At 38.3% G+C, this 216,398-nt stretch overlaps 14 protein-coding genes and 1 non-coding gene across 22 annotated transcripts in view; 4 read left to right on the top strand and 11 right to left on the bottom strand.

The window, feature by feature from the left end:
- The first annotated feature begins 291 nt into the window (after positions 1–291).
- Positions 292–16,447, top strand: c1ql4b (complement component 1, q subcomponent-like 4b). 3 transcript variants are annotated; one of them, XM_066664744.1, is made up of 5 exons: positions 292–533; positions 1,156–1,210; positions 1,305–1,613; positions 1,722–2,663; positions 14,234–16,447. In XM_066664744.1, the coding sequence occupies exons 4-5, from the start codon at positions 2,124–2,126 to the stop codon at positions 14,411–14,413; spliced, it is 720 nt and encodes a 239-aa protein (XP_066520841.1). In that variant the 5' UTR covers positions 292–533; positions 1,156–1,210; positions 1,305–1,613; positions 1,722–2,123; the 3' UTR covers positions 14,414–16,447. The 3 variants fall into 3 exon arrangements, with proteins under 3 accessions (XP_066520841.1, XP_066520843.1, XP_066520842.1); XM_066664746.1 differs by lacking the exon at positions 14,234–16,447 and adding exons at positions 3,199–3,272; positions 3,794–4,646 and having other exon boundaries at positions 1,156–1,613; XM_066664745.1 differs by having other exon boundaries at positions 1,156–2,663.
- Positions 16,448–19,997: 3,550 nt separating this feature from the next.
- smarcc2 (SWI/SNF related, matrix associated, actin dependent regulator of chromatin, subfamily c, member 2) lies at positions 19,998–33,096 on the top strand. The gene is made up of 26 exons (XM_066664516.1): positions 19,998–20,130; positions 22,066–22,185; positions 22,281–22,366; positions 22,463–22,544; positions 22,847–22,939; positions 23,082–23,151; positions 23,310–23,379; positions 23,467–23,542; positions 23,872–24,116; positions 24,226–24,350; positions 25,158–25,208; positions 25,331–25,368; positions 25,619–25,749; positions 25,848–25,919; positions 26,072–26,185; positions 26,358–26,511; positions 26,733–26,849; positions 27,150–27,212; positions 27,305–27,563; positions 28,461–28,622; positions 28,846–28,913; positions 29,044–29,164; positions 29,253–29,416; positions 29,861–29,995; positions 30,116–30,425; positions 30,652–33,096. Exons 1-26 carry the CDS (start codon positions 20,020–20,022, stop codon positions 30,714–30,716), a joined length of 3,102 nt encoding a protein of 1,033 aa, XP_066520613.1. The 5' UTR covers positions 19,998–20,019; the 3' UTR covers positions 30,717–33,096.
- Positions 33,097–34,615: 1,519 nt separating this feature from the next.
- Positions 34,616–42,028, bottom strand: myl6 (myosin, light chain 6, alkali, smooth muscle and non-muscle). Of its 2 annotated transcripts, XM_066663148.1 has the most exons (7): positions 41,898–42,028; positions 41,497–41,524; positions 38,732–38,875; positions 38,040–38,213; positions 36,159–36,236; positions 36,001–36,036; positions 34,616–35,093 (listed from the first exon to the last, which is right to left on the bottom strand). In XM_066663148.1, exons 1-6 carry the CDS (start codon positions 41,898–41,900, stop codon positions 36,008–36,010), a joined length of 456 nt encoding a protein of 151 aa, XP_066519245.1. In that variant the 5' UTR covers positions 41,901–42,028; the 3' UTR covers positions 34,616–35,093; positions 36,001–36,007. The 2 variants fall into 2 exon arrangements, with proteins under 2 accessions (XP_066519245.1, XP_066519244.1); XM_066663147.1 differs by lacking the exon at positions 36,001–36,036 and having other exon boundaries at positions 34,618–35,093.
- Positions 42,029–42,754: 726 nt separating this feature from the next.
- On the bottom strand, positions 42,755–46,956 carry tsfm (Ts translation elongation factor, mitochondrial). The gene is made up of 6 exons (XM_066666109.1): positions 46,824–46,956; positions 46,088–46,234; positions 45,843–45,971; positions 45,025–45,141; positions 44,861–44,942; positions 42,755–43,353 (listed from the first exon to the last, which is right to left on the bottom strand). The coding sequence occupies exons 1-6, from the start codon at positions 46,869–46,871 to the stop codon at positions 42,959–42,961; spliced, it is 918 nt and encodes a 305-aa protein (XP_066522206.1). The 5' UTR covers positions 46,872–46,956; the 3' UTR covers positions 42,755–42,958.
- A 1,767-nt stretch (positions 46,957–48,723) lies between these two features.
- endou (endonuclease, polyU-specific) lies at positions 48,724–57,127 on the top strand. Its single transcript, XM_066665895.1, has 7 exons — positions 48,724–48,866; positions 51,555–51,723; positions 51,930–52,135; positions 54,050–54,163; positions 54,268–54,374; positions 56,077–56,219; positions 56,845–57,127. The coding sequence occupies exons 1-7, from the start codon at positions 48,812–48,814 to the stop codon at positions 56,957–56,959; spliced, it is 909 nt and encodes a 302-aa protein (XP_066521992.1). The 5' UTR covers positions 48,724–48,811; the 3' UTR covers positions 56,960–57,127.
- A 51-nt stretch (positions 57,128–57,178) lies between these two features.
- sumf1 (sulfatase modifying factor 1) lies at positions 57,179–61,912 on the bottom strand. Of its 2 annotated transcripts, XM_066665893.1 has the most exons (9): positions 61,647–61,912; positions 60,609–60,782; positions 60,459–60,533; positions 59,799–59,881; positions 59,064–59,186; positions 58,525–58,639; positions 58,340–58,453; positions 57,760–57,819; positions 57,179–57,674 (listed from the first exon to the last, which is right to left on the bottom strand). In XM_066665893.1, the coding sequence occupies exons 1-9, from the start codon at positions 61,872–61,874 to the stop codon at positions 57,573–57,575; spliced, it is 1,074 nt and encodes a 357-aa protein (XP_066521990.1). In that variant the 5' UTR covers positions 61,875–61,912; the 3' UTR covers positions 57,179–57,572. The 2 variants fall into 2 exon arrangements, with proteins under 2 accessions (XP_066521990.1, XP_066521991.1); XM_066665894.1 differs by lacking the exon at positions 59,064–59,186.
- A 532-nt stretch (positions 61,913–62,444) lies between these two features.
- On the top strand, positions 62,445–106,772 carry itpr1a (inositol 1,4,5-trisphosphate receptor, type 1a). 4 transcript variants are annotated; one of them, XM_066663830.1, is made up of 61 exons: positions 62,445–62,580; positions 65,801–65,909; positions 67,971–68,041; positions 72,219–72,334; positions 74,417–74,503; positions 74,590–74,748; positions 75,309–75,407; positions 75,528–75,611; positions 75,760–75,906; positions 76,010–76,105; positions 76,599–76,643; positions 76,786–76,940; positions 77,091–77,190; positions 77,565–77,725; positions 77,889–78,030; positions 78,122–78,280; positions 78,901–79,073; positions 79,287–79,406; positions 81,565–81,759; positions 82,104–82,355; positions 82,707–82,848; positions 82,974–83,121; positions 83,765–83,955; positions 84,499–84,625; positions 85,724–85,778; positions 85,862–86,027; positions 86,626–86,796; positions 86,940–87,017; positions 87,102–87,239; positions 87,377–87,502; positions 87,896–88,096; positions 89,186–89,301; positions 90,663–90,798; positions 90,934–91,059; positions 91,467–91,595; positions 91,747–91,867; positions 92,825–93,009; positions 93,242–93,390; positions 94,037–94,148; positions 94,528–94,563; positions 95,973–96,020; positions 96,425–96,554; positions 96,677–96,849; positions 97,142–97,325; positions 97,463–97,716; positions 98,739–98,939; positions 99,040–99,150; positions 99,327–99,422; positions 99,633–99,758; positions 99,850–99,945; positions 100,095–100,287; positions 100,899–101,021; positions 101,135–101,310; positions 101,486–101,650; positions 102,170–102,359; positions 102,700–102,789; positions 102,888–103,000; positions 103,894–104,059; positions 104,282–104,442; positions 105,646–105,807; positions 105,919–106,772. In XM_066663830.1, the coding sequence occupies exons 2-61, from the start codon at positions 65,818–65,820 to the stop codon at positions 106,003–106,005; spliced, it is 8,151 nt and encodes a 2,716-aa protein (XP_066519927.1). In that variant the 5' UTR covers positions 62,445–62,580; positions 65,801–65,817; the 3' UTR covers positions 106,006–106,772. The 4 variants fall into 4 exon arrangements, with proteins under 4 accessions (XP_066519927.1, XP_066519928.1, XP_066519929.1 ...); XM_066663831.1 differs by lacking the exon at positions 94,528–94,563; XM_066663832.1 differs by lacking the exon at positions 95,973–96,020.
- Positions 106,773–106,876: 104 nt separating this feature from the next.
- pfkfb4b (6-phosphofructo-2-kinase/fructose-2,6-biphosphatase 4b) lies at positions 106,877–117,682 on the bottom strand. Its single transcript, XM_066663834.1, has 14 exons — positions 117,463–117,682; positions 114,814–114,930; positions 114,259–114,355; positions 114,104–114,170; positions 113,880–113,954; positions 113,721–113,777; positions 113,481–113,602; positions 112,693–112,900; positions 111,367–111,513; positions 111,140–111,244; positions 110,623–110,752; positions 110,410–110,472; positions 110,043–110,107; positions 106,877–108,526 (listed from the first exon to the last, which is right to left on the bottom strand). Exons 1-14 carry the CDS (start codon positions 117,608–117,610, stop codon positions 108,467–108,469), a joined length of 1,461 nt encoding a protein of 486 aa, XP_066519931.1. The 5' UTR covers positions 117,611–117,682; the 3' UTR covers positions 106,877–108,466.
- An 8,511-nt stretch (positions 117,683–126,193) lies between these two features.
- si:dkey-197j19.6 (uncharacterized) lies at positions 126,194–133,746 on the bottom strand. The gene is made up of 9 exons (XM_066666246.1): positions 133,627–133,746; positions 132,288–133,178; positions 130,958–131,105; positions 130,310–130,459; positions 128,945–129,031; positions 128,651–128,738; positions 128,278–128,380; positions 127,742–128,018; positions 126,194–126,820 (listed from the first exon to the last, which is right to left on the bottom strand). The coding sequence occupies exons 3-9, from the start codon at positions 131,033–131,035 to the stop codon at positions 126,782–126,784; spliced, it is 822 nt and encodes a 273-aa protein (XP_066522343.1). The 5' UTR covers positions 131,036–131,105; positions 132,288–133,178; positions 133,627–133,746; the 3' UTR covers positions 126,194–126,781.
- On the bottom strand, positions 132,953–137,711 carry si:dkey-197j19.5 (uncharacterized). The gene is made up of 4 exons (XM_066664045.1): positions 137,250–137,711; positions 134,155–134,359; positions 133,627–133,819; positions 132,953–133,178 (listed from the first exon to the last, which is right to left on the bottom strand). The coding sequence occupies exons 1-4, from the start codon at positions 137,709–137,711 to the stop codon at positions 132,953–132,955; spliced, it is 1,086 nt and encodes a 361-aa protein (XP_066520142.1).
- A 539-nt stretch (positions 137,712–138,250) lies between these two features.
- On the bottom strand, positions 138,251–150,953 carry uroc1 (urocanate hydratase 1). Its single transcript, XM_066665391.1, has 19 exons — positions 150,736–150,953; positions 149,090–149,220; positions 148,729–148,822; positions 148,407–148,466; positions 147,877–148,005; positions 147,693–147,754; positions 147,483–147,549; positions 146,628–146,771; positions 146,272–146,360; positions 146,080–146,142; positions 145,254–145,433; positions 145,045–145,142; positions 144,263–144,335; positions 143,508–143,697; positions 142,889–142,987; positions 142,671–142,770; positions 142,462–142,543; positions 141,824–141,923; positions 138,251–139,497 (listed from the first exon to the last, which is right to left on the bottom strand). Exons 1-19 carry the CDS (start codon positions 150,859–150,861, stop codon positions 139,360–139,362), a joined length of 2,025 nt encoding a protein of 674 aa, XP_066521488.1. The 5' UTR covers positions 150,862–150,953; the 3' UTR covers positions 138,251–139,359.
- Positions 150,954–153,266: 2,313 nt separating this feature from the next.
- Positions 153,267–160,495, bottom strand: sec61a1a (SEC61 translocon subunit alpha 1a). Its single transcript, XM_066665086.1, has 12 exons — positions 160,278–160,495; positions 158,590–158,657; positions 158,417–158,482; positions 158,227–158,305; positions 157,774–157,905; positions 157,363–157,472; positions 157,046–157,199; positions 155,856–156,016; positions 155,468–155,665; positions 154,787–154,978; positions 154,609–154,685; positions 153,267–154,520 (listed from the first exon to the last, which is right to left on the bottom strand). The coding sequence occupies exons 1-12, from the start codon at positions 160,282–160,284 to the stop codon at positions 154,334–154,336; spliced, it is 1,431 nt and encodes a 476-aa protein (XP_066521183.1). The 5' UTR covers positions 160,285–160,495; the 3' UTR covers positions 153,267–154,333.
- A 14,432-nt stretch (positions 160,496–174,927) lies between these two features.
- Positions 174,928–180,580, bottom strand: ip6k2b (inositol hexakisphosphate kinase 2b). The gene is made up of 5 exons (XM_066665945.1): positions 179,725–180,580; positions 177,546–177,756; positions 177,230–177,378; positions 176,680–176,855; positions 174,928–176,452 (listed from the first exon to the last, which is right to left on the bottom strand). The coding sequence occupies exons 1-5, from the start codon at positions 179,945–179,947 to the stop codon at positions 175,913–175,915; spliced, it is 1,299 nt and encodes a 432-aa protein (XP_066522042.1). The 5' UTR covers positions 179,948–180,580; the 3' UTR covers positions 174,928–175,912.
- A 27,585-nt stretch (positions 180,581–208,165) lies between these two features.
- Positions 208,166–208,238, bottom strand: trnaf-gaa (transfer RNA phenylalanine (anticodon GAA)). Its single transcript has one exon. It is a non-coding gene; the product is annotated as a tRNA-Phe (tRNA).
- Positions 208,239–212,229: 3,991 nt separating this feature from the next.
- LOC136692605 (G-protein coupled receptor 22) overlaps positions 212,230–216,398 on the bottom strand; it is a 7,080-nt gene continuing 2,911 nt past the window's right edge. Inside the window, exon 2 of the mRNA XM_066666152.1 lies at positions 212,230–215,125. Within this exon, the coding sequence (XP_066522249.1) occupies positions 213,255–215,030 (1,776 nt within the window). The 5' untranslated portion in view covers positions 215,031–215,125 and the 3' untranslated portion in view covers positions 212,230–213,254. The remainder of the gene's footprint in view (positions 215,126–216,398) is intronic.

The following is a 216,398-nucleotide window of genomic DNA, read 5'->3' as shown; positions in this document are numbered from 1 at the left end:
ACTACAGGAATACGAGGCGGTTTTGTAACTCGCCTGTAGCCCTGTCTGCTGCGGGTACTCTCTGAATGGAGCTGGTGGAGTTTAAGCGTGAGCAGGTGAGTGGGGGGAGGGGGGCGCGCGAGACCCAACCAGCTCCACACACACACACACACACACACACACACGTGAGAAAACTGTTGCTTCTCCGCTACGATACAAAAACTTAACGGACATTTCTTTAAAATAAAGCACTGCAACATTAGCACAGCGCTAATGTAAACAAACCTGTTTACATTTAAAGTCGAGGCGACGTTTGTTTATTTTGTTTACAGCTGGCTTCACGAGGAGGAATAATTAGTAACGAAAAAAAGGAACAATTAAACGGAAGATTAAAAGTTTGAAGAAAACGCGAAAAAGGCGGACTTACTTTTGGAGGAGTTCAGCTGAAGCGCTGAAAGAGATGGAGAGGTGTTCCAGTCGAGCCTGAGGGAACCCGCGAGGAGAAGGACCGCAGGAGAAGGACACGGTTCTCACAGACTTACCGAGTCCAAACGGTGAGTACAGCGCGGATTTAGAGAACACGCCACGACAGAGAGTTTGTAAGAGTCGCCGAATAGCCACAGGCAGTTTTACAGTATTTGTAAACGATTTAAACACTGCTCATTTTTTCGAACCTAACTCAGCTCCTGGTAAAACGCCGAGGATGAGCAACGGCAAGAAAATAGCAACGAAAGCAGTACTCTCATTACAGTGCAAAACTCACAAGAGCAGGCTGCTCTTGGTTGTGGGGGAAAAGTTAATGCCGCAGAAGCTTTCTACTTACCACTAGTTGCTTTTAAGGAAGTTTAATCCTTTATGGAAAACTGTATAGTAATTCTACAGGAGTGTGTACCTGATTTCTTCAAGAATCCTGCAGTATATCTGGACAATTAGTTTACTACCTGGCGTTAAACATGTATTTTACATTACTGTAAAAGTCCTATAGAATAAGAAAATCTCAATTTCAGTTAGAAATCATTAGTTATCAAGTGAGTCATTTATATTGCTTCTACATTAATTCTACATATTGATTCATATTTAGGCCTCGTAATTATAGCAGCAAACCGTAGACAATACTGTGCTATTAACACAAACAATTTTCATTGAAATAATTTTCATTTATTGTATTGAATTTAGGAGGAGGATAGTGATGTATAAGGCAGTTCCTATTGGAGCCTAAAGGATTCAGAAGGTTAGTGAACTGAAAATGAAGACCCGCAGGGACTGAAAACCTGTAATCCTGATTTTACATTCACATTCCTGCATCTTGCCTTCCTTGACTCCAGATAACGCAGCAGAGCGAATGGACATGTATCCTGGATATAAGATTGGCATGGGAATGTAACAGAATTTACTGAACGTACACAAGAGACAGACTTGTTGGCAAAATCCAAAACGGAAAAACAGAAAATATTGTGTTTTTGCCAAGGGAGGAAGAGAATGAAAGGTTGTTTCAGAGCTGCATTGTGCATGGACTCTGCAATGGATTTTCTGGACACAAAGCATTTTGATGAACTAGAGGAATTTAATGCAAAAATAATGGAAATGTACACCTTTATCAACTCTCCACATCTATAGAAATATATTACTAGCAGGTAAAACCTTCTCAACACAGAAATACATGTTCAAACCACATTTTGATAGGATTGCCTCTAAAGGACTAGTATTTTGAGATTCATAACCCCTCATGTTTATCATTTCAGTCAAATTCATCGGACCACATGCTGCCGCAGAGAGTTTTAGGTGATGTACTTGGGGTTTAAACTATATATTGGCAAAAGGAGGGGGTCTCTATAGAGCAAATTTGACATCTGAAGATCAACATATCTGTGAAGTTCGGACGGGACAGCATCATTGTTGCACTGAGGATATTTTTATCGTTTACATACATGAAGAATTTTGGCTTGTTCTGAGTACCTCTGGAAGCGTCCTCCCACTTTTCTCCACCCAGTTCTCCCACCCTCTCTCACCCTAGTCCTGTCTTTTTCCCAGAGTTCATTCTGGCCGGCCCCGTGACCTCTAAAGGAGAGGAGGACTTCCTCTCTCTGGCGGCCTCTCGCCTCAGCCGCAGGAAACGTGTCATTGGTGCTGCAGTGGGCGTGGCCATGGTGCTGATACTGCTGGTTGCTATTCCCCTGTTGGTCCACAGCACCAAGTTGGGTGGAGCCGGTGGAGGGACACATTATGAAATGCTGGGCAGTTGTAAGATGGTGTGTGACTCTCTCACGCCCACTAACGAACTCACACCCGTTTCCCCACCTCCACAAGATGTCCCAGGACGTAGAGGGGGAGGGAGGTCTGGTTTTCGTGGTAACCCAGGACTCCCGGGGCCCCCAGGCCCACGAGGGCCCCCAGGAGAGCCAGGCAAACCAGGCCCTCCTGGTCCACCAGGCCCAGGCCCAGGAGGATATGTCCCTTCATTCTACAGCCCCAAAATAGCCTTCTACGCTGGCCTGCGTAAGCAGCATGAGGGCAGTGAAATCCTCAAATTTGATGATGTGGTGACCAATGTGGGAAATTATTATGAGCCCACCACAGGCAAGTTCACATGTCCTCTGCCTGGAATCTATTACTTCACCTACCACGTACTCATGAGGGGAGGGGATGGAACCAGCATGTGGGCAGACCTCAAGAAGAATGGACAGGTAGGAGATGACGACATGTGTGTCTGGTCTGTATGACTTCAAAGCTCTTCATATCATGAAAAAGGTATAAAGTATAATGTGTCAAGTAATAATGTATATGTGAGATATTTATTTAAACTACTCCTGCATACATTCAAATCCCCAATATTTACCTGAAGTAATCCAGGCTTAGGGTACAAAAATCTTATCTGTAGCTATAACAACTGAAAAAGAAAGACTCCACAAATGTGTAAATCAAAAGATATATAGGAGTCAACATGGAACTCCTGAGAAACATGAAGGTTAATAGTTGTTTGAGTGGCAGCCCGTTATTTATCTGTGTTCACACCAGTACTTAAACAAATTAATATAAAAAGAAGAATGGACAGAAAGAAGAGTGCTAGCTTTAACTGAAGTTTGATTTGACTGGCATATGGAAGAATTTGAATTGTTGTTCACTGAGATGAGATTAAGGAATGGATTTAACATTCAAATAAGATCTGGTAAAGCAACCTTTCAATAATTCAACAGCCATTTTCTCGACGTGTTGTTTCAGGCTTTGCTGAAGTTACAGAGAGAGAGAGAGCGAGACTGAGGGCTTATTTTGGGGCATATTTAAATGCTTTAAAGGTTAGTGTATTGAGATAATACACGTGTCTCTTGTGTCTAAGTCCTGAACTAAGATTTAGCTATTAACGTTAAAATTGTTGCTGCCCAAAGACAAATATGTATCTCAGTTTTTGTTGTTTTTTAGTTTACTACATCATTTGAACACAACAGCTGTCATTTATATTGTGTGAAAATGTCATTATGAATGGACCAATAGAAATGCTTCACAATTGATTTTAATAAAATCTTTTTATATTTACTTCCATGGAAAGTTAAGAATGGTTTTTTCCATCTATAAAGTTACTATTTTGGAGATACATGTTTTTTTTCTTTGGACAGTGGTAATATACTTAAGTGGTTGATGGATTTGCTAAGAGGGTATTAGTAATTAGTAAGTAAGCTCTAGTGTTATCTAAATATTCAAATATGGTCTTTAGAGTTTAAGAGGCAACAATAACATTATAATATATTTTGCATGCTCTTTCTCTCTCTTTCTCTCTCACTCTCTCGCTCTCTCTCTGGAATGGAACAAAATGCAACAGCTGGAGGCAGTCCTCATAGGACCCCAGGATTTTAGAATAAACGAATAAGTAAAGAGTGAAAGAACTAGCAGAAGAAAATACAAGTCTCCATCTGGTGAAACATGACACGGATCGGGGACTCAGTTGCTCTCAACTCAACCGTTCAGTTTTGATTTGAGTCACAGAACAGAGGAAGGAAAAGCAGGGATTATCCAAAGAGAGAAGAAAAAATTCCCTTGTTAATGTGTGTTTACACACAGCCTCTGTCACATACACACACACACACAGACACACACACACACAGATGTCCTGATGTCAGTTCTGGTGCCAGATTCAGACCCATATGAGATGATAGCCTGAATACCCATGGGAACTCGCACAATACAATGTCAATAAGCTTTTATGGCAGTGTAATTAACTGAACATAACATTAGTTATTAGTGCTCAAAGGTGGAGGGAGCAGAAAGAGAGGCACATCAAGAATAGAATGTAACACTTTCACACAGAATGTTTAAGACTTTCACAAGAGAGACCACATAGGAGCCCTAACCTCTTGTTTTGAGGCTGAAAATAAGATTTTAGATTATTGAGTTTGTTTTACACCAATATGTGCTGGTGTATTCTGTATGGTGGGTGGATTGTTTTGCATTTATATCTTATTTCTTTGATATAAAGTATTGCCATTTGAACCTGGGCACTGCACCACTTGCACTACATCATTACTCTATAGCACCACAGCCAAATGATTTATCCGCTGTTTCCGCTTCTGATTTAGCTTCCTGTAAGTGCCAGTAACAATAAAATCAACTCTTATAATCATGAGAAAAAAATGTTTGTGTCCAGCTGGACACTGTTTATACTACTTTACAGAATACACACCAAGAACTAAATCCTGTGAAAGTGATGAAATATATCATATATAAATATATCAGGCTTCACAGAGCAATTATCTGTAAGTCAAAATACAGTAAAATAACAATATTTTCAAATTCAGTCATAGACCCACCTGTTCCCCCCTCCTTTATTCATCTCATGCTGCTGTTAACTAAATTATGTCACATTGCTGTGCTTTCCAAAGTTTTAGGTTATATCTTCTGTTTCCCTTTTCTTCAGTTTTGTATTTTCCTTTTGTTTTATAATAATCTGATGTTTTCATTCCTGATGTATGTTTACCTGTCCTTTTTCCCACCTGTGCCACTATTTGATTGTAAAGTGACCTTGAGGTAGGTATAGACTGTATAGAAATTAAATATATGATTTTTGATATTAGTATTAACATTACACTGTAATACATTGTATAAAGTATTCTTTGCATATATATATGTATATAGACATACACACACACTGTTTGTTTATAATTTCTGTCAATGCATGCCCATCTGTGCCCTCATTAATTATCTTCTGATTAGTAGACAATCAGTTGTAAATGGCAGCTCTCTATAGTGCGGAATTAGCAAATAATATATTGTTTGGTTAGAGATCTTTTTAGAATCTGCCATTTTTCTCTTTGAATCTCCTTCCTAGAGGAGTAATATAATGGCTCCCGTGATACTCATTCAACACAACTGTTTTATAGCATAATATACAGCACACACACACATACAGATCCATGTATTACAGGCTACAACCAGGCTGTTCATTGATCTAACCCTGGCTCTATTAAGAGTAAAGGGACAGTGAGAGTGTGTGAGCTAGAGGAATGGAATGGGGAGGAGTGCAGGTTTAGCTCGCTTATTGCATGCTGTGATATATTGTCATTCTAGTGCTTTCCTCCTCTGTTAAATCATTCATGCCTTTAAGATGAGATTCCTGCTTTTTCCACCTGTGACACACACAAACGCACATGCGAGCACACACACACACACACACACTTCACTGTATGTCCATCTGTGGCCTCATTAATTATCTTTCTGTTTAGATAAATTATTTAACCCCTCTCAAGGTCCTCTCAAGCAACCTTCATTTGGAACAAGAACACGCACACACACACACACACACACACACACACACATACTAGAACCCAGTGATGTGAACACATTACTTTGCAAATATATATATATATATATATATATGCCTGTGAGTACATGTGAGAGATGTGTGTGCACTGGGGCACAAACAGAGTCCTGTAAAATGTACTGTTTAAAGGAAAGAAAGCCAAAACACAAAAATAATAGTGAACTGGCCATCCCAGTTTGTGGTATACAGTGGGAGGGAACAAGATTTGTGTGGGATGATGGAGAGATGAGCAGAGGAGAAAAAGATGGATGGCTAATCAGAGGAGAGCAGACAGAGAGGTCGAGAGAGAGTTGCGAGGCCAGAGGCACAGACACCATCAGATCAGTGTAAGTAAGATAGATGAGCAGATATGGTGTTGGGAGGGGGTGAGTGAGAGTAAATGTCTGTTGACCTTATCACAGGTCATACAATTTCATAAATGATACTATGAGCAGAAACAGCATTACCATTATAACGCTCTTCATTATGTGTGAGGAAATGTAATGTTAACAGTGAAGTCCTGCAAATCTTTGTAACAAAATGTTGTAGGAGAAAAAAATATATATTGTTACCTAAATTTATGTTAGTGCAGCTATTTTGTTCTATTTAAAAGACAGCTAGTGTTTTCTAATGGTTTACCAAAATGGACTTACTTTTTATGAAAATACAACATATTGAGATAAAAATGTACAAAGAGGAATAGGGCAGTGTGTTTGAATTAATGTAAAATATTGCTTGTATTCATTGTCTAAATTATTTTGCATTTTTTCTTTCAAAGGTTTTATTTGAGCTAAACGAATAGTTGGTTTAATTTCACATCTTCTTTTTGACCACATTAGTTATATTTTAGAACTGACATTGTTTACTGTGTATTCAAAGCTTAAAACACATCTCCACTATTTTTAAAATGATCAGTATTTTTGGTTGGCAGATGAAGGATATTTTCCCTGGCCTTTATAAATCAGAATATTCAGATGTGACAAATCAAGATGTACATTAATGTTGTGTTCCTGAAAATGAAATTTATTCAGTGTAGGCAAATTAGTGTGGTGCCATGAGCAGATGTAACAAAATTCTTCTTAATTAATTTAATGATGAAACTTCCCTCTAATTTCTCTTCTGGATTTCCTCATTAAATCCCAGTCTGTGTTCTTCATTTTTTCTCTTCCCTTGCCTCTCTCTCTCTCTCTCTCTCTCTCTCTCACTCTTTCTCTCCCCTGTCTTCTATCTCCCTCTCTCCCCTGTCCCCTGCACCCCCCCCTCTCTCTCTCACTCTTTCTCTTCCCTGTCTTCTATCTCCCTCTCTCCCCTGTCCCCTGCACCCCCCCCCCCTCTCTCTTTCTCTCTCTCTCTCTGTGTCAGTGGAGCTGATGGTGTACCACACAGCTAATTACAGCATGATGCAGAGGAGGTGTTAGCACTGGCACTAACATCCTGTCAATTAAACTGCAGCTAATGAGTTTACTTCCTCAGATTAATTCATTAATTTAGCTGATGATAGAAATCTGCATTACCTTGATTGCACTGGTGTTGCTGTTGGTGTAACAGAGCACAACAGGAGAAATGGTGCATCTTATGAAATGTACTTGCAGTATCTCTTTCTCTCTAGTTTCTTCTGCCTTCATCTGCACTGCCTATCTTTGTTCTCTCCAACCTTTTTCCCTTGTTATTCTACACTGCCTCGCATTTCTTGCTCTCTCTCATTTCCTATGTTTTCATTGCCCTTTGAATAGAGCAGCCTAAAGGTCGAACTCATACAAACGCCGAGATTAACGTCAATGTGGGATTGCAAAGAAGCCCAATAAAGGACACCCCCTGTCTCTCTCTCTCTCACACACACACACACACACACATGGTCTTTACCTATATCATGTCCAAGTTACTAAACATCTAGGTATTACCTCTTTTATCATATTAGGCTCCCTCTAATGTCAAAAGCCAATTAGAGGGCTCCTAATTGAGCAGCAGACACTTGAACCACCAATTAGACCTACAGCACAACAGAGAGAGGGAGATAGGTTTGTTGGCTTTAGCTGTGGGATAACGTGACTGACAGGATTCAGTTCGGCAGAGAAATTGGATTTTATTGTTTTCTACAATTTATTCTTCTTGTAAATCTCATGAGGACTTACACTTACCACCCATCCCTCCCACAAAATAAGTTAATATTTTCTTTTTATTGGGATTATTTTTGATTACAGAATCAAGTAACTGTGTCGCAAAATACAGTCTCATTAAATAGAATTTATGCACGTAATAAAGCATTATATGTAGTAAAACCCCACACATTCATTGACCCAAAAAAAGTACAGTGTAAATATACAGAAAAATCTCTCAACATAAAATACACTTGGAATTAAAGTCAACATATTTACAGTTTGCAATCCTGTTGGGTTGTTGTTTTAGAGTAGTGTTAAATCATAAGTCTCTCTCTCTCTCTCTCTCTCTCTCTCTCTCTCTCTCTCTCTCTCTCTCTATCTCTCTCTCTCTCTCTCTCTCTCTATCTCTCTCTCTTTTTTTTCTGCGGTTTAATTCTCTGAAGCAACAGTTCCAGAAGTTGCAGCATTTTATAACAGACACAGACACCCTCCCCTGTTGATACACATTAACTCTTTCATGGATAATATCCTCCTTTTTTTCAGTCCCTGTTTTCGCAGCTTCCTACAGGATCATTCTCTCCTGTTATGATTTTGTTTGAATATTGCAGTTGTTTATTGCAATGGACTGTTTTCATCACATGAACCTACACATGCATAATATACCTGCCTTAGTTGCCATCTGTGTTTTGCATTAATTTAAGCTTGTTTTTTTTTTTTGTGCTGGCTTAGCTAAAAATTGTTTAACATAATCTGTTTATAAGAGAGGGAAAAGTCCGATTTGTCATTGCCAATGTCAAAATCAGAATAGCTAAATGATCTTTGTTGTTGGCCTGTGGCAAGACAAAATTAGAAATCTATTTGTAAAAGAAAGTCCTGGCCTTTTCTGAATGAGGCAGTCACTCAGTACGACATGTGAAGCATCCTGTCATAAAGAAACGCTTCCAGCCACACAGTCGGGGCCAGCTGAGGATCCTCTTATCAATTTAGCTTTTTAAATGTTACTCAGGGACATGAGAATATGCTGTGCACAGAGTTATGGCACATGAATGGATCACATGTGAATTCATAAATCACTGAAGTAACATTTACTGATGGTGATTCACACCCCTCTTATGGGGGGTTAAATGTCCATTACGCTTCTATACCTCTGAAGAGGCCATATGGCATTATCTCTCCTGCTGACAGATATTACGAGCTGATCGACATATTTAAATGCCAGGAGTGTTTAAAAAAAATTAAGCAGTTAGGCTTACTGGCAGAGCAATTGCAATCAATTATGTTAATAATCAGGTAATCCAGTGGTTCCCAAACTTTTTCTGCCATGCCCCCCTTTTGCAGATGAGATAGCATATGCTTTAAACTGTTCAACAATATAACGTATTTATATTTATACAAAATCTTCCAAAATACATTGTTCAGAACATTAAACATTGGAATGTCTTCATTATTTGGTACGTTATGGCTAAGTGATTGTGTTTAACAGTCATTGTTAAACATATTTGCTCCTAATTGCTTCCCTGCACAAAAACGAAATTATAAAACAGCTTCCTGAGAGAATAAGCCTAAAACCTGCACATTAGCTGTGCAAAAATGACATATTTAATCCCCACATCTCTTCAGTGACGTATGAGTTCGCTTTGAGATATGCCTCATCATCACATTATGTTTGGAAGCTTGAGAACCCCCCCCACCCCACCCCCCAACACACGCACACACACACACACACACATGCACACTTTGGGAACCAAGGAGGTAATCTACGAATTAGGGATGGGGTGATATAGCTCTAAATTAATATATCTCAGGGTATTTATGCTTGGTGATATGACGAAACAATGAAAAATATTAATATCAAGAACCAACTTTTATTCAGTTTCATTCTGCCACAAAATTATAGTGTAAAGTAAAATTTAGTGCATGCATATAAACCGCAAACAGACAATTATGCAAAAATACTCTTAAAGTCTCACAATAAATAATAAAACAAATCAAAAATAGATGCTATGCTGAGTCAGTATAGTCTGTCTGCTTAGGTGAGAGCTCTCCTTGTGGCATTTTTGACTTTCCCAATACTAGGTCCTTCTGCTTGAGCTGATGAAACAGATTAGTTGTGCTTGCCCCTTTTGTTGTTACAGGGGTGTCTCGCATTTCTTACATGTTTGTGTAGTTGGTTGTACATCTGATATTTTGTAACCAAATCTAACTAAAAAACTGCACTAATGAAGTTGCTTATATTTTTGGAACAAACTCCACCACAGAATCACTTTCTGTTGTTGTGCCTAAGTGACTCACAGAATTTATATACACGCGTTATAAAATGTGTGATGTCATTATTTAAACAAGTCAGAATATGGATTTTTACTGTTGCAAAGTTTATTGAGAATGGTACGATTTGGCACAGTCCTACTTCTGTTTAATCCAGTTATTGAAGTTTTAAAAAGGGCCACACAGTAAAAACGAACTGAACTGAAACATTTTGAAGGCTCCAAATATGTTTTTGGGGAAAAAAGGAAACATACAAAGGATAAAATAACATAATCATAGAGACACGTTACACACTGTAAATGCCTATCGCTATTCTAAGTTAAACAAACCTTACAAAGTCACCATCACTAACTTACATTTGATCAATCATTCACTGGCTTTGTTGTCACTTAAGTTGTCTTTAGAGTGGTTCACTTATTTACTCATTCACTTTTAACTGTTACAAAAATGATGTACTGGACAAACATGAAATGACGTAAAGACTTTTCAAAAACTACATTTAACACTACTCCACATCTGCAGGTTAGACATCAGCAAGATCAAACAACAGATAAAAAAACATGAGAAAGAAAAACTTGCTGAAGTGATTCATAGGCGCATCATGCTATAGCCTCCTGCCTTTACACAGCCCCTTAGCCTCCCTTCAGCACCTCTTTTTTGAGCTGTTTGCCTCATACCTTGTTCATTCGCTATTTTAGTGTGTAGTGAACATATACAGACTTTTGTCCTCGTCATTATTCCGAGAACAATGCAGACATTTTACACCTGTTACACCTATTTACACCGCAGAATTATTTCCTGCTTTATTTTGTTTTGTGTAAATTCTCTGTACACGACAAATTTCAGTTTATCGTGTGCAAGTACAGAGACAGACATATGATTATTTGATTGAATTGTATCTCAGGTCATTTATACCACCCTACATATGGGTGACTGTACGCAGCTAGAGTCTGCTTGGTGAATGGGTAAATATTTTGGTGTATGTGGTATTATTCATACGGTGCAATTTCTACAAAAGGGTATGGACCAAGGAGTGAATGGAATGTTTAGAAACATTGATTTTATTTATATAATTCATTTTAAATATGTATTTGTAAAAAATAATATAAATAAATAATAATAACAAAAAAGAGAATGTTTTTTCATGGTATGGGCATTTAAATCACCATACAAATTACCAAGGCATCACTGACAAATATTTGTAGAAGATCTGGATCATTGTTATGAAGATTTGATTGCATTCAGCCACAGAAGTTTTAGTAAGGTCAGAAAATTAGCTCTGTATTTCAAACACCTCTCCAGGTCACCCCTGAGGTATTATATAAAGCTTCATGGCTCTAAACAAAATGGTTCCGCTGCTCCCAGTGCCGGGGTTCTTTATATCCTTCTGACACATTTTATTAGAGATGTTGACCTCAGACTTCTGTGCAGAGCTACTCAGTTTGTTTGCACTGCGTTTGTATGGATTATATAAGCTGTGTCAGCGATGGCTAATCAAAAGGGCAGTCTGGAAACCTGTGGATATGTACTGCATCTATAACCTGAATTTCACACCTCCTGTACTTAATTTGCAGGACAGCTTTACGTGAAATATTAGCAAAACCATCATAATAAAACAAGCAGTGCAACAGTACTATTAATAACCATGCACATAACGATAAAATATTACCATCTAGAGTAATGTGTTTGGGCATCTGCACGCCCAGATACTTACTTACTTACTCTCTCTCTCTCTCTCTCCCTCTCTCTCTCTCTCTCTCTCAGTTCCTCGACTCTATTTGACCGCTCTGCTCTCCGTTTATTGTCCTGCACTGCTCTTATTGGCCACCGGGCTCCATTAGCAGCAACTCCACGGCGCGCGCTCACCGTCCCACGGGAGGCGCCACCGCGCGCCCTTAATCAATCTGATTTAGAGCGGACAGCGCGCGCGCAGCGGGGAGACACGCGCGTGACCTGCATCTCATTCGATATCAGAAGGGGGTGGGGGGCAGGGGAAATTAATGAGAGGAATGTGTGAGGAATTGCCGCACAAGTTTGCAGGTTTTAGCCCATATCGTATTAAAATGGTTTCTTCCTATTATTTACAACTGAGCATAAGTGATAGCATTGAGAAACTCAAAATTAGATATTTAGTACTTACTCGTGCGTTGTCTGTATACTCCAGTAAAAAAAAAAAAACACACAAGCGTGTGCTCTATATCAGTTGAACACAGGTAAAAAAAAAAAGTGGACAATGATCGTGTTTGTCAACGTGTTTTTACTATGTTCGCTATTCATTAAAATGTAGCCATACACTGTAATATTTGTTGCAGCATTTAGTATTACACATCTAATGGTCTGCAGGTTAACCTCTAATTTAAGGTGGATGTTCACCCCTGAAATTTGATTGGCCACCACACTTCTCACCTCACCTCATATCTTATTTTCTGTTTATAATTGCATTATTACTCTGCCTCTGTTGCATATTTGTACTTGACTACATAAGCAAAAAATACAGTAACTCAAAACTAAAGCTATCAATTTAAATATCTTTGAGAAACTACTGTTTTGGGTGTATGTTCATTAGTTTGTTGTTTGAGGTTGCACTAGAAATTTTGTAGACAATTTATGGGGAAAATGTTTTTCTGAAATATCCTAACACCAGAAGTGGACTGAGTGGGCTCAAGGTGAATTTGCATGCGGTACTGTGGCAGCAGTGTTTTTTTCCTCTTTCATCGGAATGTTTTCTCATCTGAGCTCAATTGTATCATTTACTGTGGTGTTTAGGTTATAAAAGAGCTACATGGGGCTTGTTCTAAGATGCAAACCTTGAATGAAGTTAACAGAAATTGTGGGCTGCAGGCAAATGAAATAGGGGATGTAGCGAAGTAGGAAAATTAACTAAGTTAGGCCACTGTATATTGCACATTTGCAGAGCCAAATAAAGTCGCAGGCCCAGCACGTTGCCTTGTAGTGCTGACTGTGTTTGTGTGTGTGTGTTCAGAATCTTAAATTCACTTCATGGCATTTGTGAGCTGGTGGACCTTGGGGCATGTTATAGAATGCAACTGGTGTGTCCAAATCAAGTATTAGAGGAAGGCTTTCCTATAAATTACATGCAGCACATGGATCAATAGCCTTATCCCTTTAGGCTTCAGACTTGTGTAGACACACACATTCTGTCTGATTCTCTGTCTGTCTCAGTGTCTCTCTCTTTCTCTCTCACACACTCTCTTTCTCTCTCACACACTCTCTCTCTCTCTCTATCTCTCTCTCTCTCTCTCTCTCTCTCTCACACACACACACACACACACACCTTTATTTCTCCCCCACTGCCTCTAGCAACAGGTTAAGCAGTTGCCAAACATTCTCTATATTTGTGTGTATATGTGTGTGTAAGAGAGAAAGAGAGAGAGAATTGTCCAGTGTCCAATGAGATTTGTGGGTCTAAGGTCATTGCCCATCTCATCTATTTGAGCCGGGCCCAGTGGACAGGAAGAAAAGGAGATGGCATTACAGAGAAGGAAAGAGAGAGAAAATTGGAAGACAGAACAAAAGAGAGGAAGGAAAATGTGTTCTCGTTTTATCAACATTACCTCTGCAAGCATTATTCATCTTTGGAGCTAAACTGGAATGGCAGTTATGAAGAGGATGTTGTGGGTCGATGTTTCAAGAACTGATTCAAAGTTATGAGGTTGTAAAGGGATAGTGAGCATGTGTGTGTACATGTGCGAGGCAGGAAGCTAGACAGTAAGTACATTCACATAAGCCAGTTATATTAACATAGAAATCAATGCCTAAATTTCAGTACAAATTTCAAACAGAAAAATTCTTATTCTCCACCTCAGCACATCAGCTCTCAGGTTTCAGTGCCAGTGAGAGTCAAACCCACGGACGCCTGCCTTCTGGCTAATGGGCATTACATATATTTGCATGTTTTTTGTTCTGAAAGTGATTATATACATTTATATTATTATTAGTTAACTGAATAAAGAGAAAGGAAAAATACTTAATGTAGCATTTTCTTTTAAAGATTCTCATAAATGATGTCTTTCCTAAAGGCCAAGAAGGCTCAGAGTGTTCTCCGTTTAAAATCTTAACTTTTGGCATGTGTTTGTTTTAGGTAAGAGCAAGTGCCATTGCCCAGGATGCGGATCAGAATTATGACTACGCCTCTAACAGCGTGATCCTGCACTTAGATGTGGGGGATGAGGTTTGCGTGCAGCTGGATGGAGGAAAAGTACACGGAGGAAACACCAACAAATACAGCACGTTTAGTGGATTTCTCATCTACCCTGACTAACAGATGCAACTGCGAGTGAAAATGATTTCTGAATGCCATCACTGTTATATGTGAGCGTGTGCATGTGTAAATTAGCTCTGATAATTATCAGTCTTACCTTACAGTTGTTGCCAAGTCCCAGAAGTTTACAATGATCAGATCCACACCACACACACACACACACATATACCAAAAAGACACACACAGCCCTCAAGGCATTTGTGTTGATCACATTGTTAATGAGGTTATAGAGTGATAGTATTGACAGAATGTCTTTAATTCCAGTCACATAAACCACCTCAGTTCTCAGTTCAAACACACACACCTCTGCAGTGCACAGATCAACAGGCTTAAGTTGTAGCATGTCAAGTTTTAAAGGAGTACTTCAGTGTTTTTCAAACTTATCTTCATCTGCTGCCTCTGTTGTGTACACTCAATTGTCACAGACAATTACACAAGTGCTAACAAGTCTAACAGAAGTGTTATGCTTCAGCACGTACTCACTGGCTTATGTTATAAGCATGTTTTGAGTCACTGAGTTTTCTGTTGATGTCTAAGTAAAAGGAAAGCATTACCTGTTTGATACAAAGGTAGTCCCCTGGGGCCTTACAGTTTGCATAGCTTGCATCATCGCTGCTGTCCTCAGGTTGCTAGATTTGAAATGTTCTGTGCAAACGCTTTTTACCCGAGAGTTCTTGGGCCGTGTCTGTATTATGATTCAAGTCTTAAGTCACTGTGCAGAAGAGTCTCTGCCAAATGTCAAAAGCATGTTATTAGCACACCGATGTAATGTTACCTGTCAGAAAAGATCCCACTAAAGAAACATAAGCATATTTGGTAAAAATAAATATTATCTATTGTAAGATTAAAAAAGCACACTTCCATTATCAAACTGTAGGGTAATGATAGCTTTTTTAGCTTGTGTGTTGTACTCTATTGTACCTCTTACATTATAAAAGGCATTTTGAGATTGTTGATGATATTAATTGTGGCCCATCAAGATTAAAGGTATGGCAGGTGAAGACTAGGTTGAAGAAATTTGGAGAATTTCTTTTTTAAATCTGTCAAGCATTTTTCTGATGTCTTTTGTCTTTGATCCTCTTGTCAGATTGTGTATATTAAATTTTGGTGACTGCTGTACTCCTATTTATCTTCTCTGTTAGAAAAACATCTTATATTTCCCATGGGTTTTTTTTTTCTTTTTCTTTTTTTTCCCTTTTTGGTTTTGTGTGTGTGTGTGTGTGTTGGTTTGTTGGTGTAGTTGTTCCGTGCATTGTGAAATTTGAACACAATGTAAACGGCAGCTAGAATTTTGAAATGACATCAAAAATATACAAAAATGAAGATGCTTTTGTTCCAGCAGCGACATTATACAAAAACAAAAAATAACAATTGCCCGTCCATTATTCATTGAATGTTAAGCATGACTTACTGTGTGTGATTCCAGCTTCGTTATTTCAAAGTCAAGAAGGGACCTATGATTGACCAAATGTCTGGGAAGCGTTTCCTGTATGCTTTTCTGGAATCAGTCGTTTTCCACTTCCTTGGACACTGATTAACTCTGACTAACCTATGCTGTAAATGACATGTCCTGTTTGTCTGCTACTAGGCATTATCTAGCCCATATCTGAACTGTAAGATGATCCTGTATTGTAAGAGAAAACCTCATAATTGTATGTATTTTATAGCATGAATACACCCTATATTGCAGCTGTCTTCTTAATATGTACATTATATTTAACAAAATTTATAAGTGGTGAATTGTGGATTATAAATTCACTGCAGTTCTCTGGTGTATTATATCACAAAGACACACTATACAGAGTATTAACTGTACATTACTAATTGATGTGTGTCAGAGGGAGAGAATGTACCCATAATCAGTCTGTAATATAAATCCTCCTGTATGTGTTAGTGTTGCCTCATTATGTGATTACTATACCAGTATAAAGTGTGGATTGAGCTTTTAAAAATTTAACTAGTAATGGACTGATTGTTGTAACATTGGCTTGCAATGTATTCCAGAAGTGTGAAATACTTTAATATGAGTATTTATTCTGCCATATCAAAGATTATATGGGAATAAAACATTTTTAAAGACTACGTGTTTATGTCTATTATGAATCACTGGATTATTATCGTGGTTTTGTTTGTTTGTGTTGTTTTCAAAAATATGGTCCGTAGACTAGATATGGCAATAATATAAGAGTGAAATTAAAAGTAAATAAGCCACAGCACAGTTTATTCTATTTTCTTTTTCCAAGGAAGAAGAACTGCACAATCAGCATGTGAGAGATTTGTGTTTAATACAAAACCAGAAATGAAGTGTCCTTGATGTTTTTAGCTATGATTTTTTAGGCAATTTTTCAGTGTTACAAGACATCTCAACTATGTCCATGTTTCAGATTTGTTCATATAAAAAGAACACTATAACAGTTGCATATGGATATCAAACCTGTTTGCACACTCATTGTGGTGACTTGGTGGCTGTCACACAGCTCCGGGGATCTGGGGTTGTGGGTTCGAGTTCTGCTCCGGGTGACTGTCAGTGAGGAGTTTGGTGTGTTCTCCCTGTGTCCACATGGGTTTCCTCTGGGTGCTCCAGTTTCCTCTCATGGTCCAAAAACACACATTGGCAGGTGGACTGGGGACTCAAAAGTGTTCATAGGTGTGAGTGTATGTGAGAGTGTGTGTTGCCTGGTGAAGGACTGGCGCTCCCTCCAGGATGTGTTCCCACCTTGCGCCCAAGGATTCTGGGTAGGCTCTGGACTCACCACAACTGGATAAGCAGTTACAGACAATGGATGAATGAATATTGTGATGACTTCTCTTCCTAGTAGTTTTTATGAATTTGGTAAGGCGAAGGCTCCACACAATGAATACATATCTATATAACTGTACAACAATGTATGGGGGAAAAGTGTGTGCTAGGAATATAATAACCTGTTTATACATTCATACTGTGAGGAATTTTCTTGGTGGTGAGAACATCAGCTTGTTCCCAAATTATAAGGTTAGGGATAGTTTAGGGATTAAGCTAATAGTACTCTAGGAAAAGTTAATGCTAAGTCTCCACAAAATGAATGGAAATCGATGTAATATCTCCACAATTCACTGATACAAGATTTTTTGTTTGTTTGTTTGTTTTTGTGTGTGTGCGTGCACATGTTTGTGTATTTGGCCCCATTAGTAATCGTCCTGGTGAAGGCCAGCCAGAAAGTTCTTTACACACATTCTGACAAGCTCACACACATTACAATAATCAATACAACACATACACCCCCACACACATATACACACACACACACACAAACCTATTTATACATATAGGTATAAACAAAATACCTATATATTATGTATATAATATACCTAATATAAGTAAAATGATCAATACAATAAAATTAAAACAACACAAATCAGAACATTTATCATGAACATGCAAAAAAAAATGAAGACAAACAAAGGTAATTGTGATTCTGTCACTATCTTCAACACACACACAAATGCTAATTAGTCACTGAGCCACTGACAGTATTGATCATTATTCACTCCCCATCTCCCAGATTTACACACACACACACACACACACACACACATCCTTGTATCCTTGATAATGAGGGGGAATGGTTGCGAGTATCTTTTGAGGGTAGATAACGAAAAGGTCAAAGAGCTGCTGTTGGCGAGACAGAAACAAACTCACAAAGAAGACAACTGTGACATAAACAAGCCTCGGAAAAATAGAAGAGAAAACTGTAGGCCAGTCTATACAGAGCCATTCCCTCATTATCAATTTACTGAAATCCTGGCATAAAGCACAATATACGCTCTTTTACATGAGATATCGGAGAATACTAATCAAAAACACTGTCTACTGGTGTAAAATAGGCATTTGCATTTTTGTGACAATATTTTAAAAGAAATTAATTTGTGCAGGGCCTTTAACTCTATTCAAGCATAATTGATCATTAGTTTACTGTAATGCTTTAGTTTGCTTCCAGTAACCTGGTGAAGACCTGTATCTGTATTTAGCAGCATTATGTCAGGAGCATGAGAAAATCAAGATAAATGTGTCAAGCTTTTTGGCCTACACACTTTTGATATGGTATACCTCATCAGCAGAACGGGGGGGAAATATATGTAATGAATATTTATCACACTGTATTTCAAAAAATATAGAAAAATTTAATGCAATAATTCAGTTCTTTTTATAATGTTATTAGAAATATTTATGTAACATAGACCTACCTTATTTATTTGTGTTTTGCTTTGTTATTTGGCTTTTGGCTCCCTGAACTATGAAGTTCCAACTGTGACAAGTTTGGGTCAAAATACTACAAAATACAGCATTGTCCTCCCCGTCTAAACAACTCTCTTGGAATGACAGGTTTCAGCATCTGTTCCTTTATATGAGAATTAGCCACAGCTCATCAGAGCCCAGTGGTGAAGACAAAGGACAAGAAGCTATAAATGTTAGCCATTTAACTTGATTATCACGTAATTATAATTTCTCCATGCTTGTGTCTGTTTTTCTCCTTTTAACCCTTAGCTTTTCATACTGAAACACAGCCCTGTGTTCGGACAGATGCAATTCTGTGTCTGCTTTCCAGGTAAGATGCTTCCAGACTTAACAGACTTACTTTCTGTTAGCATATCAAAAATACAGACACACTTGTCCCTTATGTTAGTTGGTGTTCTGAAAACTATTGTCATACAATTGTATTTAATTATAGTGCCATGGAGTTTCAACGCTGAAAATTCCTAAGATCTAAAAAAAATGCTTTTGCTAAAATTGGTCCAAAGGGGAAATTGGTTAAAACCCACTGGAAAAGCTGCAACGCTCAGAGTTTACAGTTGCAGTCACACATTGTCCAGCATTGCCCCCTAATGGTGAGTTACTGGAAAGAATAAGATTTATCATGTTTGTAGTTTGACAAAATATAGTGTAATGGTATAAAACACACACACACACACACACACACACACACACATATATATATATAAAGAGAGAGAGAGAGCTCTGATTCTATATTTAAACTCTTCCGCAACTATGCATCAAGGTATGTTTTTCTTTGTGATATATCTTTTCTTAATCGTACAACTGACTGTAATGTTCTGCTCATTTAGGCATTTATGTCTCATACACAGAGATACACATTAAAAAGTAATGCAGTCAGAGAGATGAATACTCAGGCCAAACAGCGTACCAACACACCAAATTTTAAAGACAAGCCTTGTAGACCGTATTAATGTCCAAATTTCCCCGAGTTAATAATACAAAATTCTTAAATCCCAGATATATGTGGCTACAGACTTATTATTCAGTAAACGTACGTGGCAAGCCCTAGTGAAGCCCTTATGAAGACACGACGACACTTTATAGCCATCATTTATTTATTTATATATTTCTGATAGGGGTGAGAGTTACACACTGTGAACTGTGAGTCTTGGTCTGCCATATTGGCTCAAACACAGCACGGTTTCCATTGCATCGGGAGGCTCCAGTGAGAGTCGGAATGGCGGTATTTTCTCGTTCATTTAAAGCGTTCCTGGCGCTGAGGTTGATGAGGATAATATGAGTTTGTCCACCAAGCGGCGCTCTGTGGCCAACATTTTGGCTGTAGACAAAGATGGCGGTACGGAAGAAAGACGGCGGCCCGAATGTAAAATATTTCGAAGCGTCTGATACCGTCTCCCAGTTCGACAATGTCCGAGTGTGGCTGGGCAAGAATTATAAAAAGGTACAGCTCACTTATATCCATTTAAAAGAAAAGACTACACGCTGGTATATATTCATGGTGAAACAGGGAGCGTGATGAGAGGAGGCAGAAAGCGGTGTACAGGAGAAAGAGAGAGAGATAGAGGAGGGAGGCAGCGATGGAGAGAGAAATCCAGCTGTTTAAATCCACTGAGGAGAAATGAAACAATAGAAGATGCCGAGCAAACGCTTTAGGAAACAGACACAGGCCCCGGTCAAATCCCCAGCGTTTAGATGATTTTCCAAGTGATTTCATATTTCCATAATAAGTCCATCCATGTTTAATAGGATTTTGAGAAGGGGCAGGACGTGTTTTTTCTTTATCTGTGGAGGGTGAAGCTAGCAGGCTAACGGCACTGCAGTGTGTGCCTCTTTCATCCGTCCAGATGTGCTTCTTTACCTCACACAGCTACATGAGGACTTTTTAGACATACAATCCTGCGTGTTTCCAGTGAATTGGAGCAGATGAAGGTCTTGTGATTTTGTGGCCCCCTTCTGCCCCTCCTCTCTCTCATTCACTGGTACAGTCAAATGGGGCACTCCATGACTGGGGTGCCATTGAACCTTTAAAAAAACCTTTAATATTTATTAGCGTTTTTCCAAATGGAATCTAAGAAAAAGTATTAAATCTAGATATCTGATCCTTCAGAAACCCTCTCAAGAATAAAATGAATAAAGTGGCTTAAACGAATTAAAGGGTTAAACCCAGGTTGAGTCAGTTTGTTTGTTTACTTGCATAAAATAATTTAACACACAAAATATTGTTTCTTACCATGAACTCTAGCGGCAAGAGACAATTTAATCAAATTAATTATTTAGTTGGATTCTGTTATTTGAAGTCTGGTCCTTTCAAAGTGACATTTTTGATCAGTGTCTCACTGATAGTAGCAATAAAAATATATATGTACATGGGTGTAAAATGGATTTAGGTGTTAAAGGTGCACTGGGCTATTTTATTACATTTTCTGGCTAGTACAAACAGTAAATTATGAAGAAAATGTTTCTAAAAAGAGTTATTTTAGCAGTGGTATCAGCTCAAGTGCATTCTGTGGCTGAGAAACTTGTTTGAGTGTATGTTGATGTGGTTTGCTTGCTTGACCACTGGAGGGGCCCTTGAGTTGTTTAAACATTTTGAATTATTATAGTTCATATAATGTGTAATTATAGTGGATGGGGACAGGCAAAAGTTCCAGTAGGTAAAAGACACTTTTCAAAAAGACCTTATTAAGCATTCATATTTTGAAAGGTAATAGCAGTGCAACTGAAGTGTTACACCAATCACAGAACAGGTGTGTAACATTAATCTGTATGCAAGAAGGAATACAAGCAAGCAGAGCAGTATAGAGCTCTGAGTGAAACTATCAAATTTAACCCATCTACATAAACATTCTAAATAAAAATGTATAAATAAAGGTATTACAGTGTGCTTTAATTACTTTGTTCACTCTATTTATTTCGAATCAGAAACGACCATAAAACCTTATCTGGGGAAACCAGCTGTGCACAGTAATAACCTTGTAGCAACAAATAGTAATTGTTATTGATATCTAGATAAGGTTGCATTGGTGAGTATCCTTAATGATCAGGTTTAGCTCTGAACAGGCTACTTTCTGTTCTTTTTTGATTACTGCAAGGTTTGTTGTCTTTTACAAACGATCTCACACAAAGTATAAGTACCAGGGAATACAGGAAGTGTAGAAGGTATATAAATATGATAAATATAACTGGTCAAACTGAATGGGACATGACTTAGTCTGTGCTTCTGTTGCAGCAAACAAAGTTTCAAGATAAATATCCTGTACTGTTATTTAACCATCCTCCCTTTGTCTTGCCTTTATATCTCTAAATACAATAGAAATATGGCCTGTTATTAACCGTATTTCCTCCCATTACCTGTTTAATGATTATGTGTTTGTAGTACATTCAAGCGGAGCCCCCCACCAACAAGTCTTTGTCCAGTCTGGTTGTTCAGCTGCTGCAGTTTCAGGAGGAAGTGTTCGGCCGACATGTCAGCAACCCTCCTCTTACAAAGCTACCGGTACTCACACACATTCCCTTCATTTATACAATATAAAACACTCTTGTCCCCATAAACAAAGCTCTACTTCTATTTCTCCATCCTTTTTTTTCCAGATGAAGTGTTTTCTGGATTTTAAAGCTGGAGGAGCTCTGTGTCACATACTTGCTGCTGCCTACAAGTTTAAAAGTGACCAGGGATGGTGAGATAATTTTTTTTCTGTCTAAATGTGTGTGAAATATGCAGTTCTGTATTATTAACAATCAAAATGAAAAAAATATTTTCCTTTTCCTCTCAGGAGGAGGTTTGACTTCCAGAATCCTTCAAGAATGGACCGGAATGTTGAGATGTTTATGACCATAGAGAAATCTTTGGTTCAGGTGAGATTGTATTTCCGTGTCTGCCATGTCTTTCTCTTTCTGAGACAATTTTATCTTTAATTTTTTTCATCTTTCCCTCAAGTAAGATTCTCTTTTAAAAAAAATAGAAATAAATCACTGTTTTCCGTGCTTTCTTTTTCATTCTGTTCTTTCTGTCGTGTGTTTCTTTATTTTTCTCAAGGATTCTATATTTTGATATTTAGTTTTTCGTATTCTGACTGTATTTTCTTTGTCAAATTGATGAAATGTTTATAGTCCATATAGATTTATTTATAAAATTGAATCCTTTTTTCTGTTTTCAGAATAACTGTCTGACTCGGCCTGTGATTTACCTGAGCTCAGAGATTGAGCCCAAGCTGCTAGGGAAACTGAAGGACATCATTAAACGCCACCAGGTATCACTTTAGATTTGTGTGTGGATGTGTATGAAAGAGAGCGTGACAGTAAGAGACAGAGAATATTTAGAATATTTACTGAATGTATTTCTGATGATTTTATTTTGTATTGTGTGTGTGTGTGTGTGTTTGTGTGTCTCAGGGCTCAGTTACCGAAGATAAACAGTCTAGTTCTCATGTGGTAGTGCCCATTCCTTCGAGTCTAGAGGAGGGTGAGTGAGTTAGAATTGCAACAGTTGGGCTAAGTGTTACAAAGTCACAGATTGATTTTACAGATTTCTAAATAATGGTTTGTTATATATTGTTTTTAAAGTGAAACGTAGTTTTGAATGGTCAGCTGTCAACTGATATCAACTTTTGTGTGGTACAGAGGAGTGGGTCCGTCCTGTTATGAAGAGAGATAAACAGATGCTGCTACACTGGGGCTATTGGCCTGACAGGCAAGGCTTCACACGTACACGTATGCACACACGGATATATAAATAGTTTAATTTTTGTTAAATATATTGTTGTGTCTTATTGTTTAGTTATGATACATGGATCTCAGCCAGTGAAGTGGAGGCAGTGGTGGAGGATCCACCCAGTCCTGAGAAACCCAGGAAGGTCTTAACTTTGTTTTCTTCATTTCTGTTTCTTTTGATGTCTCTCCCTGATTTTGTTGTATAAACATGAAAATATAACATATCATCTGTTCAATGTAAATGAAATATTTAATAAGGAACAATGTTTGTTATTTGTTCTGGCTTGTTCTAGGACTGTAACAGAATGGACTCCAAAAATAGGGCACTATATAATAAAATAGTATAAGTTCAGATATAGCATTTTTCTGTTATCTTTTATTTTGTGGTTTCAGAGTACCTCGTGTTTTTGCTTGTCAGCCAGTCACAAATCTAATTCATCCCCTATGTCCATGTCTGTTTGTGTAAGTGTAGGTTCATGCTAAGTGGATTCTGGATTTAGACCAGTATAATGAGTGGATGAATGAGGAAGACTATGAGGTTGGTGAAGGAGGCACAAGGAGGAAGAGGATCTCGGCCAAGACGCTGACGGACGAAGTAAGTGCTCCAGATGAGAGAAGAGATAAAAAACCTGGCAATGCCAAGAAAAGAAAGCGCTCACCTTCTCCATCCCCAACTCCTCCTCCACAAGAGAGCAAGAAGAAAAACACCAAGAAAGGGTATGAAAGAGAAAGATGTAATCTCTCTGTCACATATCCCGTGTTATCAATCTGTCATACAGCAACCTGGCTTGAGGAGTATTCACTTGTTTGTGATATATGTTTGAAGGCCCACTACTCCATACACTAAGTCAAAGCGAGGCCAGAGGGAAGAGGAACAGGAAGATCTAACGAAAGACCTGGATGAGCCATCACCTATTCCTGCAGCAGAAGACGGCTCCCAAAATAAAACAGGTAACAACTGTACAGAATTAAATACATATAATTTGCACACTGTTGTTATTTAGTTTCATAATATAGGTCTTTGCAGTAATGTCACAGAAGGCTGAAATTTGCATCTGAGCTCAAGGCTGATACTTCTCACTCTTACTGATTATTGTTTCTGCAGGTTGACAGATTAATCACTATCAAAATATCCAACCAAATAAATTATTTAGGGATGCACCAGTTGTAAAACGACATGGTCGGCTCCAAGTTTAGTCTCTTTAAGGTCCAGTTGGCTGATGGCCTATATTACCACTGAATTTGATCAATTTTATTAAATCCCTCTGTGGGCTAATTAACACATGAAATACACTGTCACATTTGCAGCATTTTCTGTTGTCGGTGTTGCAGTATATAAATTATTAATAATGCAATATATGTATTATTTATTTAACTGCCACAAGCTTGTACAAGAGATGCCTGTTTAAAATAATAGGGGATATTCTGTTTAACACAATGAAGCTTTTTGATGCAGGAGTAGCATTAATAAATAACCTGATTCTGGTCATGCATCCCTAAAAGTTTTGATTAAAATAATGTGGGCTAATCTTTAACTCATCACTTTACTGATTCATTAATGAGTTTGAACTATAGTGCAAGTTGTTTCAAATATTTAACAGTGTAATTAATATATTACTAGTTTGTTTCATATTGTGCAACCTTAACATACACACACAAACACACAATCACAGTAATGAACTAAAATAGCACTTGTCGTCTACTCATACGTGTTACACTATAGATTGTTTTAAACAAGCTCTTTGTGTGTGTATATAGTGACCAAGAAGGACTCAGACTCAACTCCAGTGAAGGGTGGGACTGACCTGGGTCAGTACATTTATTAGTGTATCTGCCCCTGTGTTTGCCACCTGTGTGTCCAATAGCTGTGTGTACTGATAGTGATTTCAGAACTATTCTCCTGGAGCATTAACCATTGCTTCTCTCTGCAGATGAACAAGAGGATGAGTCTATGGAGACAGTGGGAAAGGTATAATCTTTGTTTTTCCTCAGCTGAAACACTTGGCTAAAAACATGAATACCTGCAATATCACAATGCAACGAATCAGGTCAATATTACTAAAGCTTTAATAAAACCTTCATCCGAGAGTAAACAAAATTCCAAAACATTTGTACACTACTGCTGCAGATCCTTTTTTTGTATTTTGTATATATTCTATATTTTATATTTTTTAATCTTTCCTCTTATTGGAACATCATATATGTGTGTGTGTGAATAGGAAGAAGAGGAGGGTTCCCCCAGTGTGAAGGGAGAGCCAGTTAAAGGTTCTGATCTCCATGAGGATAACGTTACAGAGCAAACTCACCATATCATTATCCCCAGCTATGCTGCCTGGTTCGACTACAACAGGTACTCCATCATTCATCATCTCACAGCATGTCATGTGCTATCAACATTGTATTGCTTAAAGCTAATATTGAGATCTACACTCTCTCTCTCTCCTTTAGTGTTCATGCTATAGAGCGCAGAGCTCTGCCTGAGTTCTTCAATGGAAAAAACAAGTCAAAGACCCCTGAAATGTAAGTACGCATTAGCAAGTGCCTTTTTGATTATATGTGCACATTAATTTAAAAATGTGTAAAGGTGTGCAAAAGATAAATAAAGGTTCTTAATATAAATATATAATAAATTGTGTTCTTTTCCTTCCTTCTCTGATTCTTTTTTATTGCAGTTATCTGGCTTATCGTAACTTCATGATTGACACATATCGACTGAATCCACAGGAGTATTTGACGTCTACAGCTTGCCGTAGAAACCTTGCGGGAGATGTATGTGCCATCATGAGGTCAGAAGGAGACATTTACACAACTTCAAAAATATAAATGGGATTTAAATCATTTTCAGTTCAAAGAGGACAGTTAAAATGGAAGAATCGAGGGATTTATATGATAAAGACGAGAAGAAATTAGAAGAAACTTTAACCTTGATTGTGTGATTTTGTTTGTGGATGTTCACAGGGTTCATGCATTTTTGGAGCAATGGGGTTTGATTAATTATCAGGTGGATTCAGAGAGCCGCCCCACTCCGATGGGACCACCCCCCACATCTCACTTTCATGTTTTAGCAGACACACCATCCAGCCTTGTACCACTTCAACCTAAAGCTTCTCAGGTGCTCATGCACACATGCACCTTGATATTTTAATTCTGAGAATTATTATCTGTAACTTCTATGATGCTAATATGTAATTATGTAGTTAAGGTCTTAGAGGAGCGGAAGTGTGAACACACATACAGACCCTTGACCCTCGTAGAATAAATTGTTTGCCACAAATGACCCATTATAATGTATATATTTCCTGCTGAGCCTTTGATCTTTTCTTTGCTCCATAGACTCCGTCCTCCCAGCAGATGCTGTCCTTCCCAGACAAAGTGAAAGATAAGCCAACAGACCTGCAAAACTTTGGGCTACGGACAGATATGTACAGCAAAAAGAGTGGCCCAGGAAAGGTATGGCTTTTGTGGCTGCAGTGCAGTGGTCTTTTGAAATATGGAGATAAATAAGAGAAATTTGGGAAAAATGTTCAGTGTGTTTTAGGCATGGGGCGGCACATGTGTAGTGGCACCCGTCAGGACTGGTCGGATTTTCCAGAACATTACCAGCTGCTTTCACACATGCGCCCAATCAGACATAACCAGATTTAATAGTTATAATACTAATAATAAGAAGAATAATAAGGAGATAAAATTTGTAAGTCATGTGGATCATAAACTTGTAATTATAAGAGAGTAAGCAGTGTCTTTTTGCAGGGTAAAAATGCAGCAAGTGCTACACGGGAATGGACTGAACAGGAGACTCTGCTACTACTGGAGGTATTCTATGCACATACCACACGCATCAGATCTTCCCTACACTTTCTTTCATCCATGTGCTTTAAACCCTCCTCTGTGTGCTGTGTCTTCAGGGTTTGGAGATGTACAAGGATGACTGGAACAAGGTTTCAGAGCATGTAGGTAGTCGTACACAAGACGAGTGTATTCTTCACTTCTTGCGGTTGCCTATCGAAGACCCCTATCTAGAGGAAAGCTCCTCTTCTCTTGGTCCATTAGCCTATCAGCCGGTCCCATTCAGCCAGGCAGGAAACCCAGTCATGAGCACCGTGGCCTTCCTCGCTTCAGTGGTCGACCCACGAGTGGCCTCCGCTGCAGCCAAGTCTGCTTTAGGTGAGAGGTCAAATGTCTGAGTGTGTGAAGGAGATTTGCATTGCCAGTTGTTTGGGAGTAAAACCGATGCTACGCTTTGTCTGTCCATGAAACTGCCATTAAATATAACTGTTGCAGACAGAAAAAACAGTGTATGCGATATAATGTGTCTAAGTACTGGGATTCTAATTTACAGTACATTTATAGAATATTTATGATTAAATTAAAGTGTGTTTATATATGATATTAGTAAAAATCCATACCAAACACTTATAACACACAAATAGGAAGGAAAATTGTGGTCTGTTGCTTGCAAGCCAACAGTTAAATCATAAGTGTGCATACTATAATAGCATCAGGGTCCTGGAGTTGTAAGTTCAAACATAGCCTCATGACACTGTCAGTGAAGAGATTGTGTTCTCTCTGTGTCTGAGTGGGTTTCCTCCATGTACTCAGATTTCTTCCCTCAGTCAAAAAAAACTGTTGGTAGATTGATTGGCTGTGAAAAAGTGTCCAGATGCGTGTGTCTGTGTGTGAGTGACCTGTTGAGTGTATCTCCTGTTGTGCACTGGTGCATTATCCAGGGTTTGTTCCTGCCTTGTGCCAAAAGATTCCCTGTAGACCCCAGACTTGCCGTGACCCTAAAATGGCTGCAGCTGTTACAGAATGTGAATGAATGAATAAACAAATATATTAATTTCAAGTCATACATAAAGGTTTTATAAGTGTAGTCTTATTCTAAAATAGTATCAATAGATTTATTTTGAATTTATTATGAATCCATTGAGTATGTATAATGTTACTATAGATCTTGTAAAAAATGTTTTATAAGGGCAATTATATGAAGTACATGGTTACTATGTAGAGATACTGTTTGCTCATGATGTGTGTGTGTGTGTGTGTGTGTGTGTGGGGCAGAGGAGTTCTCTCGTATGAAAGAAGAAGTTCCTGCAGCGCTGGTGGAGGCACACGTTCGTCGGGTGGAGGAGGCAGCCAGAGTGAGCGGCAGACCAGACCCTCTTTATGGACTGGAGGGTAGTGGCATTGCTGGAACTGGTCTGGAGGATTCAGAGAAGCCTGGTAACTCACATGCACAGTTTAATTCTTTTTTTTACGTATCATTTATTAGTTAATCTTACTATTTCCGCAAATTAGCCCACATTTTCTGTACAACTAAAACTGGTTATTTAAAGTTATTAAATACATGAAATCAGATCACTTAGAAAAGTATGCGTGAAACTGGAGGGAGGATCCTTGCAGTTTAAATATATTTACACTTTTTTTTTAAATCAAACTAATGCAGCAGAGGAGAGCAGTGAGGAGAGCAAGAGCAGTGATGGTCAACCCAGTGAAGACAAGAGAGAGAGTAAGGTAATAACCGCACCTGATTTGTCATGTAGTGCATGCATCTGTAAGTGATCTGTGAATTTCTACAATCTTGTTGACGTACTGAATATATGTGTTATTTCTTTTAAATACATGTGTCTTTTTGGTGACCCAGGAGGGAAAGGAAGGAGGAAGTGAAGAGGAAGAGAAGCAGGGAGAAAATGGAAAGAAGGAAGAAGAAAGACCAAGAGAAGGAGAGACAGAAAGAGAGGCAGAAAAGACAGACTCAGAGATGGGTACGTTTGTGCAACCGTAGGAGAAGATAAATTAGAAATGGTTGTTCCTTAATAACCAATTTAATACTTAAATTCTACCTTGATTTAGGTGATGCAGAGAAGGAAAAAGAAGGGAAGGAGGGATCAGAGGAGGGCCAGAGGGAAGGAGAGAGTGAGGGAGAGAGGAAAGCCAAGGTAGAAAGGGATGTTGGGGAGGGAAACCTGGCCACAGCAGCCGCCTCGGCCCTCGCTGCTGCTGCTGTCAAAGCAAAGGTGAGTGGCTCTATAGAAATGTGAATACAGACAAATGATTTTGAAAGAGTTGAGCATTTAATGTTAACATAGTATACATTGATTAATCTTAAAACCTATTTTTAAAGAACCACTAGGTAGTATTTTTACTTTCAATGTACAGCTTTGATATCATTGTGTTGCTTCACTGACCTATTATAGGTAGACAAGTGTTAATAGAGCCTTTGTCATTGTTACTCTGGGTCTCCCCCCACCTCCACCTCCCTCGTGATTTCAGGACAGTGCTATAACAGTGACTTCCACTGTGGAAACTCTTGGGCAAGCCCAGAAATAAAAATACTAAATGTTAACTAACGTTCCTTTAAGATGCTGTTATTAATTATTCAATAACCAATTTAAAACTGATTTGTAAAATGAGCAGTTTTGTAAATGTGAACTTGAATGAACCTCCCTTTCATTGGGTAGCACTTGGCTGCAGTTGAAGAGAGGAAAATCAAGTCTCTGGTTGCTCTGCTGGTTGAGACTCAGATGAAAAAGCTTGAAATCAAACTGAGACACTTTGAGGAGCTGGAGACTATCATGGATCGTGAGCGAGAGGCAGTAAGTCATAATGGATGTTTGTTTTCCTAAGAGACTGAAATATACTCAGATCAGTAATTGAAAGGTCTTTGACAGGGTTAGTCATTTGGGATGTATTTATGTTATTTTTTTGTGGTGTAGTTGGAATACCAGAGGCAGCAGCTCCTTGCAGATCGTCAGTCGTTCCACATGGAGCAGCTGAAGTACGCGGAGATGAGAGCTCGGCAGCAGCACTTCCAGCAGATCCAGCACCAGCACCATAGCAACCAGCCTGGAAACCAACCTGGCAATGCTCCACCTGCGCCCCACCAATCAGCTCCTAACACTAGTGCCCCACCTGCCACACCTAGTCCCGCCCCAGCAACATCTACCAACGCCCCAAGTGAAGCTCCTCCCCCCTCAGCCTCTCACACCTCTCCACCCAACAGCACACAGACTGGAGCAGTGCACGGTGAGAGAATATGAACATGCCAACTCACAACACACACACTACATGCATTAATACTATGTGCATAATAGATTCATGTTTTCATTCATGACCATTATCAGTTACTGATGATACAGTGTTAAAGTTTGGTGTTAATTAAGGCTATTTGGCTTGTACTGAGTGCATCAATGATGTTCCTTGCTCTTATCCTTCTTTCTTTATGCTCCATTTCCTCCCATGTTTTTCTCAGACTCCAGCGCTCCACTAGCAGGGGATTCCCTCCAACCCAATGTCCCGGTACCCCCACCACAGTAAAGAGAGAGAGAAAGTTTGAGGGATTTTAGGAAGTGGAAGGAAAAAGAAAAGAGATTGAGACAGGGAAACAAAGGGAAGAACATGTAGATTTTATCTTTGAATTCGTTCTTTTTTTTTTTGGGAGAAAATTAGTTCTCAGTAAAAAATATTATTACCAACATCTTAACAGAAAGACTGATTCAGCATGACACGAGACCTCCACTCGAATCAGTGCAGCCGTAGAGAGCTATTTGGACCCACCCCTGTTAAACAGCCAGAAAAGAAACCGCACAAAACAAGCCACGTTTCTGGCCTAGACATATCGGGGAAAATCTACACTCAGAATGGAGATGAACATTGTTCTTCAGCATCACTTTGCATCACACCACCAGAAGCAGTATTGAAGGGCCTTGTGGGATTCATAGTCAGGTTCCAGCCTTTTCCCGGTCAGTGTTTACTGAGCCCTTCACTAGACTACAGAATTCAGAAAGACACTTCAGTGTAGGTACTTCCACCTGTAATCAAAAAAAAGGAGAATAGCTGCACTTTTTAGAATGTTTCCCCCCATTTTTACTTTTGGAGAAGTATAATTGAACTGAAGCACTTAATAGTCCTCTAGCAGTCTCCTTTCTGTCACTTAATCTTTGTATTCATGTAATAGAAGCACTCGATTTGGAAAGAATTTGAAACAAAACTTGACTTTCTATTTGTTATTCTGTATGTGTGACTTGGTTTTACTCTCGGGACAATGTGAAAGCTTTAGTGGGTTGGCCGGTTGTGCTTACATTGACCTTTTTTTAACGTACAAGTAACTTTTAGCATGACAAAAAAGAGGGCAACAAAATAGTGTTAAAGATGTTTGTTTGCCTTGTATGAAAATTGTCTTTGACTGTAGATAAATCATGTACTGTAAACTTGGAGAGTCTGTTATAAGCTCATAACCTTTCAACTCCGAGTGTTTATGTGTGTGTTTGTTTGCAGTGAGCTCAGAAGAGGTTACCCCGCAGTTCATTTCATCCCAGTTCAAAACCATGAACGTTTATCCATCTTGATAGGTTTTTTAATTTTATTTTATTTTTAGAAAAGAGCAGCTGTCTTGCCTTATGTGGTCAGCTTACTCCACTGTGTGAAAGACGACTGCTTTGAGTTTACTGATTCATTTCAGGTTAACTGACCAATTTTATTGGGTGAAAACTTGGCTTTGAATTGCGGGGGATATTTTTGTTTCTATGTCTGGAAAGTTTAGTGAAGATAAAGTGGATTGTGTATGATAATGAAAAATACAGGTAGAATTAGTGAAATTGTAATACGAAATATTTTAACGACATACAAAAGTCATATCACAGTGTATTTCATTTTTTTTCTTGTCAGACTGATGAAGCAGAATGTGTGTGTATGTGCATGTGTCTGTTGATTAACAGGCCAAACCCACATAAAGCATAGACTAAATGAAGGAAAAAGCCTTTGATTTCATTATGTGATGACTATCTGAACAGTACAAACAAGGGATTTCAACATTACATTTGCAGTTGTATTTTGTGTATCTTCATATTGTATTCTTCCTATTTTTGTATTTTTATATGTTTTTTTCCACAATGATCATGATTGCAGTATTGCTGTTAACATATTACACGTGTAACTTTACTCTTTCTCATTGTGAACATGTTTGTGTTACTAAACTGTCAATGTGGAATTGTCATTCTTTATCATTAGACTGGACTATGTGTGTCTGTGTTATGCCCTCAATTATTTGCCATACATTTCTTTATTTAAGTTCTTCTGCCTTTCATGTGCCATGTGCTTGTGTGTGTGTGTATATATATATATATATATATATATATATATATACATATATATATATATAATATGCCAAAAACTCACTACTGAACACCACAGTTCATATCACATTCCCACAGCAATGCAGTTTACATTTCTACACAGGCACGCTAAACTCAAAACTCAAATAAATATGCAGCAGTCAAACTGTTACGCACACACTCACACACACCACAGGACTCATTACCAGTGTTACACACCTAAACATGAAATCTTTCATATCGCCGGCTTTTCTTTTCCATTGTGTGACACTAGTGGTATATTAAATAGTCTATCTATGTATTCCTTTGTCTCTCTTTTTTTTTTCTTTTAAACAATGGTGCGAAAACCTTAAGAATTGTGTGTACAGTGTTAGAATGCTTTTGGACGTGTTCTTGGCTGATTTGCAGGTTAAAATGGATCAACCACCTGTTTGCTCAACAGACTGGTTAGTTAAGAATGCATCAGTTTTAGATTCAGAATTACATCCATATGTCTTGAACAATAAAATGTCATTAATTATCAGTGTCAACTGTTGAGTTTTTTTTTTTTACTTAAATTGTGACATATTTTAAACTGATGCCCCCCCACCCAGTATATTTTAAATAAATGTGTACTTAAAGCTGCAGATAAGCATATTTGAATTTGTTCCTTGTTCAGGATGTTAACTTATTTTCACAAGAAAGTCAAAATTTGTAATTGCGATCAAATTTAGAAATTATCCACTCGTAGCAGCACAACAAAAACTAACACGTCTATATCACTGCAGCGCTGAGAATGATCCACCACCCAAATCCTAACTGCTCTGTGGGGGACGTGACCATCAAAGAACAGGGTGAATCTGGGTGAACAACAAGTGGACTACAGTCTAATTGTAGAACTACAACCTGCTGGACCTTGGAGCTGAGAGAATGAACTGTGAGTGTAGGAACAATAAAGTGGTCATAAAGTTAGGTTGATTGATGATGTGCACACAGTAAAGAGTAATAGCGGCAAAACGGCCACTAGGGGGCAATAGTGTCCTCTTTTTGCTTGAGTACTTGCTTAGGTCTCATTCTCTGGTTCAGTGGCCGTCCCCCAGACCTTCACAATGAACTAACACCCTGGACCAGTTCTAAAGGTTAGGTCTGTGCCCCCCTAGTGGAGCTCTGACTTAGTAAAACTCTGTGAAATACTGGTCAAGATCAAGTTATGATTCTTCTTGTTGTTATTATTAGTAGGGGTAGATTTAATTTAAAATATATTAATAATTTTATCAAAATATAAAACTGTATCAGGGTGTATTTTTTTCCTCTGGTAAAGCAGAATAGGCCAAACATGCTGTTTGATATGACTAAACCAGCACAGCTTAATTTTGTTACCAGTTAATAGGTTTAAAGTTTAATTTATAATAGCTACTATATTTTTATCATATCTGAAAGTAATCTGCTAATTTGTAGACAGTTTTGTGAGACACTGAGAAACAAACATCCCCTAATGGAGCAGTTGTCAGTGCAGTAGAAGTCTTCTTTGTTTCATAATCTCTGTCATTCTAATTCTTGCAATAAAGTAACCAAATGACTAATTGATAGACCGGGCTTAAGCACATACTGTGGCTAGTCAGTTTGAAATGTACAGTTTGCGTAGTGTATCTATGTGGCTTCTAATGCTGATGAGCTGTTTCCAAAGAAGGCTTTCTGTAACGTGTGCCAATGCAGCAGACTCTACCATACTAACCAATCGCACATTCCTTATTTGGTTGTGCCATAAATTAAACTGGAAATAGACCATCAGAACCTGAACATTTCTAAGGGACAGAGGTTGGAACAGCATAACCCTACATAGTCATCCATTCTCCTATCACTCTACAGTCACTGTCATGACAAAAACTCAGAGCTCCCTTTTTTTCCCCCCTCTGTGGTTTAATTTGTGAGACAGTTATTTAAAAAACACCCCAAACACACACAAAAAAAAAAAAAAAAAAAAAAAAAAAAAAAAAAAAAAAAACTCCAGCTGCCTTTCCTACATGTGAAACTTTATGAATGGACCAATAGAAGTGGTCAGACATACCCTGGAATTAATCATTGCTACATCAAAGAGTATGACATAACAAATAAGGTAAAACCAAAATTTTTTTTAAACCTCTGAGAATTTATTAATTTACACAATACAACAGGTAATAATGAGGGGCATGGTCAGCTACTAACAGATGAATGAAATGATTGGATGTCATTATTCAGCCTGCCCCTGCATACATGCCCCTTTTTCAGTATAAAACACATTGATTATGTGAAAAGGTACAGGATGTTTTGGAACAACAAGATGGAAATGTCTGGACTGAGTGGAATGCAATGCCTAACAAAGCATTAAGACCTGTTTTAACAAAGAGTGTACATGAATTCACATTCAAAAACTTCCCTGGGGAAAAAATAAAAAAATCTCCATGGATGTTTGAGGAATGAAAATGTAACACAAACAGATTGAAGGCACTTAAGAAAAAACACAATGCAGCCATGGACACAAAAACAGAAGGGGGAAAATACAATGAAATAAAATAAGTGTGTGTTTGAAATCTTCAGCCGCTCATTACCATCCTTACGAGTTCTGAGAGAGAGAGAGAGAGAGAGAAATGAATTTAGGCAATCTTCACTTGTAACATTAGATAGTTCCTCCATGCAAATCCCAAAGCTGCACAATATTAAGCATGATCCATGCTCTGGCTGTCAGTCAAAACAACAGCTCCATGGAAACACCCAATAATAAATAGACAAGAGTGGGACAGAAACAATAAAAGCAATAAGAGAGACTGTCCAGGCCTAGAGGAAGCTGGAATGTGTTAGGGTTAGCAACCGCCCTTATAAGGAGAGGAAGAGAAGGGGGGGGGGGGACGCTACATCTGTACAGATAATATCTGTTCAATGTTGGTCTATTACCACTGACAGACAGTAGAGGATGAACTATAAATTGTTCAATAGCTACATATGTTATATAGTCAGCAAAAGTCTGGAAACCCACAGTGTGTTCTCTGCAGTGTATTGGTGTATCTAATAAACAGGTGATTGAGCGTAGTCACTAATATTGTTAGTCCTTTCATTCAGTTCACAACAAAGCTACACGATACTTTTTAGTAATACAAGTACATCTGTAAACCCAGTGCTTGAAGCAATGCGGCCTGAGAAAGTGTACAGCAGTGTTGCTCTCTCAGTTATTTATTGATCCAGCTGATCTATGGAGAAGAGGAAGAGGCTGAATAGGGACAGGACAGAGGCCAGCCAGAGCTAATGATATGGTTAGAATTGCGCTAGTGTAGCAGTAATCTGCTCTCCAGAAAAATCTCCTTGCCGCATGCAGAGATACTACATGCTAGGCTTCAGCCAGAAGGAGCAGGAGAGGGGTAAATAAATAAATAAATAAAAAAGACTAACTAACAAACACACAAAAAAAAAAAAAAAAAAAAAAAAAAAAAAAAAAAAAAAAAAAAAAACCCACACGGAGAGTTCACTGTCCGTACCCTCCACTCAGCCGGCCATGATGTGGCGCACAAAGGCTATCAGAAGGGGAGGGGAATATAAAACACAGACATTAACACAAACTGCCAAACACAGTTGTCTGAAACTGAAAAGAATTCCCACAAATACATGTTTTTGGACCCACAGGTTTGTGCTTTACCTTCGTAATTGATGCAGCCATTAGCATCCTCATGTCCTGCCAACAGTGTCTCTACCTCTTCTTCTGTCATTTTCTCACCTGCAAAGAGAAACTCACACATGTTCACATTCGCATATTATTTTATTCTGATTATCTTAAGCAGTTGCCTTTGTTTACACACATACATATAATGTTTGTTTACATGTATACACACACCCCAAGTGCTGAACTGTAAACATATTGCAATTAACCCATATGAGAAGGCTTAGAACAGTGCTTGTAACAGTGGGAAAGCTAGAATGTTTTCAGTTTCATACGCTCATTCATTCATTGTCTGTAACTGTCCATCCAGTTCAGTGTAGTGGTGCGTCCAGAGCCTCCCCAGCATCACTGAGTGCAAGGCGAGAACAGTTCTGCACTTGGGAGCGTTTGTTTAAGAGATGTATGGCATCAGATTTAATTTAAATTGGGGAGCAGACACACACACACACACACACATATATTAAACAGAGATATATTTAAACCTATTATAGTCTTATTTCCCTTCTCATGTTCATTCGGTCTCCTACATTCACTTATTGTAATAGCATGAGTACATGCGCTTGAGAACATGCAGCTGGCTGTGCTAACAGGGAATAGAAATGAATTAATGATTAATCATGAAACAAATCAATATTGTTTTATCACTAGGTAGAACCCTTTCTAACTGCTACCTTTCTATGAAAGTAAAGCAGTGAAAAAGCAACAGAACTAAACAGCTCGTGTTGCAGAAGAATTTCTCTGGTAATTCAAATGTGTGAAGTAGTTGACTTCTTACTTAAACATACCATTCCACCTCAACAGTTAAGGGACTGTGAAAAAATGCAGAGAGAGTTTGCTTTACTATGACAAAAGCATTTCTCCATGTTCCCTTTAAGCCCTATACAAGCTGGATTATTTTTTTTATCAGAAGATGTCCTACGGATTTCCAATTGAGTCAAAGGATTGGACTGACTGCTTCATAAGGAATAAAATATTTGGGTTATTTCCACAGACTGAAATGTCATAGCCTGTGTGTTCATGTTAGCATTCAAATTAAAAGGCTCCAAACAGGTTGATTAAATCTGCCCAATAAAACAGAAATTAAATACCACTGGCAGAGGCAGTGTGAATACGTTTTATTTTCAGTAGCATTTGAATAACTATTGCTGTAGCGCAGTAGGTCTGCCCACATCTCTCTATGCAGCAAATAGGGGGTTTATTCCTAAACTGGGTTGACATGCATCCTTAGGAATCACAATGCTATACTGGCTTTTAATATGGATAATTTGTAAGTCAGCTGAACAACAAAAATCAGTCAGATATTTAGCTGTTAATGTAAATAGAACATAAAAAATATATGGCATGTTAAAGGAATCCTGTTTTAAATTCAAGGATATATCAATTTTTGCATGTAGCCTTGACATCCACCCAATAAAAAACTTAAGTGCTGTTACCAGTTAAGAGGTTTATTACAGTATCCAGAATTACTACTTAGCAGACTATGAAGATTACAGATCCATACTGATTCAATTCATGGATCAATTACTAAATCTCCCTAGACTAATCCAGACCCTTACCCATGTTGGAGATATTTTCATTAAAAGGCACCCAATACATCACATTTACAGATTTGTAATCATGTAAACAGCTGTGTAAACAGTGTTATCCAGGATTCACCGTCCTGACACTCTGGCATAATGAACATTTGTTAACTCAAAGAATGTCAGTCTTTGAAGTGATCCTCCAGTAGAAACGCTTTTCTTGAACAGGGAAGAAAAGGGCTTTAAATCAGTCAGAAGGAAAAATGTCTTTTATTTTAAACTCAGGACTCAGTAAAATGCATAATATACAAAGCTTTGTGAAATCCAGTTGCCTCCTTACCCAGCGTGGTCAAGACATGACGTAGCTCAGCACCCATCACAGTTCCATTGCCTTCTTTATCAAACACCCGCAGCCCCTCCACAAAGTCCTCAAATGAGCCCTGGTCTTTGTTCTTGGCAATTGCCTGAAGCATGGGCAGGAACTGCTCAAAGTCCAACATTTTTGTGTTCATTTCTGAGAAAGAAAACCAACTCTCATTAATGACTGCTTTAGGCAGTATCTTCAGTGCAACCATAAGCCTACCAGCCTAAATTTACTACATGAATGCAAAACCTAGGCATTTGACCAATCAGAATAATTCATTCTAAAACGCACCCTGAGTGACTGGGAGCTTGTCTAAAGGCTGGGACATCACTGACGCAAATGCAATGAACTTGATTCCAAAAATAAAAGCCATGTCTTTAGAACATAAATATTTCATATGAATCAATTATCCATCTCTGTTTGTTCAGTGTCCACAACACAGAAATGTATGAATGACAGGCCTTTTAATGATTCATTCTGCCCTTTGGAACAATTACAAAAACTGAGGGCTCAGGACCAAGCACTCTACACCCTAGGACATGACTCAGCTCAGCTCTGAGTATACAACATTTTTTACTAAACAGCAACACAACAAGGTCAGCAACTATTCTCAATCTCTGATCAATTAAGTCACAAGACAGCAAAGTGAGATAGACAGAGATTCTGACCTTCAGCCTTAGGATTGCCAAGCACTTTGAGGACTTCAGCGTTGACAGGGTTTTGGCCCAAGGCACGCATCACATCCCCACACTGACTGTAGCTGATCTTCCCATCGCCCGTCCGGTCAAAGAGCAGGAAGGCCTCCTTAAACTCTGAAGAAAACAGAACATGTTAGTGAATGAATGATTGCTGGAGAGTAACTGTACATTTTGGAATGTGGGGAAAGCAGTATATTTAATTTTTGGCAAAAGAATTAAACATACTGCTTTTCCCAAATCCCAAATGTAGTCCATCAGTTACGGCATATTTTAGGCCAAGTTTAGAAAATTCATTCTTAAGCTTTAAACTGGAACGACAACACAAACATAGTGAAGCCTATACCATCCATCCATCCATCCATTATCTGTAGCCGCTTATCCAATTCTAGGGTCGCGGGGGGTCCAGAGCCTACCTGGAATCATTGGGCGCAAGGCGGGAATACACCCTGGAGGGGACGCCAGTCCTTCACAGGGCAACACAGACACACACACATTCACTCCTACGGACACTTTCGAGTCGAAGCCTATACCCTACCAGTTAAACTCCACTTAACATCCACTACTGAGTACAAGCTAAAGAAACAAACGCAAAGTTTAGAAACAGGTATTTGATTATTATTTACTATGGGAAATTTGTATTTATTCGTCTTTGGGCAGGACCATGTTCTTAAAAACATCAATAATAATAAGCCCCAAGAAAACATGCATGAAAAATTAACAAAACACGAAACAATGTATCTTCAGGAAATATAAAGCTAAAGCCTTGTATAAAAAGAGAGGTATTCCAATAAGTGGCCATTAGCCTGCTAAGAAACACTAAGCCCTTATACTGCACTTAACGCTTTTCTTTTTAGGTATGAGCACTGACCAGATGCTGTTTATTGCACTTATACTATGTTTTGTTCTTTCTAGGTATCAAAAGTGTCCTGTGTTCTGGGAGTTTGTACTATCTAGAATACACAATACACATTAAACACTTTTATAAGTCGCTCTGGATAAGAGCATCTGCTATATGCTGTAAATGTAAATTGTCAGAATGCATGTCCAATAAGATGCAAATTATTATAAATTTTTTATCTCTGCAGATGTTCTGTCAGATTTGAAAGAATGCATTATGCCAATGCTTACAGCTGCTTGATTACAGACAAAGTACACTAATGTTTCAATCATTTTAAAGCAACGAAAATACTGAAACAGTGTTTCATCAGGCTGTTTTTATATGAACTGCCCATGAACTTTGGGCACACATTCAGGTCGTCTACTGGGCATTTGCAGCCTGGTGTGCAGATTATGACAGAATATATATTGCTCAGCAAATAAACACCAATTCTGCATTAGAAGAGTGTTCTCCATGGTGGATTGGTAGTTGTTTATCACTTTGAAAATCAGCAAATCCTATCATTTGACCAGGAATGCAGAACATTTTGCTTAAGGCTTGAATTGCAGTTGCAGCTTGTGTGAATTAAAAACTACATCCTTCCAATGTGCAATTTCAATCCATGAAAAAACATCAATGTATCCTTACTGCAGAAGTCCTTGTTTTATGGCCAACGTAGGACAATACAGAGGGCGCATTTATTTTAGACAGCATTTAAATTTCACTGCAAAGTGTAAACTTTGTGTTAACTGTGCTGTTAAAGTGCGTTGAACTTGTTGTTTGAGAGAATATGCAGTTTTCCGCGAGCAGCGAGAGTGTGAGCTGTAAGCGAGAGGAATGTGGTTATCCCCTGACAGGCCTGACTCAAACACAGCTCTTACACTACACTTAACCTTATATGGCAAACAGAGAGAGGGGGAACACAGCAGCACATCAACCAGACGTGATCAGCCAAACAAGGGGGAGGAAATTTCACAATACTGGTAAACAGGACGACGCCAAAAAAGGCGAGAGAGTTCCGCAAGTATGCCAGGAGGAAAACTGCTTCCAAGTGCTTTTTTTGTGCGAACGTGAAAACCAAAATAAACCTGAACAACGGCGACGTCTTCCGTTTGTTCAGTTTTCAGTTGTGGGCACGCCTTTAAGGCAGGCCGGGCATAGTTCAGTTTCAGACAGAACTACACTCAACGTAAGAAAGTAGTGTAACGTAACACACCCATCACTAGATACTTACGTTAAGACACTTATGTCAGCAAAGCTTCAGCTCTTTAGGCACCTTCTACCTTCTACGTGTTTGCTTTATAACATCTCCAAATTCCCTTCCGCCTTATAACGACAGACGTCAAAAACAGGTCCTATATTTCTTTAGTCGGTTACTAAACTCTCACTACAAGCACAGAGAAAGCATTAGCTAAATTAGTGCCACCTCCATTTTACATGCCAAATAATTAGTCAGACTCATGATAAAGTTAAGAAACGTTAGTAACGTTATTAGGTTATTTATCACTCTCCTTGCCCCTCACACCACAGTTCGTGCGCTGCACTTACCCGCTCACACTTGCCCCTATTGGTGTGAAATGAACAAAATATCACTCATTGGTAAGGGAGGAGAGACAGCAGAAAAGACTGAGGACATGTTTTATGTCACTTGTAAATCATTAGACAGCTAACTACAGACTCTCCGTGGGGCTTGAGCAGGTTTCTTATTCGTTCCACCTTAAACAGCGCGGCAGCTGCAGCTGACAGGGAAATGTAGCTAGTGATAGCTGCCGCGCCAGTTAAGGTGGAACTAAGAGCTCCAATAGGTAGCTCCAGCCTTGCAGTTTCAATACAGATGTAATCGTTAACGTAAACTCACCACTGATCTGGTCCTCCGAGAAGTCAGACTGTGGCATTATTGCAGAGGGCGTTGCAGAAAAAGAGAAAAACAACAAAATCAAATCAGTATAATACTGATAGATCACTAAGGCATAGCGCGTCAAAAACCTATAGCTGGCGTGTCAGTACAGTTAATGATATGTCATATGCCCGTTAGGTAAATCAAGGCAATACAGCATGATGTTACTAGACGTTTTGCTATTTATTTAGCTCTGTATGTGTGTTAATCCTTCTGGCCTCAGTGAAAGATTCGGCAGCGCAGGGCCCCTTTCAGCCTCCAGGAGCAGCTACAAAGACAGTACAATATCTCAAGAATGTAACTGGTGCACGCTGCTCTAGTTCTTACTATCAGAGCCACTGTCTGTGTTTGAGGTAACGCACCATAATGCCGGTTGAAGAGCAGAGCTGAGGCGGGGCGGTTGGCGGTCGATGGCTCGTTGGACGTCGAAGCCCGGACTACGCGAGGTCCGCCGACACACAGCAGTAGCGGGGTAATACATGCATGACGTCACTTAATCTCCATTCAAAACATCGACCAATCAAATCATGTGGGCGGTGGCTGTGTACCAAACCGCGTCTACTGTCCATGTACTGCACTACATAGGCAGAAGTGGTAACAGGAATATCATGGTATCCGTTTGTAAGCAATTTGAAAATAAAGACTGCTAACGTGACACTAGCATTTTATTTTAAGAAAACATTTAAACGTAATATAGTTAAAATGCCAGTTCCAGAACAAAAAAAAATAAAAAAAATGCCCCAAAAGAGAACGGAGTCTGATTCTTACGTTAAAAGATCCTGGAGTTAACGCCTCCTGTAACTTCATTTTGTTTACAAAAATTCCCTGAATTAATAAACAAAGTTTAAGGTGACCATTTGTATTCATATTTGATATATCTTCACAAAGAGGAAACCATCTAGGAGTCACCTTAGTGTTCAGTTTTAGTTGACCTATTCAGCACAGACCTCATAGTTTTAAGTTAAAGCTCCTAATTTGTTTGATCAGAGGATGAGTTCCCCATAGAGTCTTGTTTCCGTCATCCAGCTTTGAGGCTGTTTTCCTTGTCACTGTTGCCATTTACATGTTTACATGGAGTTAAATAAATAATTTAAATAATAATGTGTATGCAGTGAAAAAAAGTTTGGTGATGCAAATTATTTTATTTTGTATGTGTAGATTCAGCTCATTTGCTAAATTTGAGGAACATTAAAAAAATTCAGTCTTTGGTCTTTAAACTCAATACTTTATTTATTTGGTTCTCTTTGCACCACAGGCCTAAAATTAATTTCATTTTAATACATCGGTTTCACTGAAAAACAGAAATTTGGCTGCTTAAACCCGAGATTAAGGCTTTCCTTTCTTTCTTCTGGTATGGTTCACAATGGATCTCGACTGTATACAAGACTCTCCTCATCCTTATGTAACATGATGTAGTCTCTGCTCACTCCACCTCCTCTGTGGTGATCTCACCACATTTGTAACGTATAAAGTCAAGTACACGTGCATTATGCAGAGTAAGGTACTGTCCCACAGTGTATTTGGGCTCTAGCAGAAATGTCTGTGGTAAAAGTCTGGTCTCTGATTCTCCACATGGTAGATCTTCCATGTTTCCAAGGGCAACAGGAGCCTCTCCTACTATGTGCTGTCCCAGCTTCTTTCCTAAAGCCTCTGATTGATCCTCGGGTCCACCCTGGAACACAACCAGTGCACCGTAGCGGCCCATTGGCATACTGCTCTGCCCTGTAACCGCTCCGTGTACATAAGAGCCAATGTGCCAATCAGCAGGAACACCTATAGACACAGCACGCCTTATAGAAATGTTCTCGCCCAATCTGCCTGTGAATGAAAAATATTAAAAATTATTTTTTAAAAATGTAATAAAGGGGGGGGGGGGGTTGGACCTGCAGCCAACAAAATTCCTGTTGAATCCTACACCTCAACACTAAGGTTGGTGTGGCTGTTTATGATCCGATCAGCAACCAACTAACCTTTACAACTGCGGTTACTCATTGAGCCCATTACATAAGTACTCAAACCACCGACTGCATCACTAGCTCTTCACAGGGGTCATCAGGTAGGCACCTCCTCTCATCAGTGTTTCACTGAATTAACCCCACAACACCTCCAGAATGCTCAACAGTGAAGTCTGGCGTCCCAGACCCACCCCCCTCCAAGCCAGATTTACAGTCCTACCTAACCCTTTACCATCAACAACCGTAAATCCACACTTGCCTCCCTGGTGACTAAGGCTGTACCTAGCCCCACTGGCACTGTTAATGCATGCTCAGTGCCACCAGTTCCATGTGAAATTTACATGCTCCCAATAGCACCTCTACAGTGCATTTCCACAAGTAATCTGTGCTCTCCTTAACCACAACCACTGACTAGACCTTTCAGCCATTTCTGAAAACTCCTTCACAGCTGCCCTTAGAATCCGGCTCCTGATGCTGAATTGCACGAACAGGAATGTGGCCGATTTGGCTACAAATCCTCTAATACCCATCTCCACCAATGTCACATGTGCCTGCCACCCGCGTTCCCTCACCTCAGCCGCCAAGTCTGCATACTTCAGCTTCTTCTTTTCAAAAGCTTCCTCTACTACATCCTCAAAGGGAACCGTTAACTCTATGAAATAACTTATCAGTTTACTTTCAGAGTAGAGCAACATGTCTGACCTCAGAGTAGTTAACACAATGCACTCTGGGACCTGCAACTTTTTTCCTACCAGCAATTTAAAATCTCGTGCTTCACACCATCTACCAATATTTGTAGCCTGCTCACTTTTTTGAAAACATTACCCTTCGCACACAAAGCTTTTTTATTACTACAGCTACTCCTCCATGCATTAACCTCTAACTGTTTACTGTCCAACAAACATGCTAAAATCCTTAGCACCTGATTATGTCTCCATGTATACCGACCCTGTGACAAACTAACTTTACAAGCTGACAGAATATGCTTCAGCATGCCAACCCCTGTACATAATCCACAACTAGGGTCTTTACCTATCCAATGTCCAAGATTTTGCGGTGTTGGAAGGACGTCATAATTTGATCCCAGCAAAAACTTAATACCACTTGTGCCTCCTCCTCCTGCTCACGAATAAAACTAGTCATCATTTGCCTTCTCTCAGGTGATGTCACCTTTCTAAAGGCTTTCCATGAATCACCTGACCCAAGACATGCTCTTCCACATTGTACTTGGCCAGTCACATTCCTTAGTTCTAATGAGATCCTGGCTACCTGCACGGCCACTTTCGGATTCCACTTCCTTCCTGTTTTTGTGATTGATTATCCGTCTATATAGCAGAAGTACAGAGAACAGCGTGCACAATTTCCATTACCTATGGTTAAGGCCATCTGATCTGCCACTGAAGGACCGTCCACCATAGTGAGCTTCGAAAGGTCTTCAGCAAACAATACACTCTGCAACAAAAATTACAGATTAACATACTATCGTTTGCTGCTAGACAATATACACATAAATGTCCAGACAATCTGAGAATACCTTTCTATATCCACTCTGGGCCTTGCTGCTATGATGGGCCATTGTAGCCAAAGCAACATCCTGCACCAGTTGCTGAAACTTTTCATTTCTTGCCACAAAATCTGTCTCACAGTTTACCTAAAAACATACAAATACATTGTCATTACAAAAGGCTAAATATGCAGAGGTGAAACAATATATATTCTTAATCATATTGAATCATAACATTTATATATATCATATATAATTCAGTTTTTTGATGTGCTGTGTGGTTTTTGAATTTTCATATAGTCAAGCCAAGTGGTTGGATGGGAAAGGGTGCACTGTATAAAAAAATAAATGACTAATATGAATCACAATATTTTTACTACCTAGAACCAGCAGTGGACCATAACAGTTTGTTTGTTATGTGGATAATATTAAAATACAAGTAGAAAAGGTTCTATTCTACATTAGTCTGATACTTTCAGTGCATTAAATTGGCCTCACTTCTTGGCCACATTTAGTGGTGAAAAGTACCAGACTCTATATAAAGTGTCTGGCAATGCAAGACTAATTCTATATTAGGACGGTCAGTAAAGATAGTAAAAAGTGGTCTTGAGTATTAGACAACACATATTTAAGCATTTTCTGGAAAAAACAATGTGAGGCAGCTTTTAGCATCATTAAATTCTTAGGTCATCTGAATCCTACTGTCACTACTCTGAACATTATCAGTGAACAAGCTTCTCTAGAAAGCACATACAAAAACACACTTCATGACTAATTACATCTTAAACTTGATTAATTAATTATTTGTAGGTTTTAACCAATGTGACTTAGTCCATTTGTATTCTGACCTCCACCATCACAGCAGCATTTTCCTTCATCAGCAGACCAACCAGTCCCTCTTTCACCCGGCGGCCCTCCAGTTTACTTGCTTTACTCCAGCCTTCCTTCTGAGCCTGTTCATGCAGCCAGCTCTCTGCCTGTGGAAAAAAAAGCAGGATATTACTCATACCACAAACTATACACATAACACAGCATTAAAAAAAATATTATTTCTCACAATTTCACTACTCTCATATGGTTTTTTTTTTATCACCTGTGTAATGTCATTGTTGAACTTTTCCAATGCTTTCTTGCAGTTAATGAAGGTGTAGCCAGTCGCTTTGCGCAATTTCACAAGGAGTGATTTATCTGCACCGCTGTGTACAAAGTGAACATGCTCCTGAAACGGGACCTGAGGAACCTGAGTGAAAGGGTTAACTTTGTGTTAACAAAACGTTGTGTTTTGAATCAAAGAGGACAAAACGTGACACAAAACTGAGAGGTAGAGGCACAAGGCCCATAGAAACAGCCCCTTAGTATTTTGAAAGTTTACTTTTTTTATTACTATTATTCCAGCAGTGGAAGTAAAAATATGTTTTCAAATTCCAGTTAGTTAAATTCACCATTGTGTAACTGCAATATATTTCCATATTTTCAGTTTATAAAAAACTACAACTTAAATTTCATTTTAAACTATTCCATATTATTACTGACTATGGTAACAAATGTAATTATATTTCCAATTTCCTTAGGCTATTTCAGAAAAATAAATTCTGGTAGTTACTTCCTCTGGTCACTTAAAAAGACCCAGCGATGAGTTATGTGTGCATGTTCGGTATTATTATTATTATTATGTATATTCTAAATGTGTTTGTGCCCCTCAGCAGAGGGATCCCTTGTAGGATGATTCTGTAACTGCTAAGAAAAAGCACATGCGGTCAGCCTCATTAAAATTTAGTCACTTGCATTGAATGTCATAAAAAGTGTTGTGTGCTAAAGGCCGAACATACCTTGACGAGCTGTGTTCGGACAGACCTTAACAAACTGGACACTGCCATCGCCGCAGGAATGTCATTGAATCACAGAGAAGCACGCCGAGTATAGACAGCCGAAAGGACACTGTGATGCGTGTAACCCATAGATATAAATTGCATTGCACCACCTACAGTACGGGAGGGCATTTACTGCCCCCAGCAGTGAAGCTGCGCATGCGCCGTCTTCTGGGTGCGTTTAGAAACACATTCATTCACTTGTTAGTCGTTCCATTTGGAATATACAGTATGTGCCCCGATAGTATTTTGTCTACGCAATTCTAAGTTTGTCTTTAGAAGAAGACAAACCATAGAGAATAATAATTTTAGTATATGCTGAAATTAATGTTGAACAACAACGCTTTAGAATATGAATATTAGAAGTAGAATATGAATTTCACAGCTTGCTGTTATGCCAAAGGGTAATTGTGTAATGTTGTAGAAAATAATTTTATTACTTTTTGTTTGTTGACAAATATCCTTAAATGATGATTAGTTAAATTAACATACTCATGGTGTGAAATCCTGTACCCTATATGCATGTATATGAATGACTAACCAGTATTTACATTATTAATTACTTACACATGTAGTTAAACATTTTTACTTGATTCTGCACTACTAACTCATATGATAATTACTCTTAAAAACATATTATAAGCTAACTTCACTATATGGCATGATAACTTGATATTTACACACAGTTTTAATTCTTAACGTCTAACCTTGAACAGATGTGCACTCCAGGATTGTAACACACTGACATCATAGTGTTGGGCATGGAGGCGCTGATCTGTAGCTTCTTCTTGTGGCCTTGAAGTGTATCTCTAACTCCCTAAATTTTAGTCTCTAGGAAAAAAAAGTGCTGAGAAGAGAGGCCCATTATAAGCCTGACCAGATAATGAATGTCTTCAGGGTCACAACAGGCACCTGAATATTGCACGTGAAGAGCTGAGTACTAACACGTGAAATTATGCATATTAATATACGCTAATCAGCCAGAAACGCCTTACTACCAGGCTATACGTCATCATGGGTATAACTTTCGGAGTCAGAGGATGGGAGGTCAGAATTTTCACTTGGGAGGGGTATTAGACTGTTCTCAATGTGTGAATTCTCCTGGATCCAGTATTTGGGTAAATAAATACTTTGATTTGCTTTGAACTTCACTCGACTGGTGTCTGCGACTCTCTCGTAACGGACATGCCTCCCCCGAAGAGGGAGAGTGTATTTTGGACCTTTTTGTTATTTTCTCATTAGTTGGTAAATTTTAAATACTTTGAGAATGGTCCAAAGAAACATTTTTATCTTCAGTAATTAGCAGTAAAAGTGATAAACAGACAGGAAGTAATGCAAAGTCGTTATTTATGGGTCTACCTGAACTCATAAACGTGAACCTGTCCGCCTTATTATATTCTCTTTATACCCAGATTCAATTATGTAGTTTCTTTATCATTAAACTTGAATTGATCTACCTAGCTTTCTTACTGTGTTTGCCATTAATAAAAACAAAGTTATCTACAGTTATGGGAAGTTCTGTATTGTAATACAGGTATTCCATTTTATTCTTGGTGGGAACAGCACCAGGTGGCGTTTTTCAACAGTTTGCTGAACTGCAGTAATCCTGTTAAAGCACATGTTTAACACTTGCACATTTGCCTTATAGAATATTTACATTAACTACAGCAAATAATTAACCACATGAACTTATGCGAGGGCATGAGAAGCAAAGATTATTATAAATTAGGAAACATTAAATGAAAGTCTCTTGTAACAGAATGCTCTCTAGTCTGAGTTAGGCCCATCAGGTCTACAAGAGCTGTTGAAGTAGTTCTAAACTCTTGGTGCCCAGATCAAAAGGTCACAAATGGGCGGAGCCTTTAAGGCGTGCAACGGCAATAAAAAGTGGTGTAAAGACTGGACAGGTTTTAGTGGGGATTTTTTGCCACTTTCTTTATACGAAGAGGATGGGGATCATTGTGCTTCTTTCAGTCATCACCCTGTTGTCTCAGGGATACAGCAGTAAGTTTATGAATATTTCATCCTACCAGATTAATTATTAATGTCAGTATTGGCGTGGAATACTTTTTTATTAATTACATATTAATATACATATTAATGTAAATACATATTAATGGTAACAACAGCAATTACTTTGAGCTGTATGTTTACATTCAAGTGAGACATTTAATAGTGCACACATTTCTAGTAATGGCAGAATAATATAGAATATTAAAATTACAGACTACGTGTTCTTTTCTTGGAGGATTTTATTTTTTTTACTCTATGTTCTATTAGTGTATTCACACTATTATCAGTTTAGAAAATTCCTCTCTTTAGCACTGCAACTCCTGAAAAGACAGCCTGCATCAGATTCACTTTGCAATAGTCACTGTTAACTGTTAATGAAGGCTCTTCTATCCAAATATGCTGCATAATAGAGAACAATTTTCTATTCAGCGATGTTTGTGCAGTTACTTACTGTACATAACACTGCACTAGGAAGAAGGAAGCAGTTTGAGATACAGCCGTATTTGGAGTGCATTACATCAGAACATTTGTAAGCATTCTCACTAAATATTCAGCACAATTTAGCTCTAAAAAATACACTAAGATGTATTATTTATTTTATTTTATGCATAGTTAAATGCATTCAGCCTCAACCAAACAATTAAGAGTGATCTGATAATAAATGTTTATAAAATGTGTTCTCTGAAGTCTAATACATGGTTTGTCTCTGTGTCTGCACTAAAAACTCTCTTTGTATTTATTCCACTTGGATAGAAAAACTCAGAAGCCACTTGTGGATTCTCTAATGATTCTGGATAATAAAAAGATGGCTGTATTTTTTTAAATTAGCAGCATTGTTTCCTATTACTAGTGCTATTGGAATAATTCAGGTTTACAACAGCTTTTAACAGCTTAGTAATTTAAATAGGTAGAACGTTTAAAAAATAAGTGAAATTCATATTTAAGGTGAAAATCTGCTTTTTCCAACACATTTTCCAATCCTGATTTTTCTTTCCTTACATACAGATATGACATGCCTACCCTTAGCAGTAACTTTATTAGATTTTTACTAAATATAATTGCTGATGAATATAAAAATAACAGATAAATAACAGAAGGACAGGGGCATAAGAGAGCACATACATTGCAGTGAGAAATCCGGTCTTGTTTCTCATTTTGTTTTATGTTCCTGATCCTGTCTTTCTTTGCCTTATGTTCCCTTTGTTTGTTTACACTGACATGTGTTTGTCCTGCCCTCCTGTTGATACACTAATGTTGGTACAGATGATACAGTGGGGGAGCAGTGTCTTTGGCATTGCCAGCAGAACCTTCCTCACATTTGAGCCTGAAGTTATGTCCACAGGGTCATCCTTAAACCAACCCATTTTGATTTACAATGTTTAGCCCTTCACTCCTCCAGATGATCATAACTGGGAGGGCTGGACTTATCAAGATGACCAGCTCCGAAATGTTGCCCTAGAGATGAAAAAACTGAGCAAAATCGTTCCTCACTGTATTTTATGTGATTAAATTGCATCAAAGGTTCACAAAATGTTCCAACATCTAGTGTACAGCATTGTCGACAGTAGATACTGTTGCTGCAGCAAAGGGGCTGAAACACTGTTTAAATCCTTGATGTCAGTATAAACGTGTATATACAGTCAAGATATATCTACAGACCTTTGGTCATAAAGTGCATGAAACCATCCATTTATATGCCATTTATATTACTAAACAATGTAGTGTCACTACAGTGATATTAATGCTGTTAGCTGGTTTAACACTTTTAGCACATTTTATTGGTGTATATCCATAGGTTTTAGTGGCATTGCATCAGTCACATAACTGAAATTCTTAATCATTAATTCATGTGGAAAAACGTACACAGTTCTCAAGGTCCTCTATGAAGATACTCAGTGAGAGTGCTAAAAAGAAAACTTGAATAAACTTACCTTGATGGGTTTATCACAGAATTTGATATCAGTTATCAGCTTTGCTCTGATGCCAGCCTTATATATGGTGAGCGTATTAAGGTCATATGTATCCACCTGTTGGCCTGCCTGAATATTCTCACAAAGTAGTGATATCACTATTTATATATCCAGCTAAAACGATCCAGCATAAAAGTCTGGCAGATTTCAGATAACATTTGTCAGTATCTCTGATTCCCAGATTTGTATTAGGTTCACACAATTTAGGTGTAGAATGTCTGGCAAGAGTTGTGTGTTACTGAGGACACAAGTGCTGCACTTTGTTCACATTTGTTGCTGTCCACATCTCACTGTCACCAGTTTCTGCCATAATATTTAAAACTCCACTTCACGCTAGAAAGCTCTTCCGCACTTGGCTCTTATTCAGTAGTCTGAGTTTCTCAAACTGTTTTTAGTCTCACAGATACTCGTATGAAGTGAACTGTCAATTAAACTATAAAATTACAGGGAATTGCTTGTTGCTAGTTGCAATACTCCCACTGTCATTTAATAAAGCATTAACAATAACAATAAGAGCAATGTATACTTAGACTTCACACCCATGTGGAGCACATGATCATGATGTACATGATCTATGTTTTCTCATTTTTACCTTCATCTGTGACTCTCCTACCGCGACCCTGAAATGGAGAAGCGGAGAAGAAAATGATGATGATGATGATGTGACTCTCCTATTGTGTGTATGTGTGTGTGTTTGTGTGTTGTTTAGATCCTGTAGAGTTCAGCAGTAGGGTGTCAGACTCAGAGATCCAGTCTGTTTCTGAAGCTTTGTATGTTCTGGACTCAAACAAAGCTTCAGGTTCTGAAATAATCATTGACCCTCAAACCCTCATACCTAACTCAGAGACCAGCGCTAAAAATGACCTTTCCCCACTTCCGTAAGACACACACACACACACACAGAGGAAATAGTGTTCTTTAATATACATGCTTGTAATACATTATTTGTAATAGAAAATTAATGATTCAGTTTAGATTGTCTGAATAGAGCATTAAAACTATTGGAAACCCTAAATAGCATATATAATTGATGTGCATAATATTCAATTTAATATTTGGTCTCTCTCTCTCTCTCATCCACTAGTTTGTTCAAACATGTGAATGAGGCCTCTCTGTTCACTAAGCCAACATATACAGCTTTCATTGCATTGCTGGATAACTATGATAGGAAGACAGGGGTCTCGGAGGATGTGAGCTCAGTGGAGATCCTGGAGCAAGAGAACTTCCTCAAAGAAACCATGAAGAACACAGAGCTAGGCAGAAAGCTTTATGCTTTCCTCTACACTAAAGGTCTTTACCCTGTGTGATATTCACCTCTTAAACAGTCCATGTCTTGGAAAATTAAACATAGATTAAATATTAATTTTAATGCAGTGCTTATCCACTTTTTTATCTACAGCAGCTGCATCAATTTAAACTGTTATAAGGATTGTTTCAGCCCAAATTTCTTTTTTGAATAAGGCATTGTACAAAGCAGGATAATTTCAATATTTTAGTCTTAATTACATGGCCTGTGTACAACAGGTTAAAAGGTTGTAATGTCAAAATTAATTATGTACCATACATCTATGCAAGGGTGGCACAGTGGTGCAGCAGGTAGTGTCGCAGTCACACAGCTCCAGGGACATGGAGTTTGTGGGTTCGAGTCCCGCTCCGGGTGACTGTCTGTGAGGAGTTTGGTGTGTTCTCCCTGTGCCCACATGGGTTTCCCGGGTGCTCCGGTTTCTTCCCAGGGTCCAAAAACACACATTGGTAGGTGGATTGGCGACTCAAAAGTGTCAATAGGTGTGAGTGACTGTGTGTGAAGTCTATGAAGCCTATGAAGGACTGGTGCCCCCTCCAGGGTGTATTCCTGCCTTGTGCCCAATGATTCCAGGTAGGCTCTGGACCCACCACAACCCTGAACTGGAAAAGCAGTTAAAGATAATGAATGAATGAATGAATGAACATCTATGCAAGACTAGCGAAGTTAAAAAAACTGGGACTTTTAAACTCTAAGGGATCATTTTTGGATTTGCATGTACACTATATTGCCAAACATATTCATTCACCCATTCAAATAATTTAATTCAGGTGTTCCAGTCACTTCCAAGGCCACAGGTGCATAAAACCAAGCACTTAGGCATACAGACTGCATCAAATTTCCTCAGTACTAAATATTCCACACTCAACTGACAGTGGTATTATAACAAACTGGATACAACTGGGAACAACAGCAACTCCGCTACATAATTGTAGGATCAGCAGATGATGAGATGCATAGTGCACAGAGATCACAAACGTTCTGCAGAGTCAATCACTACAGACCTCCAAACTTTATGTGGCCCTCAGATTAGCTCAAGAACAATGTGTAGAGAACATCACAGAATGGGTTTCCATGTCTAAGCATCTGCAACCAAGCCTTACATCACCAAGCGCAATGAAAAGCATCAGATGCTGTGGTGTAAAGCATACCACCACTGGACTTTAGAGCAATGGAGACGTGTTCTCTGGAGTGACAAATCATGCTTCTCTATCTGAAAATCCGATGGGCGAATCTGGGTTTGGTGGTTGCCAAGAGAACTGTATTTGTCCGACAAGATTTTGCCAAGTGGAAATTTGGTGGAGGGGGATTATGGAACCCTCAATGCTTCAGCATGGATCTTCAACAATTGCATGCTCCCAACTTTGTGGGAAACGTTTGGGGATGACCTCTTCCTGTTTTAATATGACTACAAAAGGCACAAAGCAAGGACGATAAAGACTTGGATGAACACGTTTTGTGTGGAAGAACTTGATTAGCCTGCACAGAATCCTGTTAGAACCCGATAAAACACTTTTGGGATGATTCACAGCAGAGACTACAAGCTAGGCCTTCCCATCCAACATCAGGGTCTGACCTCACAAATGCACTTCTGAAAGAATGGTTAAACATTGTGGAAAGCCTTCATAGAGCAGTTGAAGTTATAGCTTCAAAGAGTGGGCTGACCTCATATTAAACTCCATTGATTAAAAATGTCACTCAAGTTTATATGCATGTGAAGGCAGACAAGCAAATACTTTTGGCAATGTAGTGTACATGCACACATGTATGATGCTTATTATGCTACATAATTAGAAGTGATATAAATGTGACCAATTAAAGACTTCATACTCTTACAAGAGTCCATCTTTATAGATTGTTTATCTGCATTGTTGTGTGTTGTATTGTACTGGGTTGGACAGGATTTTATAGCACCTGGGAGGAATTTCTGGAGGATTTGAAGATGATGTGGTTCGGCCTCTACTCCCGTAGCAGCGGAAATATGGATTCCAGTGGCTTTGAGCATATCTTTTCAGGTTAGTGTGTGTCTATGCTTAAGCTTATTTTTTGTCATTTCTGTGTCACTCTTTATAGTGTTATTAGTAGTATCTCTATGTTAATACATTTGCTTTACATCCAGGAGAGATTAAGAAAGGTAAAGTGTCAGGGTTCCATAACTGGATCAGGTTTTATCTGCTGGAGAAGCAGGGCTTGCTGAATTATTACAGCCACAGCTTTGATGGACCTGTGAGTTTTCAGTTTTATTCACTTAACAGCTTAAAATGACTCAATTTATTTACATATAATAGGCGACCATGTTGGCAAAAATATTATACAATGGGTACGGAACGTATTCAGACCCCTTTAAAGTTTCGTTGCAGCCATTTGCTTAAAAAAAAAAAAAAAGTTATTTCTCACTAAGTGTACACTCACTACCCCATCTTGACAAGGGGGAGGGGGAAAAAAAGATTCTTTTCCAAATTTATTAAAAAAGAAAAACTGAAATTTGACATGATCATAAGTATTCAGACCCTTTGCTCAGTATTGAGTAGAAGCACCCTTTTGAGCTAGTACAGCCATGAGTCTTCTTGGGAATGACGCAACAAGTTTTTCACACCTTTGGCAGAGTTTCGGGATCCTCTGCCATTCTTCCTTGCAGATCCTCTCCAGTTCTGTCAGGTTGGATGGTGAATGTTGGTGGACAGCCATTTTCAAGTCTCTCCAGAGATGCTCAATTGGGTTTAGGTCAGGGCTCTGGCTGGGCCAGTCAACAGTCACAGTTGTTCCGAAGCCACTCCTTTGTTATTTTAGCTGTGTGCTTAGGGTCATTGTCTTGTTGGAAGGTGAACCTTCGGTCCAGAGGACTCTGGAAGAGTTTTTTTTCCCAGAATATCTCTGTACTTGGCCACATTCATCGTTCCTTCAGTTGCAACCAGTTGTCCTGTCCCTGCAGCTGAAAGACACCCCATAGCTTGACGCTGCCACCACGTTTCACTGTTGGTACTGTATTGGGCAGGTGATGAGCAGTGCCTTGTTTTCTCCACACGTAAGGCTTAGAATTAAAGAAGTTCAATCTTCATCTCATCTGACCAGAGAATCTTATTTCTCATAGTCTGGGAGTCCTTCATGTGTTTTTTTTGGCAAACTCTATGTGGGCTTTCATATGTCTTGCCACTCTGCCATAAAGCCCAGACTGGTGGAGGGCTGCAGTGATAGTTGACTGTGTGGAACTTTCTCCCATCTCCCTACTGCATCTCTGGAGCTCAGCCACAGTGATCTTTGGGTTCTGTTTTACCTCTCTCACCAAGACTCTTCTCCCACGATTGTCCAGTTTGGTCTAGGAAGAGCTCTGGTCGCCCAAACTTCCCCCATTTTAGGATTATGGAGGTCACTGTGCCCTTAAGAACCTTGAGTGCTGCAGAAATTCTTTTGTAACTTTGGCCAGATCCGTGCCTTGCCACAATTCTGTCTCTGAACTCCTTAGGCAGGTCCTTTGACCTCATGATCCTCATTTGCTCTGACATGCGCTGTGAGGTCTTATATAGACAGGTGTGTGCCTTTCCTAATCAAGTCCAATCGGTTTAATTAAACACAGCTGGACTCCAATGAAGGAGTAGAACCATCTCAAGGAGGATCAGAAGAAATAGACAGCATGTGGGTTAAATATGAGTGTCAGCGCAAAGGGTCTGAATACTTATGATCATGTGAAATTTCAGTTTTTCTTTTTTAATAAATTGGCAAAAAAAATTTTTTTTTCTGTCAAGATTGGGTAGTGAGTGTACATTAATGAGAATTAAAATGACCTTTTTTGATTTTAGCAAATGGCTGCAATGAAACAAAAAGCGAAAAATTGAAAGGGGTCTGAATACTTTCCGTACCCGCTGTATGTAATATAATGTAAACATAAACCCAAATAAAATGATCCCAACTGTGTTATAATCTCTCTCAGTGGTTGTCTTATCCTGATGTGCTGGGAATGCAATTTATGTGGGATGGTTACTATAAACCAGTGGGATCCTCCATCATTGGCTGCAGTCCTGAATTTGACCTGGCCATCTACACACTGTGTTATATCACTCGCCCTGGAAAACTGTGAGTCAGCATTATGATTCCCTTCAATACCTCCTTCACACATCTATGTTCTACAGCCATGTGTTCATGTGTAGAATATACAGGACCAGTCAACCATTTGGACACTGTCCTTGTCTTTGGTGGAATAGAACTATTCACTTTATTAAACTGTGTACCAGCCCTTACCTCTGCACAACCCAAGTTATGGTCTCAAACAGATTAAGGTGTTCTACAAATTAACTCTTGACGAGGCCACAGCTGTTCACTGAAAACCATTCCAGGTGACAAAGTCATGAAGCTGACTGAGAGAAAGCCAAGAGTGTGCAAAGCTGTCGTCAAAGTGAAAGGTGGCTACTTTGAAGAATCTAAAGTATAAAACATATTCTGATTTGTTTAAAACTTTTTGGTTTACTAAATAATTCCATGTGTTCATTCATAGTTTGAATGTGTTCCATATTTATTAACAATGTAGAGTATAAAAAACAAAGAAAAACATTGATTGATTGAGATGATGTCCAAACGATTGACTGGTACTGTACATTCACAATATGTGGAAAATGGCCCAAAACAAAAGAAATCCACCTTGAATTGGTGTGTCCAAACATTTGACTGTTACCGTATGTTGAATAATGTTCTTTACTTTCAGGTGTCACCTGAGTTTAGGAGGAAAGAAGATGGACATCCAGACCTACACATGGGATAAGACCACTTATGGCGATGGAAAGAAATATATTGCATCTGCCTATCCTGTCGTACCATGAAAACATATCAATTCTCAGATCAATTCCAACACTTCATTCTTTGACCACCAATAATGACAATTATAAATTGTCACTGTGGTGGTACTCTCATATTCAGTACCTTTAGTTAGGGAACATAATTGTACCAGATTCTATGATAATTGTAGATTTTAAGTTATGTTGATTCCATACTCCCTGTTTCATCTCCAGGATGGAGATCTTTTACAAAGTTATATAATGAAATATTACAAACATTTACCTCTCACATACATTTAGGGAAGAAATTTCGACTTTAAAACTACTGCTGTACCTTTTTTCTGTCTGAATCAAATATATGAGTGAAGAACAGTTTTACTGTTTATTTTGGATTGTTTAAATTGTTCTCAAATACATTACTAACACCTTCACATTTTATCATGGTTGACTTTAAACAAAACTGCATAACAGTTAAGCTTTTTTTCAAACTGTGCATTATAAGCCAACCCTAACTTAAGGAACACAACCAGACTTTTTGTTTAGTTTTATTAAATATAAAGCCCAGACTAGAGCAGGAAAAATTTCCCACTGTGTGGTCCCAATGTTATAATTGTGTGGGAAACAGTGCAGTTAATGCAGGTCAGAAAGAGATCAGCGGTCACAGCTTGGTGTCAGCTGCACAACGGAAGCCCAGGTTAGAGGACGAGCTGTCAGGAGTGTTCTGACTACGAGCAGCACAGCGGTATCTGTAACAATATGACTATAAAGAAAGAAAATGAGTGTAGAAATAATAATATGGATGCATTCTACAGTTCTAAAATAGGCATAAAGTAATAGAGAATTACCTTGTGACACATATAAGAGCCTCCTTTCTTCACTCTGTCTGTCCCCGTTTCTGGTCCTTTCTGTAGACATAGAAAAAGTTGGGGGATATGTATTCATTTTGTGGGTATATTTTACTGTAGTTTGATGCTTGTAAGGCTACATAAAACATAAGCTTGTCCCAGTTACTTACAGGAACCTTCATAAACATTTATAAAAGGCTTAACAATAGGTCAGGTCTGCCATAAAGGTTGCTTTGGTGACATAAAATGAACATATAACTAAGCTACAATTCTGTATATTTCCCCCAAACCATGTTATACCCACCAATGATGAAAATAAGTGAGCTCACCTGGCTTCAACGTTATATCAGTTAACATCGAATATGGCATGACAAAAGAAGCCTAATAAAATAAGCCTTCATAAATGCGTGCATAGGTTACTGTCGGTGGTCATGAAGAGCTCATGTAGAATCTGTTTAGCCGTAAGAAAACTGCAATATGATAAGTGTTTTTTTTTGGTAGATATTAACTGTAAACTGGTGTACACTCGTTTGTGCAGCATAAAACCTGCTGTGTTCACATATGTGTTTGTGCCACTTACTGGATTGCGTGCATGATCTCTAGTATGATGAACATTCCACCAGTCTGCCGTCCACTCCCATGCATTCCCCACCATGTCATACAGCCCAAACCCATTAGCAGGAAATGACATCACCTGTCCAATATACCTGATTAGTACTAATACAAGGGCAAGGAACATGGCGAGGTCTTTACACACTCTCTTACCGGTGAAGTATTCAAGTATCCATCCTCTGCTGTGTTGTGATTGGGGAAATCTCCCTGCCACAGGTTTGCATAGTGTTCTCCTTTGGGCATCAGTTTATTACCCCATGGATACAACCTGGAAAAAAAATAGATATAGAAAAAGAGCGGCAGAGAGAGATAGAGAGTTTCATTCATTCATTGTCTGTTACAGCTTATCCAATTCAGGCTTGTGGTGGGTCCAGAGCCTACCAGGAACACACCCTGGATGGGGCGCCAGTCCTTCACAAGGCGACATACACACTCACACATTTACTCACACCTATGGACACTTGAGTCACCAATCCACCTAAGAACGTGTATTTTTTGGACCGTGGAGGGATACCCACGCGGACACAGGGAGAATACACCAAACTCCTCACGTACAGTCACCCGGAGTGAGACTCAAACCCACAACCTTCAGGAGCTGGAGCTGTGTGACTGCAACTACCTGCTGTGCCACTGTGCCGCGCAAGAGAGTTTCCGAAGAAAAATAAAATGTAAAATGGTCTTTTCAGTTCTACCTGTCCTGTAGTCCTCCCCGGCAAGAGAACTCCCACTCTGCCTCGGTGGGTAATCTTCGTTGAGCCCACTGACAGTAAGCCTGAGCATCAGCCCACGACACATGTAGCACAGGGTGATCCATCCTGCACACGTTACAGTATTACATTTAGACCAACTTGCATTGAGTTCTTTTTTAATTTAATATATATATATATATATATATATATATATTTGCGCTGCTATCACACGATTCTACCAAGCTGGGAGAGTGAAGACTGCTTCCGTCAATTTATATGAAGCCATCTTTTTCAAACTACCACTAATGCAATGTCAAATCACCACAATAATAAAGCAGCACATCACCATTCTCGTCCTGCCTAAACAGCCCTTATCAGAATGACCAATTTCAGCCCCTTTTCCTTTAAATGCATATAAGCCACAGCTGACTTCACAGCAAGATCACAGGACTCACAAGCAAGGTGCAAAAAATGTGGCCATGCTTGTCATGTTTGTTTTGGTCCATTTAATTTCTTCTTTATGCTCTCACTTAAATGCGAGATTTGAAATTTGGAATACTTAGAGGAGGAATCAGGACAACTTAAGTTCTCTGCATTTGAGAGTAGAAGCACAGCAGATTCAGAACTAATATAGGCAACCCCCACCCCCTTTGTTTTTACTGCAAATTACTGCAGGAATAGCTGCAAACAAGGATAACATACAGAATCATTAAATAATAAAAATCAACCCAGCCATACCTGTCTGATATGTTCGAATCTGGACCTTCTGGGTGTTTCCAGTCTGCCCCTTTAACTGGTGACCACCAGGGAGCAGCAGCAACCTACTAATCACAATCACACACATCAAAGTTGTGTCAGTACAAAAGTGGTTCTCATCAGCACAAGGCACTGGTACTCCTGCACCACAAGAATATTGCACTTTCACCAGCAAAAAAACTATCTCACATATGTCATGTACTGATCAAATCCACGTAAACGTCCATATTTATTCCAACAGGGAACTCCACCTCTGTATACACAGTTAGATGCAGGGATATCTTTTCCAATCCCAAGATTCATAGTATGAGTATGCACAGATAAATATCCCAAACCAACAATACTTACATCACAAATGTATTTAATGTGCATTATTTCAAACTGAATTATTGGAGAGGTTTCTGCATATAAGAACATTTAGAAACACGCATGATAGCTGGTAATATTGTGAATGCATACTAATTGCGTAAAAGCAAATATTCCATCTTTTCTATATCTGATGTCTGGAAACTGCTAGTTTTTTGCTCTACACACCTGCAGTGAACTGAAAGATAATGAAATTTTTTTATTTTTGATGTGAAAAGTAAACTCTAAAACATAAATGTCCTATGATCGTATGATGGACATGAGTGTGAGACTCACTGCATGAGAAAGAGTATTCTTGATGTCTTCACTCAACAGTCCCTCGAACACAAAGGAGTCTCCAAAACGCTCCGCCTGAACACAACAAGCCATTAGACCACTACCACACTCTTTAATATTTGTACCCATGTCAGTGTGTGCATCTGTCACCTCTGTAGCATGGCCTGTTTGGTTAACAAAGTGCTGAAACTGCTTGTTTGTGACTTCATGCTCTTCGATGTAAAAAGGGTCAAGCCACACTTTCCTCTGAGGACTCTCCCCATCCTGCGGTATCCCTGGATCATCTGTACCCATCAGGAACCAGCCACCCTGCATCAGCACCATCTAAACCGAGACAGAGAGAGTGAGAAAGAGGGAGAGAGAGAGAGAGAGAGGAATATGGATTTCTGAATGTGTGAGAACAATGGTGAAATGATTCCTTTTTAAAATATTTTCAATGTAAAATTCTGTCAAATGTATCAACATTGGCCAACAGTAATCTGCAAATAGTCACTTAAAGTGGTTTGATATGAAATGGTTAATTGTAGAGATATTGTCAACTTTGTTAACAGTGGCAGCACAGAAACCAAACAAATTAAGATTTTAATGCCTGTAGCTATTTATCATTTTATTCCCTAACATGGTTACAGACAGGCTGGCTGAAGACATTACTTAATAACATTTATTTTGTATTTTTAAAATACAAATCAGAAAATATATGTCCAGAAATGTGTAGACACTCACTCATTCAAAGTTTCTTTAAAAAAAATAAAATAAATAATAATAATAATTAAAAAGGTTTGCTCCTTCTTTACTTCAGTAACAAACTCTAATATCATAGGATGCCTTTATATTGAACAGTGGAACATTGCTATGAGGATTTGGTGGCACTCCATGAAACACCATTAAAGTCAGCTGCAAGTGTTGGATGTTTAGTTCTTTAATGCACACCGTTCCACGGCCTAGTTCCGATTGGCCTCTAGCCAACGCTCAGCACTTGGCATCGTGAGAATGGTCCATGGCTGTTTCTGTTTTTAAGGCTGATCACCATCAATTCAAGCTCCTCTAAAGTCATTCTGTACCACTGCACTACAAGACTCCCCCTGAACAGATTTCAATAACTCCGTTGTCCGTTTTGCATGGAACCACATTGTAGATCACACCTGCATTTGGCTCTTATGAAAGGGTTCGTGTAAAGCCCATGGTTACCTTACTAAGCGTGTGGTATTCTCGAATTCCAGAGGGCGGTTCATTGGACGTTTCAGAGTATTTCTCTGCGGGGTTTTCACAAACGACTGGTTTGTCTTCTATATTGTTTCTGTTCAGAGCGCAGCCGCAGTCCGGGGATGATCCGCTCACGGCAAACCGAAAACAGACAAAGAAAACACTCACGAACTCTACACACTTCCACAGAATCAACCCCATCTTCACCAACATCCGTCCGCTACAAGCGTGAAGCCATCTTTGACAAACGAGTCACGTGAACAGTCATTTGACCTTTCTTTTCCTTTTTTTTATCATACAAGCACAAGTGGACTGGAAGTGGTTGCAGATTCTGTGCATTTTGTGCAGGTTCTTATTCACATAAGCAATGCCTATGAAACGCTGAGCAATTATGTAACGTATAAGTTACAGTTGAATGCCAAGCACCTCGTTGCCAAGAGATGAAGCCAAAACACTGCAGGACAGTGTTGTCTTGTTTTCTTAGTGCACATTCAATAAATATAACAAAAATACAATTCGCATATACACAGTTATGTTTCTTAGTCGGTTTGGATGTGTTTTTGCTTTGGCCACTTTTGCTGTATTTCTTGGCATCAGCATAAATAACTTTTTTTCTCAGAAGAGAAGTGAATTGTATGTGATTGTGGGTTTTGTAGTTCAAGATTAAAGTGGGTGTTGTTACTGACAGCACGCATCTGCGCTCGAAAAACTCAGTTTCCCAGAATTCAGTCTGAGTTTACGGACTGCGAGACGCCTCGGAGAGCCGAAAAGAAACGAAGGCAAGCGGTGGATGGATGAACCGAGCTGTGATAGCTGCTCTCTCCGGAGTCGCGGGATTATGGTTCTTCAACGGGAAGAAACTTTTTCTCAGCCCCGTTGAGAGAGTCTCGCCTTATCGAGTGGACTTCAACTCTGTGAGGTAAATAATACACTGCGCTCTGGAGAGCGGTCTTTGTGATGGAGCATCACTTTTAATTCGCGTAAATATATATCTTCTTTCTTATTCAGCATCGCGCTCAGCACAGCGAAGAGATTCGGAGAAAAAAAGTTATTTCTGTGTCATCTTTCTGAATGGTTTCAATTTGGCCTTAGTTTAGCAGATATCTACTTTTTTAATGTGAAAAGTTTGCTTTGTAAAAACAAAATATATCAAAGTATATCAAAATGACATTTCAATATTTAAATTAAAGTGACGTTATCTACTTAAATATGTATATATTTGCATATTTTTATGACATTTTAAAAAACCTTTGGGTGATAGACTCGTTGTAGCATGTCTTAAATACAAAATCGAAATCTCCTTATTTTATTATTAATGTTAATTATTCAAATGGGCCCTGTTATCATTTTAGACATGTAATTTTATACTGCTAAATGCCTCTATAACATCATTCAAAACGGGGTTAGAATTGTTTAGAAACTGAGATTTTTATTCTGAATGAAGGGAAGGACTTTTTTTACACTCCAGAATAGAATGTTATTTTAAATGTAATGGGATACTACACTTTTAACTGTGTTTTATTGCCTGTAACTTGTAAGCATCTTGGGGTTCTTACAAAGTGCTTTAATGACATATTATTATTATTATTATTATTATTAGTGTGTATTATTACTGTGTTCCTATGACAGTCTCAAACAGGCCAATTCATAGAGCGAGGATTTCATACATCATAAAACCTAAAGAACCAATCCTGCTAGATTGCGAGGCAGGGCCTTGGAGCTGCAGGTGCATGGCTGAGAGTTAAATCTATGACATGAAGGGACTTTCAATTATTATTTTTTGAAATATGCCTATAGTTGGATGCAATGTGTGTGGCTTGATTAAACCTGCTGCAATAAATACATTTATGTTATTTTATTTTTAGGTTTTAATGTTAGTGTACTACTTTGTTTGCTAAAATTATTTTAAACCTTTAAACAAAAAAAAAAGCCTAATGTCTGTGTATCAGTTGTGCTGTTAAAAAAATCTGACCTTATTACATTTCAAATAAGATTTGTGAATTAATTATATGTTTTAAACAAGAACAAACATCCAAGTAGGTAAAAATTCCTGAGTCATGATTGTTAACTCTAAAATGTAATATTTCAAAGTTCCCTGCTGAATTTCTATCACATTTATATATTAGTGCTCTATGATGAAGCTTCATGTGAGAAGCTTTTTAGGTTCCACTAGCTATACCAGAAAAACCCTTTACACTGGCCTATGCAAATTTCTCTGCTGCCTAGTGTAAAGAACGCTCAGAGGAAGTCGAACTGTGGAGGTTTTCATCATGTGTGGCTCCTTGTTTGTTATGCAAAGTTGGTAGATATACCCGGGGAATCTGGAGTTTATGGCGGGTGATAACAGATAGTGAGGTGATGTGAAAAGAATAGGATGTGTTCTCTGGGTGTGTTCTGAGTGAAAGCACTCTGCAATACCCACCAAATATTTTAAAACATTTGTTTTAATTGACATTTGAGCTATTTTCAGAGTAACTAACAATATTAATAATGTTACAGATGTAGATAAATGTAATGTTGCTATACAATATCAGTCACTAACTAAACTAACTTTAATAGAATTAGTAACAAACCTTCCTTAAATATTACATCCTAACTTATATTGAAGCGTTAACAATAGACTTAAATTCTGTAACCTTATTTTTTGAAATACAATGAAATCAAAACTTTAAGCCAGTTCAGTTACTTACTTTTTAAATTAAAGGACTGAATCCTGTTTTTAGGATGTACTTATATTCTGTCTGTCCCACAGGTTAACTAAAATGGTGTCCTCTTTGGAGTATTTCAAGCCTGCCCCAATTCAGTAACTATTTTAACCAAAGTGTCAGGGTTAGCTTTAGTGATACAGGATGTATGAAAATACCTGTGAAGTTGTGGGTAGTATAAGTCATGACAGATTGTGTCCAGCAAGTTTAGATGGTGCTCCTGAAAAACCCTGGTGTTTTTCTTATGAAAAGTGATTCTTACTTGACCTGTCACTCTGTTTCTATCAGCAGCACCAATTATTTGTTCAAATACCAGTTGGTTTACAATAAATGCACAAGATTTCCTCCACTGGATCCAAACTGAAAATTTATTTTACAACTCTCAGTGTCTCACAGGGAAATCACACTCTATTTTGTAAATAATGTAAAACAAACCATGTTCCTGATGTATGTGCATCTTAATTCTTCTAATTTCCAAACAGTTGTAATGAGTAGATAACTTTACATCAAACCAGTTTACATTTACATCACAGAAAAATACACAGTGTCGGACAAACAAGTAACAGTGTAAAACCCTTAAGCAATTAGAATTTATTGAAGCCAGTCTAATTGCAATGTATTTTAGTGGAAGAAAGTCTTGAGATTTAGAACATCGCTATCAGACTTGTTTGGAATGTCTTGTTTCAATGTCTTTTTCTGTAGAGGGTATAGTAGCTGGAATTCTTGAGATTGCAAGAGAGCCAATAAAAGGAGAAGGTAAATCAAGCCACCGAAAAAAGGAAAAAAACCAAATATGTATTATTTTCAGCACTACAGCATTCTGCTTGTAAACACATGTTGAGAAGTTGGATAGTTTTTGGAAGCTGTGCAGACTAATAGCTTGATCATTAATTTCTCTGCCAAACCATCTATTTTTCCACTTTTATTTGTGTGAAAATTACATCCAAAAACTGAAAAATAAGTGGAGATATTGCTGTGAGCTTGCACGTCTAAATAATAGCTTGAAAAATCTGTTTACTTATTTCTGAACGAGATCTGGTGCTGTATGGATGGATAAACATTAATTAAAGATAACAATCTTTTTATTACTTTAACAACTAGGAAGAACATTTGTTACAATGTGAGATCTACTTAAGAGACCGTCTTGTCCATTTACAATGCAGAAATCATTGCGGAAAATATACGAACTCATCTGGTTGATTTATGGAGATTCCACTTGCTCACAACAGAATAATTAGAGCACGGCCCTGTGAAAGCTCAAGCTGAATCTCTTTGAGGAGTTTAATTAAATTTAGACACTTTAACTCAGTCCTCACCTTTTAAGAACAGCATTTCCAGTGTTATGAAACTGTGTTTTCCTGTCGTTCCTCTCAGCATTCAACTCATCAGTGTTGCTGAGCTGGTTTAACCTTTGAAAACTTACCCCTGCTGCAGGTGGAGGTGTTCTTGCCATGGTGGATAAGATGTCGAGTTTTCTGCACATAGGGGACATCTGCTCCCTGTACGCTGAGGGATCCACCAGTGGCTTCATCAGCACTCTGGGGTAGGTTCTTTTGATTTATGTTAAAAACACAAGACCTTATGGGATGTAAAAGATATGTTGTGCTTTTAAGAGAAAATGTTTTACAAATTGTGTGATCAAATGATTGTATTGATGATTGTGATATGTTATTTGCAATTGAGCTGTCTCTAAATACCCTGGTTGGATTTACTCACACTTGGGGTGGCAAGCAGCCATCCCAGCCCCTGGGGAGCAGGTGAGGAATATGGTATCATTCTCAGCAAAGGATATTTTGAGGGGCAGTGCTGTTCCTTCACTCTCCCATCTCTTACTGGTTGTGGGGATCGAACCAATGACCTTTAGGCCTCAAGACCACACATCTAGCTCACACTTAGTGAATTTTAAAACTCAAACGCCTCACTGACTTCATCAGCCGCACTGTATGTGTGCATGTGTAAATAGTTCCTGTTCCAATCGATGACTACATTTCCTGCCTTAACATTAATGATTGTTCCTATGGAGGCGGAATCCATGATAAGTTTAGAACATTATCTAGATTTAAACTTCAAGTAAATTAATGTTGAAGGATACTCAGCTGACAGCAGAGATTTCCATCTTAGGAGAAATTATTACCCAACAAGCTGAATCAGCTCTATCATCTGTTGTTTAGGAGAAAAGATCAGTTAAGTGTTCAGTTTCAGTTCTTCAGGATCTGTAAATGATTACCACTGTTCACTTGCATTAACCCATGTAATTAACATGTATGTGTAAACTTGTAGTACAGCTATTTTTAGTTTAGGGCTTTTACACTGACCTTTCTGTTACTAGTTTCTTTAGAAAAAAGACTTTTACAGATTATCCAGATTCTGCTCATTACACAGGCTCCATTTTGCTCCATCACGCTCCCAGCACTCAGAAGAGAACTCTCAGATTCCCGTTACTCAGTATCAATTAAAAAGCATTGCTGTTTCGTATAGTTGTTGAATAGGAAATTGTATTAATTTTTGTCTTTTTAAAAAATTTAAAAGGTTTAATATTCACAGTGTTAACACTGTGGCTTAAGCATTCAGTGAAACAGTTACAGTTACAATGTATCACATTGAACTAAAGAGTAAACTTAGTTATTTTAGGAGATATCACCTTGCAGTTATAGCTTTGTTCTTTGTCATTTTAGAACTGTGTGACCTAGCTGTCAACAGTGTAACAGCATTGTGTGTGTGTGTGTGTGTGTGTGTGTGTGTGTGTGTGCATGGCTGACTGATCGTGGGACTTGGATGATATCCAGCAAGCTGTTGTTTTGAACCAGAAATGGCCAAATCTGTCCCGAGGAACGAAGTCGAGCCCCCAGCCGTCGACACTCAACACACACACACATGCTTTCTCATTCCCTGCCAGTCTGTTTGTTTACACATGTGTACACTAGGGCTATCCTCAAAAGTGAACATAAATCAAAAAAGGATATTCCTGATGTGCTTGTCGCTAAAATAGTTCATTATTGTAAGAAAATGGCTGGTGCAATAGTATGTGATTTGTTAACTTCTGTCAAACATGAGTGGAAATTTACAAGTTTTCAAAGCTAAAACACAAATTTAACTGATATCTGTCCTTAATCCTGTCCTCCCACTCAGCAGGGTCAATTCCTAGGAAGTTAGTGGGGACAGAAATAAATCCACAGTGAGGTAGCACTAACAAAATCTGCAGCTGTCGTTTTAGTTATGGCTTCTTTTGTTGTGAAATCCATCTGTGCCTAATGTAGAGGATTCTCCTTGCCTTCCTCTTTAAGAGCTGCTACTACTTAAAGTCAGGTTCTGACCTGAGCTCTGTGTCATGTAACCAAACACATTTGTGGGTGGAGTGGTGGATGAATATTTTTACTTTGCAGAAATAAGGCACCACCCCATTTTAACGGGGATAATTATAAATGGCAGAATTATGGGGTCATGTGACAGTGCTAAAGGTTTTCAAAAATTTCACTCAATTTATTTTTTCTTTAACTGGAAGTGGACAAATAGTTAGAAAGCACTTTGGAAAATGTATGTTTAAGGACCACAATATTGTTCACGTTGCAAAACCCTAAGTAATATTTTGTCTTTTTGTTTTAAGGTTGGTTGATGACCGTTGTGTTGTCCAGCCAGATGCTGGAGACCTGAACAACCCACCAAAGAAGTTCAGGGGTAAGACACCTGTGTTTTTGTGTATGATCGTAAATTCATTTGCTGATCTATTTAAAGCTCATCTAGAGGAAGTTAAGCGACTGGTGCTGGAACTACGGTTCAAAGTTGAAATGTTCCCCTGGAGAAAATGGTTACTGTAGCCATGGAAACTACATGAGCAGGATGTTTTCATTTCTCAGTTTTCTTTTCTCGAGGCACCAGTTTTGGTATTGCTGCAAATGTGTTCGTTTTCCAGTGGGCCAGGCTTTTAGATTAATTAGAATGACCTATTATTAGAACATGAGAGGGAGTTTGTTATCATGAATAACATCAAGGCAGAGATTTTGGTGTGGGCATGAGCCGAATGGTGTTTTATAACAATTGTACAAGAAGTTTTAGAGCTGTAACTTTAGACTATTTTTATTTTTGTATATTATTTTGAATACTCTCTCAAAGAGCTTTGTTTAAACTCTGTACAGTAGATACTTGACTAGTATGACTTTGAAATACTAGTCAGATCGACGCATAAGTTTGATGCCAGTCATTTCTTTTTTAGGTTAGCTGCATGTTCTGATATGATTTCGATATCCTTGTGCATTTCTATTTACTGTTACCTGAAATTAAAAGTGTAATTACAGGAAGTTAGGGATTGAATTTCAGAAGACCTATATCAGCCATATGTATATCAGCCATTGACCTAATAGGTTTTGTTGTTTATTACCTCCAATGGAATAAGATTGTTTAAGTTAAGTGTAGATACAGACTACACTGGTCATTAGCTAGTATTTATTTTGTTTTGCAAAAAAAATATTTACAGAAACACCTTTAAATATGTAAAATGTAAGATTTTCATATTTGCCGTTTCTGCCAAGTGGTTATAGCTTATAGTAAAGTGACCATAGTTGTTACTGAGTAAGAAGTGGTAAGTTAAATCAGTGATAAGTAGAATCATACAGGAACAGTGATACAGATATCAGATACAACAACACTTAAAAAATACAGCACTTCAGCTGAACAGATTGTGTGGTTAGAAATTTTTGTTGTACAATATCTAGAAGTGTTATATCATTGTTATAAATGTCACTTACCAAAATTATATATACAGGATGTCAGTGATATTGTTACTGCAGCAGAGCCTGTTTAGAAATGGTTCAGTGGCTGTGGAAACAACTATCAAAACAAAAGACTGCTCTATTTAGTATAAAATGCTTTTAAATAAATGATAGAATTCATACTCACACAACAGTGCTTTTTTTGTATCTGTGGGTGTTTATTTTGGCTCTGAAAGCTTCCAGCATTATAGTTGCATCTGCTACTGACATTGAGTAGTCTGTTCAAGAGAAGTGAAGGGCTGCAAGAGTGGGAGCTTATGATGGAGATAAAGATGATGCAATGACTCCTGAAATTTTGTTCAGAAAGTTTTAGTCATGTGCCAAATATAGCCTCACATTTTTATGGCAAGTGCTGCTTAAATTAATATAATAAAACATTCAACTGTACTAAATGGTGGCAGATTCAACTTGGATACGTTTTACACCTGATTAGCCGATTCATTGTGAGTTTATGGTTGTTAATGTTCAGCCTAGAGCATTAGGCATTCAAACCAGCTTCTGAAGCTCTATGCAGCAGGAGATCTGTCTGTTTACAGCAGAAAAATAATAATCCTTACTGGATAATTTTGGATTGGGCCTTTTGCCATTTTGTTTCCAAGCAAAAGAGGATTACTACAAGTTTTGTGTGTTTATATACAATAACATAATTCAATTTTTATTTTTAAATCACAGATGTATATTTTGCTTCCGATTTCTAGAAAGCCTTGAAGGTGAGGAGTGCTGTTAAAACCCAAATGTGAAATTTGATCCCAATATTTAATCCCCCTTTTTTAAGGAATGACAATTAAACCTGACGAGAAAAGTTAGATCCTGTTGGGTTTGGACAAATACTTCAAACTCCAGGAGAAGGATGGCCTTTGGGCCTCTCTAGAGAGGAATGCGTACTATTTCCTCTGAATATAAACACACACACACACACACACACACACACACACACACACACACACACACACACATACATACATACACACACATTTTGCCCTTCACCTTGTGTTGTCTCTTTAAATGTGATTACAATTTCATGTGTGTGGGTATGTTTGACATTGATGGTGTTGATGATGTGTTCATGTTCTTTGTCTGCCTTCACATTCTAATAAGCTGTATCTCCAGAAGGCTGCAGCTGCTGAGTAACAGTAGAAAAAGGGAAAGAGTGATGAAGAGCAAGGGAGTTGAGAGAGGAAAGAAATGGCACTCGCTGTGTCTTCCTATCAAAACAGTCCGAGACACACTCAGTCCTAATCCACTTTAGAACTCCAGTTCTGATTCCTCTGTCAGAGAAGAGTGCTCTCTCTGTGTCTGTGGGATGTGCTCTACATTCCTCTGGTTGACCCTGAAGCATTTAGATGTTTTATCAGCCCAATCTCCAGAAACAGAGAACAGACTTCTCCCTCCCTTTCTTCCTCTCCCTTTCTTTCATTCTCTCTCTCTCTCTCTCTCTCTCTCTCTCTCTCTCTCTCTCTCTCTCTCTCTCTCTCTCTCTTTTACTCTCTCCAGCACTCCCCCTCTCTCCTTATTTGGTAAGGCTGGTGCTCCTGTAGGAGCGATGGAGAGCTTTTCTCTTCCATGTAGATCCAGACTTATCAGAAGTGACTGCATACATGATTTGCGCGTGTGTGTGTGTGTGTCTAAATGGGTTTAATGGAATCAAAAAGGTTTTTTAGCTTTAGGTTGCTTTAGCACACAAAGGTCTGTAGTCCTTTAGACTTGTATTTATAACACTAATGCACGCTCACACAAATACCCATGTGGTTTACATATTGTTTTTCATGTCTATTTTCTTAACATCAATATAAGCGTGTGAGTGTGTGTATGTGTGTGTGTTTTTTAATAAAGCATTTTGTTTCTGTCTGCAGCATAAATCTGCTGTGTTTTTCTTCCTCCTGTTGTTGGATAAAAACAGCTCTCTCCAAAATTAGATTTACTATGTTGTGTTGAGATGGACCTGAATAGAGGCTTTATTTTTGTTGCTTGTGAACATTTATAGAGATCTATAACCTGAAGCAACTGACCTATCTGTTTCCCTCTCACAAATGTGTTACTGTGTAGCAGTGAGGGGCACATCAGTTTACTTCACAATTTGTACACAATTCACAATTCAGCTCAAGAGTAGTTTCTGGTCATTCAGAAATTACTGCAGTAAATAAAATGTCAATTTATCAATTTAAGCTTCTGTAAGAGATAAAGAGTGCATTCAAATATCAGAAATACGAGCTGATCAGAATGACCTGGACAGAGAATTAATCTAACAGAGAAATGATTTCCAATTTCTGTATAGTATATATCCATGGTTCTAAAGCATGGGATTTTGATGTAGTTTGATGGGACTGCAGCATGGTGATTAAAAGTTTTTATAATTAAAAATAACACATTAATTAGCTTTATCTTTGCAAAAACTTTGTAGGGTATGATTAAGAGAGATTTAAATAAATAATGAAATTGGCATGTAAATTGTATGAAACACATGTTTATTTACATATTTTTCTAGAAATTCAGCTTTGAGCTACAGTTGTTTATTAGGTTGAATGTCTTTTTTGCCAGTTTTTTGTTATGGCTCTCCAACTGTGCAACAGTTGACATGAATAAAGTATTTGTGGGCAGAGCATGAATAGGTCACTTATAATGTGAGTTAGGACATTTGGTCCTTAAGATCTTAGACTTCTTCTTTTTTTTTTTTTTTTTTTGGAAGGTTTCAGTCTTTTAAACCCAGGTTTGCATTTTAGACTTCTCTGTTTCTTTTCCATATAAGACCCAGTGTCAAAATGTTTCTCCAGTATGATATTAGACCTCTAAAAACGTATCAATTCATGTACGTCTGTAAAGAAGGCCGTGCTGAAGCGTTGAGTACCTGAACATGTGCATAGGGGAACGTAAACTGCTCTGACCCATGACCATGTTTGCTCTGCCAGTCACACTGTTGGAGGTCCATTCCAGCACGTTGCCTTCCAGACATGAGCTTGCAGAGCTTTTTTTAACAGTAGTTTTATTGGTACACAGACATATATCTGTCTGAACTATGACACACTGCAGATTTATTTATTATCTTTGTTTCTCTTCTCACTCTCTCTTTCTTCTTCTCCTCTCTTCAGACTGTCTGTTCAGACTATGTCCTATGAACAGATATTCAGCACAGAAACAGTTTTGGAAAGCTGCCAAACCTGGAGGAACTAGCACCACTGACACTGTCTTGCTCAACAAACTACACGTGAGAGAGTATCTGTATATGTTTGTGTGTGAGCTCAAAGGACACATCCCATTATGTGTGTCACATTGGATTCCAGTGAGTCGTATGGGACTAGACAGGATCTCATAATGAGAATGCATAACTGTGGAGGACTTTTTAAATGTTGATACATTTAAACATGGTTATAGCAAAACTAAAACCTGTCTCTGAATTCCTCCATGCTATTTTAGTGCACTGAATGTGATTCATAACACAAAAATTGTGAAATCTGGTCTGTGACACATATCTTATATAAGATGCTTACTTACAGACTTATTGTTTTTTGGAGAATGTTGAGAAGTTCAGCTTTATATTATACTTTGAAATCTACCAAATGGTTGTCCCAGCCTAAATAAGTCCCAGCCACATTTAGCCCAATATGTGTTATGATATGGTACCACATTTGTAAGGAACATGCATTTGTGTGTTGAGCAGTAGAGCTGATTATGTGGGTTTCACCCATGAAAAATTAGCCAAATCCTCTCTGCCAATGCCAAACACCTTATTCTGCCCTTGACTCATTTGGTGTTTGGTGGACTGGATGAAGTTTAAAGATACAAGACACATCAGCAATTTAACAAATTATTCATTTAACAAACAGGAGCCTCAGTAGTATGTGAAAGAACCATACACAGCCACAACAGCGTGGCACCTCCTCATCATGCTGGTCACCAACCTGGTCACACACTGATCACTTCTCATTCTTCAATCAGCATTTGTCGCAAATCAGCCAACATGGTTGTGTTGATCACTGTGGCACGAACAGCACGCCCAAGCTGATACAACAAGTGTTCAATAGGGTTGAGGTCAGGACTGCTGGCAGACCATTCCATCCTCTCCACTCCCAAATTCTCTAAGTAGTCTCTGATAAATCCCGCTCTGTGGGGCGAGCTTTGTCGTCTTGGAGAATAGAGTTCGTTCCCAGACTTTGGAGATATGGGATTGCCACTGGTTGCAGAATTTCATCTCGATATATCTCTGCTTTGAGATTGCCTCCAAAGATGACAAGCCTTGTTTTTCCACTGAAGGAGATGCCACCCCACACCCTCACACTGCCTCCACCAAAAGATGTTATTCTATTGGTGCAGCAATCAGCATAGAGTTCCCTGTGTCTTCTTCACACTTTGACCCTACGATCCAACTGCCATAGGCAGAATCTAGACGTGCCGTTGAACATAACCTTCCTCCACATGTTCAGGTTCCGGTGCATGTGTTGCCGACATCAGTGCAAACAGACCTAACAGTGAGGGTCAGTCATGGCAGGCCTCTTAGAGACTGGAGACTGGAGATTTACCGCGTGCTGTCTGTTCCAGATTGTCTGGGCAGAGAGCCGTTGGCCATATTGTCCTGCAAACCTTGACTGCAAATCTGTAGGAGACCTAAGTGCTGACAGGGTGAGGAAACAATCTTCTGAGAGTGTCATCTTCTTGGGATGCCCACTTCACGGCCTGTCTCTGACATCCCCTGTTATATATAAACTTCAATTTGGAGATGGTACTAGGGCTCACTCCAAATAATGCTACAACTTGGTTTTACAGAACACTCGCTTGAAGTTGCCATATCACACTGGCCCTATCCAGACCAGTCAAAAGTGGCATTCTGATTCTTGGAGCAGACACAAACTGACCACTGCAGCAGGACCCATGCTCACAGGTGCATGGTCACAACCCACATGCTCAGCTCTATCACTCATCTCACAAATGCATGTTTCTTACAAATGCGGCACCACTTAAAAGGGTAATTAACAGGCTTTCCAACTGTATAAGATTTATTGCCAAGAAGCACTGTTACAACAAAGAAATAATCTAACAAACATAAATTTCCATACTTTTTGCGCTAAGTTTATTTACAGTTATTACTGAGGAGACAACACCTATTGACTCCTGCTTGTGTGTGTGTGTTTATAGGGCTTATTTGGTTTTGTGTGTGTATATGAAAAGAGTGTTTCTTGACAGGGAAGCAGTGTACTGATATATTACCTGAATATTTTTCATATTTTCAGAATGTTACTGAGCTCGATCGAGCTCATTGTTTCCAGAATTATTTCTCATTCCCTCTTTTTAGCATGCTGCTGATCTAGAGAAGAAACAGAATGAATCAGAAAATAAGAAGCTACTAGGGACTGTCATTCAGTATGGAAACGTCATCCAGGTAAAGCTGCCCTCTTAACCACTAACACTAAATACTTGCTGTGCCATACATCTTCAGCAATGTCAACTATGTTTTTGTGTGTGTAGCTGCTTCACCTGAAAAGCAATAAATATCTGACAGTGAATAAGCGTTTGCCAGCTCTGTTAGAGAAGAATGCCATGCGTGTGACCCTGGATGCTGCTGGAAACGAAGGCTCCTGGTTCTACATTCAGCCTTTCTATAAACTGCGTTCAATTGGAGACAGTGTGAGTGCTATAAAAACGTGATGGTGTATTAACTCTAACTTTGTATTTAGATGAAAAGCTTAGTTCATGAAACATTTGGGTGTTAGAAATTCATTCTTACATTCATACATTCAATTTGTCATACAAAAAAATTAGAAAATGTGCATGTGCACGGCATAATTTTTAAAATTAAATAATTCAAAATAAGTTGTGTTTTTAAAGGCACTAAATATATCCATGCTTAAGAGTTTGTGAACTGGTTAAGATCCAAATCATACAATAAGCGTGTGATAGTCACCTGAGTTGACAACAGTAGCAGAAGATATAAAAACTAATATCAATATAATTTTTTGTTTATTGATTTATTTCATGCAAATCATAGCAAAATATTTATATTGCCACGTGTGAATGTAATTTAAAATGTAATGCCTGTACTTCACTGTTCAAATTAAAATATTACTTTTAGTCATTTTAGACATTAGACAAAACCTCTTTTGTATGAATGCAGATACATTTTACCCTTTAAACAAATTGTGTTTTGTCTTCATGCACAGTGTTTGGTGCCTTTGTATGTGTTTCAGGTGGTTATAGGAGATAAGGTAGTGTTAAATCCTGTGAATGCTGGACAGCCACTTCATGCAAGCAGCCATCAACTTGTAGATAATCCTGGATGCAATGAGGTAACATACATCCCACAAGTTACAACAATTTTATAAATGTACAAATACATGTATTTATAAATATGTACTTAGAAATATTATTTTTGCCCTCAGTTCCAACTTCTGCTTCTTATCTGACAGGTGAACTCTGTGAACTGCAGCACTAGCTGGAAAATCGTCCTGTTCATGAAATGGAGTGACAATCAAGAAGTTGTTCTGAAAGGCGTGAGTTGAGCATATATTTCGAAATCATTTGTTGTTTCCTTTCAGTTACCAATATATCATTTCATTCATTGTGCCTTAATTATAGGACAATGAATGTATTTGTTTATGTGTGTGTGTGTGTGTGTGTATGTGTGTGTGTGTGTGTTAGGGGGATGTAGTTCGGTTGTTTCACGCAGAGCAAGAGAAATTTTTAACATGTGATGACCACCGGAAGAAACAGTATGTTTTCCTGCGCACCACCGGGCGCCAATCTGCAACCTCGGCAACCAGCAGCAAAGCACTCTGGGAGGTGGAGGTCAGTGTGTTTGTGTGTGTATATGGAATGTGAAGTTGTTGAGTCTTTGATCATGTGTTGATATGATGGGAAATGCAGCAGATGTTTGTGTATGTGTTTGCAGGTTGTGCAGCATGACCCCTGTAGAGGTGGAGCAGGCTACTGGAACAGTCTGTTCAGGTTTAAACACCTGGCAACTGGACATTACCTTGCTGCCGAGGTAAAAAAAAAAAAAAAAAAAAGTGTTTTTTAAACTTATAATAACCCATTGAACATGGACTTTATGGAAATAATTGAAATACTAGCTCATAATAGTTACTAAACAATATTTTTTAAATCTGAAGCTTATAGTTTAACAACAAGTAGTTCACTGATAAAAACCCAAAACCTCGCATATGTACACCAGTTTCCAAAAGTGTAGCCTTTATAAGGCATTCTTTCATGAAAACTGATCAAACCTATGTAGAACATTATAAAAACTTTCTCATAACATTTAGTAGAATTGCACCAAAATTTACTAAAGCAGCATTAATAAAGCCTATGTTAGTTTATGACAGTTGTCCAGAAATGCTAATGTAGGTGTCACATAGCTTTTTGAATGAAGCCTTTCAATAAGTTGCTATCTATATTGTGATTTATATATTCTACATGTGTCATAAGAAATACTCCATCTCCTGTATTCATCTGTTCTTTTTTCACTATCCTATCACTAGGTAAACCCAGACTATGAGGAAGAATGTATAGAGTCCCGTTCCTCTGTGAGTATGTGCCTGTGGTGATGAATAGTGGTACAATTTAAAATGGAAATATATTGTGGAAATACAATATATTTTTTGGAAATATATTCCAAAATTTATTATTTTGGAAATAATCTCTTTATATTGGTGTAACATGTTTCAGCTGGAATCAGAACATGAAGTGATACGAGCACGTGCACAGAATCCACAGGATAAAGTCATGTACACCCTGGTGTCTGTTCCCGATGGCAATGACATATCTTCTATTTTTGAACTGGACCCTACTACACTGAGAGGGGGGGACTCACTTGTGCCCAGGTAAGACATGAATAATAGATGCTGATTGACAGAAATCTTTTAATTTTTCTTTTAATCTGTTTATCTTAAAAATATTGTCATTTGCTGAAGCATAGATGCTCTTGTTTGTGAAATTAATATCTAAGCGTGATATCTGTATGTGTTTGTCAGGAATTCTTATGTAAGACTAAGACACCTCTGCACAAACACCTGGGTCCACAGCACAAACCAACCCATAGACAAGGAGGAAGAGAAACCAGTCATGCTCAGAGTGAGTTCAAGTCTGTGGTCACTGGAATTATTTGCTTAAAGATTAATATCTTTGGTATTTAGACTCCACTATGCCTTTTATGACATATGGCTTTTAGGGACACTGATAATATGCTTGGAGAATACAAAATTAGTAAATAAAAATATATAAATAGAGATAATGTTTAGAAACAGTAGCTAGAAATCAAATATAAATAACAAATGAAATATAGATTTTTTTAAATGGAAGTATTATAACTATATTGTCAAAATCGAATCTATTTTTAATAGTATCCCTAAAACAATCTCACATGGTCTCATAGTTTGCTGTGCAGAGTGTACTTTTTTTTCTGCCTTTCCCACTTCTTTCTATTTCCTCCCTTTGAACACACAAAGATAGGGACATCTCCAATGAAGGAGGATAAAGAAGCATTTGCTATTGTGCCAGTGTCTCCAGCAGAGGTCCGAGATCTGGATTTTGCTAATGATGCCAGTAAAGTTCTTGCTTCCATTGCTGGCAAACTGGAAAAGGGCACCATCACCCAGAATGAAAGGAGGTAGAGAACCTCTCCACCCACGTCTCCTCTGTTTCATCTGTCCACAATTCATGAGTTGATGGATTCATTTGTACTGCTTATTTAGTGGCACATCTTAAAACACTTTTAATATCATTTTAAAAGGTAAAGAGACTTATGTGTTAAAATTTGTTTCTTTCTTAAGGGCAGTTACTAAGCTGTTGGAAGACCTGGTGTATTTTGTAGTGGACATACCGAACAGTGGTCAGGATGTCCTGGAGATCATGGTGAACAAACCCAACAGAGAGCGCCAGAAACTCATGAGAGAGCAAAACATCCTGAAACAGGCAAATGCTCATTTCTTACATGCTTTGTTTTTAAAATAAATTTATGAGGTTCTTAGCGTTATGGATACCTTTTTATTTCATGATTAATTAGATCTTCAAGCTGCTGCAGGCTCCCTTCACTGACAGTGGGGATGGCCCCATGTTGAGATTGGAAGAACTAGCTGACCAGCGCCATGCCCCTTTTCGACACATCTGCAGACTCTGCTACCGAGTACTACGACATTCACAGCAAGACTACCGTAAAAACCAGGTGCCATCATTATTGCTTAATAGTGCTATTATACCACTTAGCAGGTCATACATTTGCATAATGTACTATGATCAGATTGGGTTCTTTATTGTATTAAACATTCAAAACATGCAAATAAAATATGCAGGATCCAATCCTGAAGTCAAAATCAACCTAAATCACATTTCAAAAATCGGATATTACTAAACTGAAAACAAATTACATTCATCTACTCTTCAGTGACAATACATTTTGCAGAACTAATGGTTCTCTGATATGTAAAGTAACACACAGTAATTTTCTGAGCATGAATAGAGCTGTAGTTTATAAATTAATTACATTATATTGTTATTATGTTGAACAAATAATTTACAGATCTGATTTCTATTCTAAATGTGCTTGTGTGCTTACTCAGAAGAACTATTTAGTACATCTGGTGAAAAAAGCAAGAGATTAATACAGTGTATCAGAAAAACAATATTTTGAAGCATTATTTTGAAGATTGTTAAATTGTCAAAAAAACTTTGAAAACTATTAAGATAAGCACACAAAGATAAAATAGACCACGATAAAATAATAGAAACTATAAAATTGTAAAAAAAAAAAGTTAAATTAATAAGTGTGTGTGCATGTGTGTTTAGGAGTACATAGCGAAGCAGTTCCGCTTTATGCAGAAGCAGATTGGCTATGATGTGCTGGCAGAAGATACAATCACAGCCCTGCTGCACAACAACCGCAAATTGCTGGAGAAACACATCACTGCTGCAGAGATTGACACTTTTGTCAGCCTGGTCCGCAAGAACAGGGAGCCTAGGTATGTGTGTGTTTATAAAAGAAGAATTATTAAACATAAAGCATGTCAAATTGTACATTATGTTATTTTCTCTCATTGTGTATGGCATATAGAATGAGAGTGACTTCCAGACAGAAAGTTGAACTCAACTGTTATAAAATAAGATGGTAGTTTGCTATGATTATAGTCCAACTGCATAAAACAGCACACATGTATGTCTGTCTTTGTGGTTAGGTTCCTGGACTACTTGTCTGATCTGTGTGTATCGATGAACAAATCCATCCCTGTGACACAGGAGCTCATCTGTACAGCTGTTCTGGATCCGGCCAACGCTGACATTCTTATTGAAACTAAGTATGACACTGGCCCCTGCACCTCATCACTGTAAATTGACCATCACAGTCTCTAACTACTGTTATTGCACATGTTGAAAGGAATATAATTCATATCCCAGTCCCTTATTCAATTTGTTTGATTAAATCCTTTTTTTCCAATATCAAACATATGTTATGTTTGTTCTGTTTTCTTTTCTGAATATTTCCCTTCCCTTGTGTGACAAAAACAGCGGGGTAAGGGAGCAATGTTCCCCTGTATAGAAAATAAACAATTAAACATCTAAATCTCAAATTGCTTACAGATACAGATAAGCACATCCTGGTGGTAATGTCAGTTTCTGTTTGAAAACTAAAGTACTGTGCAAAATTTCAGGCACATGCAAAAATGTTGGAATGTATAGATGACTTCAAAAATAATGGAATTAATTCTTTATTACTTGAAAGAAAAAAAACAACAATGTGCAGTAAACATTAATAAACAAAAGAAAGTCAGTATTTTATGTGATGACCATTAGCTTTTTTATTCTTAAATATTAGTCCTAGGTACAGTTTATTCAGTTTTATGAAGAAATTAGATATCTGTAGTAGTTTTACTCATGGAGAATCTGCCACAGTTCTTTTAAGAACTGGATTGTCAGTCTCCTTTTTTAAATGCAAAAGGCTCTGGAGCCTTCATTATGTTGTTGTTTTTTTAATTGAAAGTAACCTCTTTTTTTAATAAGTTACTTTCTTTACAGATATAAATAGTTATTTTTTTGTAACATTATTATTATAATTTTTTTTTTATTCATTGATTCAGTCATTATCTGTAAACGCTTATCCAGTTCAGGGTCACTGTATTATTATTATTATTATTATTATTTAAGTAAATCTAAAATGTTTTTGTACTGACTAAATAATTAATAAAATCAATATCTATAATAGAATTTGTGCCTAAACCTTTTGCACAGTGATGTAGGTGCATGCTAATATAAAGCAGACAAAGCCTTGAATATCAGCCTGGGAAAAACATATGCAATATGACACCTAAGAAGTTATATAGATCTCCGAGTTTCAAACCATGCAAGTGTATTTTGCCTCTCTTCTTTGCAATTGTCATTAAACCTTCTTCATGGTTTGGTATAAAAAATATTTTAACTTTACAAAATTCTTCAATCTGTGTTTAATGCTGTTTTTATTGGATCTCACACTACATGAAATATATGACATATATAAATTAAGCCATTTTGATTAGACTGTAAAATGGATGGAGTAATATATTTATTTAAATATTTAATAACGTATACAATAATCAACTTATAAAAATCCTCTGTTATGAAAATGTTCATTGAATATATGAAAATTAAATTTAAAATAACAGTGGTGTGTGGATTTTTGCCAGGGTCATTACAGACAGAAAGTGAAGCCATAATGAAAGAGTGTAATATATTCAGTGTAAATTCCCTATAAATAGCTTAGCATGTTAACTTAACTAAATGAACTTTGTAATGGTAAAAACATTGTGAGTTCGTCATAACTCCTTGTTTCAAGTTTTCAATTGTCTTTACCACACAGGAGAGGACAGACTCTGTCAGACTCACAGTTGGTTTCTAAGAAATCCAGGGAGAGAGTTTGATGCAGAACGATGCTGGTTATTTATTATAATTAAATAGAAACACAAAAGTAAAGATGCAGTGGTAGCATGAAGTCTGTAAGTATTACATTAATAACTGTTTGGCAAGCCCAGGTTAAAGCAAGGTGGTATTGGCTGGCAGGCCCCAGTGACAGCAGGCCTTACAACGCAAACTGTGTCCCAACTGAGGTCAATGACATTATTGCTGGTCTGCCATCCTCCTGACACACACCTCATTCACCAATTTATAGGGTAGAATCTATCACCTATAGAGGGTGCATACTCACAAAACCAACAAAAAAAGACAAATATGAACAAAACATCAAAAACTTAATTGTAGCCCCTACAAATGTAGTTTTTATTAACAAACAGAGACTAAACTAAATCTACGGCTAATGACTCGGCTGAGGCTAACGCTTCAGAAACATAAATAATGTGACTTCTAAGTAAATGTATGCCACATGGGCAAGTTCATTAAATGAAGTGAATTATACTAAAGTGTAGTATATGTTACATGTCTTTTGTATTTCTCAAATCGATATCACATTGCCTGTGTGTGTCTCAGGTTAGTATTGTCACGGTTCGAGGTGCCGGGAGCTGTTCTTGGGGAAAGTGGTGAGGATGAAGAGGAGGATGAAGAGGAAGTGTGGTTGTTCTGGAAGGATAGCAATGGTGAGGTGAAAAGTAGAAGCATCAGAGAGCTTGCTCAGGATGCCAAAGAGGGACAAACAGAAGATCAGGAGGTGATCAGCTATTACAGGTACACACATGATGCATACTTATACACACACAAAAACTAGAATTGAGGAAGTACTAGTAATTGAGTTTGAGAATCCAGTGCTGACATCCAATATATTAAGTGTACATATCTGCTAGTGCTTACACAAGCACAATATTACGTACATGTATTCCTATTAAAATTATGGAGCCATGTTTAATTTATATTTATAAAATTACAAATGGAGCAAAATGATAATTCCACACAGAAGCCTAGCAACAACTAAAAATTCTGCTCTACTTCAGAACAACAGATACATCACAAATAATCCCATGAAAAACTCCACCAACACATGGATGCTGCTTGTTGTGATTTTTCTCTGTTAGATACCAGTTGAATCTGTTTGCTCGGATGTGTCTGGACCGACAGTACTTAGCCATCAATAAAATCTCAGCTCAGCTTGATGTGGACCTGATATTGCGCTGCATGTCAGATGAAGATTTGCCCTTTGACCTCCGAGCCTCTTTCTGCCGCCTGATGTTGCACATGCATGTGGACCGTGACCCGCAAGAACAGGTCACACCTGTCAAATATGCGCGGCTCTGGTCTGAAATCCCCTCACAGATCTCCATTGATGAGTGAGTAAAACTTTCAGCCTCCACCTTTTTTTAGATTTATTTCCCTTTATTTTATATATTTTTAATAAAACATGTAAAATATGTATATATAAATATTGCTACTCTGGGTCCAGCACTGCAAAAACTTCACAGTGTAACCTTGGAAGGAGGGTAGGAAACTACCCACCTCCATCCCCCTCCCCACGAATTTCAGTTCAGTGCTGTAAAATTTAATTTCACATGGGGGAGCTCCAAGAGCAATAAACCTATATCTTACCTAGTGATCCTTTAAAGTACCAGGTTGTTGAAATACCACAGCTTTGTAGCCTTTTTCAGCTCATTAATACTATATTTGTTGTGTTTCTCCATTAGTTATGATAATGATGGGACATCGCGTGATGTAGTGAAGGAGAAGTTTTCTCAAACGATGGAGTTTGTAGAGAACTACCTACGGGACGTTGTGTGCCAAAGCTTCCCTTTTTCAGACAAGGAGAAAAATAAGCTCACCTTTGAGGTACACATTTATACCTGCTCACTTTTTTCTTAATTCCCTTACATGAACACTGATGACCATGATCAAGCTGTATTACATATTCTTGATTGAATCCTTGCATTCTTCCCCTGCTCTCTGTGTTATAGGTAGTAAACCTGGCAAGGAACCTGATCTACTTTGGCTTCTATAACTTCAGTGACTTACTAAGACTGACTAAGATCCTGCTGGCCATTCTGGACTGTGTGCACATCAGTGCCTCCTTCTCCATCAAAATGGACAGAGAACCCGGCAAAGGTCAGACATGCTGAAGGTCAAATTTTCAGAAACTAGACAGACCTCAATGTTATAATAAAATGCGTAGATGAATATTATAAATGAGGCCAGATTGCCATATTTTCAAATTAGCTTAAAAATCTGAAAACTATTAAGTATTTGCATCTTGTATAGTTGCAAAGAAACAGAATTATTCATACTGGAGGTTATACTAGGGATTATTTTTAAGTTTATATAGGCCATACACCTAATGTATCTTGTATAGGCCAATCACCGAATATAGCCAGGCATGTTCAATGAAAGACAATTTTCACTTTTTAAATTTTTTTTCAGTTTACATTGATTGTTTTTGTCAGTATGTGTGGATGAGAACCAGAGATTTTAGATTATTTTTCCAACAATACCCTGAAAATGTGATAAGCTTTTTTGTGTTGGTTTGCCTGAAATGCATGTGCCTAAAAATACATGTAAAGATATTTAAATATGAGTGTCTTCTACTCTTATTAATGCTGGACATTTCACTGCATAGTTTAAACAGTTTTGTGCCTCAACACACGTAATCAAGCTGACTAACTAAATATGAAGTGCTTGTATAGGTAAAGAAAATTTGAGTCTGTAGGCAGTGGTAATTTCTGCTTGTTCCTTTTTTTGTCTGTGTGTGCAGGCAGCAATGTGATGCGCTCCATTCATGGTGTCGGGGAGCTGATGACACAGGTAGTGCTAAGAGGAGGAGGTTTCTTACCGACCACATCCCGTGCTACCCCAGATAGAGACTCTGTCAAAGCCCAAACAGAACCTCAGAAACAAGATATACTTGTCATGGACACCAAGCTCAAGATCATAGAGATACTGCAGGTAAAGATACACTAATTACTCATATGAAATCTTTGACTCTTGTTCCTCCTAGTCATGTGACATGGTGGTACATATTGCAGTGAAAAATCCTACATTTTTTCAAAGTATGGTTTCAAAGCCATCATGCTGACAATCGTCTCTGTACACAGTGAGAATGAGCAGAATAAAGCCAGAGTAAATGTATTGTGTGATCAGGAGCCGACTCTTAAAAATCGATTTTTCAAGCATCTTGGAGTCAACACTTGACCAGTGATTCAGAGTTGAATCTCTTGGAGCTGACTCCATCTCAATTTGTAATCAAGATAGAATTTGGCATAATTTGTACATGTGTATAAAATCAATGTGATTTGAACCAACCACTGAATTGACCATGAATCTATGCCGAATCAGTGCTTATCGGTGCTCTGGTGCTGTTTTGTTTGATTTCTATTACCTTTTTAAAATTTGAAAAAGAGATAATGTGTCGTTTCCTGTTTTAATGGCCAAAAAGAACATGGACCTATTAAAATTGATGGAATAAAATTTTCACTCTCACTATTTTAGTTCATACTCAATGTGCGACTGGATTACCGCATCTCCTGCTTGCTGAGCATCTTTAAGAGAGAGTTTGATGAGAGTAACTCTCAGGCAGAGCCCTCTATTAACCCAGACTCACACACAAGCGTCCAAGGTAAGTGTGTGTCTGCATGCTTTTGTGTTTGGCTCAAGGAAACCTTTAAGGAAAGACGATAAAATTCACATTTTATAAACAAGCTGTGACCTCACAAGTTTCACTCTTTACACAATGCCTGTGTTCACAATTGGATCACCGTCTTTTTATATGGGTATTTCCTTACTTTTCTGTTTTGTTACTTTTGAGGCACCCTGTATATTTATATAAATATTTTATTACACATATTTGAGTAAAATGGTTCTTGTTTCTTCACTTTAAGTTCCACTGACCATACAGAAGCACTTTGTAGTTATACATTTTTAGAGAATAGAGTCCATTTACTGCTCTGTATACATTGTTTGCCTCTTTTTACCTTGTTCCTCCATGGTCAGGACCACCACAAATCAGGTATGATTTGGGTGGTGAGTCATTCTCAGCACTGCAGTGACACTAGCATGGTGGTGGTGTGTTAGTGTGTGTTGTTCTGGTACGAGTGGATCAGACACACCTGTGCTGCTGGAGATTTTAAACACCTCAGTGTCACTCCTGGACAAAAAATAGTTCACCAACCAAAAATGTCCAACTGACAGCGCCTTGTGGGTGGTGTCCTGTGTCTACTGATGAAGGATTAGAGGATGACCAACGCAAAATGTGCAGCAACAGATGAACTACTGTGTCTGACTTTACATCTACAAGGTGGATGAGGTAGATGTGCCTAATAGAGTGGACAGTGAGGAGACACCTTCTTTAAAACTTTAGAAGCACTGCTGTGGATCAGACCCACTCGTACCAGTGTAACACACACTAACACATCACCATCATGTCAGAGTTACTGCAGCGCAGAGAATGATCCTCCACCCAAATCATACCTGCTCTTTGGTGGTCCTGTGGGGGTCCTGACCATTCAAGAACAGGGTGAATCTGGGCAACCAATGTATGCATGGAAACTATAGTCTGTAATTATAAAACAACAAAGTGCTCCTGTATGGTCACTGGAATTCACAGAATGGGCAGTGAGAGTAGAAACAAAGTGGTCATAATGTTATGGTTGATCTGTGTATATATGAGTGGGAAATAAGTGTAGATAATGAGTCCGTACACGGTTTTGTTTATTAGGTGCATTGGATTTTGAACATATTGAGGAGCAGGCAGAGGGGATTTTTGGCGGAAGGTGAGATTTATGTCTGGCTGATGTGTGATTATGTGTATACATTCCAATACCATTTTAATGCAAACATTTTCATGTGTGAGAAGTGAAGAGAACACCCCTCTGGATCTGGATGATCACGGGGGTCGGACGTTTCTGAGGGTACTTCTCCACCTGACCATGCATGACTATCCTCCTCTGGTGTCAAGAGCCCTGCATCTGCTCTTCAGACACTTTAGCCAGCGCCAGGAGGTTCTTCAAGCCTTTAAACAGGTAACACACAAATACACACTCATAATCATTAGCTTAATACTCAGTTATAAATATGAAGATTTGATTTTTGAGAGGTATTTCAAGTGAATTTAACTGTCAAGATGTAATGGTCAAGGTAAATATATCAAGTGAAAATTTGTCACGTGAAAGAATAACTATTTAATTCTGGCACTCATTGGAATTATTTAGTTCTTTAAACTTAAACCTTAAAGTTTATTATTTACTTTTTGATCTTAAATATTATTCAGTAATTACTTAAATCACTTGTACTCAATAAAAAGATTATTTGTAGGTTAATAAAGCCATATATTAATCTGTTTAATATACTTTAAGGTGTTAATTTTAGACATTCCTTTGATTAAACTTTTATAGACATTGTGATTGTAATGAATGAATTGGGTATATCTTAAATTTCTGAAATATTAATTTTAATATGAACTTAAATACAGTATGTCTAATTTAAAATCCTATAAACAGTTATAGAAATAAAATGTCATCCACCATTTTATATGTATTTGTAAGATATTTATTAGAGTAGTAGTACATTTTATTGTTTGTATTGTAGGGTTTTCTCTCATATACGTTTTGTGATTTGCAGGTTCAGCTCCTGGTGACCAGTCAGGATGTTGAAAACTACAAGCAGATTAAGGCAGACCTGGACCAGCTGAGGTCAATTGTGGAAAAGTCTGAGCTGTGGGTGTACAAGAGGCAGGGGTCAGACTCAGGACTCCACGCAGGAGAGGGCATCGTCACACAAACACACCACAAGGTCAATATGTAGTGCACTACAATTGATCTATTAAACTGTTAGCAGAATATTTACACATGAATTGAGTCAGGTTAATTTGTGTTTTTTTGTGGAATTTTCTTGAAGCTAACACAGTATGTTCCTATTCACATTCTCTTTAACAGGGTGATTTAACCTCTGATGGATTGGACAAACCAAAAGTGGAGAGCACAAGCAGCTCCAACTACAGACTCGTGAAGGAGGTTAGGCTGTTAGTTTTCCTTATCACATGTCATGTTCTTAAACTTAATGAAAGCCTATTTAGAGATGTTTTTGTATGTTTGCAGATTCTCCTGAGACTGAGCAAGTTGTGTGTGATGGAGTGTCTTTCTGGCAGAAAAAACAAGAAGCAGCAGCAGCGTCTCCTCAGGAACATGGGAGCCCACTCTGTGGTTTTGGAACTGCTGCAAATCCCCTATGAAAAAGTGTGTGTGTGTGTGTGTGTGTGCGTGTTTATGTGTTTGGGGAATGTATGTTGTTGTTTGGAGGTATTTTACAATATTTTGTATGGTTTTGTATGGTTGTAACATTGTTTAGCACTATATGTGTATTTGTCTGTAAGGGTGAGGATGTATGGATGCAGGAGATTATGACGCTGGCTCATCAGTTCCTCCAGAATTTCTGTGCTGGAAACCAGCAGAACCAAGCACTGCTTCATAAACACATCAACTTGTTCCTGAATCCTGGAGTAAGCTTTTACATCAATAATTATAGACATCATTTAATGTTGATGAATAATATTCAAACAGTTGCAGATTCATCAATAGAAATGGCATTGTATCACTTTTTTCTTTCCTGATTTCAAAACTGAACCTTGAATGTCAGTCAGTTCCCATATGTGTGAATAAAACAAGAGAATGATTCTCATTAATATTGCTTTGCGAGCTATGGAAGTTTTCCCCCAAAACACCAACCATTGCTATAAAAAAAAATGATATTCACAATATAAGCATTGCATACAGAGATATTTTATTTACATATATTTATCATGATTTTATATTTTATATCAATATACATTTATAAAACAATATAAATTATGTATTTTCATTTTGTTCTCTGTTTGTTCTCTTATGCCTATTAGATTTTGGAAGCAGTGACTATGCAGCATATCTTCATGAATAATTTCCAGTTGTGCAGTGAGATTAATGAGAGGGTAGTGCAGCACTTTGTTCACTGTATCGAAACACATGGCCGCAGTGTTCACTACCTCAAATTTCTGCAGACCATCGTTAAAGCTGAGAACAAGTTCATCAAGAAATGCCAGGACATCGTTATGGCAGAGGTTGGTGTGTGTGTTTATGCAGAATCCTGGAACAAAAGAAACATTTTTGGAATGCTGTAATTTATTATGGATATTTTTTCATGTGTCTGTATAAAGCAGATACTGCTATTGCAATCTGTCAATCAAGAAAAATATTAACACAAGAGGAAATGTGTACCTTTTACACACCAGTCTGTTTTACAAGTCAGATTTACTACTTTGCATTCTGGATGCTTGGTGCCACCCACCATTACGAGGTTAGATGATCTGTCAGAATGAAAGTGAGGGATGTAACAAGAATTAGGGTTTTGGCTAAATACATTTTAAATATTACAGCAGTGTTCCTGTGTTTATATAAGCAAACACATTGATGCTGCTAATGAAGAGGCAAACTTTATTTTTTAAACTAATTGCATATGAAAAATTTATTTAAAGAAGATTCTTTGTGCGATGCCATAGAACCACTTTTGGTTCCATTAACAATTATTTTTGATAATACCTTTAAATAGGTAAAGAACCTTAAGACTGAGTGAGTGAACCTTTAAAAGGTTCTTCACAGTCACAACTCTCTTAGACAAACATGCTTCTTTATGGAACCAAAACTGTTTTTTCTAGCTCTTGTATACAGCTCAAAGAACGCTTAGTAGCACCTTGATTTTTAAGAGTGAAGGGACCAGTTGCAACAGGTATTAAAAAGTCAAGTAAAGCAATATACAAGTAAACATTTAATAATTAAATATTGATCTAGGTGAATGGACAATGCAAGCCTGACTGTTTAAAACATGTGAATGCATAGAAATATAACATTGTAAACATAACATTGTGCAGAGAGATTATTGAGATTAGTATATACTTTCACTCCATTACGAAGCATATCTCCAGCACTTAAACTGCTGAACTTTTTAATGTCTGCTTTGGGAAGGCACAGAGAAGATACAGTGGGACTCTTGTTACATCTATTTTTGTTACACCAAAATACAAGATACTAAAATGTACAGTGGATTTTTTTTTTTATGACACATAAAGCAGTTACAGACAATGAATGAAAAAGAATGACACCTGAATGTTGTGTCCTTACCCCATTGAACTGTGGTGTTTGTGTGTGTGTAGTTGGTGACTGCAGGAGAGGATGTACTTGTGTTCTACAATGACCGTGCATCATTTCAGACCCTGGTACAGATGATGCGTCTTGAGAGGGAGCGCATAGATGAGAACAGTGCTCTCAGGTGTGTAAAGATGAGTTTATGTATATCTGAGACAGGTGTGGCTTTCATCAGCATGTGTTATTGGTGAAGGTTTATTGTTTGATTTGATTTATATAATTAAAGGACAAAAATTTGCGTGCAATTTCTGAGCTGCTTAATGGCACACTCAAGTCATCATGAATAATTTAATCATCACTGATTTTACACAGGTACATAAATATCAACATATGATATCTCAGTTTGGTGGCTTTTTTTGTGCTGCTTAAAGATAAATGCAACAAACAGAGTACAAGACCAATGCTAACTTGACTGTGTTTATTAGCATATAAATCAGTGCAGATTGAGACTCTCAGAAATAAAGACGGGGAAAGACTGCATGGGCAAAAAGTGAAACAATTCAAGAATCATTCAAAATTTAAATAGCAAAGAACATGCAGTATGTAATATCAATAAATGATTTCGAGAATTTGGAAAAATGTCTATATTCAAGGGGCAAGGCACAGAACCCAAAGGCAGTTAACAACAGGCACTGTATTGAAAATCATTGCATGGGCTTTGAAAAACTTCCCAAAACCACTCTCTGTGAACACAGTTCATCACTGCATCCACAAAAGCGTAAATGCAAAGAGAAAACCATTTATAAACAGGATGCAGAAACACCACTGCATTCACTTTACCTTCTCTCATTTAAGATGGACAAAGTAAAACTTTCCTGTGGTCCGACAAATCAGAATTCTTTTTAGAAATTATGGATGGTCCATCCTCCAGGCTAAAGAGGAGAGGGACCATCTGGCTTGTTATAAGTGCACAGCCACATGGCATGGGTGACTTGCATATTGGTGAAGGCACTCTTAATGCTGAAAGATAGAAACAGATTTCAGAGCAACATGCTGCCATCCAGACAACATCTTTTTTGGAGAAGGCTTTGTTTATTCAATTGAAACAAGCCCAGACCTGTCACTGATAGAAAAAGTATTTGTGAATTTTGGAACAAAAAACTTTCACTTTCTGAACTACAGCAATTGGTCTCCTCAGTTCCTAAAGGTTTACAGAACGTTGTTAGAAGAAAATAAAAGGAGAGGTGATGCAACACAGTGGTAAACCTGCTCTGTACCAGCTTTTTTGGATGCTGGCATCAAATTCAAAATGGGCAAATATTTTTCAAAAACCTATTATCTTTTTTGGTAAAACATTTGAAATGTTCCCTTGTACTGTTTTCCATTAAATACAGGTTTAATTTATTTGCATAATTGCATTTTGTATTTATTTACAATTTTCACTGTGTCCCAACATTTTTAGAATTTAGGTTTGTATTTATTTGTCTTACATACTGCACTTGCATGTATTATGTGTTATACCTCCTGTGTTTTCCTGGACTCCAGGTATCATATCCACCTGGTAGAGTTGTTGGCTCTGTGTACAGAGGGTAAGAATGTCTACACTGAGATAAAGTGCAACTCTCTTCTCCCGCTTGATGACATTGTGCGAGTAGTCACACATGAGGACTGCATTCCTGAGGTTTGTGATTGTGAAAAGATGAAAGGTTCTTATTGTAAAACAGTAGCAGTAGGAATGCAGTAAAATGTGTATGTGCGTGCAAATGCATGTTTAATCTAAAAGGGACGCTTGAATGATAAGTTCTGTCTTTCTCAGGTGAAAATGGCATATGTGAATTTCCTGAATCACTGCTATGTCGATACAGAGGTGGAGATGAAGGAGATTTACACGAGCAATCATATGTGGAAACTGTTTGATGACTTTCTGGTGGACATTTGCAGGGTAAGGTGCTCTGATATAATTTAATTTATATATTATATTAGTTTGATTTAATAAATATTATTTTATTTTTCCAATTCAGGTGCTCTCAGAAAGTGTATTCTCTCTAAGGAATCTTAAAACATATGCTGCATCAGGCTAATCCTCAATAAAAGTATTTTAGATAAAGTATTTTAGCTAAATAGCCAAAGAAACTTGACAAATTTGAGTAGTCAGTTCTCGTGAACATGGTTAGAATGTGAGTATGTTTCCTAAACATGTTCATTGCAATAGACATCAAATTGCACATTTTGTGTAAACTCCTTTAAGATATTTTAGAAGCATTAGTTATATACATATAAGTCATGTGTAATTAAAAAGTAAGTCCATTGTGTCTGTCGCCTGTGTGATATCTGCTTTTCTGTTTGCAGGTGTGTAATAACACAAGTGATCGTAAACATGCAGACACTGTTTTGGAGCGATATGTCACTGAAACCATCATGAGCATTGTCACCACATTCTTCAGCTCACCTTTCTCTGACCAGAGCACCAGCTTGCAGGTGACCACAAGCATTGAAACCTCATTTTATCATTTTATATATATATATTTCTATATATATATTCCTAGATGTGCTTGTGATACTTTTGGTATCATAAAATCTCTCTCTCTCTCTCTCTCTCTCTCTCTCTCTCTCTCTCTCTCTCTATCAGACGCGTCAGCCAGTGTTTGTGCAGCTTCTGCAGGGAGTGTTTCGTGTATATCACTGTAACTGGTTGCTCCCTGGTCAGAAGGGCAGCGTGGAGGCCTGCATAAAAGTGATGAGTGAAGTTGGTAAGAGCTCATCGTACAGAAACAGTATCTGTTTATTCCGCTTAAAGATAAAACTACTCTATTGTTATTGATTAAATAATAATAGAAACCTTTTGAAATTTGTAGCATTTAAACTTTAGTATGAAGCACTTGGCAAGGAATGGAATATTTGCAGGTATTTAATCCCATAAAAATAAGAGCCCTCCAAATTCCTGTTGTTTAATAACTACACTAGCCCGTTGCACAAATGATTTGACATCTTTTGTCTAAACATTGGACAAATGGATGGTGGATTGGCTACTCAAAATATCCATAGTGTGAGTGAATGTGTGAGTGTCGCACTGAGAAGGACTGGTGTCACCTCCAGTGTGTGTTCCCACCCTGAGTCCAGTGATTCTAGGTAGGCTCCGGACCCACTGCAACCCCCTGAATTGAATAAGTGGTAACAGACAATGAATGAATGAATATGTGATTATTCTGTTTCTTAGATAGCAACACATTGATTTCTGCCAACTACTAGATTTTAGGTACTTTCATTCATTCATTCATTCATTATCTGTAACCGCTTATCCAGTTCAGGGTCGCGGTGGGTCCAGAGCCTACCTGGAGTCATTGGGCGCAAGGAAATACACCCTGGAGGGGGCGCTAGTCCTTCACAGGGCAACACGTACACACTCACACATTCACTCACACACTCACACCTACGAACACTTTTGATTCGCCAATCCACCTACCAACATGTGTTTTTGGACTGTGGGAGGAAACCGGAGCACCCGGAGGAAATGGGGAGAACACAACAAAATCCTCACAGACATTCACCCGGAGCGGAAATTAAACCCGCAACCTCCAGGTCCCTGGAGCTGTCTGACTGTGACACTACCTGCTGCACCACGGTGCCGCCGATTTTTGACTTTAAAGCTTTTATTATAGATTGAAATGTTATTTTATATCTGTGTCTTGCTTGTATGTGCTGTACAGCTAAGGGCCGAGCCATAGCCATCCCTGTGGATCTGGATTGTCAGGTGAATAATTTGTTCATCAAGTCCAACAACATAGTGCAAAAAACAGCTCTGAGCTGGAGGCTGTCTGCACGCAATGCTGCACGAAGAGATTCTGTCCTCACTGCATCCCGTGATTACCGCAACATCATAGAGAGACTGCAGGTGAGACACTGACCAAATGCTTTTATGACTGAATAGTTGTAATTAAGTCACAAACATTGATGATTATATAGGCTGGTTTAAATGTTTCAGATATGAAAGAGAGTACTCTTACTCTAAAAAGAGATTTATTTTGTGAGGAGGGATTCAAGAAATCCAGGGTTTGTGTTGTTAACAGTGTATTTATTTTCTTCTACCTCAGTGCCTTACTTTGTGTGTGTGTGTGTGTGTGTAGGACATTGTTTCTGCATTAGAAGAGAGGTTGAGGCCTTTGGTGCAGGCTGAGTTGTCTGTGTTGGTAGATGTTCTTCATCGTCCAGAGCTGCTCTTCCCTGAGCATACTGAAGCTCATCGCAAGTGTGAGAGTGGAGGATTCATCTGCAAGTACGAGCCCACAGTCTGTCCAACACAGTCCTACTTGTCTTGGGCACCACTTTCTCACTCATATCTTAGCATTACAACCCATGTACACTTTTTTTTCCTCAAATAAAACTGGAAAACGAACATTTAAAATTTCACCTCATTTATATGTATCACTAATCAAATTTAAGCAAATTCTTGACACTAACAAAAAGAACATTTTTTTTATCTTTACAATTCATGCTGAGTCAAGCTTCCTAATTGTGATTAATCAGAGATTTTACAGTGCATTTATTGCACTTAGTAAAGCAAAAAAAGTTATACCAATATTTGGAAATTCATAAATATTCTGATTCTTGTGCTGGTGACATAATTTGTAATAACATATATTGTATCAGAGTGGTGCCCTGTCCAGGATGTGTTCCTGTGTGGGGCCCAATGATTCTAAGTGAGCTCTGGACTTGAAAAACTTGTTTTAGAAAATGAATGAATGAATTAAAACATTTTTTTCCATGTTGGGTTCTGACACGTTTTTACACGTTTTAAATTGTCTTCATTTTATCATAGTAATGAAGAGAATTTTTATTTGTTTAAAGGCCTCTCATTTTCTCTGCATCTTCAAGAGGATACAGCTGTGGTTCTGAAATGTCTTCATTTTGTCTCTCTGCAGGCTGATTAAGCACACAAAGCAGCTTCTGGAGGAGAACGAGGAGCGTTTGTGCATTAAAGTTTTACAGACCCTCCGAGAAATGATGACCAAAGATAGAGGATATGGAGAGAAGGTAAAAGGAGAGGAGAGGAGAAAGATACTTAATACTTACATGGATCATATGTAAAAGACAGTGTGTGCCTACAAGAGCATACACATAAAGCTAGGACAAACAGGCAGATTGGAGTCTTAGCCCTGCTTTTGGAAATACTGAGTTATTATCTTTAGCTTGTAAAATCTTTTCTTACACTCTGTGCATGTATACTCGTGCTTTTAACATCTGTTAAATGTTTCTTCAAAGCACTTTATTAAGCATGTTTAATGGATAAGCTATTTGCATGTTTATTTAATATTATTTTAGCTTTGTGTTTAACCTTGTGTCCGCAATAATCACTGGCTTCATTTGACATGCGTACACATTTTCTAACACGACCTTCAATCCTCTTTTTCAGCTCATGGCATTTGATGATGAGATGGATGTAACTGAGGTTATTGTTTGTTTTCTCATTCTTTCTGTCTTCTCTCCCTGATCATTTATGTTCTTTCCTCATTCTCTTCCTTCTGTGTAGAGCTTTATGTGTAGTGTGCTCCTGGCTTTCTGCAGCCATGTGTAAATGTTAGGACATGATGGTGTTTAGGAATAGTTTGGGTTAGTCAAGATATTTCTTTTTCTCTTTTGCAGTTTTGCTTTTATTTCACTGTAAATGTCTAACGCAATGTTGCAGTCAGGAGTACATTATAAAAATGAAAAATTTGCTAAGCTTAAATTTATAAGGCAAGCAGCTGCACTGATTATTTTTTTTAACTTGCAGCCATTGGAACTCTAATTGGAAAACTAATAAAAATTCCCCCCAGCTTCTTGCATTTTTAAAGCTTAAACCTTATTGTTTTCTGAGCTATCATTCTTGATATTTATGACAGAAAACCTTAACTAAGCTAAAATATCTGTACTTGTTCTGTTTGAGATAATCAAGGGAGCTGGGCATCTCGCTACCTTATCATTTATGTTTAATTGACTTTGGATTCTTTTTTATGTTGTAGTATGTTCATGTAGCTTTTTCTGCAGTAGTTACACTATATGAGCAAACATCTGTAGACGCCCCTTATAATTTGTGAATTTAGCTAAGGTGCACCTTCTGTAGACACAGACATAGTACACACAGCTTGTCAATATAATCTTAATAGAAATGCAAGAAATGACATGGAATGCATTGGAGCAGTTGCAAATGTGCTTAGGTTCACCGTCAAGTCAAGAGGAAAAAGCCCCTCTTCAAAGGACTGTGGAACAGTGTAACTGCATTAGTGTGATGGTGCTCTTTCCAGTACCTTTGGGATGGGTTTGATCAGGTTATATGATCCAAAACTAATCAACCAACATCAATAACTGTCCTAATTACTGTTCAAGAGCTGGATGGCATTAAATCATCAAAGAAATGTTCTAGTATTTAATGTCAAATCAAATCTGGATAATTTATCTATTTGTAAATTAGATTTCAGAAGGATTGCATATATTGTTATTACTATTATTACTATTATTGCTTAAATATACTTAATGCTTTCTGAGTTTGAAGAAATGGTAATCAATGCTATTGTTAAAGTAACAACTGCGTTAATAAAAACATTCTGCAGTCTGTGACTTTTAGCATGCTCATGTTACCTTGTGCTTCTCACTAATTTTTCTAATAAATGTAGTCAATTGTAAATAATTTGATTATGAATTAACGGCACACCGCAGCCTATAATTGATATGGTAAGTCATATAAAAAACTGTCCCTCAGCTTGTAATGATGACAGTGTGTTGCATGGTGCTGTGTGTTTTTATGTTGTGTGCTAATGCATGGTGTTAATTGCTAACTCTGTGTTAGTGTTTTGTTGTCTGCTCTGCTTGCTCACTCAGCAGGTGGATGTGAGTCTGCCACCAAAACAGCAGGAGGATCAGAGGAGGGTAGGTCACCCTGACCCCTGACCTCTGGAATCACTCAAATCTGCACTAACCACACACACACAAATGCACCATGTGCTCAACCACGTGATCTGTTATGAGACACTTCATTTACATGTGAGAGATAATAGCAATATCGAGAAAGGATTAAAGCTACAGAAACAGAGTTAGACCGAAATGTTTTATTGAATATCACCATGTAATTTATACTCTGAAATTCATTAATATGAAGCCAAAGAAAAAGCGTGTAACACAATAGAAAAATTGTTTTAAATGTGACACAATTTTAAACATGAAAACTAGCAGTAAAGCAAATTTCCTTGTGAGCAGTATTTGTTTGAGATTGAAGCATTTAAGAAAAAAATAAGATCGACATATTGTCATATTTGATGAATGCATCATCACAGGGGGAGGCTCTGAGGCAGTTGCTGGTGAACCGTTACTATGGTAACTTCAGGACTGGTGGGAGGAGAGACAGTCTGACAGCCTTCGGTAACTCTGCTCTTACACCTGTAGGTCCAAACAAGAACCAGTCAGGTGAGGGTATGGAGGAAAAAGAGTTATTGAGTCCGTACAGAAACATCAAAACATCATTTGACAGTCTAAAATGTGCCAGTTCCATCAAAAATTATTGAATGTGTTTGTATTTGTGAAATTAGGCACCCTGAGTCGATCAGAAATGTCTCTGACAGAAGTGCAGTGTCATTTGGATCGTGAGGGAGCATCTGATCTGGTCATCGATCTCATCATGAACACAAATAGTGACCGTGTCTTTCATGAGAGCATCTTGTTAGCCATTGCCCTCCTGGAAGGTGGAAACACAACCATACAGGTCAGAACACTCTCCTGGAGTTAAAATGTATTAAACCTTCACTTACAAGTTACAGTTATTGTTCGTGTCAATTTAAAGGTATCGTTTCACACACATAGAGCATTAAAATTGTTATCAAGGGAAAAGAAAATATTTTTCATCAGAGAAAGATTTTTGTTTTTAATTTTTTATAAACATTGAATTAAATGAAAATTTTGTGGAAGTCCAGACTTAAAATTGTTGATAAAGTAATCAACTGAATAAAATGTAATTATTGATGTTGGTGATGATCTTTTTGTCTGTTACACTGCAGCTCTCCTTTTTTAAGCGTTTGACAGAGGATAAAAAGTCAGAGAAGTTCTTCCGAGTTTTTTATGACCGAATGAAAGCTGCCCAGCTGGAAATCAAAGCTACTGTTACTGTTAACACCAGTGACCTCAGCAACAAGCGTCGTGATGACCACAGTTCAGATCGTGATACACCTCAACGCAGGAGAGGTCAGCTATAATCATCATAAACTGTAGCTATGAATTTTGTGGTTGCTAATTGCTAATTTTTAAGTTTAACCTGAGCACATCAGACCTTGTGACCCAAACCTTGAGGACAGTGAAGCTTATTACCTTTCTTTATCTAGAAAAAGACTCTGTGGTGATGGTGACGGATGATGCACGTGAACAGCTGTTGGAGGCATCTGCTGTGACAAAGAAGGCCTTTGGTTCGTATCGGCGTGATGCTGACCCTGAAGAGGCATATGGTCATACTGATGGAGACAGGGGAGGTGGAGATAAAGGGACAGATCAAGGGGAGATGAGCCCTGTTATTCTCATCATGCAGCCAATATTGCGCTTCCTACAGCTGCTGTGTGAAAACCACAACAGAGACCTGCAGGTATTTGTTTGTGTGTGTGTGTGTGTGTGTGTGTGTGTTGCTTTACTTATGTTTTGAAGAATCACCTTTAGTAAACCTGTTAGGTAAATTGTTTCTCTGCATTTAACCCATCTGTGGTAATGAACACACAAACACACAGTAGTGAGCTATTCTTCACACACATTAGGGGCAGTGAACACACACACACAACCGGAGCAGTGGGCTGCCAACCACCTTGGCGTCCAGGGAGCAGTTTGTGGGTTAGGTGCCTTGCTCCAGGGAAATTCAGCTTTGGATAATTTTTTTCCAGCCAGTCCTGGGAATTGAACCAGTGACCCTCTGACTTCAAGCTCGCTTCTCTAAACTTAAGGCCATGACATCCGTGGTTTGTTCAAATATGTTTGAATTACACTCTATAACAGATAACATTTAGAATAATGTGATTTTGTGATTAATACTTTTTATGACTTATTTAGAGTGGGCCTAATAAACTGTTTATTCCAGGCTAGTATTTCCTGGATATTGCAAGAAATATCAGGACATGTAGAGGCCTCTTTTTTCTGAGCCGTTTCTGCTATATACCTCAGTTCATAACAGCCAACATGAGTGACAAATGGTGAATAGGCTTTTGGGGAGAGATAGAGATGACTTTTAGGTTAAATATTTTGTGAGAAAATCATATCAGCTATTTAATTAGAAGGAAATAGAGGAATTAATTTAAAAATGGTGGGCACCTCATGTATAAACTTATCAAAAAAAGGAGAACTGGATTTCACACTATGCTGGAGTACATGTAAACAAAATATTATTGGACTTAAATATTTAATATAACTCATGAATACCTTTGTTCTGTATGGTTTCTTAGATTAGCAACAGTGTATCTGCACTGTTGTGTATGTAGATGTTACTACTGACAGGATATGCTGTGATCTTGCAGTTAGATACAAAGAATATCAAAATACATTATAAAAATAGATATAAGACAATAATTAATACGTCATTTCATTTTTAATACCATACTCGTGTTATTCCTTCCCTTACAGAATTTTCTGCGCTGTCAGAACAATAAAAACAACTATAACCTGGTGTGTGAGACGCTGCAGTTTTTGGACTGTATTTGCGGTAGCACTACAGGAGGCCTGGGCTTACTGGGTCTTTACATTAACCAACAAAACGTGGCTCTCATCAACCAGACCATAGAGAGCCTCACCGAGTACTGCCAAGGACCTTGCCATGACAACCAGGTACATATAAACACAATGTTTCTCTAAATCTTTTTAGGCCTTAGACAAACCATATAACATTAATGGTTTATTGAACATATGGATGTGTGTATTTCTGTAGAATTGTATTGCCACTCATGAGTCTAATGGCATAGACATCATCATCGCTTTGATTCTGAATGACATAAATCCCCTGGGTAGAAAAAGGATGGACTTGGTGCTGGAGCTAAAGGTATGTTCCCATAGTTTCAATTCACATGAAGCTTTTTCTTTAGGCTTTGTATGTATCTTTTTTAGACAGTATGTATGTAAATGTAACATCTCCAAACTCGAGATTCAGATATCATGCAGTACATTTGTTATGCATCTGTTTGCAGTAGAATAAAATGTTATATGCTCATATTTCAGAATAATGCCTCTAAGCTGCTATTGGCCATAATGGAGAGTCGTCATGACAGTGAGAACGCAGAGAGGATTCTGTACAACATGAGGCCCAAAGAACTGGTGAGAGATGTTTTTAATTTGTATATTACCCTTGATATATCTGTATCCGTACGGCACCTAAGATTCAATTCGATACATCACACATGGTGCTACAGGTGAATAAGGATCTTCTCTGAGTCCCTGAGGACTGGTTTAAGTTCCACTGAGTTAAGGTAATATGTGTCAAAAGAAATGTGTTGTGTGTAAAGTATGTGTGTCTTTGCGCACTAGGTTGAGGTGATAAAGAAGGCCTACCAGCAGGGGGAAGCTGACTTTGATGAGGAGGAGGAGAATGGAGAGGATCATGCTGCATCTCCTCGCAATGTTGGCCACAATATCTACATTCTGGCACATCAGGTATATTCCCACAGAGCTTAAAGGCACACTCGCTCAGGGCTTAATATACCTTTATATCTTATGTGTAGTATTTTATTCTTTGATCTTTAAGCTGTCTCGGCACAACAAGGAACTGCAGCTGCTGCTGAAACCAAGTGGAGAAGACCAGGCGGTGGAGTACTACACTGAACACACTGCCCAGATAGAGGTGACACACTGATCTACATGCGTATGCACTCATACCCACAGACTTGCACACTTTTGCAATCACACATAAAACAAACTATTACTACGATTAACCGGTGATATGACCACATCGTGCAATCCTGTTTTGTTTGTTTGCTTGTGTATGTGCAGATAGTCCGTCAGGACCGCACTATGGAGCAGATAGTGTTTCCTGTACCTCATATATGTTCTTTCCTGACGAATGAGTCAAAGCTGCGAGTGTACTACAGCACAGAGAGGGACGAGCAGGGCAGCAAAATTAACGACTTTTTCCTGAGGGCAGATGACCTCTACAATGAGATGAGATGGCAAAAAAAACTACGGGGTATGTTTCTACTGTGGGTGGGACTTGGTGATGAGTCTAATGTATGTGTATGTACCATGAAGTACATAAATATACAATCAAAATTGGGATGAAATAAATGAAATTCAGATTCTTTTGTTTATTCTAACAGTTCCATGCTAATAATGTGTTGAAAGTAGATTCGTTTTTAGAAGAGAAAGTGCTGTTAAATATTTGTGCCTTTAAATATTGAAATGGCAACCTGCTAAAATACCTGACAATAGATGGTTCTTCATAAAACTATGAACTCCTAAGAAAAGAAATAATCAGCAGTTTGTTATTCATGTTTTTCCTGTTTTAAATAATACCCAAATAAGTCTGGATTGTGGAGTTAGTTTAAATATTTTTTTTTGTCTCAGAGTACTTTATGGCCTTAAATTGTATTCATTTGGTATGGTTTGGTTGGATTTTTTCCAGTAAACCATGCTGCTGCCAAGATATCTGTAAATAGCCTAAGAATGGTTTCATCTCAACTAGGGATGGTTGTGAGTGGTGTGATGGTGAATTTGAAATTTACAGTCCCATATGAAAAGCATTACTTGAAAACATTTAGTGTGTGTGTGTCTGTCTGTCTCTCTGTCTTTGTATTTCAGCCCAACCGGTGCTGTACTGGTGCAGTAGGAACATGTCATTCTGGAGTAATGTGTCCTTCAACCTTGCTGTACTCATTAATGTGTTGGTGGCATTCTTCTATCCTCTTGACAGTGTGAGCGACAGTAAGTCTCCAATAAATTCTCAGCAGATGTAAACAGTCATGTGGAGTTATGGAGCTATGGAGTTTATCACTTTTTCTATTTTCTGTGTTTGTGTTTATGTGCCTGTATTTCAGGTCAGCTGGACCCATCTCTCTCTCTGCTGCTCTGGGTATGTGTATTGGGCTCCTTTGGTTTTGTGCTGCTGTTGCCCAGTCCAAATGCAGTTCGGGTTTTGGTCATCTCCTCTGTTCTGCGACTAGGCTTCTCATTAGGCCTACAACACATGCTCTCTCTGCTGGGAACTTTTAATGTGAGTGTGTATATATATATGTATATAAATGAAATATGTCAAATAATTTATTCTTTGTGCTAAGAATGAAAAGTAATTACACTACTTATACTACTAAATTCTAATAATACTGATGAAACACTGAAGCTGTTAGTTAGCATCTCAGTGTATTTTCCCCTGTATTTGTTTTATATAGGTGTGTAATAAGATTGTTTTTCTGCTGAGTTTTGTGGGTAACCGGGGGACATTCACACGTGGTTACAAAGCAATGGTGATGGACAGAGAGTTCTTGTTCCACCTGCTCTATCTCCTCATCTGTACGCTCGGCCTCTGTGGACATGTCTTCTTCTACAGCTTACTGGTGACGTTTCAGTAAATTGTCAACATTACTTATTAATAGTAACAAATACATAGAACTATATAAATATCGGCTTGTGGATAATGCTGTATTTTCTGTTGCTGTTTACTGAAAAAGTAATTTATTACATATTACTAATTACATCTCTCTTTACTTCCTGGAAACAATGATATAACCTCATTGCTTTACATATGATTTACTATATCACACGTACATGCCTGCAGCACATGAAAAGTACAAGAAAAACATCTACTATTTTTCAGTAATTCATTTTTAAGAAGTTGTCAGTCACCTTAAAATAATTTTAAAATCTGTCACTAATTACAGAGCTGTTTCTGTTGCTAGTTTGTACAATGTCACTCTCAACATTGCTTCTGTCTTTAAAAAATCAAACACTCATAGTATGGCATTTTTGTTCTCCAGAAATGTGTAGGTTTAACTGGAACATGCATTCTGTTAACCCCACATATTGTCTATGTAGTATTTAAGGCTTTCGTTCTGTGTTGTGTTTGCTGCGAGCAGCTGTTTGACCTGGTGAACAGAGAGGAGACTCTACTCAATGTGATTAAGAGTGTGACTCGCAACGGCCGCTCCATTGTTCTGACCGCTGTGCTGGGGCTCATTCTGGTCTACCTCTTTTCCATTGTGGGATATATATTCTTTAAAGACGATTTCATCCTGGAGGTGGATCGCATCCCTAACAGCACCCTGGGTACAGAAATCTCTAGTGCACCCATATGTACATGTGTACAGACAGACAGAATTTAATGTTAAACCAAATTTGTTTTGAAATATAAACACAACACAATGTTAGATTAATTGGATCTTTACAAAACAATCTCATCCTCAAGCTTTGCGTAATCACACACACAAAATCATGTGCAGACAGAAGTTGCTAAAATGCAAAATTACTTAAAAGTTACTTAAAAATTTGTACTTTTATGCAATTATTCCTTTAAAACCTCAGTATTTTGTGTTATGTACTTAATTCTGGAACTTGCACTCTTAAAATAGTGTGTTTGTGTGTTTGTGTGTGTGTGTGTGTGTTACAGAGGAGGGTGTGAATTTGGCTAGTAGCTTTCTGTCTGGGGGGACGTGTAGTGTAGAGAATGGGTCTTGCCTGACTGTTGGGGAAGATGAAGGTCTGTAATAAAAATAATATTATTCCAATAAGTACTCCATTCTAAACTATAGTCAGCAGATTCTGATCCTTGTGTGTTTGGTGCTTTGCTATGTGCAGATGATGTTGAAAGGGCATGTGATTCACTGTGGATGTGTATGATTACTGTACTGAGTCATGGTCTGAGGAGTGGAGGAGGAGTTGGGGATGTGCTGCGCAAACCTTCTAAAGAGGTATGTTCACTTATTCCAAAAACACAAACATTTACCACAATGAAAAGTGCAATATCTGAATTTCACTATATATTCACCTGGATTTCACCATCCCTCTATATATATATATATATATATATATATATATATATATATATATATATATATATGATGGACTTATTTTTCTTAAATGCTTAACTTAAATGATGGAAATATTTACTGGGAGAATAAGCTTGTATATTCATTCATTCATTCATTCATTCATTCATTATCTGTAACTGCTTCTCCAATTCAGGGTTGTGGTGGGTCTGGGGCTTACCCAGAATCACTGGGCACAAGGCAGGAACACACCCTGGAGGGGGTGCCAATCCTTCACAGGGCGACACACACTCATGGACACTTTTGAGTCGCCAATCCACCTACCAATGTGTGTTTTTGGACCGTGGGAGGACACTGGGAGAACACACCAAACTCCTCATAGACAGTCACCCGGAGTGGGACACCCGTAGTGTCGCAGTCACACAGCTCCAGGGACCTGGAGGTTGTGGATTCGATTCCCGCTCCGGGTGACTGTCTGTGAAGAGTTTGGTGTGTTCTCCCCGTGTCCTTGTGGGTTTCCTCCAGGTGCTCCGGGTTCCTCCCACTCAAAAGTGTCCATAGATGTGAGAGTGTGAGTGTGTGTTGCCCTGTGAAGGACTGGCACCCCCTCCAGGGTGTGTTCCTGCGTTTTGCCCAATGATTCCAGGTAGGCTCTGGACCCACAGCGACCCTGAACTGAACAAGCGGTTACAGATAATGAATGTATGAATGAATCATTCATGCTGATTTGTTGACTGATGGTTAATCTCCACTACAAACACAGTAAAAGGAAGTCTTTGCGAAAAGTTAATGTCATATTTGTGTTTTGTGTGCAGGAGCCTCTATTTGCTGCAAGAGTTATCTATGACCTGCTGTTCTTCTTCCTGGTCATCATCATTGTTCTAAATCTGATCTTTGGTGTGATCATTGACACATTTGCAGACTTAAGGAGTGAGAAACAGAGGAAGGAGGAGGTGCTGAAAACCACCTGCTTTATATGTGGTGAGAATATATACACATAACCACTGTAAACATATGTAGAGCCTTAAAATCAAAGTGTATTTCTTAAACTCAAAGTGTATAGCTATGTCTAGATGTTATATATGTCTAAGATGAATATTATCAATGCTGATATAAAAGTTTCTGTGTGCATATATTTATGGAGTACATGATGTATATTTATGAGTATGTTTATTTACAAGTACTTATGGCATATTCCTTTAGGTTTGGAGAGAGATAAGTTTGATAATAAAACAGTAACCTTTGAGGAGCACATCAAAGAGGAGCACAACCTGTGGCATTACCTGTACTTCATCGTTCTGGTTCGAGTGAAGGACTCCACCGAGTACACTGGCCCTGAGAGCTATGTGGCCCAGATGATCAAGGTGGATTACAGTATTTAAGTAGAGTAAGATGTATATGCCTGTTTTGACATGTATCCATTCTAGCAGAGCTTTTGCAAGCTGGAATCTATTGATACTCCACAAGAAATGTTACATTTATATGCTCTTAAGGGACGTTTAGCTTAAATTTACTGTCATCCATCCCAGTGCTGCAGTGACACTGACGTTGTAGTGTGTTAGTGTGTGTTACACTGGTATTAGACAAATCAGTGCTTCTGGAGATTTTAAAAACTTTGTCAATGCATTGTCCACCCTATTAGACATCGTTGGCCCACCTTGTAGATGTAAAGTCAGAGACAGCAGGTCATCTGTTTCTGCATGGTTTGTGTTGGTCGTCCTGTAGTCTTTCAGTTAAGGTTATGGGATGCTGTCCACAGGACACTGTTGGGTGGATGGAATATTCTTACGCCAGCAGTGAGACTGTGTGTTTAAAAACTGCAGCTATGCTGTTGTGTCTGATCCATTTGTACCAGCACAATATACAGGAAGCCCGTGGTGGACAGTAACATAGTTAATGTAATTTGTTACTGTACTTTACTGTTATCTGTACTGGGTGGCACGCTGACAAAGCAGGTAGTGTCGCTGTCACACAGCTCCAGGGACCTGGAGTTTGTGGGTTCAAGCTCTGCTCCGGGTGAATGTCTGTGAGGAGTTTGGTGTGTTCTCCCCATGTCCGCATGGGTTTCCTCCCACCTTCCAAAAACACATGTTGGTAGGTGGATAGGTGACTCAAAAAGTGTTTCTAGGTGTGAATGTGTGACTGTGTGTCACCCTGCAAAGGACTGGTGCCCACTCCAGGGTGTTTTCCTTGCGGCCTTGCACATGCCACAAGGATAGATGAAAATCCCAACTTGCTGCAGCACCCCTTGTCACACAAATACAAATGCTTTCCATGTTTTGGCTAGTTTTTAATTAACAAAGGTCTACAAGGCTTACAGATTTGTTTTATTATTAAATTTACACTTGTAACTAAATTACCCATAAATCTTAAAGCAAACAGACAGTTACATTATCAATGATGTTACAGAAGCAAGCATAGCATTAGGAAACCCTGAGCTCGGAAGCTACCACACACAGGACTGTAGTATTACACACTAGAGTAGTCCACTATGCTTATGCTACTTCATAACAGCAGGTATTCATGCATAGGTTGTTATTTCACAGTCGTTTCATTACTCTTCACAGGAACACAATCTGGACTGGTTCCCACGTATGAGAGCCATGTCTCTGGTGAGCAGTGATGGAGAGGGAGAACAAAATGAGCTGCGATGTCTGCAGGAGAAGCTTGAGTCCACCATGAGACTTGTCTCCAACCTGACCAACCAACTTACTGAGCTCAAAGAGCAGGTGTGTGTTATATACGTTTATGTTACAGTACAGTAGAGTATTGAAAGATGTGAGCATACATCTGTATGTAAGATGGTTTATTTAGACAGCAATTGCATTTATCTTATGTAGATGACTGAGCAGAGGAAGCATAAGCAGAGAATTGGACTGCTGGGAAACCCTGCCCACCTGAATATTAACCCCCAACAGCCTGCCTGAGGAGTCTGACAGACAAGAAGGAACTTTCAAGAGTGTGTGGGTTGGGGGGGATATACCTACTGTACTTTGAAGACAGAAGCAGCCTTAAAAGACGGTGTGGTTTTCACTTGTCACATTAGAGAAGGTAAAGCACTTTCCGTTTTTATGAATGAGCACACACCATCTTCCAAACACTGATGCCTTTACAGAGAAGTGCCCTATCACCCAAGTGCCCTAAGTCTTTAATGAAGGATTTTCTGCCATTGAAGCTTGACACATTTCAAGACGCTAATATTTATGTTTTTAAAAAAGTACAAATTAATCTTGCTTTGCATTGGAACCTGTTACGTATTTGTGACACTGGTACTCAATTTGGTGCATTTAGGGCAGCAGTGACGCAATGCAGAATTGGAGCAAATGCTTCTGATGCCATAACCCTAATGGGTTGACTACTGTGGTACTAAATGATCTCTGCCCCCATTATATTGTGTGTAGCATGAATTTACAGATGACATTAGAAATCACCCACAAAGAGCCTTTGCACTGATTATAGTATTATGAGATGTTTTCAACGAGTGTCAAATTGTCAACAATTGTGTATGTGAAAAACCAACTAATTATTCTTTGATCTTTTAAGACTTGCCTTTATACTTTTGAAGGGTTTATATGTTTATTCACATAATCTGTCAATTTTTGTATTTTTGTTTCCTGTACACATTCTTGCACTATTGCAAGGAAACCAAAGATTTGTTTCACTAATTTTTCCATTTAACTTGATTACTGTTTGCCTCAACATTAAATTTTCAGATGAAAACCTGAAATCAGCATACATTACTTGACTTCATAGGTGCTCGTAATTACACCACCAGGAAAAAAAACCTTCTTACACACTGTATTTACAGTGTCATGGATATAATTTTAATTATAAGTTGATTATGTTCAAAAACAAGTATAACTTCAAAATAATTTATACAAAATACAAAAGTACAAATAAATGAATGTAAAGTGGCATGGTACATGTGGACTAGTGTAATGATCGCTATTTTGAAAACCAAATAATTTTCCATTAATGACAGACTAGATATTCAGATGCTATGTCCATGAAACGGCACGAGATTTGTGCACCTGGCTGGATTCCAAGTATGATAAAACAGCAGCTGATTCTGTATAACTGTGACATAGCAAAGATAAACAGCAGTCATGTGCGTGATTCTGATCAAAATTACAGCCTGATTATCTTTACTGCCACTGCTCGTCTGCAGAGGAAACCATTGAATAATTAAAACTGTTTGTTTCATTTACTAAATGTTTGTTCAACATGTAAAAATGCTTTTGCATGTCTGCACAGCAGGATACCAATTTAAATTTTGCTACTGCGATCTGTTGAAATGTTTTCAAACAGCTTAGATTTACAGGTATTTACAAACACAACACTAGATTCTCCTTTAACAGCAAACATGAGGAAATTACTAGTGTTCAAAATAAGTTACATTTTTCTGTATTTTGATGTAGTAATGAGAAAAAAATAGTTTCATAAAACAAAATGAGATGATTTCTGTACAAGTTGATGGCTCAGTATAGGTACAGTAAACTAACACTGAAGTTTTATAATGTTGAGGGACACATAAAAGGAAATGCATTTTTTCCCCCATCCTGTTCAAACATGAGCACAAATAGAACATGTAATTTTGCTTTTCCAGGAAATGTTCTCTACTGACACTGACCAGCTTAAAATAGTGCAGTTCACTTGAAGCCTCAATCAGGATTAGTGAAAGGGTGGAGTGTGAGTGGGAGAAGTAGGGCTGACACCAGTAGCATAAATGACAATCATTGATTTGTTTCTATAAGGCTGTTGTGTGGGTATTTTTTCCATGTTTTCTTCTGTTTGAGATATGTATTAACAATAACTAAAACACCCTCAGTGAGACATTAAACAAAATTTTGTGTTTGGCACGTTAATGACATTTTACCACCTAAAATTTAAATTCACATATCTTGGGAAAATGTAAACCTCTCCCAAATGAAATCTTAAATATTGCTTAATGGAATGTATAAATCATAACTACAAAGGAATAGAAAAAAAATTGAGACTAAAATAACATTTTTAAAAAATTGAAGAAAAAAAATATATTACCTTAGAAAAATGTCAAAAAACCTTTAACCACACCAATCATCTGTGTCTCCAGTCTGCACTGGCATCACGTGAGCATAGCAACATACATGTAAACACACACTCACACACCAACACACCCCAACACTAGGGTTCATCATCATTAAACTGGATTCCAGTTATCAAGCTGGTTCATAAACAAGAAAAATTAAACAAAGACTTGAAAGTAAAAAGTCCTCCGGTTCATGCTGTGCTCTGTATGCTTGAGCACAAAAGAATTCAGAAAGAGAATAATGAAGCACAGCTGCTGGCTGATCAGTAGCGCACTCTTAGGGAGTGTTGCTGTGGTACAGGATGTTCAAGGTGCAGTGGTCACTGGTGGGCAGGAACAGTGAGAAGAGCCTCCTCTGCTAAACGGGATACAGCAACATTCTGTTCAAGAAAAGAGAACAGTGGCATAAGATGCAGAACCTCACAGGATTAGAATAAAATAATTTCTCAATCTCATATAATCACAACAGAAATTCACCAGGTAAGAATAACTTTTTTTTTTCAGCTTTTAAATATTTTTCATTGGGAACAGTGGTGCTTGAAACTTGGTTGTGTAGTTATAGATGAAAATTAACCAATATTACTACATATCTCTGTGGGAAAATATTTTTATACTTTGTGTTTCATGTAACACCTTGTTCAGTAATATTCATTCATTGTCTATAAGTGTTAATCCAGTTCAGGGTCACGGTAGGTCTGGAGTCGACCTAGAATCACTGGGCACAAAGCAACACACCATGGCTGGGGTGCTAGTACATCACAGGGCCCTTGTGCAGCAGCAATATCTGCAACTAAATATTTCCAGTTATTTATTTTTGATTTTGCACATCGGCTTGGAAGGATTTTAGCTTATTCCTCCATACAAAAGCTTTAACTCTTATGCTGGTGGGTTTCCTCCCATGATCTGCTTCAGGTCTTTCAACAACATTTCTATTGGATTAAGTTTAACCATTCTTTGGTAGAACAATTTGTGCTTAAGGTCATTGTCATTTTCGTTTAAACAAAAAATGATCCTTCTGGCTTCTTTCCATGATCTTCAGCAAACTGCAGATGGGTAGCCATGTTCTTTTTGGAGTGCAGCAGGCTCCCCTTTGTATCCTAGCCCTGTCCACCATTGTTGTTCAGTGTTTTCCTGATGTTGGGCTCATGAACATTAACATTAGCCAATGTGAGAAATGTGAGGCCATTTAGTTGCTTAGAAATTACACTGGGTTCTTCTGTGACCTGTGATTTGTTGGTCGACCACTCCTGGAGAACATAACACTGGTCTTCAATTTCCTCCCTTTGTACACAATCTGTGATTGTGGGTTGGTGCAGTCCAAACCTTTTACAGATTTTGCAAACGTTTCCAGCCTGATTGGCAACAACATTTCTTCTGAGGTGTTCAGAAATCTCCACTGTTTGTGCCACCCATAAATGTGTTGTAAAGATCAGACTTTGATTCCTGTTCTTTTAGTAAAACAGGGCACACACTCACACCTTGTCTTCCCATTGATTGAAAACAAAAAATTCACTTTGGCCACTCTCATAAGTAATATTGGATCATTTGCCTCAATAAATTACTAAGTCTAATATTTTAGTCTAATTTGGTTCTCATAATCAACTTTCACCAAAATTTGATGAAGTTTTAGGTCAAATAATTTGCAGAAATATATAAACTTTCAGGCACCAATTTAAACCTGCAAACAACCATTTATGCCAAAGTATAGCAATTATATCAGTTTAAGTTACATTTGCTGTATTTGAATGCTGAATGCTGAATTTTGAATGAAAATAAATAAATGTAAAAAAAAAAAAAAAAAACAATATCTCCCTAGCATGATGACTTGCGTTTTAGAACTCTGATTTGAACTCTTTATCACCACAACATTCCAAAACAATTTACTTTGTTACATACCTCAGGTTTGTCCCTGTGGGTGTTCACTGCTTCCACATTGAGATAGATGGACTCCACTTTGCACCCTTGCGTAACGGAACAGAGTAAAGGAGGGAAACTAATTACACGTTTATGTAAAAACACAAACAACCTTTGAGCAGCAAATAGGCATAAAGTCAGTTTACTCTGCAATTAACAAAACCACATTCTTCTTAACCACTGTTCCTCTTTATCACAGAGCAATTAAGTCCAAGTTAAAAGGTTTTCTCACCTATATTCAGCTATAATTATGAAGTCACATGTTGCACTGCAATTTCATGAGTGTGCGCATGTGAGTGGGATGTAAAAAAAAAAAACAGTATAAGGGGAGCACATCAGATGCACTCACCATAGGCCACTGGTGTTAGCTTCAGCACTGTGTGTAGGGGACACTTCAGGTAAGGCAACTCCTCTAAAATAAAATGGCACAAAAAGTGGTATAATGTTACATTTCCATTCATTATCAAAGTCTATATTATGTTAGAAATCCATCATGTTACCAAAGACATCTTTAAAAAAAAATCCCTATAACTCTTTACAAGGTGAATGACAGAGGGTATACCTGCACTTTTGTCCAGAAAGTAAGCAAGAAGGCAGCGCATAACAGCCTGGTGACAGATCACCAGAACATTCTCCTGCCTCTCCAACTCCATAATCACTGGCTCCAGTCGCTGCACCAGATCCTCATAAGACTACACATACAGAAAGATTCTGTTTAATTCAGCCATTTTATTTACAGCCTTTGTGCAAACACTATGATCTTCAGGCTCAAATTATTTTTTGGTCCTTGCCCTATTACTAAAATGGATCCAATGACATTAAGCCATTAAGTCAGTGGGTGTTCAAATTTGGCCTAAATTTACTTTCATAATAAAGCAGGCATTTTGTAGAGATAAAGCACTGAAATGTGCCATCTGGCCCATCATCACACAAAGTACAAACATTATTTTAAGATAAGACAATAATTCAGTTTTTAACTAAAACCTGTTTTTGGGAGAAAATAAACTGTTGAAAGTTGGGAGGTGGCCTGTGAGAACAGTTTCATAAAAATCGGAACAATTTAGTTAGAGTTAATTTACCTCTCCTTTAGGGTAACGGTAGCGGTACTTGTCCTGGTCACGCAGAGCAAATTCCAGAGGATAATGTTCCTGAATTTCTTCATACATCATCTCCTCGCACACCCCCTGCAGCAAGTAGCACAACATTGTTTACACCACAGGTCAAACGCATTAAAGAAATTATTATTTTTTTTTTTTTTGGTTTTTATTTTCCCCTCCCCATTTTTAGAGTCAACACAGTCACTTACAGCATCAATTTCATTTAGAGCTTTCCACTGTTCATACTGGACACCCAGAGCCTCAGCTGTTTGAATGGTTCTCTTCATCTGACTCGTCCAAACCTTCAGATCTTTTATATTCTGCTCTTGAATGAATTTGCCAAGGCAAAGTGCAAACTAACAGAGAAGAAGCAAAGAAAATTGTCAGAAATGAAAAATATGCTTGGCAAATATTATGAAATCACCAAATTGAGGATATTCACACTGCTTTTTTATGCAAAATAAAACAAAAAAAATATATAGCTAATTTGAAATTTGCTTGAAAAATACCTCATACAATTTATTTAGTGGCAAATTTTCCCAGATATTACAGAGAGGGAAAAAAAGAACTCACTCAATGTTGAGAAAAAATATTTGTAATTATCAACATAATTTACAGACATACACAAATATATTTACATTTATGTATGTATCTATGTATGTTGTGGTGGTGTAGCGTGTGCAGCTTGGACTTGAAACTTTTCCCATGTCACCCATTTCCACCAGAAATTTTCAAGATCTGAACATTTTGCTGGCCGTGACATTGTGTTGATTTGCCATTCCTCAAGAAAGCTCAGAATGTAACAAAAAAGTGTCCAAAAGCTGCTAAGGAAATGATGGCCATCTACTTGGTCTTTCACCTGACCTGCAAACTTGTATCACAAATAAATTTTCCCAACTCATTTTTGTTCATTTTCATTACAATGGCACCAAATAAAAGCAACATCTCCATGATCAATGCTGATCCATGATTCATCACAGAGTATCTTTTCAATTTCGTTGTACTAGTACAATGACAATAAAGACATTCTATTCTATTCTGTATTCACTACATTTAGTAAGGGAACATAATTGTACCATATTCTAAATTAATTGTAGATTTTAAAGTTGTGTTGTTTTCATTTGCAGAATTTAGATTTCCTTCTTGAATGACTTTTATCATCCTTCCATTGCTTCAACTGACTACTCTCTTGCTTGGCACTTATTTTCTTAGAATTAGCCAAGTCCAACAGCTGGAATCTGTATGCTCTCTAGCAGAATAGTTTTTAATGTTGTTACACCGTTATGCGTTTTGAGAGCTTGTATTCAGTAAAGGGAAATGTATGTTCTGTGGGGATGATTTAAGGTGTTTCACTTGGCCCGTCTGCATCTATCAAAATGTTATTTCATCTCATTTTAAAGCCAATCTTCTAGATTGATCACTGCAATTAATTTTGCACCTGCCAATTGCATACAGCCAGAGTTACATCTTTATTTCCTATTTTAAAAATAATTGAGTAAATCGATAAAACAAGACTGTAAACAGGTAACACACACCTCTTTGCCACGGATTGACAGGCCAGAGTCTCCACCGATGCGTCCCCTGAGGTTTAGTTCACTCTCTCCGTGACGACATAGATAGATGGAGCGTGGTGTGATGTGGATATTCATCAAGTAGTACACAATCCGGCTCTGAATATGATCCAGCACCCGATTCACTAAATACCGCCGCCCCACATCCATCACCTTAATGTATGACAGGTCCCTGTTTAAAAATAAATTAATTAATTTACAAACCTACAACAGATGCATTCTGGACAGTTTTGTTCATAATTAGAGGTGTCAATCAATTAAAACATTTATAATGAGTTAATCACTGCCATTATTTATGATTAATCGCGAGTTAAAATGCTAGTATTTCTTTTTTTCTGAAATGCGTAGGAGGTACACACAACAAATTGGTTAGAGGAAACTTATTTTTACTTCTTTATAATTTTTCAGAATATTTTAATTGGAATTTCTGAACTCTCTCCCTGAAACTTAGAAAATTAACATCAAATACAATGAAGCTCGGACAAGCTTTCATTGCAGCACTGAGCTCAAGGCTCAAACAATAAAACATCTCCATATTCTAGCTTCAACAACTTTATAAGAGATAAATGTGTGGATTAAGTGAGGAAAGAGGGGGGGGGGGGGGTTTAAAAAAAGAAGAATTGCCGAACTTCTCACAACAGCTGTTTGTGTGTGTGCATCTTGCATTAACGCTAATAGCATTATCTATAATTTGCGACGTTGTTTGGATGATGGTTTAAACATCCAGAAAAGTAGGATTATAAAATACCTACCTGTCCAAAATCTCATCCAGTGGTTGATAAGAATTTTCATAACATTTGATCCTCTTCATAAAGTCCTGAATGGCTTCCTCAGTGTTACAGTCAGTGTAGTCTGGACTGCCCAATTTCACCTGCTGCTCAGACACACAAAATACTTAGAGATTTTGCTAAATTCACCAATTTAACTAATTTTAGCTGCATTTGCATGCTTATAAATGTGTCAATCTCTTCAATATAAAACTACAGACTTACTACAATGTTCTGGGCAATAACTTCAGGGTCTTCACACACAGACTCAACAAAAAATACCTGCCAAGCAGAGATTAATTAGACCCACACTGGCTTCAGCAAGAATTAACTCACAACTGGGAGTATAAATAAACTGTTTGTATCAGAGGAACTAGTTAGTACCTTGTAGCCATTCTGATCTGCAAACCTGATGATCATACTCCTCCTATCTCTTGTAGTATTTGTGGCATCAAACACCTGCAGAATCACATGTATTCAAACTCAGACACATTACCTCTCTGTTTTGTTCTTTTAGTAAGTAAAAAAAAAGTATGTTTTGACAATTGCAAAGTTGACATCTTTGGTGACATAATACAGAATAAATAATAAAATGGGAATCTACTCACAGCCACATGGCCTCCTTCCACACTGAGGTACTGTCTGACATCATTCAGTGCTGTCAGAGCACACTGTCTGAAAATACACATGAAAAAAAGTCAGTACAACTTGTTACAAAACAAGTTCAAATCATAAACACACAGAAGCGCACACACAATCTTACTTCCTGATCTTTAGTCCCTCTTCATTATCAGGACGGAAGAACTCAAAGTTCTTGTAGATCTTCACACACTCCCTCCGATACTGTCCAACATTAAATTCTACAAATACAATAAATAAATAAGTAAATAGATAGGTAGATTTTTAAAAATCTTATGTCACTGTAATACTTGAATCAAATAATACAACAATGACATGCTGACATGTATATAGACCAGAGGCTAATGTAACATTGTACATATACATACTAGTTATCTAGGCAGGTAATATTTTTCTGAAGTGTTTAAACATTTTAAAGATTATCTGGGTGTTTTTTCTATATTATTGTCTTATTCTGTCTAGTTAAGAGTTAAATTTCGGTGCAACATCAGTTTTAGTGTCAGTTTTTAGAGCACTATTAATGAAAACAAGACAAACCAATTTATAAGACATCACTTTGCACAGAGCAGCAGTACTCAAAGTATAATATATATGATTTGTTTAAAATTGCTCCGATATTGTTTGTATCAATACATCCTAACCAGGAATTAGAGTGCTTGGATGCCTGTGTTTAAAATACCTTTAGTTGGCACACCAATCCAGTTGAGGTAGCGAGTGAGTTTCTTAGAAATATAGGTTTTTCCTCTTGCTGGCAAACCCACAGTCACAATGAGGGTGGGACAGTTTGTCATACATACTGAAAGAAAGAGAGAAAGACACATTCAATTATTAATTTTTCCATATCCTCTATACTGTCACCGTAGGTCTGGAGCCTACTGGATGTGAGGCAGGAACACACCCTGGATGGGGTGCCAGTCCATCATAGGTGAAAAATAGACAAACAAAAAGAAAGCCGACAATATAGAGTAAAAACAGCAAATACTTTGGATTATTCTGTGCATTACAAAGATATAGGAAAAGAATAGAAACAAATGGCAAACTGCAACAAGGACACACTGAACTGAACAGTAAAATGAATGCTCTCTTTGTTCATTGCTCAGTGGATCTCTTTTCAAAGAGCTAACCATGCAGGGAGGCTATAGAGCAGCAACACACACAAGCATGCACACCCCCTCAACTTCAAATGTATTGAATTAGTGTAAGAATCATTATACAAATGAAACCTCAGTGATTTATATTGCTTTAACTCAACGTACTTACACTGCTTCATAGAAAAGGGGAGATTGTGGGAACACCGTAAGTTCACCCCAACAGGGATTAGAGCTTATATATGTTTAGTTTAATTTAGTTCAACTCACTGCAGCTCAAAGAAACACTATGTAATGTGAAGCTAAAATAATTAGTGAAGTAAAACCAGTCATGAATAGTGTGCCAAACTATAGTAAAAAAAGATTCTTGGCCAATGTATCTTTATAGAGGTGCCCAATTACTCCAGGAATGCTGCACATCAATTACCATCTGTGTGCTTATTACATGTCAACAAATACAACAAAGCATTCTTAGAAAATTTATCAAGACATTTATGACTGCAAGTGATATGACAATATCCATAATTAACTGATACATGTTTTGGCGCACATGTTGGATACTATAACATAGTTGGTCATCCTACTACAGACTCCATATGAACACTGTACACACTCAAACAGAGTCAAATCATGGGCCTCCAGATTTCCCGACACTCCCTTTACCTATCAGTCAACTGTAATGACACTGTGGCCAATCAGGTAAATTAAAGCTTAGTTTCCAGAATAAAACCTAGTCTAATTCTTAAAATACCTGACTCGGCTCCTTTCATATGTTTATGTTTAAGCCAGGAAAAGACCAAAATATGTGCTGAGATCTAGTCAACACACTTTCACTAGACTTCAGAGCTCAGAAGGAGAATGGAAGAAGAGGGTATTATCTAACATGTCATGGCTCAAACTAAGTGCAGCGAAGGGCAGAGGGAAGTGGAGCGGTGGTAGGAGAGGGCTGACAGGGTCATAAAACATTTCTGCTTGTTTTTACATTTTCCACAACACCACACATACATCAGTGCCAGGTATTTCTCAGCACTGCCAGGCTTTACACACACACACGTATATAAACAATCTTATTGGCCTCAGGACATAAATATACTAGCCTCGCAAAATTACAAAATAATAAGAACATTAAACACTCTCCCTTGGTACTCCTTATTTTTAACTTTACCCAACTACCAAGGACTTTATAGCTCTTAATGTCTATGTCTTAGAGCAGGGCAAAATACTCTTCATACGACACACTAGAGATGCAAATATAATACAATTCATTAATATGATGATCACTTTAAAAATGATATAAAATGTATTTATTTATGAAAATATTGATTGGGCCATGTTTAAAACTAGGTCTACACAGGTTGGGAAGAAAACACATCACTTAATTATATTCTTAGCTGTGCACAAAAGCCTAACATCTCTAGACAAAAATACTGCCATGGGCAGAAAAAAAAAAACACTTTCTTTTCTGGTCAGACGTCTGCACTTAAAAATACTTTATATAATAAAGTAAAATATTTTTTTTTATTAAATTGGGGTGTAAAATGAACAGTGAATATTCAGTTTTGTACATGATGATACCTCGCCCAACACCGGTCTATGCCTTTAACGCTAGCATCGGATGATACCGGTGATCCCTGCATCACTGTCAGCACCGTTCCCGCCCTGATCCAGGGCTCGCGTTAGAGTTGAGTGTATGCTCTGTCCTCACAGGTAAGAGACCGTGCAACATCTCTGCAGCAGGTCTCGGGGAAACCTTAAATATATGAGAACATGACTTATTAGAACCCAAACCGACTGAACTCGGTGACCCCGGTACAGCAACGTGATGGGGAACATCAGAAGAGCTCGGATCCGGGAAAACAGTCAATTCTCCTTTCTCGGTTGCATCACTTTGCGGCCTTCAGTCGTACACTGCTTCGGCGAGGCTTTAAACCCGTTCGCAGAGAGCGACACCACCACCACACGGCTTTAGAGCGCTAACGTTAACCGACACCTTAACCGCTGTTAGCTTCATTCTCCAGTACCCGGTTCCACCTTAAACAGGGAACGTATAATGCGATTATGAAGTGGCACTCTTTAAGGTGGCACAGAAAATTAAATAAGCAACTTTCACCTTCGTATGCTGCACTGATTTTAACTTCTGGACCATTTAAGGTGGAGCGGGTAATGATAATTCGAATGAACAAGGAGTTTCGCTCGGCCGTTAAACTACCGCTGTGCCTGTTCTCTGTAGCAGAACTCACCTCTCCTCTGAGAAGTGTGTTTTTCCGGGAGGCCGTTTTTGCACGGCATCCATATCTTGCGCAGCGGGTTCTGAGTGAGCTCGCGCGGCACTGCCGACATCGTCGTATCTTCTGTGGAGCTCATCCCGGTGGCGTTAACATCCCGCATTGACTCGCACCTCCAGTCTCCCGGTCTCCTCTGAGCGTGAAAGCACGAGACTGGGGGTTGCTCGCGCTGCAACTACTTATGTCATATCGGCTGAGGAGCTCGAGGACCAGCTTTACCGTAAAACCCTGAAAAAATGCGCACCACCAAACAGACAACTCCCCTCCAGCCCATAGACAGAGATACACGATGTGCTCTTATATTCACAGATCCCAGCTGTCCGAACTTTAACATTTGCAAGATGCACGAATTATTTCGAAACCCACATTTTCCAATGAACTCGGGTGAAATAACACAGTAGATCCTATTTTTAAGAACAGTGAATATCAAATTGTCTTTTGTAACCGTGGTGTTGTAATATGCTGGAAGAGATATAATAGATAAGTAATCCGCATTTCTGCTTTGTAACTTCAGACAGAAGTCAGACAGGGCAAATTCAGACAGAGATGGCTTCAAAAACCTAAGAAACCAATTCCGTCAATTTGTGGGGTGGGACATTTGAGCTGCAAGCAAGCAGCAGATGGGTAAGTGGATATTGACGAGGAACAATTGCAAATCCATTGATCCGTGCATACAAAATCATAGCCACTTTTAATGCTTTGATGTTAGGTCACAGGACACAGATGTTGGTCGAGAGGGCCTGGCTCGCATTCTCCATTCTGCTTAATGCTAAAGGTGTTTGAAGGGTTGAGGTCAGGTATCTGTGTGGGCCAGTCAGGTTCTTCCACACTTAACTCACTCAACCATGATTTTATGAGGCACAGTCTTGATGGAACAGAAAAGGTCTTTCCCCAAACTGTTTCCACAAGGTTGGAAGCATGCAATTGTCCAAAATGTTTTGTGGTATCCTGAAACAATTTTGGTTTTAACTTGCCCTCACCCACTTTGCCATGCAACATTCCCTCTGGAGAATCCTTGGACATGTAAGTGTGTGTTGCCCTGTGAAAAACTGGCGCCCCCTGCAGGGTTTGCTTTGCACCCACTGATTCCGGGTAGACTCTGGACCTACCACGACCCTGAATGGGATAAGCAGTTTCAGACAATAAATGAATGAATGTTTGTAACGGCAAGCTGCGTGGCTAGGTGCTTGGTGCTGCAGCTGTGGAACTGAAAGAAACACCTGAATTAAATGGTAGACGATGCTTCTCAATATTTTTGTCCATATAGTGTATTTCACCTGTGTTGTAAATCATTTTTCTTATTCTTAAGATAATTCAGGATGCGACCACCTTGGTGACTTTGTATAATGCAATTACCATGCCTTTTGTTCCAACCATTTGAGTCAAGCTGCAGACAGACTGAATGTCCCCAACACATCAGGGGTTCTCCATTTCTGTTAACCTGATTGCTATGGTAATTGATTGGGTGTGGTTAAGGGTGGATGGATCACTGTGTTATTCTTAAAAGGGTATTGTACAGAGAGAGTTTCAGACTTGTTTAGGAAAATACCCAATAAACTTAATTTCATCTCTACTTTTCGAGTCTCCTCTCCTATTTTCAAGAAACAACTTGCCAGCAGAAAAACAACAACTTCCACTGATGAAAGCAGGAACAAAAGAACAAATTTAAAAGACAACACCTGCCCACTGCTCCTTGTGTCTGACACTATCAATTTAATCTCTGTAAAATTTCTTGTCAGAAAGACACATTAAACACTGTATAATTTCAACCAATTGTAAAAAAAAAAAAAAAAAGAACAGTATGTCGCATGTATAGGGCAGATGGCCAGGCTTATTTTCCCCCACAAATTTTGGCCATTGATTCAGCTGTATTTTCACGAATGGTTTAAATAATCCGGATTACTGAAATACGTTATTGTTCCAACACTATCCATAGGTATAAGCGATTCAGAATTACCGTATTTCGGTGGGGAGAGGAGCCCACCTTAGGAAAAAAAACATGTACAACTGTAAGGGTTATAGAGTTCTCAAAACACAGAAGTCTGTCGCTGTTCACATGCAGCGCACATGGGCTGCGAATGTTGATACGGTTCTGACCAATCAGAGGCCGCGACAGAGAGCGCTCGACCAATAGGAGGCAAATGTCTCTGCTCGAGAAGGCGTGCACAGCGGAGGGGCTCCCTGCAGTAAACAGCGTGGTGGAACTGGACAGCTCGTGCTTTTCAGAGAAAACCATCAGCGTGAAGCGCAGCCTTTTCATATTCAAAGCATTCAATCATTGTGCTGCTTTTACTGATTATTCAGGAGTGAAAGCAGCCTTCAGCACTAACAGACAGGCTATATAATAGATTGTGCAACTTACTTCATGTAAATGATAGCGTACATAAAAAAAACATAGTTCAAAATTGCCCACATTTGGGCTTGTCCTCTGCCGAGAAATAAAAAAAAAAACATAAAGGTGTCAAGTCCCATGTATAAAAACAACTTGGGTTCATGGGAAGTTCATCGACCCACAATACTGTACACTATACTCAGACGTATTGCCACATAGTCTGTACATGATGTTCATACTCTGAACACGCATCATGCTATTGGTCGCCGTGAAAACGTGATCATTCTATTGGTTTAAGCCCATCTTATCATGCTCCTGCGCATAATATATTTTGAGGAATCTTTCCTCGGTGGATCGTCCTAAGATCTGTTCAAACATAAGACAGCTCATTTTCAAGTAGATTAATCACACTGTTTTACACATTGCTGATTTATACAATAAGGTACATTTTCAAATATATTCTGCTCTAAATTAATCTAAGGCTTGTATCCGTTTTATTTACGCCATCTCAGTGCTAAAGTGCCCCGTCTACAGACGACATGGTACAACTGCACATTTAAGGTGGAACAGGAAATCCGAATAAGCTGTCGAAAGCTAACATCGACTTGAGTTACTTAGGGGATGTATATGTGTAAACGTTTATAGTGCCTGCGGTTATCTTTTTGAAAGTCTACAAGGACATTTGTGCTGATACACATCATTCCAAACTCATTCAGAAGGTATTCACTGAATTGAACCCCGTCACTCCAAAGAGCACAGTTCAGCTGGTCCACTGGTAAATAAATGCTAGGGAGCTTTATACCCTCTACCCCAGGTCTGGCACTCAGCATTGATCTAAGGCTCATGTGAGACGGCTGCAAAGCATCTTTTTCTAGTAATGAGTTTCTATAAAGATTATACAGGCTGTGAATACACATTTGTTTTGTGCATCTGTGTCAGCAATGCATCCAGCTTAAAGGAGCCGAACTTTAAGTGAGAATTGTGTCTGGAAGAGGTGGGCGGATCGATCAAATATCGATCATATCGATTCCAACGCTGGTATTGGTATTGAGCAATACTCGTGTAAAAAGATCGATACTCAAGCTTTTTTCTCTGCAGCACGCACTGACTGCTGCGCACTCGGATTCATTAAAGTCTACTCTCTGTCTGTGTGTGACTCAGCGCGGACCGATACTAAAATTCCCAGTGTCGCCCACCTCTAGTGTCTGGATACTTTTGATCATGTACTGGACATGCTGGACAAAGTAGAATATGTGCCATCTAGTGGATAAATCCTGAATCATACCTTGCTCACGATGATAAACTCAGGGGGTTCAAGTAATCTACACATTTTTCAAGAGAGAAATGTATACAAAAAAAAAAAAAAAAATTATATATACATATATATATATATGTATATATACTTTTTTTTAAATGTTTGCCAGTCTAAGTCAGATACATAATAGGACAAATATTTTTAATTAATTAATTTATTTATTGTACATTTTTAGGAGAGTTCTTAAGACTCAAGAAACAAACTAATGGTATCAAAGTATCTTCAGTAAGAACAAATTCAGAGGTTTATTTAATTTCCTGCCAATTCAAACAAGTAATTTCCTTCATAATATAAGAGGTAAATTAACTGCTTTTATTTCACGAAAATAAATAAACTGTAAATAAATAGTAAAAACAGAGATTCACCAGTGGTAATTCTTTTTATAGCCACTAGATGACACAATGTCGTAGCAAACACAGCAGATTGTGTGTGTGTGTGTGTGTTTGTGTTAGTCAGAAGGGTATACCACAAAGCAGGATTTCTCAGCTAGATAACTTAAGCCCAAAGTTGAGGACTGTCCAAGCTGTTTTCCTAATGGATGGGCTTGACTTTGGGCTTACGCTATCTAGCTAAACAGAGAAATCCTTCTTTGTGGAATCTCTGAATTTATTTTTATGGGCCTTCATTTCATTTGTGGTTCACAAGCATTTCCTGTAGCCCCCACCCCTTTTTGTACATACGAATACACAGTGTTAACGCTGTTCAAAAATTATTTTTAAATTTGGCTTACCCCCAACCATTTACGCACTTCCATTTATGGATGACCATCAGTATGGTCCCTTTTAGTTGGACACTGTTGAGTAGCCAATCCACCTACCAACATGTGTTTTGCTCCATGGGAGGAAACTGGAGCACTTGGAGGAAACCTGAGCGCCTGGAGGAAACACGCAGATGCAGGGAAAAAGCAGGACTCTGGAGCTGTGTGACAGCAACACTACCTGTAGCACCACAGTGCCACCCATTTTACAAATAATGTCTCTATAAATCTATCCTTCTCAGGTTCACTAGCAAATTCACAAAGATACTGTTTATGATTCTAAATACAACTTTAGATTCACTGCAGTTTGTAGATTTCACTTAAAATGAACTGTTTATAATTCCAGTCCAGTACATTCTTGAAAAATTCAGCAAATATTTCCTCACCATTCTCTAGCGCTCTGGTTTCTGTGTGCTGGTGCTTGTGCTAGGCCCTGGCTCTGTAATAGGAATCAAACAAAGTGGTTCTGATGAAAACACAAAACTCTACACCACACAGAACATTTTGATTTTGATGTGAGAACAGTATTATTATATACAGCACTATACAGCACTGTTAATAATAGGGCAGCACGGTGGTAGTGTCACGGTCACATAGCTCCAGGGACCTGGAGGTTGTGGGTTCGATTCCCGCTCTGGATGACTGTCTATGAGGACTGTCTATTAGTGTGTTCTCCCTGTGTCTGTGTGGGTTTCCTCCGGGTGCTTCCTTCCACAGTCCAAAAACACACGTTTGTAGGTGGACTGGCGACTCAAAAGTGTCCGTAGCTGTGAGTGTGTGTTGCACTGTGAAGGACTTGCGCCCCCTCCAGGGTGTGTTCCTGCCTTGCGCCCAATGATTCCAGGTGGGCTCTGGACCCACCACGACCCTGAACTTGATAAGCAGTTACAGATAATGAATGAATGAATGACCATTAATAATATGTATTTAAATATTTACAGTATGATCACCCACATAGTACAGATCATTCAGTGTGCACTGGGTCTGTAGGGCTACAGTGTACAGTGATGCATACCAGTCTTATTCAGTCAGTGTCTGCAAATACAGGCATGCATATGCCCACAAAATCCACACATTCACACAAACATACACACTTGTGTTATCTCTGTCCTTCAGGTCTCCTGCATCCCTATGTGGGGCAGACAGATTTCTTACATAACAGCCTGACACATCTGAGCCCATAATACCTCACATCTGAGAACATTATGTGTGTTTGTGTGTGTGAAAGAGAGAGAGAGAGAGAGAGAGAGAGAGAGAGAGAGAGAGAGAGAGAATCAATGTGTGTATTTATATGCTGCAGTATTACATCATGCATATGCATAACTGTGAATTTGCCTGCCATTTCCTAAATTAATAAGTATTCATAGAATGAAACATAAATCTACAAATTAGATACTGACACACAAACAAGCACACACTTGCTGGAGAGAGAAACAGCGCTTGCTGAAGGCTGAAGGGGATTTGAGGGAGTGCAGTTGAACTTTCACACAGATACTGCAGAGAGAAAGGGAGGGGGTGGGAATGAGAGAAAGAGGGAGCGAGAGAGAGAGAGAGGGGAAAACAGGGAGGGATAACCAGAGAAGGGAAAAAGAATAGGCAGTGAAGCAACAGAATGAGTGATATAAAAGAAAAGAAAAAACAACAATGGAGACACAATGAAGATTGAAACAATAACAAAGCACGTCCAATAGGTTGGCAGTGTAACCTTTGTCTATGCAGAAATACGAAAAGGACACTACACCATTTCAGAAAGACTTTCCAAGATTATATTTATCCTGTCCGACGACAGGATTTACCAAACACCAAAACACAGACCAGAGAAAGAAAGACAGATGGGAAAGCGGAGGGAGGGAGAAATAGATCAAGTCAAAAAATGAGGCAGAAAATAGATGTATAAATAGAGGTATAAAGAAGGTGTTAAAAACTGCAATTTATCAGTATTATCCAAAAGACCACAACTAGTTACCTAGGACAGGTTACCATGGTAACTCACCCCTTGTAGACCTCACTGCTGACATACTCCTAGCCCTGCCGTCAAACACACCCTCCTTATTGCATGCGTGCACACACACACACACACACACACACACCACACTGCCCACAGACACGTAATTCATGGAACAAATGTTGGTGCAGTTAAACTTCCATAAACATACATTACCATTTCTGTACAGTATTACAGTGAATCATCTTTTACATCTTCTTCTTAAGGCAATATTGGGCCAGTATGTGATTTTATCGAAAAACACATGCATTTGTATGGAGAAATATTTGTGGTCCAGCACCCCCTTAAACATAAAACATGTATATATGTGTGTGAATTTGTACTAATGTCTAATTGCAAGGAATGGTAATCCGGTCATTTTTGCTGGGCTGGTATCACAATGTACAGGATTATATTGCTTTGACTGAATGGTTATCTACTGGGATATTCATTCATTATCGAGAGCCTACCCGGAATCACGGGGTGCAAGGCCGGAACACACCTATGCACACATTCACTCACACCTAAGAGCCAATCCACCTATGGACACGGGGAGAACACAGCACGTCACCAAACACCTCACAGAGTGGGGCTCGAACGCACAACCCCAGGCCCTGAAGCTGACAGCGCCACTGTGCCGCCCCCTATTGGGAAGTGACATTACTAAATCTTCAGTTAAGTCCCTATACAGTGAACTGCATGTGTTATGAAACAATGATATGTTGCTTTGAAATAGGGCACTAAATATTAGTCCAGTATGGATTAATTCAAGGGTTTTTTTGTGTAGTAGCTTATATTATACAATAATTAAAACTATTTTAACTAATCTGCATAGTGCAGTTGGGAGACATTTGAGATTCAGGAAAGTTCTGAAATAGCAACGTTGAATCAATTCCTATCACTAAATAATAAATAAATTTTATTGTAATAGAGGGTTTTATTTATTTATTTTCCCTAAATAGGATCCATTAAAGGGACATTTTCAAACCTCAATGAGAAACCCATTCCGTGATTTAAGCCCACAATACGCACAAAGCTATATTTGTATTTCCTCACAACAGTGGTTCATTGTTATGTAAAGAGAGATGTTCAGTGACGGCATCAGCATCGTCCAGTAACTTTGCGTAAAATAAAGCAACCGGGAACGCTATTAGTTTCCAGTCAACAGCAGCAGCACATCGCATTCAAACTCCTTACGTGGAAAGGCGCAATACTATATAATGAATGGGACATGTATTTCTGCACAAATCCGCTCGTGCTCAGTTCTTTTGCTCTCGGTGTGTACGCGGACAGCACTGATAGCCAATAATATCAGACAGTACCTATAACTAACGCTACAGCACGAGCGAACTGTTTACACTCCGTCCGTGATGTAAGTGCTCGAAAGACATTTGCTAACCGTTGTGTTACCATGTTTTAAACACTATAACGTTAAGTAAAGCACTAGTTTACTGCCCTTTTAACTACTAAATACCATTGGAGGTCCTTACCTGCCCTGTTTCGAGGGAGAATGGATCCTCGCATGTTGCTGTCTCAAGCTGTTATAGCGTGTGAATAGAAGGAGTGTTTGTAGGTAGCATTAATGTGGATGGTTTAAGAGATGGTAGAGTGAGTGTGGGTATTATATGACAACGGGTAGGTAGAGTGAGAGTGGATATATTATATGAGAGGATAGGTAGAGTGAGTATGGATAGTATATGAGAGTGGAAGATAGAAACTGTGTGAAAGGGTATTATGAGTGTTGATGTTGGAGTGTGGATTGTAGTATGAGTATGGCTGGGTTGAGTGAGTGTGGATGGTTTGTGAGAGTGGATGAGTAGTGTGAGACGAGATAGAATCTGTAGAGTGAGTGTGGCTTTGACTGAAGGGAATGTGGATGGTAAGTGGGTGTATATCGAGAGTGTGCATGGTGTAGAAAGAGTTGATTATGAAGTGAATATGTATGGTAGAGTGCAGGTGGACATGAACAAGGGTTTGTGTATGGCTCTGCTGCTTTTATGGACAGTAGTGGATCAAGGACAGAACATGTAGAACAATTTTCATCCTGCATTAGGAAGAGAGAGAGTGATAATAGAACTGACACTGCAGATGAATTGTGTTTATTTCAAATTTGCTATTTTTATTGCAGCAAGTTTTAATTGGGATAATTTAACCCAATATTGTGGCGCATGTAGATGTTAGATCAGGAGCTACTTAATCAACCCCCAATGGTGTTCAGCTGCTATACTCACTTTACATTTTCTATATATGACGACAACACGGCACATTTTAGCTGAATGATCTTTATTAGAACAGACACACACAGTTATGCTTAGACAATAGTCAGCGAGCACACAACATATGTAATTTTCTAGAGGGTTTCTGATTTATTGTAGAACAAATGAGCCGAGTGCAGAACAATATGTAACAATATGGATAAATGTACAGAGCAATCTGGATAGATTTGTTGTAACTATCGTTACTCTTCTCTATGAACTACAAGTTCTAGACAGGATATACTGGAACATTCCCATAAAAATAGAGAATAGACTGTTAACAAAGGTAGAAGAGGAATTGGACCATAACCCTTGGCAAGTTATTTGTAATATCAGCAATATACAGAATATAAAAAAGGCTCTTTGTAATATTTCCTACTGTTCAAATTTGAGTGTAAATTAAATGTTACAAACAATATTTTATTTTGGAAACAACAATAGTTTTTAAATGATAAATAATATACTTATTTTCTTTTTGGAAACTGCTCCCTTTTCAAACATGGAAATCATTTTATTTGGACATTATCCATGTTACCCCACTTTCTCAGTCATTACAGGGTTATCTATAAATATGTTTATTCTAGACCCATTTTAATGTATTGGCATCATAAAACAAACCTGTACACATTCTTTACTGATCATCCTCAGAGAGTCTCTGCTCCTGGATCAGCTACAAACACAAAGAAAATCTATGTATTTCAAATGATATTTAAAAAACTATATATTTTTGTTCTATATTTTCTCTTAAACCAAATATGGTTAGGTAGGTTATGGTTTTTCAGTACATTAACTTAGCTTATTTTTAAAGTGATAGCGCTATGAGCCTGGTTTAACTAGTATAAATTGTTTGGAAATATTGACATCCTTTCCACACACCATGCTGCCAATTATTTGACACATTCATTCATTGTCTGTAACCACTTATGCAGTTCAGGGTCATGATGGGTCTGTAGCCTTCCCGGAATCACTCACACCTATGGACACTTTTGAGCAGACAATCCACCAACCAACATTGGGCAGGAACACACCCTGGAGGGGGCACCAGTCCTTCACAGGGCAACACAGACACACACACACATTCACACCTATGGACACTTTTTTGAGTCGCCAATCCACCTACCAATGTGTGTTTTTGGACTGTGGGAGGAAACCGGAGCACCGGGAGGAAACCCAAGGGGAGAACACACCAAACTCCTCACAGACAGTCACCTGAAGCAGGGGTCAAACCCACAACCCCCCTGTGTAAGACACTATTTGATACAGCATTAAAAAACAAAACACAAAAACAAACAAAAAAAACCTTCCCAAATATGTATCAGTGTGTTTCCAATTTTGGTCCTGGTTTCTTTGTATAGGGAACTGTGTGTCTATGTATATGTACTAATACATGCTTAAGTATGTGAGAAAATGGAGTGCAAAATAACCTGTAAAATGCAAGTTTCTTTGCCAATTTAGGAGACCAGAAGTGGTATAATTTCCTCCCTATAATAAAATGAAATGTGCAAATATACAAAGTCAATTAAAAAAGACCAAATTCATTAATCATATCTATAAATATATGTTATGTGCAAAAAAGAAAAATTATACTCACCGGAGCAAAGCTAGCACTTTTTCTCACCCCTGATGGAGTTATTTTGGGGGCTGGATAAGGTGGAGGGAGTGGAATGGAGAAACCACTTGAATCATCATTTTGATATGTCATAGATGAGGCTGGATTTGCATTAGCAGGGATGGGAGGTAAGGGTCCCTTCTTTTTAGCCAAAGATACAGATGAAGCATAAGGTTTTGAGAGATTATTTGGAGCAGTGGACAATGGACTCATGATGGTAGAACTTGGAACTGGATTGGTCCCAGATGCCAATGCTGGACTGAATAATTTGAAGTCAGTGGGAGTGGTAGTTTTCAGGGATGGAGATCAAAACAGAATGAAGCTGAATGAATGATATTATATAGGTGTCTAGTGACATTAAACCTTATATTCACAGCCTCCAAACAATAAATTCACATATTCACAGAGAAATTTCTAAAATTAAAGTCATTTTAACAGCTCCAGTTTACCCAGGGTTGATAAACATTACACCCAGACACTGAAACTTACACAAAACCACCAATACCTATGGGTCTTACCGGCAGCCTTTTACAGATCTCATCAGACTTGCGTTCAGCTTCTCTCTGAGCAGCCAGCCAGAGGTAGAGTCCAAACTGTGAGTGCGTATGAACACCGGCTTTGCTAGAGGACACAAGCAGGGTTCAGTGCTTCAACCATATTGTGACTGCAGTGACATTCAAAGGTCAACAATTTTAATTTTAGAGTTTAAATATTGTTCTACATCTTTGTCACAAGGGGCCTTGCAGCTGGTAAAACATTAGATTTCTAGACAGAGATTCTTCATTTTTATTTATAGAAGTTTTGAAAATGCCAACTCTATAATTTGTAGGAAATGTCATAATAATAAAAAGCCAAGTTTGAATATGAAGGAATATGTATTGTTGTGCTGACCTCTAGTTCTTTTAATGCACTTCTGTACAGAAGCATAGAAATGGGCAGCCTCCTCCTCATCAGAAAAGTTCAGTCCAATCCTGCAATCCTACAAGAAATTATAGGGACAAAAGGACTTCTAACAAACATGCAAGACCTAGCAAACCATCCCAAACATCACTTTTATTAAAAAAAAAGTGGGGGGCACGCATCAAGGTAAATGGATAGCCACTTCCCAATTTAAAGGTGATTTGTCACTTTATTTTGTTCTGTTCAAGAAAAAGTTTGAAATGTAGAGGAATCTGTTTCACTTACATCACCAGGGAAAGTGTGGAAATAGGGACAGGGAGCTAAATATTCAAAAGGCGTGTACAGTTCCTGCTCCCAAATAAGTTTTGCTTTCTGCTGAAAAAAGACAAATGTTACAGCTGGTTCTGTCAAAATAACTGCTTTATAATACAGAAATAGATGCAGTTACAAAACAAACATGGTCACAAATAGATTATTTAATATAAGTACATAATAAATCAACATTGTATTTTAAAGAAACACATGAGCACATGCACATGTGCAAAATCAATTCTCAAAATTGTTCTGGAGGCAACCCTGCCTTTGAGACAGATGTAGCATAATTAGTTACCAACATGTGATTGGTTAAAATGCTTTGGGTGGAGATTTTCAAATACCATGCCACCTAGACCCTATGAATAAGGAAAAAATTCTCTGTCTCAGAGGAAGCTGCATTATGTTATAATGTTCTGCTTCCTCTGAAGCAGAGGCTAAGAGAGTTGAATAGCATGTGACTTCTACCTCTGAGGAAGCAGAGCATTATTGTATGTCATTCTGCAATTTTGTCAGAGGCAGCAATCATAAATCAAGTGTAATTCTTTAGTATCTGCCCTGTGCCCACATAGGCAATTTTTTGTATAACATCCTGCCACTTTCTTCTGAGGCAGCAGAGCTTTCTGCAGCTTTCTCTATTTAAGCAAAACAAAATGCTGAAATTTTTGCATCACTTCTAACAAATTGTGAATCAGCACTAAATGTACAGTATATTGCACATTTCTTTTTTCCAAAGTCATTTCTGGCAGAGAGAACAGGCAAATCATGAGGGTCTAGGCAGAGCTTTACTGGTTTATTCATTCATTCATTCATTCATTATCTGTAACCACTTATCCAGTAAAGGGGCAGCACAGTGGCGCAGCAGGTAGTGTTGCAGTCACACAGCTCAAGGGGCCTGGAGGTTGTGGGTTTGATTCCCGCTCCGGGTGACTGTCTGTGAGGAGTTGGTGTGTTCTCCCCGTGTCTGCGTGTGTGTAAGTGAATGTGTGTGTCTGTGTTGCCCTGTGAAGGACTGGCACCCCCTCCAGGGTGTATTCCCGCCTTGCGCCCAATGATTCCAGGTAGGCTCTGGACCCACCGCGACCCTGAACTGGATTATGGTATGATAATTGAAAATCAAATATGTGCTAACGAATCACATTCATCTGTGCCTGTGGGCTGGTAACCAATTTCATTTCTTCTGCTTCAGAAGAAGCACTGCCACCAGAACCATTTTTAGTAGTGAATTTGCTTGAGCCAAACACCTTAGTCAGATATGGTCTGATGGTCAGAATAAGACTGATTTCCCAGCATAATATGCGGGGATATGATGTAATAGGACTATTGTAAATACATAACCTTCACACAGAAGAGTCGTATAAATGACGAGCCTAATTTTCTGTCCTGGACCAAACATGCAACTCCATAACTGTGAGATTTCCACTCTGACTTTTGACCATCAGAAGTTGTCATTGCCATAAGCAGCTGCACCACCGCACACGCAGACACCTGCAACAAATACACATACACCCATCAGCCATAGCCTCAAAATGAAAAGTCCTTGTTTCTACACTCATTGACAATTTAGTCAGCTACACTCACTATGTAGGTGTACTTTGTAGTTCTACAATTACATTATATAGTCCATCTGATTTTAATATCCCTATATAGAACAATATTAGTATACTATAGGAGAGCAAGAAAAGAGAAATATTAATATATTATGAAAATGGCACCCAATTAGTTGAGCTTATTGACCCCTTAAATATTGCCTGTCTGTATGAGGGCCCAATTCCAATTCCCCCACTCATAACTGCATAAGAATATTAGCCTGATTGCACTAACTGAATAAAATAAGGCTAGAGTTCAAAACAGCTGTAAATATGTATATAAAGACAATAAGTGATATGAGTAATATACAAAAGCTGGGCAGTGAAGGTAGACAGGAACAAAGAGACAAAAATAAAAACAGATAGAGGAGAATGAAGAGAAGATTAGTAGACTCACGGTGCAGTCCTGACCAAGCAGCCTGACGAGGAGGCCGTTTTCTCGAGTGGACAGGAGCGAGCTTAAAATCCGCGACATCTCTCTACCCTCCACCTATAACTGACCTGTTTGTCTTCTGTAACATTTACACACCACCCAAATCCTACATCTGATAATATCAACACAGCAAACCCACACAGTGCTGCACTTCCTAATGCAAATCACTATCACTATCAATACTATTATCACATACAGCACACACACACACAGCCTCCTGAACAAGCTGCCTTTGATCCAGCATGTTTCAAGGTACTAACATGATATCATGGCACTATATGATAGAGATCAAACTGGGAATATTTGCAAAAAAGAAAAAAAGTCTTTGCTGCTTTTATGTCCTTATATGTCCTATGTGAAAGCTTTAAAACAAAGTGAAAATCCCTAATTTCAGCTGAAATGTTGGATGAATTTTTCACAAATAATTGAGCACAGTATTCTATAAACATTTCAAACAATTCTGCAAAATGAATTTATTGTCTCGGGTCATGGTTTCATCTGTGGAACATCAACATCAACATCCATAGTAGCCTTTATTATTTTGCCTATGTTTGTAATTTGATGTTTTCGCCTTTATATTGGATAATTTATAAAAATGGTACACACAGTTTTATGCATTTTACATTTTAATCATTTATAAACATTACCTTTTACACACTGTAGCTGTGAAGAAATAACATTTAACCCTGAATTTATCGAAGTAGTGATTATGAACAATTGTCAAGTTTAAAACTCATCCTATGCTCTGATACCTGTGAATACAACTGAAGACAATTCAGTGCCAGATTTGTGACATACATAAACTAAGCAGTAAAGAGACATATATAAAACAAACAAATTACAACAGAGAAAATAGCTTTTGTTTTATTTATCTGTTAAGGCGTTTGCTGTCTACATTAAACATGATACAGTGGGAGAACAGAACTTTAAAATTATGCTCTTTATAATTCTGCCATCTAGTGGTTATATTTATGTTGCTGAAATTGAGTAAAGGTACAGAAACTCTTAAAGGGGCCGTCTACGATTGTGGGGCAATGCTTTTCTCTCTGGTTTGTTTTTTACGTTCAGAAGCTCTGAATGTTAAGTGGAACGGTATGTTTGAGAGGGAAAACAACTGTTTGTGGCTGAAGTTTAACTTCTGTAAGTTTTTATTCACTGTTTGAACTACCACAAAAACTCATTTGTAACTCAAGTTGTTTAGCTTTGTAGCACTATCAATAATGCCATTGGCAAATTTGGAATTATTCCACCTTAAGCAGTCTGAAACTGCAAAAAATAAGTCAATGCTACTTACTTATGCACTACCTCAACATCCTCATCTCCAGTCATGCTTTTCAAAGTTTGGAGTTCTCTCCATTATCTAAAAAAACTGTGCAAAGTGACAGAGAAAGCATAGCATACTGGACAGAGACTGTTGGTTTACCCATTTACTGACACTGGAGCTTCATAAACACACCGGGCTGGTATCAAGTATGCAAAGAGACTGCTGAGTTAGTAAATGTTGAGAGAACATCTTCAGAATGTTATAAAAACTGTTTTGTGATTAAAATTGTGAACATCACTTAGGTGTAGTGGAATGGTCAAAGTTTTTTGGGAAAATGACCCAAACTTGGCATGTACTACGTTAGTAATATACGTTCATTTTCTGTAAGTTAGGTGATGACTAAATACCAACAATTGGACAAACCAGTGAAACAGATTCATTAATATGTTAATAAATTAACCATCCCAGTTGTAAAATAAGCAATATCACATGGGGTCGCACTCTTCATTGTGGAACACCGGCTATAGTGTGTCCTTAGTGTAGCCTCAAATAAAACAATATACATATGAAGTCCTGGGTGGCTGCACTTATGTTGTGCTCCTTGAGCACTGCAGAGCTTAGGTCCAAAGCTGATGTAAGATGACTACCCCAGATCATAAATGTCTCCAGGAAAGTAAAGCCAGACTGTACTTTATCTACAGTGTGTAGCGCTTGTGTGCATTGATGTCTCCAGAGGTGAAGTAACCTGCTTGATTGACAGGCCAGTGTCCAGGGCTTGGAGCTGGGGTGTGTTTAACCCTATGAAATATCACACTTTCAGGACGATATGATATCACAGGCTGATACAAGTGCACATGGTCATTGTGGCCTGGCCAGAACGCATTAGGGTCAGCACGCTGGCTCAAAGCTTGCCTCCTTCTCCTATAGCACAAACACACATAAAGATTTACACTCACATATAGTGCAATCCTAAAATAACTGGGCAAGTACCACAAAGATACAGTATTGTGAGATTTTATTTTATATTTTAGTGGTTGTTTTTTATTTTACATGAACTATGAAGACTATTTGTCTTACCCAACCACACAATGCTAAAAAAGCTGGGAGGGGTAAGACTAGCACATGCTTCCTCCAAGACATGAACCCTGTCACTGGTTCTAATCCAACTGACACAGTGTGTCTGAACAGCTCAGCATACTTGAAGGAGAATGCTAACTGCCCTTGTCTGTTATTTTTAGCTACCCACCCAGAGAAAACAAGGTCAGTTGAGTTCTCTTACAATCTCCTGATGATGTGGCCAATATCAAGTTAGTAATTTCTTTGTATATACATCGGTATGAGACTACCTGTGTTTGCCATTGTCACTCACATTAATGTATGGTTTTTACGTGGCATTGATTCTTCTTTTTTTTCCTCATCCTCTTTCTCTTTTCGTTCTTGTGCGGGGTTGCTGTAGATCTTTCGTCCCCTCATATGCACCCCATGGCCCTGAAGAGCGCTGGTGCCTGGCTGTCTCAATGCCAACCCCTTGCACACACTCACATCCTCAGGGTGCAGGAATGCTTAAAAAGAAAGCGAAGCAAAGAATGTGTGTCTAATGTTGGGTACTGGTGTTTGACGTACCGATGAAACTACCTGTATCCTACATTTTGTCATAGTTTATTTTTCCATGGTACTCTTACAAACTCTTTATCTACCAAAATCAGATTACATTTTTTTTGACCATTTTTCAGCCATTCTTTTTTACTCTAGAATGAATCTGTTGTTGCTGTGTGTTCAAGAGAGACATAGATAATTGCAAACACCACTCATACTCAACCCAAAGGCATTGGACATCTGCTACATTAGTAAATAAAGTATGCATAATCTGCAGCATACATTTATATTGAAGAAGTACCTCTCTGTAGTGAGGCTTGACTAATTGGCAGCTCATGTCTCCGACATTGTTCCAGAGAGTCTCGATATTCTCCCAGAGCCTTTGTCCTGAAGCACTCCACTGCTCTGCCTGTAGAACCTTCCAGAGTGGATGAGTATGTGTGGGTCATACTCCCCTTACTCACCATTTGCAGACCGGCCTGACCCTTCTCTGCTCTCAGGCCTTCCTACAGCATTCAGACATCAGGGGTCAATGAGCAAATGTGAGACAGTAGCAGCCTAAAACTAGACTTTTATCTCCATATTTCCACACATACCCAACTGCTGACTTCATTAGACTAACCAATCAGCCATAAAATTAAAATGAACTATTGTTTATACATTACATGTCCATGTAATCACCTCCACTGACCACATAGGTGCACGTTTTCGTTCTACAATTACAAAATGTAGTTCATCGGTTCCTCTGCATACTTTGTTGTCCTCTTTTCACCCTGTTCATCATGGTCATGGACCCCCACAGGACCCCCCACCATAGAGCAGGTGTAATTTGGGTGGTGGATGATACTCAGTACTGCAATGACACTGACATACATGGTGGTGGTTGTTAATGGGGGTGGGCAGTAATGCTATAAAATAATATCACGATTTTTCAGGGCATTATGGCAATAATGATATTCTTGGCGATATGAAAAAAACTTTTATTAATTTCAAAAACACACTATTGCAACAAAATTAATGCTATATTACTAATATATATATATATATATATATATATATATATATATATATATATATATATTAAATAAAATATATTTGTACACAATACCACAGTTATTTTGTGGTTACTTCCATATGACTGAAGTCACTCCCCCATTTTTGGAGCAAATTCCTTCACCTCTGAGCCACTTTCCACCGTACTTCACTGGTCTAAATCACTCATGTAAAGAATGTAGGCCATATTATGGGTAACTGCATGATGCCATTACGTAAACAAGTCAGAATATCACTATTATTACGATATAGATTTTTAAATATGTTTTAAAAATTATGATGATATTATCATGAACGATACGATATGGCACAGCCCTAGTTGTTAGTGTGTTGTCTTGTGTTGTAAGCTGATAAGAGACATCAGTGCTGCTGGGGTTTTTAATCATTGCACATACTCAGTGTCCTCTCTATTAGACACATCTACAGTTTTGATCCACCTTGTAGATGTAAAATCAGAGACAGTAGCTCACTGGTTTGTGCACAGTTTGTACAAACCAGATTCCAAAGAGGTTGGGACACTAAACAAATTGTGAATAAAAACTGAATGATGTGGAGATGGCAAATGTCAATATTTTATTCGTAATGGAACATAGATGACAGATCAAAAGTTTAATCTGAGTAAATGCAACATTTTAAAGGAATAATATGTTGACAAATCTCAAAAAAGTTGGGACAAGTAGCAATAAGGAAAAAGGAAATTGAACATATAACGAACAGCTGGAAGACCAATTAACACTAATTAGGTCAATTGACAACATGATTGGGTATAAAAAGAGCTTCTCAGAGTGTCAGCGTCTCTCTGAAGCCAAAATGGAAAGAGGATCTCCAATTCCACCATTGTTGCGCAGAAAGATCGTGCAGCAATACCAGAATGGCATTACCCCGCGTAAAATAGCAAAGACTTTTAAGTTATCATCATCAACCGTGCATAACATCATCAAAAGATTCAGAGAATCTGGAACAATTGCTGTGCGTAAGGGTCAAGGCCATAAAACTCTACTGGATGCTCGTGATCTCCGGACCCTTAAACGTCACTTCACCTCAAACAGGAATGCCACTGTCAAGGAAATAACAGAATGGAATACTTCCAGAAAGCATTGTCAGTGAACACAATCTGCCGTTGCCAGGTGAAACTCTACAGTGCAAAGAGGAAGCCATTTCTAAGCAAGCTCCACAAGCTCAGACGTTTGCACTGGGCCAGGGGTCTTTTAAAATGGAGTGTGGCAAAGTGGAAGACTGTTCTGTGGTCAGATGAGTCACGATTTGAAGTTCTTTATGGAACACTGGGACGCCATGTCATCCGGACCAGAGAGGACAAGGATAACCCAAGTTGTTATCAACGCTCCGTTCAGAAGCCTGCATCACTGATGGTATGGGGTTGCATGAGTGCTTGTGGCATGGGCAGCTTTCATGTCTGGAAAGGCACCATTAATGCAGAGAACTATGTTCAGGTTCTAGAACAACATATGCTCCCATCTAGACGTCATCTCTTTCAGGGAAGACCCTGTATTTTTCAACAAGATAATACCAGACCACATTCTGCAGCAATCACAACATCATGGCTACGTAGGAGAAGTATCCGGGTACTGAAATTGCCAGCCTGCAGTCCAGATCTTTCACCTATAGAGAACATTTGGTGCATCATTAAGAGGAGGGTGCGACAAAGAAGGCCCAAGACGATTGAACAGTTAGAGGCCTGTATTAGACATGAATGGGAGAGCATTCCTATTTCTAAACTTGAGAAACTGGTCTCCTCTGTCCCCAGACGTCTGAGTGTTGTAAGAAGAAGGGGGGATGCCACACAGTGGTAAAAATGGCCTTGTCCCAACTTTTTGGGGATTTGTTGATGCCATGAAATTGTGAAACAACATATTTGTTCCTTAAAATGATACATTCTCTCAGTTTAAACTTTTGATCTGTGATTTGTGTTTTATTCTGAATCAAATTAGATGTTGGCACCTCCACATTGCATTCAGTTTTTATTCACAATTTATTTAGTGTTCTAACTTTTTTGGAATCCGGTTTGTAGTCTGTAGTCCTTCATCAGTGGCCACTGCTAGTTCTGGTACACTCTTAACAGGGCAACACACTCTAGAATGATCCGCCATTAGACGATTATCTGCTCTGTGGTGTTCCGTTGGGGGGTCCGGAGCATTGAATAATAATAAGACTAGTAAAGTATGCAGAGCAACTACACTCTGTAACTGTAGAGCTACAAAGTGAATCTATATGGTCAGTGGAGCTGATAAAATGGACATGAAATGTAGAAACCGAAGGTCATGTTGGCTGATCAGTGTAGTGTATCTGTATGTCAAATATATGCCAGGATTAAACAATGTGTACCATGTCAGAATGAAGCTGAGAGGGAGCTCGGACATTACTCGTTTCCCTTCTCCGCTCCATGATGTGGACCTCCAGGTCAGTGAGGGTGGGTTTGTTGTTCAGCCAGGTGTCTAACTCTCCCAGTCTGTCCAGCGCCCTGCGGAGAGTTCGTCTCTCTCTGATCCACTCCCCCAGCTCTAAGCCTCTCTCCCGCGGATAGCTCGGGGTTCTGGGGTCGGCACCAGGCTCACAGATCCCGGCTGCATCATCCGGAGGGTCATCCCGTCGCGCACGGAGGACCGGGACTGTGACAGAGACAGTGACCGGGTGAGTAAAGTTTCGCGTCGGCGGCTTAACGGTGATGTGCTGTCTGCCCTTTGGCGGCCCGAGCGAGCGACAAGCCGTTTTATAAAAAGGTGTCCGGAACAATTCTATATTATTTAAGCGGCTGAACTCCTGCAGCTCCGGTTGCATGACACCCATGTGTTTAGGGTGAAAGCGGGGGTTATTCTTATCAGAAATTATTTCCTAAGACTTTTTAAATCACACGCTACTCCGATTGTTCACGGAAGTTTCTGAAGACGCTGTAGTTTACGCTTGTGTCCATGGCAACAAGGCCCCCAGGCGGAGTTTTGTAGTTTGTAATTAATTTTTGTAGTAGGCATGTAGTTTTGTTTGTATTTTCATGTTGATAAGTGGATTGATTATGTGGAATTAATGTCGCATTTACATTCACTGTCACACAGCTTAAGCGCCATGGAGTTGTAGGTTCAAGCCCTGCCTTGGCTGGGTGTGAGTTAGATGTTTTTTCCCCCTGTCTGTGAGGGTTTCCTCCTGGTGACCCGGTTGGTAGGTGGATGTGTAAATGTGTTGAGAGGTATGAGTAATGTGTGTGATTCTCTGTGATGGACTAGTGCCCTATCTAGTGTGTGTCCCTGGCTTGGCCCGGAATTGGTTACAGACAATGAGTGATTTATTTATTTATTTATTTATTTATTTATTTATCAATAGCAATGCTTTAAAGGAACTCGAAATAATATTTTTACATTGAAATTACATAGATCAAAATCATTGTGATCCTGCATTGACATGTAGAGCCTCTGTTATTGCTACTCTGGGCTCTGAAGGAACAGCATTATATAAAGTTTGGAAGAGGGTAGGAAGAAGGGAGTAGTCACTTTGCCAAGAAAAGGCATCATACAGGTAGTATGGTCTGTGAAGAGGAATGCCGTGAAGAGGCATGCTAACATTGTCACAGGCATTATCTTTATTAGGTGATAAAAATGCTTTGTTACTCATTTGATTTAATGCATTGATTTTGAGTTCGTGCTTGGTTCCTTTGAAAATAAGTGCTTTCCCTTTACAGCGCAAAAGGTCATTAGCTAGTTAACTTCCTGCACCAGGTTATCCACCACCTATTTAGCTAAGGATTACGGTGTAATGAATCCAATTTCACATCTATAGACATTCATAACTATTGGGCACTTGTGGTGAAACAAATAGAGTTGCTGCCACACAGCTCCCAGGTCTGGGGGTCCTGATCTTGATCCTTGCCTGGGTCTGTGAGCCGTTTGTTGTTTCCTCCCCATGTCTGGGAGTTTCCTTTCGGTGCTACAGTTGGACCATGCAGTCCAAAAATATATTGGTAGATCAGTTGTCTGTGTGAAATTGTCCACAGTGGGAACATTTGAGAGACTATGTGGGTGTGTGATGCCCTGCAATGGATTGTTGCCTTATCAAGGTGTGTTCCTGCCTATTGCTCAATGATTCTAGGTAGACTGGGTACCCACTGGACCCTGACTAGGCTGAATTGATTATGTAAAATGAAAAATCACAGACATTTATAAAACTCTGCATTTAATCAATTTAGAGGTTGTTTAAAAATCCGGTGAATTTATATTACCAGTGCAATGATACAGTCCTTTCAGGGCATTAGCAATGTATGTCCCATTGTCTAAATCTATACCAAAATGTCTTGAGCTGATCAGATTTCTGCCTTACTTGATTTAACACAAATGATCCAACAATTCTAATGTGAGACTAATGTCATGACTCAGATGATCTAATATAATGATTTAAACCATGCAATGAGGTAGAAGACCTCATTGAAGAAGTGAGAGTGGTGTAGCTGTCAGTGCAGTGCTCTGTACAGTATATGATCATCCTCTACATGGTGAGGCATGGTGATTTTCAGCTGTGGCTGATTCTCCATGGTGAGCTGAATAGTCTCATAGGCATTAGAGTTTCCTGACCAACATCTCCGGGCAACCTACAAAATGATCAGCCAGTTTATAAGGTGCAGAAAAAAATAAATATTTTGAAAGATGAACACTAAATTGTATTTAACTGGAAAATTCATTCATTCATTCATTATCTTTAACTGCTTTTCCAGTTCAGTGTTGCGGTGTGTCCAGAGCCTACCTGGAATCATTGGGTGCAAGGCAGGAATGCAGACTGGAGGGGGCACCAGTCCTTCACAGGGCAACACACACACTCATACATTCACTCACACCTACGGACACTTTGGAGTCACCAATTCACCTACCAATGTGTGTTTTTGGACTGTGGGAGGAAACCGGAGCACCCGGAGGAAGCCCATGCAGACATATGGAGAACACACCAATTCCTCACAGACAGTCACCTGGAGCGGGACTCGAACCCACAACCTCCAGGTCCCTGGAGCTGTGTCACTGTGACATTACCTGCTGTGCCACCGTGCTGCTTTAACTGGAAAATTAATAATAAAATAATTGAATATACTTCTAATTAAATATATTTCTAAATATTTGAATATTTAATAACTAATAGGGGTGGCATCGTGGCACAGCAAGTAGTATCACAGTCACACAGCTCCAGGGAGGTGGAGGGTGTGGGTTCAAGTCCCGCTCCGGGTGACTGTCTGTGAGTTTGGTGTGTTCTCCCCATCTCAGTGTGGGTTTCATTTGGGTGCTCTGGTTTCCTCCGGGTGCTCTGGTTTCTCCGGGTGCTCTGGTTTCCTACCATGCTCCAAAAACACACACTGGTAGGTGGATTGGTGACTCAAAAAAGTGTCCGTAGGTGTAAGTGTGTGAGGTGTGAGTGTGTATTGCCCTGCAAAGGATTGACGCCCCCTCCAGGGTGTGTTCCTGCCTTGTGCCCAGTGATTTCAGGTAAGCTAAGGACCCACTGTAACTGGATTAATTGGATAAGCAGTTACAGACAATTAATGAATGAATTAATAACTAACTGAATAATTTAAGTTTAACAAATTTAATTAATAAATAATTAGAATAATAAATAATCAAATATTTGTTTCTAAAAACCCAGTTTCCATAAAATGTGGCATTTTGTAAAATAAAATAAAAAAAATATGTGATGAATTCTCTTGAACATTTATTTAACTGACAAAAGCACAACGATAACCAAAGTATTCAGTGAACATGTTGATTGTATTTTGATGCCTGCAACACACTCCAAAAACGTTGAGAAAATGGCATGTTTACATTGTTACATTACCCTTCCTTTTAATTATACTGCTTAGTCATTTGGGAACTAAGGATTAGTTGTTAAAGTTGTGCAAGTGGAACATGGATTCCCGCATTTCTACTGTGTTTTGAGTCAACTGAGATGTGCTGTAGCCTAGAGAACTGGTTATCATTTCTGTATAGAATTAATGTATGGCTTTTTCCTTGCATAATAATGTTTCAAGTTGCACTTCCTGATGCAGTGGCAAAGTGTTAAGTGACAACTGTTTTTTTTAATACACCCAAGCTCATGTTGCTATATTTATTATGGTAGCATAGCAGTTTTTATGCATGTTGTCTGAGGTCTCAAAGCTCACACTCACTCAACACTGGGGTCCAGCCATACCCTGCATGGACTGGTAGTTGTCCAGATTTTTTAATCATTTCATAATATACAATACAATAGATGATACAATAAATAATTTCATTGCAGTCTTGCAGTGAAAAATGTTCTTTTTTAACTGAGTTTTTGTGAATGCTCTTTTTTACACATTTATATTCACATGTTAATAATGTAATGCTTTATATTATGTATTTTCAATAACTTTTCACTCTTAATTTGCCCCTGTCCCAACTTTTTTGAAGTGTGTTGTAGACTTCACTGTTTACAAAACACAATTAAGTTGTTTAGTGAAATCACTGGAAATCATTTTTTGTGCTTTGTCAGTGAAATAAAGCTTCAAGAGAATTAACAGTTCACAGTTTACTGTTTTATAACATTTTACAAAATATCCCAACTTTTCTGGCCGTGGGGTTTCTAAGATTTTGTTGCATACTCTGGACTTTCTTTAAATTCAAATGCAAATTTGAACACACTAATAAAATGGTGTTTGTACCAGTTGCGTAACCCATATGAGTGCTCATTATTAAAGACATAGTTCACATTTTAATTCAAAATCTGTATTGAATATGCTTTTCAGAGAACAGTGGCTGCCAAAACTATAAAGACACTGGCATACTGAAAACAGTACGTTCTGTTGAAATAATTCAACAGAAACAATTAGGCAGTTGAAACCTTGTTTGCTTAGGAAACTGGAGCATTTCTTTAAAGTGGAATAAATGTGTGTTATTTTTAATCATCCAATTACTCACTCCATTTGACACATCCCAGTTCAACATCATTCTGGCTCTCTTTCCAGCCTCCTCAGAACCATCCAGAACCAACCCAAAGCCTCCATTTATCACCTCACCCCTGAAATAAAAATAATTATCAATAAACAGTTGCTACTAATAATCAGTTGTCAGCCAAATTGAAGTTATCATCAGTAGAGGCCTGATCAAAGTCATTCCTCCAAATAAACACTCAAATGACACACTATGTTCAAAGGACACACTCATTGCTGACACAAGTGTTTGTATAAACTCTATAGAAAATAATTAACTGTTGAATGAGCTGATCCTTAGGTCTCCAAGCCCAATTCAAATGGTCAGCAGGACCAGTATAATGCCTTATAGCACTGGACAGTGGAGCAGTAGAACAACGCCTTTGGAATTAAATGAATTTGAGATTCTAAACCTCAAATAATTCAGCATACACAGTAATGTTCCAAAATCTAATATAATGCATTTATTATAGCAGAGATTGTTACTTCACCTAAATTGAGTCTATTAATAATCATTTATCATTTCAGAAGAAAAACCTTTACGCAAGTGTTACTTTTGAACATGTAGGGTACCTATGATTAAACAATACAATACACAAAAATGTATTGCAATCTGAGCCCCATTACCATCCAACACCACCTCCATTATGCAAAGCAACCCATGTGGCTCCACGAAAAGCATCACCAATGACATTCTGCACAGCCATATCTAAAAGAGACAGAGAAATGGATTTAGAAGAATGAATAGGTTTAGAACAGCACTAAATTCGAAATGTTCTTATAGTCGCTCTAAGTGTGTGTGTGTGTTTGAGTGAATGTGTTTACAGGGTGTGTACCAGCACAGAAGGCAGACCCATCATAAATGTTGGATGTCTCTCGAAAGGGGCTGTCCGTGCCACTGACGTCATGATGATCTCTGCTGATCACTACAGGGGCCTAGAGAGAGAGAGAGAGAGAGAGAGAGAGAGAGAGACCCTTGACTGCATCAATATAAATCATGTTAGTAATTAATATATGTAAATTGTACAATAGTAATGAATGGGTGTATATTTACTGTGACTCTGCCATCTGCAACAGCTCTGTTTATGGCCAACGCAATGGCCACTCTTCCCCTCTGGTCTGAATACAGAATACGGGCCTGAGAACCCACCACCTACACAGAAATGCATGGTCATTATCAGCCACGAGTGTTACCCTTTATATGTTTACAGATCTACTCTATTACATCTTTAGATTTACATATCCTCAAAAAAAATAAAAATACTTGAATACTTCTAGCGCTGTTCATTATTTGCATCTGTACAGATTATGCAAATTATTTTTCTTGTATTTGTACCTTAAACCCTACAGTACACAAGCAGATTCACCAGTGTTAAATCAACACTATTAGTGTTAAATTAACACTGAGAGCTGTATGAATTTAACACTAATAGTGTTGATAAAACATTGGAAAATTTGCAGTGTAGCATCTATTTACAGAGCATTTATACTGTATTAGATATTATTCTTGAGATGTAAAGTATAATGGAGGATGTTTGCAGGTTATATGCAAAAATATTGCCTTTAACATCTGCAGTTTCTGGTACATCACAGATACAGAAGGCTGACTGTAATTATACCACTGGTTCATTCTCTATTAGTGAACAGTATACTGAAGAGTAAGTGGAAATAACCATGTTGTGTTTCCCAGCCTCCTGAATCCAGCGAATGTTGTCATTGTACTGTTGCTGAACACGCTCATTTACTGTGACACTGATCTCTTCAAGTATGGCTGTGGCTATATCATCAGTCTGTGCCAGATCAGTGGGATTCCCTGAGGTACACACCCAGCGAAATGGCCCAAAACCAAGAGAGAAGATATCACTACACACAAACACACACACACATACCAAAAAAGACAAAAATCAGTAAGAATATCCCTGTCCCAACAGTATATCTGTGGTCCTTCTGTCCTCAATTGTGTATGACCACTGGAGGGTAGAGATGTTTATATCTGGACACTGAATCCAGTCTCCAGTCCTCGAGTTTGTATGACATTAAGTGAGTCAGTTATTCTAACCCTTTATTAAACAACCAGTGAGTGTAAAATCCAGCACCAAAAACCAGATTCAAGGTCTACTTTCGAAGACCCCTATCTGTGATATTTAAAGGTGGTGTTCTCAGGCACCATTATGATACTTTAGTGTGGCCTTTGTTGAGGATAACTGATATGAGCAAGAATAAGTCAGAATAGACAGTTGTGTACAGCTTTCTAACAAACATTGCAGAGAAGAAGTTATTTATATACTATGTTATTAATATGATAAAATCTATAATATGACATAAATCTATTCTATTAACACGTCTTTAAAGGTTCAACCATCTATAGGGTTTATTGCAACAATAAACAAATGTGTGTGTGTGTGTGTGTGTGTGTGCACTGACAGACCCCATTATATGTTGGACGTATGAGGGATATTTAAATTCTGTATCTCCTCCTCCACTCTTCTCCACCTCAGCACCTGAGAGAAAGTAGCATTTCACAAAAGACTTCTGTTGTACTGTATATAATATGGCTATTACTTAGTTCATAAATAGTCATAAAAAGTCATAACCTGACAATGAGCAATACAAGTGTGTGTGTGTTTCTACACTCACAGTCAATTCTCTCAGCTCCACTGAACACACAGGAGCACTTTGTAGTTCTACAAATACAGACTGGAGTCCAATAAATTGTTAGCCCCCTTTCTCTCTGTTCTTCAATGGTCAGGACCACCACAGTGCTGGTATGATTTGGGTGGTGTATCATTGTCAGTGCTGTAGTGACACTGGTGGTTTTGTGTTAGCATGTGTTCCTCTGATACGAGTGGGTCAAGCACAGCAGTGCTGCTCAAGCTCACACCATGATCACATCAATGTGTCACTGCAGCACTGAGAACGATCCACCACTCAAATAATACCTGCACTGTGGTGGTCCTGTGGGGGTTCTGACCATTGAAGTACAGTGTGAAAGGCAGCAAAGTAAGCAGGGCAACAAAAGGACTACGGTTTGTAATTGTAAAACTATAAAGTGCTCCTATTTTCAGTGGAGCTGAGAAAATGGACAGTGAATGTAGAAACAAGCACGTGGTCATAATGTTATGGTTGATCGATACATGTATATTATACTTTTTTAAATAAAGACTGCACGTTTGGTGGGAAAACATTTTAAACAGATGCAAAAGAGCTTGCCTGCTCTCTTAGCCTCTAGCAGGAAGGCATTGCCATAATCCCAGAAGTACATTCCTTCCTCAGAGAGTTTATTAATGGCCTCTACGTGCCTACGAAGGCTGCAGAGAAAAGGGCAAAAGGGTTTACAGTTAACACTACAGCCACTTTCACACAGTCAGTAAATGTTACTTCTGTTTGTTTTGTTTTTTCCTTCTGAAATGTGTCAGTACCTTTCCTGTACTATGTTTCTGAAGTGTTGTGGGTCAGTTTTCATGAGATGGTTGGCCTGTTTAAAGCCGAGCTGAACAGGATAATATCCACCACTGAATGGGTTATGAAGTGATGTCTGATCAGAACCCAAGTCGACCAGTAAATCTCCTGTCCTCTCATACTCCTGCCACAGACGCTCCCTTCAATAAAACACACAAACACACACACACACACTATACCACAGTACAAGATGACACCATTCAAATGGAATAATCCAGTTTAATATGTAATAATTCAAATATCTCTATTGCAGTTTGTTTTAAAATCACAATGGAAGTAACTACTCAAACCACACTCTAAGAGACGCCATTGGTATTCATTAAGTGCTGCTATGGCCCCAGGTTTTCACCCAAACAACCAGAGAACCAGCTGAAGACTGAGGCCTGCTGATTAAACCAGGAATAAAACTCAGAAGATTCACTTGAAATTAAAAACCACACCAGCCTTTTGTGGACAATACTGGAGATCCCTGCCCTACAGTTCCCTGCAAAGTAGTAATCGGAGCACAATGCTGGTTATTATTTTTAGTGTTATAGATACTTAAAAAAATAATTAATATAATAGCTGTGGTTAAACAATTTCAATGTTTATAAACATGTTTAAACATATTCAGTATAAATAAATAATACTGCAATTATACCAATAAAAATGTATGATTATAGTATGACAGCACATGTACATAATAAATGACCAATATTAAAACAAACAATACAAACACTAACACCTGCTCATAAGGAGAAATGCTGAAAACTTAATATCACACATGAACTTGATATTAACACTCACCACAAGTCCACAACATTGCCATGGTAACCTAAACTCAAGGCCATCTTTGACCTCCTGGCCTCCCTGTAAGAGAAAAAATTTTTTTATCTCGTGTTTACCTGCTACATTTCATTACATTCTGACTGTGTGCAAAGTCATGCAGCTGAAATATTGTGTAATCTGTAATAGATGGTAGATTTAGATTTTTAGTACCTGATACGTTGCATACAGTGGTCAAGGTCCTTAGTGACTTCCATCAGCCAGCCTTGCTCATACCTCTTCTTCAGAGGAGCCTCATCAACCTTCAGAACACAGTTTCAGTTAGTATTCTTGAGAAAGTGTGAAGAACACCTTGATTCAGTTCATGGCCAGGTAGTTGGTTATTTGTTGTGTTAGAACAGAGGAACTACACACTGTGGTAGTCCCTGGTCATTAGTTTCTCACTCCTGGCTAATGGCTGGACCCTAGACATTATTAAAGTTAGACATTGGTCTTTGGCATTTATGATATATGGTTATGATATGATATGATATGATATAATATGATATGATATGATATGATTATCTGACCTCTGCAATGACCCCCACACAGCCAGCAATGACAGCTGCTTTGGCCTGTGCTCCACTCATGCCACCCAATCCAGAGGTTACAAACACTCGACCCCTCAGATCACTTGTGCCAAGATACCTCCGGCCTGCATTCAGCACTGTGAGCTATAACCAGAGAAATGGAGAGATATATTAATACAGACTTCAGTCAATATTAATGTACCAAGTTGCTGGCATTTGTAACCTACCATGAATGAATATTGTTACTTGGAAAAAATATTTATTATGACTATTCTTTGTAATAAATTACCAGTAATTACTGAAAATTAACAGACTGTTTCATATTATATTGTGTTAAAACAATAACAATACATTATATTTTACCGTGTATGTCTTAAGATGTTTTAGGCACTTTTTTAGCATCTCATGTCTTACATTTGAAAGTATAAATCTAACAACACTTACAGTTCTGATTTGGACAGGAATCACTTAAATTATTAATTCATTAATTCTTACCCTGAATCACTGGGCACAAGGCAGGAATACACCCTGGAAGGGGTACCAGTCCTTCACAGGGCGACACACACACTCACACATTCACTCACACCTATGGACACTTTTAAGTAGCCAATCCACCTACCAACATGGGAGGAAACCGGAGCACCCGGAGGAAACCCACACGGACACGGGGAGAACACACCAAACTCCTCACAGACAGTCACCCGGAGCGGGACTTGAACCCACAACCTCCAGGTCCTTAGAGCTGTGTGACTGCGACACTACCTGCTATGCCACTATGCTGCCATCTTATTTAGAATTATGGCTTATTTATGGAAAAGATCTTAGACCCAAGTGTTCAGTGTTCTTTTCTTATACCATGGTTCCATGTACAATCCCTTGAGGGCCAATGTAGCAATAACTTCCTGCAGTCATCTGCCCATACCTGAACACGCAAAAGAAACAATTTATATAAATGTAGTCATTAAGCACTAAGCACATATTCATTATGACATACATAACTATAAATATGTAATTTAAAATAAAATTGAATATGATTGATAAAGTAGTAAGCAAAATAAATCTTACATGGTGATTCCTAGAGCAAACATCTTCTCATAGCTCTCCCTGGAGGAATAGTTTGGAATGACCTGAAAAAGATAATAATATCCTACACTTCAATGAGCCTGAGGCAAACATGCAGATGCTTTCAGTATCAGATATTCTCTAAACAGAGCTTTGGGTGAGCTGTGTGTGTGTGTGTATGCGTTACCATGCCGTTGGTGATAATGCAGCGTGGGGAGGAGGGCAAACTGGGGAAAAGACCAAGAGGATGACCACTGTACATCACCAGAGTCTGCTCTTCAGTCATAGTGCTAAGATAATGAAACATCACCCAAAACTACAAATACACACACACACACAAACACGAATGTTTATGAAACACAAACACAATGCTTTATTTATGAAATAAAATCTGAAATGAAGCTGTTCAGACAAAATTCAGGAAAAAAATGAATTTTAATGGCTTTTAAAGAAACAAAATTCTATTGTATTTTAAAATATACTTAGGCATTTCTGTAGTTTATTCATCACAACTTTATATGCAAAATGTTTTTAGATTTTGGTTAAAACACAAACACAGTGTCATCTACGTGAAGCACAAAATAGAATTTAGAATGACTGAGTGAGCGAGGGACTGAAGAACCAGCTCCATAAGGTGCTTCACATCTAAAAAGTGCAAATAAAATGCAAGGTTTTGTCCTAACAGCAATGATACAGACACATATATGTGAATATTACCTGCGCCCAGTTACTGAAAACTTGTCCATTTCCTCCATAGGTGACAAGCTCCTGTGGAAACTGAGCAGGGAGACAAGTGTGTGAGTGAGTGAAAAATGTGTGTGTGAATAAGTGAGTGAGAGACAGGGCAATGAGAGGAGTGAATGAGAGATGTGAGATGTAAGTAGGCCATGATTCACAAACTGACATTTCAGGTTTTACGCCACAGAAAGTCTATGAAGTTCAGTGTCAAGTGACAAAGATTTATGTACTCATCAGCGTGGCTGCAGACAATGCAGAGTGCAGGTAACATTTAGAGAGGCGTATATCTGCTTGTGCAAACCTGAGCAACAGCAGGATCCAGATTATTCATGATCATGTGCATGATAGCTGCAGCATGCCTTGTCTGACAGGGATACTGATCAATAGGGTAGGCCCTGCAATACACACACACACACACACACACACACACACACACACACACACACACATTATGCCTAACATGTAATCACAACAATCTTTTAATCTTTTAAGCATTTTAATCTGGTAAAATAGTTAGTTAAAAGACAAACAAAATTTAACTGTGAATATGTAAATCTATAATATCAATAACCTTGAAGGTCACATATTTTTATCTGTGTCTAACAAAGTACCAATATATGTCTAACATGTCTATGAAACTATATATTAGTTTATGTGTGTACCTCATATGTATTGTAGGGCAGAAACGATACATGTAGATGTGTCCATATTGTCTGAGCTCCTGAGCAAACTCTATAGCTAGAGTGGAGTGTAGAGTCGGAGGGAAGTATCTCAGAGCATTCCTGAGGGCCAGCTGATGGAAACAAAATGGACAAGAGTTAGACCTCATGGACTGATGCATCACTCTGGTGGTCCCCACAAGGACAACATGTTTCCACAAAGTGAATGTGTATACAAGTTTAGGTCCCCACCATGTGATATATTCCTGGTACGTACACACACACACACACCCACACACACACACACACACACACACACACAACCTGGTTACTCTATCTCTTATCTTCTCTAATCATTTACAGAGCAGCAAACATTGTGGAAGGACTCTGGAGAATAGTCGATGTTTTATGCAGGGTCTGAGAGCTGACCTCCAAGTCCTCTAAAGGTTTGAAAATAAACTTTGGACTCTGAGGTTTACAGATAAACGAGTCCATCACCACCAGCCTAAAGGTCTTCAGCGCTCATCAATTACTGAAGCTTTATAGCAAAATTTGATTAATATAATCATCAAATTACTGAAGGAAGATAGTCAGGAGAAATAAAAAACATTAATTACAGGAAATCTCCAGACATCTTTTAAGAAATGCTTGTTGAGGAAAGTAGTGCAATCTCTTTGCAAGTTTGATTAAAAATCAAATAGAAATATGTTTTTTCCATTGTTTTTGGTTTTGCAGACAATAAAACTGACAGGAAAACAAACAAAATATATTATGCAAAATATAGGTAAATATTGTTCTTTGCATAAAATAATAATAAAAAAATAAACCAGACTCTGTTTAAAAGAATCACAGCAAAATTTGTCATTTCTAGACAGAACCAGTAAATTGGTATGGAACCTTACATTATGTAAAGCTTTTTAAACTTCACTCAGATAATCCTCTGTGAGCCCTGTCCACTTTTTTGGTTTTCACAAATTGAGTAATGAATGAACTAATGCTCGAATCTTCTATTCTGTTTGTCTAGGATCATATGAATTACTTTCTGATTTTGCACCCCCACCCCCTCATCCCCTCTCCGTTCTTCAGGTCTGATTCAGGCCCTCCTCTTTTCATGAAAGTTTCTCAGTTCTCTTTCTGAGAAAGAGAGAGTTCTCTTTCACCCAACAGTCATACAGTCTCCTGTTATAAGACTCTGAAGTCACTGAAGTCATGTACTGAAGACGTGGTCAAAGCTACATTAACTATGCTATGCCCCTAAAGAATTTGTAAAAGAAATCCTTATTTGGGCATAAGTTTATTTTATGCCAATGAAGACACTTTCCCCATGAATATATGCTGAATTTAATAATGTCATTACAGGTATTCGTTCTACACTGTTAGTTCCCAGATTTTTGATTGTCAGTGCACATACACTAATGACACAATAATTAAACGCATTTATGTTTATCAATTACAGCTTCCTTCAGAGACTGATTAGGGTTGAGTTGGGAATTACCCTGGTCTGCTGTGTTGAGGGCAGTGGTGGCACTATACACAATACATCTTAGCATCCATATATTTGCAGAAAGTATTGCTGCAAATAAATGATGAATAATGAAGTATGGACAGTAAATGTAATTGGTTAATCACTTGCTGGTGGAAAGACTCACCCTCTCTTCTTCAGTGGTGAGGTTTGGAGTGCGGACGGGTGCATGAGGAATGTTGGGGTCTCTGCCATGGTTCGGTGGGAGAGGGTTCAGAGGCAATCCACCACAAAGCTCCTTCAGAGTCGCCATCACTCCAAGAGCTTAGAAGCTTTATTCAACTGTGATAGAAATCAGGAAAAATATATTCTTTCTGTTGTGAGATTATGGATCACGTTTCCTGCTCCAAGTGTCCACTCACAGACAGAAAAGGTAATCTTACCACTACCCTGTTGAATCTGTCCTCCACCCCTTTAGCCATTGGCCAGCAGAGCCCATTGACCCCACAGCTTTGTCCAGTCACAAACTCAGGATCTGGCAGACTGGTAATAATTGATCAAAATGAGCATGATATGACAAGCACTCTCCACCATGTCCTCAGCTTTAGAGCCAGTCACACAGAACACTTTAATTCATGCTTTATATTCCCAACAGTGTGGAGAAAACACCCTTTTTAGGTGTAACCATTATGGACCCAGACATTTAGTTGTGCACACTGTGAATATAATCTCCATATAATATCTTCTGAGCAGCTGTACGCAAGTTTAAGCTCATCATGTTTAATGCCAAACATAGGTTGGCATATTCTTTGGTTGCACACACAGATTAGTTTAGCAAGCCAGAGCACCTTAGTTGGACTTACATGGGTTAGCAGTGTTCAAGTCGGGCATAGGCTCTGGGTGGGTTGGTACATGGGCTATTAGTGAGACACACTTGGGCTGCCTATCAGATAAATGTGGGCAGCCCAGTAAGTGTATACATGGGGCCTACATGGACTCATACTGGGTTGTACCATTCAGATGGGCACAATGTTCCTGCTGCTGGTTTGCTTCCATTTGCTATTCTTTTGTGAATCAATTCTTCCTTCCATCTGGCTAATAATGCCAATGCCACTTGTGGTAGTGCAACCCCAAATCATGATATATCATGCTACGCATTTGACAAGATGTAGTTTACATGAAATGCCATTCCTTTTATCTCTCAGGCTTTGCTAATTGGGGCTAAATAATTCTGTTTTGACTTCAGTCCACAGCACTATCTTCGAAGTCTCCTCTGGCTTGATTAGATGTTCATTAGGATGCTTCAAATGTTGAGATGTGAGATGAGGTTACATATAACCCTCTGTCCGCGTGGGTTTCCTCTCAAGGTCCAAAAACTCACGTTGGTAGTTGGATTGGCAACTCATAAGTGTGCATAGGGGTGAGTGCCTGAGTGAAAGTGTGAGTGTGTGCCGCACTGCAAGGGACTGGCGCCCCCTCCAGGGTGTATTCCTGCCTTGTGCCCATTGATTCTGGGTAGGCTCCAGACCCACCGCGTCCCTGAACTGAATAAGCAGTTACAGACACAGTGCAACACTCCTGACTCATCTAAAGCTTTCTTTGGTATGGTAGTTTTATTTTGCCTTTCTGACCAGCTTATGAGCTGTTCTCACTGTAAGTTCGGTCTTCCAGATTTCATTTTAACTTCTATACTTCCCCTGAGCTGCCATTTCTTAATAACTTCATACACTGCGAACACAGCAAGCTGAAAATGCATGTAGTAAAAAAAAGTCACAGCCTTTGCCCTGGGGGTGTCCGTTACTTTCATAGTTTCACCTTTAGACAGATGCTTAGAGGAGCCCATTGTTGCTGAGTGTTAGTACAAGGTTTGAAATGTGAGATAATTTCTAAAGCTTGGAAAGTGAATTCAGCTGAAAGTTCATATTTACAGCTGATTCACCTCAGGCCTGATTTGCTCATGTGTCTGAGATCTTGTTAAGAGCTGTATATTAGGATTTTGCTGACACAAAATTTAAGCTGTTAAAATTCTAGTTACTTTACTACTCTTCACTGCCCGTTTTTCATGTCTGTCTCTCTCTCACTTTTGTGTTGATCAGGGCCAGTTAGGTTCTTGCTCTCAATTTATGACTCACAGGATGTTCGCTTTTCTTGGCAATAAACAGACTTGACCTGGTCTGTCTGTGATTGAAAGACCTTCTAACTCAACACAAGCTGAATAAAAGCCATCTACATTCATAAGCAGTATGTGGTAACTGCCTGATTTCATGAAATATGTCTGCACAATTAAAAACATGTTTATTATTATCGCATTATTACCCCTGGTAAAAGCTTCATTAAAGAATTTTTAAATGTTTTCATTTACTTTTAGACCAGGTAGGCTCTGGACCCCCCGCGACCCTAAATTGGATAAGCGGTACAGATAATGGATGGATTTACTTTTAGACATGTACTGTTGGACTGTCCTCTCACAGTGGAAGGATAGATAAAACATTCTGATTTTTTTTTTTCCAACCTGAAGAAAATGTGGAGGTTCGGTTGTGTAAAAAAAAAAAGTCTGGGTTCTACCACTTTTCTGGATTCCCATTTGTTTATATCTTTTAGCATTGTTATGAAAAAGTGTTACCAAAAACAACTAGATCTCATGAAATCCAGTTTAGTTTTAACATTAGGGGCAATAATCTGAAGTTATTTTAATAACAATTTTTCTTTCATAAAAATAAACACTGACCAAAAGCTTTTCACAAAAGGTTTTTTTTTTTTTACTGAGAACGAGTACTCTTTCCAGAAGATATGTGGAACAGCATTTCTTTTTACATAATCAAAAACAAAAGTTATTTTACATGGTGGCACATTTCTTGAAATGTCATATATACAGACACTCACTAAGTCAACAGGATTTGTTTTCCTGTTTAGAGTGAAAAAAAAAAAAAAAAAAGTATTTCTTTTTTTATATAGTTCCAGGCTACTTCAGTCAGGTAGAGAAGGATCCACCAAAGACAAAGCACTCCATTTTACCCAGGAATGATTTCTGCCTTTTTTGTGTACACAAAATCATCCAGTATGCATTAACATATTCATACAAAAAGAAAGAAAATAGATGTTGGACCACGCTACATCGTGTTTCACCTTCTGTCTTCCAAATCAGTTGGACTAATGTATCACCAGGTCTTCTACAATACACAAAGTGCATTTGCCATGATGGGTTTGTTTATACCACAAGCAAATGCCTTTCACCAACTAGAAAAACCTAACACTACCATGTGATCATACTGTCAAAGGGCGTTTTAAAAAATGCCAGGGAACTCTTTCCAATATGATGCTGAAGTGCAAGACTGGCAAAACTGTAGGTTAAACATTGACAACTGAGCCACTGTATGAATAAGAAACCTGTAATCAGTCCCTCCTCAACACCGCTATCAGTATCTGGAATATGGTACAATATTAAGCAGAAATCAACAAACTGTGGGAGAACCTTAAGACTAATGGTGGAAATGTTTGGTGAAATACTTTACAGAAACTATGTGGGGTGGTTCAGAAATATACACTCACCCAGCAATGAGTTTGCTTCCCATAGAATTTCTGAATTGCTTCTCTTCCTGACCAAAGAGAATATTTCAAGCCCAAACTGACCAAAAGCAGGGAGTTCTCTCAAGACAGCACTGTTGACAATTGACCACTTAAACTCAAATTGTACAAAAAAATATAAAATGAAAACATTCATAAAAATAATAAAAGTATTTGATAAGGTGTCTGTCAGCATATGCACATGTCCATGTAAAGAAAATTTAGAAGAGTAGGGCTCCCATGCTTCCAACTTCGCTCTGTTCCTTAACAAAGATTTCAAAGTACTGGTAGATGATGGTGACTGCCAATAAGATTCCTGTTCCTGAGCCAATTGCTCCCAGGAAATCAGCCATAACTGACAGACCACCGATGCACAGTCCACCAAATGCAGCTGCTGTGGGGATGTACCTACACAGAAAATGATGCACATGATTTAGAGGGGTGTTCGAAAAGATTTTACATAAAGATGTGTGAATGAGTGAGTGCAGAGACAAACCTGTTGAGTTCATGCACCATTGATGTCTCTCTGTGTCCTCTCATCACCATCTGCTGTTCCTTCAGCTGCTTGGCCACCTAAAAGAAAAACATGTGAACTTACTTCATATGCACATAATGCTGATGCAGTTCACGATCACATAGAGTAAATGCTTTTTACATTTACAGAGAATACATACATCTTTGGCAGATGATCCAGATACTTCAATCCATGTCTTAGAGAAGAAGGCACAGGATCCCAGCATGAATACAATGTAGATGAGAGCATGAACCGGGTCATCCAGCACTGAACCAAATGATTCTGGGGGCGAAAGGTAGTAACACAGTCCTCCGATAGGGTAGGCGCGAGCTGGGCCACCAGATGTTGTATCCTGCAGACAACAGAAAAGCAAGAATATTTTAGAACAATAGAACAAAAAAAATATATAACGAAGACTATATTTACTTTCCTTCCAGAATATATGTCGTTTTTGTAAGTACAATATTTTAGGCTGAGTTTATCCAAAATTAAACAATCAATTTTTAGCAATATTTTACTCTTATTTGGATATGTATGTTTGTCTGGAAACACAGATTTTCTTAAGCTTGCTGATTTCTACATTTTAAGAGTTGTCTGATTTCTGGCTTCAATTCCATTCAAAACTCATCAGATTGATGCAAAGAAGCAGCTCAGCAATTCAGCACATTGTAAAAACTGAAATGCCAAAAATAATAAAATATACCAAATATTTAAGCACCTTAATACATCCAGTTCTATCCACAGATTCTAAGTTTTATTATTGCAAAATATATTTCTTCTTGAAAACAATAGAACACAATGTGTAAAATCTAACCAGTTTTTGTCCCTGTTAATTACTTACAGACCAGGTTCCCAGCAGGTTCACCAGGAAGTTTCCACTGAAACGTGTGGAGAGCATCTGGGAGATAATGTAGAGGTTTGACACCAGCGCAGACTGCAGGATGATGGGGATGTTGGAAGTGTAGAAGAGTTTGATGGGATAGGTGTTGTACTGACCACGGTAACGTGCAGACTTAATGGGCAAATCAACTCTGAATCCCTGAGATGAAACGAAGCAGGAAAAACAAGCCAATTTATTTCACCAGGCTGTAAATAAAGTCACTGTCTATTTCACTCAATGTATTCCTATTTATTTCACCCATTTATACAACATTTACTCTGGTGTTTTTGTTTATTAAGGATGTAGCTTTATGTCTCATCACTTTGTTTACTAGGTTCTTAAAACTCACCTGGAAGTATATGACCACAGCAAACACAAAGACTGTAGCTATGAGGTTCATGAGGTTGGGTAGGTTCTGCCTGTAGAAAGCCTCTCTCAGAGCTCGTACTTTGTCAGTCCTTGTGGCCAACAAGTGGAACAAAGCAATGATTGCTCCCTCAAATTCAGTTCCTGTGAACAGAAACAAGCTTAACAAAAGTCCTCCAATTATGTGCATATTCATGTACTGCAACAGATTTACTACACCTTAATATATGCCCATTAAACACAACATTTCACACATGAAATAAGCATGATATTTAAAGATGGGAAAACATTAATGAGGTAAGAAAGTAAGCAGCTACATTTTCTACAAAGAAATAAATAAATAAGAGCTTTTTTAAATTTAGTAAATATATCAAATAAATACAGTGGAACCTCTACCTACGAACTTCATCGATTCCGTGACCCGTAAGTGGAAAAGTTCATTTTTCGAGTCAATTTTCCCCATTTAAAATAATGGAAAAGCAATTAATGCGTTCCAGCCCCCACCCCGAAAGTCACCCTTTTTGCACTGATACATGTTTAAAAAACTCTCAATTTAGTAAAAAAAAAATAATAAAAATAAAAAAATACATGTAGCATTACTAAAAAATAAAAAATAAATACAGTGGTAACAGTAATAAAAAAGAAATAAAAACAAGTTTTAAGGGGTTATACATCGCTACCTTGAAGGCGTGCCGACTGGCTGGAGGAGTAACACAGGCACTGGCTATATGACGGGAGGTGGGGGTTGGTGGAATAACAGAGTATGCGGGTGAATGTGGGGAGATGAAGCATAGATACGGCTTAACTTAGCGCAAATTTCGATGTCTGCTATTTACACTAATACTAAATTGCTGAAACTACAATTTGCTAATCTTAAAAGCTCACTCAAGTCTGGGCGCGCTGGGAGACTCGCCTAATGGGGTCAGTGGACATTTCCAGCCACCAGCTCGGCAGAGGCTCGGGTTCGTTTCTAGAGTTGTGGTTCATTGGTGGAGGCATAAAATATTCAAATGCCCAGTTTGTATCTTGGAACGTTCGTTAGTATAGGTTCCACTGTATATTCCAGAAAGATTTAATAGGTAATTTGGGAGAAAACGTTATCTTAATATTTGTATACAATGCTATATTTCTTGGGTAAACAAAGTAAGGCCACACTGCATGTTGAAGTTGTACCTCTGCCTGTGTTCACAGTAGTTGGGCTGAAGGCTTTCCATACGATGGTCTCGCAGATGTTAGTGGCAATGAAGAGAGAAATGCCTGAACCCAATCCATAGCCCTTCTGGAGCAGCTCATCCAGCAGCAGCACGATTAGACCAGCCACAAACAACTGTAAGATAAAAACATAGCTACAGTCACATATTCTGATTATTTATATTATTTATGCTTCAAGGCAGTAGGACATTAATAAAACACTGAACCCATTTAATAATTAAGACAAAAGGGTGGAAAGATTATAGTAACAATACATCAAGTCACTCGTGTTTATGTACCTGAATGATGATGAGGAGACAGATACCAGCACCCATCTCTGACGGGTCTCCATACATGCCTGTCATTACATACACGATAGCCTGGCCAATGGTGATGATCATTCCAAACACTGGAAACAAAAGCATAACACTGAATTTGCAATTGTCCCCAAATTATGTGGCCATACTCCATTTCCAGTGCCTCCGGTCTACATTCATTGGGGTGGAATACTAAGCAATGTAAAAAAAACATCATGAGCAATCTACAATGAGTTCATTCACAAACATTTTCCAACAGAATTCTGAGTAACCGTCATATCTGAATTACTCAGGATATTAGGATTTAGGATACATAGCCTCCTCTTCTGACTATGACCACATTTACACATACTGGGGTAAAAAAGAAAACGGGGAAAAAACCCACACACTTACATTTCTGAGCTCCGTTGAACAGTGCTCTGTCTTTTGGTGTGTCTCCAACCTCAATGATTTTAGCTCCAGCCAGCAGCTGCATGATGAGACCAGAGGTCACGATGGGAGAGATACCCAACTCCATCAGAGTACCTGTTGCAGATAAGCTGTTAAAACTACTGCATCCACAGTCACTGATAAAATCCATGACAGGGTGAAATTCACAAACACATTCACAGAATAAATTAGGCAGAATGTCTCAGATTGGACCCGTTTAATATTACTTTAACACAGGGTAAACTCTTTGGGAAATATCATCATAAACAGGAAGCACATTTTAAAATGTTTTAAAACATCTAGATGCTAAACAGACTTTGACGTGAAATGAAATGTTGGAAACTGACATTTGAAAATCTACAAAACCTACATTATTAGTATGGCAAAGTGGAGCAATTTTTAATAAAAACAACTGACCCCTGTTGGAGGCCATAATGACTCTCATCCAGTAGAACGGATCAGCTGAGTCTGAAGACATGATCCCAAAAAGAGGAATCTGGGGGGAGAATTGGGGGGGGGGGGGTCAAAGAAAGAGAGATATTAAAACAATACATAGGTTTCAGCTGTGTATTTATCTTAGATGAACCTTAACATGTTTGACCCATACCTGACAGCAAACAAGAAAGATGAACAAAGTAATGGCTGTCCATAGCACCTTTTCCCTGAACTGGATCTGAAAGCATATTCCCAGAACAAGGAAGAATTTTAAAATACAGATGATATAGAGCATTTTCAGATTTTAAATAATAATGCAGTGAAGAAAAAGACACACACACACACCTTTCTTTCTGGTTTCTGGATTTCTGGTAAAACCGCACAGAACGGTTTTATTACTTCCAAAAACTTTACTGAAATCAGAGAAACAAGACTGGTTAGAAAAAATTAATCATCATAATTAACAGAATCCTTTTGTCAACTAATGGAAGGGGTCACCATCATAAATCCACTGGTAGAAAACTGGGACTGACTACTTAAACAAATTGAATTTTAACAATGTGCCTCTGTGACTGGGAAGAAACCTGCAGCCCGAGTGGCTGTGTGTTGATAAACCTGGAGACCAATCTATGCAACTTCATGAAAAGACAAATATGTGCCATTCAAAGTCAGATTTAATGACAATCTGCATTCATGAAAAACGTATTAAGCTAGAATCATTTACAGCAGTGGTCACAGGAACTAGACACATGACGCAATGACTGCCTGTAAAAGCAACTTTGTGAGGTAATTACATGCAACTGTTTTTCAATATGCTATATAACACACTTTAATAACAAGGCTTTGACATGTGTATCTTTTATTTGTGACACAGAGACACTTCACTTGCTTCACTGTTTTATATGCCAATATTTTACAATTAATATGAAATCTCGTGTGCCAAGTAGATGGTTTAGAGCTTATTTAGATGCAAATTAAATTAGTTAGTTTAAGGGTTATATTTGTGCTGTAAACACTGGAACACCCTAGTTACATTCAACAATAACAAAGATATTTCCTAAAAGTAATTTCTGTTCAGTGCACACATTCACACTGAGATACACCGGAAAATTATTCTTATTTTTTTTTTAATCAATGGACTTTCCTATTAAGGAGTTTCCTTCAACTCCTTAAAAACAACATCTTGTATTCTGCTCTTTACTTAAACTAGGAAAAACTCCGTTCTTGTACATTCTTGCGCATGTGTACTCGTTTTCTTTATCTGTGTAATAGGAGAATACATTAAATGGAAACTGGGCATGGAAATGTTTAGGAGCTAAAGCCTCGTCATCAGAAAAGGGGAGTCTCCTAGCTTAGCATTAGCCACGGTCTTTCTGTTTGTATGAACAACTCTCCATTAAGTTCAGTTTCACCTACTTAAACACTGCACATTATTATACCTAAACTAGTCTTTCTGCAGAATAACATAAGTTAATCATATCCAGTCTAGCAGAATCAGGCGCTAATGTTAGGTGGCTAACGCCAGTGCTCCGGTCTAATCTGACCTTCTCTTTAGCCTCACCAATGACAGATATCAGCTATTTATCTTTTCTTCCTTGAACACTGTTATTCACAACATTCAGCATATTAAAATGCAAATATTAATCGTTTCAATTACATTTACAGTGAACACATTACATACAGTGAATGAGCATTATCGCTAGGTAAATTCTACACACAGAGCCTGTTAGCTTGGATTACCAAGTAAGGTTAGCTCGTTAGCCAACATTAAAAAGTATAATTAATCTAGAAAAGATCACATAAACTGCAAATAAACCGCCTTAAAATAAACACAGACTAACGTTACTAAGACATAACCAACTTATCATGTGACAGATTTAAAAATCCCGTCGTCTCTAATAACAAGCTAACGGCTAACATTCAATCAATGAAGCTCAGCTCGCCAGCTAACAGTAGCTTGGTGAACTGTCGGACAAATCCGAAAAATACCCGGCTACTCTAACATTATATTATGCCTCGGTGTCGCTACTCACTGCCCATGGTGCCGTTTCCCGCTAAAGTCTCAGAGAGTGATCACGCTCCCGGTGTGGAGCCGCCGCCGCCGACTTCTTTTCACAGCACCGCGCTGAAAGAGAAAGAGAGAGAAGAAGGGAGAGAGAGAGACACAGAGAAGCACTGGGAGAGAGAGAGCGACAGAGAAGGGAAACGCCGCCGAGACTTTAGAGACACGTCAACACTACACTGAACCTCAAACACGTCACACGGGCTTCACAACCAGTGAATCTGGGAGTCGGTTCACTCTCATACACAGATTTGGTTCACATGAAGCTTTAATACAGATAAACAAAACACACATAGTAGTAAAGGGTCGTCAGCTCTCACGGTTTTGGATGTCACACTGTGCACAGAAATCCCAAGCCATCGAATGCCCTGTTGCGAGACTGATATGTTATTTTATGTTTTGTTATGGCTTTCTTTTCTATTTGTTATTTGTCTCCATTCTTAATGCCACTTTCTTTTGTATAGTTTTTAGAAGGCTATGCCTTTGCCAGACTGCAACTGTAAAAATCTGTTCTTAAGAAGGACTTAAAAATGGCCAACCGATTTTACAGGCTCAGGACAAACTTGCAAGAACATGTTTGCACAATATTTTACGTAACGTCAGAGACATTGCCTTCGCAGTTTCAAAGGCAAGACGTCCTGTTGTTTACAGTGAAACATTTCTGTGTTGATTAATGGGTGACTGATCTGTCAGTCTGCTGGCAGACGCGATGCCATTGGTGCATCCATTCTCCATTCACACAGAGGGCGTTTCCCATAAATAGATTAAAAAATTTAAAATAAGAAGTGCAAAATATATTGCATACAAACAAGTACACTGCTCTACACAAATGTTTGGACATCCCTGGATAAAAACATACATTTCAACAGTATGCAGGGAGCACTGAAATACACAGTAATTGTATATGTGCAGTGTTTAATATGTAAAGAAAAAACACTGAACCAGTGCTAAAGCTATAAGATAGGATAAGATAACACTTGTACAACAGTGCTATGAACTGTAATATATTAAATATGAGGAGGGTCTATATACATTTGAGACATAGTGGCATAATGGTTCTGTGTATGACACTATGGCACAATTTATATTTGTTTAATAATTTTTCTGTGTTTTAAACACATCAAATAAGGCAACATTCATTCATTCATTATCTTTAACCGCTTATCCAGTTCAGGGTCGCGGTGTGTCCAGAGCCTACCTGGACTCATTGGGCGCAAGGCAGAAACACACCCTGGAAGGAGCTAAGGCAACATTGTTTTTTTTTTTATTTACTAACTGCTACCCGTGTTGTTCAAACACACACAGAGATAAACTCATACACCAATGTACTTTTAAAAAGAAAAAGAATAATCCAAAAATGAAATGAACAGATATTTACTGTGAATAGATCCAAGAGAACTACCCCCAAAAAAGTACATCTTCTGTTTAAGTTTTTAGATATGAAATCAGCTACATAATTCAAATAATAATTTGATGTCTAATAACCCTGTTTGTTTGTTTTGATTCTTCACATGTTCTTTAGTTTAAGGTTATGCTAAAATAGTTACTGATGGACTAACTGAATGATTTATTGTTTGCTTGATTGTTGCCTTTGGCAGTTACAGCCCATTAAATTCTGACATGAGGTAAAATGATCAAAGTCTAATAGAGACTGCAGGCTGCTGATCAAGTCTGGTCTGTTAAACTATAACAGGGTGTGTTTGGTTTTTACCAGTGGGTGTCATCCAAAGACTTTAAAAGTCCAGAGCTGAGTTAATAGCTGGAGGGCCCTGATGGACTTCAGCTGTGACCAATAGAATGCACCACAGCAGACCAGGTCTACTTTCTAAAGACAACTGCTGGCAGGTCACCTTAGGATAATTATGATTAAGCAGATGGTTGAACAGCAGTTTTGCAATTGAGGGCCTCCAAGCTGCAAACAGGTCTCTCAAAACATTAGCCTCCTTACCGTGTAGACGCACTGTCCATTTTATCAGCTTCACTTATTTTATAGGTGCACTTTGTAATTGCACAGTCACAGACTGTGGTTCATCTGTTGCTCTGCATACTACAAACCCCATTTCTGGAAAAGTGGGGATACTTACATAAAGTAAAATAAAAGCACTTGTAATATTTTTATACACTTTAACATTATTTTACAGGGCAGCACAGTGACATGTGTTGGTTCGAGTCCTGCTCCGGGTGACTGTCTGTGATTAGTATGGCGTGCTCTCCCCGTATCTGCATGGTTTTCCTCTGGGTGCTCCACTTTCCCCCACAGACCAAAAAAAAAACAATAATAAAAAAAAACACACGTTGGTAGGTGGATTGGCTGCTCAAAAAAGTGTATTCTTGGCTTGCACCCAATGATTATGGGTAGGCTCCGGGCCCACCGTGACCCTGACCTGGATAAGCGGTTACAGATAATGAATGAAATTATTTAACAGATAAAAGGACAAAGAAACAATGTTCAGTGTTTTCAATGATGAATTTACAGCGGGTACGGAAAGTATTCAGACCCCTTTAAATTTGTCACTTTTTGTTTCATTGCAATCATTTGCTAAAATCAAAAAAGTTCATTTTATTTCTCATTAATGTACACTCACTACCACATCTTGACAGAAAAAAAAAACAAATGTAGAAATTTTTGCAAATTTATTAAAAAAGAAAAACTGAAATTTCACATGATCATAAGTATTCAGACCTTTGCGCTGACACTCATATTTAACCCACATGCTGTCTATTTCTTCTGATCCTCCTTGAGATGATTCTATTCCTTCATTGGAGTCCAGCTATGTTTAATTAAACTGATTGGACTCAGGATTATGAAAGGCACACACCTGTCTATATAAGACCTCAAAGCTCACAGTACATGTCAGAGCAAATGAGGATCATGAGGTCAAAGGACCTGCCCAAAGAGCTCAGAGACAGAATTGTGGCAAGGCACGGATCTGGCCAAAGTTGCAAAAGAATTTCTGCAGCACTCAAGGTTCTTAAGGGCACAGTGACCTCCATAATCCTAAAATGGAGGAAGTTTGTGTGACCAGAACTCTTCCTAGACCTGACTGTCCAGCCAAACTGGACAATCGTGGGAGAAGAGTCTTGGTGAGAGAGGTAAAGAAGAACCCAGAGATCACTGTGGCTGAGCTCCGAAGATGCAGTAGGGAGATGGGAGAAAGTTCCACACAGTCAACTATCACTGCAGCCCTCCACCAGTCGGGGCTTTATGGCAGAGTGGCAAGACATATGAATAAGATTCTGAAACAGAAAAAAGATTCTCTGGTCTGATGAGATGAAGATTGAACTTCTTGGTGTTAATTCTAAGCCTTACGTGTGAAGAAAACCAGGCACTGCTCATCACCTGCTCAATACAATCCCAACAATGAAACATCGTGGTGGCAGCATCATGCTATGGGGTGTTTTTCAGATGCAGGGACAGGAAAACTGGTTGCAACTGAAGGAACGATAAATGCGGCCAAGTACAGAGATATCCTGGACGAAAACCTCTTCCAGATTCCTCTGGACCTCAGACTGGGCCGAAGGTTCACCTTCCAACAAGACAATGGCTTCGAAACAACTCTGTGACTGTTGACTGGCCCAGCCAGAGCCCTGACCTAAACCCAATTGAGCATCTCTGGAGAGACTTGAAAATGGCTGTCCACCAACATTCACCCTCCAACCTGACAGAACTGGAGCAGATCTACAAGGAAGAATGGCAGAGAAGGAAGAATTCCCAAGAAGACTCATGGCTGTACTAGCTCAAAAGGGTGCTTCTACTCAATACTGAGCAAAGGGTCTGAATACTTATGATCATGTCAAATTTCAGTTTTCTTTTTTAATAAATTTGCAAAAATTTCTACGTTTCTGTTTTTTTTTCTGTCAAGATGGGTTAGTGAGTGTACATTAATGAAAAATGAAACTTTTTTTTATTTTAGCAAATGGCTGCAATGAAACAGAGTGAAAAATTTCAAGGGGTCTGAATACTTTCTGTACCTACTGTAATTCTATTTGTTAAATACAAACAAATTTATAAACTGATGCATGCAACACACTCTAAACTGGGTCAGATCACCTTTTGTTTTAAATGTACTTTTTAATTCTTTGAAAATGGAAGGTACTAACTTTTTTTCTATTTCTGCAAGTGAAATATTTACATATTTTTTCTCAGCACTCTGTGGTTGCTGTCGTCTGATCCCCCTTTTCATCATGTGCCATATATATGCACACTATGTCTATAAAGCCACTCTGTTGTAACTTATGCGGAATGAGACCTGGCCTTGTCCTGCTGAAACAGAGATGGAGTTCCAGAGAAATTCATCTTGATGGCAGCATATATTTCTCCAAAATACCAGAATAAACCTCTGCATGATTGGTGCCCTTACATATATCAGATCAACAATGCCATGTGCACTGATGCACGCCCATGCCATCACAACTGCTGGTAAAAGTCTGTATGGTTTTCTTCATATTTTAAAGGTAGAATCTGGAATTCATTTTTGTCAAAAGCAACCTAAAACAAGGACTTATCAGACCACAGAACACGTTTTCATCTTAAGTTATTTTGCGTCTAGACAACTTGTCAGTACTTTTACACAAAACTAATATATGGATTCTTCTACACATTATACAGTTTCAGCTTACATCTCTTGATGCAGCAGGTCTGAGTTAAGTGACAAGATCTAAGTTTGTTTATATTTTAAAAATATAATTAAGTCTTTTAAATATTAATAAATTAATTATAATTTATATTGGTCTTGGTTATGCCAAAAGCTTTAAATCTTTAAGGAATGAAAAGCCTATATCATGTACATTTTACTTATAATATCTGACAACATGTAAAGGGTGTTAAAAGAGGGAATTAATTTCATGGTAACCATCAGTCTTCCAAGGTTTTACCCTTTTGAACTCTGGGGTAATTAATCAGTTATTAAGACTTTATCACAGTAGGGGTTTAGTGCTTAAGAGTGACACACTCAACAATGAGAGGTAAGCCAATGAACCATGTTAACCTAACAGAGATCTCAAATCAGTTATCATGTTTTATTAACAATAATTACACAAAATCTAAAATGATAAATAAATTATATCATTATGGGTATGAAAAATGGATGTATCGCTTCTGTATTTTATTCATAGTCTTAATTTGCATTGGGTATACCCAATATAACCCAAGAGAGAAGAAAAATAGGATGACCAACAGTATGGACATTCTGTCCCAGTTTAGATTAAGCGAAGCACAGAAGTCTCCATCTGACCAATAATACATTAAACAAATGAAATGAAGTTCATTCTAACTTATCAGGCCCAAAAATGTATAAAAATTTTCTAATCCAACATTTCTTCTGAAATCAAGGGTATTGAAAGAGAGCTCATCCCCTTTGGTGCAGTTTATTCCAGGAAGGTGTTACACTAGATGGGAAAGTTCTTTGAAGATCTGAAGGCATTCAAACGTGGTTAGTTTTACTCAAACTCATTCCAGTGTTATTTGATGGTGTCTATAAACATTTAGACATATGATGTTTCTGTAGCAACATAACATCAACCTCAGCCTCAACCCAAACATTATGGTTTTCATTTTCTTTAAGGAGAACATGTAGCTTTTGTAGAAAGTGCTTTAGGCCTGTATTTAGTTGATCTTGATTTTGTAGGCCATCCCTGTCAGGACATACTTGTCTTGAGAATATGTGAGGAGTGTGTGTGTGTGTGTGTGTGTGTGTGTGTGTGTGTGTGTGTGTCTGTTTGCTGCTGTTCACAAAGTGAGGAGAGAGGTTGTGGAGCTGTGATGACTCAGCAGAATGGAATCTGGAAACTGAAGTGTGTGTCCATGCAGGGCTTTCCCAATACCTGAAACCTGTGATGTCATCAATGTTTTTGGAAAGAATGATGTTGAACTGTGTCAGATGGGTGACTCAGTTTAAATGCACACACACCATCAAGCCTACTGACTCTGATTCAGATTATAACAGCTCTGGATTATTTAAGATTATTTCAGATTAAACCCTCCTCTGAACCCAATGTGTGTTAATGAATTGAAAATCAAGCAGTATTCTACCACACACACACACACACACACACACACACACACACACACACACACACACACAAACACACAGGCAAACATTTATTAATTTAAAACCTCTCTTTAGTTTTCTTTATAATAATGTTACTGTTTTATCATTTTATCATTGTCTACTTTAACATTTTGTCCTTAATAATAATTGTATGAATTTTTGGGTTGTTTTTTTCACTGGACTTATTTACTAAATAGTTCTGAGTGAACACATTTAGAATAAAAATCAGATCTGTAAATTATTTGTTCAACAGAGTAACAATAAAATGTGATGTATGTCTGTGTGTTAATGCATTTTACTTCTTGAGGATAGATTTTTATGTCTATAACTTGTGTATTTTTTCCCAAAACCATTTTACAAATACTTTCCTTCACTGTCTAAACAAAGCCTTGTATCTTCAGGTTTGTACCTTTCAGTTTCTGATATAATTTAAAAGAAAATGTTGGTCATTTAAAAACATGAGCTAAAATAAAGTGTCAATAATGTTCTGTAATAAAATCTCTTTACATTAATATATACTGACTGCTAAGAAGGGTTTGGCCTGATGATTTAGATATGTGCAGTTTTTAGGGTAAGATTTTTTTTATTACATTATGATTGGAGCTGTTTAAATCCTTACAATAATCTGTATATGGGCTGATGCATGTATGTGTGTGTGTGTGTGCGTGAGTGTGTGTGTGTGTTTAGGCTGCTGTAATCACTGACGTTTGTTGTTTTATCTGAGTATCTGAGAGTGATATATAACAAAGCTGCCTGTAGCAATAACAGATTATGGAAAAACAATAATCTGAGTTATGAAATATCAAAAAGTCGTACTGTATTCAGCATCATTACAAACAATAGCATCTGTTCACAAGGGAACTTTTATCTGCAATTTTGGAGATATAAGAAACAAAATGTAGATACAACATCTTTCCAAATATACATGGACACTTGTCCATTCAAACTCCAGTCACCACTTCCTCTGTAATCAAGGGTATTATGAATTACTCTGTCCCTCTTTACTGCAGTAACATCCCCTACTTTTCTCAGAAGGCTTTACACTAAACTGCTGTGAGGATGTGATGGCATTGAGCCACAAGAGCATTAGTGAGGTCACATACTGATGCTGGATGATTAGTTCTGAATCACAAAACCCACTGTTCATTCCAGATAAAGTAAATAAATGAATTATCCATCATGAAAATGAAGGCAGTTCTTCTGTTCCACATATTGGCAAGTATTTCTATGGTAATTATGCGTAATGGTATGGTAATTAAGTGTGAGAACAACTGAACTTCTTAGTCATCAGGGGCTAAATATTAAAGTAGCTGTATTTACTGAGTAGTAGGGGTGTCTAGGTATTTTTTGGACATTGTATGGAAACATGCCTGTGTGACAAAAATTTTAACACCTCATAAAAACTGTAGTGGTGTTAATATCTGGGATACTGTTTCTTCCTTTTAGTGCCAGGCACATTCACACGCGCACTCTCTCTCTCTCTCTCTCTCTCTCTCTCTCTCTCTCTCTCTGTGCAGATTTCCTTCCTAAAGGCTGTGATAATGTGGTTCTACGTATTTGTTCTCATCAGCATTTTAGTGAACTTTGTTCAGGGTAAAGAGGACGCTATATTTGCAAACATTGCAGTCAGAGTCAAAGTCACAGTCAGGGTTAAAACTCTCTTCAGAAAAAAACCTGTCTCACTTTCATATCTCTCCCCTAAATCAACAAAATCCATAGTGATTTTCCTTTCTCTTCTCCTGCTCTCTCCCATGTTATCTGTGTCTTTCTGTTGTTCAGTAGCAGAAAGTAAGTGTAATAATTCACACTTAACATCACACAAAATATAAATATATATTTAAATATTTATGTATCATATTAATGTATTATCATATGTTATCATATAATGTGTTAATATCATATTGTGTGTTCAGTTATTTTTGATGATCTTTAGTTGTTATTTATATGAACAACTGTTTAGGTACCCATCTGTTTAATGATATTCCACTGTTCTTCACAGATGATTTTCTTCAGCTTTGCTTTGCTGGGGGGATTTACCCTCTGTCCAAAAAAAACAACAACACATGACATACAACACATGATACACAATAAGTAAATAGTGTCTGATGTTAGTACACTGAAAAGTGTGTCAAGCCGTGCTGAGCCGTGCGGAGCCGAGTCTAGTCAAGCCGATGCTATACAGTAGAAAAGCACCATAAGTGTACAGTAACAAAAAGAAATCTATAGTGCACATTTATTCTTCCAAAGACATTACTGGCAAACAGAACAGTCAAACACGAGGGTCTAGGCAGAGCTTTCAGTTTATTAAGAGATTATTTGAAAATCACATCTAGTGCATTTTAACCAGTCACATTCAGCCTGTTGGCTGGTAACCACTTCCTTATTTTCCAGTGAAATTGCTGATGGTATGTCCTGCTTGTAAAAGCCCCCAAGAATGAATAAACAAGCTTTTAATCCCCAGAGAACAGCTCAAGGCCACACGTACCCTTAAAAATGTCAGTCCGATATGTATGATGATTTCAAACTGGGAGAGAGAGATGATACAGGGGTTGTGTAACTGCAGAGATATGCAGCAGATTATTATTATTGGTAAGGTTAAAGGTCAGCAGCCCAGGTGAGGACGCACCAGACTGCATGTAAGATTATAAACGTCACCTTATCTTACAGCTTCATTCCAGGGTTTACTGCAGAAATAATAAATGTTATCAGTGGTTGGAGAGGAGGAAAAAGATCTACACAGCTTCTGCTGCCTGAATATCATTCATTCACTCACAGCCTGTTTGTGTGTGTGAAAGAGACAGTGTGTCTACTGAAAGTATATTCCCACCAATTACAGTGATATGGCAAATATGAATCATGATGACTTTTGGAGTTAAGCCAAAATTGTTGTTGCATAAAAATATTGGAGGTACAAAAAATATACAATTAAAAAATATTTTATTTTAATATTTTATCTTATATAGAAGTTTCACAGCTGCCAGCTCTGATTTTTAACAACTGACAGAAACTAGGCTATTACTTTTCTCACATTCAGTGTCAAATGTTGGACTTCCAGAAGACCTATATATATTAGAGTAAATCTGTTTAACCGGCTGAACCTGGTGCCTGCAATCGGGCTATCTGACTTCACAGCACTGATGTGTTAACTTACAAACATGATCCATGCATGAGAACACTCAGCAGGACCTCATTTATTCAGCAATGAATAAACAAGCTTCAAAAAATTACACAGCATCATAAAGGTTATCATTATATCTTAACGGATATAAATATTCTGTAAAAAATTTTGATGGCAATTTGATATTTATATATGAATATGAAAAAATAAATACATGCAAAATAGACTTAAGAGTTAAGTGGAAAAGAGTTAACTAGAAAAATTACACTAAAACCGAAGCGAATAAACTGAGGGACAACGTAAAAAGTATTTAACACTGTGAATAACCCACAGTCCTTTTCACCAATTAACAAAACAAAGAGATGTATAACACTTCATTCATTCATACAGCATAATTCCTTCTGTTATTCCTTTGTTTAGGGATGTGTCCCAAAAATGTCAGGAACATTTCTGGGTTTGTGGGATGACCAGTTTTTTCTCGTATTCTGTCCCAGAGCAGACTAAATATACTGAGCCTGTTGCTATAGCGATCAATCACTAGTACAAAACCTATTACCATGGCAACATGACAGAAAAGGGCAGCTAGGAAAGTGCTAATTTACACACACACACACACACAGACACATGCGCTCACAACACACACGCGCGCGCACATACACACATATACGGACACTTCTGTTGAATCTGGCATATTATATTTCAGGTCATTTTGTTAAACATGTTAGAATGATAAAATTAGGGATGCGGAGCCTTGACAGTAATGTTTTCTTGAATGAATAAAAATACAAATAGCCTTTTATTGTTTATTACACCTAGCAAAACAACTGAAAAACAAATGGAGGGAAACGTGTCAATTTCTTTGACAGAACAAACTGAGTGAAATAAAGCCAAACATAACCTGCACAAAACCTATACAAAAGGAAACACGATGACAGTGGACTAAAGGAAAGCGATCATGGAGTGTAGTTATAAGGGTGAAAGTGATACTCAGTGATGAATTACAGATCTGCATTGGCCAAGGAAATGATGCTTGAATTTTGCCTGGTGTCTTTCTATTAAAACATATAAAGATGACTTCCTGAATAAAACAGTCAAAATTCCCCACTCATCATACATTTTTGTTGAGTAGATAAATGACCGACCAGGGGTCCCACAGTCAGTGCACAGATGTACTACGATATTTTGACACTTTTCTCAGTTCTTGAATTGGTTTGGTTGTTTTTCAAGTTGATAATTTTCCTCTGAAAGTGGTGATTCCATAATATTTGCTGGTAGATGTTCTTACACAACTTCCCAACCACATTGTTGGTGCTGTAATGTAGGCTAGTGACAAGTATATAATTATGTTATCATATGTACCCCTGAGTCATGGGTAATAAACAGTGTAAATAGAGATATTAGGGATTCAATAAATACAGGATAATAGGCATTTCATGAAATACATACTTCTGTGTCCTTGCCATTCCTGCACTGCTGGTAGTTACAACTCTGAATTACAATTATTTAAGACAAGGAGGGTCAAACCCTTCTCATTAAAGGGTTTAGCAGTACTTAGTTGTGATTTTGCTCTTGCTGATGTAATTCCGCTCAGGAAGTGATAAATATAGCAATAAATCCAGTTGATGTTGTATTAAAATTTTAATTAAAAAAAGGAAAGCAAAGATTACAACGTTCATCCTCAACTGGAACTGGGCATGACAGTTTTAAATATGTTCTGAAATGAAGAGGATTGATTTAGGGCTACATCTGTCCAGATATCCATTCAGATTGAAGGTGCACTATAGATCATTCAGCTGAATTAGAAGTTTAATTATTATTATTATTTTGGAATTTACGTTTTATTCCTTATCACTTCTATTCCATCCCAAAACAGAAAATTCCTATTGGAATATATTAATTTACTTTACTATATATTTAAAGAATACTACAGAAATATAAAGAAAATAAAGTGAGTGTGCCTTGCGCCCGATGATTCCAGGTAGGCTCTGGACCCCCCGCGACCCTAAATTGGATAAGCGGTTACAGATAATGGATGGATGGATAAAGTGAGTGCTTCTGTGTATCTTCATAAAGTCACTGAGCTAAATGCTGTTTATTTACAGTGCCCCGAACAATAAAATCTTCTCAGTGCTCAATCACTTTTTAGTGTTACCCTAAATTTATTCCAGTTCTTTTCAGCTGTGAAATAGAAAAAACACCATCTTTCTAAATTAGCAGGAAGTACCCAATCACAATAATCATTATTTAAAAGGTCTGTCACTCTTCCAGATTTTGATTTGCTGTGAAGAATGTACAGATACTTTAGATGCAGTATCTTCTAGGTTAAAGAGGAGAGGGCTCATTTCACATGCACAGTTCAAATGCCAGCATCCGGGATGGTATGAAGAGGCATTAGTGCACATGCCATGGGCGACTTGCACATATATTAAGACACTATTAATGCAGAATAATATAAACTGGTATTGGAGCAACCTACTCTAGACAAAATCTTTGTCAGGAAAAACCTTGTTTATTTCAGGAAGACAAGGCCACTACACATTCTGCATGGATTACAACAGCATGGTTCATTAGTAAATGAGTCTGGGAGTTAATCTAATCCAGAACTGTCACACTGAAAACAACTGGTGCATCATAAAGCAAAAAAAATCAAACAAAACAAATACTTGAACAGACACCCGAACTGTAAAAGTTACAGTGACTTGTCTTTTCAGTTCCCAAACAATTAAGAGTGTTGTTAAAAGAAGAGGTGATGCAATGCAGTTTCTCAAGTTTAGTGGTGGAGTGGCACAGTGGTGCAACATATAGTGTCGCTGTCGCACAGCTCCAGTGTCCTGGGGTTGTGAGTTTGAGCCCTGCTATGTGTGAGTCTGTGTGAGGAATTTGGTGTGTTATCCCCGTGTCTGAGTGGGTTTCCTCCGGGTTCTCTGGTTTCCTCCTACGGCCAAAATCACACATTGGTAGGTGGATTGGTGGCTCAAAACTGTCCACAGGTGTGAATGTGTGAGTGAATGGGTAAGTGTATGTTGCTCTGCAAAGGACGGGTGCCCGGTGATTCTGGGTTGGCTCCGGACCATTCACGAAATGGAAAAATTTTGAAAAATTTTGTCCAGCATTTGTCCTATCAGTTCTAAGTATATATATATATTTTTTTAACTAGGTGGTCTTTACACATACGGTAGATGAATTTGCAATCATACACCTTCAAAATCATTACACTCTAATGTTTACTGCAATGTGTGACTTTATTTAGATCACCATGCCACTGCCATAGCTGCCCCTGTCCTTTGTAAAAACATTAAAACCTTGTATTGTGATTGAATCATCATCATTGTCAAAGGTAGAGTCTAGGTGTGCTCTGAGATGGCTAAAAAAATACAGTTTATAAGCTGTCAATATTTTGTGGACTTTATTTATGAACAGCTCAGCCCTTTCTTTGTAAGTTTTTTGAGGGTGACATTTGATAGATTTACCCCTCATTAATTCTTCACATTATCACTGTGTATGTGCTCTAATTCTGGTGCATATGGCCCCTTATTTTCATCTTATTTTTACTTACATTTTTTTTGACAGAGGATGCATTACCAGTCTGTGATACTCAATATATGCAATTTCTCAATTCCCTTTCGCAGTTCTTGTTGCTGGACTCTCGTTGTTGTTTCTTCTTCTGACATGCAGCTTCTGTACATAAATATGCCTGTGCTGAGACTGAACTGAGGATTTCCTTATATCAAAAAATCACGTACTCTCACACGATACAAAGCATTTAAACAGTAAGTTAAAAATGATGGCCAACTAAATGACCTCCACAACAGGTGTTAATTCCATTTTACATATGTGACAAATGTTTAACTTGATTTCAATTTGAACAGAGCTTAATAATGCCGACAAATTGATATGAACACTTTCTAATAATCTGCAATATCTGTATTAACCCCTTAGTATCTAATTATGCCCAAGTTAAATATTGTTGTAACATGTACCTGTGAACTGGTCACTGTGTGTGTGTCAACATGGCTGAATGGGAACTATGCTTTTCATTGTGGGTGGTTTCTTATGTCTCCATTTTAGGATTTGAGAGTGTAATCCACAGAGGTTTATCCAGGAAATATGAGCAGTGGAGCAGCTGAGACAGTCACAGGCTGGTAAGGCCATATGAGGATAAGCACACACACACACACACAGTTCTAGTCTGAACTTTGGTCACTAATTTTGCAAAGCATGGAAAACAGCCTCTTCTTCTCACTCACTCTCTCTTTCGCTCTCTCCTCTCTCTCTCTCTTTCTCTCTCACACACACACAAACACAAACACACACACACACACACACACACACACAAAGTACAGGCTTAAAACTGCTTGCTGGAAGCTGTCGGTGAAAGGCAGGGTAAATCCTTAATATTCTCCAGAAGCTCAGCCTGAACAGCACTATATGACGCAGGCTCCGCACAATAGCAAATACAGCACATTCTACTCCCAACCCACTCAGCTTTCTCTGGATACAGTCCAGTAACCCTGGCTGCTCTTGTGGTTTTCACAAGCTTCAGCACAACATCTTCCCATGCGACATGCGTGATGTTACATAATGTTATAAAAATGATTTAGACGTCTGAAATATTGACTTACATTTGGTGTAGTGCAATGTGCTGAATATTAATCACTTGTAGTGTTTGTACACGCCTAGCAAAAAAAATATTCTACATTGCAAAATTCTTCTTGAAAAAGGGCATCTAAAATGTACAACAGGCACACTTTTATGTCAAGAATCATTTAAACACGTTAAATTCTGTTTCATTCTAAATGTGAGAGACATTATAAAGCAAGGAAAATCCTGCAAGCGTAATTCTTTTGAGTTTAATTGCTCACTCACTGCTCATAAAAATATTCAAACCTTTCTAAGCAGTGATCATTTATCAGATTCAGGTTTCATCAAAACTGACTGTCTTATTCTAAAGAAGGCAACACACATTTAAAGATATGTGATTGTAATTTGGTAAAATGGATAATTATGTAGCTATGTATTACATATGAATTATTATATAGAATAAATGTACAACCTAATGACAACATTAACTATAGACCAAACCTTAACGGTTAAGGCCTTTAGGCTAAACACTACCAGCATGAGACTGTCCTCTCTAAAAGCAGGCTAAATGCAGATGTAGATTATGCGGAGCTGGTGATTACAAAGGGAACTATTAAGGATTTTGCTAGTGCCAAGGTACTGTTAATGTGACTAAAATTAATTAATAGGTTCAAACCACCATCATTATTATAAGACTATGACTCAGAATTTTGATGCAGAATCTGCAATTATGGTCAACTATTGACACAGAATGTTTTTGTGGTGTAGGTGGTCAGTAGTTTGAGTGGTTGTTCTACTCTTGTAGATACACAGACTCACACATACACACACACACACGAAGATAACACGCTTTTCAGCACTGTTTATCACAACCATAGCTGAATTCTCTTTATTTTGTTTTAGAGTGTTAAACACACAGAGAAAACAATGAAAACGGTGACATGAGGATTATTTCTTATAAATAACATCATAACAGTACAGCTGGATGGAATGTTACATAATCCATTCAGGTTCACCTTTTCCTGTTTTGTAGAAATATGCTCAATATCAATAAATAAAGTTCTCTTTGTAGAATTTGTTTTTACATCTAAGAACATTACTACGGAATGAAGAGGAAGAAATACAAACAAAAGTTGTTTAGTGTCCAAACAATGACAAAGATCCTTGAAGGTTCATCAAAAATATTGTCCATGCGATAGATTCATTTAGAACTCTCTTATTCCCTTCTTGACCTCAGTAAGTTCCTTCCCTTATATATTCATTTCTCTTGGTCTTGTTAGAATTGTAAAGCACCTTAATGACTAGTTTCTGTATATTAAGCATCATAATGGCTTATATAATTATTTTTGTGCTACTATCATCAAAAATGTGAAAATGTCTTTGACAGATGCAACAAACCCACATGCCATCGAAGCACTACGCATGTGAGAATTGAACTATTTGATGGTCAGTTCTCTTGAATTGTCTCTTATAGAATTCAAAAACCTACTCAGCTCTCAACTCTTTTAGAGTGAGAAAGCGAAGAAATGAAAACACAGCTGGAGGAAACAGCCCAGATATTGAGCCTGTTTCCAGCCCCCCATCAGATAGAGAGTGGAAAACTACTGGAAGAGAGGGACCACACTCGTTCAATGAGATATATCCCAAAACAAACAAAGGTGTGAGAAGTCCAGATCCATCAGCTCCGGAGGACCACTGAGGGATGAGGTTTCACCTTTGATCCTTGACCTTGTGGCCCCTCCACCTTGATTTTCATGGATGAACCAAACATGGCCTTCATCCCTGTCACCATTGTCAAGGCATCCATAGTAAGCCTGGCATGGCGGTTGGAGTAGTAACACAAACTCCCGTGTGTGTTTAATCGTTGCTGTGCTCCTCGAGCTGGGACAGAATGCTGATGAGGTTCTGAAGGCCAAAGATGTAGCCGCTGTCTCCGCCTTCATGAACGACGGCGTCTTCTCCATAATCACGGCAGGTCGTGTGAGCAAAATCGATCATTCTCACATCCACCAGCGGCGAGCCTGACCCTGAAACATCTCGAACCTGTGAGCGCCCCCCACCATACGCTCCTTCCTCCTCATCATCTTCATCCTCGTCATCCTCCTCCTCATCCTCCTCCTCCCCTCCACGAGAGGGCCGGGGCCTGGCAGGGCCTGGAGGCGGTGCCCCATCATAGATAACAAGAAGAGAAGAAGAGAAGAATCGGTAGCTCTCACATGCCTCCAGAACCGCGCGCATCTCTTTGAGCCTCTGGAGAACCGGAGAAAGGAGGTCTCTGCGTAGAACACGTCCATCACTAAAAAACTGACAGAGAGCTTCTTTAAAACCGGCCAGACTCAGCTTCCGTCCGTGGTACTTATTCATGAAAATAAGCTGTCCTGTTACACTGTGGTACACCTGTAGACACAGAGAAAAGTGTTTAACAATGTTGCTAATCAGTAGGTTTACAATTAGTCTTAAATAAGTATTTATTGTGATAAATATTATTCCAATTGAAACCAATATTCCAAATATCGATACATACTTTGCATGGCTATATATCAGTTTTTATAATTCTTGTCGAAATTGTCTTAACTGTGGAGTAAATCTTTGTCTGAAAACTAAGAATGTGTATACTACATTACCTGCATCCCACAGAGACGGACTCCTATTGAGGAAGAAGTGCTCTGCTGGCATTTGCGGATTTGATTGGCTTTCTTCTCTTCAGAGGCATCATCCCCATGCTGTCGAGTTCCCATCTTCAGGTCCAAAACACAAGGAACCCGATACCGCCATGTGAGATTCTCCAACAGAATGAATTCTAAAAGGATAAATGGGTCAAGGAAACAACACTTCCAGATAAACTAACTACATCTCAATTTGTCAATAGTAACAACTGAATACGCTGTGACTAAGAATAAGGTCTGCCCTTTCTGATATTTTGCCTATATGTGCAAATGTTTGCATGCATGTATTTATATGTGTCTGATTGTTTTTCTGTGTGTTTGTGTGTGCACAGTGTACAAAGAAAAGACTGCTGGTTATAGGATATTTTCATATGGTTAAGTGCATTTTCATGCTGTCAGGACATGATTTTAAACAAACAAACAAAAAACACTTCACTTTAATCATATATATATATATGATAGATATGTTTGTGTGTGACTGCAGTATGTTCTCAGTTATAAAGGATACTGTGCTGGTTTCTGTGTTTGGAGTTCTCCTTCATCCTCTGGAGATGCTGCTGGTGGCACTGTAGGCTCCAGGGGTTGTGTTTAATCTGAGGCACCATGTTCCCTTTTTCCAGGCTGTAGTACAACACCTCTGCCTTATCCTCACGATTACTGCAGAGCCAGTGAAAGAAAGAGTTAGTGTATGAGATTAAGAGCCTACACTATTTAATCATCTTTGCAATACACTTCCATCCAGGAACGTGCCTGTCAGTATGCAATTAAGTCAGTTTATTGGAATGTGAAAGCAGAGCTTCTGCGTGTGAATAAATGTAGCTCACCTTTTACTCTTGTCCTCTTTGCGGCTTTGTCTGCTTCTATCATCAAGAAGGGCAGATGGCTTCTTCTTACCCCACTTCAGGAGCTTGTTTTTGGGTTCTCCATCAGCTAACAACTCCTTATTCTCGATATCAGTCGGGTCACTGTGTAGAGGATACGCGATCAAACACAGGTTCCCCTCCTCGTCTTCCTCAAAACTCACTGATACCACCCCTACAGAGAGGAAGAGAGAAAGAGAGGAAGCGAGGGTAAGTACAGTTAGGTAATAGAAATTAAACAAAATTTGATAAATAATATCCTACCTATTCATACATTAATACTCCTTTAGAAAAATCACAAATGCACATAAAGGTGTAAATTTGCATATATATCCATGCAAAAGATTTAAAAACATAAAAAAGATAAATGGACAAAAACACAGGATGCTTTATTATGAACATAAGAGTAATTTTATTTGTCTTTAACAGAACATAAAATTTACTCATGCATATCATACATTGATGGGAAAACAGAAAGATGTACAGAGAAAACCTGGTTATTTTCCAGTAAAACAAAATTACAATACAAGTTGGTTTTAACAGTTCATACACTGGATGGCAAAGCAGTACATGAAAGAGAAGACTGCATCCAGTCATGTGGCCTTTGGTTGTCTCACACTCATCACTTGGCTCTTTTGGATAATTTACAATGTGTGCCTCATGGCAGGCCAATATGGATATAGCTTTAACCCCACAGCCTTATGGGAGAAGAACTGAAGGCTTTCAATGTCTATAAAAGCCATTATTAGCACCACAGGAAAAGAGTATTTCTATTACATGAAATGACCATAAACACATCCACTTCCTGTTTATTATTTTTACACATTATAAACACGTAACACTTGAGACAAACAGTGTTCCAACCAAGTGCACTGGCCATAGACTAAAGTATTAACCCCAAGCTAATGAACCAGTCACAAGCTAACATGCTAGTCAAGATACAGAAATACAGCTTGTTGTGATGTGATACAATGTGAAATGAGTCAATACAATTTGACACAATACAACATGTTGTGTTACTACATCCCAATATGTGCTGTATAAGAGTGGGAGGATAAAGTGTCTGGTAAACTAGGACCCTGAGGCTCATGTTCTCTGCGGTCTGGGTGGTGATGTCACTAGCTCTGATGTCACGGCTCTGCACCAGCGAACATGTAGCCTACACTCAGCTGCTGAGTCAGAAAATAAAAGGTATATAAAAGGAGTGTAGAACTGTGAGTATCGGTTTTGACCCTATCTTCACGAAAGCCTTGTATGTGAGATCTTTATTTCTGAGGACCCTAGTTGACATTTTCAGCGGTGGATGTGTGATTGAGACATATAGCCAGGCTGTGTACTGCATTCTTTCCTGCTGGTCGAGTTTGTTCTGGCTGGTGTCTTTTTTTAGGCCCACCATACACTGCCAGAGTCAAAGATACAACGACACACATTGCGACTGAGTCAAAGACACCGCTGACACCTTCCCTTCGTCACACGCACACTGGGAATGATGCCAGTATGTGTGTGAGAGAGGACATGAAATATATTAATGATTACTGGAATGGAAACTACCAATATGAAACACTGTGTCAAAACACAGGGGCCCAGACATATTAAATCATATTTCATGAATCCTGTAACATGAATCTTGTTTGTGAAATGTTTTGTGTGTGTGTGTGTGTGTGTGAGAGAGAGAGAGAGAGACAGAGAGAGAGAGAGAGAGTGTGAGATGAAATGAAACAAAGCAGGTCAAACAATATCTGAAGCCTTCCTACTACATACAATAGTCATCAGAATGTATCTTCATGAGAATTTGTATTCAATGTATAAATCCATTAGCATGTAACACATACACACATAGAAAGAGAGAAAGAGAGTGAGTGAGAGAGAGAGAGAGAGAGAGAGAGAGAGAGAGAGAGATGTAATAGGAAATCAAAAAGAGACAGAATATACCATATAGTTACAAACTGACATGTCTGAAAGATTGGAAGCCCTTCACATCCCAGGAGTATTACATTCTAAAGCGTATTACTCAGTACTTATAAGAAATACAAGACAATCCTACTGTGATAATCCCATTTTACAGAAGAGTGTAATAGTCCTGGCCATTTAAAGAATATATTGATGCTTCAGTTGTAAGGGAAGGTATGGTTGGTGCTTTTACCTTTGTACTGTGGTGTGAATTTGCGGATCTCCGGTGGAAGGCTTTTGTAGAACTGGTGTTCACGGGGGATTAAAGGCTTGCAAATGGTTTGTTCCCCAAAACGTAACACACAAGAATGGCCTCCGACCTGATGGACAAACGGTTCCAGCATCACACCTCCCTTCATCTCCTCTTTCCCTGGGTACCTAGACCCCTCCATCAGCGCTTCTAAAGCCGGGCTCATCCTCCAAGGACATCCGTCTCTCCTCAGCTACTGCTTTCTCTTCCTCTCCTTCTCTTGGTCTCTCCTTTTTCTCCCAAGGCTGTGCTGTCTTCTTGCTGCTGTTCAAGCATAAAGGGCAAAAGCAAGCAGTAAAAAGGGAAAGAAAATAATATATTCCTTTAACTCCTCTCTTCTCCTCATTAAAGGAGTAAGGAAATGGTAGTCCAGCAGGCTGTGTTTCTTGTTGAGCGGCAGGACAATTTTACACTGCGCACTGCCTGCTCTGTTTGTGTGGTTGGCTCTGCTCTGACTGTGCAGTCTGTTCTAGGGAGAGAGGAGAAATATCATAACAACTCCCAAAGCTCCTCCCCATTCTCACAGCTCAGCCAATCAGTGCGGTCCAGCTGTTGTCGGGTGGTAAAAAAGGGAGAAGGGAACTGAACAAACAAAGGGCACGAAGGGGAGGAGGGAGAAAGGGAAAAACAAAGACAAGGAAGGAAAGGGAAAGTGCAGAGATGCTTCTATTTCATTTCTGAATTCCTTATTAGACTGACCGTGTGTGTGTGTGTGAGGGTGTGTGTGTGTGTGTGAGGGTGTGAGAGAGAGAGACGTCCATTAAAGCTAACCATCTTCCGTTTCTCCAGAAAATACTAAAGATTTCCAGTAAGGGGAAGTTAGGGGCCAGTGGGGATTGTGGTTATTACAAGCATGATTAAACATTCACACACACACACATTTAAATACACTCAATATGAATACCCCAACTAGCCCTGATAAACAATTCGAGCAGAACAGAATGCGATTTCAGTTCTAGCAACAATTTTAGCAACAGCAGACTTTTTTTTTGTTGTATAGGGCCACCACATACATTTTATATACACTTTAACTGATAATATATTTTTGATATATAAATATATAAATATATATATATATATATATAAATATGAATAGAATATATGATATCATAATCATTAACAAAGAAAGAGAAATATGTAAATAATCTTTGCACTCTTTGTAGCCTTAGTGTCACTGCCATATATGTGTTTGTGTGTTCTTGCCAGTGTGAATTTCCTCTTTCAATGACGTTCACGAAAGAAATATGAATTTTAGCGGTGTATAATCTTTAGCATACAATGCATAACATGTAATGTAATTAATTTTTCTTTTTATATAAATTAATTTCCCATTACATACCTCCATTTTTCCAAAACTTGGGACAAAAGAATAATGGGCTAATGTGTCTAAAATTGCATATGGAAGTCAGAATGAGGGTCAGTGTGCAGATGTGTGTGGTGAATATGGCAGTGAAAGAGTCAGTGTGTGTTTGATTACTGGGTCAATGTGCTTGTTTGAATATTAGAAAGAGGGGTACTGTGTGTTCGTGTTATGTCATGCTAGTACAAATTGGCAGGTTTACACACCATGCGTCCAGACAATGCACCCAGGCACCCACAGATGAGACCAGGTTATGCAACCAGGCACAGGTCAACAAGGTGAAATATTTCTCCTCAAACTAATATATATTTATTTTCAGGAGAGAAATAAAAGCAACGCTTCAGTGCTTTTCATTCTAACCTTGATTTCTTCTATTCAAAAATATATAGTGTGTTGTCTCAGCTATTATTTACAACAGGGATCATTGGGCAGTTGCTGAACATTAGGCCAACAAATGGTTCTTCAACTGACTAATATATGTAGTGACTTCTGTGGGAGAATACATGCTCATTTGTGTGTTTTGCTGTGGTTTTCAAAAAGCTAAAGAAAGCTAAAGGAGTTTATGAACCTGACACAAATCATTCTGAATCTCACAAATATTCATACCGTTCTGCTCCACAGTCCATAGCTATTCCAGTAGAAATATTTGTTCATAAGGACATAAAATCAATGCTAATCTCAAGACCAGCGGCCATAGGCCATTGTGGCATATTAGATTTCTGAGGTCTATACTTGTTTTGATCGATTGAAAAGTGTCAATAGCTTATTAAGCACAATGATTAGTTGGATTACAAAGTAGACAGAGAAACAGATGCAGATAGAGGAAAGACAGAATGAATTCACTAAGCAAAACAAAAAAAGAATTTTTTACTAGAGGAAATAAAGAACTATTAAATTAAGATTAAATTGGTGAGTGTAACATAAACACACACACACACACACACACACACACACACACACACAGAAAAAACCTTCCTACATTGAATGTTCAGATTCAAATCCAGATCTTCTTGGTCGTCGTTATTATAAAAGCATGACTAAAATACTTCATTTAAATTAGCAATAGCATTTTAATTTAATCTGAAAACATGCAACTTTTTCCAAATCATTCAGCTCTATTCCCCAGTATGTTTTTTAGAGTAAATGTATAGCTATATGTTCACAGTCTTATCAAAGCATAGGTTTTTATTTAAGTTAATATATAAAATTAATTGATTCATTCATTAACTCTGTAGCAATTTGACCAAAAGATAATTCTTTGAAAAAGTACATGAGCCGGATTGTCCTACAGTGTCTTTAGGTGAGCTGGACATAAAAGAAAATACCTTGAGACTGGACTGTTAGAAGAAATCCTGTCCGAATAAAATCTTTTGAACATAAATCTTCCTGCTATTTCTCAAATGAAAACCACTGTTTATTATTATCATGCATCAGGCTGCAGTAAGTTATCCTAAATCAAACCTGTTAATTAAACTGATTGCACTAGAATTCACAAGAAGTCTCTCTTTAAAAGTTTAATGTAATGTAATGTAATGTAAATAATGGACAGGACAGTTCGAAAGTGAAAACTCTAAACTCTGGACTTGGTACTGAATGAATTCGATTTCTTTCCCATGGTCAATGGTATTCAAATATTGTCCACTCAGAAAACAAAGCAATGTGCAGTATATATATATAAATATATATATATATATATGTGTGTGTGTGTGTGTGTGTGTGTGTGTGTGTGTATGTGGGTGTGTGTGTGATAAACAGATACACAGACACTGTTTATGACATCAGTAAAAGGCAAAGAGGGAAACCTGATAAGTCATTTTCGAAATAAACCAAGTGAATGCACAACCTTAGACGTATATTAACAAACTACCCGGAAACATGTAATCTGGAAATCTAGAAACACAAACAAAGGGAGAAGAACCCACTCTGTTTTCATGATTCCTACTCTCTGTGGGAGTGGCTATTTTATAAATTATTTGAAGTGTTGTTTATAAAACTGCAGTAGATCTCAGCAACCACAGATGATCCTTCCAGGCACAACATAAAGAGTTTTGCCCTAGAGTAGATTGTGATCATGTTGTTTGTGACTTTATCCAAAACATCAGCCCATTTAGCTTGGAACATTGGCTTGACACATGACTTAATGACGTTTTTATGCATGGATGGATAATATCCCTCCCCCCTTTTTTTTCAATTGAAAATCATGAAACAGGCAAAAGATTCTGGTCACACTGTAAATGAACAGAATATGCAATATGCACTTGCATTTGTAATTATAAATGTTTTACCTGATTGTTAGGAAATTAATATTGTGGGGGGGTTTTTCTCAAGAAAAGGGCACAGTGTCATTGATGACACTGAATGGCACCCCCTTGTGGTGCAGTTTTTAAATGGGAGATAGTATGACTGTCAGTAAATTACAAGTCAGTCTCACGAGGTGCTTCACATCTAAAAAGAACACTGTAAAACACTGTGCTGATGTATGGCGATTGTTTACTGAATCTTATTATTAATCTATCAAATATGATAAACGTACAGGGCCAGTTTCCCAAACCAAAATAAAAACCAAAGCCTAGAATCAGAAGCATCTCTAATGAAATTGACATTGAAATTTGGTCTACTTAATCCATGTCCACTTATGTCCAAGAAATTAGAAAATTTTATAACACTACTGTTAGCCAAAAGCCCTTCATTATCATTTAATGTAATTTACTGTAATATTTACATGTTATATACAAAAAAAAAAAAGCATTTCTACTGGTCCATTCATCATGACAAATTAACACAAGCAAATAACCGCAGACACGTTCAAATGAATGATAATCAAACATATAGAGAAAGAATTAGGTTTATATGTAAAGAACAGGCCTGGCTCACATCTTTCTGGCTTAAAATGACAACTTCAGAGCTTCTATCTGTTTTCTCTTGTTCACAAGACCCAGTTCTTCCTGACAATGTACCACAGGCCGTACTTTGTGTCAACAAAAGAAGTCAGCACACACATACACGAACAGTGCAATCAGGTGAATGTCATCTTAGTATGTTTATATGACCTTCGTATTTCAGGGACAAGTGAAAAAAGTTGTCAAAACACAAAGCTTCAGTAGTGGAAATATTAACAACTGATATGATCTCAAAAACGCCCTCATACACAAGCGCATGCATCAGCACGCATATACATACAGAGACTTAAGTCTGAGTCTTGTTTATGGCAGAGCCTCTTTCTCACACTTCTGTGCCTGCCTGAGAATTACTGGACTGTGTATCAGAGTGTACACTCTTGCCTATTTACACAACACAGAGTCTAAAACCCATGCTCATTTTGGACAATAACAAACTTCTCCAATTTCAATTACACAGACAAACTTGAGACACAATGTCCTGCCTCATTTCAGGAAATAACCTTCTAAGACATGAGTCAAAATATGCTGTAGGTACATTCACCTGGGTAAATGCACAGACTTTAATGGATATAGTATACAATAGAAAACAAAAAAATATAAACACCAGATTGCTCTATAATATTTATTATATAATGATCTGATGTTTAACGTGGCTATCATATAATCAGAGTTTTAAAAAAGGGTCAAAAGCATAAATGGAAAACTACAATAAAAATGAGACTCAAATTGCATAATTGGAAGTTAAAATGGCAGAAATCCATTAATATTAAACAAATATATTAAACAAATAGAACTAACCACAGCCCATGGTCTTAAAATCCAAATCACAAAAGAACCACACTTGGATTACACTGAAATATAATATATTTTATAATATAAAATATAAAATTTGGGGGGGGGGGTGTCTTAAAATATTATGTCCACAAGAATATTTTAAAATATGAACCAACCAGTCACAACGATACCATTTAATCTGTTCTTTAATGATCAGGACTATCGCAGAGCAGGTATGATTTGGGTGGTGGATCATTCTCAGTGCTGCAGTGACATTGACGTGGTGATGCATTAGAGTGTGTTGTGCTGGTACGAGTGGATCAGACACAGCAGTGCTGAGTGTTTTAAACACGGTATCTACTCATTGTCCACTCTATTAGACACACTTAATTTGGCGTTCGCCTTGTAGATGTAAAGTCAGAGACAGTATCTCATTTGTCGTGTGTTGGTCTTCTTCTAGTCCTCCATCAGTGGACACAGGACACTGTTGGCTGCATATTTTGTGTTAGTGGACCGTTCTCAGGCCAGCAGCGACACTGAGGGATTTAAAAACTTGAGCAGCACGGATGTGTCTGATCTGGTTTTACCAGCATGACATAAACTAATACATCACCACCGCACCACACGTCACTGCAGCGATGAGTTTAATCCGCAACTAAAACCATACCTGCTCTGTGGTCCTGACCACTGAAAAACAGGGTGAAAGTGGGTTAACAAAGCATGCAGAGCAACAGATTGACTATGCTCTGTAATTGTAGAAATTCAAAGTGCTCTGTATATTAAGTGTATCCTCCAGTGATTCATTGCATTAATTAATTTAAATTAAAAATTATTTCAAATTTATTTAAATAATGATTATAATCAATTTAGTATTACTTAAGCAAATTAAAGTAACACAGCCTTTGGCTTATAGTTGAAGAATTATTATATACTTTCATGCTTCTGCTCTACTGCATTCATATTTTGCAATTAATATGTGGTCTTTTTATAACAGAGGTGTTTTTATCCACATGCTATAAATACAACTGGCTCACAAGAGCTCTTAGCTCTGACACACTTTCTTACACTCCTGTATACAATATATGCAGAACTTCCGCAAACGTCTTTCCCCCAACCACATCTCTCTCACATACACATATGGATAAATTCAGATTAACTTCCAAACAGACACAACAGTAATTTTATAAACCTTTTAGCTTTGACTGCGGGGCATCATTAGATATCGTCCTGGATCAGTCCAATTACTCTCTTACACAATAAATACCATGTGAATAATATGGACAAAAACAGCACTCCAATATCTTATGCTATACAGATGTTGATATAAATTCTCTCTCTAGATACACATTCATACAAACCACACCACACACACATGAATAGACACAGTCTTCCAGCTCAGCTTCCTCTGAAGCTGAAAGGTCAATACCATGGTGTCAGTTACAGTGGTGAAATTCCTCACAGTTCTCAGCCCCTCCTTCTGAGACACTAATGCTTACTGCTGATCCACTTGTGTGTACGTGTGCACACGTGTGTGACTGTGCTTTCAGCTTACCAGAAGCTTGTGGAAATCTTTTTACACTGTATCCGTAAACTCCTTTATCCTTATTATATATCACATTATTTAAATCTGGGTCTCACTGAGTGGCGCTGCCAGAACTTGACTGCTGGGTGGGCTTTGGCAAAGGGGGTTGGGGTGTAGTGTGCACTTTTCACAGTTACTCACTCAACCTCCACTCACACTCCAGCTCTGAGTCTGACTTGTAGAAATTTGCACAGAACAGCTAGGGAGGACAGTGCATGGAATTAGCTTTGGCTGACTCGGTGGGCCTTGGTCCGGTTTGGGTGGATCTGGTCCTACCCATAGCTATACCCATGGTCCCACTTACTAGATCTGATTCATGACATTAGTTTCTCATTTTTGAACAGTGATGAAAGTTTGACACAATGTGCCATAGATGTGAAGCTAAATGTGAGCAAGTAAGAAAAGCTCCCCTTGTGGATTAATTTCCATCAATGAGTGAGTGTTTGTGCACGAGTATGTAAGTATATATGAGAATGTGCCACAGCTGGTTTCAGTGCGAGAGTCAAGGATCAAAGAGCACAGGCTTTGGGTTTTAGCCATTTTCTTTTTGTTCCTTTTTTTTCTCTGTTCTCACAGGTGCCAATTTTTAATTTGTATTTGAAGAATTCCAGTCAAATGCCAGAATTATTTGTCCTGTACAGCAGCTTATGTAGGAAAAGTATAATTCTAGAAAAGGACATTCACATCCAGCTAAGTTACTAATAAATGAGCTAGGCCTGATTTATATCATTGTATTTTTTTTTCTTAACAAATGACATAAACAAAAAGAGTGCAGTATATGAAAACACTCTAGACTACTGTGATTTATGTGAAGCTGTTTCCAAGAAAGTACACACTGGGAACTGCAGGAGGAGAAATCAGAGAGAGGCAAAGTAGGGCTCCAAATAAGGTGATTAAGTCCATAAGGAAAGGAGCATAAAATCAATTAGACAATAAGACAAAACAAATGAACTGTGTCCATGTAACACATGTCAGAGTGTGTCTGTGCGTAAAGTATGTATGTTTTAATTCTATGCTCCGTTCCTTTTATGTACTCCATGACATTGTAAACTTACACCAAAGCCTTCCTTCTTATCTTCTAACCAGCAAGGAAACCATATTTTTAATGTCCCTAATAGATACTAGTTTTTTTCTGGCCTTTATTTTTTGTAACACTTCCTAACTCGTACAGTTCAATAATCATTCTGAAGGTCCCTGAGGTACTGTACTTTAATCGAATCCTTATGTCCTGCAGTTATAACAACACTGAACACGTGTACAGTTCTGGGCCTCACGTGGACTGTCAGTACATTATACTGGGATAACAAAAACAAGCAGAGCAGAGAGTGTCAGACAAACTTTAACATACACATAGATGAGTAGATCGCTGAAATCCAGTTACTTTCATAAACAAATCCACACAAAGAAATCTACAAGGTTATATATTAATCATATTAGTGACAGCACAGTGAAAAGCAACCAAAGCTCTTGGAGAGAAAAGGCTACATTAAAAATACAAGATGATAAAACCGATGTTGTAGTAATGCTGGAAACTAAAACAGCAGACAAACTTCCTAAAACAGAAAAGACCTAGAGAGCAAGTAACTTATACTGCACTTCTCTTTCTCTCTATCTATTCATTTCTCCCTCTTCCCCTCTCCCCAGGAATGGGAAAACAGTTTTAGTGTTCTTGGAATTCCCCTGAAACATGAACATTATGTTCGTTATGTAAAATGCCTCAGAAAGCATGAATATACGAGCCAAGCACAGAAATTCACAGAGTACAAAATAGTGAAAGGTGAAATCAGAAAATGGATCTCAAAAAAAATATGACGACGTTCTAAACCTCAAAAGAGAGTCAAAATACTCTGTCAAACATTTCTGAGCAACAACATACACATATGCAATTATACAAATTACACAAAGCTATTATCTATTTATTTATTGCTAGTTTAAGATGTATTCTAAAGATGCAAAGCTTTCAAAATATAGTATAGCACATAAATGAACACTGAAATGGAATTCTATCACATGTTTAGAATATTTTAGAGGCTATGGTGCTTTTCATATCTTCATTTATTCATATCTGTAACCACTGTTCAGGGTTGTGGGTCTGGAACCTCAATCATTGGGCACAGGGTACGAATCATTGGATACACAGCACCATTCCAACACAGGGCATCGCACACTCACCCACACTGATACACAGTTTTACACAGCTAACACACCTACACATGTTTTGGACTGTGGGAGTACCTGGAGAAGCTACAGACCAGTTCAGAAATGTATATTAGCAAAAACACTACAATTGTCCGTCTACTTCTCAGTGTGGTATATTCTCACATGTGTCCAGTTGGATATAGCAATCAGTCAGTTTGCTTATAACTATTTTTTTTAACCAAATAATGACGCAATGGGTAGACCCAGACCCAGATCCATGCCATGGTGTCAAGTTGATTCTAAGAAACAGAGACTACTTTCTGTTTAAAATAGTATCATAATTTGTAAGATTTATGTGCTTTTTTTTCAGAGTTAATGCTACTTTATATTGTACACACACAGCCTTTCAAAACTCAGCTAACGTCTTCATGCTGACCTTATTAGCAGGTTTACTGTTGACTGTGAATAACCACCCAGCTCATTTTAAATCTCATTAAAATAATGAGGACATTTTAATGAGAAGTGGAGGGGTCAGGTATCTGTGACACGCTTAAGTCATCTTTCCCTGAGCCAGGAAACTCACTACACTCCCTGAGCACATCATGTCTCACTATAACATTCCCTTAGGCCCACTGGCTAGCACTGGCTGTTCACCACTCTGACACTGCCAGAGAGGAGACAAACCGGAATGTTGAGTCAGCGCAGACAAACACACACACACACACCTTCTCACAAGTCATATATTCATACATAGTCTAATATATACATACCTTCATACATTTTTTAAAATTCCAGACACTTTTTTCTCAAACACATTCACACAATGACCTGCAGACTGCTGGAACCAGCTAATGAGCACACACACACACACACACACACACACACACACTTTCAAAACCCCTTTGGCACGATGGCACCACTGGGAGTAAAATATGGGGGCTTATAAACTCCAGACTAAATTTAACTGCAGCTCACTCCAAGTCTCTTACAGGCTGGCACTCTCAGTCTCAAACAGCAGACAGAGTTATAGTTGGGTGCAAATGTGTAAAAAAAAAAAAAAGAAAAAAAAAACTGATTGATTTTCTGCAATCTTCCACTCTTCTGTCTAAATAAAATAACTAATTTACCACTATTTTTCTTCATTTTCTGTACTTCTGAGTATGACTTGTGGAAAGACACATCATACAGACCACTGGAAGTGTTTAGACAGCTGGGGCAGCTTGAATTGACCCAGATGGGAAATCCGTTGTTCTTCCAAAAACTACAGACCTCTGACATAAAAAGTTATGTGGGTCGACCGATCACTGACCACTGCTAACTACATGCCCCATTTTACACCTTTAATGAAGTGAAGACTGTAATATATGGTAATGAAATCTGATAAAGGCAATGACACATAATTATAGTTTTATATTACTGAATGCAATCATCCTAAAGAGCTCATTGCACAGTACAGGCCTAGCATGCTGCAGCTCTAAACTACTGCTAAAGTCTGAGATAGGCTTAATTCCCCCCGAATCTACTAACCTACATTAGTGCTCAACAGACCTAAATTACACTCATTAGGGTGAACAATGCAATCTCTAAAGCACATAGAGACAGACTAAAAGCAGGGAGGGCAATGTGACTAGACAGTATGGTATTATTTTCAATCTAATATTGAATCCGCCCCATTTGGGACACGGGGCTGGACAGTGCTGTCCATATTATAGCGCCAATATTCCAGACCCCATCGGCATCCATGTTAAAGCACATGTACGATGTGGAATATTAAGCAGTATGGAGTTACATTCAAACAAGAACACCCTCTCAGCAGCTGACATATCATCATCTAGGGAGAGCATTATTCAGTTTAGTTCATATCTTAGTCATTCTCAACTCCTGTCACTTCCAAAACACATGCCATGTTCAGTATACTATTCTGTACCAATAAAAATTTTTTTTTTAGATTAGATCATTTATTATTTGCTTGTACTGGGTTTCTAAATTCAACTGAAGTGAATAATAAATGATACACGTTTTTAAATGAAATACAGAATTATATTTATATTGGTACATTTTGTGATACCACAGTAAATTTTACAATAAATGAAAAACTTCATTCAAATGCCAAAACAAACTCTTCTGACATCCTATGAATATTATAGCCTAATCTGAATAATATATTTTTAATTCTAACATTCCTATTTCAGTTTAAATACACAGTATGTCCTACACAGGCCTAAAAAGGCAATAAGTGTCCTAAATGGGCCTTCTGGAGTTGCTGCTAAGTGAAAAACCCCCTGAGAAAAATTCCCTCTCTTCATCTCAAAAGGCTGGGATGAAAGCGGCAGATATATGTCTGTGTGCGTGTGTGTGTGCGTGTGTGTGTCTGTGTGCAAAGAGAGACAGAGAGAGACAGAGAAAGAGTAGTAAGTGAAAATGTGTGTTAGCTCTTTGGGGGTATTGCAGAGGTTTGCTGTTGGCCGCTGCATGTGAGCAGAGCAGCACGTGTTCCTGCAGAGACCACACACACACACACACACACACACACACACACACACGCCATCATCATCCAATACAAAAAGTAGCACCCCCAATTTATGCTCGCCTATTTAATCCATGCTCCACTCTCGGTTTGGAATTCACTTCTGTATTTACATCCTCTGAGCTATCTCACAACAACTTAAAGACACAACAAACATATTTCTTCATATTATTCTACATATACTATATTTGCTTATTTCACATATACATTAAACAAGTAGTCAAATTAAGAGATATGCAGTACTTGTCAAAAAACAATTACAAAAAAAATGGAAAATTTATGTACTGAAAAAATGGAAAATTTATGCAGCTTTGTTTTTTTGTTTGTAAATTTTTCATGCAGACACTAACAATTATGACAATAATGCTACTCTCAGTCAGCAATGCTGAATTAGTGTGGATGATGGTATATTTCTCAAACTGTTTTAAAGCTTACTAAAGACATGTACAAATTCACAAATACACTTGTGCACCATGAGTCGCTCCAAAAGAACAGATGGCACAAATTGCATAGTTCACACGTGCCACGCAACATTCACACAAGTCATGTAATAAACAGTCATCTCACACGCAAACCGTTCCAGTCAGATATACGGCATCTCCCATGCTCCACACGTACACAGTTCTGTTTAATATGTATGTATAACTGTTCCTTTTAACTAACTGTTAATTTTTAAGATTAAGAATAAGAAGATTACGATTAAGTAAAAGGCTCTGTACACACATTTATTTAGTTATGCTTCAACATTAATGTGAATTACAGTGAATAAGTCTAAAAGACAGCAGTGAAAAAGAAAACTGAACCCTGGCCTAGCTGTGCTACAATATTTCTTTTTTTGGCAGTTCAGCCCAAGGCTCTAGGGATTGTCCTTTACACTGTCATTATCACTGATAAAAGCCTTCAGAGAAAGAGCTCCAACACCTCATATTTCATTACTAATAACATCACTGCATATACAGTATGTCAAATTACATAGCTGTTGTTTAGATATTAAACCTAGCATTTAGAAAAAACAAACACCTAAACAGATAAGGAACTAATTTTGATCAGGCACTTAAACAGATATATAGATATTACTAATCTGCATGCAAGTGCTTCATGTAGATGATGTCATGTATTCATGAGTGAACAATGCAACATAAGTCATACTGAAATATTCAGATATACACATCCTTATGTGTGCGGTGTTGTCTTATCACACAAGGAGTGGACCTTGATATTCTCTGTTCTGCTAAGTTTTTGAGAGCTGTTCATCTGACTGATATTTTTAATGTTCTTCTGCTTATTTTCTTTAGAACTTGTAGGTCTTAATCAAGTAGATCATTTTCAGAAACTGTTCAGATTTATGTAAAATGCAATAAAAACTTGCCTTGCCTCTAAATTTTTCTGACAAATCTCCAAAAAGAGTGAATTTTTGAAATTTTTGAAAAAGATTTTCAATGTGTTCACTCACAAATTTCAACCTGCAACACAATGGGAAAAAAGCAAAGTAAGTGTGAATTTTTTCTGCACTCGGTCATAGTCAAAAATATCGGCAGCCCTGCACTTATTTTAGAAAATGTACCATTTCACTCAGACGAAATGTTGAAATTACAAATATTCAATTGTTTCTGTCTTTAGCCTGCATTAGAACAATCTAAAATACTGAGGAAAAGCTAGATCTGATAATATTGCACACAGAACTGCAGAAATAACCAGATAAATAACTTTAATCAGGTCATGCTCTTTTATTCTGTTTAAATTAAACTGTGGGAAGTAAAAGTTGCAGGCAATATCAATATCACAGTTTATTTGTATGCCACACTGAGCATGAAGAAAATAAAGATGAACAAAGAATTAGAGGATGTGAAAACCAAAATTGTGCAAAAGCATGGAAAATTACAAGGCTACAAGTCCATCTCCAAAGAGTTTAATGTTTGTGTGTCCACTGTTATTTATGAAGTGTATGGGCCATTGCCCTGTAACCAACTCGGACTGACAGAAAATTGCAAAAATAAATTGTTAGGATGATGGCTAACAAACTGCAAAAACACTTCCAAAGACATTTAAGCTGTCCTGCAGACACGGCATACAAGAGTGTCAGCTCATACTAGTCGATACCATCTTTATCAAACAGGACGCTATGGTAAGAGGACCCAGGAGGACCCCACAACTAACACAACCATACAAAACCATACTGGAGTTTGCCCGTATTTACTTGTGGAAGCCACAATCATTCTGAGAAAATGTCCTGTGGACAGATGGGAACAGCACAACACTGCACCGAAATAAGGCCTACAAAAAGACTATTGCTCCTATGGTTAAACATGGTGTAAAGTTACATATACCTTGAGGTTGCTTTGTAGTGTCTGGCACTGACACATGACTCAGAATTTTGGAGTGCAATGTAGGGCCCAGTGTCTAAAAGCTGGGTCATGTTACTTCCAGCAGGACAATGACCCAAAAGGCCACTTAAACTGTAAAATATATTAAACTTTAACAAGTTTAAACTACCTTTATCTCTTCACCCATTTTATTTCTCCCTCCACGAAGAGAAGAATCAGACAATGATGGCAACATGTTAAGCAACTGGTCTTGCATCAAGCAAGAATGGCTAAATATACCACTTTAAATACTGCTACTCTTAGTACCCTTAGTATGATTTGTAACATATTCAGAAAAATCTTGTACTTGCACTTAAATGCAATATTCATGATTGCAATCAAAAAGCACTTTTTATATTTGCTAGCTCTCAGTTCTCTTTGCATGCTTAAAACCGGTCTAATATATTCATGAAGCCCTGATGTCAGAACATGGCTAAAACTACAATGTGTCTCTGCCCAATATGCAAGGCTTTTTCTCTTTCTGCTCATGGCAGTGAAAAGGTTTTTAAACAACAGAGAGAATGAGGATATTGCTCTGTTTCTGCTCCATAGGTGGGTAATATTGACATATTTTTGCTGTTTCAGAGTATTTTAGATGGAAATAAGGTAAGGTATACAGTAAAATAAGGTAAACAGACCAAAAGTGCGATAACTAACTAAACATATATAAATGTACAAAATATGTGTTTTGGATTGTTGTCGCCTTTTAGACTCTAATATTTCCTGCAAGAATTTAGAGAAGACATTAGGTAGAGAAGACATTGATAATAATGTATCCTGATGGAAAAGCTGAAAAGCTTGCTCTAACAAAGTGAGAAACACAGGAAAAATGTGTAAGAAACAGATAGAGAGACATCTGGAGTCTCACTGTGACACCGCTGCTACTCAGACATTCTTTTGAATTCCTAGCACAGTGTACCTGTTCTGCAGTAAGCTATAAAGTTATAAATAGAACACAGATGAGAGCTGCAAGTGTGGCTCTAGTAAGCGTGGGTGAGGGTTTGTAGAGTTTAGGGTCCTGTGTATACTAAGGTAAGCTATAGCCAAGTCATAACATTACACAGAGTGTGAAATAGGGTTTACATTAGTAACAAATGTTATATCCTGTACATAGTATGAAAATATATGTAATAATGAGAGTGAGGACTCACATATGGACCCTTGTGTCCAGTTAAACCGGAGTAATAGCGTACATGATTGCATATGACTGCCAATGTGGGTGGAGAGATCATGACATTAGGAACATTGTTGATAATTAACACATTTGTGAGTATATGGAGTAAGAGTTCAGATGAGGGAGTGTGTGACTGGAGTGACTTTGCACCATAGGGGCCTGCTGTGTGTGACGTCAGTGTGAATCTTTGAGCTGACGCAGTTTGTGTGTGTGCAGTGATGATTCAGACTGCAGGCTTTTGTGAGAAGAACAGAAATTCTGTCCTCACTGATGCTCAATAGACTTTTAAAAAGACACTCACTGGCTATTCCTTAGACTGATGAATACTTACAGACACAATTCACATACATGCATGTCCCTGGTCCACTGACCTACACATACATGCACACATGAAATACCCCTGTTAATACCCTCTAAAAACACAGGAAGCCTGTGGCATCAGGGTTATGGCTGTGTGTGATGTGTGTGTGTGTGTGTGTCTCAGGGTCAGAGTTACATAACGTCGAGGACTGACCCACTAAGACCATGGATTAGGCGACAGACAAAGCACAGCATAGAGGAATAATAACAGAGTCAGGTACCAAAAAAAAAGAGAACAAAGAGGGGGACAAGAAGGCAATAGACTTGTAGACTAGGCTGAGAGAAGAGTTAATCTGTCCAAGAATTTGAGGAAAATGTCTGACAGCCAGGTTTGTGTGAGTGTTTGTACCAGTACTGGAAAGGCCCAATGTTTAATTTTGTCCAGCTGCTGACGCCCTCCCAGACAGACCAAATCCCCCCAATAGACCTAGCATATGAGTCAGGGTTAACTGGCACGCAAAGGCAGACTCTCTCTCTGTCTCTCTCACACACACACACACTCACACAGAGAGTAACTAATGGCTATGGTGAAGTAGTACACTATGAATGCTTGGGAACCCCAGTAAATTTCCATTGCAATCTGTACTTTGAATAAGCCTGTCTCACACACGCATGCACATGCACTAACTAGATCACATTTCAAGTTACCAAGGAGAATTCATTTTCTCTTTCACACACATATATTTCCGTAATTTTCACATCATAACTTTTTCACAGTCGCATCCTAGGTTAATGACACAATGGGAAGCATCACCTCGGACAAAACAAAATAAGAATAAAACATCAACAACCATGGCATGTCAGTGATGTCCTTAGTAATGAATTGCTTGAAATGTGCAGAGGCATTAAATATTAGTGTTTCAGCTAGACAGGCCAAAATGAGTGCTAAGCCTAATCTGGAAAAATCTAAACTGCATAAAAACAACACTTGAGACTAATAAGCATAGAAGAAAATTAAGACTAATTATTAAACCAACCAACAGCATGCGGTGACCACTAATGAGGGACTAGAGGATCACATAAACAATGCAGCGACAGATGATTCTCAGACCTTACATATACAACATGGACCACCTTGGTAGGTTTTATAGTGAATAGTGTTAGTGGGTTTTACCAGTATGACCCAAAAATATGCCACCACGATGTCATTGTAACTGCAGAGCTAAGAATGATTCATAACACCAATAAAACCTGCGCTTTGGTGGTCCTGTGGGTGTTTGACCATGGTAGGAAAGGGTGCAAGGGGGCTAAAAAAAAAAAAGCATGGAATACAAGCTGCAATTGTAAAACTACAAAACTCACCTCTATTGTAATTGGAGCTGATGATATTTCAAGCCATGTGTATGTGTGTGTGTGTGTGTGTGTGTATGAGACAGATAGAGACAGAGACAGAGAGAGAGAATGTTATGCACATTTTAATATACAGTGTGTAAATATCCCTCTCACAAGAACAAATGTGAAACTTGCCAGCCCAGAGTGAGTTGTCCAGAGCATAACCCCAGAAAACCAAGAGAGAGCACTTTCCTGTTTTTATTTCCATGCAAAAAAAAATGCATGGCCAAAACGTACACTTCCTCCGTGGTTGTTTTACTGGAGAAGGCTTCAAGAAGGAATATTTACACATGCAATATGTTCAAACTTGCAGGTTTATTTTTTCCATTGAGAGTTTGTTCACCATCTAGACCTGATATTGATGTGGCACCTTGCCCAAACTCTTCTCACAATGTTGGAAGCACACAATTGTCCACAATGTCTCAGATTCCATTCACTGAAACTAATGAATCCTAATCTGAAAAAGAATCCTATAACCTTCATTTTCCCTCTGGCAACAAACCTTACATTTAACAAAATGCAATGACACAGGTAATGTTCTCCTGTCCTTAGCCAAAGCCAGACTTGATCAATCAGACCCTCAGGTATGGAGGAGTTATTTATCACTCCAGAGAACAGGTTTTCCAAAGTTGCAGTGTCCAGTGACAGTGTGATTTAAATGACTGAGGTTTGGAACACACTTTGCACCTAAGCACTTGTTGAACACAATCTTAGCGCTATTCCACCAATGTGAAAGCGGAATGGTTGCAGTTCGCAAACTAAATTTGGAACCGTTCAGCGTGTTTCTACTGATAACCATTTGTAACCTTCTGAGGTCTGTTGCTTTGTGGCTGAGTTGCTATGGTTCCTAAATGTTTCCATTTTTCAAAAATAACACACATTCTGTCATGGAATATTGAGGAGGGAAGAAAAACTGATTTGTTGCAAAGGTGTAATCCTATTACAGGAATATAATATATTTATATAGAATATATAAATAATGAATTTGCATTTTATTGCATGAAATATGTATTTGATACAATAGAAAAACAAAACTTAATATTTGGTACAGAAACCTTTGTTTGCAATTACAGAGGTCAGACGTTTCCTGTAGTTCTTGACCAAGTTTGCACACACTACAGCAGGGGTTTTGGTCCACTCCTCCATACAAATCTTCTCCAGATCTTTCAGTCGCTGGACAACATTGAGTATTGGCTTCAGGTCTGGAGACTAAGTAGGTCACTCCAGGACCTTGAAATGCTTCTTACAGAGCCACCCCTTAGTTGCCTTTGCTGTGTGTTTTGGGTCATTTTCATGCTGGAAGACCCAGCAATGACACATCTTCAATGCTCTTGCTAATGGAAGGAGGTTGTTGGATAAAATTTTGCAATACATGACCCCATCCATCCACCTTTCAATACTGTGCAGTCATCCTGTCCCCTTTGCAGAAAAGCACCCCCAAAGTATGATGTTTCCACCCCCATACTTCACGGTCGGGACAGTGTTCTTGGGGTTGTACTCATCCTTCTTCTTCCTCCAAACACATCGAGTGGAGTTGATACCAAAAAGCTCTATTTTGGTTTCATCTGACCACATGACCTTCTCCTATGCCTCCTCTGGATCATCCAGATGGTCATGGCGATCTTCAAACGGGCCTGGACATTTGCTGGCGTGAGCAGGGGGACCTTGTGTGCCATGCAGGATTTTAATCCATGACAGTGTAGTGTGTTACTAACAGTCATCTTTGAGACTGTGGTCCCAGCTCTCTTCAGATCATCGACCATGTCCTCCCGTGTAGGTCTGGGCTGATTCCTGACCTTTCTCAAAAACATCCTTACTTAACAGGTCTGTGAGAGCCAGAATACTTTGTTTGGTAGGGGATCAAATACTTATTTCATGCAATAAAATGCAAATTATTCATTATCTGTAACCGCTTATCCACTTCAGGGTCACGGTGGGTCCAGAGCTTACCTGGAATCATTGGGCTCAAGGCAAGAATACACCCTCACTCACTCACAGACACTTTTTGAGTCACCAATCCACCTACCGACGTGTGTTTTTGGACTGTGGGAGGAAATCGGAGCACCTGGAGGAAACTCACGTGGACACGGGAAAAACACAACAACTCCTCACAGACAGTCACCCGGAGCAGGACTTGAACCCACAACCTCCAGGTCCATGGAGCTGTGTGACTGCGACACTACCTGCTGCGCCACCATGCCGCCCCAAATGCAAATTGGATTATTTTTTTAAGATTCTGTCTCTCACAGCTGAAGTGTAGATACTATGCTTTGTAGGTGGGAAAACGTGCTAAATCTGCAGTGTATCAAATTTTCCCCACTTTTTTCCATTTTCAAATGGAATTCTTTTATTTGAAGCCAGTGTAGACGTTCTATCAAACCCACAACTACAACATTGAATCAATGAGAAAATGCTTGAACCCAGTGCACTACTAGTCAAGACCAAGCTTGCCAACGAGGACACTTGATGACTGAGATGGCATGAGTAATATATCTATGGGGATGATAACATTTCTTTACAGACCCAAATTAACCACTACACAGGTGTAAAACATGTTTAAATAATTTTAAACAGGAATAATTTAAATGTAAGAAATCAAAAATTGAATGTTTCCCCTCAGGAGTCACTATAATGTATCGAGCATTAAAAAATATAGTGTGAAATCAATTTTCAGTCCTCAGAAATGTGATCACATTTCAAATTTAGAGCAACTACTTTAGCTTAGCGTAGCATTACTCTTGGGTTCTGAAGTGGTCAAATTTAAAAGGGGGGAACAGTTAATCACAAAACCATGAAGATCCTTTTTTGCATAGCACATGCAATAGAACATTCACTGTAACAGCATAATAAAAATTTACATAGTAAAAATTCCACTTTTATCGCTCATCTTACCTCTCTGCGCTGCTTCTAGGTAAATGTTTCAAAAGCTTGATAGTCAAATCATATGCAAGACAGGCTCACAAAACACAAAGAAACAAGTTATATAATACATATCCATACAAATATCTGAGAACACAACCACTGGGGTACAACTGGGAATAATATTTCATTATGTAAGTCTATTACACAGACCTGTCATCATATTATGAACATCTGCTTTTTTTCTACAAACATTGTCCATTCTCAGTTCCACTAACCAGGCACTGTGTACTTCTACACTTACAAACTGTAGTCAGTCTGGTGCTATAAATACTTTGTTGGCTACCTTTCACCCTGTTCTTCAATGGTCAAGACCCCCACAGACCAGATTTGGGCAGCAGATCATTCTCAGCCCCCAACAGCAAGCATATATAGGTCCACTGACTTAAAAAGGTTGGTATCCCGCTGACTGTAGGCTAATGCTGGTCCACGGACCCCTCAGATTATTGTCCAATGTACCAACTAGTTTTTAAACTCTTCAAACTGATTTAAATTCACAGAGTAATTTATTCAGGAAAAAATATACTAATACAAATATTACCATCAACTATGAGAGAAACAATAATAAATAGGCCTCATATAAAACAATTAAATAAAGCAATTTTGCCCCCGTGATCAGGGATGGCATCGATAGAGAGGGAGAGAGCTTTATTTAATATTTTTTTGTTGGGCATCTGTGTCATTTCTGTAATATATAGCTTGTTCTTAATGTTTTATGTGGAAAGTAAAATGCTAAGCGGTCTCTGACTTGTGCGCACTGCTGCTGTGTGTCTAATATTCCACACATTTGGGTGTTTTACGAATTTTTGGCCGTTTTCCATAGTTTTTTTTTTCATATGCATTTTCATAATTCGCAAAAACTAGGTGGATGGATGCCGCCTTCTGTGTGTTGGTCGTCCTCTGTTGGCCATCAGTGGACAGGACGCTTTTGCCTGGATATTTTAGGTTGGTGGACTATTCTCAGTCCAGCAGTGACACTGAGGGTTGTAAAACTCCAGCAGCACTGCTGTGACTGGACTGTGTGTAACCACTTGTGTTTACAGCTAAAACAGAGAGTCATGTTTAATTCACGTCTGGTGTATTGGTCTCCAAAGAGGAACTCGTTTATTTGAGAAATAAACAGGTGGGGTGTTGTATTAGCTAGCTAGTTAGAAACTATCTTTTCCAGCATGTTTTTTCAACGAAGCAGTAATATGATGTGGCTTAACGGTTCGTGTTTTAAACAAACTGGCCAAGTTCTGGCGTCATTTCCCCAAAGGAGCTTGAAAGCTGTGATCAATCCAACGACCGAAAGCACTCAGGGTAACTGCTGCCAGCGTACATTCAACACACGATTTATTTATGCTTCGTTTGAGATACAAAAAATACTAAGACGTATATGTCAAAACCAATAGTTGCAATAGCAGCTACATTAAAAAAATGTAAAAAAAAAAACAAAAAAATAACCCACTCTTCATTTTCTTCACATAGATAAACTCATTATGGCGCACCTCGCGTGGACGAACTCTCCTCCGTCGGCCTGCTCCTAAAAGAACGGTTAAAATCTGGTCCTCTGTTCCCGTCTGCTCTTCAATTGAGAGCTTTGTTTCGTCCATTTTAAAAGTTGCTAGCTAGTGATATATGTTCTGTATTTGAGATAAAATTAGGGCAAACCTGCAGTAGCGTGTTGTCTGTATCGTACAACATGCATGTTCTAAAATTTTCCACACCCATGTACTCCCAGCTCTGAGACGCCATTTTCCCGCCTAATAATGATGTAATATTTTAGTTCAACTTGCACGTTTAGTTTCATAACATTTATATGGCAGTTTGTTTAATGCTAATGTAATAAAATAATGTATTTTTATGATGGCGAAAATTGCTTATCAGAACTTTAATCCATTTGGGTTTAGAAAAATAAAATGCACTACTAATTTCCCATCAGAAATTAGAAGAATTCAATTTAGAATAAATGAAGAGCTGTGAACATATTTTATATTACGGTCTTAACCTGGTTCACTTAACCCATGTCATATTTGTGTGTGCAGGTGTGCATACAAGAGTGGTTTGTCTTGGCAGACATAACGATAGACAGTAAATTACTGTCTTTTTCAGTGTCACTTCAAGAAGTGTAAGGCCCGTTATTAACCAGGTGTGTGTATGTGTGTTTTATTCATAAAGTAATATATGCGTTTACTTGCCCATACATCATTTTTTACACTTAAGAGCTAAACATTACCATGCACAACTCATATAGTGACACCAAACCATAAGTGTGAATGTGCAAAGGAATAATGTATTGCAGGAAGCAATTACATTACATGATTTTTATTAGAAAAATTAAAATATGTTGCACTTGGAAATTACTGTGGTAGGTTAGGTTTTAGTGAATAATGCAAAAATGCATCACAGACTGATGATTTGTCTGTTGTTTCACTAACTTTGAATCATTTAAGAAATTATTATTTCTTAATAATTAATAATTATTAATTATTAAGTTATAGTCTATTATAAGTTATATAAATCTGCTTCTCTATCAGGTATAGTATAGGTGTTCTTGAGTATACAACTATCCGTTTTACAGGTGAATGTTGTTAAAACAGATCTTGAGTTTACTCTATACCTACCCATTGACTCATTGACTTGTACATCAATCACTCTTCTGTTTATTTCTATTTTAAATTAGAAATAATCTATAAGAAGCTATATAAAAATATCATATTTTATAGCTTTACTGTGTATTTTAGTTTGTATCAATTAAATAGATTAACCCCTGTCTATAATTTTGTCTGAGTATATTATTTACTATTTTTAGCACCACAAAAACTAGAATCCCAACATAAACAATTTAAACCCTGGTAATACATTAACTAGCTTTTCTGAAAAGATTACTGTTTATGTATATGTATATATATGTAAGTATGATGTGTTTGTCTATGTCTAGAACAGCATGGCATCAGCAGCTCTTACAGATAATCACCAGGTAAACAGTCTTATGGGCCTACAGTCTATAAGGCTCTGGAACAAACTGATATTAGTGTGCTCATATAAAGAGATATACTGAGTGATTTTTTCAGGAACACTGTTATGCACTCTTTTGCATCTTTGTTGGTATGTGTGTGTGTGTGTGTGTGTGTGTGTGTGTGCGTGTGCACATGTACTGTAGCCTAGTGTGCCTTGCCCCCTCTTTCATCAGCAGTAACTGATAAATTTCCTATGAAACACACAAACACACACACACACACACACACACACAAAATACTGCTATGTATTGAATGTTATATATACTAAGGAAAGACTCACTGTTCATGTGCTGGGATGCCAAGACACATAAAAAGTGGAATAAGGCGTTTTCAGCTATTGGGTTAATGTAGCTGGAGACAGGTGTTCCACAATATTCAAGTGACAATTTTTTCTCCTCCATCTTGTACATTTTGACTAGTATTTCATGAGAGCTTGATAAATACTGATAAAATACTGAAATTTTTTGTTGCAGTGCTATTTACAGAAATAATAACTCCTGTTCTGATGCTTTCTTTCATAGACACTACAGAGAGGTTGGACACATTTCACAGAACCCCTATAAAAATCCAGAGTAAGACAATAACATGTCACAAACTTATAGACTTTCTGAGTATTTTATTATTTATAAATGATGTTTATTTTGCATATGGGAAAAGTCACATGTCTGGTTCAGTGCAGTGCATTGTAACATATTTAGCTTTAGTTTCCACTGGCCAGTGACCTTTTACACACATACAGGACAGATGTTAAAATAGGTTGGTGTTATATATTATATTAATGGGGTAATGTTGAAATGGTCATTGGAGTTTCTAGCAAGTATTTTTATAATTATTTAATGACTAGGAGATCAATATATTTCCATTTAAATATTATATACTTAATATCATATAATAAATAAATAAATATATTTCAAGAGTGGCTGAGTGTGTGTGTGTGTGTGTATGTCCAGGTTCTGGTCATAAAATTAGAATATCATGAAAAAGTTGATTTATTTCAGTAATTCCATTCAAAAGTTGAAAATTGTATATAATACTCATTAATTACACACAGACTGATATATTTCAAGTGTTTTAATTTGATGATTATAACTGACAACTAATGAAACCCCCAAATTCAGTATCTCAGAAAATTAGAATATTGTGAAAAGGTTCAATATTGTAGACACCTGGTGCCACACTCTAATCAGCTAATTAACTCAAAACACCTGCAAAGACCTTTAAATGGTCTCTCAGTCCAGTTCTGTAGTCTACACAATCATGGGTAAGACTGCTGACTTGACAGTTGTCCAATGACAACCTTTGACACCTTACACAAACAGGGCAAGACACAAAAGGTCATTACTAAAGAGGCTGGCTGTTCACAGAGGTCTGTGTCCAAGCACATTAATAGAGGGGCGAAGGTCCAGTGTAAAGTTATCACAGTCAGTGATGGTTTGGGGTGCCATGTCATCTGCTGGTGTTGGTCCACTGTGTTTTCTGAGGTCCAAGGTCAATGCAGCCATCTACCAGGAAGTTTTAGAACACTTTATGCTTCCTGCTGCTGACCAACTTTATGGAGATCCAGATTTCATTTTCCAACAGGACTTGGCACCTGCACACATTGTCAAAGCCACCAGAACCTGGTTTAAGGACCATGGTATCCCTGTTCTTAATTGGCCAGCAAACTCGCCTGAGATATAAAATCTACGGGGTATTGTGAAGAGGAAGATGCAATACGCCATACCCAACAATGTAAAAGAGCTGAAGGCTACTATCAGAGCAACCTGGGCTCTCATAACACCTGAGCAGTGCCACAGACTGATCGACTCCATGCCACACCACATTGCTGCAGTAATTCAGGCAAAAAGAGCCCCAACTAAGTATTGCGTGCTGTACACTCTCATACTTTTCATGTTCATACTTTTCAGTTGGCCAGTATTTTTAAGATCCTTTTTTTTGTATTGGTTTTAAGAAATATTCTAATTTTCTGAGATATGTATTAGGGATTTTTACTAGTTGTCAGTTACAATCATCAAATTAAAAAAAATAAACATTTGAACTATATCAGTCTGTGTGTAATGAATGAGTATAATATACAAGTTTCACCTTTTGAATGGAATTACTGAAATAAATCTTTTATCAATATCAACTTTTTCATGATATTCTAATTTTATGACCAGCACCTGTATATATGTGTGAAAACTTGTAAAATTGAATCTGAATTTGTAAATTGGATTAATTTCAGCGTTGTTTTAGTTGGTTGTGAGAGTGCTGTGCAACCTATTAGTGATGCATTTCAAACCAAAATAGCAACACGCAATATTGCAAATCCCAAACATACACACATTGGTAAGACTGGATTTGCCCCAAAATTCAAATTCAAAATTCAAAATACCCTTGTAACAGTTTGGGATAAAGTTTCTCAAGGAAAACTACACCACTGGCAAATCTTTTTAGAAATATTTAAAACAACACCAGATCTCTAGTGCTTTACAAGAGCACTGCACATTCTTCTGAGCCATTCCTAAATATAAAGTGATGTCTGTCTGTCTGTGTGTGTGTCTCTCTCTCAGTCTCTGTCTGTCTCTCTGTTTGTCTCTCTGTTTATCTCTCTCTCTCTCTCTCTCTCTCTCTCTCTCTCTCTCTCGCACACAAAAAGGCATGTGTCTGATTTAAGGCACATGAGGTTCAAGCTCCTCCAGGGAATCAGAGCAATGAACTAAGAAGTAGATTCTGTCAGGTCAGTGGGTTCATGTTTAACTGAACCTATCAATGGTGTAGTTTTAGTGGTAGCCTATGCAAAAGCTACATTGCTACATTCAAGTCAGTGAAAAAATAACATAAATAAAAGAATACTGTGTGTGTGTGTGTGTTTGTGTGTGTGTGTGTGAGAGAGAGAGAGAGAGCTTTACACAGCAGAGTCCATGACATGTTTCTGGTTTTGGAGTTTAAGTGGCAGGGTGGTTCTTAGTTATGCAATACTGCTGTACAGATCACATGTGTGATTATGGCTTGCTTGCACATGCTGCCGGGGCACAGCTGAAAGTAAACTGACTCACTAACACAGATAATAAGTCTCTCTGCGTAGTCATTAACACACAACGATCAGAGGTTTCTCCCTCTCCCTTCCTCTGGTTTAAACACAGATTACTTTTGGTTGGACTCAAGTAATAATTAACAAAATGCAGTATATGAAATGGTAGAACTGTGACATAGGTAGTGTTGCTTTCAGACAGCTTGATGGTCCTGGGGTTTTGTGTGTTCGTACCCTGCCACAGGTCACTGTTGAGGACATGGGAGTGTCCTTTTGTCTGCGTAAGTTTACTCCAGGTGGTATTTAGTTCAGCTCACAATCCATGAAAGATACTGGTAGGTATATTGTCACTTTGTGGATCATTTCTCCGATCAGAATTGATTTTCTCAAAATGACTTGTTCAAACTCCACATCGTGTAGTTACATGTGCACCTCATAAAAGATGCTTCTCATTAATTCTGGACAAACTGCACATGCTTCGGTTGGTCATGCAGATGATGTTGTGCATCTGTCTCCGCTTTCTTACATGATCATTTGCTTTTATAATTTTGTTTATAATGTATTAGACTGGTTCTCTGATAAACAGTTCAACCCCCCAAAACATCCAGGCACTAGTTCATTACATAAGTCAGTACACTCATAAATTTGGAACCAGTTATCATAGGAATCTGTGGCCCAACAGACAGGAGCATCAGGAGTAATTCACCATGCACCCCTATATGTACATCTCTGCCTAAAGTTTCCCATGCTGATATTACTGATTTGTCTGATTTTATAGTTCATCATTTGTGCTAAACAGTTTTGTCTTTCTTTTTTGTATCATAACGACATGGTCTGTCACTGACCAACAGTAAAGAGCATGAATGTGAATCTGGTTCAGTCTCTTTCAGTAAATCTCCCAAACACAGTAATGAAACTTTGTACTGTTTATTTGCACCTCACAGTAAAATGCAGCCTGTGCATTTTCACTGTCATCAAAACATTCAGAAATAACTTACACTGATGTACTGTACTGACAATGTGGCTAAACATTTTGACTGTCCTGTTCATAATCAGCGACACACGGTCTTGTCATTCTGATGACACTGACATGTTCACTGACATAAAAACTTCTTTTTGGGACATGAACTAAGGATTTTGAGCAAGTTACAGGCATTTGCCAGTAATCCACCAGGTTGTGGTGCTGTTTTTACGAAATGTTTTGAGAAATGCACATAAAGTTGTGAAAATATAAATGATGATTCCAGAAAGGTTCCAAAGCGACTGAGAAAAACTGTAATAAAGGGCAAAAATCTGATGCTGAATGCAGCATGTTGTCAAAAAGACCTAAAGATTATGTCGGTGATATTATCAAAAATATTGTTTTACAAATATAGTAAAACTTGTTACCTATTTTATGGATCTTTAAAATTAGATTTTTGTTTTCATATTTTTACTAATTAATTTTATTTGAAGTCAATATAAGCCGTGTTCTGAGAGAAATATATATATATATATAAATGAATGAATGAATGAATGAATGAAAAGTGTGCACACATAAATTTAGAAGGCAGTGCTGAATTTGAATTCCACTGTACACACTGATGAATTGAGATGAGTGTCAATCCTGCCCAGCCAGAAATAGAACCCAGTTGCGTGTTGAACTCCCAGCCTTGGATGGCTTGCATGCTATTTTTTTATTTGCTAAAGTTAACTATAAATTAATGCTATTAGCCTGGCCCATTTCATAAGACAATATATTCTCTTAAGTCAATATAAAATGTCTTGCACATATGTGTGGTGATTTCACTGTTGAAGGGATTGCCATCACCTGTGTCTTTATGCCATTTTGCCTTAGTGTTACGGTTTCGTAATAATGACTGTGTAGCTGAGCAAGGCGCAAGATGTTGACTGAGAATGTGACAAGTTAACACTTTTTTGTGACCACAGTTCATTTTCTTAACCACAGTGAATACTGTCGAGGCAGCAATAAGCTTGTAAGGATTTGTGGTCTGCTCTAATAGACACCTTGAGGATTACTGACTCAGCTGACTGCAGACACATTATTGTCTAAGAAAACTATATAGCCAGCTGTCCTGTAGCACTCGTTCATCTATAGCCCAGGAGAGCCACATTACAGAGTTAAACCAACTTATGATGGATGTTCTTAATATTTATCATCTGAATCAGTTGTGATAAATTAATAGTGGAATAAATGTGCCTCTTGAACATGAAGAAGAACCCTGCTCTTATTTAAGATGAAACCGTTTAATCACTTGTGCTGTTAAGATAAAAAAAATATTTTTACACAACACCTTTGCATTTAATGTCTTGCTCTGTGTTCAGGTAATGCCCAGGGAGTTCCAGAGTCTTCTGGCCGGAGGTGAGCGCATTCGCTGTCTGTAGTAAATGGACGCCTGAGAGCTGGAGTGTCTGAAACCTGTTCAATGGCGCCTCCTAGCGAACGGCAATGATAAAGACCATCATTTTACGGTATTTACACGGCAGGTAAAATCCGTATCAATACCTAATGTAGGTTTGTTAGGAATTATTGGCTGTTGTAATATGTCTGCATTTAGAAAGGTCTGGTTTTCACCTCAGTCTCTCTCTCTCTCTCTCTCTCTCTCTCTCTCTCTTACACACACACACACACACACGTGTTCAGGGGCGCTCAGTCAGTTTACAGTTTCTTCAGTGTTTCATGTCTACACAATATCTACACAATATTAGGTTACACACTGCAGAGAGTCATAATTAAACTTAAGGTGTAGCCTATATTAGAAAACACTTTAGGAAACATTAGAACACATTTAAATGTCTGCATTAGGTAATTTAGCGTATATTTGCTAACATTAAGTCAATAATTAGCTCATATCGACTACGTTGTTTACTAACGGACTACTTATAATGTAGAATAAACAGTATATACAAATGGAAAAAAAAAAGTGTTCCCCCGTTGCTGCCGAAACCCGGGATCGAACCAGGGACCTTTAGATCTTCAGTCTAACGCTCTCCCAACTGAGCTATTTCGGCACGTTCCCCCTAGCCACACATCTAGGTTTTAACTAATATGTGGTATATAGTGGGACGCATAATTCGGCTATGTAGCATATAACGTGTATGAGTTTCAGTCGTTATTCTGCGTGTACTGACTATCAAATATATGGCTTACGGATGTGTGTTTGAATTTCGACGCTAACGGCTGTGCTACACAGAGTGAGAGAAATCTAGCGCCTTCCGCTGGCGACTTTGAACATCGCTGAGTAAATTACATTGCACTGGGACAGTGACATGTAATGAACGACCTTCTAGACCGATCTTCAAAATAATACTCGGTTAGTGTCAGAAACCAATCAATCCCTGACTTATTACACCAGGCTGGTCTCAGCGGAAGATACCAGTTTGAATGTTGATTTGTATGCCAGAGTATGTCTTTATTGGATAACCAAGAAACAAAACAAAACAAAATATTATTCCTCACCTTAACTAATATAAGTGGAATAATAAAGGAGAATGTTTTTAACAGTAAACTGTATTACATTTGTATGATATTTTCAGAATAACCATTCTGTATTCTTCAAAATTTATGAACATATTTTGTCATTGCCACCACGTGTTACTTAATTCTTGGAAATTATCCATCTCTGAAATGAGAAGAGTGTTGCTAAGGGGTTCTGATCATTGAAATCTATGCAGAACAGCACATGACGTACAGCCTAACTATAGAACAACAAAATGCACTTATATGGTGTTTAAATGTAGAAAATTCTCTCTATGTATCACTAAGTATCAGCATAGAAGTGTAGGTTAGATGGGTTGAGAGTTCTAGGTTGTAAGTTGCAGCAGGAAAGAGAACAAATGGAAGAAAATAGAACCCTAAAACTCAGATTAGGGAATGGAAAGATCTGTCAGAAAAAAAGATCCTTGTATTGTGGAAGACAGCAGTGAATGGAACGGAGAGATGAATAGAGAGGGAGGAAGATAAAAGCCATGGAAGAGAATGAGAGAAAGGGACAAATGTAGAGGAGAAAAGAAATCCCATTCAGAAGGACAGATTACATAATGGCGCTCCATGAAATTGCTGAGTAGTGTTCACATCGGAATAGTGTACAAATATGTGACATATCATCACAAAGACCATGGCTCTGTAGTTTGGAGGAGCTGTGCTGCTAGACGCTCGTAGAATAGTAGCTTATCTTGAATTTGCTTTTGATGCAGTAGCACTGGTTATATGGTTACTTATTCCACCACCCCTACAGAGACACTCTCTCTCTCTCTCTCTCTCTCTCTCTCTCTCTCTCTCCTCTCTACCCCATCCTCCAAGGTGACTTTCCCCCTGCAGAGGCAGATGTCTTTGTTCTTTAGGCGAGTCTGGAGACTGGAAAAGAGAATAGTGTAGAGATAATAAAGGAATAGAAGGGCAGGGCTAGTGAGGAAAAAACGAAGAAGGAAAATGACAGGAAGTGGAACGAAAGGGATTAAAAAAAGTGTTTTTGAGTTGAAAGAGTGAGCAAGTGTGTGAAAGGAGTGCATGGCAGTATTTATATCAGATACAGTGGGGAATTATACACACTTTCTCTCTCTCTCTGACGTTCTCTCTCTTTCTTTCTCTGTTTGCCTGCCTCTTTCTTTCTCTCTCTCTCTCCCTTATTGTTTATTGATGTGGGAGAGGCTGGTAGTGACGGATGCGTGCAGTCCCCAGTTGTTGTGCTCACATCACAAATGTTGACAAAAAAATAACGCAATGGCTGTCTTTACTTCAGTAGAGAAGGACATTTTATTTTGTTACTGCTCACTGGCCCAAGAACATGTCACTTGTTAACGCTCAACTTGTCAAACATTTAAAATGTGCTTATACAATCCTTTTATATATATATATATATATATAATGACATGCATAATTGACCAGCTTCCTTAATGGCCTTCTTTCATTTTCCATACAATAAGGTTATTAGGGCAAAAAGACTGGGCTATTATTGAAAGTGATGGTTGCTCTTCTGTGTGCAGTGACAAATGCTTATTGATATGTAGTCCTATTTAGGTCTAGAATATATATTGACAGACACTTCATTGAAAATAATTTCTTGCTGATGCTCCAATTATTCTGGTTGAAACCATTATAGCAGGGAAAACATAAGACTCATGTTTCATGTTGTGAAACAGTACAAATAGAGTGTTATTTCAAATCTGCATATGTTCTATACAATCTGTACAATCATGTTAAAGTATCTACTACATTTTCAGAGAATAAACAAAGTAGGCTTCTTAAGTGTCTTTTTTAAAAAGACATTCTAACATGTAAGACTTTGTAAGACCCTTTCACTTTTACAACCTTGTGAGGCCACTGTTACTATACATTTTTCAGAATTGAGAATAAAATGTAATGCACTAATGAACAAATCCTTTTGTGGTAAATATACCTTGTCTTCTGTAGTGCCCTGGAGAGTTTCAGATGTTTTTATTTGATGTTCCTTAACTTTTGAGAGAGCTGGACTATACTGTGCCTTAAATGAGTCTCTAAATGTCAGTGTGTGTCATCAAACTTTAATAGATGTAAAGGTTATTAAACTGCCCCTGTGGAGTGCAGCATACATCACTAATCAGAGGACTGAGAACCTGCTCTTTACTCTAGCTTCTGTTTACATCAGTGGCCAATAAGCCTTTAAAGATTAATAGAGGACTCTTGGAGAGAAAGAGAGATGGAGAGCACAAGAGAGAGAAAGAGAGAGAGAGAGAGAGAGAGAGAGAGAGAGAGAGAGAGAGAGAGAGAAATGCTACCATTTACTAATTAAAGGAGCATGTTATTGAGTGGCTTACCTTGGGAATTCGATCCTCTGTGTGAGAACACAGTTGTTGACAGAAACAGTCTTAATTGGTCTCTTTGACTTTTATCAGCTGAATTGGTATTAGGTAAAGTCTTACTGTAACAAGGACTGAGATGAACCTAAGCAGACAGTGCTCCACAATATCAGGCCTAACTCCCAAAGCCTTATAGGATAAAAGCTTTAGCTCTGATTTTCCAAACATGTTGAAATATGTGCTCCAGGGCAAAGTGCCTAGAGCTGCGTCTGCACCAACAGCAATGACAAAAAGATCCCCTACTAGAATCTAAACCACTATTTTTGGAAAATTGTTTGAAGGTGGCAGCTACATTTTGTGAAGCAGTTTGTGCAGTCAAAGTGTGTAGTAAGTGGAGAATAAAATAACATAATTTGATGTGCTAAAAATATTATTTCAGTCTCTGATTGTAGACAAAGCAGCTGATCGGAACAAATGGAGGCTAATAGCTACCAGTTAGAATAATGTTGCATCAGGCATGGATGCTATTATTAGTAGCATTAGAATTTTGGTCTGAATTTGGGCTTTAGGGTAACTTCTATAGACGTATGACATACATGACTCCATTGGGATGGATTTTATATTATCAGCCAAACTATTTGGCTAAGTTGTAGGCCAGTTAATAAAACGATTGTAAACACAGATTTGATCTTCATGGGATTATAAGTGCATTGTAGTTTTTATTATAATGTGCATTTGAAACATCTAAATTGTTAAAAACAAGGAAGGGGAGCACCTGTGTGATGTAGGCCTTACAGTGCATTAATGTTCTATATTTACATTCCAAAAATCATTAGTATGCAAATGCCGAGAACATAGGATGAATTTTAACTACATTTTAAAAATAAGGCCCCAGATCTGTCAACTCTCAACAAATCAGATTCCAGAACATGGTTAAGGGAAGTTGTGTGGCATGGTGGCTGTTAAACATGCACTTTTTATTTATATCTAGAACAGCATAAAAATTCCCTTTTTATAGATGCGTGCTTGCATGTATTAATTAGCATTGTTATGCATTAAAGTTTACCCCCGCAGAAGCATTCATGAGCATACTTTGAGTGTACGTCCACACGCCCGCATATAATCCATGTTTAACACATGAGTTAAAACATAAGAACAACAAACAAGGGAGTATATCTCTTTATTTTTAGAATTTGGTCTTATTGCTCATCTATTGCAAAATGCACAATGACCACAACTGAATAGAAATAACACTGACACAGACATGGCACATGAATCAAAATAAATTATTTAGACCTTGTCATCTTTTAACCACAGATATTTAGCATAATTTATAATATTATTTACATCCCTGATCATGTACATAAATAAACACAGTAAATCTATTGCACTCTATCAGTAAAAGGGCACAGTAAGTAAGTACAAGATGTGTGTTTATACATAATGTGAATAAATGCCTTTTAACCACATGGTATAATGTCACTATTAGAATTAATCTGCATGAAAGGTCTTCCATGCATACCCTGGTTTATGAAATTATTGCCCACAAACTCACATACACACACACACACACACACACACACGCGCGCGCACACTGACACACTCTCTCAGTGTCTAGCACCACAACAGTAAATCTGATCTACATGTTCATGGTTAATTAGACAGTGCCCTGTGGTTTTCTCTGAGATTAGCTCAGTGTGCTTTGGAACGTGCGCTTCTTATTAAACTGTTAACTGAATGAATGACATGCAAAATTAGATGTATTCTCTCTATTATTTTTTTGGCTCCTGTGTGTCCTCACATTTACACATCCGGTCCTGGTAAAATTACAGCACCCCTGTTGTACCCAAATGTTTGTGTCAGTACGTCACATCCTCTACAGAGATCATACATCTGCAAATTTTAATGCACAATACCTGTTTATTTGCTGAATTTAAACAACCTATGGAAAAAATAAAACCCAAAAATGTAGCCAGCACATTTTTATATTTCCCCAACATGTTTATTCCCAATAAACAGAAATTGTGCGCTATAACCTGCAGGAAAACGGCATATTTAGGTCTGTTCCTCATAGAGGATGCAGTAACTTATTTTCACTTAGAAAATAATAAAACATGTAATTTGGCCAGGGTTGTTCAAAACTTTGCATGCGGCTGTATCTCTTTCACACAAACACACACACACACACACACACACACACACACACACACACACACACACACACACACACACACGCACGCAGGTGGACTCTCAGTCCCTGGTGGCTTCGGTTTGGCAGCGGTCAGTGGCATCGCTGCAGTCAGCCCTGTGTTTGCGCCGGTTCCTGGTGTTGGTCTGAATGAGTGTGTGTGTGTTGTTTGTGCGTAGCCTGCGGAGACGTGTGTGCAGGACTTTGCGCAATTTCTGCCGGGTGAATGCATACAGCAGCGGATGCAGCACCACGGTCCAATAAGCAAGCACCAGGAAACATAGCCTCAGGCGTTCCAGCCAATCAGAGGGTCCTATAGCCAGCAGAAGTAAAGGTGTAATTGAGAGAGGTGCCCAGCACACTAGGAAGGACAGGATAATGATGACAGACATGCGGAAGACACGTTTCTGACGCTCTCGTCGATCCCTGTGACGTCTCACGGCACGGCGTAAAGCCAAGATGGCTGACACTGAGGCCCCCACACCAACGCTCGGAGGGTTATGAGCACGAGCAGGACTCAGAGGTGTGGTGGCAAGGGACACAGTAGGGGTGGGGGTTAAAGGTGTAGCTATGGATGAAGTTGGATTAGGGCTTAGAGGAGAGGTTATAATGGATATATCGGAATTAGGGCTGAGAGGTGTAGCTGTGATGGATATAACTGGGTTTGAGTTTAAAGGAGAGGTTATAGTGGATATAGCTGCGTTGGGGTGCAGAGGTGTTGCTGTGGAACATTTTATGGATGTGGTTATAGCAGAGGTTATGCTAGATGTTGGTGGATTAAGGTGTAGAGCTGTGGTCATGCTCTGTAATGTAGGACTAGGACTCAGGGGTGTTGTTACCAATGATAAGCCTATGCTAGGTGTGGAACCCAAGGGTGTGGTCACTATGGATATAGTTGGGGTGGGACTCAGCGGTGTGTTTACAGAGGGCGTGTTGGTCTCTGTATTGATGGTCACTGTGGTAATGGTGTCCGAGGCCACTAGTGGTCCAGTGGATAGAGGAGGAGGGGAGATGGGCGTAGTCCTTGTGGTGTGATCTGATGACCTCCCTGACCTCTTGCGTTTCTGCCAAAGGCGCCGGGCTGGCCGCCGGGCATCACGCTGGGATCTGGGTGGGTGTCCGATGCGAATGCGCAGAGCTTGCAGGATGCGCGTGTATGTAAATAGCATTACAGCCAGAGAGCACAAGAACACAGGCACCTGCAACAGGAGGTGAGCTTGCAGAGTGCCCACCCATTCAGAACACAGCACAGTGCTGTTAGTATGAACAGCTATTCCTTCTGAAAGCCCAGACACAAACCCTGCCTCAACAAATGGCAAGAGGGGCACAGTTAAAGACACCACCCACACTCCAGTCAGCAAGAAGGTTGCTCTCCGCGGCGTAAGCAGGCGGTTTGCCGGCCGGACACTGATGTCGTAGCGGTCAAGGCTAATGAGCAGCAGGTTGAGTGCTGTTCCCACACTGGCGAAGGTGGCTGCTGATTCATGGAGGCAGCATAGCAGGGTGTGGTGAGGAATGGAGGCCCCACCCAGAAGGAGGAGAGTGGCTGTGACGGGCAGGCAGAGCAAGCAGAGCAGCAGGTCAAGCATATGGAGGCTGAGAGTGACGGCATGGCTGACAGATTCCAGAAGGCTGCAGTGACCACAGTATAACACCAATACCGTCAGGTTCCCGCCCACTCCCAACAACAGCTCCAGCAGCAGCACAGCGCTCACTGTGGCCCGGAAGCCGAGCCACGCCCCCTCCTGCTCAGCCAGGCCTGCCCCCACACCATCACTCGTCTGTATGAGTCCAGGACCCTCGGTGATGCTGCCATCTGTCTCCATGGAAACCATCATTCGATTTCAGACACATTGCCAACTCCGCCCATCTGTCATGCTCCGCCTACTCATCTCCCACCTGGAGCTTTGACTGGCTTTACTGGTTGACAGGCCTAAGAAGAAGAAAGAGAGAGAGAAATTTAGAGAGTTTAAACAGCATGATTTAGTGAGGTCATGTACAGAAAGGGAGGAAAATGAGTTTTCTTTGTTTTATGCAGTCTGGAATGGCCAGAAAAGAGCTGCTAAAATAAAAAATGCATGCAGTGCACCATTTCCCATTGTTGCTGGCGAGGACTCGCTGCTCATTTTTACGAGAGCTTCAGAAATAGCATGAGCTGTGATGTAGATCCTGGCCTTTATTAGAATAGACCAATTATGTAAGACCAATTAGGCCTTAATTTACATATTGCTGCATCAAATGGAAGCCTACTACTGCCAAAAACAGAATTTGCTAACAAAAAAAAAAAGTCCACGGGTATGTAAGTGCTCAAACTGTTGAATTATTGCAAATTCTGAATCAGATGTATTCGATAAAGGGAAGAAAATGAAAGGATGCTGCACAAAAGCTACATTCATCTTCAGATCAAGGCTGATGCTGGAGCTGGGCTTCATGACGTTTACGTGTACTGTACTCGCAAATTAAATCTGTTTAGTATAATCCTCATAATCCTCCATTGTGTGGGACATGGGGCTCACTTGTTAAAATTGTTATACAAGAAACATGCTTACAAGCTTTTTGGGTCTCAGTTTCTTTGCACTGAGTTTTATTAGCCACTCATGAATATGTATAACACAAGTTCATTGTCATTGAAAAAGAGAATATTAATGATTGAGGAGCTGACAGCTTGAGAGTGGACGATTGTACACATTAACAGGGTTTTTCAAGCAATGGCCCAAGACTATAGAACGAACACATACACACCTACAAGGACATGCTTTTAGCAAACACATGCATGTGCTGAATCTTAAGTGAGATTAATCTTTGATTCTGACAGATGTTATGAGATATTGATTTGTCAGGGATGAGATAATAAAGGTTAGATGTGTGTAGTACGTGTGACTGTAGCCACTAATGGGTGTTCTACTTTAACGAGTCGATGAACACAACTTAAAATTCTTCCTGTTATTTTTGATGAATGTCTTATTAGACATCATTCAGAGTTGTGTGCTTTTGCAGCTGGGGGGTGTTACCTACAGCATATTTCCAGAAAACGTGGCTGTATTTTGGTACTGATTGAGAAAGACGTAACCTGCACATTTTTTGTGACAGAATATTGGAGTTAACGGCTGCATGACAACATCATTAAAATAATTTACCTAGAGCCCAAAGAATGACATTGTTGGTACTGCCCTGACATTTGTAAAGCAGCTGGAAGTGAATGGAAA

The sequence above is a fragment of the Hoplias malabaricus genome, chromosome 3 (genome assembly GCF_029633855.1).
Source record: "Hoplias malabaricus isolate fHopMal1 chromosome 3, fHopMal1.hap1, whole genome shotgun sequence".
In the NCBI taxonomy this organism is placed as follows: Eukaryota; Metazoa; Chordata; class Actinopteri; order Characiformes; family Erythrinidae; genus Hoplias; species Hoplias malabaricus.
Note: the sequence above shows the minus strand (reverse complement) of the source record. Positions and strands in the feature narration are given on the sequence as shown.

Bases quoted from the DNA above. Each gene is read 5' to 3' on its own strand.
- c1ql4b (XM_066664744.1), top strand. From the start codon at position 2,124: ATGGTGCTGATACTGCTGGTTGCTATTCCCCTGTTGGTCCACAGCACC. The intron at 2,664-14,233 runs GTAGGAGATGAC...TGTTTGTTTTAG, and splicing joins ACCTCAAGAAGAATGGACAG to GTAAGAGCAAGTGCCATTGC.
- smarcc2 (XM_066664516.1), top strand. From the start codon at position 20,020: ATGGCGGTACGGAAGAAAGACGGCGGCCCGAATGTAAAATATTTCGAA. The intron at 23,152-23,309 runs GTGAGTGAGTTA...TGTGTGGTACAG, and splicing joins TCCTTCGAGTCTAGAGGAGG to AGGAGTGGGTCCGTCCTGTT. The intron at 25,920-26,071 runs GTAAGTACGCAT...TTTTTATTGCAG, and splicing joins AAGTCAAAGACCCCTGAAAT to TTATCTGGCTTATCGTAACT.
- myl6 (XM_066663148.1), bottom strand. The intron at 38,876-41,496 runs GTGAGTTTACGT...TGTTTTCTTCAG, and splicing joins CTCGGAGGACCAGATCAGTG to AGTTTAAGGAGGCCTTCCTG. The intron at 36,237-38,039 runs GTAAGGAGGCAA...TTCTCTTTGCAG, and splicing joins TCATGTCTTGACCACGCTGG to GTGAGAAAATGACAGAAGAA.
- tsfm (XM_066666109.1), bottom strand. From the start codon at position 46,871: ATGGCAGTGTCCAGTTTGTTAAGGTCTGTCCGAACACAGCTCGTCAAG. The intron at 44,943-45,024 runs GTATTCTCAGAT...TTTTTGTTGCAG, and splicing joins CCCAGAGTGGATATAGAAAG to AGTGTATTGTTTGCTGAAGA. The intron at 43,354-44,860 runs GTAATGGAAATT...TTTCATTCACAG, and splicing joins TCAGATGGCCTTAACCATAG to GCAGATTGGGCGAGAACATT.
- endou (XM_066665895.1), top strand. From the start codon at position 48,812: ATGGGGATCATTGTGCTTCTTTCAGTCATCACCCTGTTGTCTCAGGGA. The intron at 51,724-51,929 runs GTAAGACACACA...CTCATCCACTAG, and splicing joins AATGACCTTTCCCCACTTCC to TTTGTTCAAACATGTGAATG. The intron at 54,375-56,076 runs GTGAGTTTTCAG...AATCTCTCTCAG, and splicing joins GCCACAGCTTTGATGGACCT to TGGTTGTCTTATCCTGATGT.
- sumf1 (XM_066665893.1), bottom strand. From the start codon at position 61,874: ATGTTGGTGAAGATGGGGTTGATTCTGTGGAAGTGTGTAGAGTTCGTG. The intron at 58,640-59,063 runs GTAGAACTGAAA...TTTTTTTTCCAG, and splicing joins CGGGGAGGACTACAGGACAG to GTTGTATCCATGGGGTAATA. The intron at 57,820-58,339 runs GTAAGTGGCACA...CTATGTCTACAG, and splicing joins GAGATCATGCACGCAATCCA to AAAGGACCAGAAACGGGGAC.
- itpr1a (XM_066663830.1), top strand. From the start codon at position 65,818: ATGGTGGATAAGATGTCGAGTTTTCTGCACATAGGGGACATCTGCTCC. The intron at 101,022-101,134 runs GTAAGTCTCCAA...CCTGTATTTCAG, and splicing joins TCTTGACAGTGTGAGCGACA to GTCAGCTGGACCCATCTCTC. The intron at 101,651-102,169 runs GTGACGTTTCAG...TGCTGCGAGCAG, and splicing joins TCTTCTTCTACAGCTTACTG to CTGTTTGACCTGGTGAACAG.
- pfkfb4b (XM_066663834.1), bottom strand. From the start codon at position 117,610: ATGCGGGATGTTAACGCCACCGGGATGAGCTCCACAGAAGATACGACG. The intron at 111,514-112,692 runs GTGTGTGTTACC...CTTCTCTGTTAG, and splicing joins TGTCAATCCGTGGCAAAGAG to TTTGCACTTTGCCTTGGCAA. The intron at 108,527-110,042 runs GTATGTAACAAA...TTTCTTGAACAG, and splicing joins CCCACAGGGACAAACCTGAG to AATGTTGCTGTATCCCGTTT.
- si:dkey-197j19.6 (XM_066666246.1), bottom strand. From the start codon at position 131,035: ATGTCGCGGATTTTAAGCTCGCTCCTGTCCACTCGAGAAAACGGCCTC. The intron at 128,739-128,944 runs GTAAGTGAAACA...AATTTCTTGTAG, and splicing joins TCCACACTTTCCCTGGTGAT to GATTGCAGGATTGGACTGAA. The intron at 128,381-128,650 runs GTCAGCACAACA...TGTGTCCTCTAG, and splicing joins GTGCATTAAAAGAACTAGAG to CAAAGCCGGTGTTCATACGC.
- si:dkey-197j19.5 (XM_066664045.1), bottom strand. From the start codon at position 137,711: ATGGGTGTCATGCAACCGGAGCTGCAGGAGTTCAGCCGCTTAAATAAT. The intron at 133,820-134,154 runs GTACTTCTTCAA...TTTCTTTTTAAG, and splicing joins TCAAGCCTCACTACAGAGAG to CATTCCTGCACCCTGAGGAT. The intron at 133,179-133,626 runs GTGAGTGACAAT...TTTGTGCTATAG, and splicing joins CGTAAAAACCATACATTAAT to GAGAAGGAGGCAAGCTTTGA.
- uroc1 (XM_066665391.1), bottom strand. From the start codon at position 150,861: ATGGCGACTCTGAAGGAGCTTTGTGGTGGATTGCCTCTGAACCCTCTC. The intron at 142,771-142,888 runs GTAAATATACAC...CTCTCTCTCTAG, and splicing joins TTGCAGATGGCAGAGTCACA to GCCCCTGTAGTGATCAGCAG. The intron at 139,498-141,823 runs GTGAGTAATTGG...ATCATTTTGTAG, and splicing joins ACTGGGATGTGTCAAATGGA to GTTGCCCGGAGATGTTGGTC.
- sec61a1a (XM_066665086.1), bottom strand. The intron at 157,906-158,226 runs GTCAGTTGTTTT...TATCTGCAACAG, and splicing joins CATTATGGCCTCCAACAGGG to GTACTCTGATGGAGTTGGGT. The intron at 157,200-157,362 runs GTACATAAACAC...TTTATCTTACAG, and splicing joins GTCTCCTCATCATCATTCAG to TTGTTTGTGGCTGGTCTAAT.
- ip6k2b (XM_066665945.1), bottom strand. From the start codon at position 179,947: ATGAGCCCGGCTTTAGAAGCGCTGATGGAGGGGTCTAGGTACCCAGGG. The intron at 177,757-179,724 runs GTAAAAGCACCA...TCCTCTCTGTAG, and splicing joins ATTCACACCACAGTACAAAG to GGGTGGTATCAGTGAGTTTT. The intron at 176,453-176,679 runs GTAATGTAGTAT...CTGTGTCTACAG, and splicing joins TCCGTCTCTGTGGGATGCAG to GTGTACCACAGTGTAACAGG.